Source organism: Sus scrofa, chromosome 17, assembly GCF_000003025.6.
Source record: "Sus scrofa isolate TJ Tabasco breed Duroc chromosome 17, Sscrofa11.1, whole genome shotgun sequence".
NCBI classification, from domain to species: domain Eukaryota; kingdom Metazoa; phylum Chordata; class Mammalia; order Artiodactyla; family Suidae; genus Sus; species Sus scrofa.
This window is the reverse complement of record NC_010459.5, coordinates 39,990,379-40,277,861: the sequence shown is the minus strand read 5'-3', so window position 1 is coordinate 40,277,861 and position 287,483 is coordinate 39,990,379. Positions and strand designations below refer to the sequence as shown.

Here is a 287,483-nt window from a genome sequence, read left to right as displayed (position 1 = left end):
TTTGGAGTTAAGCATATGTGTGTCTATATATAAAGGAGAAGAAGAGAGACTCTTGTATGTCTCCAGGATAGGACTGGATAGATTGGATAAAGGACAGTGATCTGCATCTCTGGGTGGCACGACTGGAATAAGAAAATAGAAGATACGGGAGATTGGCCTCTTGATTGAAAACAAACTTTTTACAAGTCTGAGAAAGTCATTTTTTTTTTCCCCCACCATCCTATCTTTACTCCACTGATTTCCCCCAGCCCTGAATGATTGTCAGCAACTGGAAAACTCCTAATTGTACCTCAAAATTCCATCCGAGTGTACCCACTTCCTTGCCCTCAGAATGAGTTCTCATACCCCTGAGAAAGCTATTTCTGACATCTCAAGTCCTCATTTGGTCTCTCATTGAATAAGCATTACCGAATGCAGTCTCAGCAATGATCAAGGCATTAAACTAGGCACCTCTTTCAGATTCTTGAATATGCCAAGCTTGTTCCTACTTGTGTTCTTCCTCCATGCTGTTCCCTCTGCCTAGAAACTTTTCCTTCACTCCCCACTCCAGGGAAAATTGAAGAGCTAACTCTCAGGCAGAGTTGATCAGGGTATCTTAAATGTTTGACTTAGAAAGCACAGATGTGTAAATTAAGATTTTTGTATTTATTCTGTCTAGTTTTTTATTTTCTTTTTTGTTTTGTTTTTGGTGTGGAAGGCATTTCCATGTATCTCTTGCTTCCTTGGAACCTCTCTCTCCCTGGCCCCTATCCCCTCTAGTCTACCTGACATGCTCCTGCTTATATTTTCCCCCTACCCACCCCACTTCCTCAGTACATTTTGGTGGTTTACCACCACTCACCACTTGTCTCTTTCTGTGAACCTTTCCCTGACCCCCAGTCAAAACCAGTTACTCACTACACTGTATTCTGCCGTAATATTTTGTCTTCAATTCTAATAACGTATCTTACCAGTTGCAGATAATAGTATCTGTTCCTCTTGACCTGGAGTTCCATGACATCAGAAACCATCCTTGTATTTTTAAGGCTGTGCATCGAGGAACTAGATTAAATACCATAGGTGCTTTTTTTTTGGTAAAAAAAATCAAAGGAGTAATTTTGGTTCTTAAATTTTTAGTGTTTCCATCTAGTAGACTATATCCTAAAGCTCTGTAGTATTTGGATGTTGTACCCAAACAATTAGTTAATTAAGCCTTCTAAAAATCAAGCTTACCTGCCTCACTTAATGCCTTGATCAAAAGGACTTTTCACTATTTCAGGGTGGGAACACTGGGTCTTAGTGGCTACCCATGTTTTTTTTTTTAGGGCCGCACTCGCAGCATATGGAGGTTCCCAGGCTAGGGGTCTAATCGGAGCTGTAGCTGCTAGCCTATGCCAGAGCCCCAGCAACACGGGATCCGAGCCTCGTCTGCAACCTACACCACAGCTCACAGCAACACCGGATCCTTAACCCACTGAGCAAGGGCAGGGATCGAACCCGCAACCTCATGGTTCTTAGTCGGATTCGTTAACCACTGAGCCACGACGGGAACTCCAGGAAATCTTTTTAGTAGTCATTTTATTCTTTTAGCGTCTGGTCTCTTTTTTTTTGGCCGTAGCATGTAGCAGCTCGATGTGGGATCTTAGTTCCCAGACCAGGAGTTGAACCTGGGCCACAGCAGTGAAAGCAGTAACCATCAGGGAACTCCCTAGAGTCTGATCTTAAAGAATCTGCATAACAGTATTATGTTGTGCTATGAGATTTATGTCTAGTTCTTAATCCTTATTTCATGTAAAGCTTAACAATGAGGTCATAAAGTCTAGCTTGGATATCTCAACTCTAAAGCAGAGAATTAGGAGTTTTCTTGTGACCAGTGAATTGAGGATCCAGTGTTGTCACTGCAGCAGGCTTGGGTTGTTGCTGTGGCATGGTTCACTCCCTGGCCTAGGAATTTCCACATGCCTCGGGCACAACCAAAAAATAAATAAATAAAAATAAAGCAGAGAATTAGATGTTAAATTCCCAAATGTCATCTTTTTTTTGTAACATTGTAAATTGAAATATCTGCTAAGATAGCCATACTATTTCTTTTCTTTCTTTTTTTTGTCTTTTTAGGGCTGCACCCACAGCATATGGAAGTTCCCAGGCTAGGGATCGAATCGGAGCTGCAGCCACAGCAGCACCCCATCCAAGCTGAATCTTGGAACTACATCACAGCTTGCAGCAAAGCCAGATCCTTAACTCACTGAGTGAGGCCATGGATCTAACCCACATCCTCATGGTTACTAGTTGGGTTTGTTTCCCCTGAGCCACATGTTCTTTTATGTGTATTTAATTTCTTTATGTGTAATTCCCTTACGAACTTTCTGCTCTTCCTTTTTCTGCCAAACGGATTAAAATGGTAGAAAGGAACTTCAGCATCATCAAGGCCATGACTGGTGTTATAAAATCGAGAAAGCTAATGCTGAGAAATTTTAAGAGAACTCTTTCAATAATGTCAGATTTGGGATATAGGTGAGAGATCTTTCTTTCGATTAGTAATGAGTTTAGTGTGTTATGTAGAACATAGTGTAAGGAGTTTTATACCCATTACTGCAGTTAACTAAACATTTTGATCTTGGGCGAATATCTTCAGTTCTCTGGCCTGTTAATACAGGATGAAAATTAGACCAAATAATTCTAAGATCTCTCTTGGTTCTAGAAGTCAGGCATTTTAACATAATATATGCATTTTACTGTTTGTCTTTTGCCTGTCAGGGAGAAGTTATACACTGGTTGGCATGTTCATTATATGTTGCATGCCGCAAAAGCATTATTCCCACGGTTGGAAAGGGTATCATGGAAGGAAATTGTGTTTCACTTACCAGAATACTACGTTCAGCTAAATTAAGGTAAAGCACTTTGACTTTTTAAATACTGCTTTATAAGTCCTAGATTTAATTTCTCTTTATTTTAAATTATTTAACTTCATTCCATTCTAAGCTTATCATATGGATATCTTTTCCCAGTTCTCATATTCTTCCTCGGCCTTTCTTCCTCATCCTCAAATTTATTTATTTATTTTGCTTTTTAGGGCCAGACCCGTGGCTAATGAAGGTTCCCAGGCTAGGGGTCAAATTGGAGTTACAGATGCCAGCCTATGCCACAGGAGGATTCGTTTCTGCTGCACCACAATGAAAACTCCTCTTCCTCAAATTCTAACTTCAGAGACCTCTCTTCTAAATCTTTTTTGGAGTTCCCGTCGTGGCTCAGTGGTTAACGAATCCGACTAGGAACCCTGAGGTTGTGGGTTGGATCCCTGGCCTTGCTCAGTGGGTTAAGGATCTGGTGTTGCTGTGAGCTGTGGTGTAGGTCGCAGACGCAGCTTGGATCTGGCATTTCTGTGGCTGGGTGTAGGCCAGCGGCTACAGCTCCAATTAGACCCCTAGCCTGGGAACCTCCATATGCCTCAGGAGTGGCCCCAGAAAAGACAAAAAAAATCTTTTTTATCTGTAATTCTTTCATTAATACTTTAAATTTGAGAATAATTTAAGCTTCCAGAAAAGTTGCAAAAATAAAACTACAAAGAATATCCATATATATATGCTTGACCGGGATTCACCTTTTATTGACATTTTACCTTACTTGCTAAATCATTTGATCTTTTTCTCTTAAATAGTATTTTTCCTCAACTATTTCAATTTAAGTAGTGTCTACTATAGCCTTTTATCCATAAATATTTCAGCGTGTGTTTCCTTAAATAACTATAGTACAGTTATCAACTTCAACAAAGTTAACATTGATGTAATAATATATAATCCACCATCTCTATTCCAGTTTTTTTAGTTGATCCAGTATCTTTTTTTTTTTTTGCTGCATCTGCAGTATATGGAAGTTTCTGGGCCAGGCATCAAATTTGAGCCACAGCAGTGACAAAGACAAATCCTTAACTACTGGGCTACCAGGGAATTCCTCCAATAATATTCTTTTTTTTTTTTTTTTTTTTTTTTTTGTCTTTTTGCCTTTTCTAGGGCTGCTCCTGCGGCATATGAAGGTTCGCAGGCTAGGGGTCTAATCAGAGCTGTAGCCGTCGGCCTACACCACAGCCACAACAACGTGGGATCTGAGCCACGTCTGCAACCTACACCACAGCTCACGGCAACACTGGATCTTTAACCCACTGAGCAAGGCCAGGGACCGAACCCGCAACCTCATGGTTCTTAGTCGGATTTGTTAACCACTGAGCAATGACGGGAACTCCCAGTAATATTCTTTTTCTTCCCCTTTGTTTGCTGTACCCGTGGTTTCCTGGGCCAGGAATCGAGTCCAAGCCACATCTGTGACCTGTGCCACAACTGCAGCCTGCCAGGGATCAAACTGGCAACACCACAGAGATAAACCAGATCATTAACCCACCTCCCTACAGCGAGAACTCCCAGTAACTTTTTTTTTTTTTTTTTTTTTTGCGTTTTAGGGCCTCACTCATGGCATATGGAAGTTCCCAGACTAGGGGTAGAATCAGAGCTGCAGCTGCCAGCCTATGCCACAACCACAGCAACTTAGGATCTGAGCTGCAGCTGCGACCTCCATTACAGCTCATGGCAATACCAGATCCTTAAGCCACTGAGTGATACCAGGGATCAAACCCTTGTCTTCATGGATACTAGTCAGGTTTGTTTCCACTGTGACACAACGGGAGCTCCTAGTAACATTCTTTATAGGATTTTTTTTTTTTTTTGCCTTTTGCCTTTTCTTGAGCCACTCCTGCGGCATATGGAGGTTCCCAGGCTATGTGTCTAATCAGAGCTGTAGCCGCCGGCCTATGCCAGAACCACAGCAATTCGAGATCCAAGCCAAATCTGCGACCCACACCACAGCTCACAGCAACGCCAGATCCTTAACCCACTGAGCAAGGCCAGGGATCGAACTGCGACCTCATGGTTCCTAGTCGGATTTGTTAACCACTGCACCATGACGGGAACTCCAGGATTTTTTTTTTTTTCCTTAAAAATTAAAAAAAAAAAAAAATTCCATTCTAGTATCAGGTAATGCATTCACTTACTGTGTCTCTTCAGTCTTCTTTAATGAGGAACATTTCCACAGCCTTTATCTTTTATGACGTTGATATTTTTGAGGAGTATAGTTCACAACCACCCTGCCCCCGCTTTTTAATAGATTGTTCCTCGCTTTGGATTTATTTCATGTTTCTTTATGCTTAGATGCAAGTTTTACATTCCCAGATGGAAAACTGCATAAGTGCTTTTGTGTCCTTAGTATTCATATCTTAGAGGTACATGATATCCTTCTACCTCTCATTGTTAATGAGATGTTCTACCTCTGATGTTAATTTTGATCATCTGCTGAAGATGTTATCCTGTTTCTCTAGTGTATGGTTAATATTTATCCCTTGCAAATAGTAAGCAATTGGTGGGTCTTAGCTATAGCTTTTACTTGCTCTAGTATTCTTATGGAACTATTTGAATACAAAACAGAAATGGAGAGATCTAAATTTGGAAAGTCACTAATGTTCAGCTTCCCAGAACAATTTTGGTTTCTACAAATTGAAAAATAATTAAGTGTAAACAATTTTCCAAACTTTAGGAGTTTCTGTGGAATTCCTGCTGTGGTGCAACAGGATTGCTGCAGCTATGGTGTAGGTCACAGACGTGGCTCATATTCAGTCCCTGTCCTTGGAACTTCCATATGCTGTGGGTACAGCTGGCGGGGGGGGTGGGGAGGAGGGGGAAGCACAATACTTTAGTCGTTCCCTTGTGGCACAGTGGATAAAAATAAGTATCCGGCATTGTCACTGTAGCAGTTCAGGTCACTGCTGTGGCATGGGTTTGATCCCTAGCCCAGGAACTTCCACATGCCAAAACAAAAGAAAATTTTAATAAATACACTCTTTGTCATTCATGATAAATTGAAATGAAACTATAACTAAGATGTGTGGAGTTGAGGTAATTTTTTTTTTTTTTTGTCTTTTTTTTTGCTATTTCTTTGGGCCGCTCCCGAGCATATGGAGGTTCCCAGGCTAGGGGTCTAATTGGAGCTGTAGCCACTGGCCTACGCCAGAGCCACAGCAACGCGGGATCCGAGCCGAGTCTGCAACCTACACCACAGCTCATGGCAACACCGGATCGTTAACCCACTGAGCAAGGGTGGGGACCGAACCTGCAACCTCATGGTTCCTAGTCGGATTCATTAACCACTGCGCCACGATAGGAACTCCGAGGTTATTTTTTTAATTGAGCCAAACCTTTTTATATTGATATTCCTCATTACTGACCATATTAAATTTTTAAGTCTTTGTAATTATATGTTGTTGGGGAAACTAAACAAAAAGGAAAAACTGAATTAAGAGCAATACAAGCTTATGACAAAAATTTCAAATAATGAAAAGAGTTTACTTTAAAAAAAAAAAAAAAAGGGAATTCCTGACATGGTTCAGTGGAAACGAATCCGACTAGGAACCGTGAAGTTTTGGGTTCAATCCCTGGCCTCACTCAGTGGGTTAAGGATCTGACATTGTTGTGAACTGTGGTGTAGGTTGAAGACACGGCTTAGACCTGGCGTTGCTATGGCTGCAGCTGTAGCTCCGTCTAGACCCCTACCCTGGAAACCTCCATGTGCAGCAGGTGCAACCCTAAAAAAAAAAAAAAAAAAGAGTTCTTGAGGTAGATGGTGGTAATGGTTAATGCCACTGAACAGTAAACTTAAAAATGGTTTAAATGGTAATTTTTATGTTGTGTATATACTTTTACCACAATAAAAAAAGTTTTTAAAATTTTCAAATAATACCGAAGGGTTGAAAGTAGAAAGATAATCACCTCCTTTTTTCACTTCCCAAAGTTTATTGCCATTAGCATTTTTTTTTTTTTGCTGTTTAGGGCCTCACATGTGGCATATGGAAGTTGCCAGGCTAGGGATCGAATCGGAGCTGCATCTGCTACCTACACCGAAGCTCATGGCAACATCAGATCCTTAACCCAATGAGCAGGGCTGGAATCGAACCCTTGTCCTCAAGGATACAAGTTGGGTTCGTTACCTCTGAGCCACAATGGAAGCTCCACTACAGTGGAACTCCAGCAATTTACTGTTATGAAATTGTTAAACAGAAAAAAATCTGTTTTTTACTTTTTTGATTGTTTTTTGGTAAGCTTAAGTGATATCATACTATATGTATTTTCTGCACTTGCTTTTCTTTATATTCTGGAAATCTTTCTATATCACCATGTATAGCTATACCTCACTAATTTTTTTTAACAACTATAGGATATTAGATATAAGTAAGGATTTTTATTTAGCCAGCTCCCTTATTTGATAGGCATTTAGATTATATCCAGTCCTTTGTGATTGCAAACAAGCAAACATTATTGTAAATAAGTATTTCAGATAAATTCCTAAAAGTATAGTGACTGGTCAAAATATATGTGTTTTTTAAACGTAGTTTGGTTAAAAAAAAATTAAGTGTCTGTTTTTTTTGGTTTTTTGGCTGTGCCTGCAGCATGAGGAAATTCCCAGGCCAGGGATCAAACTTGAGCCACGGCAGTGACCAGAGCCATAGCAGTGACAACACTGGAGCCCCAACTCGCTATACCACCAAGGAACCAGGTGTCAGATTCTTAACTGCTAAAAGAGCAGTTGACCAACATAAGCATGTTTATTCAGGCAAATAAAAAAGAATTGTAAGCGATATTATTTACAGTGATTTATTGTAATTTGCTTCATTTTCAAAATTTTAAATATAATTTTAAATGATTTTGTAGATCTTTATAGACATAAGAAAATACTCATCCAAAAAATGTTAATAAATCATACTACAAAATACTATATATATATAAATTTATATATACCCATGTAAAACTAGCAGATTTTTATTGAGTATTCACCTATATCATATACATAGGTAAATACACTATATATGCCAAACACTGTATTTTTTTTTGTCTTTTTTTGCCTATTCCAGGGCCGCTCCCACGGCATATGGAGGTTCCCAGGCTAGGGGTCCAATCGGAGCTGTAGCCGCTGGCCTACGCCAGAGCCACAGCAACGCGGTATCTGAGCCAGGTCTGCAACCTACACCACAGCTCACGGCAACGCCAGAATCCTTAACCCACTGAGCAAGGCCAGGGAACAGACCTGCAGCCTCATGGTTCCTAGTTGTATTCGTTAACCACTGAGCCATGACGGGAACTCCAAACACTGTATTATATATCTTTTTCATTTAATCCTCACCCTAATCCTATGAAATTAATCTCATTTTAAAGATGAGGAAACCAAGTCACCATGTGATTAAATTACTTCCCAGAGGTTTTCTACCAAAATAAGTGGCAGAGCCTCCCAAGTCCAGAGTTACATATGTACCTGTACAAAGATTTATATTAATAAGTCTCATTTTGAACTGTATCTATATTCATCTCAGTTTACAAAAAATTTAACCTAAGCAACTTCATACTTAAAAAGGAAGTTTCATGTAAAAATTTGTTCTGCTATTAATTGTGGTATTAAAAAGTAATATCTATTTTGTAATTTGAATTTTAAATCCATTTTAATAAATCCCTTTGTTTTAAGTATTGAGAAGTAATATTTGGAAATATATGTCCCATATTACCATCCCTACTTTATACTTTTTTGGGAGGGGGTATGTGTAAGTGATAAAATATACGTAAACATAAAATTTACCATTTTAACCAATCTTATTTGTACAATTCAGTGTCATTAAATACATTCACATTGAACAACAACCCTCACCGCCATCCATCTCCAGAACTTTTTCATCTTCCCAAATTTAAACTCCATACCAGTTAAACAATAACTTCCTTCTCCCTCCTCCTCATAGCCCTTGGCAGCTACCATTCTCCTTTGTGTCTTATGAATTTGACTATTCCAGGTACCTCATATATGTGGAATCATGCAATATTGTCCTTTTGTGACTTTTTTTTTCCACTTAGCATAATGTCTTCAAATAATAGCTTAGCATAATGTCTTTAAGGAAGGACACAACAAGTTAATACTTAGCATAATGTCATCAAGGAAATGGCTGATTCAGAAGCTCTGGCAGGAGTTCCCTCTCTGTTGCAGTGGGTTAAGAAACCAACTGCAGCAGCTTGGGTCACTTCGGAGATGCAGGCCCAGTGGCCCATTTCAGTGATTTAAAGGACCTGGCGTTGCCATAAATGCGGCATAGGTTGTGGCTACAGCTCAGGTTCAGTCCCTGGCCCAGGAACTTCCATATGCCACAGATGTGGTCATTAAAAAAAAAAAAAGCTCTGACAGACATGTTTTTCTGGATGACCTAGAACAACTTATGCCAGAAAGTAAGGAAGTGCTCAAAAAAATGTTGCGGACATGTCCAAGGCACATAGGAAGTAGTTTGAAAAGGCTCCCAGAAGTAACCATATTGGGATAATCTGAGCATCAAAATGAATAGGAACAATAAGGGATTATATCTGTGAATAAAATCTATACTGATGATGAATAGGGGAGAAGGGAAGTCTCTTATGTTAGAATTTTGACTAGTAAAGGTAGAAGAAATGATAGAATTGGAAAAAAGAATCACAGTTTTGCAGCCTTATTACAATAATTGCTTGAGGCAAAAATCTCCAATGGATGCTAAAACTAGTGAGGAGGAGAATATTTGCATAATTACAGAGTATCTCCCTACAAGTCACTTATTAGTTACAAAGGGAGAAATAGTAACTTTAAAGTGGAAAACCTGCAGATAACACCTAAATCAAATGCAGAGTTATTATCAATAAAGGGTAAATGATTATGATCCTCAGAAGGATCTGACATCATTTATGTGGTACTCTGTCAGTACATGGCCTAAATCTAATAATGGCCGAAGCATGTAGGAACATACTACAAAGTAGCTGACCTGTCCTCTTCCAAAATGTTGGTGTCACAAAAGACAGTGTAAAGCATGTTACAGCCTGAAGGAAACTAAAAGGAAAGAACGCATAAATGAAGTGCATGCTGCTGGGTTACATCCTTGGTTTGGAAATTTGAAATTGCTGTAGAGAACATTATTGAGAAAATTGGTGAATTTTAAATTTAAATATAGACTAATAGTATTTTATCAGTATAAAATGTTCTGATTTTGATCATTGCACTTGGTCATGTAAGACCTCTTAGAAAATAGAAACTAAATTTCTATTTATGAAAGTAGAAAAGTATTCATGAATAAAGGGATGTGATATCTACACCTTACTCTTAAATGGTTCAGAATAAAATTACGTGTATATTGTAGTTCACCAGAGAAACAAAACCGATAGAATGTATGGAGAGTCCAAAATCGGGTAGGCCAGTGGACAGGCAACCCAGAAAAGAGTTGCAATTTGAATGCAAATGCAGTCAGTCTGCTGGCAGAATTCCTTTTTACTTGGGAGGAGGTCAGTCTTTTCTGTTAAAACCTTCAACTGATTAGATGAGGCCCACCTGCACTATGGAGAATAATCTTAGAATCCACCAATCCAATTGTTAATTTCATCCCCCCAAATACCTTAACAGAAACATTGGAATAATGTTTGACTAAATATCTGGGCACTCGTGCATAACTCCTTAAGCTATACCTAATCCCCAAATAAAATCAATAAAGAGATCATACATTAGCCTAACATGAGATAAGTATCCTATGTAGACCAAAAATGTGCTATCCCTTTTCCCAAAAGAAGATTCAGAGTGATGAGTGATTCAGGGTGATGTTTACTTTTCTTGATATCCTATAACTTAAATGCTGAGAAGTAAAGTTAACAGTACCTAAGTTCTGGGATATAAAGTCAGTATGTACACATTATGTTATATAACAAGAGGATAACTAAAGAATACAAAGACATGGAGTTCCCATTGTGGCACAGCAGAAATGAATCTGACTAGTAACCATGAGGTTGTGGGTTCAATCCCTGGCCTTGCTCAGTGGGCTAAGAATCCAGCGTTGCTGTGAGCTGTGTTGTAAGTTGCAGATGCCGCTCAGATCCCACGTTGCTGTAGCCTGGCAATCTCCATATGCTGTGGGTGTGACCCTAAAAAGACAAAAAAAAAGAAAGAAAAATACGGAGACATTTAATACATACAAACATGTTTGTAACAAAATAAGGAAGAAATAGTCATGACTATAATCATTTTGGAGCTAGTCACATGGTCGTGGTTGGTATTAACCATCTCCCAGGAGTTCCCGTCATGGTGCAGTGGAAACAAATCTGACTAGGAACCATGAGGTTGCGGGTTTGATCTCTGGCCTCGCTCAGTGGGTTAAGGATGCCATGAGCTGTAGTGTAGGTCGCAGACGTGGCTCAGATCTGGCATTGCTGTGGTTCTGGCATAGGCCGGCAGCAACAGCTCCAATTAGACCCCTAGCCTGGGAACCTCCCCATATGCCTTGGGTGCAGCTCTAAAAAGACAAAAAAACAAAAACAAAAACAACTTCCCACTGCCTAGTCTTTGTTTCTCTTGCCCTCTCAGGAAGCATCTCAGCTGGTCATGGTTCTTTACTTGGTGTGGTGACCCAACCCTTCATTCCTGAAGAGTCTGGGCCAGAGTCTTGCCTGGATTAGGTTATTGTAGTTTCTATTGACTTTAGTCATAGGGCATGGTAATACAAGAGATCCCTTAAGGGATTTCTTTTTTAAAAGAATTGTTTTTAATACAGTTGATTTACAATGTTCTGTCAATTTCTGTTGTACAAGGGTTTCTGTAACCTATTCTTTATATCCATTATGGCGGAGTAGTTCAATTTCTCCTTAGTAGTCAGATCAGTGACTCTAGCCAGCACAGTAACTCTCTTCTTTACCTATTGCTTTAGAGGCACAAAGTGGTTGGATAGCAGTCTTCCATTTCAGCGAATTACTGTTGTGTCTCTTGGTGAAAGCGTTTCTCCCTTTGGAACTAAGACCTCTAGGCTAACAGAGCATAATGTCACAGGGATAGGAAGCAAAAATTTTGCTAGTGGGTCACTAGGGGTAATAGTGAGTGGTGAAACTCTCATTTCCACCTCTTGATTCCTGGACCTGAGAATCTTGTCTATGGGAGAAGAAGCACCATAATGATTGCTGATTCAGAGCACATACAGCCTCCTAAAGAACTTTTGCTGGTAGCAGATGGGGCACTCGGCACTGACTCTAGCCAGATTGGCTTTGGCGCAGATTGGCAGTGGAAGTCCAAGTCCATACATGACTCATCTAAGAAATGTTGATCTCATTCAAAAAATCTTCACAGAAATATCCAGAATGTTTGACCAGCTAACTGGCCACTGTGGCCCAGTCAAGTTGACACATAAAATTAACCATCACATATGTGGCTATATATACAGACGATGATTTGACTTAAGGTTTTTGACTTGACAAGGTTATGATACCATCTCATGATGCCAGGCAGCAGCAGTGGGCCACAGCTCCCAGTCAGCCGTGCAATCACAAGGGTAAACAACCAATAGGCCTACAACCATTCTGTCTCCATACAACCTTTCTGTTTTTCACTTTCAGTACAGTATTTGTTAAACTACATAAGATAGTCAACTCTTTATTATAAAATACTCTTTGTGTTAGATGATTTTACCCAACTGTAGGCTAATGTAAGTGTTCTGAGCACTTTTAAGGTAGCCTAGGCTAAGCTATGATAATTGATAGGTTAGGTATGTTAAATGCATTTTTGGCTTATAATATATTCAACTTAACAATGGGTTTATTGGGATGTAACCCCATTGTAAATCAAGGAAGATATACGTATATACACAGAGGGGGAGAGAGAGACGGATGACAAAACAGATACACAAAATGTTAATAATTGGTGTATATTGGCGAATAAAGGAGTTCCTATATACTGTTCTTGAAACTTTTCTGTAAGTTTGATGTTATTTCAAAATAAAAAGTTTAAGTGCTAAAAGAGATTGGTTAAATAAATTTATGGCACATCCATACAGTGGAATAAACTATAGCTCTTAAAATTATGGAAGGAGTTTTATATGAACTGACATAAAAAGATTTCCATGAGTTCCCGTTGTGGCGCACTGGTTAACAAATCCGACTAGGAACCATGAAGTTGCGGGTTCGATCCCTGCCCTTGCTCAGTGGGTTAACGATCCGGCATTGCTGTGAGCTGTGGTATAGGTCGCAGACGCGGCTCGGATCCTGCGTTGCTATGGCTCTGGCGTAGGCTGGCAGCTACAGCTCCGATTCGACCCCTAGCCTGGGAACCTCCATATACCACGGGAGCAGCCCAAGAAATGGCAAAAAGACCAATAAATAAATAAATAAATAAAAAGATTTCCAAGTTACAGGAGAAAAGCAAAGTGCAGAATATCCTGGGTAGTATGGTATCATTTGAGTGAAAAAAAAAACATTTAATTAAGTGTATGTTTATAAATGCCTTTAAAAGCTGTGCAAGGATAAACTAATAACAGTGTAATTAATCACTAAGGCAAAATTGATTGTTTTAGTAGGGGAAAACTAGAAAGGAGATGATGCAGGGAGAGACTTTTCATCATGTATCCTTTAGTATCTTTTAAATTTTGCTATTGTGCATATTACCTATTAAAAAAAAGAAAACTGAAAAGGAAAATACAGAGTATCATGATATTCACCTTTGTATATATACATACTTTCGCCTATATCTTTGACCCTCTCAGAATCGTATGAAAAGCAATATATGGATGAAAGAATTTGAGCATTTTTAAGGCTTTATACTCATGTTGTCAAATTGTCTTTAGAGAGGTAAATATATTAATACTTTGTGTGTATGTGTGTGTGTGTTTTCATCTTTTCTAGGGCCACACCTGGAGCATATGGAGGTTCCCAGGCTAGGGGTCCAATCAGAGCTTCAGTCGCCAGCCTACGCCACAGCCACAGCAACACAGGATCCGAGCTGCGTCTGTGACCCACACCACAGCCCATGGCAACTCCAGATCCTCAACCCACTGAGCAAGGCTAGGGATCGAACCCACAACCTCATCTTTCCCAGTCGGATTCGCCAACCACTGCACCAGGACGGGAACTCCATATGTTAACATTTTTAGCATACTTTTGTGAATAATATTTTGTTTTTTTAATAAGCCTTATTAAGATGTAAGTCAAATATCCATTTAAAGTGTACAGTTCAACAGTTTTTAATATATTCACATATTAACTATAATTTTAGAACATTTTCATCACCCCAGGAGGAAACCTCTTACTCATTAGCATTCATTCCTGATACCCTCCTGCCCAAATCCCCATCTTCTTGCAACCACTAATCAATCTACTTTCTGTCACAATTAATTTGCCTATTCTGGACATTTCATATAAATGGAATCATACTGTATATGATATTTCTTTGTGACTGGCTTCTTTCACTTAGAATGTTTTTAAGGTTTATCCATGTTGTAGCTTGTATCAGCACTTCATCCATTGCATGGATATACCACATTTTGTTTAAATATTTTTTGGTCGATGGACATTTTTGTTTCTACCTGTTATGCTGCTACTAGGAACATTTTTGTACAGTTTTTTTGTGAGGACATATATTTTCATTTCTTTTATATATGCGTAAGTGGAATTATTGTATCATATGATAACCCTGTGTTTAAAGTTTTGAGGCATTGTCAGACCATTTTCCAAAGTGACTACACTGGTCTTTATTTTTTTTTAAATTTTTTTGTCTTTTTAGGGTCTTATCCACGGCACATGGAGGTTCCCAGGCTAGGGGTCACATCAGAGCTGTAGCTGCTGGCCTACACCACAGCCACAGAAATTAGGCAAATCTGCCTAGTATCCATGAAGACATAGGTTCGATCCCTGGCTTCACTCAGTGGGTTAAGGATCTGGCATTGCTATGAACTGTGGTGTAGGTTGCAGATGCCGCTCTGATCTTGTGTGGCTGTGGCTGTGGCATAGGCCAGCAGCTACAGCTCTAATTGGACCCCTAGCCCAGGAACCTCCATGTGCCATGAACGCAGCCCTAAAAAGACAAAAAAATAAAAAAGAGAGAGAGAAAAACTAGGCTTAGAAAATGGCCAGGAACAAAAGGATACTGGCTACACAACTGAAAAGCATCTCACAGAATCCGTCTAACAAGTACGCAGCTTGCACAGCCAGTAATGCTATCCCTAGACATTGGCAGTATTTTTGTCCCCAGGAGCTGAATATTGCTATTGATCTGTGAAAATAACTTACCACTTCTTCATATCTGTACCACCAGCTCAAAACTAAAAAACCAAGCAGATATATCTGATTAAAGACCTCAGGTTTTATGATTTCACCCTAACTTCTAGTAATGCCGATTTGTCTAGGAGAAGGCAAGACTCAAAAATGGGGGATTTCTCAGACAATGGGAAGGATTTCACATGCCGATAATCTCTGACCTCCAAAACAGTTCTCTGTAAGAGACTATAATTTGTCATCCAAAAAAATAATCAGTAATCTGGCCTTTGGGTTTTTTGGCTTTTTTTTTTTTTTTTTTTTTTTTTTTTTTTTTTTTTTTTTTGCTGCTATTTATAAGAATCTTTTAAAGACACTTTCAGGGAATTCCCTAGTGTCCTAACAGATTAAGGATCCAGTGTTATCCTGCTGTGGCTCAGATCACTCCTGTGTTAATGGGCTCAATCCCTGGCCCAGGAACTTCCACATGCTGCAGGTGTGACCAAAAAAAAGATTCTCAGATTTCAGTCAGCATGTCTGGAGTTTGAACACCTATGGACAACTAGCTAATAATATCTTCCACCATGTAAATAAAATTAAGTATCATTCTGTATATAGTGGTAAATAAATACTTAAATGAGCTTTTTCTTTTTTTTTTTTTTTTTGGTGTTTTTAGGGCCACACACGTGGCATATGGAGGTTCCTGGGCTAGGAGTCCAATTGGAGCTGTAGCTCCTAGCCTACACCACAGCCACAGCAACACCAAATCTGAGCTGCATCTGTGACCTACATCACAGCTCAGGGCAATGCTGGATCCTTAACCCACTGAGCGAGGCCAGGGATTGAACCTGCAACCTCATAGTTCCTAGTCAGATTTCGTTTCCGCTGAGCCACGATGGGAACTCCTTAAATGAGCTTTAATACTACAGATTTTCAGTCTAAGACCATACTAACATGAGGACATAAAAAATTGCATCCATAATTGAATTAAGCCAGAAGGGTTGAGCCATAATCCATTAGGTGATTTTCTGGGTATATACTACCTTTTTAGTTTATATTAAGTGGTGGAACCACACGTTGGAACACAAACACTTGAATTTCATTCCCACTCTGTAACTGTCCGGTGCTTTGTGATTAACTTCCAGAATCTGATATTGGGAGATTCTATCTTTTGTCAAAATAGTTTTGTGAACTTATCAGTCTGTTGAGTAACATTTACTCTGTAGTTTATCTGCAGAGTATTGTCTGGGTGCTGCAGGGAATAGAAGAAGTAGGTAGGTGTTCCCGTATAGTAGAATGTATTTTATATATTGACCCCTAATTCAAAATCTACATTCTCATAGTGGTTCTGGGAACTAAAGTAATTTTTTTTTTTTTGTCTTTTTTGTCTTTTGCTGTTGTTGTTGCTATTTCTTGGGCCGCTCCCGTGGCATATGGAGGTTCCCAGGCTAGGGGTTGAATCGGAGCTGTAGCCACCGGCCTACGCCAGAGGCACAGCAACGCAGGATCCGAGCCGCGTCTGCAACCTACACCACAGCTCACGGCAACGCCGGATCGTTAACCCACTGAGCAAGGGCAGGGACCGAACCCGCAACCTCATGGTTCCTAGTCGGATTCGTTAACCACTGCGCCACGACGGGAACTCCGAACTAAAGTAATTTTATAGCACTTGGAGTGTGGGGTTTTTTATTTGTTCGTTTGTTTCTTTTTATTTATTTATTTTTTTGTCATTTCGCTATTTCTTTGGGCCACTCCCGTGGCATATGGAGGTTCCCAGGCTAGGGGTCTAATCGGAGCTGTAGCCGCCAGCCTACGCCAGAGCCACAGCAATGCGGGATCTGAGCTGAGACTGCAGCCTACACCACAGTTCACGGCAACGCCGGATCATTAACCCACTGAGCAAGGGCAGGGACCTAACCCGCAACCTCATGGCTCCTAGTCGGATTCGTTAACCACTGCGCCATGACAGGAACTCCCTGTTTCTTTTTAAAAAAAATAAATTCTGGCTTTTTTTTTCTTTTTATGGCTGCACCTATGGCATAAGGAAGTTCTGCAACTAGGGGTCGAATCAGAGCTCCAGCTGCTGGCCTGTGCCACAGTCGTGGCAATGCTGGATCCAAGCTACATCTGTGACGACCGCCACAGCTTGCGGCAGTGCCAGATCCTTAACCCACTAAATGAGGTCTGTGATCAAACCCACATCCTCATGCACACTCTGTTGGGTTCTTAACTTTCTGAGCCACAATAGGAGCCCCAATTTGGCATTTTAATAAATATTCTTAGGCATAAATAGAGTGTTTCCTTTTCCTTCCATTATATGGACTCATTTTAAAGTTGCTTTTTTTCTGTTCGTTTAGTTTAATACAGTTTTTTAGTAAAATGAAGAAATGGATGGACATGTCGAACCTGCCACAAGAATTTCGTGAACGTATAGAAAGGCTAGAAAGAAATTTTGAGGTGTCCACTGTAATTTTCAAGAAATTTGAACCAATTTTTTTAGATATATTTCAAAGTCCATATGAAGAGCCACCAAAGTTACCACGAAGCAGGAAGCAGAGGTGAGACCCTTAATTCTTATATAATTGACATAGAAATTATGATACAAGCTTAAGATAATTTCCATTTGATTTTTTAATTAAAGTATAGTTGATTTACCATGTGCCAATTTCTGCTGTACATCAGAGTTACTCAGTTATACATATATATACATTCTTTTTAATATTATTTTCCATCATGCTCTATCCCAGGAGATTGGATATAATTCCCTATGGTATACCATAGGACCTTGTTATCTATCCACTCTGAATATAATAGTTTGTCTACTAACCCCCCATCCCTGTCCATCCCTCTCCCCGCCACCCCATGTGACAAACAACAAGTCTGTTCTCTATGTCTGTGAGCCTGTTTCTGTTTTGTAGGTACATTAATTTGTGTCACATTTAGATTCCACATATAAGTGATATCATATGGTATTTGTTTCTTTCTGACTTACTTCACTTTGTATAATAATCTCTAGTTGCATCCATGTTGCTGTTATTGGTGTTATTTTATTCTTTTTTATGGCTGAGTAGTAAGGGAAATTTGCGTTTTTAAAAGTCTACTTTTTAACTTCATTTAATAACCCATAATTGTCTGGCCTTTGTGAACGGGAGTTTATAGGTAATTTGACTTTACTATTTGTTGTATTTGCTGTTTCAATTTAAGGGACACATGTGGAATGATATTTAGTAAGTTAGTCAAATAAAAGTACATTTTCCTCCTTTTTTTTAGGAGGATTCCTTGCAGTGTTAAGGAGCTTTTTAATTTCTGTTGGACACTCTTTGTTTATACTAAGGGTAAGGTTACACTTTTAATTGTTCTATATTTCTAATGTGGGAACTTGGTGCTATTTGACATGAAAGGTTTCTGGGTTTTATGTCTCTTTTTTCATATAAAGGTAATTTTCGTATGATTGGAGATGATTTAGTAAACTCTTATCATTTACTTCTGTGCTGCTTGGATCTGATTTTTGCCAATGCTATTATATGCCCAAATAGACGAGACTTGCTGAATCCATCATTTAAAGGTAAGATCTTATTTATTTTTGAAAACTGATTATCAATTTTTAGAAAAAGAGTTTTAAAAGTTGACCATATTCTTTTTCCCTCCATTGCTCTTTATACCCCGTCAAACTAGGTTTACCATCTGATTTCCATACTGCTGACTTTAGGGCTCCTGAGGAGCCTCCCTGCATCATTGCAGTACTGTGTGAACTGCATGACGGACTTCTAGTAGAAGCCAAAGGAATAAAGGAGCACTATTTTAAGCCATATATTTCAAAACTCTTTGACAGGAAGGTACTGTACTTACAATTAAATGACTCAGATATTAGGGGATTAGCAGCAGCCTCAAAGGGAAAACAATACTTTAAGCAACTTCTTAACAGTATAGGACTCAGGGTCAAGAGTCCCAGATTTCAGTCTCTGCTGTGAGGCAGAATTGTCCTATGATTTTCTGTGATGTGTGAATCTGAACTTTTGAAGAATATGACCAGTCATATGTACTGTCAAGTAAATGGACTGTCGGTGGCAACTGTAGGAAGTTCTGGTAAAGAATTATGAAGAACAAAACATCAGAGTAAACCTATAAAGAATTTTGAAAAGCAGGAGGTCAGAGTAGGCTAGTTTAGTGCCACAATTTAAGTAATTGCTGACTGTTGACTAAAAGTAGGGTGATATATAATAACTGTAGCTTTATTCCATATGAGTAGAGCAAAATCTCTTACAGTTTTATAAATCCCTTACAGTTTTATAGCCACTTGTGGGATACTGGCATGCATTCTGGATTTTTTTTTTTTTTTTTTGGCCACACCCACAGCTTCTAGAAGTTCCTGACCAGGGATCAAATCCAAGCCACAGCTGCAACAACACCAGATCCTTAAACCCACTGCACTGGGCTGGGGATTGAACCCATGCTGCCTGAGGGACAGTGTCAGCTCCTTAACTCACTGTACTACACTGGAAACTCATGGATTTTTTTTTTTCTCATTAACTTACTTTGCTCTTGACATATTTATTAATTGGCTTTTGCCTTTGGGTCTTAATTTTTTATTTCCCCAGTGTTGAGTCATTTAATCCAACTAGGCCTTGAGGTGTTTTTTTTAATTAAAAAAGAGAAATTTGGATTAGGTCGTCACTGTGGTTCCCCTTTTTACAGATACTGTTAGGAGATATTTTTCTAAACATAAAGTCTTCCCTAACTGGGTTCTTCTCTTATACTTTTTTATTTAGTCTTTCAACAGATATTAATTTGTGCATGTGTGTGTGTGTATGTATTTAAAGTGGCTCTTTGTCTGTAAAACTTTAATCTTTAGCAAAGTAAACTTTTTTTTTTTTTAACAAAGTAAACTTTTAAAGGAACTCAAGGATTATGTCTGCTGAGCTCTATAAAAGTATTGCACTAGTGGCCCCTGGGTATGATGAGCATACATCTTGGTTTGCCTGGAATATCTGGGTTCTGGCTGTTGTCTTGGCATAAGTATTATCATAGAGTCTTCTTTCACTCCAAAAATATCCTGATTTGGACAGTGTCCTCCTGCCCAGGGGCCACAGGTGTTTTGTTTGGTCTGTTTAGGGTGTTTTAAATTTTTATTTAATTTTTATTTTGTTCAATTTTATTTATTTATTTATTTATCTATTTATTTATTTATTTTTTGTCTTTTGTCTTTTTGTCTTTGTTGTTGTTGTTGTTGTTGTTGTTGTTGTTGTTGTTGCTATTTCTTGGGCCACTCCCGCGGCATATGGAGGTTCCCAGGCTAGGGGTTGAATCAGAGCTGTAGCCACCGGCCTACGCCAGAGGCACAGCAACGCAGGATCCGAGCCGCGTCTGCAACCTACACCACAGCTCACGGCAACGCCGGATCGTTAACCCACTGAGCAAGGGCAGGGACCGAACCCGCAACCTCATGGTTCCTAGTCGGATTCGTTAACCACTGCGCCACGACGGGAACTCCTTGTTCAATTTTAAACATACATATAAAGACTTTTTATATGAAAATTTTTAAAAAATCAAAAGCTATGTCAGTACTGGGTTGGAATTTCTACATGAATTTTTACATAGGTAACTGTTGTCAGACTAAATGATGGCCACCTCTTTTAGGATGCTCTCTTAGTTTATGTATGTTGAACCCTGATCCCTGAAAGCATTTGAGTTTACAACCTCTGATGTATAGTAGTCTAAATGTGGATACACAGAAAATAGTAATAACAGGGTAGTTTTTTTCCTCTCTTACCAGTAATACTAGCTTTAAACTGTTTGAAGTTTTTGCTTGCCTGATGTATATGTATATATATTAATGTAATGATTTTTTTTTTTTTTTCCGTTATAGCTGGTTTACAGTGTTCTGTCAATTTTCTACTATACAGCATGGTGACCCAGTCACACATACATGTATAGATTCTTTTTTCTCACATTATTCTCCATCATAAGTGACTAGATATAGTTCCCAGTGCTACACAGCTGGATCTCATTGTTGCCTGACATATATAATTATTCACTAAATGTTAGTTTCATTCTCCATAGACCAGTGTTTAGACGGCTTTCGGAATTCCCGTTGTGGCTCAGTGGTTATCGAATCCGACTAGGAACCATGAAGTTTCGGGTTTGATCCCTGGCCTTGCTCAGTGGGTTAAGGATCCGGCATCGCCATGAGCTGTGATGTAGGTCACAGACGCGGCTCGGATCCCGCATTGCTGTGGCTGTGGCTTAGGCCGGCGGCTACAGCTCCGATTAGACCCCTAGCCTGGGAACCTCCATATGCCGCGGGAGCAGCCCAAGAAAATGGCAAAAAGACAAAAAAAAATAAAATAAATAAAATTAGACTGCTTTTATCAGAATCACTTTGGGGAATTTGTTAAACAATACTGCCTTAGTTCAGGACTAGAGGTCTGTCAGCCTGCATTTTTAACAAGTTCCCCTACATGATTGTTAGGTCACTAAAATTTGGAAGCCACTGCTATAGACTAACTTCAAAAGTATTTTCAAAAATTGACTTTAAATATTCTTTAATATTTTATTCACATACTAAATAAGATATACTAGTCTGAAATATTTAGTAATTCTGTTTTTGTGTGGGTGTTACTTATAACAACAATGTGAAAATTTAGATAAATGTCATGTTTTTGTGTGTATGTTAATATGCTTACTTATACGATGTCATAAAATGATATTTTCTTCTCAGATTTTAAAGGGAGAATGCCTCCTGGACCTTTCCAGTTTTACTGATAATAGGTAAGTATCCAGCACTAATTATATCTAGCATAGCATAAGCTGTCAATAATGATTTGTTGTAGTTTGTTAAGTGAAATGTTATATCAAGGTACATCCTCCAAATTCAAGTTTCTTCTGCATTGGTGGCATTGAATGGGTGTAATCCCTAAGGCTCAGTGTCTTTAAGTACCTTTAAGAAACCAGTGGCTCTTAACTCATAAACAGACCAGATGGCTTCTGTATTTAAGTTTACATTCTTTCATTAATCAAATGTTGGCAAACTCAGAATGTGTTTATATTCCAAAGCAACACACAGTTGTTTCCTTGATGATCAGATATTTACTGGGTTCAACTAGTTTTCATATTGAGTATGTATTCTCTTTTTACTCACCTTTCAAAGTTATTTATTGCTGTATATGTGAATGTAAAGAATGTCCATGACCAGATAAGAACCTCTGATATTGTCAGATGGGCAGAGTTGATTGAAACTAGAAAGTCATGAGCTTTTCCAGGCTGTAGACTCCAAATCTATCTTCAAGTCAAGATAAAGCCATTGTGTAACTTAGTTTTATTCTAGCAGCTTAAAATAATTCTCTTTTCAGCAAAGCAGTGAACAAGGAGTATGAAGAATATGTCTTAACTGTTGGTGATTTTGATGAGAGGATCTTTTTGGGAGCAGATGCAGAAGAGGAAATTGGAACTCCTCGAAAGTTCACTGGTGATGCCCCACTAGGGAAACTGACAGCACAGGTTAATGTGGAATGTAACCTTCAACAACACTTTGAAAAAGTAATATAACCTAGCCTGGCCTCAGTCTTGACTGATCTTTTTCTCTCTGTATATGATTCTACTAACAGCAGAAGCATCTTTCAGACTAAATCTTGAGTTTTTTTCTACTAATTCATATTTCCCATGAAAGCTTTATAAGGTAATTTTCAAAACTATGGCATTTCATGGCTTTACCTCATTTCTTGCTATATTTCATATTTGGATATTTTCCCAGAATGCCTGTATCTTTGACATGAAAAGAGATTTATGTTTTCTTACAATTCTTTCTTTTCATCACTTTAGCCACGAACATCTTTTTTCTTCTTTCTTCTTCTTTTTTTAGGGCAGCGTCTGCAGCATATGGAAGTTCCCAGGTTTCAGGTCGAATTGGAGCTTCAGCTGCTATGCTACACCACAGCCACAGCAATGTGGGACCTGAGCCAAGTCTGTGACCTATGCCGCGGTACGTGGCAATACTGGATCCTTAACCCACTGAGCGAGGCCAGGGATTGAACCTGTGTCCTCTTGGATACTAGTCAGGTTCACTACCACTGAGCTATAGCGGGAACTCCCCACTGCTCTCCTGCTTTAAAATTTAGTTTACTTCGTACCCATGACAAACTGTGCTCTCCTAAACTTTCGGTCATATAATTCTGGATTTGATTCATAATAGCCAAGGCTTATTTCTGTTTTTATGTGTGAGGTAAGTTGGAGGATGAAGTCTAATGGAAAATTCATTGGTCTAGAAAATAAAAACCTAAATTTTAGTCCCAGCTCTGATACTACGTCTGTTACTTAAACAATTTTTTGAACGTTTCTGTGCCTGTTTCCTCATGTGCAAAATGAAAATGTGTATGTTATATTTCAAATGAATGTTATAAAGATAAAATGAGATTATAGATAGAAAGCACTTTGAAAAAGTGTTACTCAGATGTAAGGATGTTATTAGCATAATATTGCTCCAGATTTGGTTGGTAACCAGAAGAGGAGGAAAAAGTAACTTACTAAATGTGAGTAGAAAAGATGATATGGGAGTTCCCGTCTTAGCGCAGTGGTTAACGAATCCGACTAGGAACCATGAGGTTGTGGGTTCGGTCCCTGCCCTTTCTCAGTGGATTAAGGATCCGGCGTTGCCGTGAGCTGTGGTGTAGGTTGCAGACGCAGCTCGGATCCCGCGTTGCTGTGGTTCTGGCGTAGGCTGGCGGCTACAGCTCCGATTCAACCCCTAGCCTGGGAACCTCCATATGCCGTGGGAGCGGCCCAAAGAAATAGCAAAAAAAGACAAAAAAAAAAAAAAAAAAAGATGATGTGTTCTGAATTAAACACATATTGAGGAAGAAGGTAACTTTTTAAATCTCACATGTTTTTCTTTTCTGACAGAAAACATCATTTGCACCTTCTACCCCACTGACAGGACGGCGATACTTAAGAGAAAAAGAAGCAGTCATTACTCCTGTTGCTTCAGCCACCCAAAGTGTGAGCCGGTTACAGAGTATTGTGGCTGGACTGAAAAATGCACCAAGTGAACAACTTATTAATATTTTTGAGTAAGTACAATACTATTATTATTATTTTTTATTTTTTGTCTTTTTGCCATTTCTAGGGCCGCTCCTACAGCACATGGAGGTTCCCAGGCTAGGGGTGGAATCAGAGCTGTAGCCGCTGGCCTATGCCAGAGCCACAGCAACGCAGGATCTGAGCCGTGTCTGCAGCCTACACCATAGCTTATGGCAATGCCGGATCCTTAACCGACTGAGCAAGGCTAGGGATGGAACCTGCAACCTCATGGTTCCTAGTTGGATTCGTTAACCACTGAGCCACGATAGGAACGTCACTATTATTTTTCTAAACGTCTCTTTTCAATTAGATTCTATATTCCATTCTCTTTTTAGTATTTCAGAATTCTGGAAATAGTGGACCTACATCTGGCAAGTTTTATTGTACCATTTCAGTCACAAAGTATGTTGACCTAAGGGTTCCCTTTGTGGCGCAATGGAAACAAATCTGACTAGTATCCATGAGGATGTGGGTACAATCCCTGGCCTTGCTCAGTGGGTTAAGGGATCCAGCATTGCCATGAAGTGTGGTGTACATGGCAGATGCCACTCGGATCCCTCATTGTTGTGGCTGTGGTGTAGGCCAGCAGCTACAGCTTAGATTTGACCCTTAGCCTGGGAACTTCCATATGCTGTGGGTACAGCCCTAAAAAGTAAAAAAAAAAAACAAAAAAAAAACAAAAAGTATATTGAACTGAAATCAGAAGTACCTCTTAAAAATTAGATATAAATTATATTTTGTATTATTATAGACTTTCAAGTTTAAATCCTTCTTAAAGGATATTTAGGTCTGACATTCCACCCTGGTAACCCCCTTAAATTATGTATTACTGTTTTTTTCTTTTTACATTGACGTTAAATGGATTCAATCTAAACGTCTAGCAAATGGGAGACTGGTTACATATTGATGATATAGCCATAAAATGAAATTTTATGGAGTTGTTTAAAAAAAAGAAGCATATATCCTAGTAAAGATGATAAAGTGAGGCCAGATCAGAGAACCTTCTTTCCTAATACCTTATGAAATAAGAAATTAGTAGATATCAGTAAACTATTTTATCAGCAGCAACCAAATGAGGAGAGGGATATGATTTTATGCTATAACTTTCCCAAGTGGTAGTTAAGAAATGGATGATTCTGGTATGTCCCTCCCCAAGAGGTATTATTGGGGAAGAAGGTTATATTGCTACGACCTTGCGAATGCTCATTAATACCCCAGGTGTAGAGAGAAACAAATGGAGTGAGTAGGCAGATGGGTAAAAAGCTGTAAACCTCCCAAATTGAAAGTTCCTGTGTACCACCAAGCAGATAACAGCAGAAATAGGGAAAAATTCCGAAGACCTGCCATTTTCCAAAGTTGCTAGCTGATTTGGGGAAAGGTCCTCATAGAATTAGAAGATATCCCTGACATAGGTATAATGAACCCCGGAATGGGGACATTTAACTAAATCTCAGAAGAGAAAGCAGAGTCCTGGTGTTCCTGCAGAAGCTGAACACAGCACAATCTGAACTCTCCCCCTGGTCCCCAAACCTTAATCTGCAGAAAAGTGTACAGAACAATCCCCAACCTCAATCATAGCTCAAAGATAAGTAGATTGCAGATAAAGTAGAAGACTCATGAAGATCTGCCCTCATAGCATTTGAATAAATAGATCTGGACTAAACTACCCATTCAGCATGAACAAGTTAAAAAAGAAATGGTAAAGCAACTATGCAAACATTTTATAGAACAAGAAAAGGTAGGAAAGAAGAAAACATAGACTGCAAAAGACAAAGACCTTAGAAACAAATAAGTGGAAAACATGCCGTTCTTATGGATTAGAAGATTTAATATTGTTTGTCCATATTACCTAGAGCAATCTACACATTCAATACAATCCCTATCAAAATCCCAATGGCATTTTTTTACAAATAGAAAAAAAATCTAAAATTCATAATCTAAAATTCATATGGAATGTCAAAGGACCTTTTGTGTGTGTGTGTGTGTGTGTGTGTGTGTGTGTGTGTGTGTCTGTAGCATATGGAAATTTCCAGGCCAGGATCAAACCCACACCACAGCAGTGACCCAAGCCACGGCAGTGACAGTGCCAGATCCTCAACCCGTTGTGCCACAAGAGAGCTCCTCAAAGGACTTTTAATAGACAAAATAATCTTGAGAAAGAAGTACAAAGCTGGAGGCTGCACATTTCTGGTTTCAAAACACCATACAAAGCTACAGTAATCAAAACCGTATAGTAGTGGCACAAATACAGACATGTACACCAATGTAATAGAGTAGAGAATCCCCACATAAACCTTCATGTATATGATCAAATGATCTTTAACAAGGGTGCCAAGTCTACATCGGGAAAACTAGATATCCGCATACTTAAGAATGAAGATGGGGAGTTCCCGTCGTGGCGCAGTGGTTAACGAATCCGACTAGGAACCATGAGGTTGTGGGTTCGGTCCCTGCCCTTGCTCAGTGGGTTAACGATCCGGCGTTGCCGTGAGCTGTGGTGTAGGTTGCAGATGCGGCTCGGATCCCGCGTTGCTGTGGCTCTGGCGTAGGCTGGTGGCTACAGCTCCGATTCAACCCCTAGCCTGGGAACCTCCATATGCCGAGGGAGCGGCCCAAGAAATAGCAACAACAACAACAAAAAGACAAAAAAAAAAAGAATGAAGATGGACTCTTATACCATATAAAAAACTTAACTCATAATGGATCAAAGTACTAAACATGAGATCTTAAACTATTAAACTAGAAGAAAACATAGGGGAAAAGGCTTTATGACATTGAAATGACAGTGATTTCTTGGATATGACATCAAAAGTATAGGTAACAAAAGCAAAAATAGACAAATGGGACTCTATCATACTTAAATACCTCTGAACAGCTAGAGAAATAATAGGATGAAAAAGCCACCTGTTGGAATAGGAGAAAATAATTGCAAACCATGTATCAAAGAAGGAGTTAATAGCCAGAGTATATTAAAAACTCTTACAATATATATATTAAAGTCACCTGATTTTTAAAAAAGGCAAAACACTTGAAGAGACATTTCTCCAAAGAAGACACACAAATGGCCAACAAGCATATGAAAAAATTTTCAACATCACTAATCATCAGGTAAATGCAAATTAAAATCATGGCGGAATATCTCCTCATACTCATTAGAAAAAACCCAGAAAATAACAAGTGTTGGTGAGTGTGTGGAGATTCAGAATTGTCGCTCTTTTGGTGGGATTGTATAATGGTAGAGCTGATTTGGAAAACAGTATAGAGATTTCTCAAATAATTAAAAATAGAATTTTTATGACCTCGCAATCCTGCTTCTGGGCATATATTCCAAAGAGTTGAAAACAGGATCTCAAAGAGATACTCAAACTCCCAAGTTCTTTGCAGCTTTACTCACAAGAGCCAAGATGTAAAAACAAACTAAATGTCCATTGATGAATGAATGAAGAAAGTGTAGTATGTACAACAGAATAGTACTCAGCCTTAAAAAGAAGGAAATACTGTCATAGTGCAACGTAGACGAACCTTGACAACATAGTGCTAAGTAAAATAAACCAATCACAAAAAATATTGCATGATTCTTCTTGTATGAGATATCTAAAGTAGTAAGACTGATAGAAACAGAAAGTAGTGTGGTAGTTGCCAGAGTCAGGGGAGGGGGAAACAAGTATAGAGTTTTGTTTATACAAGATGAAAAGTTCTGGAGTTCCCGTCGTGGCGCAGTGCTTAACGAATCCAACTAGGAACCATGAGGTTTCGGGTTCGGTCCCTGCCCTTGCTCAGTGGGTTAATGATCCGGCGTTGCCGTGAGCTGTGGTGTAGGTTGCAGACGCGGCTCGGATCCCATGGTTGCTGTGGCTCTGGCATAGGCTGGTGGCTACAGCTCTGATTCAGCCCCTAGCCTGGGAACCTCCATATGCCGCAGGAGCAGCCCTAGAAAAGGCAAAAAGACAAAAAAAAAAAAAAAAAAAAGATGAAAAGTTCTAGAGGTGTACAGTAATGTACAATGTTGTGCACATAGCTCACAATGATATACACTTAAAAATTTTCAACCACATAATAAAAAAGACAACCTAGTTGAACAAAAATATAACTCAAGAGGCACAGCTTTACATCAGAGGAATTTGATAACAAAATGAAGTGTTTTTGTCATGTATGCTACCTACCTTTCTGCATGTGATGCTGGTCTTTTGAGCATGGGATTGGGAGTCCTGAACCCTACACTAGTTGTTTGGCTTTGGGCAAATCATATCCTTTCTCATAGTCTTGGATTGTTTGTCATTTCTGAATTAAGACCTGTATTCTGTGTTTGAATAACAGAAAACTAACAAGAGTTAATATAAAAGTAACAAGGTTAATTGCTTCTTGTCAAATATCCTCCTTTTTAGTTTTCTGTTTTTTTAAATTTGTTATTCTTTTGGCTTTGGTAACAACTACATACAGTTGCACAATATATACATAAACACTGCCATATCATTGTTCTGTTTTTCTTAAAAAAGGCTTATTGAAATATAATTTATATACAAGTCATCCTTTTTACTGTACAATCGTATCACATTTGACAAATGCATACAGATGTATAACCATTACCACCATGATCAAGACATAGTATAGTCCCCCCAAATTTATGCCCCTTTGTTGTCAGTTCCTACACCATCCCCAGCCTTTGGAAACCACTGGTATGTTTTCTGACCTTAGAGTTTTGCCTTTCCTAGAATTTCATATAAATAGAAGCATGATTTAGAGGACATTAACTCCCCTAATGTGAAATTCCGAAACAATATGCAAAATGATTTTATTTAAAGGATATAGGCTGGTTTGAAATATGCTGTGTTTATATATCTAGGTTTACAACTGAGCATATGGACTTTGGTAATTAAAGACTAAACTTAATTCTTGAAAGAAGAAATGTTGGTAATCTTGGGAGTTCCCACTGTGGCTCAGCAGAAACAAACTCAGCAAGTATCTATGAGGATGCAGGTTCAATCTCTGGCTCTGCTCAGTGGATTAAGACTGGCTTTGCCACGAGCTGTGGTGTAGGTTGAAGATGTGGCTTGACTCTGGCGTTGCTGTGTCTGTGGTGTAGGCTGGCAGCCGTAGCTGATTCAACCCCTAACCTGAAAACTTCCATGTGCCACACCTGCAACCCTTAAAAAAACGAAAAAGAAATGTTGGTAGTCTCAATTTTTTTTCCTGGTAATTAGGTTCCTTTTGTATTTTATAGGTCGTGTATGCGTAATCCTATGGAAAACATTATGAAAATAGTGAAAGGAATAGGAGAGGCTTTCTGCCAACACTATACTCAATCAACAGATGAACAGCCAGGATCTCACATAGGTAAGTAGACAAAACTGAAGTTGATACATCATTGAAAGTAGGTAAATTGTCCCCCCAAAAATAGAAATTCAAGTTTTTTCCCTCCCATTTTAAATACATCAGATTTAAGTTTATATAGGTTTTGTTTTTTAGTTAATAGCTGCATTTCATTAGCACATGTTTTCCCTTTATTTCCCCCCATAGACTTTGCTGTAAACAGACTAAAGCTTGCAGAAATTTTGTATTATAAAATATTAGAGACCATAATGGTTCAAGAAACACGAAGACTTCATGGAATGGATATGTCAGTAAGTAAATTAACTCTCCCAGCCACTGGCAAGGTCCACAGATCCTAAGCCTGGAAGCAGTATATTGAGAGTCTCTGCAGTTCATTGTGGGGGTCATCAGTTAATGGCAAACTTAGCCAAGATGACGTGTTTACTTGTCTTTGGCACATCTAGTGCTAGCTGCCTCTAGGCAAAAGTGTGAAATACATGAAATTTGTCCTTGGTACACCATCATTATACTTTACGTTTGGGCCCTTTTTTTGTCCTTTATCCCTATCTAGCTAATAATGAAATCACCCAACTGTTAAGCCAGCTGATAATTAAGATATGTGGGCATACCTCTCAGGGATTTTTATGTAATAATTTGTTGGCAGTTTTTTTCTTTAATTACTTCATTTTGGGATGTTTGATCAACTCTGATCACTGTACCTAAAGGAATTTTTTAAAAAAAGTCAAACTTATCATATGATCTCTGTTTCCTCCTCCTTATCTCCCATCTCACTTTTGGAGCCTTCTTCTTCTTTTTTTTTTTTTTTTTTTTTTTTTTTTTTTTTTTTTGTCTTTTTGCTGTTTCTTGGGCCGCTCCCGCAGCATATGGTTCCCAGGCTAGGGGTCAAATTGGAGCTGTAGCCTCCGGCCTATGCCAGAGCCACAGCAATGTGGGATCCGAGCCGAGTCTGCAACCTACACCACAGCTCACGGCAACACCAGATCGTTAACCCACTGAGCAAGGGCAGGGACTGAACCCGCAACCTCATGGTCCCTAGTCAGATTCGTTCACCACTGCGCCACGACGGGAACTCCATGGAGCCTTCTGACATTCAGTTCCAGTAGGGACAGATTGATGTTTGGGGCTGCTGCACAACTGTTGCAATAAAATTTGTCTTTGCACCTTGGCAATTTGCTTATATGTTGGTTCCTCATTTTTCCTGGATTCTGTCTTTCTTTTCTGTGATTTACTGATGTTTGATAGATCATATGCTCCCATAACTTCCTGAGAAAGAAGTACATTTTCAACTTTTTATTTTGAAATAATTATAGATTCACAGAAAGTTGCAAAGGTAGTACAGAGGGATCCCAAGTATCCAGTTGCCCCAGTGGTAACATTTTACATAGTATAATAGCAAAACCAGGAAATGGACATTGGAACAAAGCATGTATCTCCCTCTTTACCATTGTATCAGGTGTAGATTAGGTAACTACCACAAAATCAAGGTAGAGAACTGTTCCGTTACCACAAAGATCTCCTTCATGCTACCCCTTCTTAAATGACAGTCACTCTCTTTAGCCACTAATTTGTTTTCCATATCTGTAGGGTTTTTTTATTATTATTATTATTTTTTTTTTTTGTCTTTTTGCCATTTCTTGGGCCGCTCCCGCAGCATATGGAGGTTCCCAGGCTAGGGGTTGAATCGGAGCTGTAGCTGCCAGCCTATGCCAGAACCACAGCAACGCGGGATCCGAGCCGCGTCTGCAACATACACCACAGGTCACGGCAACGCCGGATCGTTAACCCACTGAGCAAGGGCAGGGACCGAACCCGCAACCTCATGGTTCCTAGTCGGATTCGTTAACCACTGTGCCTCGACGAGAACTCCCCATATCTGTAGTTTTATAATACACTTTTTATGAGTTCATTTCTTTTACATTTGTTGGGATTTATTCTGTGACTCAGGATATGGGTTATCTTCATAAATATTCCAGGCACTTGAAAAGAATGTATATTCTCCTGTTGTTTGGGTGGAGTGTTCTTGTAAATATCATTTCTGTCCTGTTGGCTAATGGTGGTGTTGAATTCTATGTCCTTGCTAATTTTTGGTCTAGTTCTATCAGTTGTTAAGAAGAGAGAAGGGTATTGAAGTCTCCAAATAAAATTGTGGATTTATCTCTTTCTCCTTTCAGTTCTATCATATCTTTTTAATTTATCTATTTTGAAGCTCTGTTGTTTGATGCATAGGCATTAAGATTACTGTCCCCTTGGTGAATTAATCATTTTATCATGACAGAATGTCCCTCTTTGAATCTGGTTATTGTCTGTTCTGAAGTCATCTGGCTGATGTTTACATATTAGCCACTCCTACTTTCTTTTGGGTAATGCTTATATGATACAGGCATACCTGGTTTTATTGTTCTTGACTTTATTTCACTATGCAGATGACAAATTTTTTATAAGTTAAAGGTTTGTGGCAACCTTGCGTCAAGCAAAGCTACTGGTGCCATTTTTTAATAGCATTATCTCACTTTTTCTCTGTATCATGTTTTGCTAATTCTTGCAATATCATAAACTTTTTTTTCTTCTTTATTTGGCTTTTTAGGGCCACACCCACAGCATATGAAAGTTCCCAGGCTAGGAATTTATTGCAAAAAGATTACAACTCACTGGGAGTTCCTGTCATGGCGCAGTGGTTAACGAATCCGACTAGGAGCCATGAGGTTGTGGGTTCGATCCCTGCCCTTGCTCAGTGGGTTAACGATCTGGCGTTGCCGTGAGCTGTGGTGTAGGTTGCAGACTCGGCTTGGATCCCGCGTTGCTGTGGCTCTGGCGTAGGCTGGCGGCTACAGCTCCGATTTGACCCCTAGCCTGGGAACCTCCATATGCTGCGGGAGCGGCCCAAGAAACAGCAAAAAGACAAAAAAAAAAAAAAAAGATTACAACTCACTGAAGCCTCATATGATGTTTAACATTTTTTAGTGATAAAATGGTTTTTTTTAATTTTTTTGACTGTACTTGTGGCACATGGAAGTTCTGGGGCCAGAGACTGAATCTGAGCTACTGCTACAAACTGCACCACAGCTGTGGCAATGCCAGATCTTTAACCCACTGTGCTGGGCCAGGGATCAAACCTACACCTCCACTGTAACCCAAACCACTGAAGTGGGGTTCTTAACCCATTGTGCCACAGTGGGTACTCCTAAAGTTTTTTGTTTTTTGCCTTTTAGGGCCACACCCATGGCACATGGAGGTTCCCAGGCTAAGGACTGAATCAGAACTACAACTGCCAGCCTACGCCACAGCCACAGCAACGCCAGATCCAAGCCTTGTCTGTGACCTACACCACAGCTCACGGCAAAGCCAGATCCTTAACCCACTGAGTGAGGCTGGGGATCAAACCTGCAACCTCATGGTTCCTAGTCAGATTCATTTCTGCTGCGCCACAATGAGAACCCACTAAAGTATTTTTTAATTAAGGTATTTTTTTAGACGTAATGCTGTTGCACACTAATAGACTACAGTATAGTGTAAACGTAACTGTTTTTATTCCTTTTTTTTTTTTTTTTCATTTTCGACCGCCCTCTCAGCCTGTGGAAGTTCCTAGGTCAGGGATCAAATCCCAGCCACAGCTGTGACCTCTGCCACAGCTGTAGCAACACCAGATCCTTAACCTACTGTTCTGGGCCAGGAGTTGAACTGGCACCTCTGCAGAGCTAAGCCAGTCATTAACCCACTGCACCACAGTTAGGAACTCAAAATAATGTTTATATGCATTGAGAAGCCCCCCCAAATTGGTGTGACTCACTTCATTGTGCTATTTGCTTTATTGCCATATTCACTTTATTGCAGTGGTCTGGAACCAAACACACAGTATCTTCAAGGTGTGCTTGTATATCTTTTTCCTTTTTTTTTTTTTTTTTTTTTTTTTTTTTTGCCTGCGCCTGTGGCTTGTAGAAGTTCCCTGGGCCAGGGACCAAACCCATGCCACAGCAGTGACAACACCTGATCCTTATCCTGCTAGGCCACCAGGGAACTCCTCTTTTTTTATTGTTTTACTTTCATTCTACCTGTAACCTGTATCATTACCTTCAACGTAAGTTTCTTTTTTTTTTTTTTTTTTTTTTTTTTGTCTTTTTTTTTCAGGGCTGCACCTGTGGCGTATGGAGGTTCCTAGGCTAGGGGTCAAATTGGAACTATAGCTGCCGGCCTGTGCCACAGCCACAGCAATGTGGGATCCGAGCCATGTCTGCTACCTACACCACAGCTTGTGGCAATGCCAGATCCTTAACCCACTGAGCGATGCCAGGGAGCTAATCTGCATCCTCATGGATGCTAGTCAGATTCGTTTCCACTGAGTGACTACGGGAACTCCTAAAGTAAGTTTCTTATAGGCAGTATATAGTTGAATAGTTAAAATTTTTTAGGGGTTTTTTGGTAGGACTGAACCATACGGTGCTGTAGCCTGGCCTTTTCTCAGGCTCGTAGAACAGGTGCTTCCAAAAGAAGACACACCAAGAATTTTGTTTGTTTTTATTTTTTAGGGCCACACCCATGGCATATGGGAGTTCCCAGGCTAGGGGTCAGATTATACCTACAGTTGCCAGCCTGCACCACAGCCACAGCAACACAAAATATGAGCCATGTCTGTGACTTACACCACAGCTCATGGCGATGCCAGATCCTTAACCTACTAAGTGAGGCCAGGGATCGAATCTGCATCCTTATGGATACTAGTCAGATTTGTTACCGCAGCGCCATGACAGGAACTCCATTTTTTTTTTTTTTTAATCTACTATGTCAGACTTTCCTTTTAATTATTTATCTATTTATTTTTGCTTTTTAGGGCCAAACCTTCAGCATATGGAGGTTCCCAGACTACGAGTCGAATCAGAGGTGCAGCTGCCAGCCTATGTCACAGCCACAGCAACATCAGATCTGAGCTGTGTCTGCAACCTATAGCATACCTCATGGCAATGCCAGATCCTTAACCCACTGAGTGAGGCCAGGGATTGAACCCACAACCTCATTGTTCCTAGTCGGATTCGTTTCCACTGTGCCATGAGGGAACTCCCAGACTTTTCCTTTTAATAGGTGAAATTAGATGGCTTACATTTAGTTATTGGTATGTTAGGGCCTAAGTGTGACATTTTTGCATTTGTTTTCTGGTTTTTGTCTTTTGTTTTTCTGTTTTCTTTTTCCTACTTTCCTGTGGGTTACTTTGAACATTTTTAGACTATATATCTTTGTATAAATTTCTTCTTGGCTATGTCTGTTTCATATATGCAAGTTCCCAGGCCAGGAATTGTTCCTGGGCCAGGGATCAAACCTGTGCCACTGCAGCAACCCAAGCTGCTGCAGTGACAATGCCTCATCGTCATCCTGCTGTGCCACAAGGGAACTCCTATATAAATTTTTTTGTTTTTTTGTTTTTAGTCTTTTTTTAAATAAAAGTATAGTTGATTTACAGTGTTGTACCAACAAATTTTTTTTTTTAGTGGTTACTCTAGGTGTTACTCTATACATATAAGACTTTATAATCCACTGGTGTAGACATTTTATAAGTGCAAGTAAAGTATTGAAAGCTTACCTTCTTTTTTTTTTTTTTTGTCTTTTTGCTATTTCTTTGGGCCGCTTGCACGGCATATGGAGGTACCCAGGCTAGGGGTCGAATCGGAGCTGCAGCCACTGGCCTACGCCAGAGCCACAGCAACTCGGGATCCGAGCCGAGTCTGCAACCTACACCACAGCTCACGGCAACGCCGGATCCTTAACCCACTGAGCAAAGGCAGGGACCAAACCCGCAACCTCATGGTTCCTAGTCGGATTCGTTAACCACTGTGCCACGACGGGAATTCCGAAAGCTTACCTTCTTTTAAGTCTCTTTTTACAAATATTACATATCTTATTTTAGACTCACACTTGGTTAATAGTTGTCTGGGTATTAAATTCTAGATTGACAATCATTTTCTTGTGTGATTTTGCAGGCTTTGCTCCATTATCTTCTAGGTTTCAGTATTGCTAATTAGAAACCCAGTAGCATTCTAATTCTTAGTATTGGTATGTGATCTGTTTTTACTTTCTGGGATCATAGTGTCTTCCTTTTATCACTAATGTTCTGAAATTTATAATAAAGTGCCTTAATTGTGGATCTTTTCATTCATGTGTTGGGCATTCATACAGAATTGCTCTTTTAGTCCAGAAATATGTCCTGTAGTTCTTGGTCTGTTTCTTTCTTTCTCTTTCTTTCTCTCTCTCTCTTCCTTTCTTCCTTTCTTCCTTTCTTCCTTTCCTCCTTCCTTCCTTCCTTCCTTCCTTCCTTCCTTCCTTCCTTCCTTCTTCCCTCCCTCCCTCCCTTCCTTCTTTCTTTCTTTCCTTCTTTCCTTCCTTCCTTCTTTCTTTCTTTCTTGTCTTTTTAGGGCTGCACTCATGGCATATGGAGGTTCCCAGACTAGGGGTCGAATTGGAGCTGTAGCTGCCAGCCTGCTCCATAGCCACAGCAATGCCAGATCCAAGCCACATCTGTGACCCACACCACAGCTCAGGGCAATGCCAGGTCCTTAACCCACTGAGAGAGGCCAGGGATCGAACCTGCGTCCTCATGGATACTACTCAGATTCATTTCCACAGAGCCATGACAGGAACTCCTATTTTTTTTTTTTTTTTTTGTCTTTTGTCTTTTTGTCTTTTGTTGTTGTTGTTGTTGCTATTTCTTGGGCCGCTCCCGCGGCATATGGAGGTTCCCAGGCTAGGGGTTGAATCGGAGCTGTAGCCACCGGCCTACGCCAGAGCCACAGCAATGCGGGATCCGAGCCGCGTCTGCAACCTACACCACAGCTCACGGCAACGCCGGATCGTTAACCCACTGAGCAAGGGCAGGGACCGAACCCGCAACCTCATGGTTCCTAGTCGGATTCGTTAACCACTGCGCCACGACGGGAACTCCAGGAACTCCTATTGAATTACTTCTTAGATAATGTATTGCCCACTGATTTGTTTTTTTCTGGAGCTTTTATTATTTAGATAAAGGATCTTCTGGATTACCCTCTTATTTTCTCCTCTTATTTTCCATTTCTTTGTCTTTTGTTCTACTTCTAAGGATATTTACTCAACTTTTCATTAACCAGTTCTAAAGAACTTTTTATTTTATTTTTATTTATTTATTTATTTTTTTGTCTTTTTGCCTTTTCTTGGGCCGCTCCTGCGGCATATGGAGGTTCCCAGGCTAGGGGTCGAATCGGAGCTGTAGCCGCCGGCCTATGCCAGAGCCAGAGCAACGCAGGATCCGAGCCTCGTCTGCAACCTACACCATAGCTCACGGCAATGCCGGATCATTAACCCATCGAGCAAGGCCAGGGATCAAACCCGAAACCTCATGATTCCTAGTTGGATTCGTTAACCACTGTGCCACAACGGGAACTCCCAAGAACTTTTTATTTTAGCTATATTTACATTTTTTTTTTTTTTTTTTTTTTGTCTTTTTGTCTTTTGTTGTTGTTGTTGTTGCTATTTCTTGGGCCGCTCCCGCGGCATATGAAGGTTCCCAGGCTAGGGGTCGAATCGGAGCTGTAGCCACTGGCCTACGCCAGAGCCACAGCAACGCGGGATCCGAGCCACGTCTGCAACCTATACCACAGCTCATGGCAACGCCGGATCCTTAACCCACTGAGCAAGGGCAGGGACCGAACCCGCAACCTCATGGTTCCTAGTCGGATTCGTTAACCACTGCGCCACGACGGGAACTCCCAAGAACTTTTTAACTATATTTTCATTTCTAAGATCTCTTTCTTATTCTTTGATGTCAACTTAGATTACTTTGAGGTTTTCTTCTGTTGCCTGTGTTTGCCTCTGAATTTCTATTCCATTTGTTTTGATCTTTTTTTTTTTTTTTTTTTTGTCTTTTGTCTTTTTGTTGTTGTTGTTATTGTTGCTATTTCTTGGGCCGCTCCCGCGGCATATGGAGGTTCCCAGGCTAGGGGTCGAATCGGAGCTGTAGCCACTGGCCTACGCCAGAGCCACAGCAACGCGGGATCCGAGCCACGTCTGCAACCTACACCACAGCTCACGGCAACTCTGGATCCTTAACCCACTGAGCAAGGGCAGGGACCGAACCCGCAACCTCATGGTTCTTAGTCGGATTCGTTAACCACTGCGCCACGACGGGAACTCCTGTTTTGATCTTTTTGTTTTCCACTTGGAGTCTTTCCTCAAATGTTGAATTACACATTTACCTTTTAATTGGAGACTTTTTTCAAATGTCTGCCTTTTGAATGAGGCGTTAAAAATGAGACATTAATTAACCCTTATGTTGACAAAACAGCTTTGTTCAAAGAGTGGCAGTACAAGTCCAGTAGCCTCAAGGTGATCATGTAGTATAGACACACTGGACTTTTGGTGTCTTTAAGGCTTGTCTGGAATATTTCAGTTTCTCTAGAGAAGTATCCACTAATCTCTTGCCTGGCTGTTGGTGAGCAGAACAAGGAAGGGAAACTTGACCTCACAATTCAGTTGGTGGATTTTCACCAAAAACCACAGTCTCTTTTATACCTAGTGTTCTCAGGCTCTGATACTAGTTCAGTTTCTATAGAGAATAATTCTCCGGATCCTTGTTTGGGATAGATTAGAGCCTTATCATCTGACTTGTTAGAGTGGATTCTAGGTGGGGACCAGAGAAGTTCTAAGTATTATAAACCTTTAAATAATCCGTCCATGTCAGCCCCTGCTTAACCTTTGCTTTCCATTCTGCCTGTGCTGTATTTTCCATTCTGCCTGTTGCTGTATTTCCCCAGATTGCATGGAGCAAATTCTATTAAGTGTCTCTCTTTAGGCCCTTACATTTGACCATCCTACTTTTTGCTGAGTAATTTGTCATCTTTTCATCCACTTTCAGTTTCATATACAGTTTGTAATTACAGATAACTCCTTGTTTTATCCAAGCTATTTTCTGTTTCTTTTTGTTGATTTGAAATGGTATTTGACAGGTTGGCAACAAACCAATTTATAAAACTGACAACTTATGTTAAATGTTAAACTCACTGATGAAATAGGACTTTATCTCATTAGTAATATATTTCTTTCTCTGAACTCCTAAAAAGTCTTAGCTGTGATATAGTAATACCTTTGATTTTAGTGTTTTGATTAATAAATTTTGCCCTCATGTTGGCAAAATAGTTGACATAAAACTCATTTAAATAAAGGATCCAATTCTTATACTTTTCTCTTGATGGGAATATTAATTATTTTATGTTTGCTCCAATTTCAAAATAGGTTGTTGTCTATGCCTCATCTAAATTTAAGATCTATCACTGAGCAATATTATATCTTATAAGAAAATTCTTTACCAGTTTAAGAACTCTGATTTTTATCTCTGATAATCTATTATATTTTATAGTTATATAAGTTATAATGGAGTTTCCATTGTGGTGCAGCAGAAACGAATCTGACTAGGAACCATGAGGTTGCGGGTTTGATCCCTGGCTTCGCTCAGTGGGTTAAGGATCCAGCTTTGCCGGGAGCTGTGGTGTAGGTCACAGATGCAGCTCGGATCTGGCATTGCTGTGGCTCTGGTGTAGGCCAGCAGCTACAGCTCTGATTAGACCCCTAGCCTGGGAACCTCCATCTGCCTCAGGTGTGGCCCTAAAAGGACAAAAGACAAAAACAAACAAACAAAAAAAAACCTTATAATGTTTAACTTATATAAGTTATATTATCTTGTTTCTGTAGTCCTCTTTCTATAATGATAGAGGCTAAAATTGCTGAGAAATTTATTGAACTGTGGCCTTTCTCTTCCCCAAGGTTCTTTTAGAGCAGGATATATTTCATCATTCCTTGATGGCCTGTTGTTTGGAAATTGTGCTCTTTGCCTATAGCTCACCTCGTACTTTCCCCTGGATTATTGAAGTTCTTAATCTGCGACCGTTTTATTTTTATAAGGTGAGATGAGAGCAGAGTTCTATTATGATGTGCCTGACATAAACACCCTGTTTATCTTAGAGCTGAAGAAGTGAACTGTAGTGATGTCTGGAGAATATTTCAAGAAGTATTCTGAAAATATATTCCTTTTGAGGTGGGATCAAGGACAAAAGAGATAAGTAGAGAGGGCATCAGTAAATTAAGCCAATCTCACAGCTTGAGTTTTTCTATCACTGACTTGCACATTTGTCCAGACACTAAATAGTTAACTTTTAGTTTTCCATTTGATGAATGTAAATCATAATCTTGAAGAACAAAAAAGCTCTTTCTCCCAGGAGAACGAAAAGGCCTGGGAGTTCCCTTGTGGCACAGTGGGTTAAGGATCCCACATTGTCACTGCCATGGCTCTGCTTGCTGTGGCATGGGTTTGAACCCTGGCCAGGAACTTTTTGCATGCCATGGGCAAATGTTTTTCTGCTAGAACATTTTTCTTATAAACACAGAGGTTATATCTCTAGTAATATTTAATGTTACCTAAGATCTGATTTTTTTTTTTTTTTTTTTTTTTTTTTGCTTTTTAGGGCTGCATATGTGGCATATGCAGGTTCCCAAGCTAGGGGTCAAATCAGAGCTATAGCTGTCGGCCACAGCCACAGCCACAGCCACAGAAATGCCAGATCCGAGCCGCATCTGCGACCTACACCACAGCTCATGGCAACGCCGGATCCTTAACTCACTGAGCAAGGCCAGGAATCATACCCACAACCTCATTGTTCCTAGTCGAATTTGTTTCTGCTATGCCACAACAGGAACTCCCTAAGGTCTGAATTTAAAACTGATGCTATTATTACATTTTTGGCATGATTTAGTTAATATTTTGTCATCTATGTTACTTTCAAACTATTAATTTTAGAAAAGTTAGTTGATGAGTTGAATTTTTATACCTGAATATGCCTAAAGTTGGAATAGTAGTCTGAGAATGGGCAGTGAATTCAAAATTGCACTGGATTGGGAACCTGACTTCTACCACTGTTGGGATATCAACCAGTTTCACCTATCATTGCCTCAGTTTTCCATGTATAAATAAAACATGAAAACCAGAAATGTATGTGAAAGTTTTTAAAGACCTCAAAAGCTTCTTTATAAGTTAAAATATATTAATAAATCATAGAATTATGGTTCTAAGATATTCTTGGTTCTGTGTTATCCGTAAGACTAGAGCTAGCCATATCTGCAAGCCTAGTGTAGAACTGACTGCTTGAGACCACATTACTTTCTCAGTTTTCTCTTCTCCAGGTTATTGAGGTGGTTATCCGCTCAGAGGAAGGGCTATCCAGGGACATGGTGAAACACCTAAACAGCATCGAAGAACAGATTTTGGAGAGTTTAGCATGGAGTCATGATTCTGCGCTGTGGGAGGCTCTCCAGGCTTCTGCAAACAAAGTTCCTACCTGTGAAGAAGTGAGTTAGGGCAAGGCTAATAATCCTATCATTTTATAAAATAATAGCTCTATTGAGACATAGTTCCCACACTATGCTGTTGACTCATAAGTAAACAATTCAGTAGTCTTTAGTATATTTGTAGATATGTGCAGTCATCACTACTGCCAGTTTTGGAACATACCTAAATTTCTTGAGGGAACAAGAAATGTTTGCTTCCCTACTCTCTTATCTTCTTCCTAGCCCTAAGCAACTGGTAATCTACTCTCCTTCTCTATTGATTTTCATGTTCTGGACATTTCATGTAAATGGAATCATATATGCAGTCCTTTCATAATGGATTATTTTATTAGAATAATATTTTCAGGGTTTGTCCAAATTGTATGTATTAGCACTTCATTTCTTCTTAACGGCTTAGTAATATTCCATTGCATGGATATACTACTTAGTTTATTCATTTATCAGTGGATGAACTTGGGTGGTTTTCACCTTTTGACTGTTAAGAACAATGCTGTGGTGAACATTCATGAATAAGTTTTTGTGTGGACATATGTTTTCGTTTTTCTTGAGTATTTGGCTAACAGTGGAATTGCTGGGTCATATGGTAACTCTCTTTATGCTTTGGGGGAACTGTCAAACTTATCCAAAGTGGCTGCACCATTTAACATTCCTATCATTAGTGTATAAAGATTTTAGTTTCTTTTTTTTTTTTTTTTGTCTTTTTTGTCTTTGTTGTTGTTGTTGTTGTTGCTATTTCTTGGGCCGCTCCCGCGGCATATGGAGGTTCCCAGGCTAGGGGTTGAATCAGAGCTGTAGCCACTGGCCTACGCCAGAGCCACAGCAACGCAGGATCCGAGCCGTGTCTGCAACCTACACCACAGCTCACGGCAACGCCGGATCGTTAACCCACTGAGCAAGGGCAGGGACCGAACCCGAAACCTCATGGTTCCTAGTCGGATTCGTTAACCACTGTGCCACGACGGGAACTCCAAGATTTTAGTTTCTCCATACCGACTCCACCCCAATATATAAAGAACTCCACTCCAGGAGTTCTTTACATATTTTAGATACACTCTCTTATCCAGTATATGATTGGTAAAACTTTTCTCCCTTTCTGTGGGTTGTTTTTTCACTTTCCTGAAAAGCAGAAATTTTTAATTTTAATGATAGCCAGTTTATGTATTTTTTTTCTTTTGCTTATGTTTTTGTTATCGGAGCTAAGAAAGCATTAATCCCATCATTTAAAATTTTTCAAATTTCTATTTAAAAAATTAAACAATTTTCATTCGTAGTATTTAGAATAAAGAGGCCAAAAGCTTCTGCCTAATACACATAAATTGCACATTTGGAGTTCCCATTGTGGCTCAGCAGTAGTGAATCTGACTAGTATCCATGAGGATGTGGATTCAGTCTCTGGCTCCTGTCAGTGGGCTAAGGATCCGAATTGCCATGAGCTGTGGTGTAGGTCACAGACTCAACTCAGATCCTACGTTGCTGTGGCTCTGTGGCATAGGCGGGCAGCCACAGCTCTGATTTGAGCCCTAGCATGGGAACTTTCGTATGCCACAGATGTGGCCCTAAAAATAAAAAAAAAATCGTGTTTAAGTTTAGTATCATGTAGGAATTTATTTTTTCCCCCTCCACTTCTTTGTTTTTGTTTTGTTTTGTTTTTGTCTTTTTTCGTCTCTTTAGGGCTGCACCCATGGCATATGGAAGTCCCCAGGCTAGGGGTCCAATCAGAGCTGTAGCTGCCAGCCTATGCCAGAGCCACAGCAAAGCAGGATTTGAGCCGCATCTGTGAGCTACTCTACAGCTCATGGCAATGCCAGATCCTTAACTCACTGAGAGAGGCCAGGGATCAAACCTGCATCCTCATGGAGCCACAGCAGGAACTCCTCCCTCCGCTTCGTTGGTATTTTTTTTTTAACTCCTGTCTATATATCGTTTGTTTTTCCTCTCCTTATTACTTCATTAATCTTGATTTTTCACTAATCTCAAACTACTAGAAGAATTTCTTAAGACTAGGAAGAACTGAAAAGATCTTTTCTTTTTTTTCTACATGCCTGGCATGCGAAAGTTCCTGGGCCCAGGAATTGCCATATCCTTAACCTACTGAGGCACCAGGGAACTCCAGGAAGATGATTTGGGTTTGGGGGTTTTTTTTTTTGGTTTCTTGGGTTTTTGTTTTTGTTTTTTTTTTTTTGCTGCAGCCATGGCATGTGGAAGTTCCTGGGCTAGAGACTGAAGTTGTGCCACAGTTGTGGCCCACGCCACAGCTGCAGCGATGCCAGATCCTTAACCTGCTGTGCCATGTGGGAACTTCCAAGAAGATAATTTTTTGAAATCTCTCTTCCATGCTTCTTTGGTCTTTTGATGTAGACAGTGATTAGTTGGGCACTAATTAGTATTCATCAATATAGCCATTATAAATCTATTTGGAAAGTGAAGAAAGCTATGAAATTGAAGGAAAAGGATTTGGGTAGAAGCCTTTCCTCTAATACTTAGCAGTAGTGTGTCCTTGGGCAGATTTCATATTTAGTGCCTCAATTTTCTCATCCCTAAGTGAAGAAGAATAGTCCCTGCCTTATAGATTTACTTCTAGTGGCCAGTACACTTAACTAGATATAAAGTTAAGTGAGATGAACTCTTTACATACCTTTAACAACATTAACTATTGAGCACTTAATGTGAGTTTTTATATTTTGTAAAGAAGAAAGGGATGTAAATAGTAAAAAAGAAGAAAGGGATATAAATAGTGAAAAAGTTAAGACTTTTTTCTCATTTTTTCTGTTATGTTTTGATCAGTGGGTTTTACTGTATGTAAAGCAAAGCATTTTTGTTTTCTGCAGGTTATATTCCCAAATAATTTTGAAACAGGAAATGGGGGAAATGTACAAGGACATCTTCCCATGATGCCAATGTCTCCTCTCATGCATCCACGAGTCAAAGAAGTTCGGACTGACAGTGGGAGTCTTCGAAAGGGTACGTTCAGCCTTGGTAAAACAATGAAAAAATAACAAAGGTCCTTTTTTTTTTTTTTTTTCCAGAGAAAATTTCAAGTCTTGCCTAATATATTATTAAGAAGTCTAATTTTTTAAAATCAGTATTTAAAAGAGGATTAATGTTTATGCCAGCAACCCTGTATGATTCATTGTATAATAAGATTTTCACTCTGATTTGGAATATAATCTATTTTTTTTAATTGCAATATCAGTTATTTTAGAAATGGTATTTTGGCCTATTCATAAATACATACAACTTTTCCTCAATACTAGTGGAAAACTATTGAAGCTAAATACCTACTTTTTCTTTTCTTTTTTTAATTAGTGAATTTTATTACATTATAGGTGTACAACAATCATCACAACCAAATTTTAAGGCATTTCCATCCCAAACCCTCAGTGCATCCCCCCCACCCCACAACCTGTCTAATTTGGAAACCATAGGTTTTTCAAAGTGTGAGTCAGTATCTGTTCTGCAAAGAAGTTCATTGTGTCCTTTTTTTTAGATTCCACATGTAAGTGATAGCATTTGATGTTGGTGTCTGATTGACTGACTTCACTTAGCCTCATGATTTCTAGGTCCATCCATGTTGCTACAAATGCTGTTGTTTCTTTCCTTTTAATGGCTGAGTAATATTCCATTGTGTATATGTACCACATCTTCTTGATCCACTCCTCTGTCAATGGACATTTAGGGTTCCATGTCTTGCCTATTGCAAATAGTGCTGCAATGAACATCAGAGTACATGTGTCTTTTCGAGTCATAGTTTTCTTTGGATAGATGCCCAGGAGTGGGATTGCTGGATCAAATGGTAGTTCTATTTTTAGCTTTCTGAGGAATCTTGTACTATTTTCCACAGTGGTTGCACCAATTTACATTCCCACTGACAGTGTAATAAGGTTCCTTTTTCTCACATCCTCTAGCACTTATTGTTTGTAGAATTTTTTCTTTTCTTTTTTTTTTTTTTTTTTGTCTTTTCAGGGCTGCACCCATGGCATATGGAGGTTCCCAGGCTAGGGGTCTAATTGGAGCTGTAGCTGCCAGCCTACACAAGAGCCACAGCAACACCATATCTGAGCTTCATCTGTGACCCACACCACAGCTCATGGCAATGCTGGATCCTTAACCCACTGAGCAAGGCCAGGGATCGAACCTGAAACCTCATGGTTCCTAGTCGAATTCGTTAACCAGTGAACCACGATGAGAACTCCCATGTTTGTAGACTTTTTGATGATGGCCATTCTGGCTGGTGTAAGGTGGTACCTCATAGTGGGCTTTTTTTTTTTTTTCTCCCTCATGTAATAATTTATTTCAACATTAAAAGCATTACAGATGTGATCAAAATTATGTCATAAATTCAAAGACATACACACAACATATAAAGTATAATGCAACAGCATTATAAATTTAACTATCTAAACCTGCACAATTATAAAAGATAAATGTCAATTATTTAATAAAATTTTGATCGGCTTAATAGAATATTGATGGACTTAGGGGATGACTTGTATGGATCATGTTACTAGTAAACTTGTCCATGATAGCTTCTTTAGTTTATTATATAAATTTCAGCTGTAGAGCATTATAACTCAACGTCTGTATACACTATCGAGTGCTCCCCACCGAAAGTCTAGTTACCATCCATCACCATACAGTTGACCCCCTTCACCCATTTCACCCACCTCCAACCCCTTCCCCCCTGGCAATCACTATTCTGTTCTCTGCGTCTATGAGTTTGTTTTGTTTTATTTCTTCATTGCTTTGCTGAGTCTGCTTTTTTGGTTTTGAGGTTTTTTTCTTTTCTTTTCTTTTTTGCTTTTTTTAGGGCCACATGCGTGACATATGGAGGTTCCCAGGCTAGGGGTTGAATTGGAGCTGTGGCCACTGGCCCACACCACAGCCACAGCAATGTGAGATCCATGCCTCATCTGTGACCTACACCACTGCTCACAGCAACACTGGATCCTTAACCCACTGAGCAAGGCCAGGGATCAAACACAAAACTTCATGGTTCCTAGTCGGATTCGTTAACTAGTGAGCCACGACAGGAACTCCCATGTTTGTAGACTTTTTTAATGATGGCCATTATGGCTTGTGTAAAGGCGGTACCTCATAGTGGTTTTGATTTGCATTTCTCTAATAATGAGTGATGTTGAACATCTTTTCTTGTGTTTTTTGGCCATCTGTATGTCTTCTTTGGCCATCTGTATGTCTGTTTAGATCTTCTGCCCGTTTTTTGATGGGGTTGTTCGTTTTTTTGGTATTGAGCTGTAGGGGGTGTTTATAAATTTTGGAGATTAATCCCTTGTCAGTCAATTCATTTGCAAAGATTTTCTCCCATTCTATGGATTGTCTTTTTGTTTTGTTTAGGGTTTCCTTTGCTCAGAAGAAACAAGTTTAATTAAGTCCCATTTATTTATTTTTGTTTTTATTGTCATTACTCTAAGAGGTGGATCTGAGAAGATGTTGCTGTCATTTATGTCGGAGAGTACTCAGCCTGTGTTTTCCTCTAAGAGTTTTATAGTGTATGATCTTATATCTGGGTCTTTGATCCATTCTGAGTTTATGTTTGTGTGTGGTGTTAGGAAGTGATCTAATTTCATTCTTTTCCATGTGGCTGTCCAGTTTTCCCAGCACCACGTATTGAAAGGGCTGTCTTTTCTCCATTGTATATTCTTGCCTCCTCTGTCATAGATTAGTTGGCTGTAGGTGCGTGTGTTTAATTCTGGGCTTTCTATCCTGTTCCACTGATCTACATTTCTGTCTTTGTGCCAGAACCATATGGTTTTGATGACTGTTGCTTTGTGTATAGTCTGAAGTCCGGGAGCCTGATTCCTCCAGCTCTGTTTTTCTTTTTCAGGATGTCTTTGGCTATTCTGGGTCTTTTGTGCTTCCAAACAAACTTTAAAATATTTTGTTCGAGTTCTGTGAAAAATGTTCTTGGTAATTTGATAGGGTTTGCATTGATTGTGTAGATTGCCTTGGGTAGTATAGTCATGTTGATAATATTGATGCTTCCAATCCAAGAGCATGGTATTTCTTTCCATCTGTTTGTGTCATCTTTGATTTCTTTCATCAGCATCTTATAGTTTTCAGAGTACAGGTCTTTTGTCTCTTTAGGGAGGTTTATTCCTAGGTATTTTATTCTTTTGGATGTGATGGTAAACGGGATTGCTTCCCTAATTTCTCTTTCTGGTTTTTCATTGTTAGTGTATAGAAATGCCGTCGATTTCTGTGTGTTAATTTTCTAAATACCTAGTTTTTCAAATGTGACAAAAGTTATATATTCTTTCTCTGTCTAAGTCTCCAAAGAGAAATAAATGTTGAAAGTGGAATGGAGAACTCTTTGGGATACTTAAGTTCATCTAATAAATTGCTTATCTATACTCCCTCAAAATAGTTCATTTGAGCCTTACTAATAGGAAGATTTTAGTGCATTCTTTTTGTCTCTTGTGAGGTAGCAAACTGATGTGTGCATCTCCTGGGTTACAGAGCTCTTGAATTTTTTCATTTACATTCTTCTGACGGCAGAACATCCCTGAATGAACCTCAGCTGAACAACTCTCCAGGTTACATAGTAATGTTGCTCTAGACCCATTTTTGGCCTATAATGGTATTTAATTTTTTGTTTTGTTTTGTTTTTGCTTTTTAGGGCCATTCCTGTAGCATATGTAAGTTCCCAGGCTAGGGGTCAAATCAGAGCTGCAGCTGCTGGCCTATGCCACAGCCACAGCAACACTAGATCCGAGCAATGTCTTCGATGTACACCTCAGCTCTCAGCAATGCCAGACCTTAACCCACTGAGCAGAGGGAGGGATTGAACCCACATCCTCATGGATACTAGTCGGGTTCGTTTTCACTGAGCTGCAATGGGAACTCCTTGCCTCTAATGTTTATGTGTCTTGCTTTATATATGGTACAAGGCCATAAAAATATGCAAGCTGTGCATGTAAAACAGTCTTCATTGAGCATTGCTAATAATTAGGATTGTTTTATGATCTTTAAAAATCTCATTGGAGTTCCCTTTGTAGCTCAGCAGAAATGAATCTGACTTGTGTCCCTGAGGATTCAGGTTCGATCCCTGGTCTCACTCAATGGGTTAAGGATCCAGGGTTGCCATGAGCTATGGTGTAGGTTGCAGACGTGGTCCGGATCTGGCGTTGCTGTGGCTGTAGTGTAGGCTAGTAGCTATATAGCTCCATTTTGACCCCTAGCCTGGGACCATATGCCATGGGTTGAGCCCTAAAAAAAAAACTTATCAAAATTAAAAGCTCTTACTGTCAGTTGTTACCATTTAAAGAAGTAAAAACATAGTGAAAATATTTACTTAGTACACTGAAATTTAAAATATTGGAAACATTGAGAATATTGGAAACAAGATTTTTTTGTTTTTTGTTTTTTGTTTTTATTTTATTTATTTATTTATTTTTTGTCTTTTGCCTTTGTTGTTGTTGTTGCTATTTCTTGGGCCGCTCCCGCGGCATATGGAGGTTCCCAGGCTAGGGGTTGAATCGGAGCTGTAGCCACCAGCCTACGCCAGAGCCACAGCAACGCGGGATCCGAGCCGCGTCTGCGACCTACACCACAGCTCACGGCAACGCCAGATCGTTAACCCACTGAGCAAGGGCAGGGACCGAACCCGAAACCTCATGGTTCCTAGTCGGATTCGTTAACCACTGCGCCACGACGGGAACTCCTGTTTTTTGTTTTTAAACTTACATAAAAACTAGTTTAAATGGTGCTTGCCACCTTCATATAACTTATGATACTGAGTTAGCTTCTTTCCTGTGCCCTGGTGAACTGTCACGTTCCTTTCTAATTTTGAATCAGCTTTCGACATTTTATCCTTTGTGCTTTCGGTGTTGTGAAATATCTCAGAGTTCCTTTAATGTGAAGTTTTTTGCCATTGTAACCTCTTGGACACTTTCATCTTTTTCTTCTTAAAAACTTTTCACATTTATTTCAGTAAATTTCATTTTCATGCAATTCTTCTGGCTGCATATCTGATCTTTTGAACAGCAACAGTGTCAATTTTCCTAGGGCAGCTGTTTCTTCTATAACTTCAACAGTTTTAATTTCATTTTCAGCATTATCACTTTTCATTTATTTGTTGAAATGAAAAAAATTTTTTTTCTTTTTTTACAATTTCTGCTTTCATTTGTCTGTTTTTGTAAAATGCTATGCTGGTTTATCACTGGGAAACAAGGAGGCAACATAACTATATGCTTTGCTGCCTGCATGAATTGAATAAGTGTGCTGTATCCAGTCACAATCAGACTTTGCAAGAAGTGACATGATTGGTCACCAATCAGGATATACATCTAGTCTATACATAATGATTTGTGGAAAAATTTTGTAGTTTATGCATTTACTCACAGTCAGTATACTATGGCAAGTAAAATTTGAAATTTTGTTTTTGTTTTTAGGGCAGCTCCAGAGGTATGTGGAGGTTCCCAGGATAGGAGTTGAATTGGAGCTGGAGTTGCTGGCCTACACCACAGCCACAGCAATGCCAGATCCAAGATGCGTCTTGACCTATACCACAGCTCAAGGCAATGCCAGATCCTTAACCCACTGAGCGAGGCCAGGGATTGAACCTGTGTCCTTGTGGATGCTAGTCAGAGAAATTTGAAATTTGAACTGTTTTGTTAAGGCTGTTGTTAATTTAACTGAGCTGTAGTAACTGAAACTCATGCATACTGTTAACTATACAAAGCATGAACTCTGTGTATCTATAATTTTTATGTATGTGTGTGTGTGTATGTGTTTTTGCAGCCTAGCTAGAGAACTCAGAACTGAGATTGTGAGTAATAGACACTAAAATGTGATTCTTTCCCGATGGTGGGATTTTGTGTTACCTTCTTTGTAATGGTTTTTGGGTATTTAAATTTTTTCAGTGAGCTTTTTAAAATTGGATGTAATTCACATACCATGAAATCACCCTTTTAAAGTACACAATTCAGTGGGTTTTAGTATATTCACAATACTATATAACTATCACCATTATCTAATTCTAGGACATTTTATCACCCCCAAAAGAAATCTTGTATCAAATGATAATTACTCTCTATTTCCCCCTCTCTCAAGACCCTAGACAAAGCCTGATATCTTCTTTGTCTCTATGGATTTGTCTGTTCTGGATATTTCATATAAATGGAATTATATAACATGTGATCTTTATGATTGGCTTCTTTTATGTTTTCAAGGTACATCTATACTGTGACATGTATCAGCATTCATTACTCTTTATGGCTGAATAATATTTCATTGTGTGGATGTATAACATGTTGTTTGTTCATTCATTAGTTGATGGGCATTATTTCCAAATGTTGGCTTTTATGAATAATGCTGCTATGAACATTCAAGTGATATACTATTTTTTGCAATTAGATGAAAAAGTTATTTTCTTATAGGGTTCAGGCAAGAGAATTAAATAATGAAAAACCCTCAGAAAACAATAATATTGAGCCTTGACTCTGGGGAGGAAAAGATAATGTACTAATTTATATGTTTCTTAAGTTTTTTTGAGTAGCTACTGTAGCTTTTCCAGTATTGTACTAGGCAAAAAAAAAAAAAAAAAAAAAAATTACAAGGGGTTTGCAGCTGACTTCATGGCTATAACATGAGTTTTCCTTTGAAATGTCAGCTCTGAACAGTCCTAGTTGGTTTGAAGGGCTGCATTGATTTTCTTAGATATAAGGCAGCTAGGTCGACTTCTGTTAAGGGGTAATGGGAGCTACAATAGAACTTTCTACTTGTTTACTAAGATTGGAAGTCAGAGCTGCTTTTATAACCCCCAGAATTATGGAGAGATTTTAATTAAACCATGACTATTTCCCCACTTAGTAATACAGAGAGCTGTCAAATTATTGTCAGAGATAATTTTTAAAACTTTTAAACATGTTTTAAAAACATATGACATAACTAATTAGTGAGTATAAAAATAATTAGTGATGGAGTTCCCATCGTGGCTCAGTGGTTAACAAATCCAGCTAGGAACCATGAGGTTGCTGGTTCCATCCCTGGCCTTGCTCAGTGGGTTAAGGATCCGGAGTTGCCGTGAGCTGTGGTGTAGGTTGCAGATGCGGCTCAGATCCTGCGTTGCTGTGGCTCTGGCGTAGGCTGGTGGCTACAGCTCCGATTCAACCCCTAGCCTGGGAACCTCCAAATGCCATAGGAGTGGCCCTAGAAAAGGCAAAAAGACAAAAAGAAAAGAAAATACAAATAAATAAAAATAATTAGTGTGGTACTTTTACTTTTACTTTTACTTTTTTTTTTAATTTTGGGTCATTTTTTAGGGCCACACTCGTGGCATATGGAAATTCCCAGGCCAGGGGTAGAATAGAGCTGTAGCTGCCTGCCTACACCACAGCCACAGCAATGTTGGATCTGAGCCGCATCTTTGAGTCACAATGCAAGATCTTTAACCCACTGATCAAGGCCAGGGATCAAACCTGCTTTCTCATAGATTCTAGTCAGGTTCATTACCCTCTAAGCCACAGCAGGAACTTCTATGAAGTGCTTTTTTTTTTTTTTTTTTTTTTTTTTTTTTTTTTGGTCTTTTTAGGGCCGCACCCAGGGCATATGGAGGTTCCCAGGCTAGGTGTCTAATCGGAGCTACAGCTGCCGGCCTATGCCAGAGCCACAGCAACGCCATATCCGAGCCGTGTCTGCAACCTACACCACAGCTCACGACAATGCCGGATCCTTAACCCACTGAGCGAGGCCAGGGATTGAACCCTCAACCTCATGGTTCCTAGTCAGATTCGTTCCCACGAATCTGCGCCACGACGGGAACTCCTCCATGAAGTGCTCTACTTTAAAAACATACCACATACCTATAAAGAAACAGTGGGTTGAGGGAAGTGGGGGATGATTGTGGGAAAAGACGTAGACTGGCAGGGGCTAGGAGAACCCTTGGCACCTAGTGGAGAGGGAAAGGAGAGCAGCTCCTGCATGGAGGCAAAACCGTGTCTTACCGTTTTTTGATCAGCACACTAATCACTAATGCCTCAGATTAAGGCAAGTTAACTCGAATCATAACCCTTTAACTCCTCTCCATCTTGCAGTGCACTTAAAAAACATTACTTTGCATCTGCTGAGTCAGAAATCTGTAGCTACTGCCATAAACTGTTTGAAATGTGGGATAGTAGGAGGAGGCAAAAATGTGAACCAAATAACTCATTTTTCCTTCTTATCAGGTGTTATTTCGTAGATATGATAGACAGATGCTAATTGGACTGCTTTTAAAATTTAGCAGTCAACGCATTCTACCTCTCAGCTTCTACTTTACCCTTAATATTTTGCTTCTTTAATATAGGGAGAGGTTTGGCGTTCCCGTTGTGGCGCAGTGGTTAATGAATCCGACTAGGAACCATGAGGTTATGGGTTCGATCTTGGCCTTGCTCAGTGCGTTAAGGATCCAGCGTTGCCGTGAGCTGTGGTGTAGGTTGCAGACGCGGCTCGGATCCCTTGTTGCTGTGGCTGTGGTGTGGGCCGGCAGCTGTAGCTCTCATTCAACCCCTAGCCTGGGAACCTCCATATGCCGCGGGAGCGGCCCTAGAAAAGGCAAAAAGACAATATATATATGCAGAGGTTTAAGAAACCAGGAAGATGGGCTCTCCTAGTTTTACTGTGATTTATTTCATTCTTCTCTCTCCCACTAGACTAGATATTCCATGAGGACAGAGGCCTTGTTATTAGCTTAGTAACTCAGTATCTATTTGTTGAATGAATGAGTAAACCTGATTTATTCTTTTGGAATACATGTCAAACTATTATAAATTTCTTTTTTTTAGATATGCAACCATTGTCTCCAATTTCTGTCCATGAACGCTACAGTTCTCCTACCGCTGGGAGTGCGAAAAGAAGACTTTTTGAGGAAGACCCCCCAAAGGAGATGCTTATGGACAGGATCATAACAGAAGGAACAAAACTGAAAATTGCCCCTTCTTCAAGTATTACTGCTGAAAATATATCAATTTCACCTGGGCAAAGTCTTTTAACAATGGCCACAGCCATTGTAACAGGGACAACGGGACATAAAGTTACAATCCCATTGCATGGTAACTTTTTGATGTATTTATTTTATATTTTTTTCTGAGTTGGATAAAATTTTAAGAAGCGTCTTATTCGATTGGATCACATTGTCTTTTTATCCCAGTATTTTTTCTTGAACCTGTACCTTTTTTAAAAAAAGAATAGTTTTAGTTTCAGGGAAAAACTGAGCCTTCTTTGCTGTCAACATTCTGCACCAGAGTAACATGTTACAGTTGATGAACCTACATTGACACATCATTATCATCCCAAGTTCATAGTTTACATTAGGGTTCACTCTCGGTGTTCTACATTCCATGAATTTTGATAAATGTGTAATGACACATCTGGTATAATACTGTTATACACAATAGTTTCCCTGCCCTAAAGATCCTCTGTACTCCACCCTTTTGTTTTGTTTTGAACCTGTACTAGAGGCATTCCTTGTCTTATTGAGCTTTCCTTTATTGTGCTTTACTGCTCCCCCCCTTTTTTTAATCAAATTTACAAACTGAAGGTTTGCAGCAACCCTGTGTTGTCAGATTAGCAACAAAATATTTTTAATCGAGGTGTATACATTGTTTTTGAGACATAATGCTATTGCATACTTAATAGACTATAGTATAGATATAATTTTTATATGCACTTGAAAACCAAAAAATTCATATGACTCACCTTATTATGATACTCACATTATTGTGGGGTCTGGAACCAGACTCACAATATCTCTGAGGTATTCCTACACTGTTTTTTGAATTTCCATATTTTATAAATTTACTATCCTCTTTGTTAGGACTTATTTCCTTATCTGAGTTTTACAAATGAGTGCATTGAGCAAAAATTGTTTACTGATTAAAACCATCTCCTTTAGAGCTCCAAACAAAACAATATTATTGTTTCATAGCAGAAATATAAAATAAGAATATCATAACCTAGAATTACTTTTTTGTGGCTTTCTTCTTCTAACATATTCCTGTGGATAGGAAGAAAGGAAGCGGGGACAGAAAGAAAGGAAGAAAAAAGAGGGAGAAGGGGGAGGGAGGGAGAGAGGAAGGAAGGGAGAATTGACAACTTTTCTAGAACACATGCACTTAGTTTCTAAAATTAAAAACTCTTGCTTGTACATTCAGGTATTGCAAATGATGCTGGAGAGATCACACTGATACCAATTTCCGTGAATACAACTCAGGAGTCCAAAGTCGAGAGTCCTATATCACTTACAGCTCAGTCATTAATTGGTGCTTCTCCAAAACAGACCCATTTGACTAAAGCACAAGAGGTACATCCGATTGGAATAAGCAAGCCAAAGAGAACTGGGTCCTTAGCGCTGTTTTATAGAAAGGTATGTGTTTTTTAGCTTCTAAAAAGATCTCATTTAATCAGTGCAAGAAAGATTGAGTAACGGAGGGTGGTTTTGGCCTTTTTGTGTGTGTGGTAAAGTACACAAAATAAAATATATTACATTAACCATTTAATATAAGTGTCATTAGTACATTCGTATTGTTGGGCAGCTTTCACCACCATCCATAGCCAGAACTTTTTCATCTTCTTAACCTGAAACTCTGCACCATTAAACAATAACTCCTCATTTCTTCCCTTCACCCCCCAGTAGCTATCATTGTACTTTCTGTCTCTATGAATTTGGCTACTCTTGGTGCCACATATAAATGGAATCATAAAGTATTTGTCCTTTTATGACAGGCTTATTTCTCTTAAACATATGTCTTCAAGATTCATCTATGCTGTAGTGTGTGTCTGAATTTCCTTCTTTTAAGGTTGAATAATGTTTCATTATATGTATATAATGTGTTTTGTTTATCCATTCATCTGTAGATTGACATTTGGGCTGTTTCTACCTTTTGGTTGTTGTGATTGCATGATGTTACTATGAACATTGGTGTACGGATATCTATTCAAGTCTCTGAATTCTTCTGTGTACATACAGAAATGGAATACTAATTTTTTTTTTTTCTTTTGTCTTTGTAGGCCTGCACACACAGAATATGGAGGTTCCCAGGCTAGGGGTCCAATTGGAGTTATAGCTGCCAGCTTATGCCCCAGCCACAGCAACGCCAGATCCGAGCCTTGTCTTCAACTCATGGCACCACCGGATCCCTAACCCACTGAGTGAGGCCAGAGACCGAACCCACAACCTCATGGTTACTAGTCGGGTTCTTTAACCACTGAGCCATGACAGGAACTCCATGGAACAGTAATTTTAAATTTAAGTTTTAAGAAACTACCATACCATTTGCTGCACCATTTATATTCTTGCCAGCAATGTCCAAGGGTTGTAAGTTCCTTGCATACTTGGCAACACTTTTTGTTTGTTTGTTTTTTGATAATAATCATCCTAATGAGTGTTAAGTGGTATATCTCACTATATTTTTGATTTGCATTTCCTGGATGATTAGCGATGTTGAACATTTTTCATGTGCTTATTGGCCATCAGTATATCTCCCCCAGAGAAATGTCAAGTCCTTAGCCTGTTTTTTGAGTTTTTCATTGTTGAGTTATAGTCCTGTATATGTTCTGGATATTCATCTCTTATCAGATATATGATTTGCAAGTATTTTCTCCCATTCCTTGGTTTTCTTTTTTACCATGTTGTACATAGCATCCTTTGATGTGCAGAAATTTTTAATTTTGAAGTTTAATTTATCTGTTTCATTTTGTTGTCTTGTTGTTTTAGCGTCATGTCCAAGAAATCATTGCACATTCCAATGTCATGAAGCTTTTCTCCTCTGTTTCTTGTAGGATTTTTTAGTTTTAGCAATCTACATTTAGGACTTTAATCCATTTTGAGTTAATTTTTATATATGGTATAATGTAAGGACCCAATTTTGTCCTTTACATGTGGATATCCAGTTTTCTCAACACCACTTTGTTGACAAGACTGCTTTTCCTCCTTGAATGGTCTTGGCACCCTTGACAAAAGTCATTCATCACCATATATGGGAAGGTTTATTTCTAGGCTCTCTATTCTATTCATTGGTTTCTTCATGCCAGTACTGTACAGTTTTGATTACTGTGACTTTATAGTAAGTTTTGAAATCAGAAAATGTGAGGCCTCCAATTTTGTTCTTTTTCAAGATTGTTTTGGCTATTCAGAGTCCCTTGACATTCCATAGGAGTTTTAGGATGGATTTTTTTTTTCTATTTCTGCAGAAAAAATCATTGGGATTTTGATAGGAAATATATCAAATCTATAATTCCTCTGAATAGTGTTGATATGTTAACAATATTAAGTCTTTCAGTCTAAAATGTGGACTGTCTTTCCATTTATTTGTGTTTTCTTTCATTTCTTTCAGCGTTTCAGTTTTCAGTGTACAAATTTTTGCCTTCTTAGTTAAATTTATTCCCAAGTATTTTATTTTTCATGATATTGTCAATGGAGTCATTTTCTTAATTTCATTTTTGGATTGTCTATTGTTCTTGTTTGTTTCATTTTGTTTTATGGCCGAACCCATGGCATATGGAAGTTTTCAGGCCAGGGACTGAGTCTAAGCCACAGCTGTGATGTATGCCACAGCTGTGGCAATACCAGATCCTTTAACCCACTCAGTTGGGCTGGGGATTAAACCTGAGCTTCTGGAGTAACCCGAGCTGCTGCAGTCAGATTCAGTTCCTGCACTACAGCAGGAACACCTAGATTATCCATTGTTAATGGTATAGGAATAAAAGCAATTTTGTGTGTGTTGATTTTATATCCCACAACTTTGCTTGATTCATTTGGTATTTCTGCCATTTTTTATGGACTCCAGGGTTTTTTGGTTTTCCACACAGAGATAATTTTACTACTTTTCTAATGTGAATGCCTTTTATTTCTTTTTCTTGCCTAATTGCTCTGACTAGAACTTCCAGTAGTATGTTGAATAGCAATGCTAAAATTGAGCTTGCTTGTCTTACTCCTGATTTAAGAGGAAAAGCTTAAATTGTTTCACATTGAGTATGATGTTAGCTATGGATTTTTCACATATGATATTTATTATGTTGAACTAGTTTCTATTCCTGGTTTGTTTTTATAATAAAAGGATATTGAACTTTGTCAAATGCTTTTTTTTTTTCTGCATCAGTTCTGAGATGACTATATTTTTTTCTTTATTCTGTTAATTTAGTTACACTGGTTGATTTTCATATGTTAAACTATCCTTTCATTCCAGGAATAAATCTTACTTGGTCATGATGTATGATCTTTTTAACGTATACTGTTATACTCGGTTGCTAGGTTTTTTTAATATTTTGTGGAGGAATATCATCAATATTCATAACAGATATTGGTCTGTAGTTATAGTGTCTTTATCTAGCTTTGGTATCAGGTAGTATACCTTTAGCCTTTTTTAAAAAACATGTTTGACCTCTTCTTAAAAGAACATTATGATCTTGATGAGCTGTGTTTGGACTGACTCATAGGGCTTGATTCCATGTCCTGATGTAACTTATGTTTCCTGCCAGCTTGTTTCACATAACTTCAAGTAAGCAGTTGGCCATCTGCTGGAATTTACAGGAACTCCTTTGTGTTATATTGCTTTGGATTGGAGTTTTTGTGGGACTGGTACATCCTAGACCTTATAGACAAGTTTAAATTACTGAAGATTCATTAAGATTGGTGGGGATATTGTGGGGAGTCTACATAATTTTTATCATAAATCCAGTATCTTTTTAAGATTTGACCAGTTCTCATGATAATCCCTAAATTATTTTAGGTTTTTGTTTTTGTTTTGTTTTGTTTTGTTGGTTGTTTGGGGTTTTTTTGGCTGTGCCTATGACATGCAGAAATTCACAGACCATGGATCAAACCCAAGCCACAGCAGTGATAATGCCAAACCCTTAACTGTTAGGCTACCAGGGAGCTACTAGATTATTTTAGTATTAATGCAACGATCTAAAAGGAATGGTTTCAACTTATCCTCCTTATCTTTTACAAGTACTATAAACTTTCTGATAAGACAAGTGTTATTCAGATATTTGTAACCAAACATGATACTTCTCTAAAATAAATCCAGGGAGTTTCCGTCGTGGCGCAGTGGTTAACGAATCCGACTAGGAACCATGAGGTTGCGGGTTTGGTCCCTGCCCTTGCTCAGTGGGTTAATGATCCGGCGTTGCCGTGAGCTGTGGTGTAGGTTGCAGACGCGGCTCGGATCCCGCGTTGCTGTGGCTCTGGCGTAGGCCGGTGGCTACAGCTCCGATTCAACCCCTAGCCTGGGAACCTCCATATGCCGCGGGAGCGGCCCAAGAAATAGCAAAAAGACAAAAAAAAATAAATAAATAAAATAAAATAAATCCAGAATTGGAAGACCCCTCTCCAGTCTATCCCATAACTAGTGGCTATCTAACCTATACTTGAAAATTGTAAATGAAAAAGGAGGTATTTTTTTTTCTAGTATTGTGATTAAGGTTTAAGATTTAAAATTTTAAAGAAATTTATTTTTTTGTTTTTTTTTTCAAATTATCTCGATGCAAATTTAAGTGTATCTCTGCTAGTCTTTCTTATAATAATTCTTGAGACACTTACTCTTTTTTCTCCCTCCCACTGCCTTCTCTACTATGTCCCACCATTCCGATTCTTACCCACCTTTTATGCCTAAGGCCTGTTTCAAAAACAGAGTCCCAAAGGTGGTATTTTCCCCACTCATTCCTTATTTTTAATTTTCAAAATGACAAATTGCTGCCTTTGGTAATGAATCTAAGACTGACAAAAATAAGGCATTTATGAATTTTTAAATTCTGAATTTTAAATTTCAGAATCTAGCTTGTCCTTTACCTTCCATTTAATTATAGCCTACTTGATATAGATTAAAAGCTAGAAAAATTTTATCCTAAAAGGGAATTTAAATGTCCATATATATAATGAATTCAAAATAACCATTTCTTAAGTAAATTGCAGCTGTTATCCATGCTGAACTCAGTGTGATGCTGGTGTCCAATGCCTGAATAGAATTTACTGTGATTTTGCTAGAATCAGAAGTCTTCCAGAATATGTCTCTTTAAGGCCTTAACTTTGGATTACTTTATAAGATACTTAAGAAATATTACTCAATTACATATTACTTTTAATCTTTCTAGTTAGGACTCACTGAATCTGTTATCTTCTACTGTCATGAATATAAAGTTCCGTCATGTTTCCTATTTCCCTGACTCCAAGGGTTCCTGTTTATCTCTTAGCCAGCTAGACCAGAAACAAAGGGATGGGATGAAGAAAGTGAGTTTGTTATAGAATGAATCACTGGCAGCTTTAGAGTCAACCCTTATCTCTCTATCAGATTAGTGTATTGAATAGCTAAAATTCATTTTTAAGCTTTAATTTGTGAAATTTTTTTCCCTGTCAAAAGATATGTGGCTGTGAAGAATGCCTTACTCTTTTTCATTTTTTTTGCCCTGACCATTTACATTTGAAGACTTAGTTCAAATAGTATAGTCTGGTTTAGAAATACCACAGTAGCATTACCAGTTCTTGAAATAATGAAGCATAATGCTTTTTGGATGATCAGAAATCATTTTAGAATCTTTCAGGACCTTTATTTGCATTAACATCAGTTCATATAAAGACTCTATATGAAAGGTTCAAGGCATTGAACTGAATTTACTTTGACATACTTAAAAACAATAACTTGACAGAGAAAGACAAATACTATATGATCTCTTTTATATGTAGAATCTGAAAAACAAAAACAAGTTCATAGATACAAAGAACAGGATATTGGTTGCCAGGGGCGGGGAGTGGGCAGAATAGGTGAAAAACAAGTAAATCGTTGGGTATAATGTATAGCATGATGACTATAGTTAGTAATACTATATTGTGTATTTGGAAGTTCTAAAAGAGTAGATCTGAGAGTTCTCAAGAAAAAAATTTTTGCAACTGTGTGTGATGATGGGCATTAACTAGACTTATTGTGATCTTTTCACAGCATATATAAATGTTACGTCAGATTGTACACGAGAAACTAATATAATGTTGTATATCAGTCATACCTCAATAAATAGCAACAGCAACAAAACCTGGCTTCTCATTTACTTACCATTCCTCTTGTGTGCTCATAAAAACAATGTAGAATATAGGGGACATTTTTAAAATGGTTTTGTTTGCTGATTCATTTTTGGAGCCATTTTAGAGCATTATGTGACATCTTAGGCTTTCTAGCTATTTTACCTAAACCAAAAAGAGAGACTTATAAGCATTTGAAAAATTGTGTATTCATAATGGTAATGATGCTAGTAAATCCTGCATTTTAATTTTAGTGTTCTCACTTCACATACTTGATAGTATATAATAGCACATAACACCTTTTCCAAAAAAATGTTTAAGGTAGTTTTCCAAAGAGAATTTTGTTTTAATTTATAGTCTTCTGCCATAGCAGTGAACTAACACTATAAAACAGATTTTTTTTTATAATTTAATGCATCACTAGCCTTAGGTTTATTAATCTTGGCCCGAAAGCCCATGTTCACAGTAAGACATAAATTCGAGAAGTTATTTGTGATTTTTTTTGCATCAATGTGCTATCTTCCATCTTAGGTCTATCATTTGGCAAGTGTACGCTTACGTGATTTATGTTTAAAACTGGATGTTTCAAATGAGTTAAGAAGAAAGATATGGACATGTTTTGAATTCACTTTAGTTCACTGCCCTGATCTGATGAAAGACAGACATTTGGATCAGCTCCTCCTTTGTGCCTTTTACATCATGGCAAAGGTAATGCATAAGTTGAGGGAAGCTATCTGCTCTAGTTGCCTGTATTTGAAGCATGAAGTGAAAATCTGTTGCATTTAGTCATCAGATCAGCTAAAGTGCTATAAGCCAACAGTGCCTACCATTGTTAATTATGTGGTAACTTCTAGCTCTGTAGCTATTCTCTAGACTCCATTTAGTTTTTGTTTGTTTGGGTTTTTTTTTCTTCCCGGTTAGTGTTTTATAATCAGCTTTCTCACTGCATAAGAATTCATTGGTTGTAAAGAAGTTGGAAATGGTCTTTAGAAACCATTTGTAGGAGTTCCTGGTGTGGTGCAGCAGAAACAAATCTGACTAGTATCCATGAGGATGTTGGTCCCATCATTGGATTGGGGATCCGGCATTGCCATGAGCTGTGGTGCAGGTCGCAGGTGTGGCTCAGATCCCATGTTGCTGTGGCTGTGGCATAGGCCAGCAGCTGTAGCTCCAATTCAACTCCTGGCCTGGGAACCTCCATATGCTGCAGGTGCGGCCCTAAAAAGAAAAAGAAAAAAAAAAAAGAAAGAAACCATTTGTGGTAAAATGGTTCTCCACGCTATTCAAGGAGAATCATTTCCAACCCTACCCCTCTGACACCTCTAATCTTGTTACTTTAAAATGATCGTTATGTTTTCAATGAGTAACAGACCCAGATCTGAAAGCAGCTGGCTAAAGTTATTCAGTGACGGCCGGTTATCTGATTCATTAGCTGATATAAAATAGCTTCTTTACTATATTGCTTTCCAGTGATTTATTTCACCTCCTCAGAAAAGCCATTTTACTTTCTAGTTGCTACATGTTTTAAGGCATAAAATAGCATGTCTTACTTGTTTTTTAAATTCTAATATATCTGAAACAATTATCTGTAACTTTGGTCTTCACCATTTTCGCCATCTAGCAGTCCTAGGAGATGTACATGTTAAGATTGAATCTTTAAGATTGTTGAGGTAGAGGGCATGTTTTCAGACTCCTTTGTTACTCCCCTCTCACATAGCCTCTTTAAAATCTCTATTAATAAATGTTATTAACTAGTCATTTGTGTTTTCTTGAAAACTGCCGTAGATCTGGCTTTACCTTTTCTATGGAGAGCATCATTGTGAAGAATAGTTTTAGTGCTAATGGACAGTGAAGCAAAAGAAAAGTAATTTAAGTGAACTTTATGATAATAAATAGACTAGAAGAGATTCCTTTATGGATCGCTAATTTATTTTCTTTCTTTTACAACCACTGTGACTTTTCTAAGCATTAAAACCCTACAGTCTGTCCTGAAATGTTAAAAGACTAATCTTATAATAAGTGCTCAATTTTATTGTGAATCATCACTAGACATTTTCTATCCTTCAGTATGTGTGGTTAATTTACTTTTAAGTAAGTACTTAAAAACTAATAAAACTGGAGGCTGCAGGGGATTCAGCAGATCTGAATTTTCTTATACATATTTTCTTATAAAGAAATGTCTTTTCAGTAGAGTTATACCATGGCAATCTGAGTGCTTTTGATTAATGAAACATTAGCTGAGTCCCCACAGGCCACAAAGCCTAAACTTTTAAGGTAGTAAAAGTCATAAATGGTAGTGGTTTTTAGTTATGGAGTGGCCTGGGGTTAATAGCTTTCTGCAAGACTGCTCTCAGTGCCAACCTGTAATTGAAGTTTTTATTCAAAGCCATTTTTCTTTTAAAAGCAATTGATGAATGCAGTTTTTATTTTCCTTAGGTAACAAAAGAAGAAAGAACTTTTCAAGAAATAATGAAAAGCTATAGGAATCAGCCCCAAGCTAATAGTCATGTGAGTTACATTATTTTTTCTCCTGTCCAAAAATAGATTTGTACTATTTCTCTGCTGACAAGTAATATAAAAGGTAAACTTCTTTTATAGTTTAACTCCAGATTTTTTTGGTTTAATGGACATCATTAAACTCAAGACAGTTTCATTAAAAAAGTTTCAGTAGAACCCAGAAATCTTTCTATTTTTGACTCATCCATATATATGCACATACTTTTCACACATTCTCTTATTTTGCTTTGTAGGGCCACATGTGCGGCATATGGAAGTTCCCAAGCTCGAGGTCAAATTGGAGCTGCAACTGCCAGCTACACCACAGCCACAGCAATGCAAGATCTGAGCCATGTCTACCACCTACACCACAACTCACGCAACACTGGATCCTAAACCCACTGAGTGAGTCCAGGGATCGAACCTGCAACCTCATGGTTCCTAGTTGGATTCGTTTCCACTACACCAAGATGGGAACTCCCTCACACATTCTTATTTCATTTGTTGAGGGGGGAATTTTTCAACAATCAAATTCATTTTTTGAGTTTTCATTTCAAAATCTAATGAAAAATATTTATAATAATAACATTCTTTGGTGATCCCATCGTGACTCAGCAGTAATCCCTAGCCTGGGAATTTCCCTATGCCATGGGTGCGGCTCTAAAAAGACAAAAATAATAGTAATAATAATATTCTTCAATTGTATGAGACTTGATTCTCTGATGATGTTTAAATCCAGTGCAATTTGAGTATTAAGTCTCACTTCTTTTTCCATCTGCCAAGAATCTTAATGTTTCATCTTTGAATAGATGTCAGACATTTTTGATATAATACCCATGGTGAGATTTCTGTATAAACTTTCAGTCGTGGAAATATAAAATGTTAGCACAGTGGCCTGGCACATAGTAAGCATTTTGTAACTGTTAGCACTATATTACTGTGGTTATTATAGCTAAAGAATACAGAATTAGGTTACCTTAAGGATTAGGCCATTCATGAGCCTGATTGCTCTGTTCTAAAGGGGCCCCTCTGGCCCCACTGATCTGCCATCTTAGGAAGCGAAGAAAAGTGTTGGCTCAGATATCCCTGGCCCCAGTACTGGTAGTCATACTCCCTTCTAAGAGAGCCCCACAGATAGTTTCACCTCTTTACTTAAGCCCCAAATGCAAATACACTGACAGCAATATAGAGGTCTTACAAGAGCCAAAAAGAGGCCTTATTTCTGGGCCTCTTCAGAAAAATCCCTTAGGATCAGAGCTTACAGAGGTTGAGTATCCCTTAAGATGATTAAGGTGAAGTTAGTGTGTGTCAAAAATGGACCAAGCAAGCCCCAGCCTCCTAAATATTCTCTCAATACTGATATCCATAGGATGAGTAGAAATGGATCATGCCTTTCAGCTATTTTGGAGGTTAAAAACAGTTTAGGAGCAGGGAGGGGAACAAATTTTCATGTGGCCACCTGAAAGGAGTTAGGCATGGGATGGGAGCGGGAAAACAAGCCCTAATTGAGATCAAGTGATTCTCATGTTAGGAATTAAAAGAAAGAAGGTACAGGCTCAAATCTTTTTGAGTTGCTTTTATTTGGTGAAACCTGTTCATTAGTGTCTAGTTACTACTTACTTAATTCTTCTATTCTGTAACCTCCTACAGTGGCATATTTCAGCTAGTGAGCTCTGCTTCACTGTCCCCTCTTCTCAGATGTTTGCCTTAATCTACCCTTACAAGACTACTGACATCTTTCCCTTGATTATCATCCATACAAATACTTTTTAAGTGCCTTGATATCTTGCTCCTCTTATTTGGGTTTTGCTTAACCTGTGCCTCTTTGTGACTTAGCAGTCCTTTCCCCCCCATTCTGACCTATAGGTCTATAGAAGTGTACTACTGAAAAGTATTCCAAGAGAAGCTATGGCATACAATAAAAACCTGAATGGTGATTTTGAAATGACAGATTGTGGTAAGTTGCCCAATTTAACATTCCCTATGTAGTATACTTTTGATTACATTGTGCATAATACAGTGGATGTCATGGAGTTAATTATATAGGTTGGGTGGATAATGCATATGTGTTTTAGGAAGAAACAAATGAGTTTGGGTCAGGTGCCTCCCACCAAAGAGGATGTGTATTGAAACCCTTCGTTTGTCACCTGTTAGTTGTGTTTTAGAAATTTCCTAGTGTTCATACACACATTAATGAAACACATAAAAGACAAGTGTCACACATAAAATTCAAAAATCAGTCTAATGACAGGGAAAGTAAGATAGGTGTCAGTGGTTTGCCTGGGAAGACAGTTAAGGAAATATCTCATTCATTAATAAGAGTGTAGGTATTCTGTCACCAGTAGCAAGGTCAACACCTTGTTGGTACCATCATGCTAAGATAAGACTTCAGGCACTAGTAATTTTTTTTAAAGAAAGGAGAATCAGAAGAAAAGAGGAGTTCCCGTCGTGGCGCAGTGGAAACGAATCCAACTAGGCACCATGAGGTTGCAGGTTTGATCCCTGGCCTCGCTCAGTGGGTTAAGGATCTGGTGTTGTGATGAGCTGTGGTGTAGGTCACAGACATGGTTCAGGTCTGACGTTGCTGTGGCTGTGGTGTAGCCCGGCAGCTGTAGCTCCAACTGGAACCCTAGCCTGGGAACCTCCATATGCTGCAGTTGGATCCCTAAAAAGCAAAAAAAAAAAAAAAACCAAAAAGCCATTGTTAAGATCCTATGCAGTACAGAGCAGAAAGAGTATCCACTGATACTAGATAATAATGATAATAGACTCTCGGAAATTCTGGCACCAAAAAAAAGGACAAAGTTGTAAAAGAGGATACTGTCTGGCAAGTCTTTGTTCCAATAAGATGTGTTCCATTTCCTGGAGCTATGGCTAGATGCTATGAACCAGACTTTGACACACCAAAGAACACTACTTTCAGACTTCTTGTGTGGCTCACAAAGAACACCACCTTCAGAGAATAGTTCTGGTTCTATAAACAAATTCATAGTTAAGAGTAAGATAATTACTTTTTTAGAAAGCACTCACAGTTTATGCATCCTGTGCAGTTCCAAGTCTCAGGTGCCTGACCAACCACCACCTCACATAAAGGGTTCCCTTGAGATAGATGCCAGGATTCCAGAGCAGGATTCTGTTCTCTTTAAAGCCAGGATCAGGCAAACAGCATGCATCAGGGTCCAGGCCTGGGCATCATTCATAGTAGTAAAGCCCCACAGACCTCACTGGATCTCTCATCCCTTTCATGCTGTTGTGGATAGTGTATCAAATATGTTAACCAATCTGCTTATTTTAAATACTTGTAATTTCCCAGTTTTTAGCATTAGGCATACTTAATAAATGGTCATTATTTTCATCAATGAAAACCCATTTCTGACATTGAGCATGTTAGCAAAGCCTTGGTCATTGATGGAGACATACCTCAAGAAACCCTGGGTTAGCCACCTGGGGAATGGGTTCCTGATTAAAACACCAACTGGACATTCATGGACCACATACGTTATTATATTAGTCGAGCACCCCAGACTGGCATTCTTCATTAGAACACTTGAGAGACCCAGATTATTATTTAATCTAAGTAATACAAACATATCACTCAGGTATATGATAGTAAATTGAAAACTTTACATTACTTCCTCAGAGGCTTTTTTTTAAGAGTTAAAAAGAATGTGTGTGTGTCGTGTTTGTGTCTGTGTGTCTTGTTTTTTTTTGTTTTTGTTTTTGTTTTTTTGTCTTTTTGCCTTTTCTAGGGCCACTCCTGAGGCATATGGAGGTTCCCAGGCTAGGGGTCTAATCAGAGCTGTAGCCGCCAGCCTGTGCCACAGCCACAGCAACGCAGGATCCAAGCCACATCTGCAACCTACACCACAGCTCACGGCAACACCGATCCTTAACCCACTGAGCAAGGGCAGGGACTGAACCCGCAACCTCATGGTTCCTAGTCGGATTCATTAACCATGAACAGGAACTCATGTGTGTCTAGTATTTAATACAAGGCCTGCTCATATTAAGTCCTCAGTAAGTAGTAGTTATTACTTATTATTTTGTTTATAAGTAATTAAATTTTTTTTTCTTTTTTGTCTACATGTGGGCATATGGAGCTCCCAGGCCAGGGATCAGATCCCAGCCACAGTTGCAACCTACACCACAGCTTCAGCAATACCAGATCATTAACCCACTGTGCCAGGCTGGGAAATCAAACCTGCATCCCAGCACTTCAGAGACACTGCAGATCCTATTACACAATGGAAAATCCTATAAGCAATATAAAATCATTATAATGGAGTTCCCATTGTGGCTCAGCAGAAATCAGTATGACTATTATCCATGAGGACAAAGGCTCAGTCTCTGGTCTTGCTCAGTGGGTTAAGGATCCGGCATTGCCATGATCTGTGGTGTAGGTCGAAGACATGGCTCAGATCCAGCATTGCTGTGGCTGTGATTTAGGCCTCGGCTGCAGCTCCAATTCAACCCCTAGCCTGGGAACATCCATATGCCATGGGTGCAGCCCTTAAAAGACAATAAATAAATAACAATAAAATTATTATATTTTATTAATGTGGGGCCCTTTAAATGTCTGTCTCTTTTTTTTTGGCCCCGCATGTGGAAATTCCTGGGCCAGTGATCAAACCTGCATCAAAACAGCAACCCACGTTGCTGCAATGACAACACCAGATCCTTAACCCACTGCACAACAAGGGATCTGTTTTTCTTCCTTAAGCTAATTTGTCTAAGGCCATGTTCCTTCCATAAAATCTTTTAAATTTTGCAAACTACATCACACACACAAAAGCAGTTAAAGCAAATCCTTTCAAGGGACAAAAATTTTGTTTTCATATGAGATGTATAAAATCCTTAACTGGAAATTGATACTTAAATGACTTTATTCATATTAAGACTTTTATAGGAGTTCCCACTGGGGTGCAACAGGATCAGTGGCATCTTGGGAATGTTGGGATGCAGGATCTCCAGCCTGGCCCAGTGGGTTAAGGATCGGCATTGCCATAGCTGCAGCTTAGATCACAACTGCGGCTCAGGTCTGATCTCTGGCCTGGAAACTCTATATGCCACGGGGCATCCAAAAAACAAAACAAAAAAAAACTGTTTTACAGTCACCAGATAGATAACCATGCTGTGGGTGGAGCACATTTTATTTTTAGATTATTTGTTTAAACAAGATTTACTTTGTTTTATTTTAGATTATAGTGATGCCTTTTAGAGCTCATGAGAAACTGCTAAAATATCACTGAAATAGTCTAAAACCACTATAGTTTTAAATTGTTCTATGGTCAGTGGCTTTTGTATAACTGGAGCTAAGTAACACTGCTCTCTCAATAAGAAAACCAGACAGAAATATTTACTGCACATTGTTATTGTGAGGAGCAAAAAGAATGAGGAAGGATGCGATAGGAGAAATAGAAAATAAATACCGGAGTTCCCGTCGTGGCGCAGTGGTTAACGAATCCGACTAGGAACCATGAGGTCGCGGGTTCGGTCCCTGCCCTTGCTCAGTGGGTTAACGATCTGGCATTGCCGTGAGCTGTGGTGTAGGTTGCAGACGCGGCTCGGATCCCGTGTTGCTGTGGCTCTGGCGTAGGCCGGTGGCTACAGCTCCGATTAGACCCCTAGCCTGGGAACCTCCATATGCCGCGGGAGCGGCCCAAGAAATAGCAACAACAACAACAACAACAACAGACCAAAAGACAAAAAAAAAAGAAAGAAAGAAAATAAATACCAAATGCCTACTCCAGGCAAGTGCTGCTTTACTCGTTGAGCCTGTCATATCTCAGCCTGACCTTTGGATTTATAAATCAGTTCTTTCTTACTTTCATCTTAAAATAATTTTGCTTCTTCACTGTCTTCATTTTAAGTGCTAATAATCATAATATATGCCTCTTCTCAGTCTGAAAACTAATGACAGTATGTGCAAAGAAACCAGCATCAGTTAGTCAGTGGATTGGCTGGAGGTGGTTGTTGGGGGTTTCATCAATATTCGCATCCCAAACAGTTTGAGTGTGCCCAATCCGAAACCAGTTCCTCTGAGAAATGAATATCTACTATTTTCTTAACATCTCTTCCCTTGGATGCAATTATATTGTCTTGGGATATCAAACTAATCATGTGTTATGGTTGCAGTTGGCCACCTGCAGCCTTGGGATAATTTGACTTCTCCCTTCCCACTTTCACTTTAGATTCTTGGAAAATTCCTGGAGCCAAAGATCCAGGCTAAAAATTTCAGCACGTCTCTCCAAAGCTCTGTGGATAATAGCTCCTTTTTTTCTAAGGGCTAGTCTCATTCACTGGTATTTTATTTAAAACCACATTTTAATTGCTTGACAGTGTTATATGATAATCCAAAAAAGACATTCTTCTTATTTGTGGGAACAGTAGGGAAAATTATGAAACCATAATAGTTCATTAGTTCATTTTACAATATATATCAAACTATACCTTGTGCCTCAAATTATATTAGGCTGCAGTCCCTCCTACCCTCTGAGGGGAAACAGTTAACAAAACCAGGCAGGGAGATCTCATTCTCTTTCTCAGTCTTTAGTAAGTTCCATCTCCTGATATATATGTGATCAGATAGTCACTGGGCTTACGGAGTCTTTAATTTCCGAGTGCTAAAACCCTTAAAGAGGAGTGCCCATCGTGGCTCAGCAGTAATGAACCCAACTAGTATCCATGAGGACTCAGATTCAATCCCTGGTCTCATTCAGTGGGTTAAGGATCTGGTGTTGCATGAGCTGTGGTGTAGGTTGAAGTCATGGTTCAGATCCCGTGTTGCTGTGGCTGTGGTATAGGCTGGCAGCTGCAGTTCCAGTCAACCCCTAGCCTGGAACTTCTATATGCTCTGGGCGTGGCCCTAAAAAGACATTCATTCATACATACATACATACATACATAAAGTCCTTAAAGAGATAGAAAGTTGGAAATTTTTTTCCTCCTTAAGGATAACTGATGTCTTTTTTTTTTTTCTGTTTTGAAATGAAAAAAATGCATAGCTAAATAATGTTTAGTTAGAATCCAAGGTCCTAGAGAGTTTTAAATATTTGTTTTCAAATTAAGTATAGCTGCTTGTATAACTCTTAACAACTGGAATTGGAATTACAGAAACATGAAGAATATAATATCTGTTTCCAGAAATTTCTAATCAAAGGAGGACATTAAACAATTTTACATATAACAAGAATAACCTACAATAGCCGTTACTAAGCCAGTATTTGCTGCTGGGGGATGATGTCCCCCAGGATAGTAGTAAGTGTTATGGGGAAGAGGAACTATACATAGAAAACTTCAGAGGTATGGAATTAAAGTGAACAGGGGTTTTTCCTAACTGCAGGACTTTTCAGAGCCTTTAATATACTGACACATATTCTGAATTTCTAAGAGAATATAATTTACAGCATTTCCTTAACTTATTTGATCATGTAGCCTTTTTTTTTTTTTTTCCTCTATTAAGATCCTGCAAAAATAGGAAGTGTAAAAAGGACATCCAAATTGGGACTGAGATCCTTATGGAGATTCCCTGTGGCTGCTTGGCTCTTAGACCATGTTTAAGTTTTCTCGTTTCCCTAAGATGGAAGCATGCTCTACTCATATTCTCAATGTTTGCAGGCCACTATATGAGAACTTTTTCTCACATGCTGTGTTCTTTTTAATTGTCAGTAGTTTTCTTAACTCCTGTTTGTAGATGATTCATTATGTACAAGTAGATGTTTTGTAGTATTCTTCCCCAAGAATGAGTAGAATCTACCTGGTGTTACAAGTTACCCTAGAGTTATACCAGTAAATAGGAAAGCACCTTGGGGCAAGCTTTCATTTTACAACCAAGGATGCCAACTATAGACAACACTGAAGTTTTGTTGTGCATAGGAAAATAAGGCTCTCTGAACACATGTTTCCTGCCATGTATTTGCAGAAAAATAAACACAAGCAATTTACTCGCTTCTTCCTTAATCTGTGAGGATACACTTTACCTTTTAGAGTCTTTTCACCTTTCCGAAAGGACCAAGATGAATATCTGCAGGCCCTTTTATTATCTGAAGCTCAGGGTTTGCCACTGCTACCCATACTCTGAAACTCAGCTGAACTCCAACCCAGGGCTGGCACCCCTCTTAGGGTCGCCAATGACAATGAGTTCAATGGTATGGTTGTGAAAAAAATGCTTGCGGAAGTGGTATCCAGAGGATAGAGTATCAGCCTAAGTTTTCATGTTTGCGTTTCTCAAAATTCCAATTGAATTTATCCATAACGTAGATTTCTGGACTTTTGTTTTTTTTTGGATGCACCTGAGGCATGTGGAAGTTCCTGGGCCAGGACTTGAACCCGCACCACAGTTGTGGCCTGCATCTCACCTGAAGCAATGCCAGATCCGTAACCCACTTTGCCACAAAGTAACGTCCTCTGAACCTTTTCTAAAAATATTAATTTTCTTAGGTAAAGATTTGAGTTTATTTGATTTTTTCCTCTTACATTGTAGAGATAATCCACTAATCATCCACTAATAAAGTACACCTATCACAACACTAAATTCTTTTAACAGACTTGGAAGATGCTACAAAAACACCTGACTGTTCCAGTGGGCCAGTGAAAGAGGAAAGAGGTGATCTTATCAAATTTTACAATACAATATATGTAGGAAGAGTGAAGTCATTTGCATTGAAATACGACTTGTCAAATCACGACCATGTGGTATGTTTTATATTTTATTAATATTATTTTTAATTTTTTAATTAAAATGTAGTTGATTTACAATGTTGTGTCAGTTTCTGCTGTACAGCAAAGTGACCCAGTCATACATGTATATACGTTCTTTTTCTCATATTATCTTCCAGCATGTTCTATCACAAGTCCCTTTCATTATTATTTTTTTTAATTTTTCTTTTTGGACACACCTGTGGCATGTGGCAGTTCCTAGGCCAGGGATCTAACCCGAGCCACCAGGGAACCTCCTCTTTGCCTCTCTTATTTCTGTGCTTCTAATTTGGTTGTGGATATATGTAAGTGGAGAGAAATTGTTATTGCAACTGTTAGGACACAGCTTGGGTTATTCTTTGCCCCACTTTGTGAGCATAGACACAAGGTTTCTATGCTCTTGGCTTACTGCTTCCGGTGTCTTGCCCAGAATCCTTCAGGATTTCCTGACAGATCCAGGAAAGTGAAATCTAGTTATCTGTCAGTAATTGTTGAAAAACAAGGGTTGGAATTCCCATCGTGGCACAGCAGAAGTGAATCCAATTAAGAACCATGAGGTTGCGTGTTCGATCCCTGGCCTCGCTCAGTGGATTAAGGATCCGGCTTTGCCGGGAGCTGTGATGTAGGTCGAAGACTTGGCTCGGATCTGGCTTTGCTGTGGCTCTGGTGTAGGCCAGCAGGAACAGCTCCAATTAGACCCCTAGCCTGGGAACCTCCATATGCTGCAGGTGTGGCCCTAAAAGGACAAAAGATCAAAAAAAAAAAGGAAAGAAAGAACAAGTTAATGAACTATTTCTTTGTGTTATTTTTCAGCCATAGATAAGCTCTTACAGTATATTTGACTCCTAACTAGGAGATACCAGTAAGAGTAAAAATATGATTAAAAAAAAAAGTTCCATGTTAATTTTTCACTCTTGCTGAGACGAGGTGGGAGGAGGACAGAAAAAAAAAAAAAAAAAAAAAAAAGATGGGATTCAGAAAAAGGAAAGAAAAATGTTTATCTTTTAAAAAGTTTACTTGAGTTCCCGTTGTGGCTCAGTGGTTAACGAATCCAACTAGGAACCATGAGGTTGCGGGTTCGATCCCTGACCTTGCTCAGTGGGTTAAGGATCCAGCGTTGCCATGAGCTGCGGTGTAGGTCACAGACGTGGCTCGGATCCTGTGTGGCTGTGGCTGTGGCTACAGCTCCAATTCGACCCCTAGCCTATGAACCTCCATATGCCGTGGGATCAGTCCCAGAAAAGGCAAAAAGACCAAAAAAAAAAAAAAAAAAAAAGTTTACCTGAAAGTTTCCATGTGGCACAGCAGGTTTAGGATCCAACATTGCAGCAGCTGTGGTTCAGTTTGCGGTGCAGGTTAGATCCCTGGCCTGGGAACTTCTTCCTTTGCAGATGCAGCCAAAAAAAAAAAACAAACAATAAAAGAAATTTTTCTTTTGTGTTATTTCAGATGGAAGCCCCACCACTGTCTCCTTTTCCACATATTAAGCAACAGCCGGGCTCCCCGCGCCGCATTTCCCAGCAGCACTCCATTTATGTTTCCCCACACAAGAACGGGTCCGGCCCTACCCCAAGGAGTGCTCTGCTCTATAAGTTCAATGGCAGCCCTTCTAAGGTAAGGTGCAGAAACTTTACTCCAAAACAACTGCATACATGTGTTAAAAATTCAGTTTCGCTCTGGTGCAATGGGATGGGCAGCATTTTGGAAGTGCTGGTACACAGGATTGATCCACAGCCCAGCACGGTGGGTTGAAGATCCAGTGTTGCCACAGCTTTGACTTAGGTTGCAGTTGTGGCTGGGATCTGACCCCTGGCCTCGGAACTCCCTATGCCACAGGCTGGCCAAAAAAGGAAAAGAAAATTGGGTTTCAGACTTCCAATTAGTATAGTAATCTTTAATCTTACCCCCCCCCTTTTTTTGCAAAGTAACTGTCAATAAATAGAAGCCATTACTATAATAACAAGTTTCCTGTGATGAAGAGTAGTGTGTTCAGGAGTACCTGTTATCGTGGCTCAGTGGAAACGAATCTGACTAGTATCCATGAGGACACAGGTTCATTCTCTGGGCTCGCTCAGAGGTTTAAGGATCTGGCATTGCTGTGAGCTGTGGTGTAGGTCGCAGATGCGGCTCAGATTTGGCATTGCTGTGGCTGTCGAGTAGGCCAGCAGCTATAGTTCTGATTCAGCCCCTAGCCTAGGATCCTGTGTATGCCGCAGGTGTGGCCCTAAAAAGATTAAAAAAAAAAGAAGAGTACTGTATTCAGTTGAGATAGTTAATCATTACAGTTGACATGGTATCAGGGGAGTTCACCGAAAGAGCCCAGTGTGTCCCTGCTCAGGCACAGTCTTGAGAAGGACCAGTAAGGCAACACCTGCAAGAGGTCAGACCTGGGGAACACTGTGTGTAAAGAAAGGCTTTGAAAGTGAAAGTTCATTTGGTGGATGGCAACCAGGATAGTGAAAAGTCTGAAAATCGAGGCCTGCTCTTACACACAGACAGCTCTGTGGTTATCTCCATCTTTATTGCTATACAGCGATGAAAATGTGATAGGGACATGATTGTTGTTCTCATGTATTTCAAGGGCTATTAAGAAAATACATTCAGTATGTCTCCAGAAGCCAGAATCACTACCAATTGGAAGAAATTGTAGTGACAGATTGTAATTCAGTCCAAATACATGGCAGCTCTTTAACTCATTAATTTTCACAAACATCTACTGAGTTCCTACTAAGCAAACAAAGTTGACCGAGATATAATGCCTCACAGACTTGCATTTCCTCTTCAGAGAGGTTGATTTGCTATAAAGATGTCTAGAAGAAATTCATGCATAAAATCAGAAATGGGACCAAGTGACTTCTCAGGCGGTGATTTCAAAATCATAGGTCAGAATCACTTGGGGAGCTTGCCCATAGATTTTTATTGAATCATAAACCTCAGGCAGACAGTTGTGGTACACAGCTTTCAGGAACCACTTCTCTAAGGCTGATTTATATACCAGCAACATTAGCCTCACCTGGGAAATGCAGGCTTTCAGGCCTCACTCCAGTCCTATTGAATATGAATCTGCATATTCACAAGATTCCCAGATGATTAGTAAGCACATGAAAGAGGTGGGTTTTTTTCTGGTTTGGTTTGGTTTTTGGTTTGTTTGTTTTGGCCACATCCATGGCATGTAGACATTCCCAAGCCAAGGATCAAACCCGTGCTATAGTAGCGACCCAAGCAACTACTTTGATTCCACTGGATCTTTAGCCTGCTGCACCTCAAGGGAACTCTATAAGCACATTAAAGTTTGAAAAGCATTGCTTCAGCGGGAGGATCAAACTTTAGGGAACATCAGAATCACTTGGAGGGCTTGGTAAAATGTAGATTGCTGGGTCCTACCCCAGAATGTCTGATTCAGTAGGTATAGGGTGAAGCATGAGAATTTGCATTCTTAATAAGTTTCTAAATGCTTCTGCTGCTTCTGGTCTGATATCCACATTTTGATAACTACTGCTATAAGGTAAATCTAATTTTTAAAATCATCTCTATCCCAGTGTTTAACTTTGTATAGAGGATAGAAGGCAGGAAAAAACAGCTCAGTTCTTTGCTGCTGCTGCTTCTTTTTCCCTTTTTACTCACACATGTCCTGTATTTTTGCACAGAGTTTGAAAGATATCAACAACATGATAAGGCAAGGTGAGCAGAGAACCAAGAAGCGAGCAATAGCCATCGATGGTGATGCAGAATCACCTGCCAAACGCATCTGTCAAGAAAATGATGATGTTTTACTTAAAAGACTACAGGATGTTGTCAGTGAAAGAGCAAATCATTAGAATTTTTTCCATTTCTATGATAAAAGCACTTTCAAGTTGTTTTGCGGAAAGCTGGGGGTCTATCTTTCAAAATGTTCAGTCAGCCCTGTAGGAAGTAAATATCACTGAGTTACAGGAAAAATTACACCAAAATTAAGCAGTTTTTAAAAATTTATCCAAAATATAGTTGACAGAGATGTATACTGAGTTGAATTATAAAGGAATTTTTAAGTGCCTTTTAAACGTATTAATAGTTGTAGAATTTTTAAAATATTTGTTCCTTGGGTTTTTCAGACGAAGTAAGGAGAAACCCCATAATTTTGTTAGCTCACTTTTTGAAATAATTCAAATGTCTTCTCCTTCTAGACTTTGTAATATGAAAGTGAATCATCTGTTTTTGCTTTAAGTGTGCTTTGAGATGGTTGTATTCCTAGTTTAATGTTGAGCACAGGTGGTACCAGCCTGTCTCTGACCCAGGGCGGTAACTCCACATCCAGGTACCACTACCCTTCTGGGCTGTCCAGATCCTTTTCATGCCCTTTGTTTCCTTGAGCAGAAGCAGATTCAAACCTGAACCAATGCACTATCCCTGCTACTTCTTACTTTCCAACCCTAAACCCTCTTAGCCTGGTGTCACAACCTAATAAAGGAGGTACTTGCTCCTTTTTACTTTTTATTTTTTGGGCGTGCCAAGGCATGCAGAAGTTCCCAGGCCAGGAATTGAACCCATGCCACAGCAGCAGCTGGAGCCACAGCATGTCACAGCAATGTGACATGCCACAACAATGACAGCTGGAGCCACAGCAATCCTCATGCAGGATCCTTAACCTGCTGAGTCACCAGGAAATTCCTCTTGCTTCTTTTTAATACTATCATTTTGTTTTCCAAACCATTAACTTAATTATACTTGATTATTTTATGTCATAGAATTCTCAAAATAGGAAGCTGCTTCTCAGGCCAGTAGAGTAAAATACAGAAAAAAGTTGTTAGAATTTAAATTTCCTACCATGATAATATGTGAAATACTATTTTTGAGGTCATTGTAGATTGGTCATTCTCAATGTCTAATCGATTCCCTAAGAATAGTTGAAATCTTTTTTAATTAATTACTATCACCTCATGCCTTATCATTCTGCTATACATCAGAAAACAGCTGTTTATTACTCCTTCCCTCTTGGTTCTCAGTATCACTCATGCCTTGTGAGTTTCCCACTAGGGTTTGATCCCTGGGGCCTCTTAAGGATGTTTTCCAGGGCTAGGGGTGCAGCTTTCCAAAGAATCAGCTGTTCAGTGTTCACTTTTTCTAGTGTGTTTCCAGATTCTGGAAGGACATGGATAAGCCATTCTTAATTAATTTTGAGGAAATGTTATCAGATTTATGTTTTTTAAGCTGCAAACCTTATTTTTTAAAATATGAAATATTTAACTTAACCTTTGTCTAACCTGGGCTAATTTGAATTTGCTTAAGATTTGACTATGAATTAGTAATTACGATTGTCAGGAATTTTATTTTTAAATTTTAAGAAGAAAAGTGACTTTGGTCAAATTTTACGTTTCTGAAAATTATATCCGAATTTTTTTGTGTAGTATCTACACATGTTATAAGACAAATAACATCAAATCTGTCTCGAATCCTTGTATATATTTTTGTGTAGCTGTAACTATTGTGCCATTTTAATCGTCATTATTAATGTGCAAAATGTAAATGAGCATTTGTACATTGTCTCTATAAGAAACTCTGGACAAGTTTTTATCAGTTTTCAAGACTGGATATCAATGTACATAAAATGGTTAATAAAATATTAGAGTTTTGAAATTATTGAAAAAACTATACTTGTGCTCTTTTCTGTGTGACTAGAATATATATCTCTTTTATCCACTTTATATCTTTCAGATATCTTACTGTAACTTAAAAGTTAATGTTCTTAGTACTTTCCAGGAACTTGGAAGAGCATAGAGTGAGTAACTGCTTGATGAGTGCAGGGGATTTTTAGAGGTGATGAAAATAATTTTGAAATTTGATATAGCTGGTGATTGCATAACATCGGGAATTTATTAAATGACACTGAATGGTACTCTTTAAAATGGTTAATTTTGTGTTAGGTGAATTTCACCTCAGTTGAGAAAAATGCCTTAGATACATATAAAAGATACATTTCAAGGCCTTAGAATGGACCAAATGTAATACTGAATTAAGGAAGTCTTCTCTCTTAAGAGTGCTTTCAGATGTGTTTCTCTATTTGAGACTCACAGCTTAAAAATTTTCTAATTAAGATTTTTGTGTGGTTAGATTATGTTAAATCATATTTAAAAAAAGGTAATATTTCTGCTTGTTTTTATTTTGTTCCTCTACAGTCCTTTTACTAAGTCAGGAAACAGTATTGGCTGTTTACTGTATTCCTGGCCCTTTGCTAGATGCTAGGGATATAAACTGAACCAGGCATTGTTCCTGTCCTCAAGATGCAATATCAATATTACATTGTATCTTGATGGGATACAAGCCCATCAGTATAATGGGATAAATGTAGTAATACAACTCTATACAAAGAGGGGTGGCGTTAATGATTCACTCTGCCCTGATGAGTGTGTCAGGGAAATCTAAAATCACTCTAAACTGGGGGCTAATTTAATCCTTAGGGGAATAATTGTTTGCCGAGCCAGCAGAAGTATTCAAACAGAGAACACAACCAGTAGAAAGGCTTCGAGGCATGAAAGTACTCTTTAGGAATTGCAGATAGTTTAGTGAGGCTGGAGTTTAGGTTTAGGAATTGCAGATAGTTTTTTTGGGGGGTTTTTTTGTTTTTGGTTTTTTTTTTTTATCACGGCATATTGAGTTTCCCAGCTAGGGGTCGAATCTGAGCTGTACTGCCAGCCTACACCATAGCCACAGCAACACAGAATCTGAGCCGGGTCTGTGACCTACACCACAGCTCACAGCAACACCAGATCCTTAATCCACTGAGCAAGGCCAGGGATCAAACCTGCGTCCTCATGGATGCTAGTCAGATTCGTTTCCACTGAGCCACGACAGGAACCCCCAGGAATTACAGATAGTTTAGTGAGGCTGGGGTATAGTGTACATACGCAGAAGTGTAGTATCAAGCAGGGCTAGAAAGTTGGGCTTTAAGCCAAGTTAAGGCTTGGTCATTTCCAATGGTTTCAACATTGGCTACAGCTGGGGAGTTTTGAAAATCACATCAGTGAATGGGTTTCTGCCCCAGAGAGTTCTGATTTAATTGGTTTGGGGAACAACCTAGCATTAGGATTTTTATTTTTATTTTTATTTATTTATTGTCTTTTTGCTATTTCTTTGGGCCGCTCCCACGGCATATGGAGGTTCCCTGGCTAGGGGTCGAGTCAGAGCTGTAGCCATTGGCCTACGCCAGAGCCACAGCAACGCGAGATCCGAGCCACGTCTGCAACCTACACCACAGCTCACGGCAATGCCGGATCTTTCACCCACTGAGCAAGGGCAGGGACCGAACCCACAACCTCATGGTTCCTAGTCGGATTTGTTAACCACTGCGCCACGACGGGAACTCCAGCATTAGGATTTTTAAAGACTCCCTAGGTGAATACCTAAGGTTGAGAACTACTGCTATAGGCCATAGGGAGCCACTAAAGAGGTTTTAATTAAGTGGTTAATGATAAAATCTGATGTTTATTCAGCAATTCCCTAACTTGCCCAAAGATAAGAATTGCCTGAGACACACAATAACAATACAGATTCCTAGGCTCAACATAAATAAAATGAAATCTCCAGGGAAAGAACTTAAGAATTTTGTTAACCTCTGTTCCAAATGATATTTACCCTTCAAACAAGTTAGAAAATTTCTGACAGTGCTTCTCAAAGTTTAAGAGCATAGGAATCACCCAGGATTGTGAATCTTCTTAAAAATGGAGAGTCTGGGAGTTCCCGTCGTGGCGCAGTGGTTAACGAATCCGACTAGGAACCATGAGGTTGCGGGTTCGGTCCCTGCCCTTGCTCAGTGGGTTAACGATCCGGCGTTGCCGTGAGCTGTGGGGTAGGTTGCAGACTTGGCTCGGATCCCGCGTTGCTGTGGCTCTGGCGTAGGCCGGTGGCTACAGTTCCGATTCAACCCCTAGCCTGGGAACCTCCATATGCCGCGGGAGCGGCCCAAGAAATAGCAACAACAACAACAACAACAGACAAAAAAAAAAAAAAAAAATGGAGAGTCTGAGGTTGGGCCTGAGATTTTTGCTTTTCTAACAAGCTCACATAATGCCAGTGCTGCTAGGCCAGAACTACACTTTGAATAGCAAATCCTAGAAATCTGGAAGCTATGTGGAGGATGAACTAGAGGATGGTTAGACTGCTATGAGAGACAAGTTAGTAGTTCAAACTTGGTTAATTTTGCCACCTTTGCCACCTTTTGCCAAATTAAGGGACATTTGCCAATGACCAGAGACATTCTTTTTTTTTTTTTGTCTTTTTGCCTTTTCTAGGGCCCCTCCCGCAGCATATGGAGGTTCCCAGGCTAGGGGTCGAATTGGAGTTATAGCCACCAGCCTACACCACAGCCACAGCAATGCTGGATCTGAGCCACATCTGCAACCTACACTGCAGCTCACGGCAACGCCAGATCCTTAACCCACTGAGCAAGGCCAGGGATCAAACCCGGAACCTCATGGTTCCTAGTCAGATTCGTTAACCACTGCACCATGAGGGGAACTCCAATGACTAGAGACATTCTTGTGTTTTTGGTTGTCACAACTGGGTATGGGGGAGCGGGTGCTACTTGTATCTAGTGGGTAGAAGCCAGAGAGGCTGCTGAACATCCTGCAATGTACAGAACAGCCTTCTATAACAAGGAATTACCCAGCCCAAGATGCCAGTAATGCCAATCCCCAAACTAAGTAAACACCTGGCCAAGAAGAGCCACACACCTTAATATACTGGTAATGGGGATAGAGAAGGAGCCTCACTCAGCAGGTGTGGGGTTCCAGTCAGGGATGGCTTCATAACAAAGATGACTTACCAGAAGGGACTAATGGTAATAGATTCTAGGTAGGATAACTAAAACAAAAAACTAAATGGTTTTTTGGCATCAGTGACAATCCTTAATACGTTAAGAAACTATTCCTGGATCCTGTGTGTAGGCACATTTCCCAGTGGTGAGAATCACCTTGGAGGGCTTATTAGCTATGCAGATTTAATACTGTAGTACACAAACAGATTTGTTAAGCATCTCAGGCTATTCTTATCTAGGAAGTTCTAAAAGTACCTGTCAGAGTCCAACAGAAGAGTATAATGGCCAAGAGTATAAAGATCTGGGTTCATACATCCACCCTGACTGACACTGTCTCACCAAACCAAGTTGGACTTAACAACTTACCTTCAGTCAGGCCATCATCACTTCAGAAATAATTGATTAATTATGGAAAATAACATACATTGTAGAAAAATTAGAATATATATAACCAAAAGATAAAAACTGTATTCCCACCAACTGGAGAACTTTTTCAAATTAAAAAAAAAATTTATTATAGTTATTTTCCACATAAAGGAAATTGTGTAAGTCTCAAGTTTTATACTATGATAAATTTTTACCAGCTTTATTGAGGTATAATTTACATAGAATAAAAATTTAAGTGTATAGTTTGATGAATTTTAGTAATTGTATATAATTGTATAACTGCCACCACATACCTCATTTTACTGTGCTCTGCTTTGTTGTGCTTCATAGATATTGTGGGTTTTTTTACAAATTGAAAGCTTGTGACAAGCTTGAGTCAAGCAAGCCTATCTGTGCCATTTTTCCAACAGTATTTGCTCACTTCATGCCTCTGTGTAAAAATTTAATTTTTCAATGTTGCAAACTTTTTTATTATGATATTTATGGTGATCCGTGGTCTTTGATGTTACAGTTGTAATTGTTTTGGGGCACCATGAAGTACACGCATGTAAGACAGTGAACGTAATTGTTAAAGATTGTGTTTTTTCTCACTGCTCCACTGACCTGCGCATTCCCCAGTCTCTCCCTCTCCTCAGGCCTCCCTATTCCCTGAGGTACAGTGTTGAAATTAGGCCAATGAATATAAGGCTACAGTAGCCTCCAAGTGTTTAAGTGGAAGGAAAAGTCAATTGATGTGGTAAGTTTGATTGTTGTCTTACTTTAAGAAATTGCCACAGCCTCCTCACCCTTCAGCAACCGCCACCCCGATCAGTCAGCAACCATCAATATCTTGATAAGGCCCTCCACCAGCAAAAAGATTATAACTTGCTGAAGGCTCAGATGATGGCTAACATTTTTTGGTAACAAAGCATTTTTTAACTAAGGTATGTACATTGTTGTTTTAAATGTAATGCTATTGCACACTTAATAGACTAGCGTATAGTGTAAACATAAATTTCATATGCACTGGGAAGCCAAAAAAAATTCATGTGACTTACTTTTGCAATATTTGCTTTATTACAGTGATCTAAAACTGAACCTGCACTGTCTCTGAGGTATGCCTGTATAGAACATTTCCATCCCTTTATAAAGTTTTTTTTTTCTCTAATATTCTCTGCCCTCCCTGCCACATACCCGGGCAACTGTTGGTCTGCTTTTTGTCACCATAGTTTTGCCTTTTCTAGAATTTCATATAAATCTGTGTATGCACAGTATGTAATCTTTTGTATTTGAGTTCTGTCCCTTAGTATAATGTTTCTGAAATTCATTCATGTTGTATGTATAAATATTTCTTTTTATCGCTGAGCAGTTTTCCATACTTTGGTTATACTACAGTTTGTTTTATCTAATCACTAGTCGATGGGCATTCATGTTGTTTCCATTTTGAGGCCCTATTAATGATGAACATGTGCATACAAGTCTTTGAACATATTTCTATTTCTCTTTTATTCCCACATTAGTTGGATTGCTGGGCCAAATGGTAAGTACAAGTTTAATTTCATAAGATATTGCCATGTCTCAGAGTTCCCGTTGTGGCTTAGTGGAAATGACTCTGACTAGTACCCATGAGGATACCAGTTTCGATCCCAGGCCTTGCTCAGTGGGTTAAGGATCCACTATTGCCATGAGCTGTGGTGTATGTCAAAGATGTGGCTTGCACCTGGCATTGCTGTGGCTCTGGCGTAGGCCAGCAGCTACAGCTCCCATTCAGCCCCTGGCCTGGGAACCTCCATGTGCCGTGGGTATGGCACTAAAAAGACAAAAAAAAAAAAAAAAAAGATATTGCCATGTCTTAAAGTGGACCATTTTGCCTTCCCACCAGCAGTGTGTAAGAGTTCCATTTACTTCACATTGCAGCCACCTTTTTTTAAATTTTTTATTTTTTGGTCTTTTTGCTTTTTCACTTTTTTTTTAAATTGAAGTATAGTTAACTTACAATATTGTGTGTTTCGGGTATACAGCAAAGTTATTTGGTCGTGTGTGTGTGTGTATTGTTTTTCAGATTCTTTTCCATTATGGGTTATTATAAGATGTTGTATATAGTTACCTGTGCTATACAGTGAATCCTTATTGTTTATTGTGTATATAGTGATATGTATCTGTTAATCCCACACTCCTAATTTATCCCTCATCCCCCTTTCCCCTTTGGTAACCATAAATGTTTTCTGTCTGTGAGTCTGTTTCATTTTGTAAATAAGTTCATTTGTATCAAATTTTCAGATTCCACATATAAGTGACACCATATAATATTTGTCTTCCTAACTTCACTTAGTATGATAATCTCTGGGTCCATCCATGTGCTGCAAATGGCAATACTTTATTATTTTTTGTGCCTGAGTAATATTTCATTGTATATTTATATACCACACTTTAGCTATTCGTCTCTTGATAGACACTTAGGTTGCTTTCATGTCTTGACTATTTTAAGTAGCGCTGCCATGAACATTGAGGTGTTTGTATTTTATCAAATTAGAATTTTTATGTTTTCCAGATATATATATGTCCACGAATGGGATTGATGGATTAGATGGTAACTCAATTTTTAGTTTTTTAGAACAACTTACATACTGTTTTCCATAGTGGCTACACTGCAGCCACCTGTTGATGTGAGTGATCCTGGATTTTTTTTTAGTGTGTATATTATGTATTTTAAAAGTAAAAATGGATCATATATATTACTTAATATAGCAGAGTCTTCTTTGAAATGTCTAAATTTTATCTTACTGACAATTTTAATGCTTGTGTTCCAATGAATTATTTATGTTGTCATTAAACAAAGATTAATGTAGTCACTGAAGCCAACACAGAAGGTGCCCAAGACAAGATGAAGCTCATTATCCTGGACCACTGTTCCCAGGCCAGTGATTGAGTGGCCAAATACATCAGGAACCACATCACCCAGTTTAGCTCAGGGCCAGACAAGTTCTTCACCCTGGGGTTCCCCTCTGGGAGCACCTCACTTGGATGCTACAGGAAGTCACTTGGGTACTCTTAAGTACCTGTCCTTCATGTATGTAAAGACTTTCAACATGGATGAGTATGTTGGCCTTCCTCAAGAGCTGCCACTCCTTCATGTGGAACAACTTCTTCAAGCACACTGACACCCACCCAGAAAATACTGACATTCTGGGTGGGAACGCAGCTGACCTGCAGGCTGAGTGTGACGCCCTTGAGGGAAAACCAAGGCTGCGGGTAGGATTGAGCTGTTTGTGGAGGCATTAGCCCTGATGGGTCCATTGTTTTCAAGAGCTGAGCTACAGTCCATTGTCCAGGACCTATGTGAAGATGCTGGCTGTGGACATTGTCCTGGCCACAACGCTAGGTTCTTCAGTGGAGATCTTGCCTAGGTGCCCAACATGGCCCTGATGGTGGGCATGGATGCCAGAGAGGATCCTCATCACAGGTGCTCTGTACAAGGCTATTAAGGAGGGAATGAACATAGGTGGACCATGTATGCCTTCCAGCAGCATCCCCACAAGGTGTTTGTGTGCAACAAGGACGCCACCCTGGAGATGAAAATAAAGACCATCAGGTATTTCAGAGGTTTCATCCTGGTCCATAACAGGTTGGTGGGCGGTTGTATAGTATCAAAGAGAAAGAAATGGAGGAAAGCCAGTCTTCTAAGAAACCATACAGTGATCAGCCTGTGCTAATCCTAGTGTCAAATATTTCATTGAGAAAAGTGGGTCTTTCTGAAAATTGTCTTTAGAAGGATGGAATTGTATTTTTTTTTTTTTTTTAACTTTTCTTTGGCCATGCCTGCAGCATGAGGAAGTTCCCAGGCCAGGGATCAAATGCACACCACAGCAGAGACTTGAGCCACTGCAATGACACCACCAGATACTTAACCTGTTGAGCCACACAGGAGCTCCATATTAGTTCTTTGTTGTGCCTCTAACTCTCCACATGTACAATGCAATCCCATCGGGAATTTCTATCAATATGTGCACTGGTTCTCAATTAAGAGGGAGTTAGTGGCTTAGGTATATTGAACAAAACCTCTTTGGAGAGTCTTGAGAGCCCCTGTTGAGCAGGCCTGCCCTTTATTTGAGAATCACTGTTCCAGATTAAGGAACAAACTCAATGTCTAAAATCAGTATAAGGGAGCAGTCCCACTGTCAAAAACAAGTGCCATGGGAAGAAAACTGCGCCTTCCTTTTTTTTCCCAGTTGTTTTTTCCTGCTCTCTCAGTTGGCCTTTCTGTGAACTCAGAGAACTCCTTAGGGGAGGATTTGGGTGGGTGGGGTTAAAGAGAGAGATTTATTGAGAAACTCAGGTCCTCAAGGGGCCCAGCCATGTCAAACTCCCATCCTGCAGGGACCCTCCAGCACCAAGAAGAAGACGGAAACCCTTTCCCCAGGAGAGCCCTGTGTTTTGCTCCAAAGTCTCACTGTGACATCTCTCTTATACATTCTTACTCATAAATAGGAGATTCACGAGGGCAACAGACACCGCCAAGATTCAATGTTGTGGTCAGCCAACATGATGGGGCCAGGGCAAGCAGCTCAATTGGGAGTTTAGCAACAACACTAAAGTGACATGTTTCCTGAGTTGAATGCCAAGAAATATACCAAGTGCTTCTAAAGTGGCCTGATATCTTTTGCCCCTTTATTCTTCACACCTTGTTCCCAAGATGAATCTTGCTGTATCTTCCTTTTACTCTTATGTCTTGATGGTTTGTATGCTGCCTCCTCCTTCCCCTATTTTTGTGCCTGTTTGAACCTGCTGCTGCTTCTATTTCTGGGAACAATATTTCAGAGCCTAGCACAGGCCACTCTTTAACCATCGTGTTTGGTACCAACATTTCCTCTTTGGCTTTTGTTTTTGTTTTTGTTTTTGTTTTTTGTCTTTTTGCTATTTCTTTGGGCCGCTCCTGCGGCATATGGAGGTTCCCAGGCTAGGGGGTCCAATCGGAGCTATAGCTGCCAGCCTACACTGGAGCCACAGCAACGCGGGATCCGAGCCGCGTCTGCAACCTACACCACAGCTCACGGCAACGCCGGATCGTTAACCCTCTAAGCAAGGGCAGGGACCGAACCCGCAACCTCATGGTTCCCAGTCGGATTCGTTAACCACTTCGCCACGACGGGAACTCCTCTCTTTGGCTTCTTGTACATGGTTGTGCTGTCATTCTGTTTTAAGCTAATGGATCAGTGAACTTGTTTACAATCTGATTTTTTTTTTTATTAAATCTGGTATTTTCAAGAAAAAAAATACAGGAAAGATTAAAAGGGCTTTGGATTTTTTTTCTGAGTTTATTTCAGATATTTGCATTTGGAATAAAAATTCTGTTTAGTGGGTCTAATATTTGCACAGTTAAGAATCAGGCATTATTCAATCTATAACATTATGATGCAGTGTTAAAATACTAACCAGATATTCATACACGATGGAGTACCACACAGGCCCCCTTGCTTCATTCAGGGCTGTGCTCAAGTGTCAGGTCACAGCACTTCCCAGCCTTTCCTGTACTCTTAGCATGTCTTATTTTTCTTCCCAGAATTTATAACCTACTCATGTATTATCTAAATCCACCACTAGTATTAAGCTTCATGTAAGTGAGCTTTTTTTTTTTTTTGCTATAGTTTTTCCAGAGTGTAGAATGATGCATTGAGAAAAGTATGGACTTGATGTTTGTTGAATTAGTGAGTCAAGGAAAGAGGCTTAGGGATGCTTTTTATAATAACTATATCTCACATGGTATTAAGCATTTTCTCTGTGCCAGACTCAATTCTTATAAAACCCTATAACAATGCTGTTTTATAAAGAAGGGAATTAAAGCTCAGATATTTTAAGTAACCTGCCCAAGGTTACAAGATTCAAACCCAAGTACTTTGGTTCTATAGCCCAATTTTTTTTTAATTCAACGAAGTTGAGGGTTTTTTGGTGTGGCTATATATATATATACTTATAATTTAAGTTTTATGTTATATAATATGTATAACTATATATATAGTTATATATATGACATAAAACTTACCATTCAGTCATTTTTAAATGACCAATCTCCAGAACTTTTTCATCTTGCAAAACTGAAACTCTGTACCCATTAAACAACTCCCTTTCCCCCCTCCCTCCCTGCCCCTGGCAACCACCATTCTACTTTCTGTTTCTATTATTTTGACTACTTTAGATACCTCATCTAAATGGAATCATACAGTATTTTTTCTTTTGTGACTGGCTTATTTCACTTAGCATAATATCCTCAAGGTTTGTGCATGTTGCAGCACATGTCAGAATTTCCTTCTTTTTAAGGATGAATAATATTCCATTGTATGTTTAGGCCAATTTTGTTTATCGTCACCCTTTGCTGAACTGCAGCCCAATTTTAGTCTATAAATTATACTGTGTCTTTTGATATTAATCTTGAGGTGACAGATTTATATCCTCCATATTCTGGAAAGTCCCAGGTTATCTTCCTTAAGCCTCTCTCTTCCTTTGCCTCGGGAAACATTCTCATGTCTTGTTTCTATTTTGGAGCAGAACTTCTCATCCCTACCACTCACAGAGGAAACTCAGCTTGTTAAAAGATTTCCATCGAAAAAGTTGATGACAAGTATTTGAGAGAGTGGTTGTTAATGTGGTTCAATAACAATCTTCTCCCTTCACTCAATCCTTCTCTTCCAGATCCTCACGCCCGGTTGCCTCCTGGGAGTCCTAGATTCCTTCTCTTTATTACATCTTCTCTAACCTGCCCACCTTGGAAGCCTTAGCACCAGCTTCCACCAACATCCTGAAGATACAGTGTCACCTTGAATTGAGGATCTTTCTTCCAAGGAACATTGCTCTCCTCCTCAGAATCTAGTGCCAGCTTATTCCCAGATACTCAGCACACTCGATAGGAGAACGTTCCCTTCCTGGCAGCCACCTCACATGTAGTATAGTATGCTTCTCCTTAGTAGGGATAACTGAGGTTTTCTCAGTCTTGTAAAAAAGGTGAATAAGGGCATCTTATACGCTACTATGTGTATTAGTGTACTTTCGCTCACAGTATTGGGAAATACAATATATTTATTACGCAAATGCAATTCCAAATCCAGTCCTACTGGGTTAGTGGCTTTAAACCCCACCTTTCTAGAAAGATGTTAATCACAATGATTAATTGATTTTCCTTGTTAATCACAGTGAGTAACAATCCCAAACACTGGAATGCCTTCATATCCTTTCCTTGAGATAAATTTTTAGGTGAGAAGGATTATTATGTGACAAGATATTTAACTTTGAGGAAATAATTTTTTTTTTTTTTTTGCCTTTTTGCCTTTTTGCTTTTTTGCCTTTTCTAGGGCCACTTCCCACGGCATATGAACGTTCCCAGGCTAGGGGTCTAATCAGAGCTATAGCCGCCGGCCTACACCAGAGCCACAGCAACGTGGGATCCGAGCTGCATCTGTGACCCACACCACAGCTCACAGCAATGCCGGATCCTTAACCCACTGAGCAAGGCCAGGGATGGAACCTGCAACCCCATGGTTCCTAGTCGGATTCGTTAACCACTGCACCACGACGGGAACTCCAAGGAAAGAATATTTTTAAAAAGATCAGGAGCTCCCATGGTGGCTCAGTGTTAACAAACCCAACTAGTATCCCTGAGGATGCCTATTAGATCCCTGGCTTCACTCCGTGGGTTAAGGATCCGGTGTTGCCATGAGCTGTGGTGTGGATTGCAGATGAGGCTGGGATCTGGTGTGGCTGTGGCGTAGGCTGGCAACTGCAGCTCCTATTCCACCCCTAGCCTGGGAACTTTCATATGCCACAGGTATGGCCCTAAAAAGCAAAAAAAAAAAAAAAAAGCAAATGCTTTCTTAACACTTGAATTAATATCTGTTTTGGTAATGATAACACTCTTAGAGTGGAGAAATGGGCAAGTATGTATGAGAATTTATTTTGCATGATATCCAGTAGAACAGGAGTTCTTGGTTGTAACTACCTCCATAGTTGTCAGAAGCCTGGGGCCCAAAGATTGGGAACCACTAAATCAAAATGTTCAACCTGAGAACCTGAACTCAGGAGCAGATATCACATAGTACAAACATGTTTGCCATTTATATTAGTCTGCTAGACTGCCTTAACATTATACCATGGCCTGGGTGGCTTAAACAGCAGAAATTTATTTTCTCACAGTTCTCGAGGCTGAAAGTCCAAAATCAAGGTGACAGCACAGTTAGTATTACTGAACCAGGTCCATTTGCCCCACATGCAGCAAGTCAGACACAGAGACACCAAGGTTTATAGTCAAGAAAGTTTATGGAGTTCCCGTCATGGTTCAGCGGTTAACAAACCAGACTAGTATCCGTGAGGACGCAGGTTCGATCCCTGGCCTTGCTCAGTGGGTTATGGATCCAGTGTTGCCATAAGCTGTGGTGTATGTTGCAGACACAGCTCGGATTGCTCATAGCTGTGGCTGTGGTGTAGGCTGACGGCTACACCAATTTGACCCCTAGCCTGGGAACCTCCATATGCTGGTGGTTCAGCTCTAAAAAGACCGAAAAAAACGGAAGAAAGAAAATGAGGAGTTCCCGTCGTGGCGCAGTGGTTAACGAATCCGACTAGGAACCATGAGGTTGCGGGTTCGGTCCCTGCCCTTGCTCAGTGGGTTAACGATCCGGCGTTGCCATGAGCTGTGGTGTAGGTCGCAGACGCGGCTCGGATCCCACGTTGCTGTGGCTCTGGCATAGGCCGATGGCTACAGCTCCGATTCAACCCCTAGCCTGGGAACCTTCATATGCCGTGGGAGCAGCCCAAGAAATAGCAACAACAACAACAAAAAGACAAAAAACAAAAAGACAAAAAAAAAAAAAAAGAAAAAGAAAATGAGAGAGAGAGAAAGGCAGGAAGGCAGGCAGGAAGTAAGTTTATTCCTAAGGCAGACAAGTGAGGAGATGGAAGAATAAGTCTTGGATCCACCTTCCCAAAGGCAAAAGAGTTGGGGTATTTATGGGATAAGCAGAGTGCTCTTAAAACAAAGCAAGGTACTTCAGGACCCTCTTACATACAAAAATCCTTTCATGTCTCCCATTTCTCTTTTGTAGGAAAAAGCCATCAGCTTCCTAGACTTTCCCTAAGTTCCAAAGGGCACTTTCTAATAAGAGAAATGAGGGAATGCAGAAACAAAGGAAAAGCAGTTAAGAAAAGTAATGACAACATTGTAGCAATAAAGCAGAGTCCTACCTAGTTCCTCTTTAAGATGTGTGTGTGTGTGTGTGTGTGTGTGTATAAAACAATCTGATATATATCTTGAGTTGTTCTGCTAGAACTAAGGCCCCCCTGCCACCCAAGTATAGGATGGTGACAATGCAGAGCATAAGATTCCTGGAGCACCACTTACACCTCACCACCGACCAAACAGAAGGAAGTTGTGCATCCTTCAGCCTTCACCCCAAAAGTTGTCTTTAAAAACTCTTCCCTGGAGTTCCCGTCGTGGCACAGTGGTTAACGAATCCGACTAGGAACCATGAGGTTGCAGGTTCGGTCCCTGCCCTTGCTCAGTGGGTTAAGGATCCGGCATTGCCGTGAGCTGTGGTGTAGGTCGCAGACGCGGCTCGGATCCCACGTTGCTGTGGCCCTGGTGTAGGCCGGTGGCCCTGGTGTAGGCCGGTGGCTACGGCTCTGATTGGACCCCTAGCCAGGGAACCTCCATATGCCGGGGGAGCGGCCCAAAGAAATAGCAACAAAAAAAGACAAAAAAAACAAAACAAAACAAAACAAAACAAAAAACTCTTCCCTGAAGTTTCTGTGTGGCTCAGCAGGTTAAGGATCAGACATCGGCAGTGCAGGGGCTTGGGTCGCTGCTGTGGCGTAGGTTCAGTCCCTGGCCCAGGAATTTCTGCATGCCACAGATGCAGCCAAAAATAAATAAATAAGAATAAAAACTCTTCCCTGAAAACTATGCAAGAGTTTCAGTCTTCTGAGCATGAGCTCCCCATACTCCCTGTTTGGCGCCTGCAGTGAAATCTGTACACTTCTTCACCTGGCAACCAGATGTCAGTAAATTGGTCTGGCTGTGCAGCAGGTGAGTGGACCCAAGTTCAGGTAGCTAACAGTCTTAGGTGTGGGGAAATATGATTGGAGGAGGGGAAAAAGAGAGAGTGTTCTGCGCTGGTGCTTCTTGGTTACATGCTTCTGCATATTCAAAATAGAGGTGCTTGGCATGATCTGAAGGTGGAGTTTTCTAGCCCTCTGACATCGTAAAGCCATTCACTTGACAGCTGTGCAAGCCCAGTTTTAGGGTTGGTTGTCCCAACCAACCCCCAGCTGTCTTATACTGGTCAGGAGCTGACTCCAAATTCCTGTAAAACAAGTGAGTTTCATGAAACTGGGAAGAGAGAAAAAGAAAGAAAACTAAAGTGTACTTGAGACAGTTTTAGCAAGCTGTTCCCTTATCTGTTGTTCTATAAACGTTGAGTCATTTCTGTTAGTCATCAGCTTCTGTCAACTTAATGGGGCAATTATTTCATTAGTTTCTTGTAAGACTTCTCTTCCTGGCTTCCAGACAGCTTCCTTCGTACTGTTTCCTCACCGTGGGCTTTCCTCTGTGTGCACAAAGGAGAAGAGAGATCTCTGGTATCTCCTTTCTTATAAGGACACCAAGTCTTATCATCTGGATTAGGGCCCCACCCATGTGACCTCCCTTAATCTTAGTTTCCTCCTTAAAGACCCATCTCCAAATACAGTCACAGGGGGGCCTAGGACTTCACCTTACGATTTTGGGGAGATACAGTTCAATCCATAACACCGTGTGTCCACTCAGTGAGTGGCAGAGACTTTCTCAGACAAAATGTTCTTTGTGAACTTGGTCAACAGGCAGTTGTATTCACTAGGGACTATAGGGCATGAGTGTTGAGGACTCGGCTAGACTAGAATAGTTAAAAGCATCACTACAAGGAAAAAAATCAGCCATATAACACTGAATATCTGAAACAGTCCTGTTGGATACTGAAAATGTGTATCAGGGATGTTTTCGGCTATAAATGAGAGAAAAAAAATGCAAAAATTCAAAACACAAAAGAAAATTCAATTGAAATTGGCTTCAGAACTAAGGAAGTTTATTGGCTCATGTAGTCGGAAGTTGCCAACAATCAGTATCATGGCTGCAAAGAACTAAGACCTTTAATTTGGGGTATTAAGAAACGCAATTCAAGAAGACACAGTTTAGGGAAAGACCAGGAGTGCTCTAGGAAAGAAAATAAGTCAGAGGCTTATAAAGACAAAAGCCACAAGGCTGTCAAAGTTGTTTGGCAAGAATTGTGATTGAGGGGTTCCTGTTGTGGCTCAGTGGTAACAGAGCCGATTAGTTTCCATGAGGATGGGTGTTCAATCCCTGGCCTCACTCAGTGGGTTAAGGATCTGGCATTGCCATGAGCTGTGGTGTAGGTCACAGACACAGCTTGGATCCCGTGTTCCTGTGGCTCTGGTGTAGGCCAGCAGCTGCAGCTCTGATTCAACCTCTAGCCTGGGAATTTACATGTGCTGCAGATGTGGCCCTAAAAAAAAAGAATTGTCATTGATTCTGATGAAAGTAAGGGAACATTTGTACTTAAGGAATAGGCTGTTGCTGGTTTTTTTGTTTTTCTGGCCACATCTATATCACATGGAAATGCTTGGGCCAGTGATTGAACCCACAGTGTAGCTGTGGCCTGTGCCACAGCTGTGGCAATGATGGATCCTTAACCTGCTCTGCCACAAGGGGACTTCCTGTCACTGGTTATTTTAGGGTAAGGTCCATAAGCATCGTGACTTTGTGGCAAATGTTCTAGATGCCTGTATTAAGAATATAAGTGGTCAAAAGTTCAGACTCCATCTGGGCCAAGACATGCATAAGTCCTCTTTCCTCAGTGGCCTCCCATCTCCATTTTAGAGATCTCTCTAAGTAAGACCTACTCCATTTTTATTTTTCTTTCCCATCTCCCTGTTTTGATCAAACTCATTCTTTGGGAGGCATCAGTGATCGACCATTTGGTTATTTGGCATCGACACTGACTTCCTCTGTGCTGGAGTCATCCCAGAGTCCTGTCTCACAGAGGAGGGAAGGAGATGGTAGTGTGAAAGCTACGTATGCTTTTAGAGAGTTTATGGCCGCCTTTGAGCAACAAGGAACCACCTAGGATGTGAGTCTTTAGCAGCATTCAAAATAAGAGAAGTTCATGGATCTTCATTAGAGGGAGTCTTATAAGAGTGGTCAGCCATCTCCAGATGTTTAGCTATTATTTTTCTTTTTAGTCTTCTCCAAGACTGGATGTGAGGTCATTCATAGCAGTTGTTTACTTTTTCATATGATTTATTAAATGAATATCATAGGTAATTCATCTGATCCTAAGTCTTGGTTTTGGATTTTTATTGTTGTTGTTGTTAGGGCTGCACCTGTGGCATGTGGATGTTCCCAGCTAGGGGTTGAATCAGGGATGCAGCCGCTGGCTTACACCACAGCCACAGCAACACCGGATCCTTAACCCACTAAGTGAGACCAGGGATTGAACCCACATCCTCATGGATACTTGTCAGGTTCGTTGCTGCTGAGCCACAAAGGGAACTCTTGGTCCTAAATCTTGGGAAAGCTGTCCACATCAAATGTCATCTGCTTCATTATCCTCGCCTTTGTCTGGTTAACTTTAGTTTTCTAGACTGTTTTGACATCCAGGCCAGAGGTGGTGCCTTTTTAAATGAGAGACTCGAATCCATGAGACAATGCCCTTAAGTTTAGCAGCACAAGGGTTAGTTAATAATACCTGGTAAGGTCTCCAACAGAGTTGTAGGGTATCTTTCTGAAGGTGTCATTTCCAATAGATATAGTCGCTAGTCTATTTTTTCCTGAGGGAGTAAATGCTTTAGGCCACAGCAGCTTAAATAATTAGTCATCTTAGGCGTTCCCATCGTGGCGCAGTGGTTAACGAATCCAGCTAGGAACCATGAGGTTGTGGGTTCAATCCCTGGCCTTGCTTAGTGGATTAAGGATCCGGTGTTGCCATGAGCTGTGGTATAGGTCCCAGATGTGGCTCGGATCCCATGTTGCTGGGGCTGTGGCGTAGGCTGGCAGCTACAGCTCCGATTAGACCCCTAGCCTGGGAACCTCGATATGCCACGAGAGTGGCCCAAGAAACGGCAAAAAGACAAAATAATAATAATAATAATAATAATTAGTCAACTTAAACGTGCTATGGGGGTGAAGGGATGCAACAAAAAAAAAAAAGAGTTTGCCAGGGAGCCAGAAGAACCAAGCAGCTATCTTGGGTTTCCTTAGCGCTGCACCCCCCCCCTTAATTTACTTTATATCCATTGTTTACCCATCTTAATTTCTCTGACTCAGGAACAGACTGTTGCCATGTTACAGGATATCAAGATGGCGAAAGTATGGCAATGGGTTTGATTCTTCTGTAGAAACAGAATGGACTTCATCCACATATGCCACAATATTTTCAGATTCCACTACTGCCTCCTTTGCTTGAAAAGTCAGGTAAGGCATTTCTTTTATACACAGTCCTTTTAGTGTAAGCCTCAGTTTGATGACAGATAGCATTTTATGCCAGGACCTAGCAGACTTCCATGAATTTCGCACAACTCCAGGAACACTTAAAACACATACCTATATAGATACAACATAAAGAAAGCGTAACATTACTTCTTATTTGACAATATTTCCCATGTAATTAAACATATGAAATACACCTGTGTTTAATGTCTCTTCCTTTACAAGGAATGAGAACAAACCTTAGATATTTCAGAGGCATTCTGAACTATCTCATATCTCGAAGTTCAAGTCAAAAAGAATTCATTTAGAATTTCATTTTGAATGGCCAGCAGGCACATGAAAAAATGTTCAACATCACTAATTACTAAAGCAATGCAAATCAAAACTACAATGAGGTACCACCTCACACCAGTTAGAGTAGCCATCATTAACAAGTCAACAAACAACAAATGATCTGTCTACAAAGCAGAATTAGATCACGGAGGTTGCAGGTTCAATCCCTGGCCTTGCTCAGTGGATTAAGGATCCGGCGTGGCCATGAACTGTGGTGTAGGTTGCACATGCGGCTCGGATCCTGCGTTGCTGTGGCTCTGGCATAGGCCGGTGGCTACAGCTCCGATTCAACCCCTAGTCTGGGAACCTCCATATGCCGTGGGAGCGGCCCAAGAAATGGCATAACGACAAAAAAAATAAATAAATAAAAATAAATAAAAACTTCATTAGGAGTTCCCATTGTGGCACAGTGGAAACGAATCCAACTAGTATCCATGAGGGTGTGGGTTGGATCCCTGGCCTTGATCAGTGGGTTGGTGATCCAGTATTGCTGTGAGCTGTGGTGCAGGTTGCAGACACGACTCGGATCTGGCATTGCTGTGGCTGTGATGTAGGCCAGCAGCTGCAGCTCTGATTAGACCTAGTCTAGGAACATACATGTGCTGCACATGTGGCCCTAAAAAGCAAAAAATTAAATTAAAATCAAATAAATAAATAAAAATTTCATTAGACATTAGACAACGTAAGTCATCATCCTAAGTTATTTTTCTAGCTGGCAAATTTTGTAACAGAAATAACATGAGCTGACTTGACTTTTAGTAAACCAAAGGTAGAATAAAAATATTGTACCTAATGTTGATAATTCTAAGGATACGTCTGTATTAATTAAACCAGTACACTTAAACTAGCTTTTATTTACTAAAGATTTAATCCTAGATCATGTGAACTTAAAAAACATTTGGGTTGGTTTCTATTATATTTTCGAAAGTATAATTTATATAGTGCTTGCTTTTTTAAGCCAATTGCAAAGACTCTTTTACAAATTAATTTTAGCAATACCATCCAAAGGTAGAAAAAATATGACATATCTATAGCATATCTACATATAGACGCACATGAATATAGAGACAGATGCAAACAGTGGCTTGATAGTTTTGTTTTAAATTTTTCTTTGAACTAGATCTTTGGGCAAAGGTGCTTCTATAGCAGTTTGTATTTTTAAAAGTCTTCTCTCCTCCTTTCTTCCTTCCTCTCTTTTTTTCCAGTTTTAGGAATTGGAGATGGTCAAGATACAAGCTCCTAGACAGGTTACAAGCCTTTTAAGATAAATAAGGGAGGTTTGGGGAATGATCAAAAGGAATGGGTGAAATATGAACTGCCTCTATAACTGCATTTCCAGTTTTGCAAAGACTCATAAGGTGTAATTTAAATGACATCATAGGCTGATCCACCTATCCAACTACTTTATTCTCAATTTGCTTCTTTATATTAGGGAGATTTCTAACTGAGATATAAATCATAAGGCTTTTATGTTTTGCCAAGGCAATGTTGTTGGTTCCCTTTAGCATGTCCAATTAATATTGCTCGAAGGGTGCATTTACATGCCTTAGTCCAAAGGTTACAGGTGATGGTGTTGGTGCCATCCTCATTGGGCCTGGTTTTATTTTATTTATTTATTTATTTATTTATTTTTGTCTTTTTGCTATTTCTTTGAGCCACTCCCGAGGCATATGGAGGTTCCCAGGCTAGGGGTTGAATCGGAGCTGTAGCCACTGGCCTACGCCAGAGCCACAGCAACGCGGGATCCGAGCCGCGTCTGCGACCCATACCACAGCTCACGGCAACGCCAGATCGTTAACCCACTGAGCAAGGACAGGGATCGAACCCGCAACCTTATGGTTCCTAGTCGGATTCGTTAACCACTGCGCCACAACGGAAACTCCAAGGCAGCTTCTTTTAAAACCAGGTCCAGGAGTTCCTGTTGTGGCGCAGTGGTTAACAAATCCAACTAGGAACCATGAGGTTGCGGGTTCGATCCCTGCCCTTGCTCAGTGGGTTAGCGATATGGGTCACAGACGCGGCTCGGATCCCGCATTGCTGTGGCTCTGGCTTAGGCCAGAGGCTACAGCTGCAATTGGACCCCTAGCCTGAGAACCTCCATATGCCGCGGGAGTGGCCCAAGAAATGGCAAAAAGACAAAAAAAAACCAAACAAAAAAAAAAAAACAAGCTGCCCTTGCAGGAGAGGAAGATGGATAGTGTTCTGCAAGGAATCAGCCTCAGTGTTATAAAAAAGGAAGTTCGGAGTTCCCATTGTGGCTCAGCGGTAATGAACCCAACTAGTATCCATGAGGATGCCAGCTTGATCCCTGGCCTTGCTCAGTGGGTTAAGGATCCGGCATTGCTGTGGCTGTGGTGTATTCCAGCAGCTGCAGCTCCAGTTCGACTCCTAGGCTGGGAGCTTCCATAATGCCACACATGTGGCCCTAAAAGGCAAATAAATAAATAAATAAATTTAAAAGGAAAGTTCAGAGAGAGAGAGATAGGAAGGAGAGCCTTGTGGCTGAAATTCAGAGAGACGGGAAAAAGCAGAACTGGAGAGAGAGTTCTTGGAAGCCTCAGAGGGTTTTTCTAGTTTGGAAATCTTTTGAGATAATTTTGAGTCAGCTTCTCAGGGGGAAGAAATAGTGGATTCATTATTACAACTGGATGCCTCAAAATACCAATTGAAATATGCTTCCCATTCTCTCTGTGCTATAGCTTTTCTCCAGTAGAGCACACAAATAAATTAATTCAGAAATTTCAAACAAGCCACAAGTGGACCAACAAAGTTGGTCGTGGCATGTGATTTTAGTCCAATGCAAAAGAAATTTACAAGAAGACCTATAAGTTTTAAATGTAAATTGATCTGGAGTTCCAGGTGGCGGCTGCTCATTGGCAGCACCTTTAGTAACTGAGTACTCACCAAGATGAAGCATTCCCTTCCCACGTAACGGCAGCAGCGGAGGACACCCAAATGAAGGCTCAGAACCTGGAGGTTCTGAACCAAGAGGATTTACACATGAGACTCAGGGCCGTTGAGGAGACATGAAGTACAATAGACTCCTATAGGCACCTGACTCGTGTCCATGGCAGCAGCAAGAGGGTTAGAAGTGGGTCACTTTGACTTCCACTTCTAACAAAATATAATGTCCCATCAGTCTTGAGGCTGCAAAGTACAAAGCTGAATTTGGGGTCTTAGGCATTGCATTTGGGAGACATAGATTCAGGTAAAACTGAAAGAGTATTCCAGGAAAGAGAAAGAATCAAGGCAAAAGTTAAAAGGTTTTTAAAGTTGTCTTGTAAGGGAGTTCCCGTCGTGGCGCAGTGGTTAACGAATCCGACTAGGAACCATGAGGTTGCGGGTTTGGTCCCTGCCCTTGCTCAGTGGGTTAACGATCCGGCGTTGCCGTGAGTTGTGGTATAGGTTGCAGACGCGGCTCGGATCCTGCGTTGCTGTGGCTCTGGCGTAGGCCGGTGGCTACAGCTCCGATTCAACCCCTAGCCTGGGAACCTCCATATGCCTCGGGAGCGGCCCAAGAAATAGCAACAACAACAACAACAAAAAGACAAAAAAAAAAAAAAGTTGTCTTGTAAGAACTATAGTTGGTTCTCCAGCAAAAAGGAAATATTTGTCCTTAAGGGATAATATTCATGAATTACTTAGGGCAATGATCTGGTAAGTATCATAGACTGTCACAAGTTATTTAGGGTGAGGTCTGATAAGTATCTTGAGTTTCTAGAACATCATGCATATGTTCTGGATTTCTCTGTTTAAACAACAAGCAGGAGCTCCCCTTGTGGTGTAACGGTATCAGCACCATCTTGGGAGCACTGGGACGCCCTGCACAGTGGGTTAGAGACCTGGGTTGCAGCAGGTGCAGGGTGGCAGCGGCAGCTGGGATCTGATCCTTGGTCCAGGAATTCTATATGCCTTAGGGCGGCTAAAAAAAGAAAAAAAAAGTAAGGGGCCAAAGTTAAGATTTCATCTGGGTTGTGACATGCAAAAATCCCACTTCTGTGGCCAAAGTTAAGATTTCATCTGGGTTGTGACATGCAAAAATCCCACTTCTGTGGCCTCTGGGTTCCATTTTAGAGAGATCTCTTAGCAATACTGACTCCATTTTTATTTTCTTTTCACAAAGTGCAAAGATAGGATAAATTTTAGGGTTGGCTGATCAAATGGCTAAATAGTCTTATCAAAACTCAAAGTCTGTTCCACAGTATTGGCTTCTGCCAAAAGCTCTCCTCCTAATGATTTGAAGAAAGCATAACCAGAGGCAACGACAAATCCACTTTTTGTCATATCTTAGGGGCTCCCAAGCAAATCTATATTGAATGAAGGCCAGTTGATAACTACCTTTTGAATTTAGGAGCCAATTCTATTGTATGAAATGTGAGTTGAGGACTTAGCGTCGTGGCGCAGTGGTTAACGAATCCCACTAGGAACCATGAGGTTGTGGGTTCAATCCCTGGCCTTGCTTAGTGGATTAACGATCCAGCGTTGCCGTGAACTGTGGTGTAGGTTGCAGACTCGGCTCGGATCCCGCGTTGCTGTGGCTCTGGCTTAGGCCAGAGGCTACAGCTCCAATTGGACCCCTAGCCTGGGAACCTCCATATGCCGCAGGAGCGGCCCAAGAAATAGCAAAAAGCCAAAAAAAAAAAAAGAAAGAAAGAAAGAAAAAAGAAATATGAGTTGAAATTGGCTTTTAATAATGAATTTAAAAGGATCCATGAGCTATTTTTACTCAGGAGCACCCTGATTTCAGGGGTGCAGCAGCTTTAAGCAGGATCTTAGTTCCCTGTCCAGGAATCAAACTCAGGTTGCCGTGGTGAAAGCATTGAATCCTAGCCACCAGACCACAAGGACCAACAGACTTGATGTAGGTCTCTGGTCTTTGTCTTCTTTGGAAAGGAGTTCAGCAAAGAGACTGAGAGTGGTGAAACAGGTAAAGCGTTTATTTATTTATTTATTTATTTATTTATTTATTTTGTTTTTTAGGGCCGCACTCACAGCACATGGAGGTTCCCAGGCTAGGTGTCAAATCAGAGCTACAGCCACCAGCCTATGCCACAGCCACAGCAACATCAGATCTGAGCCGCATCTTCGACCTATACCACAGCTCACGGCAACGCCAGATCCTTAACCCACGGAGCGAGGCCAGGGATCAAACCTGCAACCTCATGGTTCCTAATTGGATTCGTTTCTGCTGCGCCACGATGGCAACTCCTAAAATGGTTATTAAGAGAGAGAAAATATGTAGGCAGACACGGATGGACTCAGAGAGGGTCATGCACTTTTGGGGTTGTCTGAATCATTTATAAGGGGGGTAATTTTCTGGGTCTTTGGCCAATCACCTTATTTGTTGCCCACATCTGATAGGACTCAAGGCCCTCCCTGATATGCACGTGCATCTTTTAACCAAGATATATTCCAGCACAAGGGTCCCTGGGAAGTTGGCAGTACATATTATGGGCTGGTGCTCCCTCCCTTTTTCACTCCCAAGGCACCTTTCTGCACATGTGTATTTGAGGAGGTCTCCTTGACCTCAGGAATAAGAGAATTAGGATGCCTTTTATCTTTTACTCAAGCAAAGTATATCTCCTCTTTGCTTCTGCCTTTATCTTTACCTTGAAATGTCAGTAGGAGACAAGCTCCAGTTGGTCAGCCTGACAAGTTCTAGCTGTTCAGCCTGCTTTATATCACCTTTCTTTATATATTTTTCAATTATATTAAATTAAATTTTATTTTTTTAGGGCCACACCCACAGCAAATGGAGGTTCCCAGGCTAGGGGTCTAATTGGAGCTGGAGCTGTCAGCCTACACCACAGCCACAGCAACATGGGATCCAAGCCACATCTGCGACCTACACCACAGCTCATGGCAATGCTGGATCCTTAACCCACTGAGCAAGGCCAGGGATTGAAACTGTAACCTCATGGTTCCTAGTCGGATTCGTTTCCGCTGTGCCACCACAGGAACTCCTCTTTGTCTTGAAATGTAAACAGGAAACTGGTTCTAAATGCTTAGCTTGGGGCACATCTACCTCCTGCCTCAACCCCAGTCCCTGAAGTCTAGCCACTTCCTTATGTGTTTGAGCATCTCAACCCCTGAATACATGATCACCCCATCCCAAACACTGAGGCACCCTCAGGTAGTCACCACAAGTTAAACCCTATAGGATGGGATGGCATTCCCTATGACTGCCTAAGAACAAGAGAACTTGTACCCAGCTCAAGTTGCAGATCAGAACAGTGGTTTTCAAGGCTGACCTAGGTTCAGATCCCAAAGCATTTGACACACGTGTATGACCCTTGACACATCTCACCTCTCTGGGCTTCATTTCCACATCTGTTAAATAAAACCTGGGGTCTTTGTCCAAAACCAGTCCTTTTCTTCCTGATGTAGACTTTGCCCTCTCACCCAAGGGGCAACATATGATCTGACTGGGTCAGTCATTTTGTAAAACACCAATTGGTCCAGGAATGAATGCAATCCAGCCCTGTTCACGTCATTCCTGTATGCCTTGGGGGTGAAAAAGGGAGGGAGCACCAGCCCATAATATGTACTGCTAACTTCCCAGTACAGAGATGAAAGAGGCTTTCTTTCCTCTCCAGATATGAAGCTGTAAATACAGCCTCAAAGCTACTTGCAGCTGATAGCCCTCATGTTCCCACATGGTTTGTACCCTCCTTGACTTCATCTCTTAGCACTTCCCTTTATTCATTTTACCCATCTACTCCAGCCTCTTTGCTATTTCTCAAATTTCAGGGATGCTGCTCTTTCAAAGCCTTTATACTTGTTCTCTTTGTCTGGAATGCTTTTCTGTTAGACACCTGCATGCCTGACTCCTTCATCTCCTTCAAGTCTGTTTAAATATCACTTTCTCAAAAGGCCAATTATGAACACCTTACTCAAAATTATGTCTCTATCCCCCTCACTCCTCTTAAAACATTTTTTTCCAAAGGACCAACTTCTAAGTTTATTGTTGTTTCTTTTTATTATTCACTGCCAGTCTCCTCCAACCAGCATATAAATTTCACAAGGGCAGGGGTTTTTGTTTCTTTTGTTCATTGATCTGTCTCAGGTACCAGGCAAATTAGTAAGTTCACAGTAAATATTAATATTTGTTGAATGAATGACTAAATGTACTTATAACCAAAAAATCCAATCTAGCATATTACCTATCCAATGAGGTTGTTATGAGGATTTGAAATTATGGGTATAAAGTAAAGCACAAATAGAATGTCTGACTTATAGTAGGTACTCAAATAAGGTAGCTATTATTATTTTGCAAGGTCTCTTTTTTTTTTTTTCAAAGAATTCCCCAACAGACCTGGAGATAAGTTGCTACACATACAAATAGAAAAAGACTTATGGGAGTTCCCTGGTGGCACAGTGGGTTAAGGATCCAGCATTGTCACTGATGTGGCACAGGTTCCATCCCTGGCCATGGGCGTGGCCAAAACAAAGACAAAAGACTTATGGAGCACACACCAGGAGGTGATCTTTGGAATGGTATGTGTGTATATACACATTTTGTTTTTCAAGTTTTCTTTCGTTTATTATTATTATTATTTATTTATTTATTTTTATTTTTTGGCCATACCTGTGGCATATGGAAGTTCCTGGGCCAGGGATCAAATCTAAACTATAGCTGCAACCCAAGCCACAGCTGCAGCAACACTGGATCCTTAACCTACTGCACCACAGCAGGAACTCCTCCAAGTTTTCTATCTTTTTTTTTTTTTTGTCTTTTTTTTTGTTGTTGTTGTTGCAATTTCTTGGGCCACTCCCTCGGCATATGGAGGTTCCCAGGCTAGGGGTTGAATCGGAGCTGTAGCTGTCGGCCTACACCAGAGCCACAGCAACGCGGGATCCGAGCCGCGTCTGCAACCTACACCATAGCTCACAGCAACACCGGATTGTTAACCCACTGAGCAGGGGCAGGGACCGAACCCGCAACCTCATGGTTCCTAGTCGGATTCGTTAACCACTGCGCCACGACGGGAACTCCCAAGTTTTCTATCTTGAGCATTATTTATTTTTTTTTTTTTCAGACCAAGAAAGCCAATACTTAAAAAAAAAAAAAAATTTGGTTTTTTTGGCCTGCTTTAGGACTTGGGCAGATGGGAAGGAAAAAAAAGAATGTCTTGAAGTTAGGTTCAAAGAAGGAACCAGGAACTGGTGGTAGGTGGGGCTGAGAACCAGCAGCACAGGTTGAAGAGGAAGCTGTGGAAAGATGTAAAACCACAAGATTAATACTGCCAGAAATAAAGTTACGCAAATCAACTCTATGGGTGGAAGGTAGCTCAGAAGGTCAAGGAATAGTTGCTGGAGGTACTCAAAGTCATTAAGCAATGGGCCTTAAACTACTTGAACTTAGAGTTTTTTCCAGTCCTAACTTTGGTGAGATTGACATCTGGAGGAAAGCTTGAACAGTGATTTCTCTCAATATGACCAGAGCAGAGGGCCTGTGTCTACTAGGCATTTGTTCCCAAGCTGTAGAATGACTGGATGGAATAGTCTCAGCAGGACCGAGTGCAAGTGAAGTGGCAAACTAAAAAGGACCCAAGTTTTAGTCACGATTTAGTCGTGATTTAGTCACGATTCTGTCACTTACCAGCCATGTGACCTTGAGCAAGAAACTAACCACCTCATGCAAAATGTAGGGCCACTACAAAGTGGGGGATTAGGGGAAACATAATAAATATGGCATTCAATTATACTCTTGAACAAGCAAAAACAAATAGAAAATTAAATTCTCAAAAGCAACTGCTTTGAACAAACCTAAGTGATTAAACTTAAAACCCTGCTTATATCACCTTCTATTGCCCAAGAAACCTTGCGGTAGGGGCAGATTTTCCCACAAGTTTTATAAACACAAGTTTTCAAACCAGCCATTGCCACACTGAAATATGTCTTTCACATTTATACTATTTATTGTCTCTTTGCCATCCTCACCCTTGTTTTGGTTTCACAAGTCTTGACAACTGCCATCTTTTCTCAGATTATTCTGTGGTTTAAAGTTATGTTTTTCCGGTCCTGGCCCTTCTATACAGCTTGAGGTCAAGGTGACTTCTCTGTACTTCCCCTCACAGGTCTAGGGGACAAGTAAGCAATTGAAAATTTTGGGTTAACTAACATAAAATAGTTTTTTGTTTGTTTGTTTGTTTGTTTTGTCTTTTTGCTATTTCTTGGGCCGCTCCCGCGGCATATGGAGGTTCCCAGGCTAGGGGTCAAATCGGAGCTGTAGCCACTGGCCTATGCCAGAGCCACAGCAACGCGGGATCCGAGCCGAGTCTGCAACCTACACCACAGCTCACGGCAACGCCGGATCGTTAACCCACTGAGCAAGGGCAGGGACCGAACCCACAACCTCATGGTTCCTAGTGGGATTCGTTAACCACTGCGCCACGACGGGAACTCCCATAAAATAGTTTTAAATCAAAACTCGCATTACTAGAGTTCCCTTGTGTCACAGTGGGTTAAGGATCCAGCATTGTCACTGCTTCGGCTCAAATAGCTGCTGTGACGATGAATCAGTCCTTGGCCTGGGAACTTCTGCACGCCCCTGGCATGGCCAAAGAGGAAAAAAAAGGATGGAGTTCCCACTGGCTCAGCATTAATGAACCTCACTAGTATCCATGAGGATGTGAGTTGGAATCCTGGCCTTGCTCAGTGGGTTAAGGATCTGGTGTTGCTGTGAGCTGTGGTGTAGGTCACAGATGAAGCTCAGATCCTTAATTGCTGTGGCTCTGATTTGACCCCTAGCCTGAAAATTTCCATATGCTGTGGGCGTGGCCCTAAAAAGAAAAGAAAGAAGGAAAACAAAACCCTCCATTACCAAGCAATTGTTGGCAAGCAATTAGGAGCATGGGCCTTAGAGCCAGGCTAGATTGCCTAGGTTTGAATCCAGGCTTGAATCCTAGCTGTGTGACACTTATTTATTTCCTTGTACTTCAGTTCCTTACATCTTAAGGTTATTGCGATACTTTTTTTTTTTTCTTCTTTTTAGGGCCGCACCTGCAGCATATGTAAGTTCCCAGATGAGGGGTTGAACCAGAGCTGCAGCTGCCGGCTTAGGCCACAGCAGTGCAAGATCTGAGCAGGTTCTGAGCAGCATCTGCAACCTCCGCTGCAGCTTGAGGCAACACCAGATCCTTAACCCACTGAGCAAGGCCAGGGATCAAATCTGCATCCTCACGGATACTAGTCCTGTTCTTAACCTGCTGAGCCACGATGGGAACTCCAGGGTTATTGTGATACTTAAATGAATTAATATTTGTAAAGCCCTTAGAACAGTATCTGGCACACAGTAAAACACTAAGAGTTTGCTCAAAATATTTTGCTCAATGCTAGACCACTGATTAGTTTACGCTGCTTACTGATAATCTATCTCATTCACCCTGTATCTCCTAGATGGGTCTATGGCTGGGTTGACAGGAACTTGTATTGGTAGTAGTAGTTCTTTTACCAGTTAATTGCACAAACCAGGATTTATAGAGAAGTTTGTGTCCTGCCTCAGAGTGGCAAAAATGAGAGGAAGATCCCTGCTATTTCCACAAGCTGTTACCAGCAGGTAGTAAAAGTCCTTGAAAATAAATTGGCCACTTCCTTTCCTCTGGGCAGGGAGTTGGAATGGAGAGAAGGGTTGAGAATTCTTTTAGAAGTCTGAAGTCTGCTCATGTGTGGAAACCTGAAGATAGGCTAAAACTTCACAGACAGGCATCCCCAGGATCCTCTAACTGCCCAGTATATATATATATATATATTTTTTTTTTTTTGTCCTTTTGCCTTTTCTAGGGCTGCTCCCACAGCATATGGAGGTTCCCAGGCTAGGGGTGGAATCAGAGCTGTAGCCGCCGGCCTGTGCCACAGCCACAGCAACACAGGATTCGAGCCGAGTCTGCGACCCACACCACAGCTCACGGCAACGCCGGATCCTCAACCCACTGAGCAAGGCCAGGGATCGAACCTGCAACCTCATGGTCCTCAGTCAGATTGGTTAACCACTGAGCCATGACGGGAATTCTGCCCAGCATATCTTAAAAACTGGTAATGTAGGGGTGTGGAAAAAGAGAATAGGGAGCTTGACAAGAGTAGAGCCATCTTGCCACCATCGTCCATCTTGGTTAACTTAAGCTGACCCATATGAGGGCTCTGAGAAAAGCAAAGTCTCTAGGACTTGAGAAACTCCAGGCCCCAATTGTTCTAAGGATATTTGAAAATAGCTGGATTGTACTTGAGGTTAATTATCAGAGTAACAATGTAAGACATTTTGCACAGCTATACATCTTTCTCTATCCTGCACATAATTAAAAGTTAATGTAGCATGTAAAACATGTCAGCAAGCACTATATCTCTCCCTTTCTCTTTGGGGTCCATGATTGGGAAGCAATTCCCCCGTGGACCCACGAGTGTTAATAAAGCTGTTCTCCATCTTCCTGGGGTGTCCTCTGACGTGATTTCTGGGAATTCTACAACAGTAAAATGTAAGAAAACACCTTCACATCAGATTTGAATTCATTCCAGCATCTTCCAGTTCAGCTTCCTGCCAATTTTTCTCTTAATTGGGAAGACAGGGGCAACTTTAAGGCCTTTGAGGGTTTTTTTTAAGTTTAGGGTATCTGAAACACCGCCAAGGGTAAGCCTGGGGTACTCATTAGCTCAGTTCACCAGAAGAGCCCCTGCTCTGGACTGTAGCGGGACGTCCCAGGCACACTCGTTCCAGGCTCCCCCGCCCTTACCAGCACCTCCCTCAGTTCGGCCTCCATTCACTCCCTTTATCGAAAACGTGCGGGTGGGGTTTAGGGCCATTGGACGGTCATTGCGCCTGCGCGAGGGCTGGGGGGCGTGGGGGTGCTGAGATGGGTGGCCGGCCTGGTCCCAAGGTGCGAGCTGTCAGTGCGCCTGCGCGGGAGGCCTGGGGGCTGGCAGTACTTAGCTGACTCGCGGTAGGCGCCGGACTGTCAGTGCGCCTGCGCGTGGGTAGAGCGCCGGGGTTCTAGGCTGTGCTGAGCCGGTTGCTGGGTGTAGCCATGCAGAGTGCCGACTCCCAGCAGCCCTCCAAGCGACCCCGGTGCGATGGCAGCCCGACAACCCCGCCAAACACCCCTCCAGCAGCGGCAGAGAGGTCCCTGGGCCCCAACCTCCACCCTGACCACCGGACCTGGGGCCCGGAGCAGGTGTGCGGCTTCCTAAATCGCAGTGGCTTCGGCGATTCTGAACTGCTGGAACGCTGCCGAGGTAGCAGGGCTGGAGGGCTGAGGGGCCGGGGGCGGCGGGGGGGGGGGGGTGGCGGCGACCCGAGGTGGGGCCAGCGGACCTGAGGAGAGGGCGCTCTGAGGTAATGAGCGTGGGGCCTCAAAGAGGAGCCAAGTGGACGAGGGAGCCCGAACGCGGGAGGCACCAGAAGGGGTGGACCTGAAGCGGGGCGCCCAGGAGGGATGACCTGAGGCGGAGAACGGAAACCTGAGGGGGCGAGCACTCGGAGAAAGGAGCCTGAGGCGAGGAAGGGAACTTTACGCCGGAGGCACCCAAAGGGGTGGACTGAGGCGGCGGCTCCCAGGAGTGATGGATGAAGGAGAAAGGGGCGGGGGGGGGCGTCTGGGGTCGGGGATCCGTAGGAATGAAGCAGACTTTGGGGATTGCGAACCTAGGGTTGGGGGTGGCAGTTGGTCTGACTCTGGTGGCCTTCTTCAGGAACTTGCCCCGCCGGCGCCGGACACGCGGGACTCAGCTCCCTTTTTCAGTTCGGAGAGCCTGGTGGGAGGGAGAGTTGCTGTCTCCCGAGCGCGCTCTGCTGATGCAGCTCCATGAACACTTGCCACGTGAGGAGGGTATATTTGGGTGCTTTAAAGTTTCTATTTCCTCTGCTCCCCTCCCAACTTGGGATTTTTCTAAAGAGGAAAGAACTTTTCTCCTCATCTCTGAATCCCCATCACCTACCTTAGCATCCCAGTTGGGCTCAATACATACATGCTTGATGACTGTACTTGCAGAGCTTGGCCATGATCATGTTTTGTTCTCCAAAAGCAGTTTCCCTCCCTAAATCAGAGCGGTCGGGTGGTTCAGTTGACCAGTGAACTCCCAGGAGCCCACAACTTGGCCGCATCACACGGGGGAGATGTGTGGGTTGGGTGTGCGACTTTACTGGCTCAGGTTCAAGTATCCATCTGCTTGAAATCTACTCAACTTCCCGTAAGGGGTGTGAGGCTTAACCTATTCTTTACCCTCTGAAGTGTTCCATAGGAAGAGAATGTGATTTGCAAATTCAGCAAACTTTTGCGGTTGTAGGGTGGAGCTTTATTTGCTTAGGCTAGGGGACTAGGGTGGGAGGAACTTTAGTGGTTGAAGATTTAAATTTAAAGATAGCTTAATGGGTGTAGGAAATTGTACTTCTTTTTTTCCTTTTTCCCTTTTGTTCTCCACCACTTCTGGGAATGAAATTTTTCTTTGAGTAGCAATAGGTGGGGATGAAGTTGTTTTTATTTATTGTCTTCAAAATATGATTGCCTATATTGTTGATTCTCTCTTTCGGTGGTGTCCTGTAGATTCATCAGTCTTCATGATGATCTGTCCTCTTGACCCACAGTCAAATACTAGCGGAGGGCATTATGTGCTTTTAATTGGTAGAAACTGACCAAGTATTCATAACTGTACATTTCTTACTACCTGCTTTGTTTTGACTACACTTTAGTCAGTCTGCTCTCTCTTCTACTGACCTCTGAACTCTTATTTGCCCCCAACCTAGAGCAAACACTAAAAAAGTGGAATATGCCCCGTGATTAACTTCTCCAGGGAACCAGTTGACCACAGTGGGACAATATCCTGTCGGGCTGGGGTCACTTCTCCTGCAAAGATTTTACTTAATCTCTGCTTGCCCCTCCTTTACAGTATTAAAAAGACACCTTCTTTTTTGTTTGATTTTGAGCCAATTGTAGACTTCTGAGATCAGAATGTTCTCCCTATTGCAATAATTTTTCTCTTTTTTTTTTTTTTTTATTTGTCTTTTGGTCTTTTGTTGTTGTTGTTGTTGCTATTTCTTGGGCCACTCCTGCGGCATATGGAGGTTCCCAGGCTAGGGGTTGAATCGGAGCTGCAGCCACCAGCCTACGCCAGAGCCACAGCAACGCTGGATCCGAGCCGCGTCTGCAATCTACACCACAGCTCAGGGCAATGCCAGATCGTTAACCCACTGAGCAAGGGCAGGGACTGAACCCGCAACCTCATGGTTCCTAGTCGGATTCGTTAACCACTGCGCCACGACGGGAACTCCCGTATTTTTTTTTTTTTTGTAATCGGTATTTTTTAGCAGATGATGTGTTTGAGATTCAAAGGTCACACAACTAGGAAAAAGTGTGCTGGATTTTAAGGTTAGGTCTTTGGACTCCAGAATTCATGCTAGCTATATCTTAATATGTGTTTTCATCAAAATACATTGGATTCCCTTAAACAATAAGAGAATAAACAAACCAATAAGAAAAGAAAAAAAAAATGGAGAAAAAGTCAGCTAAAAGGAAGGAAAAAAAATCCAGTAGAAAAATGAGAAAATCACAAGGACAGTGACAGCCAACCAGTAAACACAGAAAAAGACATTCACTCACTCAAAATTTTAAGAACACTGATTTTAAAATTTAGATTAAAAAATATTTAAAGAGTGATAATAGGAGAAATGGGTAATCCAGTAAAGTTGATGTAAATGTCAGTTGGCTTATCCCTGGATGGTTTGGCAATACCTTTTTGCTTATAAGAAATTTCACTAGTAGGAATTTATGGAAACAATTGTACAAGTGGCCAAAGTAATGTACAAAGTTATTCTTCTAACCACTGGGTTTAAATAGCAAATACAGTAGGACTGATCTAAATATCAATTGATAGTAGTAAATAATAGTGATAGTCGTTCCTGTCGTGGCTCAGTGGAAACGAATCTGACTGGCATCCATGAGGATGCAGGTTCAATCCCTGGCCTTGCTCCGTGGGTTAAGGATCGAGAGGTGCCGTGAGCTATGGTGTAGGTCGCAGATGCGGCTCGGATCCCAAGTTGCTGTGGCTGTGGCGTAGGCCAGCAGCTACAGGTTTAATTCGACTCCTAACCTGGGAGCCTCCATGTGACTCGGGTGCAGCCTTAAAAAGACAAATAAATAAATAAATAATAGTGATAGCTAACAGTTTATGGAGCTTTAATTTGCGTGAAATAGTATTCTCTGCACTTTGCAAGTTTTATATCTTATAAAATCTTAACAGTAACTGTGACGTAGGTCCAGTTATAGTCATTTTAGAGGTGAACTTAAGACTCAGAAAAAAATTGCTTAAATATACTACGGTACATCTATATTGTGAAATACAAGACCACCATTAAAAATGATGTAGTTTAATAATTGATAAGAAAGATCTTTATGACCCTCTTGGGTGGGAAAAATAGATATATATAACAATTTCATTTGTATATAATTACATAATTGCATAGATAAATGTCTTGAATGATGTCATATTGTTTGGATTTTTTTACGTGGAATTTTTTTATGATTGAAAAATACCACAAGAAATGCCATTTTCATTTAAATGGGTTTGTTTTTTTGTTTTTTGGAAAATTACATCCTCATTTTCTCTTGCTACCTTTAGAAAGATTTTTGTTTGAAAGTAATCTAGTTCTGAATTCTGAGATCAGGAAAGACTGAAGTTAATTATATAGAAAGATAAAGAAAAGTATATATATATGTAAAAGCCTCCTAAAACACAGAATATTGTTGTGTTTCTTTGAAGCTTTTAGAACTAAATCAATTTGTTGGGTACCCATCCAGCTATGTTTTGACCTGATTATTCTAATAGGCTGATGTTTCTTTTCCTACCCCTACCCCAAACCTCACCTGTTTTATTTTGCAGCTAGACTTCCTTGCAAATAATTTACTCTATGAAAAATATTTCACCTAATTTATCCAAAATACCTTCTTGGTATGGTTATCTAATTAAAATTAAGACTTTCCAAGTAGTGATTAAAAAAATGTGGTACTTTGCCAGGATTGGATGCTCCTTAATTGTTGATCTGAGAAAGTTCTGGTGGACTCAAATGGAAAGAAATCAAAAAGCATGTGTTGTAAATATTGAAATCATTCATTTTTTTCTCCCTTTTCTGCCATAGAGAAGAAAATCACAGGTTCAATACTGCCCTTTCTTGATGAGTCTCTTCTTGAAGATCTTGGAGTAAGGTAAGAATGATAAAATTCACATTGTAGCCAAGCACACTTAAGACTTTTTTATTCGCACTTGAAGAACAAAGCTAATATTAACTATCCTCATTTTAATGCTGCAAAGTGGCAGTTCCTGTCGTGGCGCAGTGGTTAACGAATCCGACTAGGAACCATGAGGTTGAGGGTTCAATCCCTGGCCTTGCTCAGTGGGTTAAGGATCTGGTGTTGCCTCACGCTGCGGCGGAGGTTGCAGAAGTGGCTTGGATCCCACGTTGCTGTGCCTCTGGCATAGGCTGGCAGCTATAGCACCAATTGGATCCCGAGCCTGGGAACCTCCATATGCTGTGGGAATGGCCCTAGAAGAGGCAAAAAGACCAAAAAAAAAAAAAAAACTGCAAAGTGTTTGTCTTCTTTTTTTTTCCTTTTTGGCCATCCTGTCCCATGGCATGTGGAGTTCCCAGGCCAGGCCAGGGATCAGATCCCAGCTGGAGTTGCACCCTGCACCCTGGCTGGGGCAACACTGGATTCTTAACCCAGTGTTCTGGGCTAGGGATCAAACTTGTGTCCCAGCACTGCAGAGACCCCACCAATCCCTTTGTGTCATAGTGGGAACTCCTATGAAGTGTTTTAAAACAGAATATAATGCCTACTATTTAACAAAGTTGTTTTTGTTTGTTTTTGCTGTGCATATCCTTGTTTAATATTACTAATGATTTCTATTTAAAAATTTTTTTCTAACAAGCCTTCATGAAGTTTGTAGTGAGCAGCTACAATTTTTGCTGTCAAATTCAGAATAATTGAATTATACACACCAGAAAATATATAAGAACTGATAGGGGGAAAAATGTTGGCAAGACAAATCAAGGCTGCAACCGTATTTGAATATATTTCTAAGTCTTTCTAAAGCTATCTTAAGACTGGAATGTTTCCCTGGTATTAGAGACAATGACATGTAGTTATACTGTAGGCCGCAGGGGAAGTCCAATTGCCCTGGTATTAGATTTAAAGATACTTTCCAAAGTAGTTTGGCACTTGTTAGTTGTATGATTTGGGACAATTTACTTAACCCTCTGTATCTTTGAAATGGATGTTAATAATGAGACAATGTGTGTAACGTGATTGGCACATAATAAGCCCTTCATAAATTATATATAGGTTGAGGTCCCTCTGGCTGGAGATTCTAGAGTCTGGTCGTAAGTCCACTTCAAAGATCTGAGGTGAGGATCCAATATTTAAATATTCCTTAAAAGGGAGGAGTTCCCTGGTGGCCTATTGGCTAAGGACTTGGTGCTGTCACTACTATACCTTGGTTCCATTTGTGGCTTGGGTGCTATACCTGGCCCAGGAACTTCCACTTGCCACAGGCGAGGTCTAAGTAAATACATATTCCTTATGGAGTTCCCTCTGTGGTGAATGAAACAGGCTTGATAGGGTCTCTGCAGCACCAGGACGTAGGTTCCATCCCTAGCCTGGCACAGTGGGTTAAAGAATCCAACGTTGCCACAGCTTTGGCTCAGATCTCATCTCTGGCCTGGGAACTCCATACGCTATAGGGGTGGCTAAAAAAGAGAAATAAATAAATAAAAATATTCCTTAAAATGGAGACTTTGTTTTTACTAGGGAATTGGCAACAGTGGTATAATATGGTCCTTTCGTCTGGATTCCATTTAGCTAAGTGTTGTTGGTGGAAACAGTAACCAAGAATCAAAACAGGATTATATTGAATTACTTCATTCACTGTTGCTTAGTAATTGATAATGGATGTATGAGGAAAAAGATCACTTTAGGATATTTAACTGACTTTTAATAAATGTCCTTTTGATCAGAATCTTCAGGGACCTCATCTTGCCTCTTTCATAATTACGTATCAGCCCTTTCAGTCCCCTCAAATTCCCCCTTACTACCTATTTCTCATGTGTAATAGTTGCTTACTATTTAAACTAAATGGAATTTATTTTAATAGAGTTTTTCTTTTCTTTTTGTTTTTTTGTTGTTGTTTTTTTTGTTTTGTCTTTTTAGGGCCAAACCTGTGGCATACACAAGTTCCCAGGCTAGGGGTCAAATTGGAGCTGCAGCTGCCAGTCTACACAACAGCCACAGCAATGCCAGATCCAGGTAGCGTCTGCAACCTACACCACACTTCATGGCAAGGCCAGATCCTTAACCCACTTAGTGAGGCCAGGGATCGAACCTGCATCCTCATGCATGCTAGTTGGGTTCATTTCTGCTGAGCCACAATGAGAACTCCGAGTTTTTCTTTTAAAGGGAACTGTATACTTTGTGGACTGAAATACTATTGATTTATTCCACAAATATTTATAAAGGGATCACTATGTGTTAGGAATTCTTCCAGAAACTTGGACACATAAATTTATGGCATGCCTTTTTGTCCACCTTTTAACTCTGAGGTGGATTCTGCAGGACTCCTTAGAGCTATGTTTTCCTACGTAGCAGCCCCTAGCTACATTTTAAAATTAATTAAATTATATGAAAATTTCAATTCCTCAGTTACACTAGCCATATTTCAGGTACTCAGTAGCCACTTATGACTGGTGGCTACCATTTTGGACAGGGCAGGTATTGAGCATTTCCATCATGGTAAAGTTCTAATGGAAGAGTTGCCTTTGAAGATCCCAATGGAATCAGCTGGAGTTGTTCACAGTGGTACCAATGCAGCCAACTTATTAACACACCCTTGCATTATTTCCTCCCATTTCCAATTTCACGTTTCCTAGTCCCCCATTCCTATTCCCAATTGTTGCATTCAAAAATAAATTACCTGTATGCAAGCTCTTGTTCCTAGACTCTGCTTTCTAGGGGGAATCCAGTTCAGACAAGTTCTTCCTATATTTCCTCTATTTTATGATCCCTTGTTGATCATAAAAGATTTTTCTAAAAAAAAATAAGAAACATTGTCACATTAAATATACATATGAGGTGTTAGAAACATTAGATTTCAGAAATGATGAAATATATAAATAAAAAATATGTAGTCTAACTATTCTGGCCCAAATATTTGTTTAAAGTATTTTATTTTACCATAGCCTTTGTCAAAAGAAAAACAACTCCAGGTTTTGGTTGGCGTTTTTTTTTTTCTTGGCCATGACCACAGCATGTGGAAGATCCCAGGCCAGGGATCAAACCCAAGCCATGGCAGTGACAATGCTGGATCCTCCACCTACTAGGCCACCAGGGCTCCTTGGGTAGCTTTTTTAATATACTTTAATCAGTGATTTATTTAAATGAATTTAAATTTTTTAAATTGAGGTATAATTGACATACAGCATTATGTTAGTTTCAGGTGTTCAATGTAATGATTCGATATTTGTATATATTGCAGAGTGATCACCACAATATGTCTAGTTACCCTCAGTCACCATACAAAGTACAAAGAAATTTTGTTTTTCTTCTAATGAGAACTTTTAAGATTTACTCTCTTGGGTCAATGAAAAATTCATCAATAGTCAATCTAAGAGAGAAATAGGAAATATTATTTGAGCCAGTCTGAGGTTTATAACCCAGAAGACAATCTTTCAGAAACTTCTGGACTGTTCTGCCTATTAGAAATCAACAGCACAGGTACATTTTTGAGGTAAAGGATCATACGTCAAAATGACACACTGGCATTTTACATAATGGTCACCAAAGATACATAATCTAGAACTGCACATACAAGCAGTGTATCACCGTGACTCCTTACAAGGTTAGGAAAGGAAAAAGTAACCTTCTAAGGAGTTAAATTGCTGGATTTGGAAGAAGAAGAAAAAATAAAACCTGATTTTTATGTTTGAGCAGGCATTACCACCTTTGAGGAGGTCTGATTAATGTATCATCCAGATGCACACTTCCCAGTACAGGCAGGGAACATGCTATGCTTAAATTTCTTGCTCTGCCTTAAAATCAATTTTATTCCATCACTTGGCAACTTTCAAACATGTACTACAGCATTACTGAGTATAGTCATCATCCCCAGGACTTAATTGACAAGTGGAAGTTTGTACCTCTTGAACCCCCTTCACCCATTTCACTGCCCCCACAGTGATTTTTATATGAATATAGTAGTCTCTTTTTGAGTTCTAATTAAGAGATGAACACTGAATATCAGTTCAGAAAAAGACTGGGCAGTGAGGTTGGTTTAGGTTTGGTATTATTTTATTTTATTAAAAAAATTGGGGGGAGCAATTCCCATCGTGGCTCAGCAGTTAACAAACCCAACTAGCATCCATGAGGACTCGGGTTCAATCCCTGACCTCGCTCAGTGGGTTAAGGATCTGGTTTTGTCATGAGCTGTGGTGTAGGTCGTAGATGGGGCTCATATCCTGCGTTGCTGTGCCTCTGGTGTAGGCTGGTAGCTACAGCTCTTACTGGACCCCTAGCCTGGGAACCAGCATATGCTGTGGGTGCGACACTAAAAGACAAAAAGACAAAAAAAATTTTTTTGTCTTTTTGGCTGTGCCCATAATATGTAGTTCCCAGGCCTGTGATTAAACCTGCACCACAGCAGTACCCAAGCCGCAGCAGTGACAATACCAAATCTTTAACCCACTAAGCCAGCAGGGAATTCTGGTTTGATATTACTCTATGTGATGATCCCTCGTTATGCTCCGCAGTGCAACTATACTTAACTTTGTCAGTTATAACTCTACCTTTAAGTACTTCTTGGCGCCTGGCCTTCCCCTGTGCTTGTTACCTCAAACTGATGAAAATAGGAAAATAGTAAAACACAAGGTATGCTGCTTTAGTGGTTTATCAGCTGTAATGATGCTTCTATATATTCCAAGAAAACTGTTCTTAGATTTTTGTAGTTACCTTGGGTCTCAGGGTACAACATAGATGTCAGTAGTACTTCTGTCTCCAAGCCTATCTAAGACTAGTAGCAAAAAATTTACTTTTCAGTCTAATTAGCTAGTTGATTGGTAATGGCTAAAAGCTCAGCCAGGTATCAGGCTAATATGCCTAGACCAGTTGGTAAGTATAAATGGAGCAGGAAAATGAATTACAGGATACTGAGCTGTTTAATTTCTATTAAATTATTTCTCAAGACTGGAGCACTATGAGGAATTACTGACAGAGGAAGATAGGTAAAAATAAAGTTAAAAACTTCATATGTATTTGATTCATCCTAAGTCATACCTGGTGCTCATAAGTCAGAGACCTTTACAACTCATTGCTGTAATGAATTTTAAAAATCTATTCATGGAGTTCCTGTCGTGGCTCAGTGAAAACGAATCTGACTAGCATCCATGAGGACGCAGGGTCAATCCCTGGCCTTGCTCGGTGAGTTAAAGATCTGGTGTTGCCGAGAACTGTGGTGTATGTCGCAGACGCAACTTGGATCTGGTGTTGCTGTGGATGTGGTGTTGCCTAGCTGCTACAGCTCCGATTGGATCCCTAGCCTGGGAACCTCCATATGCCTCGGGCACAGCCCTAAAAAGACACAAAATCTGTTCATGGACTCTTCCTGGGACTGACAACCACCCCTGCCAAGGAGTCTTGCATTGTCCTGTTTTTCCTTTTATTGTATCCTATATATTTTCATTTGATGTAACTATATCTTATTTTATATAAGCAACAGTTATTTCTCCTTGAAAGCTATTTTAATATGACAAAGGCTCAGTTTGTCAAACAAATGTTGTCTTCCTGTATGTAACATCTTTGGACAATTTAATTAGGTAACCTGTTCATATACTCACTACTTGGTTACACTAATAAAGTCCTAGATTCTTGTGCTTAGAACACTGCTGATGGCAGTTCCCTTGTGGCGCAGTGGCTTAAGGTCTGGTGTAGTCACTACAGTGGCTCTGGTAGCTGCCGTGGCTCAGGTTCAATCCCTGACCTGAGTACTTCCACAAAAAAAGGAAACCACTGCTGATGGGATAAATATTGAATTTATAATCAGTAATAATTTCTATAACACTTGTAATCATAATAAAAATTCCCCTATAGTTCTTTTATTTATTTATTTATTTATTTATTTAAAATGTTTTTGGCTACACCTGTGGGCCGAGGATCAAGGCTGTGCCACAGCAGTGATAGTACCAAATCCTCAGCTCTTTAGGCTGCTAAGGAACTCCTCCCCTATAATTCTTGAGGGCAGAAACTGAGTCTGTTGTACCCAGTGCAAAACACACTGTTTAATTCCTCTCCAGCTCTGTGAGGGAGATAGTATTAGCTCTGTGCTATAGATGAGAACATCAATGTACCAAAAATGATTAGGTGACTTTTCCAAGGTCATATAGATTCCATGTGCAGATATGAGCCAGTTTTGCCTGATTCCAAAACCTGTTTTGTTATCATTATGCTCTACTTCAAAGAGTGCTATCTGAAGATTTCACATACACGAGCCATGCAAATTTAGGATCATGAGGGTAGATGTTGACTGCAGTTAGGTTAAAATATGTTTGAAGTATAAATTGAGCATTTAGTGATATAGACATGGCAAGTGTTGAAGTCTGAATTCACCAAGAGAGAAGAGAATTAAGGGCAGAAGCCTGGGCAGAATCACATGTCCTAGAAGCAAAAGAACAGAGGGTTTCTAGGGGAGTATATTTGAATTTTTTTTTCTTTTTATGGCCGTACCTGTGGCATATGGAAGTTCCCAGGCTAGGGGTCAAATTGGAGCTGTAGCTGCCGGCCTGCACCACAGCCACAGCAGCACAGGATCCCAGCCACATCTGCAACCTACACGATAGCTCAAGGCAAAGCCAGATCCTTAACCCACTGAGCAGAACCCAGGATCAAACAAGCATCTTCATGGATACTAGTTGGGTTCATTACTGCTGAGCCATGACGGGAACTCCACGTGTGTTTGAATTATTAATTGTTCCTTTTAATATGACTTCTGTTCTACACTCTAAAGTTGATTATACACTGTTATACACTCCAGGGATTATGATTAAGCAAATAATGATAGACTTGCTTATCCTGTTATAATTTTAGTTCCTATGAAAAGAGGATGAAACTCCTTAATTATATCCAACGACTGGGTCAAACTCATGTTGATACAGTGAAGGTAAGAGGAATCTGAGTTTATTATGTTATTATGGTATTTATTTATTTATTTATTTTTGTCTTTTGTCTTTTGTTGTTGTTGCTATTTCTTGGGCCGCTCCCGCGGCATATGGAAGTTCCCAGGCCAGGGGTTGAATCGGAGCTGTAGCCACCAGCCTACACCAGAGCCACAGCAACACGGGATCCAAGCCGCGTCTGCAACCTACCACAGCTCACGGCGACGCCGGATCCTTAACCCACTGAGCAAGGGCAGGGACCGAACCTGCAACCTCATGGTTCCTAGTCGGATTCGTTAACCACTGCGCCACGGCGGGAACTCCCTATGGTTTTTTTTAATATAAAGTGACATTACTCAATTATGTAGAATTCATTTTAAAAAGAACAGAAATCTCTTTTTGGTAATAGGATTTGAGTAATGGGTTTTTACTTTTCTAAACTTTATGTATTTTCTTAAATAACCGCAGAATAAGTAAATCAAGAAAAACTAAAATATTTTAAGCATACGGAAAAGCGTAGGCTATTATCTAACTTGTCATATCTTAACATTTTCCCTAATTTGCTTCAGAGCTATTATTTTTAGAATAAATTAGAAACAATAGAAGACTTCCTTTGTATTCTCTTTCCATCCTTTCTTCTCCAAGAGTAAGCAACATCCTGAATTTGGTGTTCAGTCATTTTAAATGTTTTAAAAATGTTTACTACATCTGTATGTATAGCCATAAACAGTATATAGTGTGAGTGTATGTGAGTGTGTGTACTATGTATATATACATATACATGTATTTTTTATTACTTAATGAATTTTATTACATTTATAGGTGTACAAGTCATCACAACCAAATTTTAAGGCATTTCCATCCCAAACCCTCAGTGCATCCCCCCACCCCACAGCCTGTCTCATTTGGAAACCATAAGTTTTTCAAAGTCTGTGAGTCAATATCTGTTCTGCAAAGAAGTTCATTGTGTCCTTTTTTCAGATTCCACATGTCAGTGAAAGCATTTGATGTTAGTGTCTCATTGTATGGCTGACTTCACTTAGCATGATAGTTTCTAGGTCCATCCATGTTGCTAAAAATGCTGGTATTTCGTTCTTTTTAATGGCTGAGTAATATTCCATTGTGTATATGTACCACATCTTCTTGATCTACTCCTCTGTCGATGGACATTTAGGTTGTTTCCATGTCTTGGCTATTGTAAATAGTGCTGTAATGAACATTGGAGTACATGTGTCTTTGTGAGTCGTTTTCTCTGGATAGATGCCCAGGAGTGGGATTGCTGGATCAAATGGTAGTTCTATTTTTAGTTTTCTAAGGAATCTCCGTATTGTTTTCCACAGTGGTTGCACCAATTTACATTCCCACCAACAGTGTACTAGGGTTCCTTTTTCTCTACACCCTCTCCAGCACTTATCGTTTGTAGACTTTTGGATGACGGCCATTCTGGCTGGTATAGGGCGGTACCTCATAGTGGTTTTGATTTGCATTTCTCTAATAATGAGTGATGTTGAATATCTTTTCATGTGTTTCTCGGCCATCTGTGTGTCTTCTTTGGAGAACTGTCTGTTTAGATCTTCTACCCATTTTTTGATGGGGTTGTTCGTTTTTTTGGTATTGAGCTGTAGGAGGTGTTTATAAATTTTGGAAATTAATCCCTTGTCAGTCAATTCATTTGCAAAGATTTTCTCCCATTCTATGGGTTGTCTTTTTGTTTTGTTTAGGGTTTCTTTTGCTGCGCAGAAACTTTTAAGTTTAATTAAATCCCATTTGTTTTTGTTTTTATTATCATTACTCTGAGGTGGATCTGAGAAGATGTTGCTGTCATTTATGTCGGAGAGTACTCAGCCTGTGTTTTCCTCTAAGAGTTTTATAGTATATGATCTTATATCTGGGTCTTTGATCCATTCTGAGTTTATGTTTGTGTGTGGTGTTAGGAAGTGATCTAATTTCATTCTTTTCCATGTGGCTGTCCAGTTTTCCCAGCACCACGTATTGAAAGGGCTGTCTTTTCTCCATTGTATATTCTTGCCTCCTCTGTCATAGATTAGTTGGCTGTAGGTGCGTGTGTTTAATTCTGGGCTTTCTATCCTGTTCCACTGATCTACATTTCTGTCTTTGTGCCAGTACCATATGGTTTTGATGACTGTTGCTTTGTGTATAGTCTGAAGTCCGGGAGCCTGATTCCTCCAGCTCTGTTTTTCTTTTTCAGGATGTCTTTGGCTATTCTGGGTCTTTTGTGCTTCCAAACAAACTTTAAAATATTTTGTTCGAGGTATGTGAAAAATGTTCTTGGTAATTTGATAGGGATTGCTTTGAATGTGTAGATTGCCTTGGGTAGTATAGTCATGTTGATAATATTGATGCTTCCAATCCAAGAGCATGGTATTTCTTTCCATCTGTTTGTGTCATCTTTGATTTCTTTCATCAGCATCTTATAGTTTTCAGAGTACAGGTCTTTTGTCTCTTTAGGGAGGTTTATTCCTAGGTATTTTATTCTTTTGGATGTGATGGTAAACGGGATTGCTTCCCTAATTTCTCTTTCTGGTTTTTCATTGTTAGTGTATAGAAATGCCATCAATTTCTGTGTATTAATTTTGTATCCTGCAACTTTGCAAAATTCATGGATGAGCTCTAACAGTTTTCTGGTAGAGTCTTTAGGTTTCTCTAAGTATAGTATCATGTCATCTGCAAATAGTGATAGTTTTACTTCTTCCTTTCCAATTTGGATTCCTTTTATTTCTTTTACTTCTCTGATTGCTGTGTCTAGGACTTCCAAAACTATATTAAATAGTAGTGGGGAGAGTGGATGTCCTTGTCATGTTCCTGATCTCAGAGGGAATTCTTTCAGCTTTTCACCATTGAGAATGATGTTTGCTCTGGGTTTGTCATATATGGCCTTTATTATATTGAGGTAGGTTCCCTCTCTGCCCACTTTCTGAAGGCTTTTTATCAGAAATGGGTGCTGGATTTTGTCAACGGCTTTTTCTGCATCTATTGATACATATACATGTATATGCAGCATCTGTGGCATATGGAAATTCTCAGGCTAGGCTAGGGATAGAGTCGTAGCTGCAAGTGCCAACCTATGTCACAGCCACAGCAACTCCAGATCCAAGCTGCATCTGCAATCTGCACCCCAGTTTGCAACAATAGTGGATCCTTAACCCATTGAACAGGATCAAAGGCCAGGAATCAAACCTGCATTCTTATGGATACTAGTCGGGTTCATAACCTACTGAGGCACAGTGGGAATTCCCCCTTTTTTTATTCTGAAGCCTTCTCTTTAAAAAGCAATGATAGACAGTTAAGAAAGATGTTATCCTTATTTAAAGAAATGTAGTTCCCTTTGTGGCTCAGTGGTTAACGAACCTGACTAGTATGGATGAGGATGCGGGTTCAATCCCCAGCCTTGCTCAGTGGGTTAAGGATTGGTGTTGCCGTGAGCTGTGGTATAGGTCCCAGATTCTGCTTGGATCTGGCATTGCTGTGGCTGTGGTATAGGTCAGTGGCAGTAGCTCCAATTCGGCCCCTAGCCTGGGAATCTCCATATGCCGAGGGTGCTGCCCTAAAAAGACAAAAGACCAAAAAATAAAACAAAAAACAAAAACAAACAAACAAACAAAAAAAGAAACGTAGAGGAGGTCTAAATCTTCACCCATATTTAAAGCCCCTGTTTAAGCTTAGAGTAATGAGTAATTGTGAAGTAACATATTTACTAAGTAAGTACTTCTTAGTGACATGAAGTACTACAGAATTTTATAGTAAGTACTTCCTGTCTATTATTTTTTTATCTATATAGTAGGATATTCATTATTTTTTATTTTAGGAATTATAGTAATGGATACTATAGAGATACATTTAGGACAAAAATTAGACACACAGTGCCTGTAGTAATATGGCTTATATGATCTGAGTGAGTGTGTTAAATGAGTGTGTTTAAGTAGAATATCAGATTAACTTAGGAGTTCCCTGGTGGCTTAGTGGGTTAAGGATCCAGCATTGTCACTGCTTTGTCTCTGGTTACTGCTGTGACATGGGTTTGATCCCTAGTCTGGAAACTTCCACATGCTGTAGGCAGGGCTACAAAGAAAAAGACTGACTTATTAAAGGCTAATGAGATCGTATACATAACAAAAAGATTGACCTTTCTGTTAGTGGAATCCATTAGGAAGAAGTAACATATACCCATGTCCAATATACATGATCTGTCTGGTAGTAATACCCAAATAAGGTAATGTTATTTATACCTTGTCATTTCCTTTAGTACTGTTCTTACTTAAAAACAATAAAATTGCTTTGACTTTGCACTGTAGATAGAAATGACTGGACACAAATTTTAGATGGTGTTTCGTACTGTTAACTCACATTAATTTAAATATAATTTCCTAGGTGATTAATGATCCTATCCATGGTCACATTGAACTCCACCCTCTCCTCATCCGAATCATCGATACACCACAGTTTCAGCGCCTGCGATACATTAAACAGCTGGGAGGCGGTTACTATGTTTTTCCAGGAGCTTCACACAATCGATTTGAGCATAGCCTAGGGTAAGAAGGGAATTGGAGTGGGGAACTTACAGTTAAATGCCTTTTCTGTCTCATTGTATCTTTTAGAGAACAAGTAGTTTTATAAAATGGTAATTATATCCTTATTTTGTTGATGAGAAAATTGAGGTTTTGATTTACCTTGCTCTGTTTTCCTTATTTTATGTATTCTAGAAGTCACCTCAAATCCTTCCTGAAAAGATAATGAAAGTGTCTGGCAGGCTGTTTAGATGAGATATTTGTGTTTAAATATTATTTGAAAGCTAAGAGAGTTGGTTACTTATGTAACTAACTTTGTAACAAGTTTGCTTAATTTTCCCATAGTCCTTATTTAGTCTTGTACATAATTGCCCTTTAAAACCACATCATTTTCTTACCTTTCAGAAAATGTGTAAATCAGAAAAACATTCACAAGCTTAGATAAGGTGGCCCCTCTGTTATATTACAACATAGTTGAGACTTTGGTCTGCTTTTTTCATTATAAAAATGTAGAGCTAGAAGGATGTGGGCCGGGAAGAACTGGGCGGTTTTCTAGATTTTCTTGAAGTACTCACAGTGTAAGTGGTCCCTGCCTTTTCCGTGGGAGATATGTTCCAAGGCCCCCAGTGGAACTGAAACCACAGATACTACAAAATCCTACTTCTACTGTGTTTTTTTGTGATGGTGTTTTTGTTTTTGGATGTGCCTTCACCGTGCAGAAGTTGTGTGGGTAAATGTCATTAACATAGATAGTCCAAATTTTATATGGAGTTCCTGAAACTCTGATATGTCCTGGTATAATGTCATCAGTCATAATTTTAGTTATCCTAAATGCTGTATGTCATAGAAATAATCAAGTTTCTTATCAATTTCATTATAATCAGGTCTTATAAGCTTCATTGTTTTACTCTGATGCTTTTACAAAATAAAGATCTTCAGAGTTTCCCATTATGGCTCAGTGGGTTAAGGACCCGACATTGTCTCTGTGAGGATTCGGGTTCAATCTCTACCTCGCTCATTGAGGGTTAAGGATCTGGCATTGCTGTGGCTGTGACATAGGCTGCAGCTGCAGCTCCGATTTGACCTCTGGCCCAGGAACTTCCGTATGCCACTGGTACAGCCGTAAAAAGAAAATAAATAAATAAATGAATATCTTTAGGAAGATTCATAAAAAGGACTTTTGGGGAATTCTCTTGTGACGCAATGGCTTAAGGATCTGAAGTTCTTACTGCTGTGGTGTGGGTTTGATCCCTGGCCCAGAAACTTCCACATGCTGCAGGTGTGGCTGGGGAAAACATTTCCTGGATTGTAATAGATTAGTAATACAGGTGATCCAGAGAATTTTGTATTATCAATAGGGCCTAATTTTAAAAAGTAGCACACTGAGTTGCTGTCAAGGAAATTCTCTTCTGACCTAGGAATGAGAATTCTTAGCACCACGGAACAAATTGGTCATAAAATGCCTCCCAAACTTTGGTAGAATTTATGACCAAGAAAGGGCACTAGGACAAAAAATGTTGCCTGGCATTTCAGTAAAGAGAGAACATTGCCCGTCATCAAGCCATCGACCTTTGCAGCTGCCCTGAGGGGAATTCAGGATGGAGAAAAATAGGACACTGGCCGTAAATAAGATGCATATCAAAAGAATAATTTCTGTGACCCCAGATGCTGGCATCTTACCAAATATAGAAAAGCACATAGATTATTAATTTGAGCAGTCTGTTTTTTGTGATTAGCAGTAATCTTTTGATGTTTGACTACATTTTTTTTTTTTTTTCAGCATAAACTCTTAATATATCCTGTCTCCTCCCTTACTCTTTGGAACAGTTCTCAGAGCTGAGATCTCAGGCTGTAGTCTTTAGTGAGTTCCCCAAATAAAACATAACTCAATGTTTAGGTTGTGGGTTTTTCTTCAGTTGACACAAGGAACAGATATCTCAAGTTAATGATTTTAGTGGTTTTCTGTGTATGGGAAGCTGGAAGAATCTGGAATCATTGAAATTTGCCCTTCGGTATATGTCTTAACTGTCTAGGGGCCAGTATTTCCAAAGCAGAAAATGCATCCTCTTTTTATTCATCTGTCAGGGGGCACTGTTCGTGGGGTGACTGCAGTGGCTTATGGCTTGTAGAATTGAAATTGCAGGCAACATCTTTTTCTTTACATGAGATCCAGAAGTATCACTCACCTTTCAAACAGAAGAGTAATTTCTTTTTCATTTTTGTTTTTGTTTTTTTTTTTTTTGCTCTGCAGTGTGGGGTATCTGGCAGGATGTCTTGTTCGTGAACTGAGTGAAAAACAACCTGAGCTGCAGATAAGTGAACGAGATATGCTTTGTGTTCAGATTGCTGGGCTTTGTCATGATCTTGGTAAGCAGTATGAAGAGCCAAGAGTTCTAGTGTAAAACCACACATTACCTCTCTTTGAAACTAAAAACCCAACTAACTAGGAGAAATATGAAAGTTCTGTTTTAATTCTTCAGTTAACATTATGTAAATATGCCATTGCTTCTTCCTAGAATGGTTCATGAGCCCAAAACATTATTACGTTTTTTTAAGAGTCTTTCAGTGAATTTCCCATGTTAAACATCTTTGTTGCAGGTGATATAAAAGGACCCTCTGATAGCGATTTTTTTTTTTTTTACTGCTGTGTTTTGGATGATGTGAATTTGATTTTTCTTATATCCTTACTGAATAAAATTGCCATTTTCCTTCAGTTATTTTGTCAGTTCTATTCCTCTCATGCCTAGAGTTCATAATCTGCCCTAGCAGATTAACAGCAGATTTAGAGAACTCCTTTTCTTCCCTGACCCTATGAGGTCTTGGGCCACTTAAATCCAAGTAGAAGAATATCATCCTTTTCTGTGGACAAAGAAAGGTGGGGAGGGACTGTTCTTTTTCATCACAGGAGTTTTTAACCCCATCCTTGTAATTTATTCCTACCTATTGGAGGACTCTAAGAGTTTGTGTGTGAGAGTTTCCAGGTGGCCTAGTGGGTGAAGGACCTGGCATAGTAATTGCTGTGGCCTGGGTTCAATCCCTGGTTAGGGAATATCCACATGCCAAAAAAAAAAAAAGTTTGTCTCTGTGCTCCCAGGTCAGGGAAAGGGACGTTTCTGAGTTCCAATAGCCAGATACTTGAAGACATAGGCACTCTCTTCAGCATGTCTCTTGGAGATTTCAGTAGGACCAATCTCAACTCTGGATCATAAATCTAACAGTTTTTTGGCATTTTGAGAAGGACTCATTGGGAAACTTTTGCCAATCCCCAGGAGTCTGAGCACTGCAATAAAAAGCCTTTAGGTACAGACTGCAACATGCAAAAAAGGCCCAGAGCTTGTCCATGTGGGCTCTCTTTCTCAGGTCTGAGAAGAAGGTGGAGGCTTTGTTCCAAGACCCTATGTAGTTAGATAACCACCAAACAAAAACAAATAGATGCTCAAGTCTCTTTTATAAAATTTGCATACAAGCCCCACACATCCTCCCATGTACTTTAAATCAACTCTAAATTAGTTATAATACCAATGCAATGTAAATGATATATAAATAGCTGCCGGCAAACATGTCAAATTCAAGTTTTGCTTTTTGGAACTTTGTGGGATTTTTTTTTCTGGTATATTTTTTGATCTGAAGTTAATTGAATCCCCAGATGCAGATGTACTTCCTTCATAAATTCTGATAATTCCAGAGTTGTGCCTCAGCAGAGTTTCATATTACTGGTGTTGTAGAATATTAAGATCACTTGTGAATGAAATAAGACTAATCATCTCCGCTTTTTTTTTTTTTTTTTTTTTTTTCTGTCTTTTTTTTGCTATTTCTTTGGGCCACTCCCACGGCCTATGGAGGTTCCCAGGCTAGGAGTCAAATCGGAGCTGTAGCCACCGGCCTACACCAGAGCCACAGCAATGCAGGATTCGAGTTGAGTCTGCAACCTACACCACAGCTCATGGCAATGCCGGATCGTTAACCCACTGAGCAAGGGCAGGGACCGAACCCGCAACCTCATGGTTCCTAGTCGGATTCGTTAACCACTGCGCCACGATGGGAACTCCCTCATCTCCGCTTTTGATTGCCCACAGCATCAGTACAAAACCCGGATAAGCCCTGATAAGCCTTTAACGTATGTAAAATTTTACATCAAAATAGATGTTTTTAAAGATTGAGAATAATATTTTCTTCCTGCACCACAGTCGAGGAAGCCAAAACTTTTTGTCGTTAACATTCTTTGAGTTACACAAAACTGTCCTTTCATCAGATTTATGTAAACTCTGGTGACTTGAAGATCCCTCTCTAGAGAGCTTATTTTCCTATGTTGTTCTGCTTCCTATTCTCTTGGTTTTAGAAAACAGGAAGGAAGGATTTGTCTTTTTGTGATGTATTTATAGATTATTAATTTCTGTTGATATTCAAGTTAAACTAAAAAATTTACTTTTTACCAATTTACAAACATCTTTCTTGTTCTAAGCTTGCTTTTGTATTTGTATTTAAAGGTCATGGGCCGTTTTCGCATATGTTTGATGGAAGATTTATTCCACTTGCTCGCCCAGATGTGAAATGGACGGTATGTATTCATGGTCAATAGACAATAAAATAAAGACTATTTAAGCAGCCACTGCTGTGTTATAGTATACTTCCCGTTACAGTTTTTTCAAAGTGTTTCTATATACATGTTTGCGTGCATGTGCGCATATATTGCTTTCATTTGATTGTCATGTCTTTAAGGAGGAAATCATTTTCTCCATTTTTATAAGTGTAGAGGAACTAGAAGCCCATAGAGGTGTACTGATGCACCAAAAATCACAAACTCATTAAATGATAGAATTAGCACTAGAAAACCAGTTTTCCTAGCTGCTAAGTTTAATGTACTTTCTACTCTGTCACACTAGTATGAAATAAAAGATAAAAGGCTGACTCTGGCTTTGACTAATTGTGTATGACCACAAAATAACTGATATCAGCCAAGTTCATTTTATAATTACAGATTTGCAGGTGGCTGACCCATATTTTTGGAATCTTTTTTTTTTTGCCATTTTTTGGGCCGCTCCCACGGCACATGGAGGTTCCCAGGCTAGGGGTCAAATTGGAGCTGCAGCCGCCGGCCTACGCCAGAGCCACAGCAACTGGGGATCTGAGCTGCGTCTGCGACCTACACCACAGCTCACGGCAACGCCAGATCCTTAACCCACTGAGCAAGGCCAGGGATCGAACCCGCAACCTCATAGTTCATAGTCGGATTCGTTAACCACTGAGCCATGATGGGAACTCCTAAAATCAAATTTTTTTGTTTTTTTTTTTTTGGAATCAATTTTTGAGAAGTTAGGTCACCTCCCATTTTTGGCCACACTATATTTGAAGCAGAAAAAGATATTAATATGTTTTAAACACTTAATACATGTCAAGCATTATTTTCTTTCCCTTTTTAAAAAGATATAATTCGCATGCAATACATTGTACAGATCTTAGGTGCACAGTTCAGTGAGTTTTGACAAGTGTATATACTCATATAAACACTTCTAGGATATAGGATATTTTCATCTTCCTGAAAAGTTCCTATGTGCCTCTTTTCTGTCAGTTTCTACTCTCCCCTCCACCATCACCTTCTGGTTTTTATAAATATAGATTAGTTTTCCCTCTTCTTAGACTCGATATAAATAGAATCCTATAATAGTTATTCTTGTGTCTTGCTGTTATTCACTCAACATGATGATTTTGAGATTTATTCATTTTACATGCATCAGTTGTTGGTCCCTGCTTATTGCTGAGGTAGTATTCCATTGTATGAATGTCATAATTTGTTTATCCATTCTCCTTTTGCTAGAATTTGGGTTGTTTTCAGATTTTGGCTATTACAAATAAAGATCCTATGCAAATTTCCGTACATGATTTTTGTGGAAAATGTTTTCATTTGCTTTAGGTTCACTTATTTTTACCTAGGAGGAGAATTGCTGGATCAAGTAGATACCTATTTAATTTCATAAGGAACTTCCAGACCTCTCCCGTGCGGTCGCACTATTTTACTCCACCAGCAGTATGAGAGTGCCTGCTGTTCTGTAGCCTTACCGACGATTAGTTTTTTATGTTATCATCTCTAATGAGTGTGAAATAGTCTCTTGTGGGATTTTTTTCTGGGGTGGAGGGGAGCATTCTTTGTGGTATGCTGAGTACCATTTCCTGTACTTTGTCACCGATAAATTATCTTTTGTGAAGAGTTTTTCTGTTTACCCATTTAAAAGTTTTGAATGTCTGCCTTTTAGTTATCAATTTGAGTAATTATATGTATAGTTGGATACATGTATTGTGAATTTTTTTCTTCCATTTCTGACTTGCCAATTCATTTCTTTAATGAAAGTGGCTTTTGAGAAGCAAAAATTTTGAATTTTGATGAAGTACCCTGGTTCTTTAACCTAATAAGATGGATAGTTTTTCTCAGTTCTATTGCCTTTGGGCTTCTCTCAGGCTAAAAGCCATAAAAGAATTGGAATATTGCCAGCTGCCTTTCTCTTCCAAGTGTTTGCTTCCCTTTAACATTTGCCTACTTTTGGTCGTAATCCAATACCTCCAGGAAGTTTTCCAGAATTAATAGTTGTTTTCTCCAGCAGGGTCAGTTTAAATAGGTTCTACTCAGCCATTCCCAAGTCTTTTTCATGAAATATTTTGCCTTTCACATGTAAGTCCTTACTATGTGGAATTTATTTCTGTGCATGTGTGTGGTAGAAATCTGGTTTATTTTTTAATATGGATAATTGGGTTTTTTAAATTTTTTATTGTAGTTGATTTACAGTGTTCTGTCAATTTCTGCTGTACAGTAAAGTGGCCCAGTTATACATAAACATACACTCTTTCTCACAAAAATGTGGAGCAGTTTACGAATTTTGCATGTCATCCTTGCTCAGGGGCATTCTGATCTTCTCTGTATCATTCCGATTTTAGTATATTTGCGGCCAAAGTGAGCACAATATAGATAATTGTTTATTGAATTTCCCCACTAATCTGTAATACCAACCCCAACATTTATTAACATACATATATAATGGATCTTTCTGAAATCTATTCAATTTCATATTTTTCACAATTGGTATTACTTTATAATGTCCTTTTTTTTTTTTTTTTTTTTTCCTTTTTTGACTGCACCCAGGACATATGGAAGTTCCCAGGCCAGGGATCAAATCCAAGCCACAGCTGCAATCGATGCCACAGCTGTGACAACGCCAGATCCTTAACCCACAGCACTGGGCCAGGGATTGAACCCACACCACCCCCGAGACAACACCAGATCCTTGACCTGCTACACCACAGCAGAACTCCTATAATAAGTCTTTTTTTTTTTTTTTTTTTTGTCTTTTGTCTTTTGTCTTTTTTTTTTGTTGTTGTTGTTGTTATTGTTGCTATTTCTTGGGCCGCTCCCGCGGCATATGGAGGTTCCCAGGCTAGGGGTTGAATCGGAGCTGTAGCCACCAGCCTACGCCAGAGCCACAGCAACGCGGGATCCGAGCCGCGTCTGCAACCTACACCACAGCCCACGGCAACGCCGGATCCCCAACCCACTGAGCAAGGGCAGGGACCGAACCCGCAACCTCATGGTTCCCAGTCGGATTCGCCAACCACTGCGCCACGACGGGAACTCCTAATAAGTCTTTAATAGTTGGTAGCAGAGCTGTTCACACCTTGTTCTTTTATTAGGTTTCTTTGGCCCTTGGCTCTTCTATTATAAATGTAATTTTCTCCATAAAGCTCTTACACATCTTTTCTTATATTTAAGCCTAAGTTGATTATAATTTTAGTTGTTATTGACTGTGCTATCTTTGTGGAACTTACATTTTTCTGTATATAGAATTTTTTTTTTCTGAACCATTTGAAAGTATGTTGTAGTCATGCTCCTTTATTCCTAATGTTTCAATGGGTATTTCCTAAAAACAAGAACGTTCTCTTATATACTCTCAGTACATTTATCAAAATCAGGAGATCAAAATTGATAGCATGCTTTTATCTAATTGTCAAACTTTCTTTCAAATTTTACCAACTGTCTATATAGAAAAGAGGAAAGAAAATCTTTTTTTTTTTTTTTGGTCCTGAATCATGTACATATTGCACTTAGTTGCCATTTCTCTTTAGTTTCTTTTGATCTGGAACAGTTCTTCAGTTTTTCTCTTTCATGACCTTGTCATTTTTTGAAATATGCAGGTAAGTTATTTTGTGAAAAGTCCCTCAATTCACTATAGTCCCCGTAGTGTCAGACTATATGTTTTTGGCAGAATGCCATGTTGTGACCTTCTTGGCGTGTCCCATCAGAGGTGCATGAGATCTGTTTAGACTGTTACTGGTTACATTAACATCAATCACTTAATTAATGCAATGGCTGCCAAATTTCTACACTATAAACTTACTATTTTTCCTCTATGTAATATAGATCTCGATTCAATTAAAAAAACAGTTATAGAACCATGCAGGTTTTTGTTTTCATCTTTCTTGAGTTTGTTTTCGCTAATACCTGTAATAGGGCAGATGTTTCCAGAGGGCCATTTGATCTTTATAATGATTATAAATGAGTGAGCAGAGACAGGTGAGTAAAATGAGGATAATTTGAGATTCCCTCCCAGATCTTGACTTCAGATCTCTGGAACACTTTTGTTTTCACTGGCAAGTTTGCAGTTACCCCTTTTCACCACTAGGTGGAAGTGCTAACAGAACTTCTAACTTGACAAGTTCCAAAGCTGATGAAACAATAGAACTAAATTCTACAGTGATATTCATTAAAATGGGATTCTACTTTTATGACCTAATAATAATAATAATAAGTAATATTCAACTGTACAATACTTATACATGGTTATAAATCATTTATATATATAAATGATTATATCTCATTAAATACATTTATGAAATGATGGGCATGGTTTGTAAAGGTTTATAGACTAGTAAAATATAGACAAATGTGATAGATTTTTTTAAGATGTCTATAAGACTGTAGTTGAAAACTAGAGAACTAATATGTAATAGAAACTTAACTCTGAATTACCTGAAATTTAAATAATCAGGGGTTCCTAATGGACTCGAGTCAATAACAGACTATATTGTGCTGACTTTTCCTAGCATGAACAGGGCTCAGTTAATATGTTTGAGCACCTGGTTAATTCTAATGGACTCATAGATGTCATGGAACACTATGGGCTCATCCCCGAAGAAGATATTTGGTTTATCAAAGAACAAATTACAGGACCACTTGAATCACCCGTCAAAAATGCCACGGTAAGTTTATGTACAACTTAGTTTTAAATGACTGATGCTTTTCACCTAGGCTTTTCTTGATTCTTTCAGATCTATTTGAAGAGGGGACATTTAGAGGGACTAAAGGATAAAATATGTGATACATTTCTACTTTTAATGCAAAAAAGTAAGGGCTTATATATTTCTTCCAGCTCTTAACTAAGTTCTTTAAAAGTTATCCTCCAATTAAAATAAATGTATAGGAGTTCCCATGGTGGCACAGCGGAAACAAATCCGACTAGGAACCATGAGGTTGTAGGTTTGATCCCTGGCCTCACTCAGTGAGTTAAGGATCCAGCAATTGCCATGAGCTGTGGTGTAGGTCACAGACGCGGCTCGGATCCTGTGTTGCTGTGGCTCTGGCATAGGTCAGCAACTACAGCTCTGATTAGACCCCTAGCCTGGAAACCTCCATATGCTGCAGGTGTGGCCCTAAAAAATCAATCAATCAATAAAATATATAAATATTTTTGATGAATATATATGCAGTATTTTATATAGAAGCCTAAAGTAACTTTGGAAATTGTAAAATTGTATGCCTTGTTCATCCATGAAAATTAACATTTGAAATATTTAGGTATGTGAAGATCTAGAAAAAAGTTGAATTAGTTCAGAGGGAAATTTGTTTTGTTCCCTTTTTCTTCTTTTTGTAATTTAAAAAAAAACCTCCCTTTGCAGTTTTTAAGATTTTTTCCTTGAAATATACAGATTTACCTGTAAGGTGTAAGAAAAAGAGGTAAATTTTGTAGCAAATATCTTATTTCAAAAAATGGAGTTCCAAAGTTTCTTTAAATGGTGCATACATCATCTAAACTAGATATGTAGCTACTTTGAAAGATAGTACTTATTTTCCTGCCTGAGTGCAAGCATTAGAATATAAGAACGATTCTTACTAGTTCATAATTACATCTTATGTTTTTTAGAAACTCTTAAAACTTTTTGGTTTTGGGAAATGTAATAGAATTAAGATCCTTCTGATGGCACAAGAAGGTTTAGTATTAGCTGGATATCATATACCTAAGCATTTCTTTTCCTTTTTCTACTAACTTAGGAATTAAGTAGAAGAAGGAAAGAGTATAGATTCTCATTTACCTCCCATTCCCATTCAAGTATTTGTTTATAATTTTCTTTTTTTTTTTTTTTTCATCTTTTTGTCTTTTTGTCTTTTAGGGCCACACCAGCAGCATATGGAGGTTCCCAGGCCAGGGGTTAAATCAGAGCTGTAGCTGCTGGCCTATACCACAGCCACAGCAATGCAGGATCTGAGCCTTGTCTGACCTACACCACAGTTGACGGCAACGCCAGATCCTTAACCCGCTGAGCAAGGCCAGGGAGCGTACCCATGTCTTCATGGGTGCTAGTTGGGTTCGTTAACCACTGAGCCACAATGGGAACTCCTGTTTATAATTTTCACATCAATACAACTGCTTTGCTTTGCTTACAAATAGATTTGGCTCCTACCCTAAAACTTTCGGTGGGTTTTTTTTTTGTCTTTCAGTGGCCATATAAAGGGCGTCCTAAAGAAAAAAGTTTCCTTTATGAAATAGTGGCAAATAAAAGAAATGGCATTGATGTTGACAAATGGGATTACTTTGCCAGGTATGCACTGAACACTTCAGGAAAGTTGTTTAAAGTTCCTTGTATACTGTAAATATATACAATTTTTATTAAAGCAAATAAAATAACAAAATACTTAAGATAGTTTCCTTTGTTGAAAAATTTCATCTCTGCTTTGGAACCTTTCTAGGGACTGCCATCATCTTGGAATCCAAAATAATTTTGATTACAAGCGCTTTATTAAATTCGCCCGTGTCTGTGAGGTAGATAATAAGAAGCATATTTGTACTAGAGAAAAGGTAAGCTGTGTTAGAGAACAACAAGGAAGGTGGAGTTCCTAGTTTGAAATCTGGAAATAACCATTCAGTAATTTGGAAAAATCAGTACCTGGTAAATTGTCAGTCTCTTTACTTCATGCTTAGCAGTTGTAGTATCTTAAGGTTCTTTTCACATCTACTACATTGTTAAATAATAATAAAATTACAATAGACATTTATTGAGTCATATGCTAAGCACTGTTTTAAGTGCTTTAGAGGGATTAACTCAATCCTCACAACCCTAGGACACAGATGCTATCATCCCATTTAACACATAAACAGTTGAAGGCCAGAGAAGACATACAGTTAATGACAGAGCTGGATGACAACCCAAGAAGTTTGGCTTGACTCTTATCCTTAATCACTATATTACATGTTTCATAGTAGTTAAAATTCTAAAGTCTTTAGATTATAGTCATATAACTAAAGATTATTATACTATTACAGAAAATCTTACTTTTCAGAATGAAGACTATAAGAATAATACCTAATTTCTAGAGTTACTGGGAAATCTTTCAGATATATTTAAGATGCCTAAAACAATACATCACAGGGTTAAAACTTTGGTTTACAAAGTTACACAGGGTTAGATTTTGGTTTACAAAGAATGAAAATTGCAAATCAATAGTTTAATGAATCCACCTTGCTGTTTTTAAGTAGGCTCAGGGTTTTTAGTGAAGTAACCCCCTAGGCTTCTTTTTATGCCACCATTCCTATTCCTTGATTTATATACTTGTTTACTAACAAGGGCAACATAATCTGATCCTACATTAATATTTCTTTCATATTCTCCTGCAGGAGGTTGGAAACCTGTATGACATGTTCCACACACGCAACTGTTTGCACCGCAGAGCTTATCAACACAAAGTTGGCAACATCATTGATACAATGTAAGAAATCCCATTGTTATTTCCCTAGAAAATTTTCCAGAATACTTTGCTAGAGTATTACTGGGTCAAGTTGAGATTTCTAGATAAATTCAAATGAATTTTTAAGTGAACAAATCTAAAAGGGTTCCCTAAAACAAATAAAATAAAAACTAGCATAAAGTGAATTTAGAGGTGAGGAGGAGAGTGGATAAAGGGGATAGATGAGAGCAGAAGAGCTGGCTTAGGCTAGGCAGGAGGAGGCCACACAGGGTGGCTTAGACCTCTGCACGGGTACTCGCTTATGTACTAGATGTTAGTCATTGAGGTGAGAGATGGGATGTGGATAATTGACATTCTGAAATGAATGACAAAAATGAATTTTAAAGATTAAAATTAATGTCTCTCCTTACCCTGTCAATTATCAAAATTACTAGGAAATTGGTTTTTTTTGTTTGTTTTTTGGTTTTTCTTTGCTTTTCAGGGCCGCATCTGAGGCATATGGAGGTTCCCAGGCTAGGGGTCTAACTGGAGCTACAGCTGCCGGCCTACACCACAGCCACTGCAATGCCAGATCCGAGCCGTGTCTGTGACCTATACCACAGCTCATGGCAATGACAGATCCTTAACCCACTTATTGGGGCCAGAGATTAAACCTGCAACCTCATGGTTCCTAGTCAGATTCATTTCCACTGTGCCATGACAGGAACTCCCAGCAAATTGTAAAACCTATAGGAATTTCACCTCTTCTCCCTGATCTAGTCAGAACCAAAGCAGAAAAGTACAGCCAAAGACCCCATGAGGAATTACCAAAAATTGGGTGTGAGTCAGGTTAATTCCATGTCTCTCGCTTTTTGTTGTTGTTGTTGTTCTTTCTAGGGCCACACCCGTGGCATATGGAGGTTCCCAGGCTAGGGGTCAAATCAGAGCTGTAGCCGTCGGCCTTTGCCAGAGCCACAACAACTCGGGATCAGAGTGGTATCTTCGACCTACACCACAGCTCATGGCAGCACTGGGTCCCCAGCCCACTGAGCAAGGCCAGGGATCGAACCCTCAACCTCATGGTTCCTAGTTGGATTCATTAACCACTGTGCCATGACAGGAACTCCTTCCATGTCTCTAGCTTTAAATTGATTTATTGTAAGCTTTTCCTGTTCATCTTTACATTCATGTTGAGAAAATTTATCTTTTTTTTTTTCCTCCATGGTTTGTCATAAGCAGGCAAGTGAGAATTCTTAATCTTATTTGTATGGTCGTTACTTTGGTAGGAGGAGTTGTTGTTTTGTTTATTTTTAATGCTGAGAATCAGATCTAGGTACAAAGCCTGGTACTTCTGGTACTGCTTCTTCTTAACTTAGTTAAGTGAAAATTACTTAATTTATATCTATAAAATAGAGGCTGATTACACCTATCATTGTTGGAAAGGTTTAGTAAGATGATGTATCCAAACAAACCTCTCTCATAATGCCTGAAACACAGTAAATGTGCTAAATCACAAATCAACCATGGACTTATTTCTCATAATTGAGAGGCAGCTATCTTTTTTTTCCTCCCCTTTTTATGGCCACACCTGCAACATATGGAAGTTCCTGGGTTAAGGATCAAATCGGAGCTGCAGCTGTTGGCCTACACTGCAGCCACAACAACTCAGGATCCAAGCTGCATCTGCAACCTATGCTGCAGCTGGCAGCAACACCAGATCCTTAACCCACCGCACAAAGCCAGGGATCCAACCCATATCCTCATGGATACTATGTCTGGTTCTTAACCCACTAAGCATAATGGGAACTCCTTTTGCTTTTTTTTTTAAATTGAAGTATTGTTGATGTACAATATTATATAAGATGCAGGTATATAATATAGTGATACACAATTTTTAAAGGTTATATCCCATTTGTAGTTATTATAAAATATTGGATATATTCCCTGTGTTGTATAATATATTCCTGTATCTTATTTTATATGTAATAGTTTGTACTTCTTTAATCCTCTCCCCCTAGGTTACCCCTCTCCCTACTGGTAACCATGTTTGCTCTCTATATCTGTGAGTCTGAAAAGCAGTTGTCTTTAGAACATTGTGTTTCAAGATTTTATTTCCCTAAAGTAGAAAGATTTCCTTAACTTTGAACAAGGCATAAGGCAAGTACTCAAATTTTCTCATAAACATAAATGTTTCTAAAATGATCTTTAGGATTACAGATGCCTTCCTCAAAGCAGACCCTTACATAGAGATAACAGGTTCTGAAGGAAAAAAGTATCGCATTTCTACAGCAATTGATGACATGGAGGCCTTCACTAAGCTGACAGGTAAGAACTCAAAGGTAATATAGGTGGCCATCTCAGATAAAATATGAGCTTTTCTGTGGATTGCAGATTGATTATTTTCCAAATAATTCCAATGTATTTAGCTTCTAAAGTGACTGTATACTATTGGATTTGAGTTTTAACTCTGCTTTGTACTAACAAGGTAACCTTGAGAAAGTTATTTAACCTCTCTGAACCTTGGCTTCCTCATCTCTAAAATGGGAGTAAAGATACCTAGCATATAGTTTTATTGTGATGCTTCAGTGAGACATATAGCCCCTAGAATAGCTCTTGGCACATAAGTACTCAATATTAATTATTATTTAACTTATAATACAGCTGGACTAATACCAGACTAATACCAAAAGGCTGACTTGCCCTTTTAACATTTTTAACAAAACACAGGATGCCAGAAACATTTCTTGGTAGTCAGCAGAAACAAAGTCTGCAGCTTAGGGTAGGAAGGAAGAGGTGAGGTGTTGCAGCTGATTCTTTAATGTGACAAAGTGTAGACTGAGAAATAGAGATCAGTAAAGCAAAAGTAGGCCAAAAGTTTAATACCAGTCAGAGCTCTTAGTTGCAAATCATGAAACTGGCTCTGTCTAACTAAAAACAAAGTGACAGAATTAGCGGAAAGGGTGGAGGTTCAGAAACAAGCAAAAACAACTGAAGCTGAGTGGCCTCAGGCACAACCAATATCTCTACATCAGTCTGCTGCTCTATCACTGCTAGATTTTATCTACATTGTTCTTTAAAGTATACCAGTAGGCAATTAATATAGAAAAGGTCCCCATTACACTTGTAACTTTTTAGTCATTTTCCAGTCATAACTAAATGAAAGATTAGAAATGAAATCCTGATTCCCAGTGTCAAATACCTATGTAAACTGAGAACACTGTACATCAGTGTTTATAATGTGTCAGTTTGCTTCTTGCTTGCTAATCAATCTAGGTTAGATTGATAACAAAGTTATAGGGGAAAATCTATGTCTAAATTGTTTCTATGTTTTGTTTTAATAACATCAATTCAATTGTCTCCCATCGGGGAGATTATAAAACAATTTGAGTAAATCTGGTAATGTTTATTTTTAGCTTTTGCTCATAATGAAGCAAGTGATGCTGTATTGTAAAAAATCATCTTCAGTCTTCCTCAGAAACCAGTCTTAACAATTTATCCTGTAGCATATGACATTTAAATTATCTTTTTATGAATATAAGTCAATTCTGGATTTTATATCTTTTGAGTTCACTGACAAACCGTAAAATATCCTACATTTTTTCCTTTTTTTTTTTTTTTTTTTTTTTTTTGTCTTTTTAGGCCCACACCCTCGGCATAAGGAAGTTCCCAGGCCAGCTCACGGCAATGCCAGCTCCTTAACCCACCGAGCAAGGCCGGGAATTGAACCCTGATCCTCATGGGTACGAGTCAGACTCGTTACCTCTGAGCCACCATGAGAACTCCGAAATACCCTACATTTTAATGAGGTTTTAACTACACATGACTGTACGTGGCTCTTGTTTATCATGCAGATTCTGGAACACCCAAACTGGCTTTAATCCTGTTCAGTGGATGAGTCCATTGACCCATGGACTGATCCCTTGGATGTTGTAACAATGTCAAAAATCCTAGATGAGAAATTAGGTCACCTTTTTATGCTTCATCTGCCAGAGTATGGGAGAATAGGCATAGGGCCTTTCCAGCTTTCATCATTTGAAACCAGGATCATTTTACCTTCCTTGCATATTATTCTGAACAGTCCTTAACTACATCCCCTTGAAGGAATAAGACCATGTGAGCCTTCCTTACTTTTGCTGCTTTTCCAAGAAGCAGCTCACTTTATCTTTATTTTTGAAATCTCCACTTATTTTAAAATTTTTAGAAAGTTTTTCCACATTTTGAGGGAGTGTTGAGAACATTCAGCAAGATTGGAAGAAGTTTACAGTTAACCTGTATACTCATCACCTAAATTCTATCATTTACTGGACTTGCTTTATCATGTTTTTAACCACACCTCTATCCTTCTATTAATCTATCTAAATTTTGATGGATTTTAAAGTACATTGAAGACATTGGTATACTTACCCTAACACTTTCAGCATGCAGATTAACTAAAGTTCAATAATTGTTCATAGGAGTTCTCATCGTGGCGTGGAGCAACAGAAACAAATCCAATTAGGAATCATGAGGTTTCAGGTTCAATCCCTGGCCTCGCTCAGTGTGTTAAGGATCTGGCGTTGCCATGACCTGTGATGTAGGTCCCAGGTGCTGCTTGGATCTGGCGTGGCTGTGGCTGTGGTATAGGCCAGCAGCTTTAGCTCTGATAGACCCTTACCCTGGGAACCTCCATATACCATAGGTGCAGCCCTAAAAACACACACACACAAAAGAACATTATCTTTTCCTTAGAAAGTTCCCTCATGTCTCTTCCCAGACAATTCCAGTCCCTACTTCACTCACCCCTAGAAGCAACCACTGTTTACTTGTCCTAGACATTTATATCCATGGAATCAAACAGTATGTACTCTTCTGGGTAAGCCTTCTTTCACTCAGCATTATGTATTTGAGATTTGTCCAGATCGTATGTATCAGTGGTTCATTCCTTTTTCTTGTTAAATAGTAGTCCATCATATGAATATGCCAGAGCTTATCTGTTCTCTCTGCTTCTTAAATTCCTATTTCTGATGGATGTTTCAGCTTATCTGGATGTAGCGATCTTAAGCTTTGCAAATGTTATGACCACTGTCTAGGTAACCATTTTCTTATGTTGGTTGTTATCCCTCAATGTTTCTAAGCAGTAGGTGGGCCTTACTCCTTCCCTCCCTTCCCCTGTAGGATTCGACCCCAAAATCCCTTAATTAAATTGGAATCTTAGAGGTTAAATTCAAAAGGACCTTAGAGTTCATCTGCTTCAAACTCTGCAAATGAGGAAAGTGAGGCCAAATGAGGGAAAGCAACCTATCCTAATAAATGGTAAAGTTAAACTCAAACCAAGTCTTCTGACTCCCAAGTTGAATGTTGTTTATACTATTTGAGTGATATTTTTGTCATTAAATTTAAAAGACAAGCAGTTACCTTTACTTTTGTACATAACTCTTCTGAAAACATGTATATGGAAGATATAGAACATGGCTGGTAGAATGCAGGTGGTACAGCCATTTGGAAAAAGTTGAGCATTTTCTTTTTTTTTTTTTTTTGTCTTTTGTCTTTTTGTTGTTGTTGTTGCTATTTCTTGGGCCGCTCCCGCGGCATATGGAGGTTCCCAGGCTAGGGGTCGAATCGGAGCTGTAGCCACTGGCCTACGCCAGAGCCACAGCAACGCGGGATCCAAGCCACGTCTGCAACCTACACCACAGCTCACGGCAACGCCAGATCGTTAACCCACTGAGCAAGGGCAGGGACTGAACCCGCAACCTCATGGTTCCTAGTCGGATTCGTTAACCACTGCGCCACAACGGGAACTCCCCAGCATTTTCTTTTAAACATATATGTATCCTGTGATCCAGTAATCCTTCTTCTACCCATTTTACCAACAGAAATGAAAATCTAAGTTCATCCCCAAACCTGTACCTGGTAGAATAAAATGAAAGGCATTAGAAGAGTTATCAGTTGAGTTCTGTGGGGTTCAAAGGAAGGAGGAGTTACATCTCTGGTTTGGATGGATGGGGAAAGGTTTCATAGTTAGGTGGTTTTTCAGGTGAACTTCAGGGATTAGTTGGGCCTTCAAGAAATGAGATTCTGTCATGGGGGCAAGAATGTCATTAATCCATCTGGGACTAGGATAGATAAAAGCATGGATTAGAAAAGTGTGGTCTTGTTATATTAAAGTAAAATTGTTTTGTTTTTCAAACTGTGGGTATAATATATAAAGACATAAAGAAAACTGAAGATAGAGAGGTGGTTTGTAGACAGCATCACTGAGCAGGTGAGGAATGTTTCTCAGGGATTGAATAGGGAAAAACATACATATACATGTAGGTGAGATGAACAACATAGGCTGCTAATAATATTTCATTTTGCCAAGAAAAGGCATTTTAATAAAACTCATTTTGCAAAATGCAGCCATTGATTTAGTCAAGGATTACAGATGAATGCTGACCCACTGATTGAAAATGTAATGGGATAATCAGACTCTCTCAAAATATCACTCTGCAGATTGTTAATTACAAAGGGAAGGCCACTTTTTTTTTTTTTTTTTTTGCTTTTTAGGGCCGCAGCCATGGCATATGGAGGTTCTCAGGCTCTAGGGGTCCAGTCGGAGCTATAACTGCCGGCCTACACCATAGCCACAGCAACATCAGATCCCAGCTGGGTCTGTGACCTACACCATAGCTCATGGCAACACCAGATCCTTAACCCACTGAGCAAGGCTAGGGATCGAACCCACAACCTCATGGTTCCTAGTCAGATTCATTTCTTCCGCGCCACAATGGGAACTCCAGGAAGGATACATTTATAACAGAGAAACCTGGAATTATTGCTGTAACCAACTGTTGGAACTTAACATAACCCATAATGGTAACAAAGTCCATTGTGTGATTCCTGATGTGATGCGCTGAGCCAACCACATCACTTGTATAGCGTTCTTGACAGCAGTGTTTAACCTGTATCTGATGGTCAAGAAACAGACCAGTTCAAAGTGTGGTGTGTTTTATAAAATGATTGAACTTTTCTGAAATGTCAACATCATGAAAGATAAGAAGTCAGAGGAATTATTCTAGTTCTCAGTGGAAGGAGACTAAAAAACATAGCTAATGTCATCCATAATACTTAATTGGTTTCTCTATCCAGCAACAAAAGTTCATAAAATGCATTATTGGAACAATTAAGCAAATTCAAATATAGATTATATGTTAGATATTTTTATTATCTGTGTTAAATTCCTTGGCATGATTGTGGTTATGTTGGGGAATGTTCTTGTTCTTGGGAGGTACATGCTGAAGTATTTAGAAGTAAAGGGCCTTAATGTCTGTAACTTCCAAATGTTTCCTCAAAAATTGGTGGGTGCACACAGAGAGTGTATGCCAATGCAGAAAAATGTTAACAGTTGATAAATTTCAGTGAAGGGTATTTTGTTTTGAAATTTCCAAAGTAAAATGTTGGAAGAAAAAGGAAGAAGGAAAATAAACCATCTTCTATCATCATGGGATGAAAACTTTTTAAAACTTTAAATATATATGTATATATATATGTGTGTATGTGTATATGTATGTTGTATTTAATTATTTATTTTATGCATATAGTTTGATTTTGAGAAAGCCAACCACGATAAGTATATTATTTATTTATTCATTTATTGGCCACAGTGTACAGTGGTTTGATGTGGATCTCAGTTCCCAGCCCAGGGATTGAACCCAGGCCACAGCAATGAAGCACCAAGTCCTAACCACTAGCCCACTGGAGAACTCCCCAAAACTTTTTTTTATTAAGAAAGTTTACATCACTTAGCCTCATCACTTAGCTGCAACAGTTATCAACACATGGCAGTTTTGCTTCATCCCTTCACTGCAGTGGACCCTGGGCCTCCTTTCTAAGCAGATCTCAGACATAATTTTGTAATTCCTTCTCTTTAAAGAACAAAACGGGAGTTCCTGTCATGACTCAGACATTAGCAAACCCGACTAGCATCCATGAGGATGTAGGTTCCATCCCTGGCCTTGCTCGGTGGGTTAAGGATCTGACGTTGCCATGAGCTGTGGTGCAGGTCACAGACGTGGCTCAGATTCCGAGTTGCTGTGGCTCTGGTGTAGGCCAGCAGCTACAGCTCTGATTGGACCCCTAGCCTGGGAACCTCCGTATGCCACAAGTGGGGGTCTAAAAAGCCCCCCCCCAAAAAAAGACCCTCCCCAAAAAAAGGACAAAATGTAACATAGCAGTAAATTAATACATCCCTTTATACCCCAAACCCTGCCTCAAGACATCAACTCCAGGGCAGTGTTGTTTCACCTCTTCCCTTTCCCACTTACTAGATTACCTTGAAGCCAATCCAAGACATTGACTAGAACAAATTTACAAAGGTTTTTTCACTTCAGGCTTTAAAATTTTTTCCCCACATTTTATAACCATAGGGTACCTACATTTGTAAACTTATGCTTAAAATCATTTCAGGAGCTCCCGTGGTGGCGCAGTGGTTAACGAATCTGACTAGGAACCATGAGGTTGCGGGTTCAGTCCCTGCCCTTGCTCAGTGGGTTAAGGATCCGGCGTTGCCGTGAGCTGTGGTGTAGGTCGCAGACGCGGCTCGGATCCCGCGTTGCTGTGGCTCTGGCGTAGGTCAGTGGCTACAGCTCCGATTCAACCCCTAGCCTGGGAACCTCCATATGCCGCGAGAGCGGCCCAAGAAAAGGCAAAAAGACAAAAAAATAAAAAATAAAAAATAAAATAAAATCATTTCAGAAGTACAGAAATGTGTAAATGTATGAGTCTTTTTAAATCTTGTTTTTTCTTTCTTTCTTTTTTTTTTTTTTTTTTTGCTTTTTAGGGCCTCACCTGCGGCATTTCAAAGTTCCCTGGCTGGGGGTCGAATTGGAACTGCAGCCAACAGTCACAGCCACAGCAACAAGGGGTTTGAGCTGTGTCTGCAACCTACACCACAGCTCACGGCAACACTGGATTCTTAACCCACTGAGTGAGGCCAGGGATTGAACCTGCGTCCTCATGGATCCTAATAGGGTTCGTTACTGCTGAGCCACAATGGGAACTCCTTGTTTTTTGATTTTAATGTAACAGAAATTTCATCAAATTGGCAGATAATATTTTTCTGGAGATTTTATACTCTACTGACCCCAAACTGGATGCTGCACGAGCGATTTTAAAAAAAATCGAATGCCGTAATCTCTACAAGTTTGTGGGTGAGACCCAACCAGGCAGACAAGATAAGATTAAAAGGGTAAGTTGAAAGGTTCTCTGTCCCCTCAGAGAAAACCATTAGCCCATCACAATCTTATGGCTTTATTCTAAGCCCTTTACACTCATTCTTATTTAATCTTTACATCAATCTTCTGAGGCCTGTCCTGTAAATGAAAAAGCTGAGGCTTGGGAGGGATTAAATAACTTGCCTACGGAAGCACAGTTAGCCAGAATTCAAAGCCAAGTCTCACTTCAAACTTTTACTCTCTCCTCCTGGAAGTGAGAGGAGGCCTCAAATTTTGTCTAGGTCCAGAGGCAAGAAAATGAATTTGTAAAGGAAATGGGCCTCATAATGAGGTATGTGTATGAGACCCTAAGGACCTGCTTTTAACTACTTCCTTCTTCCACAGTTTGTCAGGTTCTCTCAGGTGGTGCTCGCCTGCCTTCTTTAGTTCAGTTATCAATTATCTCTCCTATTTGCTGAAGGGTTTTCTCTTTGCCAGAAAGCTTGTAACACAAGCTGTACCGATAACCACACCCTGCCTCATGAATCTTCCTTGGGTAATACTCTACTTCTTGTTTTACTTAGTAGGTTAATGCCACATTGTTTTCAATGTGAAAATTCTGTTATGAAAATCACACTATTGTGACTTGATTAAAAGATGGCATAGGCAGAAGCTATATATATTACATATTTGTCAGGGAAATCTCAACCCACCTTTCTTGGTAAAGTTCTCTTTTCAGGGAGGGAAGCTCTTTGTGGCACAAACACTGTAGGATGAAGCCCTGGGGTTCTAACACGAGGAACCTTGTCTTTTCTAGGAAAACTACGAAAGTCTTCCAAAAGGGGTCGCCAGTGCTAAGCCCAGTAACATACAGCTAGAAGCTGAACTGAAGGCTGAAGATTTCATAGTGGATGTAAGTAGTTAGCCCAGTAACGTCCTAAACAAAGAATTTAAGATAAAGCACACCTCCACCAATATAGCAGTAGAACGTATTCATTATAGAAAATTTGGAAAATACAGAAAGATGGAAGAGAATCACCTGTGATCTCACAGAAAGAACTAACATTAAGCCGTTTTTATTTTATTTTATTTTGTCTTTTTAGAGCCACATCCATGGCATATGGAGGTTCCCAGACAAGGGGTGAATTGGAGCTGTAGCTACTGGTCTACGCCACAGCCACAGCAACTCAGGACCTGAGCCGAATCTGCGATCTACACCACAGCTCATGGCAACACTGTATTCCTAAGCCACTGAGCAAGGCCAGGGTTCATAAGCATAGCCTCATGGATACTAGCCAGGTTCGTTAACCACTGAGCCACGACGGGAACTCCAAGCAGTTTTTAAATTTTCTTTGACATATTGTCAATATTTTTTATGTGATTGTGGTCATATGATTTGTAGAACACTATATATATTGATTTCTGAATGTTTCCTTATCAAAAAAGTAGTACATGCCAATTATTTTTTAATTGCCTACTTACACACATATACACACACACACACTCACACAAGAAAAATGTTAAAGAGTTCTTGTTGTAGCTCAGTGGGTTAAGAGGATGTTGTTTCTGAGGATGTGGCTTTGATCCCTGGCCTGACTCAGTGGGTTAAGGATCCAGTGTTGCTGTGGTTGTGGCCTCAACAGTAACTCCAATTTGACTCCTGACTCTGAAACCTGCATATGCTGCAGGTGTGGCTGTTAAAAAAAAAGAAAGAAAAAAGTTAAGACTTTCTGACTCCTATTTTCATAGAGGCTGTACTATCTTCTTGTATCCTAATGAGAATGCCAAATGGCTTTCTCACATAGTCTTCTGTTTCCTCTAAGAAGTTCTTTTCAGAGTTTTACTCCGCTGAAATCTCAGGACATTGTTCCCTATGTATTTTTTCCTATAAGCCTCTAACTTGTTATTTTCTTGTTGACACATCTCCGAGTGAACGGTGATCTCTCCATAACTATTCCTCACCGAGGGACATGGTGAGTGAACTGCCCTGGGCCCCTCTCTGTATTTGCTTGGCTGCGTGTTGAAGTGCCTCAGAGCTGCAGAGCTTGGCTGCTGTTTTCTGTTACACTAGATAAGTTTCCACCAGAATGAAGGGATCTTTCATCCTGACTACCTGAGACTCTGAAAGGCTTCACTCTCCAGAATTTTTTCTCTGTCACGTGTCTGCCCTTGCCCTCAGTGCAGTGCATTACTTCTAGTCAACCCCTCACTTCCCGTCTGATTTGTCTGCCAAAGTGAATCTCCCAGTGGATGGAGGACCAGAGGTGCTTCGGGTGACTGCCAGGCATAGAAGATGATATACACATGCCCAGTAGATATGAAAAGGAGTTTAGCTTTCTTTTTAAACTGTAGGCAAATTGAAGCAACAGTGAGTATTTTGATTATCAGACATATAAGATTAAAAAATTGTGTAAGATTTTATGGTAATAAAGGTATGTGGATATGGGAGTGTAATTTGATATCAGAGACCAAACTCAGGCCAATATTAACTGACTCAAATATTTCTTTTTTTTTTTTTTTTTTTTTTTGCCTTTTCTAGGGCTACTCCTGCGGCATGTGGAGGTTCCCAGGCTAGGAGTCTAATCAGAGCTGTAGCCGTTGGCCTACGTCAGAGCCACAGCAGTGTAGCATCCGAGCCACATCTGTGACCTAGACCACAGCTCACAGCGACACCGGATCCTTAACCCACTGAGCAAGGCCAGGGATTGAACCTGCAACCTCATGGTTCCTAGTCAGATTCGTTAACCACTGTGCCACACGGGAACTCCTGACTCAACTATTTCATTCTGGGAACTTGTCCTAAGGAGATAATCAGTTTTGCCCCCCAAAAAACACAAATATATTTATTGTGGCATTATTATAGTGTGAAATAGGGAAAAACGTATGTCTCTTAATAGGAAATTCAGTGGAATAATGCAAACATTAAAAGTTGTTTTTAACATGGAAATATGTTTATAATAAGTGGGAAAATACATATGGAATTATTTTATTTTTATTTTTTTAAATGTATGTACATGTATAGTTCCTACTGTGGCAAGGTGAGTTAATAATCCAGCATGTCTCTGTGGAGGCACAGGTTCTATCCCTGGCCCAGCAGAGTGGGTTAAGGATCTGGAGTTGCTGCAGCTGTGGTGTAGGTTGCAGATGTGGCTTGGATTCAGTCACTGGCCTGGGAACTTCTATATGCTGCATGTGGGGTCAAAAATACAAAAAAATTTAAAAACTTTTAAAAATTGGAGTTCCCATTGTGGCTCAGTGGTTAACAAACCCAACTAGCATCCATGAGGATGCAGATTCAATCCCTAGCCTCACTCAGAGGGTGAAGGATCTGGTGTTGCCATGAGCTGTGGTGTTGGTCACACATGCAGCTCGGATCCCGTGTTGCTGTGGCTCTGGTGTAGGCTGGTGGCTATAGCTCTGATTGGACTCCTAGCTTGGGAACCTCCATATGCCGAGGGTGCAGCCCTAAAAAGACAAAAAGAAAAAAAAATTAAATAAATGTATATACATGTATTCAGTGAACACATTGACAAAAATTCTAGATATATTAAGATGTTAACACTGTTTCTACCTGAGTCGTGGAATTGCAGGTGATTTTTTTTTTTTTTTACAGTGAGTATGGTGCAAGAGTTTCATAATCCGAAAAGAAATCCTTTTTGTTTTAAGATGGGTAAAACCCATCTATACTCTGAAAAAGCAGGAAAATTGCTAATTAAATATCTTACCATATATTAGTATCTAGTTTTAGCTTGACAGTGTGGTATATTTTACCATACATGGGTCCTTTAGGACAGTATGTAGCAACTTTCATGGTTACTTAATGAGCTGTAAAACATAATTTACTATTTGTAATTAAAGATTCATAGTTGTTAGCCTGTAGCTACTTTTTTACTTCTGAGTCCTTGATTAAGAATGGGATCTCGGAGTTCCCGTCGTGGTGCAGTGGTTAACAAATCCGACTAGGAACCATGAGGTTGCGGGTTCGGTCCCTGCCCTTGCTCAGTGGGTTAACGATCCGGCGTTGCCGTGAGCTGTGGTGTAGGTTGCAGACGCGGCTCAGATCCCGCGTTGCTGTGGCTCTGGTGTAGGCCAGTGGCTACAGCTCCGATTAGACCCCTAGCCTGGGAACCTCCATATGCCGCGGGAGCGGCCCAAGAGATAGCAAAAAGACAAAAAAAAAAAAAAAAAAGAATGGGATCTCCAAGAAGTTCCCCTCGTGGCTCAGTGGTTAACCGTGAGGTTGCAGGTTGGATCCTTGGCCTTGCTCAGGAGGTTAAGGATCTGGCGTTGCCATGAGCTGTGGTGTAGGTCGCAGATGCTGTTTGGATCCTGCATTGCTATGGCTCTGGCATAGGCCAGCAGCTACCGATCCGATTCGACCCCTAGCCTGGGAACCTCCATATGCCACGGGAGCGGCAAAAAAGACAAAAAAAAAAAAAAAAAAAAAAAGGTATCTCCAGGAGTTCCTACGCGGCACAGCAGGATCAGCGGTGTCTCTGTAGAGCCAGGACACAGGTTCCATCCCCAGGCCTGCACAGTGAGTTAAAGGAGCCCGCATTGCTCAGCCCTAGCCCAGGAATTCCATATGCCATGGGATGGCCAAAAAAGATTTTTTTTTTTTTTTGTCTTTCTTTTTTTTGTTGTTGTTGTTGCTATTTCTTGGGCCACTCCCGCGGCATATGGAGGTTCCCAGGCTAGGGGTCGAATTGGAGCTGTAGCCACCAGCCTACGCCAGAGCCACAGCAACTCGGGATCCGAGCCGCGTCTGCAACCTATACACCACAGCTCACGGCAACGCCGGATCGTTAACCCACTGAGCAAGGGCAGGGACCGAACCTGCAACCTCATGGTTCTTAGTCGGATTCGTTAACCACTGCGCCATGACGGGAACTCCAAGATTTTTTTTTTAAAAAAAGAATAGAATAGAATCTCCAGCTATTGTAACACCGCCCTTCTGGAAAAATAACTTACCAAATCTTACAGTTATGCATTATAGAGAAAATAAGGATTACCTTTTATTCCTATTCTAAAGCCAAGGAAATAAATACCAAAGAGCTAGTGGCACTTATGAAAACTTGATTAGTGTCCATGCCTTACCATGATGGGTAAAAATATCAGGGCTACATTGGGTCCTTCCCATGTGAAACAACATCCAGAAGAGAGCCCTGTGTGGGCATGATCTCTGGGATTGTGGGGAGGCCTGAGCAGTTCTCCCTCACAGGTAAAGAGATGTATCTCTGAAGCTAGTGGACCATGCAGAGTGGGAGGGCTGGCCTTGTGCTAGGACCCCTGGTCTTACTTCTGAATCACAGCTGGACCTCACATGTCCACTTTTCACAGACCACTGGCAGCATAGCCACCAAAGCTCATAGTGGTTTTCTTCCACCATCACCCATAGAATAAGCTCCTCTTATCATCTGTTCTTTTCTGGACTGTCATCACCACATTACTCTATTTCTTCCCCTTATTTCATTTCCAGTCTTTCCTCTTGTAATGAACCCATCCATGGAGCCCTTTGGTACTTCTACTCTGTAATTAACTAACTCCCCTGTATTGTCAGCCCCTTTGCTGACCATCTCTGCCTTTGTTGCAGCCTGGCTGTTCCCTGAGAACCTGATTCCCCTGCAGCTCTTTCAGGAAAAGCATGTTCCTCAGGGTCAGGAGACCTTCCTGTTTCCTATACCACTACAAGACCCGATCCTCTGAGACTCACATCCTTAAGCCAGCTACTGTCATCTTGGTTGGAGATTTTGACATGGTTTAGAGCCTTCCTCTTTGCTCCGGTTCCTACCATCATCTGTAGTGACTTACCAGTCCATATGGCGCCAACTCTCATCTCTTTATCCTCATCTTCAGTGACCTTATCCACCTCAGCCAACATGCTCAGCAAATTACATTCTGAACCTTACTGATATTTGAAAATACCCTCCCTCTAAAAATCACTAATTTAAAGGAGTTTCTGCTGTGGTGGAGTGGGTTAAGAATCCAACTTGGGTTGGGTTACTGTGGAGACATGGGTTCAATCCCTGGCCCGGGAACTTCCATTTGCTGTGAGTGCAGCTGTAAAAATGAATAAATAAATAAAATTTTTAAATGAAAATCATTAAAGAGTTCCCAGATGGCCTAGTGGTTAAGTATCCCGTGTTGTCACTGCTGTGGCTTGGGTCACTGCTATGTTGCAGGTTTGATCCCTGGCCTAGGAACCCTACCATGGACCCCCCCCAAAAAAAAAATCACTAATTTAATAATCCCATCTCTGTCCATAAACCCCTTTCTTCCTTATTTTCTTGTTCCTAGCACATCTGTACCTCTAGTTTATTGTCTCCTAACTTTCTTTCTGCTTATCTTTATCTCTCTCTCAGTCCAACTTTTAGATCCTGTTTCCATTAATTCAGTCATTTTCTGCAGTTACCCTCACCTCACTTGCCTTTCTTTTCACCCCCCTTTAAAAAGGCTGAGTGACGATTCATGGTCATCTATCCTAGCTGGACCCTCTGGACTATCTGGCAAGCTTAGTGCAATTCTTCCAGTCTCCATTGTGACTGTTTCAACCATCTTTACTCCTCCCAAATCTCCAGACCTGCACCCCAATCCCATTTGTGTTCACTCTCAGTGATTAATTCCACTTTGGCTCTTATTTCTGAGATAAAAATATAGATCATTAGGTAGGAACTCTCTCAACCTATACCTCCAAACAAGCAAGCCTGCTCCATCTACAGCTATGTTCAGCCTTCCCTCTGGCACAATGGAGAAATGTCTCTCTTCCTGTCAAAGGCTAAGGGTAACCCTTCTACTTGTCTTCTAGGCTACGGTTCCAATAGAACATTCTGTGATGATGAAAATGTTATGTCTCTGTGCTGTCCACTTTGGTAGCAACAAGCCACAAATGGCTGTTGAGCACCTGAAATGTGGCTGCTGTGACTTAAAAACTAATTTTGTTTATTTATTTATTCATTCATTTATTTATTTTGCCTTTTTAAAGCCACACCCGAGGCATATGGAGGTTCCCAGCCTAGGAGTCAAATCGGAGCTGCTGCTGCCGGCCTACGCCACAGCCACAGCAACACGGGATCGGAGCCACGTCTGTGATCTACTACATCACAGCTCACAACAATGCCAGATCCTTAACCCACTGAATGAGGCCAGGGATCAAATCGGCATCCTCGTGGATACTGTTCAGGTTTGTTAGCGCTGAATCATGACGGGAACTCCCTCGTTTTATTCTTTTTTTTTTTTCTTCTTTTTTTGTATTTTCTAGGGCTGCACCCACGGCATATGGAGGTTCCCAGGCTAGGGGTCCAATCGGAGCTACAGCCGCCAGCCTACGGCAGGGCCACAGCAACATCTGCGACCAACACCACAGCTCACGGCAACACCTGATCCTTAACCCAACGAGCAGGGCCAGGGATTCAATCTGCAACTTCATGGTTCCTAGTCAGATTCATTAACCACTGTGCCACGACGGGAACTTCATTTTATTCTTGTATGTAATGTTAATGACTTGCCCTGCAAAAGGCCAAGCCTCATGTGACCCAGTGGCTACCGCATTGGACAGTGCAGCCAGAGAGCCATTTGTCTCAGCACATCTGCAGAACCTTATGGTATTTATTCTCTCCCCTCTCTCTCTTTGACTTCCCCATCTGCATTTAAACAGACTTTCATCTTAATAAAATAATGAACCACACTCTTCTTCACCCGTCTCCCCTTCTGCAGGGTCAAAGTCATCGAAAACTTGTGGCCCCTTACCTTTTCTGGGTACTGTGTTCCATTCCATATTCTTCCCTCTTGCCTCTCTTAACAGCCAAACTTTTTTTTTTTTTTTGTCTTTTTGCCATTTCTTGGGCTGCTCCTGCAGCATATGGAGGTTCCCAGGCTAGGGGTCTAATCAGAGCTGTAGTCGCTGGCCCACGCCAGAGCCACAGCAACTCGGGATCTGAGCCGCGTCTGCAGCCTACACTACAGCTCACGGCAATGCCGGATCCTTAACCCACTGAGCAAGGCCAGGGATCGAACCCACAACCTCATGGTTCCTAGTCAGATTCGCCAACCACTGAGCCATGATGGGAGCTCCAACAGCCAAACTTCTAAGAGTTATCTTCTCTCTTTTATTTATTTTACTTCTGAATATTTTTGGGTCACCATCACTATAGATATACCTCATTTTGTTGTGAATCACTTTACTGTACTTGACATGTATTGTGTTTTTTACAAATTGAAGGTTTGCAGCAGTCTGCCTCAAGCAAGTCTATCAGCACCATTTTTCCAAAAGCATTTGCTCATTTTGTGTCCCTGGGTCCCATTTTGGTAATTCTCAAAATATTCTCAAAACTTTTTCTTTACTGTTGTGTTTGTTATGGTGATCAGTGATCTTTGGTGTTACTATTGCACAAAGATGATGACTTACTGAAAGCTCAGAATGATGGTTAGCATTTTTTAGCAAGAAAGTTTTTTTTGTTTGTTTTTGTTTTTTGGGGGGGGGTTTGTTTTGTTTTGCTTTTTAGGGTCACACCTGTGGCATATGGAAGTTGCCAGACTAGGGATTGAATCAGAGCTGCAGCTACCAGCCTGCACCACACCTCACGGCAACGCCAGATCCTTAACCCACTGAGCAAGGCCAGGGATCAAACCCACATCCTCATGGATACTAGTCGGGTTTGTTTCCTTTGAGCCACAGTGGGAACTCCAAGGAAGTATTTTTAAATTAAAGTATGTACATTGTTGGAGTTCTCTTGTGGCACATCTAAAGATCTGGTGTGGTCACTGCAGCAGCTTGGATGGCTGCTGTGGCATGGGTTTGATCTCTGGCCTGGGAACTTGCACATGCCAGAGTCAGACACACACACACACACAAAAGTACATACTTTTTTTTTTTTTTCCCAAGGGCCGAAAGTGTGACATATGGAAGTTCCCAGGCTAGGGGTCCAAGTGGAATTGCAACTGCCAGCCTTTACCACAGCCACAGCAATGCCAGATCTGAGCCACGTCTGTGACCTACACTGCAGCTCACAGCAATGCCAGATCCTTGACTCATTGAGCAGGGCCAGGGATTGAACCCTCACCCTCATGGATCTTAGCCGGGTTCATAACTGCTGAGACACAATGGGAACTCCTGTTTTTTTAAGACATAATGCTCTTGCATACTTAATCAACTACAGGATTGTGTAAACATAACTTTTATGCACTGGGAAACCAAAGAGTTCATATGATTTGCTTTATGCTACGGTCTGTAATGAAACCTGTGACATCTGCAAGGTCTACCTGTATTAAAACTACTCTCACCAGAATCACCAGTGACTTAAGTGTTTCTAAAGCCAGCGGACAGTTTCATTCCCCCTGCCTGAGGGCTCTTTCTTCTGCCTGGAATTATTTTCTTTCCTCCCTAGGCCTGGTTAATTCCTGCCCACTTAATTAATGAAGTCACTTTCCCAGGAAAACATTCCCAGTCATTCCCCAGGAGCCCCAGACTACTAGATTCCCTAGTTACAAAATTTCTCCGCACCGCTTGTTTTTCCTTGGTAACTCTTAAAACAAATGTGGTTAGATAATTACTTTTATAATTATTCCTTCAACCTCAGTCTAGGCCACGTGGTCTGAAGGGGCTGGGATTTTATCAGATGTCCTTGTATCTCTCCACAACAGTGCCTGACCCCTGTCTATCACATAGTGGGTGTTGCATTTATACCCTACTTATGTTGAAAGCATAGCTACCTCCCCCACTCCACCCAGGTTCAAAGGCCAAGGTCCTATGGATCATGTACCAGAGCTGCTTTTATTCTGCTGTGAACTACCTTACCTGGGCTCTTCTCAACCTCTGGAGAGCTCTGCTTCATTTCCTGTGATGCCCCCACAACCCTGAATTCAATTTTCATTGCTATTATATAAGTGATCACTTATTTATTGCTTGTATTAAGGTTATCAACATGGATTACGGGATGGAAGACAAGAATCCTATTGATAATGTTCGCTTCTATTGTAAGAGTGACCCCAACAAGGCAATCATAATTACTAAAAATCAGGTAACTATTAGATAAAACAAATATACTGTAGTGGCACTTGGCAAGTCTTTATAGTAAATTTGCATGCGGGTTAAGTCCTAAAGTCAATGTGTATGGTTAAAAAAAAAAAAGAAGAAGACAGAGTTCCCTGGTGGGTCACTGGGTTAAGAATCTGATGTTTTCACTGCTGTGGCTCTGGTCACTGCTGTGGCAAGGGTTCGATCTCAGGCTCAGGAACTTACACATGCTGTGTGCGTACCTCCCCCCAAAAAAGAAACATTTTTAAAACTAAAGTATACCTGATTTTGTGTGGACTAGACCGTTTTAACAGCTAATTTTTCCTGTTTGCTGTACACAGATGAAAGCTCTGATTTTTGCTTTAGAGGCTAGGTTGTAAATCTAGTGGGAAGGGAGTGTCATATGTTTGAAGTCATCTAAGTTAAATATGCTTATTTGCATATCTTCTGTGTGAGAGTCTGTAGCCATCATGTAATTATATCACACAAACCTTCATGTTCATTTATTAATGGATTTAAAAATTGCAGGACATTTTGCAGTATGACAGCTATCTTGAATTCTTCTCTCTGGATTATCATTGGGATAAAATAGCAAAACAACGTGGTACTTTTAATTACAGCACTGAGCTTGGAGCTTAGGAACAGCTGATCTCTCTCTTTAGTGTGTGAATTCAAGGTGACAGTGAAATATTTCCATCTTTAAAAAGGTTTCACAGCTTTTGCCAGAGAGATTTGCTGAACAGCTAATTCGAGTTTACTGTAAGAAGACGGATGAAAAGAGTCTGTTTGCTGCACGACAGCATTTTGTTCAGTGGTGCTTAGACAATGATTTCACCAAGCCACAGGTGGGTGAGTTCTTGTTCACATAGGTAATATAAATTTTTATTTTTCTAAAGAGATGCTTACTTCCTTCTTAAAAGCTCTCATGTAAATAATGGTCATTTGGTTTTGGTTTGGAAGAAAAGTTTTCCACGTTCAGTTTTCCTCTTAAAATATCTGGATCCATGTCAACCAGCGATTTCTTCTGCAGCAATTGTGAGTGGGTGCTGTTTATCAGCATTGTCCTAATAATCTAAGGATGTCTAAGGATGATGAACATGTGACTAGTACTTGACAGTGTCCTCACCAGTTGTCTAACCAAATCCTTTCAGCGACCCCGAGAAGTGAGACATCATGTCCTCAACTTACAGAGAAAGTTACCAAAGCTGAGTAGTTAGCTTATTTAAGGCCACATATGACTGACAATAAGTTTTCTAACTTGTTTGAAACTCAATGTTCCCAAACTTGTAACCTATTTAAATTCTCCACTTACCAATCCCATAGAGAATGTTGTTGAACTTGTGCCTTATTGACCTGCACCTCTTGGGTGCCTGGCACAGAGAACATGACCAATAGATATTTGTTGGCTGAATGGATACACTTGACAGGCAGGTGGGAAATGGCAGTCCACTTCCTAGTCTAGTACTTTCTCTCACAAACCCATAGTTGCTTCCCACCCCCATACACACATTATGTGCTGAAGGAAACAATGAAAGGTCAGACGTGAAAGGGTAGCAGTGTACGTCAGGTCTTTGTCACGTGCCAGAGCGAGAGACAGATGAGTTCTGTTGGTATCAGAGCCTTGGGGGATGCTCAGAAAAGCCTTAGGAAGGAGGAAAGGCTCTACTAGATCCAGGAGGCCAGATGGTGTTTGGATGAGTAGCAGAGAGAAAGGTGCACCTCTTTGGCAATGGGAGCAACACAAAATGAATGAAACTGGCACAAGTCGAGTGTGTTTGGGGGTGATGAGGAGACTGGTCTGACTGAAGGAGAAAAGTCTTATTGTTGAGGTGGCAGGGAAAACAGGAAAAGTTGTGTCGATTGTGGAGAACCTTGGATAATGGCTGAGAAAGATTTTTTTCTTATGTACAGTGGGGAGGGGATTGTTGAGAGCATTCAAGATGTACTGCGTGGCTGTAATTCTTATTTACATCTGTGTTTTTATCTCCAGCTGGAGTGAGAATAAGGAAGTATATCTGTCTTAGGTACTGTAGATCCTAAGAAAACTAAACCCCTGATGAAGAAGGAAAACTCTAGCAGCAGATGGATTGGAATGTGGGGAGACTGGAAGCAGAGAGACAAGGCTATTCAAGTTCAGCCATGTGGCGATAACTGCCTTAAATCCAGATATATTCAGTCAGTGAAAGTGCTTTCACCAGGCCCTGTGTTAGGTACCTGGAACAGTACCTGATGCAGACAGTTCCTGAGGGTCTCTGCTCTAGTTGGGGATAACAGACACAAGAGTAAATGACAATGACTGTGGCCTGGTAAGTGCTTTGGGGTTGGGGGCAGCATGTACAGTCTTAGAGGTGCAAAAAGGAGAAGGGTTTAAGCCAGACTTGGTTGGCTGGGAAAGGCTTATGTGAAGACAGACTTGGAAGCTGAGATATGAAGGATGGGTGAGGAGTCAATGGATAAGGGGGGTGGGGGAGGCCAAAACAAAGGTGAGGGGGTGTGTGTCTGGGGCCCTGAGCATAGTCCTGTAACCCAAGAGCACAAGAGAAATGGGAGCCGTTGGAGTGTTTTAAGCAGGAGAATGACATACTCAAGTTGGCATTTGTACAGTTCATTAGAGTTGAAATTAGGATGGGTAGAAATAAGGATGTCGGGTAGAAATAGAGATGACTTGGAAGAAAATAATGTTGCCTTTGAGATGGACAGGTGTTCCAAATTTGAGTGTCGTGGGGCTGCTTTTGTCTTTTTTTTTTTTTTTTTTCTATTTCTTGGGCCGCTCCTGCAGCATATGGAGGTTCCCAGGCTAGGGGTTGAATCGGAGCTGTAGCCACCGGCCTACGCCAGAGCCATAGCAACTCGGGATCCGAGACGTGTCTGCGACCTACACCACAGCTCATGGCAACGCCGGATCGTCAACCCACTGAGCAAGGGCAGGGACCGAACCCACAACCTCATGGTTCCTAGTCGGACTCATTAACCACTGTGCCATGACGGGAACTCCGGGCCGCTTTTAATAATAGTTTTATCGGAGTTCCCACTGTGGCTCCATGGAAATGAATCTGACTAGTATCCATGAGGACTTGGGTTCAATCCCTTTCCTCGCTCAGTGTGTGAACGACCCAGCATTGCCGTGAGCTGTGATGTAGGTGCAGACGTTGCTCGGATCTGGCATTGCTGTGGCTGTGGTGGAGGCCAGAAGCCACAGCTCTGATGCGACCCCTAGCCTGGGAACTTCCATATGCTGCAGGTGCGGCCCTAAAAAAGACAAATAATAATAATAATAGCTTTATCAAGTCAGATACAGTGTAGTTCAACAGAAGAAATGTAATCAGGAGACGAGATACGAAAGCTTTAGCAAAGCTACATGAGCAGAGAATAGTGAGACAACAGCAGGAAGCTGCCGCCACCTCTAGGTAGGAGGTGAGAGTCCAGGTGCTGGACCACCTGCAGAAGCTACAATGACAGAAGAGTCATGGCCAAGACTACCCAGCCGGAGGGGTTAAAGGAGAAACACCCTGGTTTCTCTGCCCCCCTTCTCTTCCAGTTTCCTACCAGTGCCTCCCATTGACCTGACTGGACGCCAGTAGGCATGGAGCTGGGAGATGTAGTTCACAAGAGCAGCTCCTGTTACACGGAGCAGGGCAGAGCAGGGCCAAGAGAGGATCTGGGAGCAAACAGGCAAACAAGGGCCATGATAGTCTATCACATGCCTTCTCTTCCTAGTGCAGTAAAGGCTCTCAAGTTCCTGAACCCTCAGATGACCTAGGAAGATCTATCCACAAGTTCAAGAATGGTTCAGGAAAGAGGTGTTAGAGGGCCTGCCTTCTTGCACTCTTGGTGTCACTTCACTTGGAGGCCATCCCCCATTTTGGGTGGAGTCTATGCTGATGGGGCCAAAGTTACAGCTTTGATTACAAAGCAATTTCAAGTTCTGCAGGTACACGCTGTCCTTCCCCCTTTTGTTGTCTTATAGACCTGGGCCGTTTACTACAGGGAGGACTAAGCAAGGATCCAGTGCAGCTCCTCCTGGAAAACCAGGACAGAGTATGTTCTGTGAAGGTCGTGAAGGGAGAGGGCCGCAGAAGCTGGCGTATGCTGCTTCTGGCTGTCTTTGAAAAGAATAGGTCTGGTGGCTTTTTCTCCAAAGGCTCTTCCTACCTAGGACTGTGGTGCTTCTAATTTGGCCTGTGCACAGAGCATCTATATATTCTGAGGTTTCCCATGAGTAAGTCTGTCAAGAAGCAACATGTCTGCAGAACAAGAATATGTGTCCCTGAGATGTTTGCTCAAAACCATGAAAACTGGCTTTTCCCTATTCCTAGTTTCTCTCTCTTTGGCAGGATGGTGATGTTGTAGCCCCACTTATAACGCCTCGAAAATTGGAGTGGAATTCCACGCATTCAGCCCAGAGTCAAGCTCGCACCCGAGAAGCATCCAAATCCAGAGTCCGACTTTTTGCAAAGGACTCGGTGTGAATGTCTGCATTCAGTTATTTACAGAAAGCTTCTCCCTGCCCCCCCAATCAATTTAGGGCATATGATCACAGAGCTCTACAAATTTAGTGATAACTAGTGCTTTTTATTTTATATTTTGAATGTACACACATGCTCATTCATTTTTATTCAGAGAAACAGGAATTAGGCAAACCTTGTTACATGAGCTATGGAAAGCACTGCCTTGCCTATTATTAATATTAATCGAAGCCTTTCTTCTTTAGCAGTCTATTTTCTTAGAATAACCACTCTTTCATATGCTTCTAACTCTTATGACATATGATTGTTTTTTTAAAAAATTGGAAATAAGACAGGTGCACACTGGAATTTGCAGTTGGGCTTGCCATGAACAGCTGTGGTTAAAAACAAGAGGTAACATCCAAGCCCCCTGAGGAAGCACCCCTCACCCATGATTTGAGGGCAGCTCTCCTTCGACAGTCAGAACCTTAGTGAAGGGCACCTTGCTCACCCTCTCAGCCCCCGTAAGCTGCTGGGTTGGGGTCCACAGTAGGTGAGGGTGAAGAGTGGGCTCCTGCTCTTTGGTGAGAGGCTTGATTGATTTGTTGAAAAGATCTGAGGGCTCGACCTCCTCTGAAGTGGCACATTAAACTACCTTATAGGAGGCCCCTAGCCCCCATGGCAGAGGGATACCCCAAACCGGATTGTTCTTGGGGTCTGCTGTGGCTCCAGCCTGGGTTAGTTTCTTTCCGTCCTGGTTACTAGCTGCCCAAGCCCTGAGGGCTTGACCATTGCCATGCCTGCCGAAGGCAGCTCCCCTCCCACCTGCCCTCTGCATCTTGCTTGGGTGCTGATCAGAGGTCATCTTCAGGGCTACCCAGAGCCGGGACTTCGTTCTTGCCAGTTCAGTGCATTTCATAGGTTTCAGAGCGCAGACTGAGCTGCCTGTGCTGAGATGAAGTGATCACCCAGTGAATTTCAGGTTCCCCTTTGTGTCTCTACCTCTAGCGGTGGAGTAGGCCCCACTGTGGTTGAGCAGTGGTCCTGAGCTGAGGGCATTCCCCCCCTGCCCCAGACACACATCCCCAGTGCTACAGAAACTTACCAAGAACAAAGTCTGGACTTAGAGCTGGAGCTGATGGCTGCCAGGTGCAAGGCACTGGGGAGTGCAGTCACAAGCCCCTAACATCTTATGCTCCGACACACCCTTACAATAGCCTCCCTGTCAGGCTGGGAGTGCAGAGCCAGCCCTGACTCCTCGGGCTGAGAGGAGGGGAGGAACTCAGACCACAGGCCAGTGGATTATCCACAGGGTCTTAGGAGTGCTGCCACCTTCCACTGTATAACCAGGATCTCTCTGTTGACATGAGGGTGACATGTATTTGGAATGTCTGCCGTCCTCCCTCAGTTATCACCCCTCCCCATCCCTCTGTAGATAATCAAGAGTTGACCCTCATTCATAGAATAGTTAAAACTCTTCTCTCCTACCACGATGCTATGTGGTGGGGACGTGGTCACATGTGGGCTCATAAACGCACAAGGAAAGTGGTTCATGGTGCCGGGTCATCTCTGTTTTGACCAAGGTGCCTCTAAAACATTCAGTGGGGAGAATTATCCGTCTCAGACTTAATGTGCCCAGACCCAAGGTAAAGAATGTAATGTTTTTCTACTAAGATTGTTTTATTTTTGCAACTCCTACCTTTAAATCATTGTCTCAGTGTTGTATCATTTTGCTCTGAGAAACAACTTGAATCTATTTTGTTTGCATCTTTTGTTACATGTAAGGTAACTGCACTTTATGCTCTTTGCAACTGTTTTAATTATGGGAACCAAGTGCCATTTACAAGGTTAAATTTTTCTTAAGCAGCTTCACTGTATAAAAACCAAGACTTTAACAGTTTGGCCTTTGGAGTTACTGAGTATTGTCACCTTGAGAACATAAATAGAGCTGCAAGTTAAAGTGACTGGTTACTTCATCTGGGTAAGGGAGACAACTGCAATAAAGCTTCATGAATGTATCTCCACTTTGACACCAACCGTGTCTTCCTTGATGACTTTCTCTCACACAAAAGTGTGCCCAGTTTTGACCCTTTTGTGCAAAAGAAATGCATTTTTGTCTAGGAATGCACCTGGATGTTGCTTTGTACCTCATTACCATGCTGGGTCTTTAAGAGGGGTTGATAGTAACAGAGCTCATGTTACTTGGCTTCCTCACTCAATAATGAATCTTCTGGAGTTCCCTGGTGGCTCAGCAGGTAAAGGATCTGGTGTTGTCATGCTATGGTATGGGTTTGTTTTTTGTTTTTTTTTAGCCTTTTTCTAGGGCAGCACACACCACATACGGAAGTTCCCAGACTAGGGGTCTAATCCGGGCTGTAGCCACCGGCCCTACACCACGGCCACTGCAACATGGGATCTGAGCTACGTCTGTAACCTACACCACAGCTCACGGCAACGCCAGATTCTTAACCCACTGAGCGAGGCCAGGGATCAAACCCGCAACCTCATGGTTCCTAGTTGGATTCATTAACCACTGAGCCACGACAGGAACTCCCTATGGTGTGGGTTTGATCCCAGGAACTTCCACATGTCCTGAGCATGTCTTAAAAAAGAAAAAAGAAAAAAAAAAACCTAGCAGGAGGCAAGCACTAGCATGGGAAGGGATAAATGGATTTTTATTACTTTTTTATTTCCTAGTTTTTCTGAGATCCTGTTTTGCCTTCCTCCTTTTCAACCTTCCTAAGGTTCCCATTTACAGAATTTCTTCTTCTTTACCCAAATATGCATATTGTTCATTTGCTGCTTTCATATTTTCCTCGTGGATTCAGAGATTTGTAAGCACCTGGCACACTGGTAGCAAATGGAAAGCCCTCACTGTCCTGGGGAAAGAAGGCTGCTGCTGGAGTCTTTATTAATTTCACTCTCGAATCCAAGCGTCTGTGATTTGACAATATTCTTTAGGTTAAAATAACTTCTAAAATATGTAGACTAGAATCCCATTTTATAAGATATACATATATATATATATCTCCTTGGAAAATTGTCTGGAAGGATATACGTGAAAATGTGTTTTGGAGAGTGACTGAATTTTGAAGGGAGGCAATTTAAAATTTTTAAATCTTCTGGTTTTACTACAATAAACATGTACCGTGTAATTTCGAAAAAGGTGATTCTCATGAGGGATTCTGTGCTGCTCTGGTGAGTATAAGCGTCCTTCTGTCCTTCTGTCCTTCAAAGTCTGCCCTCCAGGAGAACATTGCCTGTCACCATTCTTGGTCCTCAGGTGACAGGGGGCTCGCTTACAGCCACAATCCACACTAAGACACTTGGTCATCTGTGTGTTGGACAGAATAGACTGCCCTCTGTGAAGGAGGCCTCACCGGCATCCAGGGCAGGTTCAAGCATCCGTTGCCTCGGGAAGCTGCCCACCATGAGGGCTTCAGCTCAGGACCCAGGCCTCCAGCTCCTTGATGCAGAACTGCTCCTGCCGGGCCAGCACCTCATTGTTGAAGGTTGCACAGGGGTGACTCCCCCCATGATACAAGTCTCCATCCAACCACAGCCCAAAGTGGCCACTAAAGAGAAGAGGGAAGTCTTGGCATGGCTCACTCCTGGGTGTTGAGACCTTTCAGGCTGCACCAGCAACTCTTGGCCACACCCTGACCACAGCCCCATTTTGCCTTTGTTTCATCTCTGCTTAAATCAATTTATCCCAAATTGTTAGGGACTTGCATGTTGTCCCCCAGAGTTTAGAGCATTTTTTTTTTAACAATTCAGTGATTTTTTGATAAATACATCCAGTGGTACAGCCATCACCACAATCCAGTTTTAGAACACTTGGAATGTTTTTAAGACAGCAATGCTTAACCAAAGGAGGGACTCTCACAAGTGTGGACCGTGAGCCCAAAACATGCCAAGAGAGCATCCATTGTAATCCCCTCGTTTGGCAGCAAACCTAGGCTGGAGCTGGGAGGTGGGTTACTGCAAGTCAGCAATGGCAGATATGTTCTCTGTCAGGGTGCCTCTCAATGGAGGCTTTTCAGGCAGTTGGGAGAGCAAAGAACTGGTACTAATCAAACAATGCTTTCATCTGTGCCCTCAGGATAAGACATTTTGCCTGAATTTGCAGGTCACACCAGACTAACCTTGTCTTCCTACCCCCCCCCCCCACCTCCCACCTCTTTCTCTTTCTCTCTGTCTCTCTCTCTCACAACACACACACACACACACACACACACACACACACACACACACCCCAGGTTCCCAGGCAGATGCATGCCTTCCTCTAGTGAGTTATACTTCATGTGATTACAGGGCTGATGGGTAAATTTGAGGCTTGCCCATCCTCTAACTCTAGCCTCTAGCCCACTGTGTGGAATGCTGTTCCCAAAGTTACACAAATTCAGATTAAGCTGTCACCATTTAAACACTTTGGAGGAGAATTCATGCCATCCTCTCAATATTGACTCAGAGCGGGGGTTAGGGTTTTGGCTGAGGGACTGGGAAATGTCCCTGGGAGTGGAAAATGTGGAAGGGAGAGACTTGAAGGTTAACCAGCAGCCTTCCCATTTTGTCTGGAGCAGCCTAGCCAGTGTTTTCAGATGGGAGAAGGAACCAGGGCACAGACCATCTCAAGACTCAAGACATGGGGAGAACTGAGACACGCACCTGCCACAGCCTATCATCAGTAAATCCAAGTCTCCTTTCACAAAGAAAGAGTTGCTTCCTGTCCACTTAAAGACCTGTGATGACAGGAAAAGCCTCTGGTTACTAGGTGAATCCTGCCCTTGCAGTCTGACTCTATACCACTGGGTGGCAGTGTTGTGGAGGGAACACAACATCCAGGCCCCAGATACGCTGCATTCAGAAGTACTTAGGGCTCCTGCCTCTTGCAATATCTTTTCAGTCTCCCTGGAGTTCACCTCCTCTTGCCTCCCAAGCTGAATTCCCACAGCCCCAAAGCCCTTCTATTCTAGAAATAGGCCAGAACTCTCTGAGGCTTCCTGCTTCCGAAGCTGGAGAGAGGAGGGGAAAAGTCCCAGTCAGGAGTTGGGCCCTGACCTTACCATTGACTGTTTGCTCCCACTTGATACCAAGTCTGCTCACTCCCCTACCCCTTTTGCTGCCTCCCACTCAGTTCCTCAGCAAGTGTTGTGGGTCCCACCCTAAAGAGACCCAACTACCACCATTTCTGTCCCATCCATCCTGGCCAGTCACTCTTCCCTGGATGACAGCTTCCTATGGGTCTCTGCTTCTACTGTCTCCTGCCCACAGCCCATCTCTGCATGGCAGTCCGAGTGGTCTATCAAAATGTAATCGCATATTGGCCCTCCTCTGCTAAAGCCCTCCGATGGCCCTGGCAATGGGAATGGAATCCAGCTCCTTCCAACAGCCAAAAGCCCAACCTGCTCTACCCTTGATTTCCTTTCCAGCCTCTTCTCCTCCTTACTGATTGTACCTCATCCACACTGGCCCTTCTGCCCCTGGAACACCTGAAACTATTGCTCTTCCAGAACCTTCACGCTGACTGATCCCTTTGTCCAGAGTGCTCTTCCCCCAGCTCCTCAAATGGCTCATGGCTCACTTCTCATCTTTCAGCCCAAATATCATCCCAGAGAAATTTTAAGTAGCCCCTCTTCCCAGGCCCTGTTCATATAGCAACATCCCACTGCCTGCCCTGCTAACACATAAAGCTCCATGAAGTCTGTCTTGATTCTAGTAATATTCCCAAGACTTGCTCTAGATGTTTGTCGAGGGAACAAATTGTTCAAGAGTCAATGTAGCTAATAAAAAGATTTTTAAAAGGCCACAGAGTAAAGCATATAATTAATTGCAAAAAAATAAATAATCTGAGTAACCAAAGGGTTTTTAGCAAGAAAATGGACTAATAAAAGATAAGCTTTGGACTCAGAAGAGATAATATTTAACAAGTGACCACAAGAAGACAGAACTATTCAAATCCTCTGCTTTCCTTAAGGAACATGACCTTGAAATTTAAAGGAGGAAGATAAACATTGCTACAGAAAAAATTAAGACCATGTTTGTGGTGCTTCTTGGAATTGTGGTCAAGGAACTGCTGGGAATTCATGAAGAACACAAGAAGTGCCAGAAGACCAAAGACTGGCAAAAATTAACCAGTTTTTGACAAGATGAGATTCCATAACAATAGCCTGGGAAGACTAGTAATCCACTGAAACAATCATTCATTCCATTCAAGAATTTTTTTAGGAGTTCCCTTTGTGGCTCAGTGGTTAACGAACCTGACTAGGATCCATAAGGATGCAGGTTCAATCCCTGCCCTTGCTCAGTGGGTTAAGGATCCAGCATTGCTGTGAGCTGTGGTGTAGGTCACAAATGCGGCTCAGATCCCGCGTGACTGTGGCTGTGGCATAGTCTAGCAGCTACAGCTCCAATTTGACCCCTAGGCTGGGAACTTCCATATGCTGTGGGTGCAGCCCTAAAATAGCAAAAAAAAAATTAGCATTTAGCGCCAGGCACTGTTTTAGGTACTGGATAGAACAGTGAGCATAGACAAAAATTCCTCTCTCCTGAGACTCCCATTCTCGTGGCACAAGGAAGGTAAATAAGTAAAATAAATAATATGTTAGGGGGTGACAACGCTAAGGAGAAAGAAGTAGAGAAGGACGATGAGTTTCCAGGGGCTGGAGTGTTATAAATTTAAGCCAAGTGGTCAGGGAGGGCTTGGTGGAGAGGGCTATATGTGAACAGAATCTTGAAGGAAGTGAGAACTGACCCACGTGGAGATCCTGTGGAGGGCATGCTAAGCAGAATAGCCTGTTCAAAGGCCCTGAGGTAGGAACGGCTTATGTGTTTAAAAACCAGCCTAGAGGTCATTGTGGCTACAGCAGAGTGAGGGAGAGGGAAAGTAGCAAGAAATGACATCAGAGAGAGGTCAGAAAAGGCAGGGACTTGTGGGTTATTGTGAAGACTTTGGCTTTTCTCTGAGGGAGAGGGAAGTCACTGGCAACATGGCACCCAGGAGTGACATGCTCTGACTTAGGTTGTAAAAGGGTCACTCCAGAAACTGTGCTGACTGGAGATGGAGGTAATAGGAGGCTCTAGCAGGAAACAGGCAAGTAATGATGGTGGCTTGAACCAGGGCGACAGCAAAGGACATGGTGAGAAGTGGTAGCTGCTGGATAGAGATAGGAAGAGAAAGAAGAGCCATCACACTAGGCTGACAGCTCAGATGTAGGTGTGAAGGAGTTAAGAAGGACTCCAAAATTTTGAATTTCAATGGCAGGAAAGATGGAGGCACTGTTAACTTCGTCAGGGAAGTGGCAGGAAGAAAATCAGCTTTGAACACGTGACGCTTGAAATGCCATGCATGATCCAATTGGAGACACTGGGGAGTGACTGGAAAAGGAAAAGAGGGTAGTCAGAGAAAAGATGAGAACCAACACCTGAGCTCGGAGACCTTGTAGTGTTAAAAGGTTGGGGAGATGAGGAGGAACCAGCAAAGGATTCTGCCAGGGAGGTGTCGGTGCAGTAGGAGGAACATTCTGCAGCTTGAGAATTCTAGTTGGTGAACTCTGGTGAAGGCTGCTGGTGAAGACTAGTATCCAGCCTGGGTTTCCTAGAACAAGTGGCCCCTCTCCTGGTCCCTGATAAGATTAGATGGCTAGGCTGGCCGATGGAGGCAGTGCAATGGGTATGGTGCGTTTTGCCTTTAGCAAGGCAGTCAGTCCCAGCTCCTTGTGACCGCCTTGTCATGTGACCAGGTGACCATATTTCTGGATGTAGCCGTGGGTGTCCTGTGCATCGGAGAGGACATCTCTAATGGCAGCCATGCACCTGGAACAAGCACTTCCCCCATTTGGTCTGTCTCGTTCTTTCAACTTCCTCTTCTCTCTCGCCCTCTGAAAAATCAGCTTGGCCAAACCCTGGTTGTGAATGAACCCTCCCATCCCCGCTCTCCCTGCCTGAGCCTGAGGTACCAAATGTTGCTAGAGAAAAGCACAAACACCAAAGTAACTGGCCTCAGACCTCCACTCAGCACTCTTGTTTCTCTAGTTTTTTTCCAGCAGGCTTTTCTTTCCATTCCTCTGACACCTTCGCGCCCCTTGACCTTCACACCCTCTCCCATCCCCACCCTTAGCTGATGGCCTCAACTGACAAGGCAAAGAAGATAAAGCCACTGGGCAATGTCTGGCTTCATCTTCCTACCCCCACAACCACAGGTCTGCTGCACTTGGACCAATTCCAACTTTCCAGCCTGAATCTGGATACAGGAGGAGTGACAAACCTCCCCTCAAGCCAGTCAGTGGTTGCCAGGGACGGAGTGGGCTTTTTTTTTTTTTTTCCTTGGCCTCCCTGCAGCTGATGGAGTTCCCAGGCCAAGGATGAGATCCAAGCCACAGTTGTGACCTAAGCCATGGCCACACTGGATCCTTAAATCCACTATGCCAGGTGGGGGATCGAAGCTGCATCCCAGCACTTTCCGTTTTGCCTCAGCAGGAACTCCTGAGTGAGCATTTTTAAATAAAGGAGGATGCTCTGCCTGCCTCTGCCCTGCTGCACTCCCTCTGTGGAAGGATGGAGGAATGCCAGGCACCCAGCCTAGGGAGTGGAGTTGGGGGCCACTGGGACCGACCCCCCAGATTCTTCGTCCTGCCATAGATCCCACTCCCCTCCTGGAAGGTTAAGAGCATCACCTTCAGCTGTGGAGAGAAGGTGAAGAGGAATGTCTCGCCAGTACCGTAGAAGTTCTTGCTGAGTCGAATAGCCGAGGAGGAGAAGGCACCAAACATCTAGAAAGCAGAAGAGCTTGCAGTTTGCACTATACTGGCAGCCCCACGCTCCAGGGTCAGAAGTATAGGCCTGACTTAAAGAAGTTCCTGGGTGTCCTAGGGCAGAGGCAGAGGTGGGAGACACCCTCGGGAGCCCATCAGCACACGTCCCCCGCCCCCCCCCAAACATTCCCCAGCGTGGCTCACTTGGCCATCGTGGTCCCTCAGCACCAGCAGCACTGGCCCGTTGTGGCCCTCCATCTGCCTGTACAGGCTCCGCAGACTGAAGCCGTTCCTCGATGTGCAGAAGGCCAGACTCCAGGAGTGTCCAGTGACTCTCGGGGGGAGGTGAAGGCTGAGCTGGGGGTGGGGCTGAAGATGAGCAAGGGTTCTGGTCCTCTCACCCTCCCTGCTCCATCTCCTTGGGGTCTGGGAGGGCTGAGGTTCAACAGCCCCCACCCACAAGCAGGAGGCTTTACAGGTTACAGAGTAGTTTACTGTTTCCAGGGCACTTGCATGGCAATTAGCATCAGCCCTCAGAGAGAGGGACTGTTCTTCCCATTTTGCAGATGAAGAAACTGAGGTTCAGGGAGATGAGGCATCTGGCCTAAAGCCCACATGGGGAATAAGTGGCAGAGCCAGGATTTGAACCCAGGTCGGAGGGGTCACCTTGGCCCCCAGCAGCCAGAGAACAGATGGGATGCTGAATTCTCAATTCCCCACCTCATCCTCCCACCCCCACCCCAGCTTTGGCATCAGTTCCCAATGACTAGTTCTACTTAAGAAGTCGATTATTTCACTACATCCTTAACTTCCTGGCCCAGTGCAGAAGCTGGAGCTAGGGTTACTGGATCCTTTTTCAAGAAAGGGAAGAAAAGCCCAGAGGGGAGAAATGATTTGCCCAAGATGACACAGCGAACTGAGGACAGAGCAGGAGTGACCCCACCTGGCTGAGGTCCAGCCAGGAGGGCAGGAGGGTGGGACTCAGGCTCAGGATGAAACCCTTGTACCATGGACTGTGCCCGAACCTGCCTGATCTCCGAGGCTCCCAGAACCTGGCTGGCCTCTGCCAGCTGGGGCTCCACAGGATCTTCAGGAGCAGGAGCTGGGGCTGGCACTGTGTCCCCCTCGTCTTCCTCTTCCTCACCCTCCTCCTCAGACAGAGCGTTCTCCGCCTGGCTGGGCTGTGAAAACACAAATAAGCCCAGTGAGTTAAAGGTCAAGGAGACACCAGCTTCCACAAAGACCTTCGGAGCCCAAAGACCTCGGCTGCCTCCTCATCCTGCCCAGGCCTCTGCGGTGGCCAGCTCAGCCGGAGAAAGCTGACCACACCTGCCCCTACCTCCAGCCGGCTCCCTCCCTGCCCCTGCCAGCCATACCCAGCAGATGTGGCCATGGGCCCCGAGTTTTGTCTGTCTGATTGCTCTAGATCCAGAGTGGGTGCCAGGGATTGCATTCTTAGCTTGGGGGCAGGAGAGAAAGGCAGGTGGCAGCCCAGCCCTGGGAGCTGCAACTGTGTGCACTTGACATGACATAACGATGATAATAACAGATATAGTGGCAGATGTTGACAGAACACACACTTGACTAGGCCTGAGTGAAATGCTTGCTGTGCAAGATCTCGCTGAATTTTTCCAAGAGTTCTAAGAAGAATGTGTTGCTTTTTGTTTGTTTGGCCCGGGGCCAGGGATCGAACCCATGCCACAGCAGTGACAACACTGAATCCTTAACCATTAGGCCACCAGGGAACTCCAAGAATGTGCTTCTTCTTATCCCCATTTTACAAAAGAAGAAAACAGGAACCAGATATTTCCCCGTCAGCCAGTGAAACAAAGCATGTAGTCACAGGTGAGACAGTGTGTAGGTTCAGGTAAAATGTGTGTTTGTGCAAATGTGTGGTGTGTTGCCTTAAAATAGAGTCGTGTAGGCAGATCGGTGTGAGAAGGTATTGAGTGCAACCTTGTGTTTTACCTGCCAATGTGTTTATGAGAGTTGGAATTGTGTTAACATATGTGTGTCAGTGGGCATGTATGCTAGTGTATTCATTCCTTCATATTCATTCATTCACTGCATTGAGCTTCCATAGGCCTGCACACAGTGACTTCGGGGCTTTTCCTATGGAGAGCCCACCTTGGGAATGAGAGATGGATGGACACTGCTTTCCTCTTCCCCAGGTTCAGGGCTAAGGAGGGGATCCTAGCTCTGCTCCATCTGGCACCCACTCCAGAGAGGAAGGCCTGTGCTCCTTGAGGGTGTCAGGACCACTGGGCTGAGTCCTAAGGCCCCAGCTTCCTAAGCCCTTACCTTGAACCCTGGGCCAGCTAGGGAGGGGCTCAGACGGGGGACACTGCTGTGTCCAACCCTGGCCCAGGCCCCAACCTGCCAGAGATCTCACCTCCCCCCACCTTTCCCCATGGACCCCCAGGCCAAGCTGGGCCCCTTACCAGCCGGGTGTAACGCCAGCGGAGACCTTTCATTCTGCTGTCCAAGCCCAGCCGAGGGCAGTAAGTGAGGCCTTAGCCCTGCCAGGGAGGAAGCACCTGCAGAGGAGAGGGAGAGACCTGGGGCACACCCAGCTGTCTCCACGCCCACCCAGCCGCCCTTTGCTCCCTCTCACCTGTGGCTCACCTGTCACTCCCAGGCCAGCTTGTCCCTGGGTGGGTCTGTGAGGTTGGCTACACTTGGCATTCAAGGCCATACTTATAGTTAGCAACTAACACACATTAGCCGTAAATTCCAGTTGTGATTCCCTTCCACCTCTTTGCCCTTCTGGCAGCCTGGCCTGTGGACTTTGGCCTTTGGGCAGGTGCCTGAGCTCTCAGACTGGAGGTCTGAGCCTCTGCTTCCCTGTATGACCTTGCATAAGCCCCTTGCAGCCCAGGCCTCAGTTTCCCCACATGTAACATGTTGGACTAGTTCAGGAGCCCTCACAGTACTAACAACCTACAATTCAGTTTCCTCATAAAGCTATTATTAACATAAGCTTGAAAGGGACCAAGCTAGCCCAAAAGGACAGATCTTTTAATTTTTTTTTCATTTTTTGAATTAAAAAAGAAATACATGTTTATTGTAGAAAATTTGAGGAATCTAGAAAATCATAAAGAAATATACAAAAACATTCATAATTCCATCTCAGAGATAAACTCAACCTCTAAGGGTATTTTTTCCTGTCTTTTGTATTTATTTCACATATATGTATATATACACATTTATAAATAGATAATATCATGTGTAGTTCTATAAAGTGCTCTTTCAAACTTAACAAATGAACATTTTCTTTTCTTGTCCTTACTTTTCTTTTCGGGCCACACCTGCAGCATATGGATGTTTCTAGGGTCGAATCAGAGCTGTAGCTGCTGGCCTACACCACAGCCACAGCAACACGGGATCTGAGCTGTGCTGCATTCTACACCACAATTCACAGCAACATCAGATCCTTAACCCACTGAGGGAGGCCAGGGGTTGAACCCAAATCCTCATGGATGCTAGTCAGGTTCTTAACTTTCTGAGCCACAATGGGAATGCCCCAAAATTTTCCAATTGCATTTAGTACCCTTTGAACACATGATTTCTTTCTGTCTTTCTTTTCTTTTTTTGGCAGTACCCAGCATGTGGAAGTTCCTGGACTGGGGATTGAATCCTTGCCACGGCAGTAACCCAAGCCACAGCAGTGACAACGCCAGATCCTTAAGCTGCTGGACCACAGAGAACTTCTGATCACATGCTTTTAAATGGCTGCATATAATAATTGAGACAACACTGTAAACCAGCTATAACAGAAAAAAAAATCATTAAATGGCTGCATATTATTTCATCATAGGATGTATATCATTTCTCAAATGATTGACATTTTGTTTGCTTCTCATTTTCTATGATTATAAACAAAATTATAATGAACTTCCTTATTCATAAATCTGATGGTATCCTTTACAATAAATTTCACGTGTTGAATAGTAGATCAAAGGACTTTCACATGTTCTTGATAAATGTTTCTGATCAGGCATCTGAGTTCTTAAATCTGACCTATGTCCAGGTACCTTTCAGGAATCTCAGGATATTTTTCTAATTATCATATCTTAAAACCCTTGAATTACAAATTAGGAAACTGCCACTCAGAAAGTAGGAGGGACTGCAGTTCCTGCTGTGGTGCAACAGGATTGGCCGTGTCTTGGGAGCGCTGGACACAGGTTTGATCCCCAGCCCGGCACAGTGGATTAAGGATCTGGCATTGCTTCAGCTTAGGTCATAACCATGGCTCAGATTTGCTTCCTGGCCCGGAACTCCATATGCCATGGGGTGGCCAAAAAAAAAAAAAAAGAAAACGAGAAAGAAAAAGTAGCAGGGACTGACCACCTTCACGCGATGGTATAACACAGTCATTAAGAGCACAGAATCTTTTTTTGCCACTTGCTTGCTGTGTGACCTTAGACAAGTTACTTAACATCTCTGTGCTCCATCTCCTTATCTGTAAAACACTAATACCTATCTACACAATAGGGCTATTATAAGAATCAATGAAGATAATACTTGAAGAACAAAGGTGCTGAGCCAGTCCTCCATCCTCCTGTCCTTGGTGAGATACCCCACAGTGCCTAGTGTTTGGGGAGGGCTGGATAAATAACAGTGCTTATTGCTGTCCCCCCCACGCTGCCCCCTTGAGAGATCCAGAGCTCAAATCCCTGACAAATGGCCTCATTCTCCACCTGGGCACCTTGGGGACAGGAATCTCTCGGTCACTTGCAGGGTGAGTCTCTCAGTGGGGAAGGAAAAGTTAGGAACCTGCGAAGGATATACTCACCCTGCCGAGTCTCGGCTTCTGGTGTCCTCCTCTAGCCTGTCCAGCCTGTCCAGCCTGACAGCTCCCCTAAGGCTTCTCCTGGATCCCACAGAGAGGGGGTTCACTTCCAGAACTGACCATGTCACCCGGTGATCTGTACGAAGCAGTTTTCGCTCTGCACCCTGGTCCCTGGAGGGCGGCTGGCACCTCTGCCCCATCCGGGCTCCAGCCCTCCTCCCTGGCTTTTATACCTGCCCAGAGGGCGGCAGGCCCTGGCCCTGCGCCTGCTCCGGTTCCAGCTGGGAAGGCCCAGCAGTGATTGCTGTCCATCAGAAACTCAAATCCCACAAGTAAGACCTTGTCACCTCTAGCCTCAAGCTCTGCCCCCACCAGCCCAAAGAGGTGGTGTTTACTGAACTCCTTGGCTCTAATCCAGAGCCTCTTGCACAGTTACTGGGTGTCACGTGGTGCCTGAAGCCCACTTCGGAAGGCTCTTCCCTAAAGGGGAGTGTTACAGACAAGGGCCATGTGGTAGGGTTCCCCAACAGCCACCCTCTCTCAAATGGGGTGGTGACATGGGTGAGATCAGGCACAGGAAGCCCAGTGTCTGGCACATAGTAGGCATGTTGTCAGTGGGGCTACTTCTCTGTCCCCGGCTCATAGTAGGACTTCAGTGACTGCTGTGTTGTTGAAACACAGATCTTTAAATTTAAAAGGGGCTTCAGCAGTCAGAGTAAGTGGTCTCCAACCAGGGTAGAAGCTGCTGGAAAAAAATATGCCCACCAAGGTTCTCCCAGCCTCTATTGGGTAGGTGAGCCCACTCTGTTGTGGACTGAAAGAGACCCCCTCCTGCAGGCCTTGGTGGAAAGGACTTGGGTCCCCAGATGCTCCAGGTGGCTATGGCCAGGTTGTCTGAGGCAATGCCCCCACCCCCACCAGAAGGTAGGCTACCAAAAGGACTTATATTATGGGAAAAACATTCAAGTGAGGGGCCCTGTTGCCATCTCAAACATGGCTGTTGCAATGTGTGTTTGAACTGTAAATGGCTCAGGGGTCACACGTCTGGCCGTCTCTGTTCTCAGGGCCCCTCTCCCTGTTTCCTCCAGGCTCAATTCAGGAACCTTTGGGCACTTTGAGAAGCCAGTGAGATGTGCCTTGATGTTCCTCAAGCCCAGGAATGTGACCTGGCACAAAAACCAACTGCCGTGTAACTGGCCCCTAGAAAGCTTCCAGGACCAGATTCTAGGTGCCAGACTATTATGTCCCGGCTCTGCCTTGCAGCCGCCTTCCCTTTTCTCCACCAGACCACAGCTGTCAGGAAACAATTTCAATATCCGAGTAAAAGGGGGAAAGGTTAGGTGACCCATGGAATATCCACGCGGTAGATTATTTCTAAGTATTAAAAGTGATGTTTGGGAGTACCCATTTTGGCTTAGTGGTAATGAACCCAACTGGTATCCATAAGGACACAAGTTCAATCCCTGGCCTTGCTCAGTGGTTTAAGGATCCAGCGTTGCCATGAGCTGTGGTGTTGGTCGCAGATATGGCTTGGATCCTGTGTTGTTGTGGCTGTGGTGCAGGCCAGTAGCTGTAGCTCTGATTTGACCCCTAGCCTAGGAATCTCCATATGCTGTGGGTGCCACCCTAAAAAGACAAAAAAAAAATTTTTTTTAATAAAAAAATAGAAATAAAAGTGATGTTTGCCAAGAATTTCAAAATGCATGGGGAAATGCTTCTGCTACTCTGTAAAATGAGGAAAACAGGATATAAAACTGTATATGCAGCATGGTTTCAGCTATGCAAAATAAACCTGAAAACGTTCAGAGTAAATGGCTTCTGATGTTTGCTGGTCTGACCCTCAGACGGTGCGCGACGTATCCCCTCACCCATCCTGGGATGTCTGTTCTCCATCCCCTGGTTGCCATTACAGTCCTGGTCCTCCTCACGCAACTCCTGCTCCATCTCCTCACTCAGCCAGCGGCCACCCTGATTCTTCCCTGAGAGAACAGAGGCCATCATCAGTCACTCCCTCGCCTTCCTGACAGGAACCCCCTGCATCTCACCCACCCCTCTGCCTCCCGTCCAGGACAGTGGAGGAGGAGCCCCTGTTCCCCCCCAAAGCCAGTTCCCGTCCTTCCTGACCTGCTTCTCGCTGCCTTGCCCGTCTGGTGACGGACAGCACAGTCCCTCCAGGACCTCGCCCTTCTCTTCCCCCTAGGCCCACTGCTACCTCCTGTTCATGCTTCAATCCACCACCTTCGGCGTCTGTCCCCACCACCCCTGTTCTAGTCAAGGTCCCCAGCAGCTTCGTGTCGCCCTGTGCAGCAGGGGGTGCTCCTGTTCTCACCTTCTGCCAGCTTCTTAGCTTCTTGCGCTGGACCTAGCAGGTCTCTCCTACTAGGTTTCCTCCTGACCACACACTGCTCGAGTTCCCTCCTCCCTCACTAGCAGCTCCCTCTCTGTCGTTTGTGGCTGGCTTCTCTCTTGCCCACTTTCTAAAACCAGGAATTCTTTTTTTTTTTTTCCTAATTTTTTACTTTAAAAAATAATATATGGATACAGTCATATTTAATAAGAGCCAAGTTATTAATAATAGACGATTGGGGAGCAGTTATTTTCTCTTTTATTTTTTTTTTTGGCTGTGTCTGTGGTATGCAAAAGTCCCCAGGCCACGGGTTGATCCCACATAACAGCAGCAACCTGAGCCACTGCAGTGACCACCAGATCCTTAACCTGCTATGCCACAGAAGAACTTATGAGCAATTATTGAAGGCCTCTTTCATCTGTCCTCTCCCCATCTCATCCATTCTTGGAGGTAACAACTATCAATTTTTTTTTTTTTTGTCTTTTTGTCTTTTTAGGGCTGCATCTGAGGCATATGGAGGTTCCCAGGCTAGGGGTCAAATTGGAGCTGCAGCCACCGACCTACATCACAGCCACAGCAACGTGGGATCCGAGCCAAGTTTGCGACCTACACCACAGGTCACGGCAACGCCGAATCCTTAACCCACTGAGCAAGGCCAGGGATAGAACCCACAACTTCATGGTTCCCAGTTGGATTCGTTAACCACTGCGCCACGACAGGAACTTCTAAATTGTTAAATTTTTATTGAAGTATAGTTGATGCACATTATATAAGTTACAGGTGTAACTTGTATACGTAGTGATTTGTAGTGATTCGACATAGTGATTCAAAAATTTTAAAGGTCATTCTCCATTGTTATTACAAAATACTGGCTACACTCCCTGTATTGTACAATATGTCCTAGTTGCTTATTTTATACAAAATAGTACCTCTTACTCCCCTACCCCTATGTTTCCCCTCCCCCCTTCCTTCTCTTCCTGGGTAACCACTAGTTTGTTCTCTATATCTGTGATAGAACCAGGAATTCTTAACTTTCTCGTTCTAGGCTAGTTTTTTCTCTCTATAGAACCTCTCCCTCTCTCTACAGACCTCACCGGGTCTCATGAATTTAACTATTGTTTAAACACTGATGACTCCTCATGACTCCCAACCAACTGCTACCTGGGCTCCACATTGGTAGTCAGTTGCCTGTATGACTCAGATGTCTCCAGACATCTCAGATGGAATGTGTCCAAAAAAAGAATTCTCCATTTCCCTCCCAACCTGGTCCCTCTACTTCCGACCACCTCAAGCTGTTTTCTCTGTCCTGTTAAAAGGCACATCATTTGTCATAACTAAAGCCAGAAACCTGGAAATTGAACTTGACTTCCCTTGGTTACCTCCCACCAAGGGTGTCCAACTCTTCAAGGTTCCAGAACAGATCTCAGGACCTCATCCAAGCTATATTTCCTCTCAGAGACTGTTCAATGGCCCCTTAACCCATCTTCTAGCATCTTTTTGCCAGTAGCCAGAGTGATCTACGTAAAACACAGATTAGACTCTATCACGCCCCTGCTTACTCCAGTTTCCAATGGCTTGTCACTGCATCAAAAATAAAGTCCTGGAGTGCCTGTTGTGGCTCAGTGGCTTAAGAACCTGACTAGTGTGCATTAGGATGCGGGTCCAATCCCTGGCCCTGCTCAGTGGGTTAAGGATCCCATATTACTGCAGGCTGCTTTGTGTAAGTCATAGATGTGGCTCAGATCTTGCGTTGCTGTGGCTGTGGTGTAGGTCAGCAGCAGCAACTCTGATTCAGCCCCTAGCCTGGGAACTTCCATAGGCTGCAGGTGCGGCCCTAAAAAGAAAAAAAAGAAAAAAAAGAAAAAGAAAAAAAGGCAGAGACTGGCAGAGAATTTAAAAAAAGAAGAAGAAAGCCCTGCCCAGGGCTGCCTTGGCTCCCACATCCACTCCAGCTCTGTCTTGCTCTTCTCCTCTCAGCCATCAAGGGCCAGTCCCAATGACTTTCTCACTTTCTTGAACATCTATCAAGCTTGTTCCCTCTTTAGGGCTTTGCCCTTGCTGTTCCTTCTTCCTGGAATTCTCTTACTCTGGCTCTTTGAATAATTTAGTTTAAATATCACTTCCTCAAAGAGGCCTTCATGATTACCCTTTTAAAGCGGTTTCCTCTACTAATTTCTCTAATTCTCCTTCAGCCACTGGTTTGTATAAGGAACAAAATCTTTAGTTTTTTTAGTTTTTTGTTTGTTTTTTGAAAACATCTCCTCTCTAGAGTCTTCCAGGATTTAGTTTTTATTTAGTTTCCATCACGTTGGTCAATTTAGCCACTTGAAAGGGAGAAAAACTATTTTCCCACTGAGTAATCAGCATCTTCATTTCTTAAATCTGATTAGTGCTTCATGCCTTCTTGAATTAGGCTCCTTTTTTTTTTGGCTGTGCCCACAGTGTACAGAAATTCCCAGGCCAGTGATTGAACCCATGTCACAGCAGTGATCTGAGCCACTGCAGAGATAATGCCAGATCCTTAACCCACTAGACCACTGGGGAATGCCTTGAAAAGACTTTGTACAGCACATGCTGTGTGCCTGAGCTGGACACTGCTCAGTAGTGCAACACAACAGGCTCTCAAGCTGAATGGCCTTGGGTTCAAATCAGTCCCAGCCCTGCCACTTCCAAGCTGTATGACCTTGAACTAGCATTCCAGTTATCCATGGCTGTGTAACAAAGTACCCCCCAAGTTAGTGGCTTAGAACAGTATTTATTTTGCAGTTTGGGACAACTCATTTCTGCTCCACTTGGCATCAGCTGGGGTAGCAACAAGACTGGAGGCTGAATCATCTGAAGTTTCCCTCTCTCACATGTCTGGGGCTTAGTGGGGACCAGAGTTGGAGGTGTTGGCTGGAACATGAGGCCTGGGCTTCGTTTCAACATGGTGGCTCCAAAGGAGAGTGGACTGAGAAAAAAGAGAGAGAGAGAGAGAGAGAAACAGGTAGAAAGATTGAGCTGGTCAGAGCCATATTGCCTTTTATGATCTAGCTTCAGAAGTCACACTGTCACTTCTGCCATCCTCAGTTGGTTCAGGCAGTCACAAAAGTTGCTCAGGTTCAAGGGGAGGGAACATTGACAATTGGAAGAGTGTCAATGCCACACTGTAAAAAGAATAATTGAGATGAGCTGTATATTTCTGTGCCTATCTTTGAAAAATACAATCAGCTGCAAGCAGTTCCTAACCTTTCTGGGATCCTCTGCTGAGTGTTGAGGACAGAGCCTGGCCTCCCCACCTGCGTGGAACCAATTCTGGATCCTTGGCAAGTCTTACTCCTTTTGTGGCTTCCCTGGTCTGAACTGAGCTCAAGTCCAGAGCCTCCACCTGGGCACTCTCCCCAACCCCAGGGCTCCTCCCTACTAGGTCCTGGATGCTCCCCAGGCTCTCCTGGGGCTGCAGTATGAATTCATGACTCCCCAAGTTCAAAGACATTCAGAGCTCAGCCCCCTGCTCAGCCATGGGTTTGTCAGGAGTGGCTGAGCAGCCTGCCCTAGCATGTCCCCTGCCCAGAGTCACACTACCCAACATCTCCAAGCCCACATTCTGCATGGAGGGAGAAACTGGAGCTCGGAGAGGGAAACAATTTCCAGGAGCCACATAGCATCTCTCTGTGCCAGACCAGAACAAGCCTACAAAAATGGAGGCATCAGAACTAGAAGGTTGTCTGTTACATCAAACTAGACCAAGTGGGATCTTCTGTGGCTGGGGAAGTAGGAAGGCTTGTCCTGGGCTTTGCCCCTGTGCTATGCCGTGCCACCCTGTTTTTGATGTGTCTTTTGTGGCCCATCTCCCCCCTATATTGTGTGCTCCATGAGGTCAGGTACTCACCACTGACAAGCTCACTACTGTGTCCCTCAGGGTCCCGTCTGGTGCCTGTGGGCTGGGTGGGTGGAGAGTCACTGGGGACAGGACAACTGATGCCTTGCCAGGAGGGCGTGAGAATGCCCCTGAAGAAGTGTTTGCAGAGAACCTGCTGAGTGGTACTGCTTCTCACCTGGCTCTGTGGGGAGCACCTGGAGGACAGATCTGAGGATGGAGGAGGCACCCACACACCTAGACGCACCTAGATGGGGATGAGAAGCTGTGCCTCCTCCAAGAGGGCGACCCGCAGGAGGAGTGTATTCACTGCTGTTGGGGAGGTGGGACAGAAACACAGAAGCGGACCTAGGGCCAGTGGTGTGTCAAGGGCAGAAGGAGGTGAGCTAACAGGACTGGGGGAGTAGAGGAAGAAGGAGAAAATGGGCAGGAGGAGGGAAGAGGAGAAAGGGAAAAGGGAGAGGGGGAGAAGGGGGAGGGAAAGGAAATGAGGAGAGGGAGGAAGAAGCTGCAGAGGGGTAAACACCGCCCTGACCCCCCTTCCTCCCCGCCCCCCGCCCCGCAAGGGGTGCCACCCTGAGGTTGAGCGCCAGCCCACAGGACAGCCAAAGGACTTCACCACGTGGCTCTGTCCAGCGGTGGCTCGGTGGTATGGGGAGGGGGGTGGTGCGGGGAAGGTGTGACAGACACACGGAAAAATCAACAACACAGGAGCACAGCCTGGAAGGAAAGAAACGACACCCATCAGAGCTGGGGCTCCGGGGTCGTCCGGAGTTACTCTTGGGAGAACGCGTAGGGGATCAGAGCCACCGTGTCCGGCCTGGATCAGCCCCACAGTAGCCAAAACCTATTCCTAGAGCACCCGCTGGTCTGACTTCTCAGAACGGGTCGCCTCCATTTTAGCCAAGCAGAGCCTGAGAGCAGTCTCTGATCCCCTATCAGGGTAGGGGGAAGCGGTAGTACGCCCGGGTCAAGACGTGCAGAGCCGGGCATTCATCCAGGGCTCCACGCTCCCAACAGTTGTGAGAGGGAAGCCGAAGCAGAAGGTGTGGATCTGCGAGGTTGGGATTCCATCCCCGCTCTGCCACTGACTGACCTTGGGTTAATCGTGTGCCCGCCCTAGGCATCACTTTACGCATCTGTACAATGGGATAATCCGTCTCGCTCTGCGAGGTTCGGGGGGCGGAGTTCGCGCACGCTCCGCACAGCCGCGAGGGGCGAGGGACTCGGCGTGTATATGGATGCTGGCTCCAGCGATCTGAGGTCTGCCCGGCCTCTGCCTGGCAGTCCTCCCTCTCGCCGCTCGCGCGACCCCTGCTCGGACGCGGGGAGCAGGGGGGCCTCCGCCGGGTGCGCTCTCCGGGCCGGCAGGGGAGGGGGCGGCGGCGGAGCGGAGGAGAAAGGAGCCCGGGCCGCGGCGGACCCGGCCCGCCTGACCCTCGAGGGGGTCGCTGTTGCCTCGCAGATCCCTCCCTCGCTCGCTGCCTGCGTCCCTCCCTGCCGCTCCCGCCGCGTCCGCCTTTTGTTCGCGGAGCCGCGCGCCCCCGAGCCCAGGCGGCGGGGCGGGGAGCTGGCGGGGCTGCGCGGGGGCGGGCCGCGCCGGGCGGAGCCGGGGCCCGGGCCGCAGCCGGACTCGGAGCCCGAGGGAGCGATAGGCGCGCTGGCAGCCGGGGCCCGGGCGCGCTCCGGGGGCGCGGCGAGGCCGAGGGGGCGGGCGCCGGGCGGAGCCGGAGCCGGAGCCGGGGCGCCTGGAGGCGATCGGGCCGCTCTCTCCGAGCTCAGAGTAGCGGAGAGACCGTGCGGCGGGAGTCGGGGCCAGAGCGCAGCCCGGGAGCTGAGGTGGGCCGAGAGCAGACGCGGCCCGAGCGGCAGGAGAGGCGCCGGGGACCTCCCCCCGGGCGCGGAGGCCGGGCGGGCCCGGGCCATGCCTGCAGCTCACTGAGGCCAAGGGAGGCCGCGATGGAGGTGCCGGCGGGGGAGCCCCCTGCTCGGGGCTGCGGCCCCCCGCCCGCGCCAGCCCCTGAGAGGAAGAAGAGCCACCGAGCGCCGTCGCCGGCCCGACCCAAGGACGTGGCCGGCTGGTCGCTGGCCAAGGGCCGCCGCGGCCCAGGCCCGGGCGCCGCAGCCGCCTGCAGCTCCGCGTCCTCGGCGCGGCCGGACAAGAAGGGGCGTGCGGTGGCGCCCGGGGCGCGGGGAGCAGGGACGCGGGTGGCCGGGGTCCGCACCGGGGTCCGCGCCAAGGGCCGTCCGCGCCCAGGCACCGGGCCGCGACCGCCGCCACCGCCGCCCAGCCTCACCGACAGCAGCTCAGAGGTGTCGGACTGCGCGTCGGAGGAGGCGCGTCTGCTGGGCCTGGAGCTGGCGCTGAGCAGCGACGCCGAGTCAGCGGCCGGGGGCCCGGCGGGGGCCCGCACTGGGCAGCCGCCGCAGCCCGCGCCGCCCGCTCAGCAGCCTCCGCGGCCTCCCGCCTCCCCGGAGGAGCCGTCGGTGGCCGCGTCGTCGGTGGGCAGCAGCCGCCTGCCACTCAGCGCCTCGCTCGCCTTCTCCGACCTCACGGAGGAGATGCTGGACTGCGGGCCCGGCGGCTTCATGAGAGAGCTGGAGGAGCTGCGCTCGGAGAACGACTATCTCAAGGTGGGGGCGCTGGTGGGGGAATGGGAGGCCGCGGGAGGCGTGGGTGGCAGCCCCTCTGGCCAGAGGCACCAGCTGGCCGCTGCCCCAACGCCTGAGCTGGAAAGGGGCCTAAACCCTCAGGGGCACCCTGAGGTCTGCCTGGGGCTCCCCCGCATTCCGCTCCTTACTGTGTCTGGGAAACCTTCTCCTGAGGGAGGAACCTGGAAGCGGAGACTGCCCAAAGGCGCCTGGTTGGGGAAGGGGGCCTTGGAAGAAGTGCTTTGGAGGATGCCTAGGTGCGGTACTTGGGATGGAGGTGGGTAATCAATCAGTGAGGGGCTGGGCCTCTGATTCAGCTGCTCAGAACCCCCACCCCCACCCCAGGCCAGAGGCCAGACCTTTGGGGGCTCTCCTTTCCGGAAGAGGCGCTGGTCTGCACTGCTGCCAGGAAGACCCATGCCATCCCCTGCCAAGGAGAGGCCAGAACACCATCCTGAATCTTAACCCAGGGCTTTCCTGGCCCAGGCCTGTCCCTGCCTGCTTTTCAGGGCGGGTCCCGTTTGAAAGCATGACATCTGGGAACATCCCCTTGGCTGGAGTCCGACTTCCGCCCAGTCTAACGGTCCCACAGCCCGGGAGGATGATGTTGTGGGAGAACCGGTTCAGAGGCAGCTTCCTAAATCCCAGGATATTGTCTTCTGCTTAGTTTGGGACAGGCCCTGTACACACAGTGAATGCGTTGGTGCTTCACTGCCAGTGCCCATCTTCTTCCCATGTTACCAGTGCGAGGAGGGGCTCTGACATCCCAAAAGAGCATCCCTCTGGGTGTGTGGGGGCCTGAGAGCTTCCATGGGAGAACAGACTTTGCCTTCACCCCTGCAGGGGACATGAACACCTACTGGGTGCAGGCCAGGCTCTGTCTGTTCACTGCCTGGCACCGAGGCAGCCTCAGGGACAGCCCAGCCCTTATGTGTTGATGTTGGCCTGGGAGACTGGAAGCTTCGTGGGTTCTAGTGCCACGAGCTGGGCATGGTTTTGGAAGAGGCTGAAATGTTACCTACTCTTATCAGTTGATGTCCTGGCACAGCACCCAGGGCATCCCTGGCTAAGAGCCGCCGAGTTAATGGCACTCTGCTGATTTATGTCTGCCCAGCAACACTTAGCTTTGCATTGGCCTCTGGCCAGAGGGTTTCTCTCTCGTTAAGAGTTTTTGGGATATTGCTTAACTGTGCCTTTCCCTCCCCTCTTCCCCCAAGATCTATTATCCAATGTGGGTTTAGTAACTGCTTGTTGATTAGAGGGACAGGGTCTGTCTGAAAATGGATAATCAACCCTTTCAGCCTCTAACCTTTCCTCAGGGCAGGCCTCAGTTTCCTCATCTGTTAAATGGGAGGGGAAGTCTTCCTAAAGACCCCATTCAGTGTTGACAGTGGAAGGTTCGGTCGGCTCCAGTGGGCTTTAAAAGCCAGTGATGAGGAGAAGACGTGTGAAGGATGGGTTTGGAGGAGGGAGACAAGCCAGGAGGTCCAGCCCTGCCCTCTTGGTGCTCTGAGCTCCTTCGGTGCTCCCTGCTGAGCTGCTCTGTACCCAGATCCCCAAGCTCCTCACTCCTGCCTCCTGGCCCACACTCCTCACCCCAGCAAAGGAAGAAGGGCCATTGAGCTTTGCTTCAGGGTCTCATACACCCACCCTGTGGGCTCCTGTTCATTGGGCAGAGCTCTGGAGTCTGTCTGAGCCACCCATGACTGTTAAGATGGAAAACAGTTCCAGAAGGCTAGGGATTGAGTCTAAGGTCTCACACAGGCCGAGACCTGGCTGGGGACCTCCCACTGCCTGATCCAGGGCTCAGCCTCAGTTTCCCCCATTCATTCAGTGTTTCTGGTTTCCTGTGCAGGCTTCAGGTCCCTATTAGATCTGGGGTCTGTGCCTCCCTGGCTGTGTGATCTAGGAGAAGTTACTTAATGTCTCTGGACTTCAGTTTCCTTGTTGTAGAAAGGGATATCACCCATCTTCCAGCCTTAAGGGTTAAATGAGATCATGTGTGCAAACGCCACTAGAGCACCGGGCATGTTGTGAGCCTCAGATGAGGGTAGTTGTGATCATTGCTATTCTCAAGGAGTGTGACATATTTCTGTGGGCGCTTATCATGTTCTCTTGTGGACTCTGTGGGGGCAGAATAGATCCTTCTCTCCACCCGAAGCAGTGCTGGCCCCTCATTCATTTACCAACTATTGATTTAATGCCTACTGTGTACCAGGCACTAGCGCAGAGGATACAGCCATGGACGAGGATGAAGTGTCTGTTTTCATGGGGCTATCAGTCTAGTGGTCTAGACCAGGATTAAACCATAGTCATACAGTGCATCACAGTATGGATCACGATAAAGGTGGGGAGGCACACAGTGTGCCCAGAGCACATGAAAGTGGGGCAGGGGGTGCCAAGGGAGGCTGGGGGCTGAAGGGTGAGATGGAGCCAGCTGAATAAGGAGCTGGAGTAAGACCATTCCAGGCTGAGGAAAGTAGGAAAAAGCTTGTGGATTTCGGAACTCCTGTCGTGCCTCAGTGGTTAACAAATCTGACTAGCATCCATGGGGACGTGGGTTCGATCCCTGACCTTGCTCAGTAGGTTAAGAATCCAGTGTTGTGGTGAGCTGTGGTGTAGGTTGCAGATGTGCCTTGGATCTTTTGTGACTGTGGCTGTGGCGTAGGCCAGTGGCTACAGCTCTGATTCAACCCCTAGCCTGGGAACCTCCATATACTGCGGGTAGAGAGAAAGGAAGGAAGGAAGGAAGAACGAACGAACGAACTTGTAGATTTCAACGCCAGAGAGAGTAAGGAGGTTGGCTGGGAGAGATTGTGTAGTTACCACTGGGTACACGTGGGTCAGTCCCTGAACTTCTCTAGAGCTTTGTTTAAGCCAGCTGCCAACCTTTATGGGCAAGGTGGAAGATCTAGAGACTGTGGGCATGGGCCATAATGTAGAGGCTGTGACCAGAGGTGGTGGTGTGTTCATTCTGCAGATGGGTAAACTGTGGCCACAGTGGGGAAGGGACACACTCCAGGTTCCAGAGCCAGTTATCCAGGCAGCCAGTCTTGGCGTAATAGTACATTGTACTCTTGACGTGTTCCTGCCCCTCTGGGCCACTTTGCTTCTAAGATGCAGGAACTGAGTTAACAGGAGGACTCCAGATCCCCAGTGTGTCTCCAGCAGGCCACGTGCTACCTGGGTTGAGTCCCACTGAGTCTGGTGTGGCCCTGCTGGAGCTTACCTCCCAGCCGATGGTGGTGGGGGGGTGGCAGCACTGGGAACTGTCACCTGGGGATGGCCTTGCAAGTGACAGCAGATCTCCTGTGTCAAGAGGCTTGCTCTGGAGCCTGAGTGGGGAAGGTGCCAGTGGGGCAGCTTATTCCCAGTGAGACACCAGAAGGAGCTGCTACAGAGAAGGGTGTGAGCTTGCTGTCACTTGAGTTATTCAGAGTCATGCTGAATGACCTGCATGCTGGTTAAAGACATGGCATTCGTGGAAAACAGCTTGTAAACTGTACAGAACAGTGGTGGTTGTGACCACTTGAGGAGGACATAGGAGGGAGATTTATGTGGTGGCCATAATTGAATTGCCTGACCTCAGGGTCCCTTTTAGCCAAAGAAGTCTGGAGGTTATTAACTTTTAAGGTGCCAAGATTCTAAGATGCAGCTTTGACTGCAGAGCAGACACAGGGACTGTTTGATCTTCAAAACCCTGGTGATCCAAGGTTTTCCAGCTTCCCATCACCACTAACTATGGCTTATGTACTGTGTGAGGACATGCTGGGAACCCAGTGGGTGTGGATGGAACAATCAGAGTTGGAACCTAAGGACCTGGCTTTGAGACCTGACTCTGCCATTTACTGTGTGACTATGAGCAAGTTACTTGGCCTCTCTGGGCTCTCTCACGCTCTCTCTCTCTCTCTTTTTTTTTTTCTTTTTCGTCTCTACAATGAAAGATGATGGAACCTGCCTGGGCACCTTCACAGGCTTGTTGTCAGGAATCAGGCAGGCGTGAATAGACAAGAGAATATTTTGTAAACAGTGAAATCTTGCGTCTTTTAGGGAACTGTTATCATTATTAGCCGATGAGTAGATGTCGATGTCTTCATTCTGGAGGGAGCTGGGAAAAGCCTGGCGGGTGGATCTCCTTAGCTCTAGGATATTAGTACATCAGGAGCCACTCTGTTGTAGACAAGAAGGTGTGGGCTCTGAAGCAAGGCCTCCCCACCTCTTTGGAGCTTCTACATGTGGGTGTTTTATTTTTTTCTTTTTTGGCCTCCCTGTGGCACATGGGAGTTCCCAGGCCAGGGATCAGATCCGAGATGCCGTTGCCACCTAGGCCGCAGTTGCAGCAATGCCGGATTCTTAACCCACTGTGCCAGGCTGGGGATCAAACCCGTGTCCCAGCACTCCCAAGACACTGCCAATCCCATTGTGCCAGAGCAGGAACTCCTACCTGTGAACATTTTAAGTGCAGTCTACATGTCAGCCCAGAAGGGCCCAGAGGAAGCGTGTAATTCACCCCCAGTTCCCCTTGTACTGTTGGGGTAAATGGAGGCTCCAGGTCACACAGCCAGGATTCCAAACCTGGTTGGTTTAACCCCGGGTCTTGTTCTTTCTACAATCTGGCTGGAGCATGAGCCTGTGGTCGCTAATAGCAGATCTGGTCTGGGACATGGCTGATGAGAGGAATCCTCCTGTGTGCCAGGCTCCAGGCTAAGACATAGAGCACAAGGGGAATAACATATACTGGGGCCCAGGCCGGGAGCCTACTGGGGGTGGGGTGGGGGGAGACACGTGCCTGTGTGCATGTGTGTGAATGTGTACCTTGCACCCATGCAGAGTGTGGCTGGGACCAGGGATCTGAGATCCTGGAGGAAGTGATTGGGGTGTGGATCCAGCTTTAAGGGTTAGGTGAAAGTTAGGTTGAAATCCAGAGTGCTGGCCTGGGGACCCCCAGACCACGGATCCCCCGCCTTCCATGGCTCAGGCTCACAAATGCTGCCCACTAGTAGATCGCTTCCAGTGTGCCAGGCTCTGGTGAGGTAAGCCTTTTGCTCCTCACAGTGATCCGTGTGGAGGGTTCTCATGTCAGATCCATTTGACCTATGAGGAAACTGAGGGGTTATGTCCTGTGCCCGAGATGACCCCGCTGAGGGACTTGGGAACCTCCTTAGACAACCCCAAGGAGCCTCCGTCCCCCGTCACTTTTCCACCCGCTCCCGTGCAGGAGCAGCTGGGCCTCCACGTTCCACAGAGCAGGGTTCTCGCCTGGTCTTGCCAGTGACAAGCTGTGTGTTGCTGGCTGAGATACTCAGCTTCTCTGAGCCTCTGGGCCTTTTTTCTGAAAAATAGGAGATGAGCATGCCTGCCCCAGGGTCACAGGGACCTCTGCCGTGTGATGATCTAGATCTAGTGCACAGTAAGTGTTAGTGCCCATCCTGGTGGTCGGTCACCTTTCCCTTACATGCTTCTCTAGGCATTCATTCATTCATTCATTCATTCATTTAACACATATTTTCCAAGTCTCCCATGGGTACCAGACCCTGTGCCAAATGTCTGGGGCAGTAGCCAGCAAGTGCTGAAGCTCTTCTCAGCTCCCAAGCACTGTAGGGGGAAGGCTCCAGTCTGTATGTCACTGAGGGGGAGAGAGGTGGTCACATCATGGTCAGGAAAGCGCCTCCTGCTCCCTGCCCTGAGGCCCCGTCCTCCCTGTGGCTGCTGAGAGGTGGCTTGGAAGAAGCAGTTCTGAGAACTGGGTCTTTAAGGATCCTCAGCTGATTGCCTGTCATGGGGTGGGGATGCGGGTGGGGGTGGGGGTGGGGGAGGGGAGGCAGCTCCTGCAAGATGGGGAATGAGATGGAAAATGTTAGGCGGTGGCTGCTGAAGCCTGAGGGGGACCACAGAGCTGCCAGGGCTCCCAGCGTTCCTTGCAGAGGGGCTGGGCTGGTTTCCCTGGGCACACTCTCTCTTATACACACAGACACACATACACATACTCATAGCACGTGCTCGGAGAGCCATGCCCACTCACACACGTCTCATGTGTGACATGCTTCTGCTGTCTGCTTCTAGAAACACACCTCCAGACATATTAGAGAGGATACCCTCTCAGAAAAGTACACGGATCTGTGCAAGATACGCCTCCTGTCTGTCATACCAACAGGTACAGGCAGGCACAACCGAGACTCACACCATCTAGGAGACGGCAATGCAGACACACACTCCCCCAGACACACTTGGCCGTGTCCCAGAGATGGACACACCCTGGAGACACCGTCGGCCGTAAAGGAAGTATGCACACATATGCGGGCGCGCACACAAACCCACGCACACTCATTACACACGGGTGCTGGCATCCACTGGAATCCACAGAGCTGCCCCTGCAGACACCCCACCGCCGCTGCCACAAGCGAGCAGGCAGCAGAGGCCCTTGCACACCCAGGGCTCACAGTCATACACCCAAGAGATGCTCACACATGGACAAGACACACAGCCACAAACATAAAAGCAAGGTATGGGCACAGAACAGTCACATGTCAGGCCTGAAGCATCTGCTGATGGGAGTCAGAGACCCGCAAACCAAGACACACACACACACACACACACACACACACGCACACACTGGCGGTGACATTTCAGCCACACGGAAACACAGGAAATCCTGGTCTGTGTCTCCCTGGAGCTAATGTGTACAAACTACTGTTTTCAGCTCCTCCACGAGGCTGCTGGGAACAGTGAGGAGTGTGGCCTGACTTTGTAACCTGGATCTGGGGGCCCGAGGAGCCTGGCTGGGGCTGAGTGGTTTGTAGGTGGATGAGGGGCTGGAGGTCACCAAGGTGGAAAAGCTTCATCGCAGGCCCTCAGGCTCCAGCATCCAGCACTTGGGCCTGGGCCCAGTGGGCTGAGTGAAATGAGGCAATTGTCAAGTTTGCTGCAACACCTCCCCCAACCCAAGAGAAACACTGCCCGGGCAACTCCCTTCTAATCGCCTCAGAAGTTCCAGAATTCTGGCCCTCGTCTCCCTCCTCCTCCCCACCCCCTCTGCTGGGGACATTGGAAGGCCATGCCACTCCTGTCCCTGCAGGGTACCTGGTTCTCTCTGGGAAAAGGAGGCCAGGATAGAGGAGGTTGGAGGATGTGTGGCTACTCAGGGGAGGGGCCTGGAAGGCTGCGTGGAGGAGGAGTTAGCCTTGAATGATGGCCTCTGTGTCCAGCTGTCTAGGACCATGCCTGGCGTATCATAGGGACCTGATAAATATTTGTTGCGTGATTGAATGAAAGGCGTGATCAGGGTCTGCAGGTGGGGTGCAGGCTTAAAGCTGGAGCGCTGGAGGGAGTGGTGGGTGGGGGCAGTGGTGAGGGAGAGGCTAGGCGGGGGAGTTGGGCCTGCTCTGGAAAGGCACTGAATGCTGAGCTGCTGCTGAGGCGCTGTAAACACCTTGCTGGGAGGGGTCGAGTTGGCCTGTAGAAGGGCTAGGAGCTGCCTCCTTTCCATGTGTCTGCAGCACTGGGTATGAGGCCATGGGCCCAGGGAAAGAGAGGGATGAATTCCACTGTCAAGATCAGGTCTAGGGCCAAAGTTTGCTTTGTCCCCTCCTCCCTGTACATGATCCCTGTGTGCAAGGGGCCCTATCAAGCCTCAGTCTTCCTATCTGTAAAATGGGAATTTAGTCCGTTTCTTGTGGAGTGCTTGGGAGAATTAGCGTTCAGGTATAGGTACATCCAGCACTATCCAGGGCACAGAGGAAGGGAGGGAGCCCCACATCCTGTGAAGCCTCTGGGGCAGAGGAAGTTCCCTGGGAGAGGTTTGGCTAAGTTCCAGGCAGAGGCCTGACTAGCAGCCAAGGTTATTACTATGGTCATTCTCCCAGTGCCCCATAGGCATGACCTCATCTGCAGTCACATTTTCTTCCTTCTGGAGCCAGAAGGAACTTGGAGCTGGGGTGGGGAAAGAGCCAGAGATTCTGGAGTGTTCTGGGCCAGGCTAGCCCTGGCATCCACTAGAGGCCCAGAGGTCAGAGGATGGCATTGGCCTTCCTGAGGCATGGCTAGGGCTCAGAGAAGGTGGGAACATCAGGCCAGCCTTTACCTTCTCTGGAGTCCAAGGTAGGGAAGAGCACTGTGGTCTAGAGCCAAGCTCCCTGGGCTTGAATCCTGATTCTGCCTTTTCCTCTATGAGCCTCAGTCTCCTCATCTGTAAAATGGGGGTTGCTGATGGTGCCTACCCTGCAGAGTTGATGTGAGGGTTAAATAAGAGAAAACATGTACGTGAAGATTAGCCAGCGCTCGGCTCAGAGGAAAAACTCAACCATCCGCCTTCATCACTCATCAGCAGATTTGGGTCTGACCGCTTGTGAGCCCTGGGTCCTTGACAACAGGGACTGTGCCTGCTGGTAGGCGCAGGTCTCAGTTTGACCAGAGGCCTAGGAGGTGCGTGCGGAGCTGAAGTGCATCATGGGTATCCCCAAACATCTCTCCCTGCGCCACAACCCCTCCAGCCCCAAGTCAGGCTAGGGCTGGAGACCCTGTCACCTGGAGCTACTCCCTAGCTGATGGAGGGCCACCTTTGGGGATGGAGGTGAATGGTCTCCCATTGCCTGGGCCACAAACAGAAGCTCAGGCTCCAGTGGGAAAACAGTTCGGGGTCCACAGCTAGGCTGGACCAGCTGGATATCTTTATCCTGGTTTTGCCCCAGATTCACATGGGATCTTCTGAGTCAGTTGCATCAGCCTCTCCCCTCCACACCCCTCCTTGGCCCTGCCCAAGTGCCTGAGTGGCCTGTGTGGTCCTGACTTTCTCACCTCACCTCGCTCTTGCTCCACCCAGGTTCCAAGGGCCCCCTGCACCCCAGGCCTCCGTCCCTGCATTCTTCCCACTGTGGGGGCCTTGGTACTGTGGTTCCCTCCTGCATCTTCATGTATTCAGCTCTAGGTCAGGCTACTGCGTTAGACACCTAGGAGCTTCCTGTAGGCTCTTTTGGGACTTTTGACTCCACAGTAATTAGATTATTAATTGGGTAATTACACGTTTCAGGGCAGCCCCTCTGCTACCCTAGCTATTCTGCCTGAGGGCAGGGATCTGGGGTGGGGGGGTTCACCCCTTTCTTTTACACAAGTGTAAACTGAGGCTCAGAGAGGTTAAGGGGCTTGCCAAAGGTCACACTGCCTGTAATAGCAGAAGGCAGAAGGCAGTAGCAGAAGGACTGGGGTCTCATAGTACCCTTTGTAGGATGCCAGGCAGGGTGAATGGTGCAGGCGAAGATTGGAGGTGGGAATGCTGGGGCGGGCTGGAGCTTCAGGCTGTGCCGCCCAGAGCCGCTCCCTTGACTCTCTAACCTCACTTTCCTTCCCCATAGACCTCTGGGCCCTGTTCTCTCCCTGCTTAGAGATTTGGCTGCAGCCCAGAAGCTGTTTGCAGCCCAGAAGCTGTTTGGGGGAAGTTTTAAACACATCCAGATCCAAATGCTGCCTTCCTTCCTGTCACCAGAGAAGAAACAGGAGGGACACTGTCAGGTGCCCCACTCTGAGAGTCCCCGCAGAGGCATCGGGGGCTGTGGAGGTCTCCCTGCTCCGGCGAGCGGAAGCCTGGAGTGAGACAGTGATAAGACAGGCCTGATGGGCTGCAGTCTCCGGGCATCTATTCCCCACCCCCACCGTCATGCATGCATGCGAGCACACATGTGCATGTGTGCACACACACATTCTGGAGGGCTCACTCCTCGTTGTCTTTGGAACCTTCATGTTCCTTTTTTTTTTTTTTTGGCTTTTTAGGGCTGCAACCACGGCATATGGAGGTTCTCAGGCTAGGGGTCTAATCAGAGCTACAGCTGGTGGCCTACACCACAGCCACAGCAACGCCAAATCCAAGCCACATCTGCGACCTACACCATAGCTCACGGCAACACTGGACCCTTAACCCACTGAGGGAGTCCAGGGATAGAACCCACAACCTCATGGTTCCTAGTTGGATTCATTTCCGCTGCACCATGATGGGAACTCCGGAGTCTTCATGTTCTGGAGTCTTTATTTGCTTATCTATAAAATGGTCATAAAACCATAGCACTTGCCTCAAATGACATCATTGAGCACAAGATAATGGACATTCATTCAGAGCCTAGCTTGGTGTCTGGCACATGGTGAGCCTTTATAAATATTAGCTATTATTATTGTCACTATTGTCCTATCATGGGGACTGTCTATAAGAGCTCAAACTGGACTTGGAGTTCCTGTCGTGGCGCAGTGGTTAACGAATCCGACTAGGAACCATGAGGTTGCAGATTCGATCCCTGGCCTTGCTCAGTGGGTTAAGGATCTGGTATTGCCATGAGCTGCAGTGTGGGTTGCAGCCTCGGCTCGGATCCCACGTTGCTGTGGCTCTGGCATAGGCCAGCAGCTACAGCTCCAATTAGACCCCTAGCCTGGACACTTCCATATGCTGTGGGAGCGGCTCAAGAAAAGGCAAAAAGATATAAAAAAAAAAAAGGAACTCAATCTGGACTTGAATCCTGGCTGTGCCACTTAATGGGTGACCTCGAATTGACCTTTCTGACCTCCGTTCCTCACCAGTCAGTAGGGATGGCTATGCTACGTGGCGCAGCCTGGCACGTGGGAGTGCTCAGGGAGCTGTGTGCCCCATATTATTTATTGCAGTTGGAGAGGCAAGTCCAGGACCCTGTCATCCCTCATGACCCTGAGGGTCACTGGAACCAGGCAGCCTCCATGCCAGTGGGAATGGGACACTGTGTGGCATGGCCATGCCTAGCTGGGGTCCTGGCTCTCCTTCATTAGGACCTTTGACCCTGACTCCCCTAAAACTAGGGCCCAGCCTCCATGCAAATTGGCTAAGCTGGGGTGAGCTCTGGGCTGGGGGACAGAAGCTCAGAGTCCCTCCCCGCTTGAGGGGACTATGGGGTTGTCCCAGTTGCTCTCTCAGCCTCACTGTCTCTGCCTGTGGAGGGATGGCCTCTTTGGGTTCCCATCCCCCTGCTGCAACTCCCCCAGTCTTTGCTTCCGAGCTGGGAGGGAAGTGGAGCTCTGCAGAGCCTTCTGCCCTCCTTGGGGTCCGAATGTGATGATCTCATCTGGAGCCTTGACAGACCCTGGAGGACGGGCAGAAGGGAGAGCAGATGGCTGCCCTGGCCTCTCCAGGGCTGGCATGCCGCCCCTGTGGCCACTGCTGTCCCGCCCTGCAGGTCAGCCCTTCCGGGCTGGGCTGAGTGGCCCGGGCCAGGGCCAGGGTGGCAGATGGGCAGGCAGCCTGGGCCGTGTGGGAGAAGGCGGGTCAGGCGGAGGCTCCCATTCCCCATGGAGTGGCTGCTGTCCTGCAGAGCAAAGGCTCTGGGTCCCTTAGCTCAGCTGTCATTCTTCCTGGGTCTATTGCCCATTGGTGGGTCAGCTCCCTAGAACCTGGGGAAGAGGTGTATACTGGGGGGAGATTTGGGGTTTGGCAGAGAGGCAGTTGGGCTGGGATTTGAGGCCCACACTAGCATTCAAAGCCGCCATAGGCATTAGCTTCACAGAATCAAAAACTAGCTTTAGACACAGCAGCCCTGACCAGAAGTGATTTTCTGCAGGCGAGTAGAACTGGGGTGGGATGGGGGGGTGTCATCTTCCCCATTTAAGACCCCACTATTCATTCAGTGGTTGCTTGTTGAGCTGTTCCTTTGCGTGCCAGGCACCATGCTGGGCTCTGCCCTCCTGAGGGCAAACATCCACAAGCAAACAGACAAATAAGGAAAATAATTAGTATCACAAATTAGCCTGTGATATGCTCCACGAAAGAAATGCAGGGTTGGAGTTCCCGTTGTAGCTCAACAGCCTAAGATCCATGAGGATGAGGGTTTGATCCCTGGCCTTGCTCAGTGGGTTAAGGATCTGGTATTGCCATGAGTTGTGGTGTAGGTCGCAGACATGGTTCAGATCTAGCGTTGCTGTGGCTGTGGCATAGGACCCTAGCCTGGGAACTTCCATATGCTGTGGGTATGGCTCTAAAAAGACAAAAAAAAAAAGTGTGGCTTGAAAGCAGAGCTCTGCTTCTCCAGCCTTAGGCGCTGATGGTGGAGAGCAAGGGTTTGAGGTCACAACCCAGACCCCACAGATGAGGTGGCTCCAGAGAGGACACAGGCTCCATCTTATTTTGTGTCATGTGCCCCTTTAAGCTCTCTGCTGGGAGTAATTCTTAGAAGAATGTTTTTAAATGTTCAAAACAAAATACAAAGGAAACCAAACATATTGAAGTACAGTTATCAAAGTATATTTTTAAATTATGATATAGTAATATGTGTGCTTATTATCTCATAAAATCTGGTAACAGGTCTACTAATTACTGTAATTTCAAAGTACTGATGAGTGTAAACAATATTTTGACATTTTTGCAAAAACTGTTATGTGATATGAAAATATCTGCGATTTCTTTTGGTGCCAAAGCCATAAGTACTGCTGATACAACCATAGCTTGTCCAGAATAGAAGGAAATGTTAATTTTTAGTTACCGTTAGTGAAAATAAAGATGTGATTTTTTTTTTTTCCCCTTATCCATCCAAGTTCATGGACTCCCTGCATTCTGATGCAGATGAAAGAGCATGACGTCTACACCCGGAGACCTGCTTGGGGGGGTGTCTCTGGGTGACCTTGGGCACAGCCCACCTGCCCTGCCTCCTCAGCGGCTGTTTGCCTCTGGCACAGAGATGGTGATTCCTGTCCTGCCCGGCCCCGGGCCTTCTGTGAGGACCCGTGAGATGATTCACATGGAAAGTCTTTGTAAACCGTGAATCCTGTTCTGCCGTCCGAGCCACGCTATTATTAGCGGTGGTGTGAGCTCATGTTTGGCCCTCCAGCCCAGCGTGGACCAAAAGACTCTTCCTGGCCAGTTCCCTCAGGATTCCTGGGAACCAATCCATTTGGGGAGCGGGTCTGCCCTGAGAGGCTGCTTCCTGCAGGCCAACCTCATGGGTCCTTAGGGGGTGCAAGGGGGATGGACAGAGATGTACTTTGTGGGCAGAGAGCGGGTGGGTGAGCAGAGGTTCCCTGGGTAGAGAGACCCTGCCCATCCTCCTGGGGTGGGGGTGGGGGTCTGAGGCCAGCCCTGCAGGCTCTCCCTGCCTCTGCAGCTGGCCTGGGGCTGGGATCAGGAGGGCCTGCCCTCCCCGGGCTGTGGAGAGAGACTGGGCAGAAGCTCCTTTTATTTCTTCATCGCCCTACAGACAGTGATGGGTGCCTGTTCCATCTCACGTCCTGTCCAGGGCGATGTCAGGGACCAGACACGAGTCAGACCCAGCACCTGGCCTCCCCACCAGCTCTTGGGGAAGACAGACTGGAAAATGGGCAAATGCAACCTAAAGTTGTTAGCACAAGAGAACAAAGGAGTTCAGAGTGTGGGGTTTGAATCAGATCGGGGAGGAGGGAAAACTCTGGAAGAATGAGAAAATTAGGAGTTAGCTTGGCCAGGGCCTTTCTAGCAGAGGGAAGAGCCCGAGCAACCTGGGGAGTAGAACACACGGTGAGGTGCACTGGCCCAGGGTCACAGGGCCTGTTTGGATTCCATCTCCCCCGCTCCTTTCCTTGGACAGCTCTGGGAATCTTCTGAGCCTCAGTCTCCTCATCTGCAAAGTGGGAATATTTCACTACCTTCCTCACAGGGTCGGTGAGGGGATTAAACTATTGTGCAGATACTGTGCTGGGCGGAGCCTGGTATCAGTGAGCTTTCCAGTAGGTGTTTTTTTGGTCGTGGCATATCTGGACGTGGGGGGCCGAGGATGCGAGGGCAGAGGCAAGACAGGGTTGGAGACCAGGGGGGCTCAGGTTCCAGAGCAAGAAGCGTGGACCTAATGCAGAAACCAGTGGGAACTTCTGGAGGAGATAGAAACCTCTCTGATCTTTTTTTTGGTCCCCCAAGTTTTTTGTTTTTTTGCCACCCCACCCCCACAATAAACAGGCATTACTGCTCTAATCAGAGCCAAGTAACCATTTTCTATAAAAGGAAAGGCTGACTACCTGGCAGCAGTGGGGGTGCCCCTTCCCATCCCCTATCCTCCCTGCTCCGCTCCCCGTTCTTTGTCCAGGTTAAATAATCAGGTTAAGCTTCAAGGGGAAGACAGGTTACCTTGAAGGAGTGGCCAGAGGGGATGGGTTTGGGGGCCTGGCAGCCATGACTGGTCTGGGCACCTTCCCTCAGCTTCTTGAGTCCAGCCTGTCTAAATGTGGGGTTGAGAGTCGGGGGCCCCCAGGCTCTGAACAGGGCACTGCTGGGCAGTGTGGCCTTTTCCCGTCTGCAGTGGGGGATGAGGTTTGGGTTTCCCCACTGATGTTGGTGGGGGTCTCTGACAACCTTATGTAGCCACTAGGCTGGCTGAGGCCAGTGGAGTTTGGCCCTCCTTCCCCACTTCCACATGGTTGAGGTGGGGGGCTCAGCAAGGCCACTGAGCTGCCCTGGAAGGGAAGGCTGAGCTCCCCACCCCCACCCTGGGGTGATTCCATTCCAGCTTCCTCAGTTGGCTCAGATGATTCTGGGATGGAGGAGTCCCAGGAGATTGGTGAGGTCCAAGAATCTCTGCAGGAAAACAGAGTCCTGCCCTCGGCCCCCTCCCCATGTTCTGGCAACCCCACCCCCACCCCCACTGCCCTGAAAGCTCAGCCCCTGCCTAAGTCCCATTTTCACTGGCTTCTGCTGCCCACATCCCAGTGGACCCAGCCGTGCGGGCCACAAGCCGGCCTTTGTGGACTCACCCTCTCATGCAGACCGTGCCAGGAGGGGCTGCCACATGCTGCCTGCAGCTGGGATGAGCCCCCAGGGGGCCTGGGCCCCCCGCCTCGGCCACCACAGAGAGCTGGAACTGGCACAAATGCAACATCCTGCATTTTCAGAAATTGACTGTGTTGGAGGGCAGGCCTGGAGAGGCAGCTGCTCATGTGAGAAAGGTCATTCATTCATTCACTTCTTCCATAGAGGCTTACTGAGACCCTGCTCTGTGTCCAACTCTGGGCTGGGGACTTGTGTGCTGAGACACATGATTCTTGCCCATTTACGGAGAAAGACTAGAAGGAAATACCCTGAATTAGAGTCACTCGGGAGCCCCATTTCCGGGGTTTCTGATTCAGTAAGTCGCGGCTGGGCCTGAGGAGTTCTGACAAGTTCTCCTGTGTTGCTCATGCTGCTGGTCCAGGGACCACACTTTGAGAACCACTGTGATTTAGGACCAGGTGGAGGATTTATGAGTGATTTCTATTTTCTGTGTTTTCAAAACTACCTCTATGATTGTTGCTTCTTTTTATAATGGGAAAATCAGTTATTTAAAAGTTAAAAAAATAAGTGGTCTCCAAAAACAACTCCAGTGCCCTGGTGTGGTCCTGTGTGGAGGGATGTCACCTCCCATGATCTAAATATCATACATCTTTTTCTTTTTTTGACCACTCCACGGCATATGGAGTTCCTAGGCCAGGGATCAGATCTGAGCCACAGCTGTGACCCAAGGCGCACCCACGGTAACGCTGGATCCCCAACCCAGTGTGCAGGGCCGGGGATGGAACCCATCCCCCAGCGCTCCCAAGATGCCACTGATCCTGTTGCGCCACAGTGGGAACTCCTACATATCATCCAGTGATATTTAGTGTAGCCCAGCATCATCAGCTTGTGTGTTCCTCGCACTTCCTGTTGGCTCATCCTGAGCTTCGGGTCCCCTCAGACCCCCACATCCTCCCTATCAATGCATTCTGTAAATAGCACGGTGGGGATTTGAACACAGGCCCATCTGGAGACTGGATTAGCTCGGACTTAGCCAACTGGCCTGCACTTCCCGAGTGCTCTTTCCTCTGTGCTTCCTTAATCTGGCAGCTGAAGTGGCGTGTGCACCCTCACTTCCTCTTTTCTTTAACTGATGCGATCATCGACTGTCCCACTTCCTCCTTCTCCACTTTTAGTTCTGTCTGCTTGGCATGCTGGTGTTGGGGGTGAGTCTGTATATACTGGGGTGGGGGTGGGGGTCCTGGCGAGGTGACTGTTCCTCTGCAGCTGGTGCAGGCAGTCATTCACTTTGGGAGGTGCTGCTGAACCCACCCCTACGAGCGAGGCTCTGGTGGCAAGTGAGTGTCAAACCCTTCAGTTGCTGACAGGAGCAGGACAGTGTCTATTGGGGTTGGAAGAAACAGGTACCTGTCCCCTCTGTCATCCTCTCCTCGGTTCAGAACCATTTGAGAAATCGTCCTAGAAGTAACTGGGTACAAACAGATGGATGTAGAAACCTCAGTGAGCTTTCATACTGAGAACTGGCCTGAAGGTACCACTTCCTAACCGTGCTCCTGAATTAAACTCACCTATCTAGTCTCAGGGGCCACTGGACAGTCCCAGGCCATTCCCCCTGGAGAGAGCCACCTGTTCTCTCTGGGGAAAGGGACGCTTAGGGGGCTGTGAAGCCAGGTCTCCAGACTGTGGATCCCCCCCAGGGCCTGCCAAGTGGGCTTTTTTTTTTCTTGGACCCACCCCCTGTCCCATCAGCATCACCCTTAGGTGCTTTCTTTGGCTCCTCAAGGGTGCCTTTGGCAGGTCATTCATCCCCTGTGTCTCAGTTTCTCTTTTGAGCGTACAATCTCAATCTGTTCAGTCACACTAAGAGTAGATATTATTATTTCCATTTGTGACTCAGCTTTCACATCTGCTTTAGACAAAGTAATCATTGATTTCTTCTGCTGGGTCCCCTCACTCAGCCCCTTACACTCTGTGTCTAATGATTGTTCCACATTGGTATGTTTTTTTGTAGTCGTTTACCTAATCAGACACACCTCCATTCATCCAGTTACTATTTACTGGGAGGCTATGGGATGCTCGCCCTGGGTTGGGCATGGGGGATACAGCAGGGAGTGAGGGAGACGTGGGGAACCCCCCCAGACACTCACAGTTTCTCTGGGAGACAAATTCTTAATGAAAAATTGCTGATGTGCTGATGATGACAAAGGGGAAGTGAAGGACATCTGGGAGCTGGTGACAGAGGCGGTCAGAAGCTGCCCTGAGGAAGTGAGGTCACCCTCCTCAACCCCTTCCTTTTAGAACTCAAACTCAGATTCTTTACTCAGCTATTCAAGGCCCTGGGTGGCTGACCCCTGTCAGTTACTCCAGCCTCAGCTTGGCCCTGCAGCTACTCTGGCCACCTTGTTGTATCTTGATACTGAGCTCTTTCCTGCCCCGGGGCCTTTGCACACACTGTTCCCTCTGCCTGGAGTAATCTCTCCTTGCCTCTCTCATTGCATGGCTATTCCTTCTTGCCTCAGCTCAAATGTCTCTTTAGAAGTGGCCTCCCTGGCCATGTCCTTTAACTTTTTTTTTTTTTTTTTCTTTTTGGCCACGCCATGGCATATGGAGTTCCTGGGCCAAGGATCAGATCTGAGCCACAATTGTGACCTATGCCCCAACTGCTGCAATGCTGGGTCCTTAACCCATTGTGTCAGGCTGGGGATCGAACCTGTGTCCCAGGGCTGCAGAGATGCTGCCAATGGACTTCCCACTGTGGTGCAGTAGGTTGAGTCCAACTACAGTGGATCCCCAGCCCAGCACAGTGGGTTAAAAGATCTGACGTGGTTAAAGGATCAGGTCGCAGCTGCTGCTTGGATTCAATCCCTGGCCTGAGGAACTTCCATATGCTGCGGGTGCAGCCATAGCAAAACAAAACAAAAAACCAGAGACGCTGCCGATCCCGTTGTGCCACAGCAGGAACTGGACCGTGTCCTTTACCGTAGCACCTTCCCTCATTCCTCTATCTTATTACCCAGCTGTTTTGTTTTTGCTTTTTTTTTTGGGGGGGGGCGTGAGTTTGTCTTCATCGCTCTTAACAGTAACAGAGGGTTTTGTAATTTGTCAGTTTGCTGTGTGTCTTACCAATGAGACTTGGGGCTCCCATGCAGACAGTACAGAAAGGGCCACATTCGTCTTGGCCACCACTCCTCTCCTTCCCCACCTCCATGTTTGCACAGAGTACCCAGCTGGTGCTCATAAATGCTTGTTGAATGAGCCTCTCCTGCTTCCCCAGTGTATTAGTTTCCTATTGCTGCTATAATAAATTACCACAAATGTAGTGGCTGAAAATAATCCCAGATTATTATCTTACAATTCTGGAGGTCAGAGTCTGAAAACTAAGGTGTTGGCAGGGCTCCTTTCCTGTAACTCTTTGCTCTGAAACTCTTTCCTGCTTCTAGAGGCTGCCTGCACTCCCTGGTCCATCTTCAACCTGCGTCACTCCAACCTTTGCCCCCCGGTCTTCTCCCCCTCTGACCCCTTTGCCTCCCTCTTACATGATACTTGTGGTTACATTGGGCCCAGCCAGATAATCCAGGAAAATCTCCCAGTCTCAAGATCCTTAACTCAATCACATTTGCAAAGTCCCTTTGCCATGTAAGATAACATGTTCACAGATTCTGGGAATTAAGATTTGGGCATCTCTTCGGGTTGGGGGGAGTCATTATTCAGCCTACCACACTCAGACCCCTCCCTCCCCCCCAGGTGCCTAGGACAGCATTGGGTATGGCCTGCACTCAAGCACCCTGGCCACTGCCACAGGGCCCAGCAACCTGACCTGTCCTTCCCTTTGCAGGATGAGATCGAGGAGCTGCGGGCAGAGATGCTGGAGATGCGGGACGTCTACATGGAGGAGGATGTGTATCAGCTGCAGGAGCTGCGGCAGCAGCTGGACCAGGCCAGTAAGACCTGCCGCATCCTGCAGTACCGGCTACGCAAGGCCGAGCGCCGCAGCTTGCGAGCTGCCCAGACTGGCCAAGTGGACGGTGAGCTCATCCGAGGCCTGGAGCAGGACGTCAAGGTAAGCCCTCATAGGTGCTCTTGCTGGGGGAGTAGGACCATGAGCCGGAGTGGACCCAGGTCAGCTTACTCCTCCTGTGTCCTAGGATGCTGTTTGGGCCTCAGCATCCTCATGAGGATGGCCTGATCCCCATCCTGTAAAATAGGATCCCCAGTGAACTGATTGGCCATCTACCAGGGATGTCCAAAGTGGCATCATGATATGAATCCTACCAACAGCAGCTGCTGTTTTGAGTATCAACTCCCCGCCTGGTGCTGGCCTCCAAGTTGGCCCTGTGCAGTTCTATGGGGGTTTCTTTCTTGTGCTGATAGAGGCAAGTGAAGGTCTGGAGTTGGATAAGCCTAGTTTAAATTTTGGTTCCAGGAGTTCCCGTTGTGGCTCAGTGGGTTAGGGACTCGACATAGTTTCCTGGAGGATGTGGGTTTGTTCGCTCCCTGGCCTTGTTCATTGAGTTAGGGATCTGGTGTTGCCACAAGCTGCAGCATAGTTCACAGAAGCAGCTTGGATCCCATGTTGCTATGGCTATGGCTGTCATATAGGCCCGCAACTGCTACTCTGATTCCACCACTAGCCTGGGAATTTCCATAGGCCATTGGTGTGGCCATAAAAAGAAAAAAGAAATCGTGGCTCCCGTATGCCCTAATTTTATTTTATTTATTTATTTGTTTATTTTTTGTTTTTTAGGGCTGCACCCACAGTATATGGAAGTTCCCAGGCTAGGGGTCAAATCAGAGCTACAGCTGCCAGCCTATGCCACAGCCACAGCAACGTGGGATCTGAGCCATGTCTGTGACCTACACCAGAGCTCATAGCAATGCCGGATCCTTAATCCACTGAGCAAGGCCAGGGATCAAACCCACATCCTCATGGATCCTAGTTGGGTTCGTTAACCACTGAGCCAGTATGCCCTAATATTTTGATTTTGAGCAAGCCACCTAAGTTTCAGTTTCCTCATCTGGAGAATGGGTGTAACAGTGGCCCCTGCCTCACAGGGTTTTATGAGGATCAAATGAGATAAGGTAGGTAAGAGGTTGCTATAAGCACTTAAAAAATGTTAGCTGTCCTTACTCCCATCTTCCAGATGAAGGGAGGCTCAGAGAAAGGAAGCACCTGTCCAAGGTCATGTGACCCTCTCTGTAGCTGGTGGAGTGCAGACTCATCAGCCTCCAGTGCCTTGCTCCCTGACCTCAGAGGGAGCAGGAGAAGGCTGGTCTGGAAGCTGGCAGGTGGGGCCTCCAGAGGTCTGCCCTGTTCTTCTGTGTGAGCCTTGGTCTGGCGACTAAGAGCTCCAGGAGACCTGGGCCTGCCTCCTGCTCTCAGTACTCAGCCCACTGTCATCCGGGGTTGTAGGAGCTGGGGGGTGGGGTACGTGGCACAGCCTAGGGGCCTATGAAGTCTTCCTGCAGGGGTGACCTCTGTGCTGAGGCCTGATATGAAGAAGAGGGCCCCTCTAAGGGGAGGCAAACAGTGAGCACAAGCCCCACCTCAGCTTTTGTGTCTCCCATTGTCTTGCGGGATTTTAAGTCTGCTCTACACGAGGAAACTGAGCTCAGAAAGGCTATATCCCCAAGTCCAAACTGCACCTCGACCTGAGAAGGCAGATCCTGGGATAAATTGTTACACAAAAACTCAAATTCCAGGCACTGGATTGAGAGGGTATGGGATGAGGGAGAGCCCTGGCTGCTTAGGGGAATCTGAGATGGGGCCCAGGTAGCTGGGACACAGAAAAGTCAGCCTTCCATGAGGAACAGGGGGAGGCTGGGGCTGGGAGCCTGCTGGCTGGGTCGCTGCGCCTCCGGGGGAGGGGGAGGAGCTGAGCAGCTGGTGTGCACATAGAGCGTGTGGGGGGTGCTCTCTGAGCCTGGGCAGAGGGAGCGGCCCCTTCTGTTGGGATTTGAACTAGCCAATCAGCGACTGGCCCCTTCCCTCCCTCCCTGCATCTGCAGCTGGAGCGCTGAGCTCATCCAGCAAGCTTGGGCTGGACAGCGTTGGCCTCTTCACGCTGCGCCATGTGCTGGGGATGTTCTGGGGCATTTGGGGGAGGTTCTCAAGAGGCTGACTTCCTTGGCATTGCCTGGGAAGGCTCCACGTCACGAGATGTGGAGGGAACTGGGGACCCTCTGACTTGCTCTGCCATCAAGAGTAGGCTGGCGTGGGGCCACCCCTTGGGGCCTCAGTTTCCCCTTCTGTTAAATGTGGGGCTTAGAGCAGCTGAGTCTTCAGGGTTTTTCAGCTCCAGCGGTTTGATCAAGCAGGTAGATTACTGGAGAGGGCGGCATGAAAGAAACCTTGGCCGTCCCTTCCCCCCATCCTCCCAGGCTCTCTCACTCTCTGCTGGTCCTCACAGCTGAATGGACCCACAGAACCTCAGCAGGAACATTGTGCAGCGTGAGGAGGGCAGGGGGACAAGACCTGCTTTTATTTGCTTGCTGTGTGGCTTTGGGAAAGCTCTTCACAGCCTTAAGCCTCAGTTTTCCCATGCGGAAAATGGAGAGACAACAAGTCTCTACCTTTAGAGATTTTTGAAGATAAAAGACATAGCTCAAGGAGTTCCCTCGCAGTTAAGGACCTTGTGTTGTCACTGCTGTGGCATGGGTTCGATCCATGGCCTGGGAACATATGCATGCCATGGGCATGGCCAAAAATAATGAAAGGTAAAGAGCGTGCTGAGAGTTCCCGCTGCGGCACAGTTGGTTAAGAATCCTACTTCAGTGGCTTGGGTTGCAGGTTCAATCCCTAGCCCAGTGCAGTGGATCAAAGGATCTCGCATTGCTGCAGCTGTGACTCAGATTCAGTCCCTGGCCCAGGAACTTCCTTATGCCATGGGTGCGGAGATTGAAAAAAAAAAAACAGCATGATGAGCACAGAGTCTGGCTTGGGCTGCTCCCCTAACAAATGAGCACATGTTGGTTGGGATATTATTTTTCAGGAAAAGAATGTATGAGGCACTAGTGAGACAAGTGGCTGGGGCCAGGGTGGGGAAGGGAGGCCAGAATCTCAACGTCCCTGGGTGGATAAGTATCACCTGGAAGATTTGTTAACAATACAGATTCCTAGGCCCTACCATCAGGGCCTGGGATCCTGTGGGAGGGTTCTGGTCCCGAGAATTGGGGATGAAAATTCCCGCCTGACGGGACTCTTGTGGGAGCCCCAAGGACTCGTCAGTAAAACATTTCTTAGAAACAGATGTTGCTGGAGAAAAAGTTCTGGCTTTGGGTTTAATTCCTGGTCTGAGCAGGTTACTTCCCCTCTTTGAGCCTCGGTTTCCTCATCTGTACAATGGAAGTGACATTCCCACCTTCCTGGGGCTCCTGGGAGGATTTAGCCTCACCGAGCCCGGATGCTGCCTGGATGGAGCGTGCTCCTTAGTGAGTGTCCCATCCTCTCCTTGGGCATTCAGAGTGACAGGGACACCTTAAAGCCTTAGGCCCGGGAGCCGAGGGGCCACTGACTGAGGTGGCTGTGACCTGGAGGCTGCTGGTTGCATTTGGCAGGAGCCAGGCCCCAGCACTGTAAACAGTGACCTCATGGCCGAGAGCATTTGTTTGCGCTTTGCGGATTTGCCCTGGTTTCCGGAAGCTGCAGCTGCTTCGCCTCCTGTAGTATCTCAGCCATCCTACCTTAAGGGTAGTTGGAATGATCATGAGAGGATCAAATGAGATAGACAGGTGGGGCCCTGTGAGCCCCTGACACAGCAAGCCCACTGTTGCACTTATAAATACTCTTACCATTGATATTAATATAATGTGTCTTCAAGCTTCAGGCCAACAGCAGGCTCAGACCAAGAGAAAGACTCCAGACTTGACCACCTGACTTCATATCTTGGTTTTGTAGCTTCCTAGCTGTGTGTCCTTGGGCAAGTGACCTTTCTTCTCTGAGCCTCAGAAAGGGGGTAATAATCAAAGCACTTTCCGAGGGGATGAAAGACAGGTGCTGGGTGCTGGGGGAGTGACAGCAGGTTCTACAGTCACCTGTGAGAGCCAAGGGGCCCAGGACCTCTGAGGCTGAGAGAGGAGAAGGGACAGGCCCAGGCAGCAAGGCTCCTGCCCTCCAGGCAGCTGTGCTCTTTGCTCTTGTGGGCCTGTATCCAAGGGCACAGGGCTCTTGGGGGATGTGAGATTAAGGGCTCTTTGGTTCACACTGGAATTCTGTGGTCTCCCTGGGGCTAGGCTTTCTTAGCAAAGTGTCCTCCAGGGGTGGAGAGCAGATGGGGCAGGGGATTCCATGGAGAATGGGGCAAAAGACAACTGGGGACTCATGGGAGGGATGACAGCCATAGAGTCACTCATGGGCCCAAGAGGATCCAGGAACCTACATAGATCATTCCTTCTTGTTGGGGAGTGGGTCACCTGCCCAGATTGAGGCAATGATGGGGATGGAGTGACCCCCAGATGGAGAGGAGCTGGCTCGGGCAGGAGCATAGTTGGAGAAGAGCCTTGTCCCACTCTTGCCCCAGTCAGGGACATAGCCCTTTCTGGGCAGTGGAGGGTGTGGGCTGTTGTGGGGACATCCTCAGCTAAGCTAGGACGTGTGCAGCTCCCCAAATTTTAGTCATTTACTCCTTTATTTCCCTCCCTTTTGCTTGTTGGAATCTTGGATTTTTTTGTTGTTGTCGTTCATCCAACTAGCATTTATTAGTGTGTGCCAGGCCCTACACTGCTACTGGAAAAAAGAGACGTGAAAGAGGAGTGCCCATCATGGCGCAGCGGAAACGAATCCGACTAGGAACCATGAGGTTGCGGATTCAATCCCTGGCCTTGCTCAGTGGGTTAAGGATCCAGCGTTGCCATGAGCTGTGGTGTGGGTTGCAGACGTGGCTCGGATCTGGCATTGCTGTGGCTGTGGTGTAGGCCAGCAGCTGGTGGCTCTGATTGGACCCCTAGCCTGGGAACCTCCATATGCCACAGGTGCAGCCCTAAAAAGCCGGGGGGGAGGGGGAGACATGAAAGAGCGCAGGCGTGGCCTGGGGCCTGAACCTCTTTCACCACTCCTGCCGCCAGAGGCTAAGCAGATGAATGAATGAATGTAGTGTTGATCAAGTCAGGGGCTCACTGGGTGACCTAACGGTCTAAAACTTGGGGCCACAGAACATCTCCAGCAAAAACTCTGACATCAAACTCAAGAATTGAGGTTGTGGGGTGTTGGGCCAAGCTGGGTAAAATCAGTGCCCAGAGGTAATGCAGGAATCTTGACAATGCATTAAGAATCATTAGACTTTTTAGGGAGTTCCCGTCGTGGCGCAGTGGTTAACGAATCCGACTAGGAACCATGAGGTTGCAGGTTCGGTCCCTGCCCTTGCTCAGTGGGTTAACGATCTGGCGTTGCCGTGAACTGTGGTGTAGGTTGCAGACGCGCGGCTCGAATCCCGCGTTGCTGTGGCTCTGGCATGGGCCGGTGGCTACAGCTCCGATTCAACCCCTAGCCTGGGAACCTCCATATGCCGCGGGAGCGGCCCAAGAAATAGCAACAACAATAACAACAACAAAAGACAAAAAAACAAAACAAAACAAAAAGGAATCATTAGACTTTTTATTGTTTGTTTTTTCTAGGGCTGCACCCACAGCATATGGAGGTTCCCAGGCTAGGGATCTCATCAGAGCTGTAGCCGCCTGCCACAGCCACAGCCACAGCAACGCAGGATCCGAGCTGTGTCTGCGACCTACACCACAGCTCACGGCAATGCCGGATCATCAACGCACTGAGCGAGGACAGGGATCAAACCCGAAAACTCATGGTTCCTAGTCGGATTCATTAACCACTGAACCATGACGGGAACTCCAAAAATCATTATACTTTTGAGTACCTGTTATGTTCCAGCCACCAGCCCAAGAACTGTGTTGTTTATTCCTCATAGCAGCTCTCGTGGCTAGGCTATATCAACCTCCTTTTACTGATGATCAAGACTTCAGGAGTTCCCATTGTGGCTCAGTGGGTTGAGAACAAGAAAAATCCCCAGTAAGCAACCTAATCTTACACTTAAAGTAACTAGAGAAAGAAGATGAAATAAAACCCACAGTTCGGAGTTCCTATTATGGCTCAGCAGGTGAAAAACCTGACATAGTGCCCTTGAGGATGCAGGTTCAGTCCCTGACCTCACTCAGTGGGTTAAGCATCCAGAGTTGCTGTGAGCTTTAGTGTAGGTTACAGATATAGCTTAGATCTGGTGTTGCTACAACTGTGGTATAGGCTGGCAGCTGCAGCTCCAATTCAACCCCTAGCCCGGGAACTTCTATATGTTGCAGATGGCGGCCCTAAAAAACAAACAAACTTCAATTCAATGGTAAACAAGAGTTTCCACCATGGTGCAACAGATCGGCAGTGTCTTGGGAGTGCTGAGACGCAGCTTCAGTTCCCGGCCTGGCACAGTGGTGTTACCACAGCTGGAGCTTAGGCCACAGCTACTGATGGGATCTGATCCCTGGCTGGGGAACTCCATATGCTGTGGGGCAGCCAAAAAAACAAAAACAAAAAGAAATAGTCAACTAGCCTGTCCTGGATCACATACCCAGTGAGTGGTAGGATCAGGCTTGAATCTTGTTTTCCCACCTGCAAAGTCCTCCTTCTGCCAGGGAGGGATTGCTGTCCCCACTTTGTGGTTAAGGGAGGTGTGGTGGCCTAGAGAGACTGTGGGAGGAGCCTCGGGGGCCAGCTTCTGGCTGTCCTTGGAGATCCTCAGGGCAGAGAGAGGCAATGGGCAGCAGAGGGGGGAGGGGCAGCTAGGGCTGAATTTCCTTTCTGGCTGTTGTTTTTCCTGGCCTGCCTCGCACCCTGCCAGCAGGTCCGTGCCGAGCTGGGCCTGGGCCCAGGCAGAAGGCAAAGCCAGGGAGGGCCCTCTTCCCTTCCGGCAGGGAGGAGGTGCCATGGTCATTTCCGAGATTGGCAGGCATGAGGCGCTGGGCTGTCTGCCCTATGCATACTTCTTGCTGGCAAAGCCGTTGAACCCCTTGTGGAGGCCTGGCCACGCTAACCTATCAGCCAGAACCCCTGAGCTCCCCTAGCTTGGCCCTCACCAGCTCAGTTTGACCCTGAAAAAGTCATTTGCACTCTGAGCTTCAGTTTCCTTGCCAGTAAAATGGGGGCAGAATTGGAGTGAAGATGAATGAGTCTGGCTCATAGCAGGTGTTCAGCAAAGGGGAGGGCTTGGTCCACTCAGGGGTGGAGGCTAGCTGTGATTTACCAGCTTAAATGGGCCTTCCTCATCCCCAGAGAAGAGGACCCCTCCCCCCGCCCCCTTTCCTAGCCTTTCCCACTAGCCGTCAGGAGCAGGACAGAGCGGTCCTCGAGGAAATGGGATGCTATTACAGCAGCATCCTGGCACCAGCTCTCTTAGCTCCTGGCCTTGGGATGACTTGGACATCTGCCCAGACTTTGTCCCTAGGGCATGTTCTATATCCCAGACAATTGGAAACAGGCCTCAGGGTCTTTGCTACAGTGTGACCCCCAGCAAGTCATGCCCCTCTCTGGGCTCAGCTTCTCTCAGCAGCAGCCACCACTCATCCGGCACTCACTGTGCAGGCACTGGGCCTGACCTTTTGTGCAATAGCTGAATCAGTCCTCCTGGTCCTCCTGTTGGCCCGTGAAGTTGGTGCTATTATTATTGCACCCATTTTGTAGTTAAAGAGACCGAGGCACAGGGGAGGGAAATGATTTGCTCAGGATCATATATACTGGTCACTTGCAGAAATAGGGTTCAGATGGCTCTGGGGCTGTACATCCTGCTCTGGATTCCATCCCCACTTTTTTTTTGGCCGCACTAGCACCATATGGAAGTTCCCTGGGCCAGGGATGGAATAAGCTGAGCTGTACCTGTGGCCCATACCACAGCTGCGGCAATGCCAGATCCATAACCCATCCGCTGTGCTGGGTGGGGTATCAAACCCATACCTCTTCAGCGACCCAAGCCACTACAGTTGGATCCTTAACCTACTGTGGCACAACAGGAACTTCTCCACTCTCTCTCTCTTTTTTTTTTTTTTTTTTTTTTGCTTACGCCAGGCCCGAGGCATCCAGAAGTTCCCAGGCCAGGGATCCAACCTGCACCACAGCAGTGACAACACCAGATCTTTAAGCCACTGAGCCACCAGGGAACTCCCTCCCCTCTCTTTAAAATGAGCTTCTGGGTGTTCACGTCATGGCTCAGTGGTTAACAAATCCGACTAGGAACCATGAGGTTGCAGGTTCAATCCCTGGCCTTGCTCAGCGGGTTAAGGATCCTGCATTGCCTGTGAGCTTCGGTGTAGGTCACAGATGCAGCTCAGATCTGGCGTTGCTGTGGCTGCAGTGTAAGCCAGTGGCAACAGCTCGGATTCGACCCCTAGTCTGGGAACCTCCATATGCCGCAGGTGCGGTCCTAGAAAAGACAAAAAAATAAGTAAATAAAATGAGCTTCCGGGCCTGCCATAGGCTCTTGTGAGAACTGGGCAAGAGAGTATCTGAGAGAGGCTTTTGGAAGCATTAAAAGGCCCAGATAAGCGAAAGGCATTGCTAAGAATAGCCAGGGCCCTTAGAGCTTTCTGGGGGCTGAACTACGGTGTGGACATAGGGATCATGGGGTGCTTGGGTTTGGGTTTGGGTTTTACCATTCCTGGCTGTGTAACCCTTGGTGAATTACTTGACCTCTCTGTGCCTTGGTTTCTTCCTCTCTAAGTGGGGATGGTGAGAGTACCCGTCTGCTTGGGGTTGCTCACACCCTGCTCATCACCCGCCTTTGCTCAGGTCTCTAAGGACATCTCCGTGCGGCTGCATAAGGAGCTCGAGGCTGTGGAGAAGAAACGGGCACGGCTGGAGGAGGAGAATGAGGAGCTTCGGCAGCGGCTCATCGAGACTGAGCTGGCCAAGCAGGTGTTGCAGACGGAGCTGGAGCGGCCGAGAGAGGTGAGAGTCCTGCCCACCCTCAGTAGGGTCAGGCTTAGGGTGGGCGGGCAGGCAGGTGCCAGGCCCATCCTGCCATCTGGCTCTGCACGGTTATGCCTCCCTGGCAGAGCTGTCTGTTCATTCACTGCTCTATCACACGCCCCCTGAGCACCTACTGTGTACACTGTTTTGGGCCCTAAGGACACTGTGGTGAATGAGAGATGCCTGGGTCCTGCTCTCAAGGAGCCCACAGGCCAAGGAAGGACACAGTCGGCCATCAGAGGACTACAGCTGTGGGAGGATTACTGAGAAAACATGCAGCGATGCCCAGCAAGGGGCCTGGCCCTCTGTGCCTCGGTTTGGGACAGTAGTACTTTGAGTCATTGGAAAGACTCTGTGGGATAGAGTTTGTGGATGAGCTTTGGGGACTGCCAGGCGCTGCCACTTGGTATAAAGTCACTGCCGGGGCTGGGCCTCTGGATGGTGTCTCAACACAGATTTCAGGACATAGATGCTTCTTTTTTTTTTTTTAATTTTTATTTTACTGGAGTATAGTTAAACAGATGCTTCTTGAGGGTGACCTGTGGGCACCAGCTTCTCTGTCTTTGCTCATGAGAGTCCCGCCACCTGCTGTCCCTTCCTCCCTTCCGCTGTGTGTTCAGGGCACAGCCTGTTGGCTGCTATGCTGGGCACTTCCCATAATTTTCATAAAGGCCCAATGCAGTTGTGATTGTACCCATTTTATGGATGAGAAGACAGCCCTGAGGAAGGGAGGGATGGCCTCAAGGTCAGACAGGACCCAGTGGGCTGTGCTGATTGGAAACCATCAGCCTAGGTGAGGCCTGAGTGCTGGAATCCTTCAGAAACCTCGGGTCTGTGTCCCAGACAGCCCGTGGAGGCACAGCGGAGCCTTAGCTGTCTGGCTGCACACAAGGTATCCTAGGATCCAGCACTGTTCTGGGGGGTAGTCCTCACTGGCCCAAGGGCAGACAGGCCCACATTCCAGGACAGACACCATGGCCCTGAGGCCAGAACAATCCTCCAACTGCCCTCCCTGCTGGGTGTGTTGGTGTGAGGCGCCAAAGGCTTCTCGGTATAGGGAGAGGTGTTTGCTGCTAAGGGCCATGCCAGGGCTGGGCCCTCCCTTGGGCAGCCTCTTACCCCCCATGCCCTGGCCCACACCACAGGGCACCATCTTCACACACCTCATCACTTCCACCCTTGATAGTGAAAAGGAGAGGTGATTTCAGAAAGTGCGTTGGAGATGAGCCTGTTCCCGCGGTGGAGGAGAGGAGACGGAGGCTCAGAGAGGGAGAGCTCACCTGAGTTCTCCCACCCTTTCCTTGGCAGAGATGTGGCTGAGATCCTGAAGCCACCTCCCCTTTTTAAGTCTCACTTTCTTCATCTGTGACATCAGGGTAATAACAGTACCCAACTTACAAGGTTGTTTATGATCATTAATAAGATTGGGTAACAACAGAACACTATGAAGAAGTACAAAAGAATAAGGTAGTGTGGTAGTTCCTGAAAAAGTTACACCAAGTAACAAGTTACCAAGTAAGCTAGTTCCACTCCTGCGTATGTATCCAAAAGGATGGAGAGCAGGGACACGAACAAATATTTGTACCACCACATTCATGGCAGCATTATTCACGGCAGCCAGGAGGTATAAGCAACCCAGGAAGTTCCTGTGGGGTGCAGTGGGTTAAGGATCAGGCATTGCCACAGCTGTGGCACCGGTTGCATCTGTGGTGTGGGTTCAGCCCCTGGCCTGGAAGCTTCCACATGCCTGCCTATAGCCAAAAAATAAATAAATAAGTAAAAGTATAAGCAACTCAATGTCCATGGATGAACAAACAAAAATGTAGCATATGCTTACAATGTATGCATAACCTTAAGAAGGAATGTAATTCTGGCGTTCCTGCCGTGGCTCAGTGATTAACGAACCCGACTAGCATCCAGGAGGATGTGAGCTTGATCCCTGGCCTCGCTCAGTGGGTTAAGGATCTGGCATTGCTGTGAGGTGTGGTGTAGGTCGCAGACTTGGCTCGGATCCCGAGTTGCTGTGGCTGTGGCGTGGGCTGGAGGCTACAACTCTGATTCACCCTCTAGCCTGGGGACCTCCATATGCCTTGGGTGTAGCCCTAAAGAGATGGGGGAAAAAATAGGAATGTAATTCTGACACATTTTACAGTACGAGTGAATCTCAGGGCCACTGTGCTCAGTGAAATAAGCCGAACATAACAGGACAAGTATCATATGATTCCACTCAGACAAGCTACTTGAGTAGTCAAATTCATAGACAGAAAGGAGATGAGAGGTTACTAGGTACTGGAGGGAGGAGGGCGTGGGGAAATATTGTTTAATAGGTACAGCATTTCAGTTTGGGATGATGACAAAGTTCTAGGAGTTCCCGCTGTGGCACAGTGGGATCAGCAGCATCTCTGTGGCACCTGGACGCAGGTTCGATCCCTGGCCCAGCACAGTGGGTTAAAGGATCTGACATTGCTGCAGCTGTGGCGTTGGTTGCAAGTGTGGCCTGGATCTGATCCCTGGCCCAGGAACTCCCTATCTGGGAGGCGGCCAAAAAAGAAGGGGGGAGAAAAAGTTCTGGAGACGAATGGTGATGATGCCACTGAATTGCGCACTTGAAAATGGCTAAAAGTGGCAGATTTTATGTTATGTATATTTTACTGCTATAAAAAAGAAAAAAGGTTAAAATGGTAAATTTTATAGTAGGTGTCCTGTCCCACAATTTTTTTTTTTTTTTGTCTTTTTGCTATTTCTTGGGCCGCTCCCTCGGCATATGGAGGTTCCCAGGCTAGGGGTCCAATCGGAGCTGTAGCCACTGGCCTACACCAGAGCCACAGCAACGCGGGATCTGAGCCGGGTCTGCGACCTACACCACAGCTCACGGCAATGCCGGATCATTAACCCACTGAGCAAGGGCAGGGACCAAACCCGCAACCTTATGGTTCCTAGTCGGATTCGTTAACCACTGCGCCACGACGGGAACTCCCTGCCCCACAATTTTAAAAAAAGGTAGATCCATCTGCACTGACATGGAAAGATCTCTAAGATACAATGTTAAGCAGGAAAAGAAAGTTATAAAACCATACTCATTGTGCAGTCCCACAATTATTTTGGAAAGCCGTACAGAACAAAATGTTTTTGAAGCATGTGTGTATTTGGTATATGTACAAATGTATAGCTTGGCAGAAAATCTGGCGGAAAACCCGCTAAATGGAGGCATTAGAAATGGTAGGGGAGGGGAGTTCCTGTTGTGGTGCAGTGGTTAACGAACCCAGCTAGGAGCCATGAGATTGCGGGTTCGATCCCTGCCCTTGCTCAGTGGGTTAACAATCCGGCGTTGCTGTGAGCTGTGGTGTAGGTTGCAGATTCGGCTCGGATCCCGAGTTGCTGTGGCTCTGGCGTAGGCTGGCAGCTACAGCTCCAATTAGACCCCTAGCCTGGGAACCTCCCATATGCCGAGGGAGCGGCCCAAGAAATGGCAAAAAAAAAAAAAGAAAAGAAATGGTAGGGGTATGGAGTTCCCATCATGGCTCAGTGGTTAACAAATCTGACTAGGAACCATGAGGTTTCGGGTTCGATCCCTGGCCTCGCTTGGTGGGTTAAGGATCTGGTGTTGCCATGAGCTGTGGGGTAGGTTGCAGACACGGCTCAGATCCTGCATTGCTGAGTCTCTGGTGTAGGCTGGCAGCTACAGCTCCGATTCGACCCCTAGCCTGGGAACCTCCATATGCTGCAGGTGCAGCCCTAGAAAAGGCAAAAAAGCCAATAAAAAAAAAGAAATGGTGAGGGTAGGGTAGGGAATGACTTCTGCTTTTTATTCTATGATCGCTGTAGTTAGGGGTTTTTTGTGTGTGGGGGTTAGTGGTTATTATTAGTGAAATTTTAAATGAAGTCAAGCATGTAAAGAGCTTTTTGTGGTGCCTGGCACACAGTAGGTGCTCAAGGAACAATGGTTCACTTCCTCTTTGAAGGTGATGTCAGCCAAGCTGGTCTATCCCTCTCTGATGTGTTCCTCCCTGTCTTAGGATCTGGGGGCAAGGAGGCATCGCTCCGTGTTTATTTGCTGATTGCTCTCTCTCTCCTCCCTCTCCTTCCTGACATGGTTTCTATGGAGACAAGGGTCCCTTAGCAATTCTTCTGCCAGAGCTGCTCCAGTCCCATCATCGGGATCTGCTTTTGCCATCCTGACAGGTTGCTGTGGCGATGCTGTCACCCGGCTGGGAACAGGAGCCCCTGGCCTGAGCTGATGTGGTTGCCATGGAGATGGCTCTTAGCTAAAGAGAAGGGAGGGTGGCCAGCCCCAGCCGTGCTCTGCAGTGGCACTGTTGCCAGCTGGGCTGCAGCTCAAAAATCATACCACCAGCCTCCCCACACCCCCCCACCCCACCCCCAGCAACCCAGCATCATTCCCCATCTTTGTATTTTAGGCAGAAAGCCAATATCGGTATTGACGGGATTTAGTATAACATAGCTGCTGTCTCAGTGCTTGCTCTGTATCAGGCGCTGCGCCAAGCATTTTATGTATGTCTTCACGTTGTGTAACCAACAGACTCCCAATGTGCATAGTGATTTTGCCCCATTTTATAGGTGACATGCTTCTTGGCAGTTGCTTAATTGTGATATAGTCCACATGGCATACAATTCGCCATCTTTTTTAAAGTGTACAATTCAGTGTTTTTAAATATATTCATAATGTGCAACCATCACCATTATCTAATTCCAAAGCATTTCCATTGCCCCCAAAAGAAATGCTATACCTACTAGCAGTCACTCCCCATTCACCCTCCCTCCAGCCTCTGGCACCGACTCATCTACCTTCTGTCTCTGTGGATTTGCTTATTGTGGAAAATTCATACAAATGGAATCATGCAATATGTGATCCTTGTGACTGGTTTCTTTCACTTAGCATCGTGTTTTCAAGGTTCCTCTATGCTGAAGTGGGTATCAGTACTTCATTCCTTTTTATAGCTGAATAATAACCCGTTGTATGGATATGCCACATTTTGTTTGTCCCTTCATCAATTGATGGACATCTGAGTTGTTTCCACTCTTTGGCTGTTATGAATAATGCTACTGTGAATATTTATGTACAGGTTTTTTTGTGAACATGTTTTCAGTTCTCTTGGGTATATACCTAGGAGGAGTGGACTTGCTGTGTATAGATGGGACAGGGGAGGGACAAAGGTGACTTTTTTTTTTTTTTTTGGTCTTTTTTTAAGGCTGCACCCGAGGTGTGTGGAGGTTACCAGGCTAGGAGTCGAATCAGAGCTGCAGCTGCCAGCCTGCACCACAGCCACAGCAACGCCAGATCCAGGCTGCGTCCGCGACCTACACCCCAGTTCAAGGCAATGCTGGATCCTTAACCCACTGAGCAAGGCCAGGAATCGAACCTGCATTCTCATGGATACTAGCTGGGTTCGTTAACCACTAAGCCACAAAGGGAACTCCAAAAGATGGGATTCTAACCCAAGACTCTTCCATCTCCCAAAGCCACACAGATTCTCATGGTGATGCCCCTGCCTTCCAGGGGCCTTCCTGGGATCCCACTATGTTTTAGAACCTCTGAAGAGGCTGATCACTCCATTGAGTCCCACCTTCTCAGGCCCAGGCTTCTGGTTCTAATTCCCACTCTCATGGGGTAGGAAAGGCTCTGATCATGGCATCAGTTCACCTGGGTTCAGATACCAGTTCTGTTGACATCATTATCTAAGGCATCCTAGCTGTGGTCTGTGTGCTGCAGGGTAAACTCGAACTTGGAGTCACACGGGCTTCAGTGTGAATCCTGACTCTGCTGATTTTTTGCAAATAACCATAGCATTGAATTGTAAGTTGTGTTAACTGCTCCAATGCCCAGTTTTTTTAATTGATAAGATGGGAATATCAATTCCTACTTCCAGAGGTGTTTGTGAGAATTAATCAAGACAAGCAGGTAAGGGAGTTCCTGTTGTGGCTCAGCAGGTTAAGAACCTGACTAGTATCCATGAGGATATGGGTTTGATCCCTGGCCTCGCTCAGTGGGTTAAGGATCTGTATTGCTGAAAGCTGCGGCATAGGTCGATGTGGCTCAGATCTAACGTGGCTGTGGTGTAGGCTGGCTGCTGCAGCTCCGATTTGACCCCTAGCCTGGAAACTTCCATATGCCACAGGTTCGGGTGCAGCCTTAGGGGAGAAAAATGACAAGCAGGTAAAATGCTTAGGGAGAGTAAGGCCTTGGTAAATACAAGTTATCAGTATTCTCACCCTCACAACCTCTAAGATGATCTGGAGAAGCATGTATCTTAGTTAAGTAAATGTATCTGTGGCCTCTAGCAAGAAGCTGTAGCAAGCTGCCAGTTGCCCATAGAAGGAGCAGTTAGGTTGCAGATTAACGCCTGTGGTTGGCAGTGTCTGTCCCGGTGACTTGATTTGAGGCCCGTGTCAAACCACTCTTTGTTTTCTCCCCCACATGGTCCCCCCACCCCAGAGCTACATCAATGCTCTGTCTCGCTGCTCCAGCCGCTCTGGAGGAAGAATGCCTCAGTCTTTGAGAAGCACTCCCACCCCACGGCGCCCCTAGAGTAAATTTTGTTCACAGAGCACAGTCTGTGTTTTCAGTGAGACCTTTCCAAACAGCCCCTCCAAACTGGGTGAAAATGTGCCCAGCTGTTTTGGCAGAAGGTTCATTTTATTCCTTGAAGGTTGGTCTTTGTTTCGTAGCAGCGTGGAAGGTGTTAGAAGGCAGGGGGCCCCTTCGGAACTGTGCTCGGGAAGCCTCTGGGTGCAGGCTGGAGGGGCAGGGGTACCACCTACCAGTCCCCCCTGGAGAAGGACAAGAGAGGACAGAGCTCTGGCTCCTACTGGGAGCCGTTACACCAAGGATGCTGAGAGGCACCACCCTGGCTGCTCAAAGGCGGCCTTGTGAGTTGCTAGTGGGTGGGGAAGCCCCTGCCGCCTGCCAGGCCAAAGAGGGTGCCCTCAGGGTCTGGCGCTTGTGACTGGCATTCCTGTTGGTGCCCGGGCACTGTGCTGCCCTGCCCCGTCCCGCCCTCCGGAGGCCCAGGGCCAGAGCATCTGCCCCTGGGGGCTCCACAATGGGGCTCTGACAGGCCCTGGCTCCCTGGAGGGGCACCGCAGCCCCCCAAGCCGCCCAGCCAGCTGCTGCCCTGCGGAGGGGAGGAAGGTCTTTGTGCTCTGTGAGCCTGCCTTGTTTTCCCTCCGGAGCCGCCGAGCAGTGTGGGAGCCGCAGAGCAGTGTGGGAACCCCAGTGGCTTAGACGAGGTGGGGGCAGGGTCCGTTCCCTCCAGAAAAGCCTGGAACCCCTCTGGTCCTGAAAAGGTTTGCTGCCTCGGCCCCTCTTCTCTGCGCACCGCCCTCCCTTTCTGGTGGGCACTCAGAGCTCGCCGTCTGCCTGTTGGAAAGGTGTTCGTGACTTTTCTTGGGGAAAGTACATGTTTAAAACATTTTACCGTAACTCTCCCCATCCCCTCGCTGGTAATATATGCTTAGTAGAGAAAGACTAGGAAATATAAGCCATACGGAGGACAAGTTTCACCTATAATCCAATATTCTGAGGAAATTCTTCTGAGCAAATACCAGATTACTATTTGGGTGGAGGTACTTCCCAAGAAGCTGTACTTCCAGTATATTTTTCTTTTTCTTTTCCTTCTTTTTTTTTTTTTTGGTCTTTTTAGGGCCGCCCCTGTGGCATATGGAAGTTCCCAAGCTAGGGGTCGAATCAGAGCTACAGCTGCCAGCCCACACCACAGCCACAGCAATGCGGGATCCAAGCCCCCTCTACAACCTACACCACAGCTCACAGCAACGCCAGATCCTTCACCCGCTGATTGAGACAAGGGATCGAATCCGAGTCCTCATGGGTACTAGCTGGGTTTGTTACTGCTGAACCAGGATGGGAACGCCCCAATACTTTTTTTATGTATTTGCACACACATACTGAAGTGTGTAGGTGCCTTTTTTTTTTTTAACTGAAAAAGTAATATAAGCTCAGAGAAGCAAAAATTTCATTACAAAAGCATGTAAATGCATGCCTAGCATACCTCTAAGGATGGGCCCATTAGACTCTGGCTGCATTGGGTGCCTCGGGCAGTGGAGCTAGTTAGTGGAGCTAGTCACTGGCGTTCACTGAATTCCTCTGGATTTTCGGAAGTTCAAACTATGTGAGTATGTTATCCAAACTATAAGAAATAATAATAACCATACATAAAATAAAAGAAGCAAGCCTCCCTAAGCACTTCCCTCAATTCTGTGCCTGACTCGGCCTAACCCATGGTTGGGTTTGCTTCTTGTCTTTTCAGGCCTCTCTCTATGCTTGTACAGTGTTTATTTCTTCATGTGTTTATTTATTTATTTATCTTTTTTAGGGCCTCACCCACAGCATATGGAGCTTCCCAGGCTAGGAGTCAAATCAGATTTATAGCCGCTGGCCTACACCACAGCCACATCAACCCAGCTCCGAGCCACGTCTGTGACCTACCCAACAGCTCATGGCAACACCAGATCCTTAATCTGATGAGAGTGGCCAGAGTTGGAACCTATGTCTCTCCATGGATACTAGTCAGATTCATTTTACGTATTTATTTGAAAAACAAAGATGGGATTATGTTATATGCATAGTGTCTGTAACATACAGAATAATGTAGCATGAACACAGACTGTCTTTTTAAATGCTGGGTGTTTGGGGGTTTTCTTCTGCGTAAGGTACTTATTATAAAAATCAAAGATCACAGAGTCAAGTAAACATAGGAAGGAAAGAGTCTAAAAGAACACCATCTATTTCAGCATGTTAAACACAGAGCCAGAGGTCTAGGAGGAGCTCCAGCTGACCTTCAGCCGCGGTCACCCTCAGGAGGAGAATGGGTGGAGGTGCAAAGGGGGCCTTCTGCTTGGTCAGCACAGAAGAGATTTACAGTGAGAATGTATCTATATATAATTTATTTTTTTAACTGTTGTATCATTTTTTTTAATTTTAAAGAGAAAGCACTGGAGGACTGTGTCTTCCCTCTCCCGTAAAAATGTGGGGGGAAGAAAAGTGCAAGTTCCCTGTCCTCTCATTGTTCACAGCCTGGTGTATGTTCTTTAGACGATATCACCCCACCATGCACGTGTACACACGTGAATGCACTTGCACGCACACACCCGTTTTTATAACAGCAGTTTTTAAATAATAGCTTTATTGAGCTATATAACTCACATACCATAAAGTTTGGCTTTTTGTTTTTATTTTTTCGGGGACCACTCCAAGGCGCATGGAGTTCCCGGGCCAGGGATCAGATCCAAGCCATAGTTGCCACCTAAGCAGCAGCTGCGGCCACACTGCATCCTTAACCTACTCTTCTGGGCTGAGTATCGAGGCTGTGTCCCAGCGCTCCCAAGATGCTGCCAAGCCTGTTGTGCCCCAGCGGGAACTGCAGGTTTGTCTTTTTCAAGAATACAGTTTGGTGTTTTTAAGATTATTCTCACTTGTACAGAGTTCACCACTCTCTAATTCTTGGACATTTTCATCACCCCAGAAAGAAAGCCCAAGCCCTTCAAGTCACTCCCCATTCCCTCTTCCTCCCTGGCAACCGCTAATCTACTTTCTGCCTTTGTGGATTTGCCTATTCTGGACATTTCATGTAAATGGAATCATATGCTATGTAGCCTTTTGTAATAGGCTACTTTCCCTCAGCATGATGTTTTCAAGCATGTTGTAGCATCTGTCACGACTTCATCCCTTTGTGGCTCGGCAGTTAGCGAACCCCACTAGGATCCATGAGGATTCAGGTTTGATCCCTGGCCTTGCTCTGTGGGTTAAGGAGCCATCGTTGCTGTGAGCTGTGGTGTAGGTCGCAGGTGCTGCTCGGATCCCGCATTGCTGTGGCTGTGGCATAGGCTGGCAGCTAGCTCCGGTTCAATCCCCAGCCTGGGAACTTTCATATGCTGCAGGTGCGGCCCTTTAAAAAAAAAAAAAAAAAAAAAGATTTCATTCCTTTCTATGGCTGACTAATATTCCTTTGTGTGCTTTGCCACATTTTGTTTAGCCATTCATCAGTTGGTGGGCATTTCGGTTGCCGGTTTTGTTTTGAAGTTTCCTTTGTCCCTTACCCAGAAGACTCAGAGATTTTACCTTGTCAGTGAATCTCCCTCTTCCTCTGTCCTTTTTAATGGCTTTAGGCTTTGTATTATCTCATTCCTTTATGTGTGATGGCTGGGACCTCTCAGGGCCTCTGGAGACCCCTGGCTCCCCTTCCTGTCACCCCACTTCCCTCCTCCAGAAAGTCAGCAGCAGTCACCTAATCCATGGCTCCGTTCTGTCGGTGATACAGTGGAGTGTCAGGCAGAGGAAGCAGTTCACCTGGGATCATAAAGTCGGGGTTGAGGGGGGGTGGGGGGGTCCCAGCTGAGGTCACAGCCCCTCCCACTCAGCCTGTGGTAGGAGGGCCCAGATCTGCAAGCCTGACACCTGACTCCAGAGCCCCCACCTCACCACTCCAGGAGGGGGTCTCCCTCTGAGCCGCCACTTCTCAGGCCCCATTTGTGGGAGGTGCTCTTTGTAGAAGGACTTGTTTTGTGGCCTCGCCCCCTCCCCTACTCTTTCCTCCTCGCTTTTGAAAGATCCCCACCCGCCCTTCTCAAATACAGCCCTCACCCCTTTCTTGGCACCCAGCCTCTGAAATATCAGCCTCTGCCTTCCTGACTTATTTGCATTTCAAAGGGTCTCTTTAGGGTTTGATCCGGCTATAAGATACACTTTAAGAGCTTGTCTGAAGTTCTTATCCCTGGCTCTGTGGTTCCAACCTTAGTTGCACATGAGAATTACCTGGGAAGCTATTTAAAAGACCGACGTCTGGGACCTACCCAGACCAATTATAGGAGAATTTCTGGGGTTAGAACCTTGGGCATCCTTTTCTTTCTTTCTGTCTGTCTGTCTGTCTTTCTTTCTTCCTTCCTTCCTTCCTTCCTTCCTTCCTTCCTTCCCTTTCCTTCCTCCCTCCCTCCCTCCCTCCTTCCTTCCTTTCTTTCTTTCTTTCGGCTCTCCCAGGTAATTCTGATGTGCACCAGGTGGAGAACCATTGTGCTGGCTCCTTTCTGGCCCTTGTCAAAGAAGGCACATTCTTGGAGTTCCCTTCGTGGCATAGCAGAAATAGGAACCATGAGATTGTGGGTCTAATCCCTGGCCTCGCTCAGTGGGTTAAGGATCTGACGTTGCGGTGGGCTGTGGTGTAGGTCGCAGACACGGCTTGGATCTGGCATTGCCGTGGCTCTGGCCTAGGCTGGCAGCAACAGCTCCGATTGGACCCCTGGCCTGGGAACCTCCATTTACCACGGGTGCGGCCCTGAAAAAGACAGAAGCCAAAACAAAAAAAAATAAAATAAAAATAAAAGGCACATTCTCTCCTTCCAGGTCTTTGGAACTAGATTAAGAACACTGTTAAGAGCTGGTCCCTGGTCAGCTCTGGTTTTACTGTGGAACCTCTCTCACCTTCAGTAGAGACTTGGATTAGATCAGTGGTTCTTGCCTTTAGGAATGAAGTGTAAGAAGTGGGGGGTGAGAAGAGCATGTATTCAAACCACCTGGGAGCATGCTCAAAAATTACCTGGAAAAGTCAAATGCAACATAAGGGTAGTTTTATATGCCACTAACATAAATCACACCTCTCATGGGAAGAAGTGTTCAATGGCATCATGCATCTGAGTGACTTTTTTTTTTTTTTTTTTTTTTGTCTTTTTGCCATTTCTTGGGCCACTTCCGCGGCATACGGAGGTTCCCGGGCTAGGGGTCAAATCGGAGCTGTAGCCACCGGCCTATGCCAGAGCCACAGCAACTGGATCCGAGCCGTGTCTGCGACCTACACCACAGCTCACGGATCGTTAACCCACTGAGCAAGGGCAGGGATCGAACCCGCAACCTCATGGTTCCTAGTCAGATTCGTTAACCACTGCGCCATGACGGAAACTCCCTGAGTGACTTTTTTAAACATTGAGAAAGTTCAGAAATTATTTTTGTGGGAGTTCCCATCGTGGCTCAATGGTAATGAACCCAACCAGTGACCATGAGGACATGGGTTCAATCCCTGGCCTAGCTCAGTGGGTTAGGGATCCGGTGTTGCTGTGAGCTGTGGGGTAGCTGGAAGACGTGGCTTGGATCCTGTGTTGCTGTGGTGTAGGCCAAAAGCTACAGCTCTGATTCGACCCCTAGCCTGGGAACTTCCATAAGCCACGGGTGTGGCCCTAAAAAGCAAAAAAAAAAAAAAAAAAAAAAAGGAAAGAAAGAAATGATTATTGTAAAAGTTCCTCCAATCCCCTTCTGTAGGGCTTGTGCCATTTTGCATTCTTGCCAGTGATACAAGAGTGTTCCTCCTTCTCCATAGCTCCATCAAGAGAAGGTGTTGTCAGATGTCTGGATTTTTGCCAATCTGATAAGTGAGAAATTTTATCTCAGTGTAGTTTTAATTTGTATTTCATGAATAGTGTTGAACATATTTTCCTATAGGTTTGTTGGACATTTTTGTCTATTTTGTGAATCTTTTAAACTTTTTTATTTTTATTTTCATTTTTTGTCTTTTTAGGACTGCACCCTCGGCACATGGAAGTTCCCAGGCTAGGGATCAAATAAGAGCTGCAGCTGCCGGCCTACACCACAGCCACAGCAACACCAAATCAAACTGAGTCTGCAACCTTCACCACAGCTCATAGCATCGCTGGATCTGTAACCCACTGAGCAAGGCCAGGGATCAAACCTGTGTCCTCATGGATACTAGTTGGGTTCACTACCACTGAGCCATGACAGGAACTCCTCTTTTTTAAGTTTTTAATAAAATTATTTGTATCTTTTGGCCATGCCGAGCCATGCAGAAGTTCTGGGGGGCCAGGGATTGAAACTGAGCGACAACAGCAATCTGAGCCACAGCAGTAACAACACGGGATCCTTAACCCCCTGTACCACCTGGGAACTCTTGTGAATCTTTTTACATATTTAGGATATTAACACTTTGTTGGTTTAATAAGTTGCAAGTATTTTTTCCCAGTTAGTCATTTACGTTTTTACTTTTTTTAGGGTATTTTTTTTTTCATGTAGCATTTGCTTATCTAATCAAATATATTGATTTCTCCTCCTATCGCTTCTGGATTTTTGATTCATGATGATATTACAGGCTTATTTGGTTTTAATCTGCATGAAAACTTATTTAAATTGTAAAAAAATGATCAGTTCCTCATCATTTCTAAGCTTCCTGTGTAATTATGATTTGCTTTTCCACATTCACTTTATTAATATTCATTCTGAATGAAAGTTCTCGCTAGAATGCCAGTTCCGTGAGCTCAGGATTCTCACAGAGATGGAGATTTGCATGCAGAGGCTTATGGAAGAGTCAGTCCCCTTGGAATAGCACCATCAGGAATCCAGGCAGAGGGAGAAGTTGAGCTGTAGAACATTCACACCAGGGAAGGCACGTGACCTGGGATGAGGCGGCTGCTCTCAGCTAATGGCAGCACGGAGAGAGAGACTCGTTGCTGAGGTCTTAGCTGGGGCAATGAGTGTCCCAGGCCTGAAGGGACAGCTTTCTCCCTGCTGTGTTCTCCATGACTAATTATGCCTGGCACATGATGGGTGAATGATTCATTCACATCTTTGGTGAATGAATGAAAGACAAACAAGAACGGAAACCCAGATTTCTGGGTCTTGGGCTTAGGCTGCCCTGCATCACAACTTCAGGGTGGGAGAGAGGGGAAAAACCCTGAGCAGGTGTGTTCAGATTCCTTTCCTGTGCTTCTCGTTTCTTCCCCAGTTGCAGCCCACTGGGCGGTCTGGCTCAGTTGGCGCTGGTCAGGGCTGGACCTGGCTGGGCTGGGCTGGGCTGGCCGGGAGAAGAGGGGCCCTCAGTGGAACCCTAGGCACTGTGACTGCTGCTCTTTGGACATGCATCGCCCTCGTGAGCTTTCGGTTCAATTTATTTTATTTTATTTTTTTATTTTATTTTATTTTATTTTATTTTTAATCTTTCTCTAGCACTCCTTGAAGAAAAGAGGAACCCGTTCCCTGGGGAAGACCGACAAGAAGCCTTCGGTGCAGGTACTTCCCATCAGCCTCTGAAGCTCCTGTGCAGCCCCCACTGGCAGCTTTTAGTTTGAAGACCCCAGGCCTAACTCCAGGTGGCCCAAGAGCCCCCAGGGGTGCCCGCCCCTCCCTACTCCATCCTCCCCTTGTTCATTTTCTTAGCTTTGCTGCCTACTTCACTTCCACAGACTACCCCCTGAGCCCATGGTTCTCACTGGCTCTGCTGGATAAAGTACTTATGTAGCACAGGTCAGGCATAGAATAGTTAGTCTCCCTAGGAATTTCACTCCTGAATATGTATCCCACAGAACTGAGTGCTTATATCTATGGTAAGATGTACCAGGAATATTTTTTTAAAAAAGGATGCAATTAGTCTCTAGTGGTCCTGGATTGTCAGGGTATCAGGCACTTTTTTTTTTTTTTAATGGCCACACACAGCATATGGAAGTTCCCAGGCCTGAAAACGATTAAATCTGAGACGTGGCTGGGACCTGTGCCATAGCTGCATCAGTGCTGGATCCTAAACCCACTGTGCCAGGCCGGGGATTGAACCCATGCCTTCGCAGCAACCTGAGCTGCTGCAGTCAGATTCTTAGCCCACTGCACCACAGTGGGAACTCCTGAGGCATTATACATTGTCTAATTTTCTTCATGGTCTGTGGGGGGGCGGTTATCACTGCACCATTTTTCAGATGAGGAAACCACAATGTCAGTGGTAGTAGCAGCAACGGTCACCCTGGCAAAATGTCACCTACTTTAGGAAGCACTCCTGGACTCCCCAGACTATATGTGGCGCCCCATCTTGGCTGCATTATCAACATCCTCCTCTCTGCTTCCCCTCTGGACCCACCCCCCAGCTCCTTGAGGGTCAGGGCTGTGTCCCCAGCATGTATTAGTGCTCCCTTAAGCGCAGTTGCTGAGCCTCCCAACACTCATCTTGCTGGGTCGTGTCTATCTGTTCTAGGAGGACAGCGCCGACCTGAAGTGCCAGCTGCACTTTGCAAAGGAGGAGTCGGCCCTCATGTGCAAGAAGCTCACCAAGCTGGCCAAGGAGAACGATGGCATGAAGGAGGAGCTGCTCAAGTACCGCTCGCTCTATGGGGACCTGGACGGCGCCCTGTCGGCTGAGGAGCTGGCTGACGCGCCCCACTCGCGGGAGACCGAGCTCAAGGTACATCTGAAGCTGGTGGAGGAGGAAGCCAACCTGCTGAGCCGCCGCATCGTGGAGCTGGAGGTGGAAAACCGCGGTCTGCGGGCTGAGATGGACGACATGAAGGATCACGGTGGCGGCGGCTGCGGGGGCCCCGAGGCCCGCCTGGCCTTCTCTGCCCTGGGCGGCAGCGAGTGCGGGGAGAGCACGGCGGAGCTGCGGCGGCACCTGCAGTTCGTGGAGGAGGAGGCCGAGCTGCTCCGGCGCTCCTCAGCCGAGCTGGAGGACCAGAACAAGCTGCTGCTGACTGAGCTGGCCAAGTACCGCTCGGAGCACGAGCTGGACGTGACGCTGTCGGAGGACAGCTGCTCCGTGCTCAGCGAGCCCTCGCAGGAGGAGCTGGCAGCTGCCAAGCTGCAGATCGGCGAGCTCAGCGGCAAGGTCAAGAAGCTACAGTACGAGAACCGGGTGCTCCTCTCCAACCTGCAGCGCTGCGACCTTGCCTCTTGCCAGAGCACACGGCCGATGCTGGAGACGGACGCTGAGGCCGGGGACTCCGCCCAGTGTGTGCCTGCTGCCCTTGGTGAGGTCCAGGGGCCCCACGCCGCCCGGCTCTGCAGAGCCAGGGAGGCCGAAGTGCTGTCTGGGCTTCGGGAACAGGCCGTCCTGGTCAGCAAGGCCATTGATGTCCTGGTGGCTGATGCCAACGGCTTCTCGGCTGGCTTCCGTCTGTGTCTGGACAACGAATGTGCTGACTTTCGGCTGCATGAGGCCCCCGACAACAACAGCGAGGGCCCCAGGGACACCAAGCTGATCCACGCTCTCCTGGTGAGGCTGAGCTTGCTCCAGCAGGAGCTCAACGCCTTCACACGGAAGGCAGACTCGGTCCTCGGGGGTCCCACCAAGGAGCAGCCAGAGCCTTTCTCGGCTCTGCCCTCCTTGGGCTCCCAGGGGCCCTCCAAGGAGATTCTTCTGGCCAAAGACCTTGGCTCAGACTTCCAGGTAAGATGGCCCAGTCACAGGCCTTATGACCTTTTTTTTTTTCTTTCTTAGGCATATGGGAGTTCCCAGGCTAGGGGTCGAATTGGAGCTATAGCTGCCAGCCTACACCACAGCTACAGCAACGCAGGATCCAAGCCTTGTCTGCGACCCATACTGCACTACCTACAAGCCTCGTTGCTCACTGCAACACTGAATCCTTTAACCCACTGCGAGAGGCCAGGGATCAAACCCGCATCCTCATGGATCCTAGTCGGGTTCATTACCGCTTAGTCACAACGGGAACTCCCTCGGGTCCCCTTTAGCCACTGTGCCCACTCTCAAGGGTGACCCCTCTCTTGACTCAGTTTTGTCTGTCTTTGAACTTTGCATAAATTGAATCACACAGTACACACTCACCTTTGCCTGGCTTCTCTCACTCACCAGGATGTTTGTTGTCTCAGGTGGCAATTGTTTGTTCTCATGATGATACAATCTCACGGAGTGAATACTTCACAGTCCACTTACTCATTTACTATTGGTAAATTAAAGGATCGATTCCAAGGCCCTGTTTTTTGCCAGGTTGTTCTTTCTTCTTTCCTTTGTTTCTTTTGCAATTTTGTATTTTAAAACAAGTATTATTTAAAACAAACCAAAAAATGCTTTGATCAGACCCTGTGCAAAGGAAAGAAACTTGGTTTTCTTAAGGTAATGAACTCCCATCCAGGTACTAACCAGGCCTGCCCTGCTTAGCTTCCAAGATCAAACGAGATCTGTGGCACAGAGGAAACGAATCCAGCTAGCATCCACGAGGAAGTGGGTTCAATCCGTGGTCTCGCTCAGTGGGTCGGGGATCCTACATTTCCGTGAGCTGTGGTGTAGGCTGGCAGCTGCAGCAACGATTCGCCCCCTAGCCTGGAAATGTCCATATGTTGCACGCGTGGCCCTTAAAAGCAAAAGCAAACAAAAATAACTAAATAAATAAAAATTTTAAATAAAGGTAATGAACTAACTTCCTGCCTTGGTGTTCCCAATGTGGCACAGCAGAATCGGCCCCATGTTTACAGCGCCAGGATACAGATTCAATCCCCAGACCAGCACAGTGTGTTTAAGGATCTGGCGTTGCCACAGCTGCAGCTTAGTTTGCAACTGTGGCTCAGATCTGATGCCTGGCCTGGGAGCTCCGTATGCCATGGGGAGCCAAAAAAAAAAAAAAAAAAAAAAAAAAAAAGTAATGAACTTTCAGCCTTGATGTTTATAAACTACTATTAGAAATATTAGGAGTTCTCGTCGTGGCGCAGTGGTTAACGAATCCGACTAGGAACCAGAAGTTTGAAGTTTGTGGGTTCGATCCCTGCCCTCGCTCAGTGGGTTAACGATCCGGCGTTGCTGTGAGCTGTGGTGTAGGTCGCAGATGCGGCTCGGATCCCGAGTTGCTGTGGCTCTGGCGTAGGCTGGTGGCTACAGCTCCAATTGGACCCCTAGCCTGGGAACCTCCATATGCTGCGAGAGTGGCCCAAGAAATGGTAAAAAGACAAAAAAAAGAAATATTAGGAGGGAGGAGTTCCCGTCGTGGCTCAGTGGTTAACGAATCCAACTAGGAACCATGGGGTTGCGGGTTCGATCCCTGGCCTTGCTCAGTGGGTTAAGGAACCGGCGTTGCTGTGAGCTGTGGTGTAGGTTGCAGATTCAGCTCCGATCCCGCGTTGCTGTGGCTCTGGTGTAGGCCAGCGGCTACAGCTCTGATTAGATCCCTAGCTTGGGAACCTCCATATGCCACAGAATTGGCCCTAGAAAAGGCAAAAAAGACAAAAAGAAAGAAAGAAATATTAGGAGGGAGTTCCCATCATGGCTCGGTGGTTAACGAATCCAACTAGGAACCATGAGGTTTCGGGTTTGATCCCTGGCCTCGTTGAGTGGGTTAAGGATCCAGCGTTGCTGTGAGCTGCGATGTAGGTGGCAGACACAGCTCAGATCCCGTGTTGCTGTGACTCTGGCATAGGCCGGCGGCTACAGCTCTGATTAGACCCCTAGCCTGAGAACCTTCATATGCCGCCAGTGTGGCCCTAGAAAGCAAAAAAAAAAAAAAAATTACAATGGCAAATGCAGGAGTTCCCATCATGGCTCAGCGGTTGACAAATCTGCCTAGCATCCATGAGGACGCAGGTTTGATCCCTGGCCTTGCTCAATGGGTTAAGGATCCGGTGTTGCTGTGATCTGTGGTGTAGGTCACAGATGAGGAGGCTTGGATCCTGCATTGCTGTGTCTGTGGTGTAGGCTGGTAGCCACAGCTCTGATTCAACCCCTAGCCTGGGAACCTCCATATGCTATGGGTGCCGGCCTAAAAAGACAAAAAATGAGTAAGTAAATAAAATAAAATAAAATAAAATAAAATAAAATAAAATAAAATAAAATAAAATGGCAAATGCACTTGTCTGTCTCCTCTACCCCCTGAAAAGCACTACTGCAAAAGTAATTCTTAGTCATTCAAAGAGTTTCAGAAGTACCTCAGGTAAAAAGATGAAGCCTCCTCCTCACTGCTGCTTACTCCTTAAAAGTGCTGCGCTTTTTTTGTTTTTTTGGTTTTTGGTTTTTTGGCCAAACCCACAGCATGTGGAAGTTCCTGGGACAGGGGTGGAGCCTGCACCACAGCAGTGACAGTGCCCAGTCCTTAACCCACTAGACCATCAGGGAGCTCCCTAAAGGTTCTGCTATTAGAGTCTGGAGCTAGTTACCTTTAGTCTCTTCTGCCCGTGCCTCTAGGTGCAGCCCCCTGACTTCAGGGACCTGCCGGAATGGGAGCCCAGGATACGAGAGACCTTCCGCACTGGCGACCTGGACTCTAAGCCCGACCCCAGCCGGAGCTTCAGACCTTACCGAGCTGAAGACAATGATTCCTATGCCTCTGAGGTGGGCCTCAACCTGAGCAAGCAGCGGGGAGGGTAGGAGGAAGGGGCTGAGGCCTCTTAAGAGCGGGTTGATCCAGGAGAATCTTAGCTGGTGATGATGTGGGTTTTGAGTAGTCCCTTTGGTTTCAAGCTTCCTGACAGCAAGGGCTGAAAGGAAAACAGGGAAGTTTTTGCCATTCTCATGGCATGAGAAAAGGAAGTTTAGAATTCATCCATGGAAATTAGCATAAGAAATCTTGTTTTCCTATACTAAATTCCACAGGGAATTTAATAATTTATGTCATTTAATGGAACCAGTCCTTTCTTTAGCAGGAAGGCAGCAATCTCTTCAGTCCCACTGACTGGCTGCCAATTGTGGATCTATATATACTGGCTGTAAAACTGTTACTGTCACTTTACTTCTCTGATCCTCAGGTTTCTCATCTTTAAAATAAAGGTTGAAAGGATTAAATACATGAAAAACCTTAGCTTAAGACCTGATCTGTGTTGGGTAGGCATGAGGAGAAGGATGACAGCACGTCGCTGGGCCTCAGGGGACCTTCCAGTGTGGCTGTGTGGCCTTGGGCATGTCTCTACTCTCTGGCTGCAGCTTCCCCGTCTGTAACATGGGAGGATTAGAGCCAGTGGAAGCTGTAGGATTTCTAGGACTCTAGGAATTCTGGGTGCTTCTGAGCCACTCCCAAACCTACTGAATCTCTCCCCCAACACTGTAACGAACCTGAAGCAGGAAGAGGCTCCTATGGACAGGATGGGGCCTCCCTGAGACTCCTGAACCATGGAGAGCCCCGTGAAGAGCCCAACCTGAGCATCCTTTTCTTCATAGTGTCCCTGGAAAGGCAGGTTTGTGGTCCCAGAAAGGCCAGTTTGTACTGTGTAGGTGGAGAAGCCCTTAAAGCTGGTGCGTCGAACTCTTAAGTGGTCTGAGTTTCCTAGCAGCCAGGAGGGGAGTGGATGGGAATCAAGGGATTCTCAGGGGGGGGGTTTTGTTTGTTTTGTTTTTTTAAACATTCAAGGCATTTTTTGAAAATTTGTGTGCAAAGCACTGTGTTAAGAGCTCACCCTTTATTTATTTATGTTTGGCCACACCCATGGCATGCAGAAGTTCCTGGGCCAGGGATTGAACCTCCACCACCACAGTGACAATGCTGGACCCGTAGGCCACCAGGACACGCCTACTTACTTCTTACTTTTTGAGAAAAAAAGTTAGGCCAGCTCACCTGCAGAGAAAATAATTTCCTACATACAATCAATTACTGTTTAATTCAGCCACTCTTTATTGAGAAGGTATAATTTGCCAGGCCCCATATTGGGCACTGAGATTAAGGAGACCATCAGAGATGGCAGAGAGAATTGAGCCCGTAAGGATTTTTCATACAAAATAGCTTAGAGGATATGCCTCAAGCCAGAGTGCCTCCCATTGCCAAATTTTCACATTATTGGCCAGATAATAAATGTTTAGTTTTTTACCAGAGGGATATCTTGCCATACCTGCAGACTTCTTACGTAGGAGTAGGAGCTGACATTTTTGCTTTTTATTTCACTGCTTAACATGACAGGATAGAAATTTCCCTTTATTAGTAAAAGTACGTTTAGAAATCTTTTTTTTAATGAAAAATACTCAGGGTTTTTTTTGGGGGGGTTGTCTTTTGTCTTTTGTCTTTTCATGGCCACACCCATGGCATATGGATGTTCCCAGGCTAGGGGTCCAATTGGAGCTGTAGTCGCCAGCCACAGCCACAACAATGCAGGATCCAGGCCACTTTTGCAACCTACACCACAGCTCATGGCAACACTGGATCCTTAACCCACTGAGTGAGGCCAGGGATCAAACCTGTGTCCTCATGGATACTAGTGGGGTTCATTAACCACTGAGCCACAATAGGAATGCCATACTCAGTTTACTCAGTAATTGGCAAATAAAAATGCAACAGGATATTCCCTTGTGGTGCAGCCGGTTAAGGATCTGGCATTGCTGCAGCTGCAGCATGGGTTCAATCTCTGGCCCAGGAACTTTCACATGCTGTGGGTATGGCCAAAAAAGGAAAGTGCAAACAAAGATATGTTATTAGATTTGAAGGGACCAAACAGATTGATAATACCCTGCATTAGTGAAAGCAAAGAGAACCAAATATTTATTACATGAGCAAGGTATGAGCAATCCCTATAAGCTTCCTAGTGGGAAAGGTACATATAAGAAAATCTTTTGGAGTTCCCATTGTGGCTCAGTGGTTAACGAATCCGACTAGGAACCATGAGGTTGCAGGTTCAATCCCTGGCCTTTCTCAGTGGGTTAAGGATCCAGCATTGCCATGAGCTGTGGTGTAGGTCACAGATGTGGCTCAGATCCCTCGTTGCTGTGGCTCTGGTGTAGGCCGGTGGCTACAGCTCCAATTAGACCCCTAGCCTGGGAACCTCCTTATGCCATGGGAGTAGCCCTAGAAAAAGCAAAAAATACAAAAAAAAAAAAAAAAAAAGAAAAGAAAAGAAAAGAAAAGAAAATCTTTCAAAAAGTTTATAATAGTCTGACTCAGCAATCCCATTTCTAGAGTAATCTCCAAGAAATAACAGGACAAGACTAAGAATGATGGCTTTAAAAATAACTAAAAGTTCTCTTAAGACATTAGTTAAATGTATCATAGGAAAACTTTTAGAAATTTTTTTTTTTTTCTTTTTATGGGCTCACCTGCCAGAAGTTCCTGGGCTGGAGGGCAAATCAGAGCTATAGCTGCCAGCCTATGCCACAGCCACAGCAACACCAATTCCAAGATGCATCTGAGACCTATGCCGTACACTGCGGCAACACCAGATTCTTAACACTCTGAGTGAGACCAGGGATCGAACCCACATCTTGACAAATACTATGTCAGGTCCTTAACCTGCCGAGCTGCAATAGGAACTCCCAGATATCATTTTTTTTTTTTTTTCTTTTTGCCATTTCTTGGGCTACTCCCGTGGCATAAGGAGGTTCCCAGGCTAGGGGTCAAATCGGAGCTGTAGCCACCGGCCTATGCCAGAGCCACAGCAACTCGGGATCCGAGCCACATCTGTGACCTACACCGCAGCTCACAGCAACACCGGATCCTTAACCCACTGAGCAAGGCCAGGGATCGAACCCGCAACCTCATGGTTCCTAGTCGGATTCGTTAACCACTGTGCCACGACGGGAACTCCTAGGAACTCCCAGAAATCTTAATTGAAGTATAACAATGCAGTAAGGCACTCATATTGTGGGTGGACAGCTTAAATAATTTTCATAAACTGAACACTCTTATGTATTCAGCGAGCAGATCAATGAACAATACATGACCTGTCCCTGAAAGCTTCCCTTCTAGTCCTCATCTTGCCACCATCCTGACTTCTAACAAAAGAGATTTGTTTTGCCTGTTAAGCTACAAATCCTTATAAACACAATTTCCCTGAAAAACGTAGTTTTATTGTCATTTTTATAGGATTTTATTAGACTCATTATAAACAAATAACTGTAACAGAATCCCTAAGCAGCATAGCATAAAGATATAAAGAAGAAAGTCAACATCACACGATTATCACATAGTTAACTTTAGTTCGTGTGTGTCTCTGTCTTTGTTTTTCTACTGAGGTATGTATATTTACCTGTCTATTGAAGTATAACATAATAATATACATAAAATAAAGGACACTATCCTTAAGTGTAAGTTGAATGCATTTTTACATATGAGTAGGTTGATTAAACACATTTGTTTGATCCCCATCGTTTATTATCTAAGTTATTTATAAATGATTACAATTATAAACAATGAGATGAACATCTTTGTGAATTAAACTTAGTTTTCACAGTCAAATTTATTTTCCTTAAGTAAGTTTCAGGGAGAAATGATCAAGTTAAAATTATAACAGTAGCTAGATTTGATGTGCACTGTTTGATTTCATCGTCATGGCAACCCACCAAGCTCGGGACAGCCCTCCTCCCTGGATTGTACTTGAAGGACAGTTCAGGTTTGACTTACTGCTGTTGCTCCCCACCTCCCTCATCCTTTGACCACAGCTTCTGCCCTCCTCCTTCTCTCTCCCCCGTCCTCATTATCCGTGTCCCTCATTTCGACCCCAGATCAAGGAGCTGCAGCTGGTGCTGGCTGAAGCCCACGACAGCCTCCGGGGCCTACAAGAGCAGCTCTCCCAGGAACGGCAGCTGCGGAAGGAGGAGGCTGACAACTTCAACCAGAAAATGGTGCAGGTGGGTGGTGCCCAGGGCCCTCCCTGCACCTGCTGCAGCCCCTCTTCCCTGAACTGAAGGCAGAAAGCTTAGAGGTCCATGGACCTTCAGAGGCAAAGACGTCCAGGGGAAGCCTGTGTTTTCCCACCCCATGCTCCCCTGGGGACTGCATTCGCTGTGCTAGACTGGAATCCTGGGCTTGTCATTGACGGCCTGTGTGACCTCAGGCCCATCCCGCCTCACCTCTGGGCCTCAGTTTCCCACCCATAAAATATTGCCCCCAAATCTGTATTAGAAAGCCTGTAGGCCTGGCTGGTAATCAAGATGGTAGTTCTGCTAGTAGAAGGAAACTATTAAGCCCTTACTGTATAGCAGGATTGCAGTGCACTTTCCACACATCACGTTTGTTCGATTGTTTGTTTGTTTGTTTGTTTGGTGGCGCCTTCTACGGAGTTCCCAGCCAGGGATCAGATCCTAGCTGCAGTTGTGACCTATTGCAAACCCACGGCAACACTGGATCCTTCAACCAATTGAGCCAACCCCAGGGATTAAACCCGTATCCCAGTGCTGCAGAAATGCTGCTGATCCCTTTGCACCACAGCGGGAACTCCTGTCATGCCCTTGAATCCTCGGGTTTTCCCCTGTGAGGTGTCCTCATTTTACAGTTGGGGAAACTGATGCCCAGAGGGCTGAAGTGCTTTGCCCGGGGTTACATCTGCAGGGCGAGGTGGGCCTGGGATTCTAGTCCAAGTTATGGGCTCCATCTGAGCCTTGACACCACATGGCTTCTTGGGTATTGATGTTCTCAGCATTCCGAGCACGCCCTTTGCTCTGCACGTGGGTCACCCCTCCCTGCCATCATTGCTCATCCTCCCAGGTGACTCATTAAATATGAGAGTTCATGTGAAACATTAGTGCCTGCTATGTGCTCATTAGATGATGTCATATCAGACAGAGCCACCAGGTTCAAGGCCCAGCTCTTTCACTGGTTGTTACTATAATTGCTGCTGTTTCTATGAGTTTCTCTTCCCTGGAGTAGCGGAGGGAAGTGGTAATTTCACAACAAACTGCTAGTGGTGGAATCCCAGGCAGGGATCACCAATAGGCACCACCAGAATTTTCCTTCTCTGAGGCTGGGAATGGGGTGGCTCACACGCTTGTCCCCCTTGCAGCTGAAGGAGGACCAGCAGAGGGCGCTCCTGAGGCGGGAGTTTGAGCTGCAGAGTCTGAGCCTCCAGCGCAGGCTGGAGCAGAAATTCTGGAGCCAGGAGAAGAACATGTTGGTGCAAGAGTCCCAGCAGTTCAAGCACAATTTCCTTCTACTCTTCATGAAGCTCAGGTGGTTCCTCAAGCGCTGGAGGCAGGGCAAGGTTTTGCCCAACGAGGGGGATGACTTCCTTGAGGTACGGTCCAGTGTCTACCCCCCCACCCCCACCAGGACTGGGACAGGGACTGGGGTAGGGGAGAGAGGACCAGAGGGACACCCAGCTGGGTAGACACAGCCCTGGGGCTCAGATATGTGCCATCAGCTTGCAGCTTCCATCCTTCATGCACTGGCTCATTCAGTTTGTTGAGAACCATCCCTTTAGTGGATGCCAGGGCAGGTGCAGGGGATGCTGCGGTAAAAAGGAAAGACGTGGTCTCCGCCTCACCAGGAGAAAGTCTCTTTGGGGGCCGGTAGGTCTTTAGTGCTTGTTGGTTTCCCTTTTTAACAAACCTGAGTCTTCAGCAAGCAACAGTATCTAAGTGCCTTTAATGATCTAGTTTTGTTGCAAATCTATGTTGTTGTAATGTAATATTGTAAACTATGGTATGTATTAATATTTTTTACTCCCTTAAGGTATCACTCACATACAGAGAGTGTATAGCCGACGGAGTTTTTATGCATACCCCCCTCCCCCCCTCCCCCCGGCAGATACGTAGAATAGCACCTCCCAGATTGCAGTGCGCATATTGCCAGTGGCCCAGGCAATATGCCCAGCCTGGTAGTCAGCACCGTTCTGACTTCGTACACCACGGATTAATTTTGCCTATTCTAGAACCTCATATAGTAGTCTTTTGTGTCTGGCTTTTGCTTAATATAATTCTTTGAGATTCATCCACGTTTTGCATGTAAAAGTAGTTCATTCTTTATTGCTGCTTATTTTTCACTTAGGGAAGTTAGCTATTTTTTAATCTTTTAAAAATTTATTTACTTACTATATTTTCTTAGCTATGTTGAGGCACATGGGAGTTTTCAAGTCGGATCAAACCCTTGCCACAGCAGCGACCTGAGCCACAGCAGTGACAATCCCGGATCCTAAACCCATTAGGCCACAAGGGAACTCCTATACCTATTTTATGGTTAATGTTATCTTTGACAATGATAATGGTCACTAGCTCTCCAATTTTAGTAGTAGTATCAGCTTCCTTTTAAAATATATTTATTTAACTAGAAAGAGTAGGTTGACATGAAACGTTGATGATGGAACTGGTGGTATTAGGCAAGAAAGTTGAGGAATGGAGCTTTGGGAATGCATGAAGTGTGGGAAGGACTCCTGTGGCCCATTTGTCCCTCAGCCTGTGCAGGACCCTTTGTCCTCAAAGCCCTGCCTCCCATCATCATCAGCATGCTAACATTGCTCAGAGAAGGGGGCAGGTAAGGATGTCATACCTCAGTCACATCTACCTGAGTGGCACTGCTTACCTCGGCCTTGGCTTTTTAGGTACAAGTACCTCTGGTATAGCCCAGGCTTGGCCCTTCTCTGACTCAAGCTACTCAATTCCAAAGCCAATGAGGGCCAGTGGCAGTCCCAGTGTACCCCTGTCCCGAGTCCCCCAGAGTAGCCTGAATGTTCCTGATGCAGGGGATACTGTTAGACCGGAGTCTGTAGCAAGATCTCCTTCCCCCACCCCCATCAGGGCTCATGATGCTTCTCACAGGCCTCCTGCCTCCTCCCCAGGGGCCTCTGGAGAGAATCACTGACCATCATTAGATGGACACATTCCCTACTGCCTTTGCCTGGGAATGTCTGACACAGAGGTACCTCTGTGAGAGGCAGCTCAAAAGCCTAGCATGGCTGCCCCTCGAGCATCACCCTCTGTGACACTTCCTCTTGGAAGCCACTATCTGCTTTAGGACCACACCTCCTGTTTGGAAGTCCCACACAAGCCTCTGCATGAAGCCCAGTTTTTTAAAATAGATTTTTAAACTTTTATTTGTTTTTAAAAATTATAGTAAAATATACGTAACATAAAATTTACCCTGGTGGCCTGGTGGGTTACGGATCTGGCTTTGTTGCTGCTTGTGGCACGGACTTAATCCCTGGCCCAGGAACTTCCGCATTCCGTGGACAGGGCCAAAAATTTTTTTTTACCATTTTAACCATCTTTAAGTTTACAATTTAGTATTAAGTACACTAAACCATCCATCTCCAGAATTCTCCATCTTGAACACCTGAAATTCTTACCTATTAACTCCTTTTCCCTGCTCCACTTGCCCCCAGCAACCACTATTCTACTCTGTGTTCGTATGAGTTTGACATTTTCAGATGCCACATGTAAGTGAGATCTTGTAGTATTTGCCTTTCTTTGTCTGGCTTATTTTACTTGGCATAACGTCTTCCAGGTTCATCCATGTTGTTGCAAATGGCAAGATTTCCTTCTTTGTTAAGACTGAATAGTATTTCATCATGTGTATGTATCACATTTTTTCACCCATTCATTCAGAGACAGCCTCTTACTTAGGTTGTTTCCATGTCTTGGCTACTGTGAAAACGCCCCAGTGAACACACAGAGCTCCAGATTTCATTTCCTTTGGATATATACCCACAAGTGGGATTCCTGGATCAAATGGGAGTTCTATTTCTAATTTTGGGGGCAACTACTATACTGTTTTCCGCAGCTGAAGCCCAATTTTGGCAGCTAAGGAAGATGTTTCCCCACATCCCCAGAAATGAATTGCCTGCAGTCCACATAGCCTGTGTTTTAAATCAGTTTGCCTCAGGCAAACTCTCCATATTTGGTGAAAATCTTCCTAGCCATTTCAATGTACTGAAGTAACAGAGAAATAGAAACTTACTTTAGAAAATAAATAATAAGGTGTAAGCATAGAAAATTCAATGTATAGGAGTTCCCGGCGTGGCTCAGTGGTTAATGAGGACGCAGGTTGGATCCCTGACCTCTCTCAGTGGGTTAAGGATCCGGCATTGCTGTGAACTGTGGTGTAGGTTGCAGATGCAGCTCGGATCTGGCGTCGCTGTGGCTGTGAAATAAGCCAGCAGCTACAGCTCCAATTCACCCCTAGCCTGGGAACCTCCGTATACTGTAGGTTCAGCCCTAAAAAGACAAAAAGACCAAAAAAAAAAAAAAAAAAAAAACCAATATATATATATTCCTATAGTAAATAGAAATATACCTACTTACTGAAATAAACATCATTAATAAGAAACATAGCCACACCCATTGTAAAATATATATATACATATGTATGCTCTACAGCCCATGTGTATAAAAATGCATGTAAAAAGTACATAATAAAATGCACATAACTATATAAATAACAAGTTTGATGTACTTTCACACTTTTTTATCTGAATATATATTTCTTAAATTACTAGATAAATTTTATTACATTTATACTTGTACAACAATCATCACAACCAAATTTTAAGGCATTTCCATCCCAAACCCCGAGTGCTTCCCCCCGCCCCTCAACCTGTCTCCTTTGGAAACCATAAGTTTTTCAAAGTCTGTGAGTCAGTATCTGTTCTGCAAAGAAGTTCATTGTGTCCTTTTTTTAGATTCCACATGTAAATGATAGCATTTGGTGTTGGTGTCTCATACATTCACACTTTTAAAGATTATATGTATTTTCTGCCCGTGCAGAATTAAAGCTAGAGATGATAAACCTCATCTCTTTGAGTATTTATAGTTGAGGGCACTGCGTTAAATGCTCTGAGTTGATAATTGCATTTCACTTTTACACGTACCCCATGATGTGGAAACAGTTATCCCCATTCTACAGATAAAGATCTTTGATTTCTTGCCCTCAATTCTGAAATCCAGAAGCTCTAAGAAGGGTGTTTTTGTTGTGTCTAACTCAGTTGGAAAAAATTGACCTGACATTCATTTGGCAGCCAGACCTTTATTTGTCCCATTTCACATTCCATTCACATGTTTGTCTGAAGGGGAAATATTGCTGTCTGTGCGCATGGGGTGTTACACCAGATGGGGCTGATACACAATATACGGCGTAGGTCCCGTATTATCTTTCTAAATTTTTTTGGGGTTTTTTTTGCCTTTTCTAGGGTCGCTCCCGAGGCATATGGAGGTTCCCAGGCTAGGGATCTAATCAGAGCCGTAGCCACCGGCCTACGCCAGAGCCATAGCAACACCAGATCCAAGCCGTGTCTGCAACCCACACCACAGCTCACGGCAATGCCAGATCCTTAACCCACTGACCGAGGCCAGAGACCAAACCCGCAACCTCATGGTTCCTAGTCGGATCCGTTAACCACTGCACCACAATGGGAACGCCTATCTTTCTAAATCTTGATTACTTCTGAATTCCAAGCACACCTGGCCCCAAAGAATTTCAGAGAAACAATTATGCGCCTGTGTATATAGACACCCCAAAAGTGAGTGTGTATTCACACAGGCCCTGCTCCCCAACATACTTCCCAGCCTCAGGGCCTGCCCTGACCCTGACCTTGGAAACCCTTCTTTATCTGGTTTCTAGGACACCACGGTCTTGTTTTCCTTCCACCTCCCTGGTTGCTCCTTCTCAGTCTCCTTGGATGGACCCTCCTTTTCTCTCTGAACTGACCTCTTACTGTCACAGTCCCCAGGGCTCAGCCTTTAGGCTGTGTCTCTTCCTTACATACACTTAACTGCCATGGGGAGTTTGTCCAGGCACTTGGCTTAAATGGCCTTTCTTGTGTGTTGCACATCTATCTTGAATCTACAGAATCTGATCCATTGCACTGCCTACCCCCTCATCGCCCCATCTGAGGGCTTCTTGCCTGGATTATCACCGTAGCCTCCTAACTGGTCTCCCTGCTTCTGCCCTGGCACCCTTCTGACAAGCATCTCATATTCAAAACAGGGCAGCACATACTCCATGTGGTTGCACTCCCTGGTGTCGTGCAGTATGGAGCTCTGCTGCTGCCCTATAGAGTACCTCAACATAGCAGCTAGAGTGATCTCGTAAAACTACAGGTCAGGCCAATGTCACTCCTTGGTACAATCCTCTGGCTTCCATTTCACCCAGAGTAGAAGCTGAAGTCCCTGCAAAAGCCTGGTCAGCCAGCCTTGGTTCCTGTACCCCTCACTTCCTCCCTGGCTCTCACACTCAGATATGTTCCTACCTCAGGGCCTTTGCATTTGCCGGTGACCTTAACCTGGAATTCTCAACCTGCAGGTTTTCACATGGTTTGTTCTTTGACCTCCATTGGAACTTTGCCCAAATATCATCTTCTCTCTAAGGCTTTCTTTGACCACCCAGTGCAACACATCCTAGCTCCTTTCCTGGCTTTTTTTTTTTTTTTTCCCCATAGTACCTATTATTATGGGGTATTCCATATATTTAATGACATTTTATGTATTTCACATATTTGTTTGTTTTCTTGCCACTGGAATGGAAGCTCAAGGGGACCAGGGTTTTTGTCTGTCTTGTTCACTGATGTATCCCCAGCTCCAAATACAGGGCCTGGCAGTTGGTAGGTGTTCAGTGTATATTTGTGGACTGAATAAATGAATGAATAATGAATGTGCACCCTAGCTAAAAGGTGGCTTCTTGGGAGTTCCTGTTGTGTTGAGCTATGGTGTAGGTCGCAGACTTGGCTTGGATCCCACATTGTTGTGGCTGTGGTGTAGGCCGGCAGCTGTAGCTCTGATTCGACCCCTAGCATGGGGACTTCCATATGCCACAGGAATATGGAAAACAAAAAAACAAACTGAAAAAAGAAGGTGGCTGCTTCTTCATCCCCATCCTGAACTAGACTCTGGTCTCCTGGGCTGGTTCTGGACTTCTGCCCAGAATCCCTTGGGATTCCCTTGGTGGCCCAGCAGGTTAAGGATCTGGCATTGTCACTTCTGTGGCTAAGGTCGCAGCTGTGGCACAGGTTCCATCCCTGGCCCCAGAACTTACACATGCCATGGATGCAGCCAAAAAAAAAAAAAACCCCTTCCCAGGAAGGCTCCCTTCTGTCCACTCAAACCTTTGTTTGTTTGCCCTTATCTATAATTACAAGGGTGCCTTGCAGCCCTTTTATTCCAACCACAGTGCCTGCTTGACAACCTAGCTATTTCTGAGTAGTTCTCAGGGGTGTCTCATGGTCCCTGGGGCAGAAGAGATGGTATGAGACAGAAGGGCCTGACTCTCCAGCTGTGCCCCTTGGCTTGGATGGTGCCCAGGGGTCAAAGTTAAAATTAGGGAAGTCAGCACCAAGCTGGGGTGCCTTTGGTCCATCCTGCTCTATAAACCCCCTTTCTTTCTTCCCACCTGGCTATGTAACCTCCTTTCCATCTGGGCCACTAGCCTGTATCCCCTCCCCCTGAGGGTCACATTCCCCAGGCATGATGCCCTCCCACCCCCTGTTGAGTGTGGTTTTTAAAAAACAGGTAAATAGCATGAAGGAGCTGTACCTGCTGATGGAGGAAGAGGAAATAAATGCCCAACATTCTGATAATAAGACCTGCGCAGGGGACAGCTGGACCCAAAACACGGTGCGTTCTCAGCCCATTTCCAGTCCTGTCCTTTTCATTTGTTCCTTTGTGTTGTGTGATCACATCTTGTTGCTTTCTCTGACCTCAGTCCTATCAGGCACTAGGACTGCAGAGGCTTATTGCCTGATCACTGGCCCCAGTTGCTCAGTGCTATGGGGTATGTAGGTCACCCCAGAGCAGTGATAGAGGGTCAGATGATGGACTGTGTGGGGTCACAGGTGAGAGAGCAGTTAATTCTATTTGGAGTGTAGGGGATGGTATTACAGAGAAGGGGGTCATAGGTGGTGGGCTTTGAAGGATGTATAGGAGCTTGCCTAATACAGAATGGGGAAAAGGCCATTCAGTACCAAGAGAACTATATGTGCAGAGGTGTGCCAAGGTATTCTGAGACTGTCTGCAGCTTGGGATGTACATAGTAGGGGTAAGGACATCAGGCTGGACTGACTTGTATGAAGAAGGGCCTTGTGACTGAGGATCAGAAACGATCGTGTCAAGCCATGAGGAAGTGGAGCAGTGGAGTCAGGCTCCCAGAGTCACCCACAATAAGCTGGGTTATAGGTGGGTAAGGAAGGGTGTTACCCAGTTTGGATGGAGGGAGCAAAACAGAGCCAGATAGCAGGACCCAGGGAAGAAGATTGGGCCTGAGTCAGGCAGTCAGGCTCCATGGTTCAGACTCCCCATCTAGCCTGTGGTGGGTCAGAGAAGGCAGATCCTGGACAAAGAGAAAGACCCAGGCTCAGCTGCTGCAGAGCTTCAGGGATGCCAGGCTCCAGCTCATATTCAGGCTAAATACTTGTTGTAACTACAGAATTTTGTGTTTATGTGAGGCTGGGATGCATGTCAGCCTAGGAGGTAGCCAGGACTGGGCTTGTTAGGCCTATTTTGTGGGGAGATGACCCAGAGAGGTCATGGGACTTGCCTGAAGCCTGGTGGAATCCCAGGCTGGACTCTGGGTGACTTCCCAGCCCAGCCTCCCTTCCTCACCGCTCTGAAAGCTCCTGACCCAGGCCTTGCCCCCCTCTGTAGCCCAACGAGTACATCAAGACACTGGCCGACATGAAGGTGACGCTGAAGGAGCTATGCTGGCTGCTCCGGGATGAACGCCGAGGTCTGACTGAGCTTCAGCAACAGTTTGCAAAGGCCAAGGCCACCTGGGAGACAGAGCGAGCAGAGCTTAAGAGCCATATCACCCCGGTGAGTCTCCTACCTGTTAGAGACATCCCCCACCTTGTTCCCCTCTCGGCTAGGGCCTCAGCTGTCAGACTAGAGAGCAAGATGCCCAAGCCATGCTCCTAGAAGCATGGGAACCTCTTCACCTCCCTCGTGGCCCAGAGAGGGTGGGAGACTTGCCTAGAGTCACACAGCAAGGGTACCAGAAACAGTGGGGACTGAGGGTGCCTGGGCCAGGGAAGGCAGCTGAGGGATTGACAAGGGAGCATGGGGGCATTTCAGGCACCTCTGCCACACCATGTGTTCGCAGGTGAGGCCAGAACACTTAAATGCCTGTCTGCACCTGGTGACAACCTTATCCTCATACCCAGCCTTCTGCTGCCTGTGTCCTCAGAAGGATCCCCCTAACCTCCTGCTACCTGGCTTGTTTTGCTCCCTCCATCCAAAGTGGGCAACTCCCTTCCTTACAACCCAGATGATCAAAGGAGCCTTAACCAGGAACCCTGGGTATTTGGTCTCTGCTGTGTGCCTGGAGGCAGGTTGCTTTCCCCCAACTCTGGTCTGAGAAGTGAGAGGGTGGGCTTTCTCCACCCCTCCCCTATGCCACAGCTCTGCAGAGCCCAGCTTCCCCCATCCTGCCCCTATGCAGGCAGCCTTCCCAGGCATCATGGACCCCTCAGAAGTGGGTATACTGATCCTTTTTGGACAAGTGACAAAACAGCCACAGAGGAGTTAAATTTCTTCCCCAAGGTCACCCAGCTAGTAGTAGATGGCAGACCTGACCCTTGCTCCCCAAACCTCTGCTCTCCTGGCTCCCCATGACCATGATGCCACATTCTTCCCAATGCTCAGACTCCTGGCTTCCAGGTGCCACCACTCTCTCCTCCCAATCCCCGCTGCAGATCTCATAGCTCCTGCCCCATCCGCACATTCCACAGTGTTCATTGCTCCTGTTCTCCCCCAACCCCAGCCATTCCAGGTTCGCCTCTCCCCAGGGACATGACCACAGCCTGGGGGGTGTGGGGTGCATGGATTCTTGAGATTGCACATTTACCTTCTGTCCACCCCCCAAGGTTTGGAGTCAAGAAAGCTGTCACACTGGGGTGATTCTTGCACACATACTTTATGTAACTGTGTGCATGTCCCCCACTAAAAACCCTAGTAAATACCAGGTAAGAGTTGAAATATCCTAAGAAGCAAGAACTAGGAACCTCTACTGTTTTATAGCTATGTGACCTGGGACAAATAACCTCTTTGAACATTTTTTTTTTTTTTGTCTTTTTGCTATTTCTTTGGGCCGCTCCCGCGGCATATGGAGGTTCCCAGGCTAGGGGTCCAATCGGAGCTGTAGCCACCGGCCTACGCCAGAGGCGCAGCAACGCGGGATCCGAGCCGCGTCTGCAATCTACACCACAGCTCACGGCAACGCCAGATCGTTAACCCACTGAGCCAGGCCAGAGACCGAACCTGCAACCTCATGGTTCCTAGTCGGATTTGTTAACCACTGCGCCACGACGGGAACTCCTCTTTGAGCATCTTATTCCTCTGTCAAATACCGAAAATGGTCATCACTAGAGTTCCCTGGTGGTTCAGCAGGTTAAGGATCCAGTGTTGTCCCTCACCATGGCTCAGGTCACTGCTTTGGCACAGGTTGATCCCTAGCCTAGAAATTTCCACATACTGTGGATGCAGCCAAAAAGGGAGGACAAAAAGAAAGAAAAAAAATGGTAGTTACCTTCATGAATTTTCTTGAGGACTCAGATAATGCCTGAAAAGCCCCTGGCGTGGAGCATAGTGTGTGTAAACTGCACCACACAAATCTTTTTTTTTCTTTTCTTTTTCTTTTTAGGGCTGCACACTCGGCATATGGAGGTTCCCAGGCTAGGGGTCGAATCGGAGCTGTAGCTGCCGGCCTACACCACAGCCACAGCAATGCAGGATCCAAGCCACATCTGCGACCTACACCGCAACTCACGGCAACACCAGATCCTTAACCCACTGAGCAAGAGGGATCAAACCTGTGTCCTCATGGATGCTAGTCAGATTTGCTAACCTCTGAGGTACAATGGGAACTCCTACACAAGTCTTAATTATGAGAAAAGTTTATAGTTCTGAGGAAGTCAGCAAAGGGTCCTGAGTGTGGGGTCTTCTAAGGAGAGCTTCCTCCCCTGTCCCCCACTGGTGCCGGGAGGGAAGGAAGGAGAAGGGCAGAGGGGAAGGGTATGAGCCGCCCTGTTTGCTCTTCCTTCCGCAGATGGAGCTGAAGACTGGGAAGGGGGCTGGGGATCGGGTGGGGCCCGACTGGAAGGCAGCTCTGCAGAGGGAACGGGAAGAACAACAGCACCTCCTGGCTGAGTCCTACAGCGCAGTCATGGAGCTGACGCGGCAACTGCAGATTAGCGAGCACAACTGGGGCCAGGAAAAGCTTCAGCTGGTGGAGCGGCTTCAGGGTGAGAAGCAGCAGGTGGAGCAGCAGGTAAAGGAGCTGCAGAACCGTCTGAGCCAGGTGAGGCCTGTCCCAGCCCTAGTTGAGCCACAGGGGCGTGGTGGTTGTTCTAGGCGCAGACCAGGATTACTCCTTCAGGTATAACTGGATGCATGTGCTCAGAGACTGCAATAGAGACCAGGTCTTTCTCTCTGCCAGTCTCAGAGGCTTGCTTTCCTCTGTGTTTTGTTCTGAAGCAAGCTGTCCTCAACTATGGCCTCTGTTAGTTTTGTGTTTTATATCCTCACAGCTTAGCAATTGCAGTGGAGAGTTTTCCTTTTCCACAAGGCTCTGATCAACCATGTGTGAGTCATTTGCCCACATCCAGAGCCTGCCAAAACCCCAGAACCAAGAGAGAAGAACTAAGGCAGGAGTCTTCTGACCAAAAGGAGGAAATAGGAAAAATCATTGACCATTACACCCCCACTACAGTTAACATGCACTGTGATTTTCCTCTTTTTTCTTCTTTTTCTGTTTTTTAATTTTTAAAAAAATTTTTGGCTGCGCCCATAGCATATGAAAGTTCCTAGGACAGGGATTGAACCCATGCCACAGCAGCAGCCCACGCCACTGCAGTGACCACACCAGATCTTTAACCTACTGTACCACAAAAGAACTCCTCTATTTCATCTTTGTATGAGTCAAATCAGGACTTCATCTTTATATGAGTCAAATATTGCAAAAGCATATTCTAGCCTTCTCCCTCCCTTTCTTGCTATTTAAATTTATATTCAGAGATTTTTTTTAAAAATTGTTCATTGAATCATAATATATGTGTTGTTTACACTTTGCATCTTCCATAGAGAGCTGTTCATGTCAGAGTGTAGAGGCCAGTTTCATTCAATTTAATTGCTGCTTAGCATACCTAGTATGGAGACACCACTCCGTTGTCATTCAGCTGCCACTTAGCTGATACAGCTGTTCCAGGAATTGTAGCATGAATTAACATAACAATAAAAACTATTACTGTATTTGATATAATGATGCTTATGCATGAAAGTGCTTAGTTTCATGACTATTATCCAAACACACTTTGTTGGTGGCTCAGAGCTGCTGCCTACTGGGATGGTGGCTCCTAGTCCATGATCTGGGTCATCTGGACTGCAGAGTGGAGTCTGGGGACTGTCCCTACACAGGATGGGGCCCTGCTTACCCTTCCTGCACCTGACCGACCTCTTTATTCCTCCCAGCTGCAGAAAGCTGCTGACCCCTGGGTCCTGAAGCACTCGGACCTGGAGAAGCAGGACAACAGCTGGAAAGAGGTGAGTGGCATGGCAGGACACCCATATTGTGTGCTCCTGGCTACACTGGAAAGTTCCTCACTTGTAGGGAATGTGACAAGGAGGATACTCACCCTGTCCCACAGGTCACAACCTTACCTCCTTGGGCTTCTCAATCCTTCGGTCTCTATTTTATGGTTCTAGCCTTGAAACCTGTGAAGGTCTACCTGCCAGCTCCATCTTTCCATATCTGGGAGAAAGTCTAGGTGTCTCTCTGTGTTTCAGTTGTGCCTTTCTCAAAATCAGGGCCTCTGAAGAGCTGTATGATCTTGGGCAAGTCCCTGTCCCTCTCTGGGCCCCATTGCCTCATTGGTAAAATGGTAATCACATTCTCGGCCTTAGCCCAGCCTTGGTTGTGGCAATCAATTGGTGAATTTTGCCCCTAAGCCTCAGGTGCACTGTCCAATAGCAACACGCTGAGTAAGCAGATAGTGAACACATGGGCCTTTGCTCATGTCAGCTGAGAAAGTGGTGTATTAATTAAGAGATTTGGTTGTAAGCAACAAAAACTAATTCTGGGAAACTGAAGCAGGAAAGGATTTCATTAGGGGCTCAAGAAGTCTGGTGATGCAGGTTCAGAAAACTGGTGCAAGTCTCGGGGGGACTTGTTCTGCAACTAGAGTGGGACAAAGCCTGGAGCAGACCTCAGGTCACTCACTGCTTTCACTGCAAAATGAACTGCGGGTGCTTTGTTGCTGCCACCACACTCAGAATAAGTTTTAAACAGACTCTCTTTCCTTGGGTTCTCTCTTGGCGCTCCGACTGGCCAAGCCTGGATCACATGCCTAGAAAGTGGGGGTTAGATGCCCTGTAGCCAGAAACTGACCAATGGGCATTCTAGATCAGTGCTGACATCACTCCTGCTCTACACGAGGAAACTCCCTGACCTCCTGTTATCTTCCCTTCATGTGCTATAGCCCAGGACTGACCCTTTCCTGTCTCTCTTTCTTGACAGACGCGTAGTGAGAAGATCCACGACAAGGAGGGCGTTTCTGAAGTCGAGCTGGGGGGAAACGGCTTGAAGAGGTGCTGGCAGCCTCTCTGCCCCGCCCCAGACCTGCCCCGCCCCACCCCCAGATCTGCCCCACCCCCAGCCCCGCCCCATCCCCCAGATCTGCCCCTGAGAACACTGGGATATGGTTTCCATAGAACCCAAGACACTTAGGAGCTGGGAAACTTGTGGTGACGGCAATTCTAGCCTGCAATTTATTTATTTATTTATTTATTTTTGGCCGCCCCGCAGCATATGGAGTTCCTGGGCCAGGGATCACATCTGAGCCTTAGTTATGACCTAAGCCCAGCTGTGGCAGCACTGGGTCCTTAACCCATTGTGCTGGGCTGGGATTGAACCTACATCCCAGTTCTCCCAAGATGCCACCGATCCTGTTGAGCCACAACAGGAACTCCTGGCCTGCAATTTTTTGTTTATTTGGTTTGTTTGATTTGGGGCATGGAAAACTAGGGCCCCAGCGTAACAGCTGGGAGAGAAACTGTTTAGCTCTTCTTGGAGTTCTTTCTTCCTGTATCTGGAGTTGGGAAAGTCCAGCCAGGCTTCTCTTCCTGGAATTAGTGAGCAGCATCCTCTGGGTCCAGCCCTGTGCTATAGCCAAGGAAACCCCTAGAACTGCCAGGACCATGTCTCCACCATTAGGAATCCCATGAAAAGAGCAAGGGTAACAACAGAGCCACCCAGGGGCCGTGCGAGCAGCTAGAAGCCAGGCAGGTCCTCAGGGTAGGAAGGTGACTCTGGAGTCATAGTGTGGGGTTTGAATTCCAGCCCTGCTGTGTCTGGCTCTGTGCCCTTGGGCTGTACTTCCCACATCCACCTCCTGGGATAACAGGAACTGCCCCTAGAGTTGTTGGAGGACTGAAAGGTCTGATGTGTGTGATGCTGTCACATATACCTGGCACTTACTGTCATCAGGCAGCACATGTGCCGGGTGCTGAAGATTAAATCGCATCCTAGTCTGGGTTCCCCCAAAAGCAAGCCTTAAGATAAGAATTTGAGTGCAAATGGTACATTTGGGAGGGGATTCCAGGGAAGGCCTGGAAATGAGACAGGGAGAGGAAGGCTCCGTAAAAGAGGTGTGATCAGCCAGGTAATATGTGGGCATCTGAAGCTCCGTTTCACTGAGGATCTTTGTGAGCCAGAGCAGAGCATGAGTTCTCCCACCCAGGGGAAAGGAGGCTGGTACCAAACAGCCATGTCTCACTCACTGTTTGTTGAGGGCCATTGCGTTTAGGACCATAAACCCTATGATCTTTCTAGCTTCCTTTGTCTGGGAGCAAAGTGTGCTCCAGCAGAGAGAAACAAAGCCGTCAGGTGGGGAATGGCAGGTGCTCAGAGCGTGCAGTGTTGGGTGTAGGTGTGAGGGTGGAGGGGATGAGGGGCATGACGGCATCTTCTACAGGAGGTGAGCAGCACCATCGTGGTCCCAGCCCCCTGGGAAGTACAGGCCAGGGAGGAAGACCAAATGCCTGCTCCATGTAAGGCGTCTTCCACCAACACTGCCCTTTCTCCTCCACTCTTTCCAGGACCAAATCTGTTTCCTCCATGTCGGAGTTTGAAAGTTTGCTGGACTGTTCCCCCTACCTCGCCAGCGAAGCCGCCCGGGGCAAGAAACTGCCCAGCAGCCCTGCCTTTGCCTTTGTGGGCCCCCAGCCGGTGGAACCGGAGAAGGCGGCCCCAGAACAGCCAGGGCTCTCGCCTGGGGACTGCAACCGCCTGGGCGCCCTGGGCTGCCCGGAGCCCGCGGGGAGGCAGATGCAGCGCAGCTACACGGCACCTGACAAGACCGGCATCCGTGTCTATTACAGCCCCCCGGTGGCCCGGCGCCTGGGGGTCCCCGTGGTCCATGACAGGGAAGGCAAGATCATCATCGAGCCCGGCTTCCTCTTCACCACAGCCAAGCCCAAAGAGTCGGCCGAGGCCGATAGGCTGGCTGAGAGCTCCTACAGCCGCTGGCTCTGCAACTTCTCCCGGCAGCGCCTGGACGGGGGCTCCGGCAGCGGTCCCTCCGCGCCTGGGCCCACCTTCCCAGCGGCCCTGCATGACTTTGAGATGTCAGGCAACATGAGCGACGACATGAAGGAGATCACCAACTGCGTGCGCCAGGCCATGCGCTCAGGCTCGCTGGAGAGGAAGGTGAAGAGCACGTCCAGCCAGACGGTGGGCCTGGCCAGCGTGGGCACGCAGACCATCCGCACGGTCAGCGTGGGCCTGCAGACCGACCCGCCCCGCAGCAGCCTGCACGGCAAGAGCTGGTCGCCCCGCAGCTCCTCGCTGGTGTCTGTGCGCAGCAAGCAGATCGCTTCCTCCCTGGACAAGGTGCACTCGCGCATCGAGCGGCCCTGCTGCTCACCCAAGTACGGTTCCCCCAAGCTCCAGAGGCGGTCTGTGTCCAAGCTGGACGGGGCCAAGGACCGCAGCCTGTGGAACCTGCACCAGGGCAAGCAGAACGGCTCGGCCTGGGCCCGCTCCACCACCACGCGGGACAGCCCCGTGCTAAGAAACATCAACGACGGGCTATCCAGCCTCTTCAGCGTGGTGGAGCACTCGGGGAGCACGGAGTCCGTCTGGAAACTGGGCATGTCCGAGGCCCGGGCCAAGCCCGAGCCTCCCAAGTACGGCATCGTGCAGGAGTTCTTCCGCAACGTGTGTGGCCGGGCGCCCAGCCCCACCGCCACCCCTGGGGAGGAGGGCCCCAAGAAGCCGGAGCCGCTCTCCCCTGCCAGCTACCATCAGCCGGAGGGCGTGGCCAGGATCGTGAACAAGAAGGCGGCCAAGCCAGGCAGCAGCGAGGAGGCCAGGCTCTCCGTGCTCCCCCAGGTGGGGAAGGATGGTGTCCCTCGGGATGGAGATGGAACCACGGTCCTTCTCAGTGAGGTAGGTGGGGTCTGCCCTTTTTCTTGGAAGGTGAGGTTGCCTTATAAGTTTTCCTTAGTTTTCAAACTCAGGAGTGTGGTGTGTGTTTCAGAAAGGCTTTGTGCTGGTCTGAGATGGGGGTCCGAGGGCCCCAGACCTGGAACAGCAGACCTGAGGGACACATGGTCTGAACGCAAGAGACTAGTGAGCGTGGCTTCCCCAGTTGCTTTGCCACCACACCCCAGAGATTGCCAGCATCCCATCCAGGGAAGAGGCATGCACACGGCTCGCCCGCCACCCGGCGGTGTGCGGAGCCAGCTCCTTTGGTCAGTGACAGCTAATCATGTACATCCCTGTGTTCAGCGATGTCACCTTAGTACCTTGAGATTGGCCACTGTGGGAGAATTTACACTGAAAATTGCAAATGCTGAAAATCAGGGTTTCCCCTCTCACTCCTGGAAATGTAGTTATTAAACATTAGCAGCACAGCACTACCTCCACCCCACCAAGATTCCACTTAAATGCTTCCATTTTCTCTCTTTGCTGCACACCCCACTCCTATGGTCAATTTCAGATTTAGTTGAGGATTAGGTGCCTGTTAGTAAAAGAATGCATGTATGTTAGCTTTGCAGAAAGGGAAATGGCAAGAGTATCTTATGGAACCCAAGGGCAGGGACCTGAGAAGCCCCCAGAGGCTGCAGTCTCCCTCTCCTCTCTTTTGAGTTTCATTTTCTCTGAAGTCCTCTTCCTCCCTCTGTCTCTGCTGTATTTGCACATGGTCCAGGAGGGCTGTCCCAGCTCTACTTTTATCACATCTTCCACCTGAGAGAGACTGACTCAGATCCTTCTGTCCCAGTTCCACTTTTGGGGAAGAAACTGGTCTAACTTGAGTCCAGTGGACACCCTTGGTCCAATCAGCTGCAGTCAGGGGTGGGTATCATGGTCTGCAGTGCCTGGAATGAAGCAAGACTGTAGGCGGAGGCACAGAGAGGTGCCCTGGGCTGGGACTGACCCCTGTGATTTTGTACATATTGTACGTTTAGCTGGTTTCTAGATTTTCCCTATTCTACATAATTCTGTCGTGAACATATTGACATAAAAGCATTTTTCCATATCACAGACTATTTCCTTAGGTTCGAGTTATAGAAATGGGATTCCAGGATAAAAAAAACTATAAATTGTTAAACGTATTTGATAAGTGTTGCTAAATTGTCTTTCCAATTTCTAGAGCCCCCAGGAGTGTGTGGTGAGAGCTTTACTTCTCTGGCTGCATTAAAAACCTTTAAATATTTATTCCAATTTTTTTAACTTTAAGAATACTTTTTAGGGCATTCTCGTCGTAGCTCAGCAGTTGACGAAATTGACTAGTATTCATGAGGACACGGGTTTGATCCCTGGCCTTGCTCAGTGGGTTAAGGATCCAGTGTTGCCATGAGCTGTGGTGTAGGTTGCAGACAAAGCTCAAATCCCACATTGCTGTGGCTGTGGTGTAGGCCAGCAGCTACAGCTCCAGTTGGATCCTGAGCCTGGGAACTTCCATTTGCTGCGAGTACGTCCCTAAAAAGCAAAAAAAGAAAACAAAACAAAAAAAAAACCCGAAAACAACTTTTTGCATTTAATATACAAGCTGAACATATCATAAAAAAATATAGCTCTGCCGCGGGAGCGGCCCAAGAAATAGCAACAACAACAACAACAACAACAAAAAGACAAAAAAAAAAAATATATATATATATAGCTCAGCAGTTCCCATCGTGGCGCAGTGGTTAATGAATCCGACTAAGAACCATGAGGTTGCAGGTTTGATCCCTGGCCTTGCTTAGTGGGTTAAAGGATCTGGCGTTGCCGTGAACTGTGGTGTAGGTTGCAGACGCGGCTCGAATCCCACGTTGCTGTGGCTCTGGCGTAGGCTGGTGGCTACAGCTCTGATTAGACCCCTTGTCTGGGAACCTCCATATGCTGCAGGAGCGGCCCAAGAAATGGCAAAAAGACAAAAAAAAAAAAAAAAAAAAAAAATAGCTCACTGAATTCTTGAAAATGGAACACACCCATTGTATTAGAGTTTTCCAGAAAAACAAAACCAATGTGGTTTGTGTATGTGCATGCATATATGTGTGTGTATGTGTGTGTGTGTGTGTGTGTGTGTATGGGGGGGGGGTGGACAGAGAGAGACAGAGACAGAGAGATTGGTTTATTGTATTGCAAGCTGGAGACCCAGGACAGCCAATGGTTTAGTTCCTGTCTGAGTCCAAAAACGTGAGAACCAGGAAAACCTTTGGCAGGTTAAAGATCTGGCATTGTCACTGCAGCAGCTCAGGTTGCTGCTGTGGCGTGGTTTTGATCCCTGGCCCAGGTACTTCTGCATGCCGTGGGTGTGGCTGAAAATAAATAAATAAAAATTGGTCCAGGGAGAGGCTGCTGTTCCTGGGAACTGGTCCCTGGGTGCAGCTAAGTCCAAATCCCTTGCCTGGCTGGCTGTCCCTGGGTGGTCAGTGCTTTCTGGCTCCTCCTGACTTCTTCCTCCCTCCTCTCAGGATGCCGTGTGTGACTGTAGCACCCAGTCTCTCACCTCCTGCTTCGCCCGGCCATCCCGCTCTGCCATCCGCCACTCTCCTTCCAAGTGCAGACTGCACCCTTCAGAGTCTGGCTGGGGTGGGGAGGAGAGGGCAGTGCCCCCCAGCGAGTGACAGAGCAGCCAAGCTCCCTCACCTCAACCAGCCCAGTCCCTGGACAACGGAAGGGAACCAGCAGAGAGGAGACGAGGCAAGGGTCCTGTGCCCTCTGCATCCCTCGCCCTGGAGGGACAGCAGCTGCACCACTGCCAGAGAAGAGCTTTCCCATCCAGGTAAAGCGGGGTCTCCTGCTGACTGCTGGGTGGTGACCTCTCACTTCCTAGGGGAAGGCAGTGAGTGGGAAAAAGACCAAAACTGGGCTCCCAAAGCATCTCCAGAGAGATCCCAGGGGAGCTAATCCCTGGGTCATAAGGGAGACACTTGCCTGGCTCTACCCACACCCACTTCTCGAAGATCCAAGGAAAGGATACACTTCCAGCCTCACCCCTCAGGGAAAAGGGTTCACAGAGATGTTCCTTGCCAACCACATCTGTCTTCATGGGGAGGAAACACCAATGAGAAGAACAGGCTTTGCTCTCGGGATCAATTTGGGCTTCCTGGTGGAGCTTAGCTGGGCATCACCCCATCCCATCCTTTCCCCCACCACCTCCTCCTGCCAGCCCTGCTGCTCTGGTGAGGTGTGGCTCTGGGGATATGATAGGGCAATAGCCGGGGGCATGTATCTGCTTGGAATCCTAAAGCCCTGGATCTCCCTGCCCACAGCCTGGATGCAGCAAGGACTAGAAGACGAGGTAGAAATGTGTGGGGCTCAAGGGTTGGGGAGCCACCAGAACTGCCAAGGTGACTTGGGGAGCCCCAACCTTCCTAAGAGACTCCTTGAGGACAGGAATAGGCAGAGTCAGTCTCAAGACCTGGAGCACAGATAAATGCCTCATTGTCCACTGCCTTGATCACTGGGGCCTCTCTCCCTGGCAACCTGGGGGCACCACATCTCCACTGTGTTTACATCCTACAGCCGGTGAAGGGCGAAGATCTTCCCCAAAGAGACTCCCAGTTGGCCAGGTCAGGCCAAGGAGCCTTCCAAGAGGCTGGTGCCCCAGGACGTGGCGGTAGACTGAGGCCTGGAAACACATTTCTTGCCTAGGTTGTTTATTTGAGTTTTTCTTACTATAAATATTTAAGGTGGTTTTACTTTATTTTAATAATTTAATTTACCCCAAAGTCCCTAAGGTAATTTATTGCAAGTCAAGACATGTCCTCTCACCACTGGGACAAGGCAGGGCTTCTAACACGGGGGGGTGGGTGCAGGGCCCCCATGTGGATGAGGCCGCTCAGCAGCCCAGCTCCGTTCCCCTGGTCAGGTTTGGCGACACCCCCCACCCCCCATCCCCCCCGCAGAGCTGGGGCCCTGCAGCTGACCTTTCGCCCCGAGCCCTTCACACTCGATACCCGGTACTTGCCCAGCCCCCAGCGGTCAGTCTGTAGGTGCTGACTGACGGGGTGGAGGGCTGGACCAGCGTCATCACTCCCCAGACATTTTCCATTTTCCTCCTCATTTTTCTCCCTCCTTCTGACACCTTTTTTAAAATGAGTCAAGCACGGATTTCTAAGGCTTTATCAAGAGCATGGAGATCTCTCCAAGTTCCCTCAGTGAGAACTCGCAGGAAAACTGGACTGCACTTCGAGAATGTTGTTGATTGCAGCTTTGCACATGGATCTGAGCGTGACTGCCAGCCTGCCTCGGTTCTCACCAGCCCACCAGCCTTTTCACCAGCCTCTTTCCTTAGCCTTATGGACTCTCCTGGCTCATCTCCCAGCCCCACCTCCACTGCCCGCCCTGCCCCATGTCCCATGTGAGCTGCCTGAGCCTTCAGACGGATCGTAACTCAGCTCACTGCACTGTGGTGTCGGGGGACTGAGATGGCCTTGGTGCAGGTGAACCCGTTTTGGTCGCACACATGCCCACACATCTGTGTGTTGCTGGTGGGGGTGCTCAGAGTGGAAACACCAGGATAAAGCTTACCTGTGAAATCCCCACCAGAAAGACCAAAGGCCAGCAGCTCTGTTAGTTTCCCCCGCCCCAGGACTCAGGAGATAGCTCTGCCTTCCCACTCACCAGCTCCCAGTCTTGCCCTTTCTGGGGCACCTGGACCCGTGACCCATATTCCTTCCTCTCCATTCCCTACTGGCAGAACTTTGGGGTGACGTTAGTGCAACCAGCCGCCTCCTCATGCCATAGCGCCCTGCGTGGGCAGAGCAGGCCGACCGATGGAGCCGTGGGCCAGTCCCTCTGCGACGCCAATGCTCCCACCCAAGGCTATCTCCAAGTGAGGGGATTCACACAAGGCCACAAGCCACCAGAGGCCTTCTGCCACCTCCCCGAGCTGCAGAGGGCCAGGGAGGCTGTGCTTCTAGCCTTGGGGAGAAATCCTCGCAAGACCTGAACCCTGCGGACCGCTCCGCTCAGCCTTACTGTCCTTCTCATCCACGATTGTCCTGCCATCCTGTCTGAGAGCCGGGCCACCGGCCCTCAGAGTGTCAGAGGCCCCAGGTCTTGACACCCCAGTAAAGTCCCAGTTTCTGCTTCCTGCATGCCACTGTGCAAGGTCACTCATCACTGTTCCTACAGAAGCCTCTGGACGTGGGGCTGGATGGGGTTGAAAATGTTACATGTAAATATTGGTTGGGTTTGGTTTTTTAGCTTTTTAATTAGTAACTGGTTGTGTTTTCTTTTGGGGGGTGGGGTTTGGTTTGTAAAAACTCTCTACTCTTTTGGAATGTAATTTCTAAGTTTGTTTGTTTCTTCAAATGCCTTTTAAGTCTTGGTAACATTCCCAAAGCAGAAAACTGCCTGGCCCGCCCTGGGGACTCCCCTGGAGCATTGGGTCCCAGGAAGGAACACTGCCCTTTCCCCCTTTCCTGCTACCCCTGGCCTTTCTGCTCCTAGCAACTTCCTTTCCTTCTCTTCCCCCTCCTCTGTACTTCTTTTTCCTTTCCCTCATTTCCATTCTCTTCAGCCAGAGTCCCAAGGAACCCTGGGGTCCTAGTTCCCTACCAACCACTAGGCTTGGATCTATTATGTTGGCACCAGTTGAGGGGAAATGTGAGACCAATTGGCATAGTTGACCCCAGACTTGACGCATTTGTTGCTCAGGTCTGACCTCTTCCCAGAGCCAAATTAGACCCTCCTGGGAGCAATGATGTCTGTCTTGGAAATGAAAATCAGACCACTTTGGCACCTCAGTGGCTCCTCAGTCCTGTATGCACAAGGCATTCAGATCCGAGTCTCTGTCTCCCTGGCAGCCCTTCCCCCGCCCTCAATTCTTTCCCCACTGAAAGCTGACCAATTTAAAAAACCCTCCAAGAGGTCTTGCCCCAAATGGGCCCCTCCCCTTGGTCCTCCCAGGAACACTCCTCTACCAGCCACTCTCCCAGGTGACAAAGTCGAGGGCCCAAAGACTTGACCTTGTTACACCCTGCTTGCCTCAGGCCTCCCTTGTGCCTGCTCCCATGCACCTTTTATGGTTTCATCACCCCTTCCAGGCCCTTCCTCCCTCTCCTCTCCCATCTAGCATGCCCCCAGCTTTACCAGCCTTCCAGCTCTCCAGTCCCATTACCTCTTCATTAATAATAGTCCCCTGCACACCCCTCCTAGAGCATGTTGCTGTTTAGAAATTGCTTTCCCATGCCACTTCTCCTTCAACCTTCTAAGGGTCAGGTCTGGGAGACAACCTCGGCAGGACGGGGGTTAGTGTTCCCACTGTGCAGATGAGGCAACTGAGGGGCAGATCTTATCCCAGAGACATCTAACTGGAAAGTCAGCAGGTTTAGACTAGAACCTGGGTTCACTGGATCCCACGACCCAACTCTGTCCTGCTTGCTGTGTAAACCCACTGCCCCCCTGAAAAATGCCACTGAATATGCCACTGCCCAACCCAGACATAAAACCAGCCCACTCTGAAGTATTGGACCCATGTGTCTCAGAGTGTGGTATAGGAACCCCTTGCATCAGAATCCTCTGAGGGCATTCCAAAATGCAGCTTCCTGGGCCCCACCTTGGCCTCTGGGCCAGGAATCTGCATATTTAACAAACTCCCAGGGAGATACTGAGCACCAGTGGCCACACCATTGACATTCACAGCCCTGATCTTTAGGCTGTCTTTCTTTTAACCAAATAGCCAAGGTGTTATATCTTAAAAAGAGCACTGAGCTGGGAATTGGGGGACCTAGTCCTCAACCCAGCTCTAATTTGGATTAATTGTGCTGAGAATTTCCAAAAAGCACCAGAGGCAATTTACAGTCTCAGTCTTAAGGTTCAATGAGACAACAGGAGAGGGAAGTTCCCTTGTGGCACAGAGAGTTAAGGATCTGGTGTTGTTCTTGCAATGGTATGGTGTGGGTTCTATCCCTGGCCCAGGAACTTCCACTTGCTGTGGGAGTGGCCCCAAAAAAGATAACAAGAAGAAAGTCGAGAAGCAAGAGAAATTATCATTCCCTGAATCTTATCTGATATAATTCCCAGAATCCTGCAATTAAATTTTACTCTTGAGTTTCCTGGTAGCCACTGTAAAAAGAGAAACACATCAGATTTCATGACTCTCATCATCCAGTCATGGAAAATAACCATATTTGCCCCAGGAGACAAACTCTTCTACAGCTGATTTAGAGCATGTTACTTCCAAGGCCACTAAACCAGTTGCAGTGTGAACCTAAGGTACAAGAATGTTTTCCATGTCACTCTTTTAAAAATAATAATAAACGTCCACCAACTTGAATGACCTTGGCGCCCAGAGCATGTGGCTAGTCTGTGCCTCGGTTCCTCCAGCTATAAAGTGGGAGAAGGTCCTTCACCCTCGTGTGGCTGTGGTGAGGACCAAATACAATACTGTGCCTGTCAATCTACTTTGAAAGCATAAGGTTCTAAACTAACAGCAGGTGGTCTGTTCACACTCACGGTCCGCAGGCCAGCCCGCTAGTGCCCTGGCCCTGGAACCGACACACCCCTCACTAGTCCTAGTTAATAGAAAGGGTAATAAACTGGACCAACTCTCTCACTTTTTAAAAAATTGTGGCAAAACATGCATAACGTAAAACTAACCATTTCGGTCATTTTTAAGTGGATTTAAATACATTCACAAGGTTGTACAACCACCTCCACTATCCATTTCCAGAACTTTTTCATCACCCCAAATTGAAAGTCTGCATCCACTAAATAGCAACTCCCCATTGCTCTACCCCTGGCCCCTGGTAACCTCTGTTTTACTTTCTGCCTTTATGAATTTGCCTATTCTAAGTCCTCGTATAAGTGGCATCATACAGTGTTTGTCTTTTTGTGTCAAACTGCCTCACTTTTTTGGATGAGGAATTAGGCCCAGAGAAGGGAGTGGCTGACTCAAGGTCAGACAGCAAACTAGAGGCAGCGTTGGAACCAGAACTCAGGTTTCCTGCCTCCCAGCAGGTCTGCATCCCAGTGGGGAGTGAGATGCCACCTACTATTCTGTGGTCTTGGTTGAACCTCTTCCTCTCTCTGGGTTCCTTCTGTTCACTCCCCCTACCCATCTTCTCTTTTTATCATCTTCCTCCAAAGCTCCCCTTCTGCCTCCTCTTCCGCTGGTTCCCACCAGCAGACAGTCTCCCGACTGTGGCCAGGTTTTCCCCTTGTGAGACCCGGGCTTATTTGTAGCACCCATCTCTCAGCCCTCCCAGAATGGCCTCCCCCACTCTGCCGGCTTCCCATGAATTCCCCTGTAACCTCAGCCACCCCCTCCCTGTCCCTTTGGCCTCACATTCCCATCCTCCCCTGTCTGTGGTCTTCCAGCTCCCGATGTATGCTTTCAGATCTGGTTGTGTTTCCTGGGTTCTGTTTTGTGTTTTCTCACACCAAAGCGGGTACCTTTCCCCAGCTTGGCCCCATTGACCACCCCCACCCGACTCCAGCCCAGAAAGACATCCACCCATCCCACCCTTGAGTCATGTTGTCTTCTGTCTACAGCCTCCTGGCAAGACCCAGCACTTTCCATGGACTAGCAGAGTGGGGGGAGGCTTGGATTCCCCCTTTCAGCCTCCTCTACCCTGCCCAGTCAGTCCTACCTGGCCTTGTTTGAAAAGCAGGTGCAGCCTGCCTTAGGTTCTCCTCTCCTTCTCCCAGCCATCTGGCCATTTGACCTCCCACCACCTTCTCCACTTTCCCCTGGACCTCACTGCCTCTGGAGCATCTCGTCCTGGCAGAACCTATAACCCACCTGGCACCACCCCTACCCCTCCCGACAATGTTTGCAGTTTGTGAAGTCTGAAGACCCAAGAACCAAAGGGGACTGGTGACATGATGCTGGGCCCAAGTCCCCTGCCCAGGGCTCCTCCCCGCCCCTCCCTCACCCTTCTTGGACCCTCCTTTGTCCATCCCATCAGCCCTACTCCCCTCCCTTCCTGCCCTTCATCAGTTCTCTGGACCCCAGGCCCTAAGGAAAGGAGCTTTAGTTTCCCCTAAGCGTCCTTGAAGGGCCGAAGTCACCCTGTCACTCTCCATTCTGATACACCCAAACTACTCCCATGAAGTAGGAGTCTGGAGACCTGGCCTGGGTAGATGTGTTAACTTCTCTTTGGTTGTGTGATTTTACAATAAGCATAAGGTCATCCTCAGGGCCTCAGAGCACCCCTCGTGTTTTGGGGTCCTGCATCACCATTCTCTCCACTGGGCCCTGGTATCCTGGCTCCTCTCTCAGCCCTGCTACTGATCTCTGTGCCTTAGTTTACTTCTCCGCACAGGGGGGCTCATCACAAGTCTGTTCCCAGCAGCATCCCAGACACTTTGGTGCCTCTCAAGCAGGGCCTAGCCAGCTGTGGCCCAGCTGCTTGGCACTGTCTTGGGTACCAGGTTGCTGAGGATAAGATGCTTGGAGGTTCTCAAAGAAGGCAGGAGCATCACCTGGAAACTTGATAGAAATGCAGAGTATTAGCCCCATCCAAGACCTACAGAATTAGCACATTTTGGGGCGGAGGTGGGGGTACCAGCAAGCGGGAGTTTAACACGCTCTCCTGGTGATTCTGATGGACACAGGAGTTTGCCACCTGCTGACCTAGACTAACAATTAGTGTGCCCTGGTGAGAGACTGAGGCTGGCCCTGACCAGGAATAGATGGGAGACACCAACCTCATCTGGACTCCTGAGAGATTGGGAGCCCTCCATCCACCCCCAACCCAAAGCAAAACAAAACTATATTCTCCTCTTCCTGGAAACTGAAGGGCTAGGAGAAAGCATATGTTTTTCCTTTCTTTGCCCTTGGCTCAGTTCCAGTTCTACCCACCTTTCTTGCACTTATCTGGGTTTTACAGAAGATTGTATAGGCTTGTGCCAGCCAAGCAGGGGGTGGGAGTCCTGGTAGTGGGGGACGGGAGGGGGGAAGACCCTGACCATTTATCCCTTGGGAACCTCACCACAGGCTTATGGCCTCTCTTCAAATGAAAAAAAATTTGACTCCTCAAAGAAAGAATCCTAAATCCCCAGCCAGCTTCTCCTCCTTCTCCCGCCTCCAGGGAGACCTTGTAGACAGTGCCAAAAACCAGCTCCAGCCCCCAGCGACTGGGGAAGAGCCAGAAGCTGTCCCTCCTCTTCATCCTGGCCCCTTCCCCAACCCCCGCCAATACTGTGAAGCCCCTTTCCTGACCATCTTGGTTTCCTGGTGTGGACCCTGCAGTCATGGGCCCTAGGGGTCCTCCAGGGGAAAGCTTTTGGGAGGGAAGGGACCAAGGGCATCCTTGGGCCAAACTGTCCGCCTCTCCTGTCCACTGTTCTCTCCTCCCCACTCCTGTCTTCAAAAGGCTCCTCGCCAGGATGGATTGGGTGCTAGGACGACCATGGTCCATCCAGTCTGCCAGCTCTCCTTGCCCCCGTGTCTTATTTCAGACATGAGAATAACTGTACAGTGTAAACTTACAAAGGGTTTTTAATGGTTGTAGATTGGAAATAAAGTATGTCATATGAACAGTTTCTATGGACTTGGCCTCTTCTCTGATTTCTCTTGTGGGGTGGGTAGGGTTCCCAGCAGACTTGAAACTTGACTCTACCCCACCCACAGCGGCCTGGGACAGAAGGAGTGCTGGAAATGCCATAGCCTGGTGACTGGGGTTTCTTGGGAAGAGCCACTAGAGGTTCTCAGAGTCTCCCAAGAAGAGTGGTATGGCCACTGAGAAGCAAACGCAAAGTCATCAAAAATGGAATTGAGGGGGGTTCCCATCGTGGCTCAGTGGTAACGAACCTGACTAGTGTCCGTGAAGATGCGAGTTTGATCCCTGGCCTCACTCAGTGGGTTAAGGATCCCGCATTGCTGTGGCTGTGGTGTAGGCTGGCAGCTGTAGCTCTGATTCAACTTCTACCCTGGGAACTTCCATATGCTGTACCTGCAGCACTAAAACCCAAAAAAAAAAAAAAAAAAGGAATTGAGTTCACACTGTGGTACAACAGGATTAGCCTTATCTCTGCAGTACCAGGACACAGGTTCAATCCCTGGCCCAGCACAGTGGGTTAAAGGATCCTATATTGCCACAGCTGTGGCTCAGATCTGATCCTGGGCCTGAGAACTCCATACACTGAAGGGGGGCAAAAAAAAAAAAAAGAATTGAAACTTCCTACAAAAGACTTTCAAAGGAAACTTTAGATGTGGGTTAATTATCTACTACAGTATAATTCATTATCCCTAAACATTTATTTTATCACAGATGCTATGGGTTAGGAATTCAGAAGCTGAATAGTTCTGACTCAGGGTCTCCTGAAGTTGCAGTCAAGGGTTAGCAGTCATGTGAAGGCTTGACTGGGGCTGGGAGGTCCATTTTGCAAGGTGTCTCACTCATATGCTTGGCAAGTCAGTGTTGGCAGGAGGCTCAGTTCCTCCCCCATGTGGACCTCTCCATAGGGCTGCTTGTGCAGCCTCACAACATGGCAGTTGACTTCCCTCAGAGTAAGTGACATGCAAGAAAGCAGGGTAGAAGTTACAATGTCTTTTATGACTAAGTCTTGAAAATCACACACTATCATTTCTGCAATATCTTGTTGGTTGTACAGATTAGCCCTATTCTTTGTGGGAGAGAACTATATATGGGCATAAACACCAGGAAGTGAGGGTCGTTAGGGGCCATCTTGGAAGCCAGTTACCCCATGAAAATTATACAAATCTCTTTTTTGAGATTCTAACAACAGCCATGCCTGTCCTAGGTAATGAGGATAACAATATATGGGCCTGAGGAATCATGAAAGGCTGCAGAGGGACATGTGAACTGATATCTATCCTTGAGCTGTTGACCAGATGAAGGAGATAGTTGTGTGTTGTAGGCAGAAGACTGAGAGGAGATGCTCCAGGGAGAGGGAACAGCATGTGTGAAAGCAGAGCAGAACTGGAGAGCTGAAAGAAGTCACTGACACAGGGAGTAATGAAACAGGCTAGGTCAGGTCACACAGTGCCTTAGGAGGGAAGGAATGCCCACATCCTATGGACAGTAGAGAGCCATGGAAGAAATGAAAGCAGTCAAAGTACATAAAGAATGTATTGGATCTGGATTCCATGAAGCAAGATACTCACCTTGGTCCCAGGACAGCCAGTTCTGGCTGGGTTCTGTTCTTGGGACATGGACAAGGGAGTAGTTAAAAGGGGTAGGGTGGACATAGAAGGAACTCGGTCCCAGAAAGAGATATTCAGAGAGCAAAGAGCAAATCTCTGCTTTCAGATGGCTGTTGAGAGCTAATATACTGGAACCACAGGATGGAAATTTCAGGAAGGCAAATTTCTGCCTACCACCAGGAAACTTTTCCAAGGACCACAGCTGCTGTGGAAAGATGACCACAGTCACATTCCAGCTGCTGCTCACCAACCCTTCTTTTAGATTTTGTGGACTGCTTGTAATTCAACACTTGGAGGTCTCAGGTCTGAAAGGACTGCACATGTAAGGGGTCATTCTGATGGCATCATGGTGAGATCTGGAAGCCCTCAAGCCAGCAAGGGATAGTGGACCAGGCCCACACGGGGCTCCTGGGAGCACAGAAAGGGCATCTACTTTTCAGCCTAGGGCCTCAGAGAAGGCTCTGAGATGAATCCTCCGCTGAGGCTTAAAACTGGAGAAATTCGCCAGGAACAAGCAGAGAAGGGCTTCCCAGGCAGAGAGTGAACAGCTTGAGCAAAGGAGCAGAAACAACAGGGGTGGAGAGAAGAGTGGCAAGCAGTTTGGGGAGGGGGTGACCTGCAATGAGGCTGCAAAGGAGAATTCCTGAACTTTGCCAAGTACTGAAGGGGCCGCAAAAGGAGAAAATGTGCTAGAGCGGGACTGGAAGAAGTGCTCCCAGTCTGCCCTGAGAGGGTCACGGTCCACATTTTTTAGAGTTAAGAAAATAAAAGGAAGGGGGATCATGGGTTCATCATTGCCCATCCGCTAAAGCACTGTAAGTACCTCTCTGGGCCTCTGTCTTCCCCTCTTAGAAAGACTCTGGGCACATCCTGCGCAAAGGACCCGACCCTATGACGTAACCTAGTTAGTGACTCCCTGGGCGTGGCGGAGCTGAGAAGGTGGGGACTGTGGCCGGCCAACTCTGGGCGGGGAAAGACTTCAACAAAGGGGGCGGAGCTCGTAAAAGGCTTGCACTCCAGTTTGCGCATGCACTTTGAGGGAAAGCTAGCGTTGTGCGCCTGCGCCTGCGCGTGCGCGAGTCAGGGAAGCCGCCAGCGGCGCATGCGTCCTTGGCCGGCGGGAGTTTTACTAGGGGCAGGGTTGGCGCCGGCGGGTATTTAGGGCCGCGGACCCAGACTGGAAAGTAGTAGCGTACTTGCGCGGGCCGTCCGGAAGTAACTCGGCATCGCGGAGAGATACCTGAGGCCTTGTGTTTCGAGAACGGAGACTCAGTGCTGGACAGGCGTCGCTTTGAGGTCAGGAAGTAGTAGAACTCTCCCTGGACGCGGTCCGGCCCACTATCGCAGTAGCCTCTTAGGGGTTGGACCCCTCTCGGCCCAGACGCGATCCCACCAGTCGCCAGCGCCCGACAGCAGGACTGTGGGGGCGGGAGGGAGCATTGCCATCTCCCGGCGAGATGAAGCCTGAGGGGGGGCAGCTCCTCATTCGGTGCCTGTTTGCAGAGCCCACGGTCTAGACTCTAGAACAGTGGTTGAGGGTTAGGGGTGGGTCACAATTTGGTTCGAATTTCGCCCCTGCTCTAGGCTGGCTGCATAACAATTTGGAGCCAGACTTTTGACCCTCTGCACCTCAGTTTCTCTATCTGCAACGTGGAATTAATGATGGTTCTTAGCAAGCAGTGGGAAGGACTAAATGGGATAATGAGGCAAAGCCCTAGCATATAGTAAGCCCTTAACAAGTCACTGTTGTTGGTTTCATCTAGTGATACAGTCGAAATTGTGGTGATTTAGATCTTTGACCCACCCCTTGTCCTGTGTTGTGTCTCCACATACATTCATTTCTCTTTTCTAAGCACCCCACCACCACCCCCAACATGCAGATTTCTGCTGGGGAAAGGGGGAAGCATGGAAGATGCACAGAGATGCCTCAGTCATGTCCCTGCCCTCTTCCAGTGAGTCAGTTGTCTGTGACAGGCACTAGAAATAGTCTGGCTGGGGAGACAGACATAAACAGACTGTACAGCCAGTGCTAGGGAGACCTAGGGGTGGAGCAACCGACTGTACCAAAGAGAAGTGGTGTGAAAGTTCACACCTGAGCTAGATTGAGAGGGATGAGTAAGTCTGACAGGCAGTGAATGCAAAGATTCCACAGTGGTGTGTGAAATGGGACGGCAGGAGAAAACAGGAATGGTTGGTTGGGACTGGCTTCTGGAAGGTGTTGAGTTCACTGGAAGAATCTCTGCTGCTGTCTAAAGAATGAATTGGAGAGGAGCACTGTTGCATGTATGAAAACTAGTGGAGAGGCTGTTAGACTCCTGTGGGGAGGAGGTGATAGAAATTATGGGACCTGAACTAAATTGATAACTGGTGACGGAGAAAAATTTTACAGGCCTTTGGATCTGGAGAATTAATGCTGATGTGTTTTTTTTCATGTTTTGATGACTGTGTAGATCCTACTGCCATCAACTGAATTAATGGAATTAGGGTCTCGTTAAAAACAAAATAATTGGGAGATAAGATGGAGCATGTGTTAAGGGAGTTATGAGTATTTCTAGATAAATTCTGTAGAAATTCAGAACAGGAGGTGATGAGTCCTGCAGATACTCTCTGGAGGAGGAGGGTGAGGTGGGATTGAGCTAGGTCTCATCAGGCAGGTAGAATTTTGTGGAGCAGAGAGGGGGGCAAATCAAAGAGACTGGAAAACACAAGGCCTGTTTTGGGATAGAAAAGTCTTAGCAAGGCTGGGACTGAAATGAGCACAGATCATCTCATTTTCCCATATTCAGGGTTCTTCACCCAGGATGACTTCTGGATCAGAGATTGTAGAAGGTGAGTATTGTGGTGAAATTCTGCTCTTCTTGCCTTGGGTTTAGGTTCCTGAGCTCTACCTGCTTTCCTGACTCCTGGTGGATTTGAAATTACCTGTTCTCATATTTGCAGAGATGCTTCCTCAATATTTCCATGATCTGGGGCATATGTTTTCTTTTTCCACTTTTTGCACAGATACCTAGTTGTGATGGGTTTGATTCTGTGTTTTGGCTTTTTTATAATAAGTGCTAGAAGAGGAACCAGTGACGTCTAAGACTCATGATCATCAACTGGAATCAGATCCTAACACTGTGGAAGCCTGTAGTAAACCGCCTGCCTCCCTGGAGATGACCGAAGGCGTTTCGGAGGAACAAATTCACCTTGGCTCTAGCCCTAAAAGAGGGGGAAGTTGTGATCTCAGCTACCAGGAAGGACTTCAAGCCAGGCCCTTTCATTTATCCCCCCAAGAACAGTCTGCCCATCGTCAAGACAGGAGGCAATCCTGGCGGCGAGCAAGTATGAAAGAAACGAACCGTCGGAAGTCACTGCCTCCCTTTCATCAGGGCATCACAGGTGGGGTGCTATGTCCATAAGGCAGTGGAGTTCCAGCTCAGATTAAGAGGCAGTGAGGTATGGCAGAAAGACAGACTTGACTTTGCTGCTTGCTAGCTCTATAACTGAGCAGATCACTCTCTGAGCTGCAGTTCCCTCATCTGTAGGAATATTCTAGGATAAGTACTGATGTCAAACACCTAGTAAGCATTCGGTATCATCACTCTTTATATCATGTTATTAGCTGCCCATTGTAATCTTTACCATGAACAGAAAATCTGATTTCCAGTTGTTCATTCACCTCTGCTGGAAATAATTCTTCCTATGGCTTTCTGCCTCATATCAGAACAGAAGGTGGATGAGTTGCTACATGATTTTAGGCTTTAAAACTGAAACTGTCTCAGCAGGAAGAACACAAAAATATCTAGAGTAAAAACCTAGTTTTTAGACATGCTGTATTTGTGATTTTTGTGTGGATTTATAATATTGACATTTCAGTAAGCATTGAAGTACAAGAGTTAATGTGGAAAGTAGCACATTTCAGGGAGAACTTACTAGCTGTGTGACCTTCTTTGCCTTAGGGTCCTCATCAGTAAACAGGATGAGATAATACCTATTTTACAGGGTTTCATGAGGAGTAAATGAGTTGATTATACACAGTACTTGGCACATGGTAAACAAATAGCTCAATTGTTAAGCTGTTGTGATTATTTTAGAGACGTCACCTCACTTCCAGATGTTTGAATGTTTAGAAGGAAATCTGGATAAAAAGAGCCACATAGCATATCAGAAAATTGCCACCACAGTTATGCTCATGCACTTTACTCTGTAGTCGTGCCAAAAAACCTCAATTTCCTAAGATTATCCTTAGCTTCATCTCTGTTCCAGAGCACATGGACCTAAAATTCTGTATGATAGAAAATCACCTATGTATAGTAAGATTTGTTATTGCCAGTTTTTCCTGGCCACTTGCCAAGTTTCTTCGGTTCTAGGCAGAAGGTATCCTGTTTTTCATGACTAAAAGCAAAGAGAAGTAATCAAGAGAGGACACAAAAGAACTTTAAAAACAACTATCTGAAGCTGGAGGGTAAAAAGACATGTATCTCTCATAATTCTCAAAGCAAATTTCCTTTGCTGTATAATGATTGGTGTTTTTAAATGGGCATAATTAAAAAACAGTATCTATATCTTCTAGTTATTTGAAGATTCAGTGGCACAATTATGTAAATTTATGAAAAATGGCCTTTCAGTTCAGGCTGACTCACTGTGTGACTCTGGGCAAGTTTCCTATTACCTAGCCTCTCTCAAATGGAATTGATAAGATCCTTGCCTCAAGTTTTAATGAGATGTGTATATAAAATGCCTTGTAGATAGCAAGTGTTCAGCAAATTGCTATTAATGTTATCATTAGCTCACTCTAAAGAGGCAGCATGGTATTAATGGGAAAAACACAAGTTTTGGTGAGAGACTTGGGATTGAATTCTGATTCCACCAGTCAGTCTCTGGCTTCAAACAAGTCATCTCCCCTCTGAGCTTCAGTTTCCCCATCTGTAAAATAGAGCTCACAGTTTATAAGAAATTAAGACAGTGTATTTAAAGCACCCTGAATTGCCTGTCATAAAAATATTGAAATGTCGCTATCTCCTTTCTTTGGTGAAATAAAACGTAAAAAGAAAGTAAATTATTTTTTTACCTACCTTGTTTAGCAAGACAAGTTTTTTTTTTTTTTGTCCTTTCTAGGGCCGTTCCTGCGGCATATGGAGGTTCCCAGACCAGGAGTCCAACTGGAGCTGTAGTCACTGGCCTACACCAGAGCCACAGCAACTTGGGATCCGAGCCGCATCTGCCACCTACACCAAAGTTCATGGCAACGCCGGATCCTTAACCCACTGAGCAAGGCCAGGGATCGAACCTAAAACCTCATGGTTTTCTAGTCGGATTCGTTAACCACTGAGCCATGATGGGAACTCCAAGCAAGACAAGATTTTCTTGTAACACAGAGAAGTTTATAACTTTAAAGTTAGGCTGCACAGATGTATACATTTCATTGTTGGGTGATCCTGAACAAATTAGATGTGACTATATATGAATTCTCCCTCTAGTTAGGGAAAGCTTCTTGGATTTTCTTACTTTAAGTTGGACTACATCAAGGGGGAAGGAATTTTTCAGTTTTGGGGGGGGTTTTAAACTTTGCTAACTGTGGAAGTATCTAGCTCCTTAAATGTGGTGATATTTTGATATTTTTTGTTAGAGCTCTGCAGATGCATCAGTGTCAATGTAGCTGAAAGCAAGCGGCTGGGCTCTCTCCTGCTTTCTAGTTTCCAGGTGAGAGTCTCAGGATTGGGAAATGCTTTCTTTGTCTTTTTTTTTTTTTTTTTTTTTAACTGTTACTGGGACGCTCCCAAAGATAGCAGTATGTGATTGGTAAAGATTAAGAGATGTTTCTCTCTAGTGCACCACAGTGGAACTCCTCTAGTGGGGTTAATTTAAGTCAGATTTAAGGAGCTCTCATTGTGGCACAACGGGATTGGCTGCACCCAGGAGCTCTATATGCTGCAGGGCAACCAAAAATGAAAAAAAAAAAAAAAGATTTAAAAGTTTCCTGGTGGCTCAATGTGTTAAGGATCTGGCATTGTCACTGCTGTGGTGTGGGTTCTACCCCTGGCCTGGGAACTTCCAGATGCCTCAGGTGCAGCCAAGAAACAAAAAAAGCCAGATTTAATCCCACCAGCTGATTGGTCTCTGGTCTAGGCTCTACCAGTCACATTGGTGTTGCTGCTGCTAACTGAACAGTTAACAGAGATTTCTGAAGTCTAGTTAGTACCTTTTGTTCATTGGCAGCAAATGATGGGAATTTAAAGTGGGTAGAGGTCAGATACAAGTTCAAGCAGACATTTGAGGTGACTGCATTCTAAGTTGGTAGTATACGGCTAACTGGTGGTCATGTCTGTTGGATAAGCAAGTCATTTGTGCTAATTAAATAATTATTTTTTCCTGAATCAAAAATCAAATCATATAGTCTAGGCAACAGAGTTTTTTTCCTTACCTTTTGTTTTCTTGTTTTGTTTATATGAAAAATCTTATGTATAAAAAATCACTTTTATTCATATTTCTCATAAAATTATATAAACTCAGGACTAGCCTGTGAAACCTTGGTGGTTGTACTGAAAATGCTTTTCTTTATTTAGTTCTCTGTTCAGAAACTTGAACCTTTCCTAAGGGGCACTGAGGGCTTCAATCTTGAAAACTTTAGAGCCAAAGGTAAGTCACTAAGACTAGATGAGCAAGCTTCGACTTTTTGTCTGCACTTTCTATTACGGTCTATTGAAGCCCCACTCTCAGGATTCCCATTTACAGGAACTGCTGCCTCACAAAACCAGACTCCCTCCTTTTTTGGGGAATTTCATTGAAAAAATAAGAATATATGCTTAGGAAGTCCACCTTGACCTTCAGGCAACCACAGCCAACAGCTTCTTGTGTGTCCTTGTAGAGAGATTTATTTATTGCATTTCCAACCGTTTATACATTAATATCAAATGAGTAATTCTATCTACACTGTTTTTTTTTTTTTTTCCCTTTTGCCACTCCTGGGGCATATTGAAGTTCCCAGGCCAGGGATCAAACCCAAGCCACAGCAGTAAAAGCCACCAGATCTTTAACCTACTGTGCCACAAGGGAACTCCTAACCAGTTCTTTTTTTTTTTCTTTTTTTTTTTTTTTTCTGTCTTTTTGCTTTTTCTAGGGCCGTTTCTCATGGCATATGGAGGTTCCCAGGCTAGGGGTCAAATTGGAGCTGTGGCTGCCGGCCTACACCACAGCTCACAGCAATGCTGGATCCTTAACCCACTGAGCAAGGCCAGGGATCGAACCTGCAACCTTATGGTTCCTAGTTGGATTCGTTAACCACTGCGCCACCACAGGAACTCCACTAACCAGTTCTTTATTGATGGACTGTTAGGGTCGTTTCCAGTCTTTTGCTATTAAAATGAGTGGGGTAATGATTACCTTTTATACAAGTCTTTTTTTTTTTTGGCACATATTCAAGTAAAAATAACATAAATTTCTAGATTGGAATTAACTACTGTTATTATACTATAACTAAAAATTTAGGGTTTTTTACCTTTTTTTTTCTTTTTTTTAGGACTGCACCTGCAGCATAAAGAATTTCCTAGGCTAGGGGTCAAATCAGAACTGCTGCTGCCAGCCTGCAGTACAGGCACAACAATGTGGGATCTGAGCTGCATTCATGACCCACACTGCTGCTTGTAGCAATGTCAGATCCTTAACCCACTGAGCAAGACCAGGGATCAAACTCGAATCTTCATGTATTCTAGTCAGGTTTGGTGTTACTGAGCCATAACAGGAACTCTTAGATTTTTTACTGCTTACTAGATGATAAAAGTTTTTTGTTTGGTTGATTTTGGTTTTGTTTTTGGCTGCACTTGCAGCATGTGGAAGTTCTTGGGCCAGGGATTGAACTTGCGCCACAGCTATAACTAGAGCCACAGCATTGACAACTTGGGATCCTTAACCTACCATGAGGAGTTCTAATTTTTTTAGGGTTTTTGTTTTTGTTTTTTTGCTCTTCAGGGCCTCACTTGTGGCATATAGAAGTTTCCCAGGCGAGGGTTCAGTTTGATCCCTGGCCTCACTCAGTGGGTTAAGGATCTGGCACTGCCATGAGCTGTGGTATAAGTCACAGATGCAGCCCAGATCCTGTGGTTGCTGTGGCTATGGCGTAGGCCTGCAGCGGCAGCTCTGATTTGATCCCTCGCTTAGGAACTTCCATATGCTGCAGGTGTGGCCCTAAAAAGAAAAAACCCAAAAAAACAAAAAACAATGTTGTGTCAACTAATTTCTTCATTATATATATATATTTTTTTTAGTTTAATTGTAGTTATTTATTTATTTATTTATTTATTTTTTGTCTTTTTGCTATTTCTTTGGGCCCCTCCCGCATCATATGGAAGTTCCCAGGCTAGGGGTCGAATCGGAGCCGCAGCCACTGACCTATGCCAGAGCCACAGCAACGCGGGATCCGAGCCGCGTCTGCAACCTACACCACAGCTCACGGCAACGCCGGATCGTTAACCCACTGAGCAAGGGCAGGGACCGAACCTGAAACCTCATGGTTCCTAGTCGGATTCGTTAACCACTGTGCCACGACGGGAACTCCCATAGTTATTTATTTATTTATGGCTGCACCTGTGGCATATGGAAGTTCCACAGTTAGGGATTAAATCAAAGCCACAGCAATGCCCGGTCTGAGTGGCATCTGGGACCTACTCCACAGCTTGCAGCAATGCTGGATCCTTAATCAACTGAGCAAGGCCAGGGATTGAAAACACATCCTCACAGATACTTTGTTGGATTCTTTTTTTTTTTTTTTTTTTTTTTTTTCAGGTTCTTAACCTACTGAGCCACAATGGGAACTCCCTAATTTTTTCGTATTTTTAGAGAGGAGCCTTTAGTACTTTATTTTCTATGTATTGTCTGTCCATATCCTGTATTCATTTTTAAAAATTGGGATATTGGCTCTTTTATATTGATTTTTTTTTTTTAGGAACTATGTATATCAAGGAAATTAGCTGTTCGTCTGTAACATAAGTTACAAATATTCTTTCCCAGGAATCAATTTTCAACTTTCTAGAAAGTAGCTATTCTCCTTACGGTATAATTATACAAACATCCAGGTCAGGAATACTCAGTGTTACCCACTTAAAATATCTTGAAAGTACATTCAGTCAGACTTAATTGCTTGTTAAAACTGTTTATTTCAGAACTGCACCATCACCATAATTAGAGTAGATAGGCCAAGGTTATCTTGATAAGTGTTTAACACATCTTTTCCCTGCTGCATTCCTCACCTGAATGTAATTGTGGTCTCTTCCAGGTCTAAGACGAGACCTGTTTTTACCTTATGCCCATAATTCTTTGTGTGCCTTTCTCATTATACTCTTGCCCATTGCCTGACTTCTGTCATATGTTCTTTGTCCCATGTCAGCAGACAAGATCTCTTGAAAAGAATGAAATGTCTATGAGTTCCCATTGTGGCTCAGTGGTTAACGAATCTGACCAGGAACCATGAGGTTGAGGGTTCGATCCCTGTGGGTTAAGGATCTGGCGTTGCCATGAGCTGTGGTGTAGGTCACAGATGCAGCTCAGGTCTGGTGTTGCTGTGTCTGTGCTGTAGGCTGGCTGCTACAGCTCCGATTAGACCCCTAGCCTGGGAACCTCCATGTGCCATGGGTGCAGCCCTAGTAAAGACAAAAAAATAAATAAGAATGAAATGTCAATGCAGATAGATCTTTTTAACTGTTTTTCCACCAGTCAAATATAAAAAAAACACTATTACAAATGTCATAAAAAGGAGTTTTCTTCCATTTTATCTCCACCTAACAAAAGAAAAAAGATAAAATCTTTTTTCATATTTATACCACTTTTTTGAATGGGTGAGAGGGCCAGAATGTAACAGGGGACCCTGGAGCTTACACTGCCTTCAGTATGTTTTATCTTTGTGAGCAACTCACTGTGAAAATGTTTGTTCTCTTTATTTTATAACATATAATTCTACTCTGCCTAGCATCTTCTATTTCTGAAGAATTGAAACATTTTGCAGACAGATTGGAAAGTAATGGAACTCTACAAAAATGTTTCGAAGATTCAGAAGGGTAAGAGCAATTCCGTGTCTGTCCAAAATTATAATTGAATTAGGATGATATCCTAATAATGGGATAATTTTTATTTTATGTAAAAATTTTTAATTGGAGTATAGTTGATTTATAATGTGTTAGTTTCTAACTGTTGCATTTGGAGTGGATAAACAGTGAGATCCTGCTGTATAGCACAGGGAACTATATTCAGTCAATTGTGATGGAACATGATGGAGGATAATGTGAGAAGAATATATATACCTGGGTCACTTTGCTGTATAGTAGAAACTGACAGAACACTGTAAATCAACTATAATGGAAAAAATTAAAATCATAAAGTAAAAAAAACAATGTGTTTCTGGTAAACAGCAAAATGAGTCAGTTATATATTCTTATTCATATTCTTTTCCATTGTGGTTTATTACAAGATACTGAAAATATCTCCCTGTGCTATACAGTAGGATCTTCTTTATTTTATATATAGTAGTTTGTATCAGCTAATCCCAAACTCCTAATTTATTCCTCCCTCATCCCCTTTCCTCTTTGGTAACCATAAGTTTATTTTCTATGTCTGTGAGTCTGTTTCTGTTTTGTAAATCAGTTGTATCGTATTTTAGATTCCACATATAAGTGATATTATATAGTATTTGTCTTTGTCTGACTTATTTCACCTAGTATAATAATTCCTAGGTCCATCCATGTTGCTGCAAATGGCAATATCTCATTGCTTTTTTTTTTTTGTCTTTTTGAAGGGCCGCACCTGCGGCGTATGGAGGTTCCCAGGCTAGGGGTCTAATAGGAGCTACAGCTGCCGGCCTATACCACAGCCACAGAAATGCCAGATCCAAGCCTCGTCTGCAACCTACACCACAGCTCACGGCAATGCCGGATCCTTAACCCACTGAGTGAGGCCAGGGATTGAACCCTCAACCTCATGGTTCCTGGTCAGATTAGTTTCCGCTGCACCACAATGGGAACTCATTCCTTTTTTTTTTTTTTTTTTTTTTTTTTTTTGTCTTTTTGCCTTTTCGAGGGCTGCTCCTGAGGCATGTGGAGGTTCCCAGGCCAGGGGGTCTAATCTGAGCTGTAACCGCCAGCCTACACCAAAGCCACAGCAACTCGAGATCCGAGCTGCGTCTGTGGACCTACACCACAGCTCAAGGCAACACTGGATCCTTAACCCACTGAGCAAGGCCAGGGATCGAACCTGCAGCCTCATGGTTCCTAGTCGGATTCGTTAACCACTGAGCCACGACGGGAACTCCACTCATTCCTTTTTTTTTAATGGCAGCACCTGTGGCATATGGAAGTTCCTAGGCCAGGGATTGAATCCAAGTCGCAGCTGTGGCAATGCTGGATCCTTTAACCCACTGTGCCAGGTTGGGGATTGAATCCGTGCCTCTGCAGTGACCCAAGCCACCACATTCAGATTTTTTTTGTCGTCTTAGGGCCATACTTCCAACACATGGAGGTTCCCAAGCTAGGAGTCAAATTGGAGATGCAGCTACTGGCCTACACTGCAGCCTGCAGCAACACCAGATCCTTAAGCCACTGTGCAAGGTCAGGGGTCAAACCCATATCATCATGGATACTAGTTGGGCTTTTAACCCACTGAGCCACAGCGGGAACCCCTTGTTCCTTTTCACGGCTGAGGTAGTATTCCATTGTGTGTGTGTGTGTGTGTGTATACACACATATATGTGTGTATATACATATATGTGTGTATATATATATGTGTGTGTATATACATATATGTGTGTATATATATATATGTGTGTGTATCACATCTTATCTGTTTGTCTATCGATGGACTTTTTAAGTTTCTTCCATGTCTTAGCTATGGTAAATAGTTCTGCTGTGAGCATGGGGATGCATGTATCTTTTTGAATTAGACTTTCTCCAGATAGATGCCCAGGAATAGGATTGTTGGATCATATGGCATCTCTGTTTTTAGTTTTTAGAGGAACCTCCATACAGTTTTCCATAGTGACTGCACCAGTTTTACATTAGCAAGGGTTCCCTTTTCTCCACATCCTCTCCAGCATTTATTATTTGTAGACTTTTTTTTCTGACTACAGCCATGACATGCAGAAGTTCCTGGACCAGGGATCAAATCTGTGCCACAGCAGCAACCCAAGACACAGTAGTGACAACACTGGATCCTTAACCTGCTGCGCCACCAGGGAATTCCCATTTGTAGACTTTTTAGTGATGGCTATTCTGACCAGTGTGAGGTGGCACCTCATTGTAGTTAACATTGTGTCATGTGCCTTTTGGCCATCTCTGTGTCTTCTTTGGAGAAATAAGTCTTTTTATTTGAATTAGACAGTTGTTCATCCATTCAGTGAACATTTATCCAGCATCTTCTATGTACTAGGCTCTTCTTGAAGCTGGAAGTATAGTGATAATCTAAGAAGTCAGTAACTACAATAGTGATTTGAGAACCTGGACAACATTAGCTTGGGTTTCAGAGAAGTTCTTTAAAAGTTCTCTTTGCACCGAGACCTGTAAGACCTGGATAGTGAGAAGGAACCAGCCATGGAAAGATGAAAGGAAAAGCATTCTTCAGATCTTTGCTGTCCATGCAAGTTAGAGATAAACTTCTGTTCTTTAACTGTTGGGAAGCAAGAGTATTAGGAGAAATTTTACAACCCGACCCCCAAACTAGTAGTTCCTCTGCAGGGGTGGCACCCAACCCTCTACCCCCAGCCTGCAACAAATCAGGTCACTTGGGCACACACATTTGTCTTCACAAAAGTCTACCTTTCCATGGATCCGTAGAATTGACACTGCTCTTCAGGAAATGAAGAATATTTTAGCTCGCCATAACTTATCTTTTAATGCAGTATATTTAAGCCACAGGCTGCTACATCTCAGCCAGAGGTGCTAGAGGCCTGTTTTGTCACAGGCCTTGGTAGAAAAACATGAAAGGGGGCACATCTGATTTGCCTTTTCCAGAGTACCAAGTACCTCTGCAAAATTTTGGCATTTTCCTTGCTTCTTGCTTTTCTGTTAGAATTAATCACCCTCCTGAGCTGAGCCATTGGTATAAGTAAAACATAGTTTTAACTGATAGTTTCAGTTTAAGTGACAAGACAAATGGTTGTATGAAAAAGTTATTGTCAGGCCTTGAAAGATATTAAGGTTTTGATCAGTGGGAGGGGGAGAGGCTAAGAAATTGTGTAAACAAAAATTTGGAGATTGACATCCCTAGATATTTGAGGCTGGGTGGCATTATTGGGACAGAATAGATGAAGGATAACTGTCGGACTCAAAGTTAATGACCTAGCTGGAGCCAGAACACAGAGAGCCTTAAGTTCCAGGTGGAGTTTTGGCTTTTCTTCTGCATGTAGTTGAGAGTCACAGAATTTTTTTTTTCTTTTTGTCTTTTTGCCTTTTCTAGGGTGGCACCCGCGGCATATGGAGGTTCCCAGGCTAGGGGTCAAATCCGAGCTGTAGCCACCGGCCTACGCCAGAGCCACAGCAATGCAGGATCCGAGCCGTGTCTGCAACCTACAGTACAGCTCACGTCAACCCCAGATCCTTAACCCACTGAGGAAGGCCAGGGATCGAACCCACAGCCTCATGGTTCCTAGTTGGATTCGTTAACCACTGCGCCACGATGGGAACTCCGGAAAGTCACAGAATTTTTAAGCAAGGAAAAACAAGACTATTTTTAGAGGTTAATCTGGCCATGTGTGAATTGGAATTGATGAGAGAAATAGACAATAAGGAGACCCCTGAGGAGTTCCTGCTGTGGCAGTGGCACAGGTTTCATCTGCAGCCTGGGACAGTGGATTAAGGATCCAGCGTTGCCATAGCCTTGGGGTAGTTTGTAGCTCCATCTTGGATTGCATCCCTGGTGGCCTAGCATTGAAGGTTCCAGCATTGTCACTGCTATGGCACATGTTTGATCCATACCCCAGGAACATGCCTGCCATGGCATGGCAATAAATAAATGAGTGAATAAATAAATGGAGTGATCTAGGTTTGTGTTAATCTCTTAATCCTATCTGTATTCCAGCAGAGCATCAGATTTGTCTCTTGAAGCATCAGTGGCTGAGATGAAGGAATACATAACCAAGTAAGTAAAAATGAGCAAACCTTTGTTGGAAAGTCAGTTCATCTGGGGAAAATAACTAAACCTAGGAGAAATGAATAGTAAACATCCTGTTCAGTGTGTCATTATTTGTGTATCAACACTGGAAGTTAGAACGCTGAATATCGGGATTTTGGGGGCTGTACCAATAGCCAGTTTCATAGAATGGAGTCTAGAGACTGAGGATATTAATTTAAGAACTCATGTTTGATTAGATTAATATCCTCTGAATTGAACATGCTTCCTAATCCTTTTATAACCTTTTTATTCACAGCTTAGAAACATAGTAGACACCTAATGTACTTACTGTTGTTGCCCTGAGTGATTCAGAATGAGATGATAAAAACTTAAGTGAATTTTTTTTTTCTGATTCTATAGATTTTCCTTAGAACGTCAGAGTTGGGATCAGCTCTTGCTGCACTACCAGGAGGAGGCTAAGGAGATCACATCCAGGTTAGCTCTACAACTAGAAATAGGTCGCTTTTTTTTCCCCAGCCCCATCCAATAGCATTCGGAAGTTCTATGGCCAGAAACTGAACCAGCACACAGCAGTGACTCAAGCCACATCAGTGACAACACCAGATCCTAAACCAAGGAAACTCCAGGAAGCTTTTACCTTGTGAAGTTTGATTTGGTTTCAGTTCTCTTAGCATAAGTTGAATGATGAATCCATTCTTATGGGTCAAACAACTCATTAAATCTCTGTAAAGCTATTAGTGCTCTGACTATAAATGGAGAGTGAGGGGTAAGGGAAGGACAGTTGTCACCATTTTTGGTCAAAGAACAGAATTGCCTCTGTCTGCTCTTGGCTGCTGTTCCACATCCTGGGGGAGACAGGCACATCTCTGCCCTGTACCTGGCAACCTGGGGCTGGGCCAAGAACAGTATCAAGAGATTCGAGTGAGCACATGGCCCTTGAGCTGCCGGTGTAGGAGGGAACCCTGGCCAGGCCTTCAGGGAGATACAGGCCCGAAAGTGGTGGTGGAAGAGGTTGTATGGGAGAGAGGGGAATGCTTGTCTGGGTCTTGAAGACATAAGAAAGTGGGAAAGTGGTAGATTTTGATTCAGTTTTATTGTCCAAACCAGTGATTTTAAGCTTTTTTCCCAAAAAGAATCTTACCTAGAGACATAACTACATATAAACAATAGCCAAAGTCATAATTGCAAGAATGGCCTCTTAGTAGAGAGGTGCTTTGAGGAATACAGTTTGAGAAACTTCCCCAGTCCAAGCATTAATGGTTGTTAGTTTCTTTCTTCGTCCTTTAAATGTGCTTATGAAGATAGATAATGTTTAAAATGGCAGTTTTTAATGGGGCATAGCTTTTTTTTTTGCTTTTTTAGGGGCGCACCTGCTGCATATGGAAGTTCCCAGGCCGAATCAAAGGTGTAGCTGCTGGCCACAGCAATGCAGGATCCAAACTGAGTCTGTGACCTACACCACAGCTCACGGGAACGTCAGATCCTTAACCCACTGAGTGAGGCCAGGGATCAAACCTGCATCCTCATGGATGCTACTCGGGTTTATGACCCACTGAGCCAAAATGGGAACTCCCTGATGGTGCATAGCTTAATAGATGGAGAGGAATGCTTCTGGAGGCAGATGTCTCTATTCAAATCCTAATTACTGCTTAGGTCTGTGACCTTGGGCAAGCACTTAATCTGAAGTTTTTCATTTGAAAATGGGGATAGGAGTTCCCATCGTGGGCCAGTGGAAACAAATCTGACTAGGAACCATGAGATTGTGGTTTCAATCCCTGGCCTTGCTTGGTGGGTTAAGGATCTGGAGCTGCCATGAGCTGTGGTGTAGGTCACAGATGTAGCTCGGATATGGCGTTGCTGTGGCTCTGCCGTAGGCTGGCAGCTACAGCTCCAATTAGACCCCTAGCCTGGGAACTTCCATATGCTACGGGTGTGGCCCTAAAAAGACAAAAAAAAAGAAAGAAAATGGGGATAATATTAGCACCTACCTCCTTGGTTTATTATAAGTATTCCATGGCGTTAAATGGAAAGTGCTTAGCAACCTGTGGCACACAGTAAGTACTTAATAAATTGTCATAGTTGTTATTAGAGAATTGTTGTCAATTTTCATGAACTCTCCATTATATTCAGTTATTTTATTTTTTGCTTTTTTTGTTTTAGGGACATACCCGTAGCATGTGGATGTTCCCAGGCTAGGGATCTAATTGGAGCTACAGCTGCCAGCCTACCCCACAGCCACAGCAACATGATCCAAGCCATGTCTGCAACCTACACCACAGCTCACAGCAATGCTGGATCCTTAACCCACTGAGCAAGGCCAGGGATCAAACCTGCAATGTCATGGTTCCTAGTTGGATTCATTTCTGCTACGCCATGACGGGAACTCCATATATTCAGTTATTTTATTTCATTTTATTTATTATTATTTTTTTTTGCCTTTTTGACCTTTTTAGGGCTGCACCTGCAGCATATGGAGGTTCCCAGGCTAGGGATCCAATCGGAGCTGTAGTTGCTGGCCTACACCACAGCCACAGCAACGCTGGATCCTTAACCCACTGAGCAAGGCCAGAGATCAAACCCGCAACCTCATGGTTCCTAGTCGGATTCACTTCCCCTGCACCACCACAGGAACTCCCAGTTATTTTAGATAATTGAAGTGGGCCAGAATCTTTTTTGGAAAAGGATCATAGGCAATGACTTCCGGGTAGCAAGCGTTGGCTCTACCCCAAGTGCAGTCCTTTTTTGTAAATGGACCTTACTGTTAGGTGAAGTCAACTAACAGCAAGCTTCTAACATTTCCTGGAGTCCAGTGGTATAAAAACATTTATACTAGATAATTATTTCATAATCTCTCATTAGTAAGAGAGCCTATACTTCTAATGGGGTTGGAAGGGTATACAGTCCGGTTGATAAAGTCTTCTAGGAGGTTTTTTCCTAGGTAGTCTTTATTGTTTTCCCCAGAAAATGATTATGAAATTACTTTAAAACTCTTTTTCTGTTTTTAGAGGATCAACTGAAACCAAGACCAAAAATACTGAAGTTGAAGTAGAACCTACAACATATCTTGGGTCTTCCCAGAGTGAAGTCCTTAATACAAAGCCTGACTACCAGAAAATATTGCAGAACCAGAACAAGGTCTTTGATTGTATGGAGTTGGTGGTGAGTTGGGTCATGTTTCTGTGGTTGAGTTATTCAGCTTTGTGGGTTTCGTGTTTTGTGTTTTTTTTTTTTTTTTTTTTTTTCTGGCTGTGCTTGCCGCATAGGGAAGTTACTAGGCCAGGGATCCAACCTGCACCACAGCAGCAATCTGAGCCACTGCAGCGACCACACCAGATCCTTAACTCACTGAGCCACAAGGGAACTCCTGAGATCTCTGGCTTTGCTACTTTGTCATCCATGGAAAGACCTGAAGAATATGTGTAATAAGATGATGTAAGTAGGGAGCTCCCTGGTGTTAATGGTTAGGACTCAGCACTGCTGTAGCCCAGGTTCAGTGCCTGGTCTGGGAACCAAGATCCTGCATCAAGCTGTTGCACACTGAGGCCAAAAAAAAAAAAAAAAAAAAGATGATGTAAGTATATGCAGCTCTACCTTAGGGGAAACATGAAGAGACAGTTAAATAAATACATGGGATGAGCTAATAAATTAGTGGAAGGAGAGAATGTATAGGGAGGGCAGCAGGTTGGTGTGTAGAAGGGTTGCTGGAAGCCCCACTAAGATGCCACTTTATGTAGGTCGCAGACGCGGCTCGAATCTGACGTTGCTGTGGCTGTGGTGTAGGCCGGCAGCTATAGCTCCTATAAGACTTCCACATGCCACAGGCGCAGCCCTAAAAATACAAAAAAAAAAAAAAAGATGCCACTTTAACAGAGACCTGAAAGAAATGAGGACATTTTGGAGAGTAGTATTGTATCAACCCAGACATTAACAGGAACCAGATGGCATTTGATATAGGGTAATATGAAGAGACTGTTTATACAGTAGTGCTAAGTATAAAGGTGTGGGGAAGTTCCTGCTGTGGCTCAGTAGGATCAGTGGTGTCTCTGCAGTGCCAGGTCACAGATTCGATCCCTGGCCAGCACAGTTGGTTAAAAGATCCACTGTTGCTGTGGGGTTCCCGTTGTGGCTCTGCGCGTTAGGAACCTGACTAGTGAATAGACAAAGCCATCCTGAGAATGAAAAATGGAGGTGGAGGAATCAGACTTCCTGACTTCAGACTCTACTACAAAGCGCAGTCATCAAAACAGTATGGTACTGGCACAAAAACAGAAACAGAGATCAGTGGAACAGGATAGAAAGCCCAGAATTAAACACACACACCTATGATCAACTAATCTGTGACAAAGGAGGCAAGAATACTCAATGGAGAAAAGACAGTCCTTTCAATAAGTAGTGCTGGAAAAACTGGACAGCTACATGTAAAAGAATGAAAGTAGAACACACCATAACACCATACACAAAAATAAACTCAAAATTAAAGACCTGAATATAAGACCAGACACTATAAAACTCTTAGAGGAAAACATAGGCTGAACACTAACATAAACCACAGCAGTATCTCCTCAGATCTACCTCCTAGAGTAATGACTAAAAACAAAAATAAACAAATGGGACCTAATTAAACTTAAAAGTTTTTGCACAACAAAGGAAACGCTAAACAAAATAAAAAGACAACCTGGGAGTTCCTGTCGTGGCACAGTGGAAACGAATCCGACTAGGAACCATGAGGTTGCTGGTTCGATCCCTGGCCTCGCTCAGTGGATTGAGGATCTGGCGTTGCCATGAGCTGTAGTTTAGGTTGGTAGCTGGGGCTCCGATTAGACCCCTAGCCTGGGAACCTCCATATGCCACAGATGCGGCCCTAAAAAGGACCATAAATAAATAAATAAATAAATAAAAGACAACTCATAGAATGGGAGAAAATATTTGCAGATGAAGCAACTGTCAAGGGATTAATGTCCAAAATATATAAACACCTCCTGCAGCTCAAAACCAAAAAAACAATCCCATCAAAAAATAGGCAGAAGATATAAGTGGATAATTCCCCAAGAGGACATACAAATGGCCAAAAAACACATAAAAAGATGCCCAACATCCCTAATTATTAGAGAAATGTATATCAGAACTACTATGAGGTACCACCTTAAACCAGCAAGAAAGGCCAGCATCAAAAAGTCTACAAACAATAAATGCTGGAGAGGGGGTAGAAAAAAGGGAACCCTATCACACTGATGGTGGGAATGTAGTTTGGTGCCAACAGTATGGAGGTTCCTTAAAAAACTAAAAATGGAATTACTCTTTGATCCAACAACCCCACTCCTGGGCATCTATCCAGAGAAAACCACGACTCCAGAAGATACGTGTACCCCAGTGTTCATCACAGCACCGCATACAATAGCCAAGACCTGGAAGCAACCTAAATGTCTGTCGACAGAGGAGTATATAAAGATGTACATATATACAATGGAATATTACTCCGCCATAAAAAGAAGTGAAATAATGGCATTTGTGGAGTTCCTGTGGTGGCTCAGCAGTAATGAATCCAACTAGTATTCATGAGTATGCTGATTCAGTCCCTGGCTCTGATCAGTGGGATCTGGTGTTGCCATGAGCTGTAGTGTGGGTCGCAGATGCTGCTCGGATCTGGTGTGGGTGTGGTATAGGCCAGCAGCTGCAGCTCCAATTCAACCCCTAGCCTGGGAACTTCCATATGCCACAGGTGTGGCTGTAAAAAGACAAAAAAAAAAAAAAGGAGTTCCCGTCGTGGCGCAGTGGTTAACGAATCCGACTAGGAACCATGAGGTTGCGGGTTCGGTCCCTGCCCTTGCTCAGTGGGTTAACGATCCGGCGTTGCCATGAGCTGTGGTGTAGGTTGCAGACGCGGCTCGGATCCTGCGTTGCTGTGGCTCTGGCGTAGGCCGGTGGCTACAGCTCCTATTCAACCCCTAGCCTGGGAACCTCCATATGCCGCGGGAGCGGCCCAAGAAATAGCAACAACAACAACAAAAAAGACAAAAGACAAAAGACAAAAAAAAAAAAAAAAAAGATGCAGTGTTGTCACAGCTGCAGCATGTGTCATGGCTTGGATCTGATTCTTACCCCAGGAAGACATTCTTACCCCAGACATTGATGTGCTGTGGGGAGGCCAAAAAAAAAAAAAAAAAAAAAGCTGGTATCAGGAAACCAAAAGTGGAGTAAAGTGATCCAGGGCTTAGACACAGCTGAGCTATTACTTACTACCCCTAGACCTAGAGGGAGCAACAGTTACTGTGGCACCTGGTGGAGAGTCATATGGTGCGCTGCCTTGAGAGAGCCATGACCTTCAGTTGAGAGACACAGCTAACTCAAGATGACCCTTCTGGGAGCAGGCCTGGGTAAAAATCCCCTGACCTCCTTCAGCTCCCTCCCTCTTGACTCCCCCCCACCTTTTTTTTTTTTTTTGGTCTTTTTGCCTTTTTTAGGGCCACTCCCGAGGCATACAGAGGTTCCCAGGCCAGGGGTTTAATTGGAGCTGTAGCCACTGGCCTACGCCAGAGCCACAGCAACGCAGGATTCGAGTCGCACCTGCAAGCTACACCACAGCTCACGGCACCTCGGGATCCTTAACCCACTGAGCAAGGCCAGGGACGGAACCCACAACCTTATGGTTCCTAGTCAGATTCGTTAACCAATGCGCCACGACGGGAACTCCCCTCTTGACTCCTTTTTGGTCAGTCCCACCCAAAAGCCAGAGGGCATGTCGTCCTGCAGGTCAGCCTTGGGGGGCATGGAGCACTGTGAAGAAGAATGGGTGTGGAGGGGCAGACAGAATGGCTTGCATGAGCATTCCAGGTTGAAAGAACAGCAAAAGCAAATCTCCTGAGCAAGAAGCTCACCTGGCGTGTTTGAGGAACTTCAAAGAGGCCATGGACCCTTACAGTTCACAGCTGTTTTTTGTCTTCAGATGGACGAACTACAAGGATCTGTGAAGCAGCTGCACGCCTTTATGGATGAGAGTACCCAGTGCCTCCAGAAGGTGTCAGTACAGCTCGGTAAGCCCATCTTAAGGGGACCAGAGCTTGCACTGTTCTGTATCCAGTAGCCCTTCAGATACACACCGCCCTTCAAAACATATGCTCTCAGAGGGTAAGGCCTATGTCAGGTGATTCCCCCCACACACAATAATTATTATGTTGTGGGTACTCAAAGTTGTTGGTAAATTTGTAGATTCCACAGAAGCATAGTAGACTGAGAATTAAACCTCCACAGACTGTTTTGTTTGGGCAAGTCTTGGACTTAAATAACCACTGCCTTTTTTTCCTTTTCATTCTTCAAGAATCCACTAAATGACATGTTATTTCACCATCACTTTTCCTGACCTCTTCTAGTCCTGGGTTATTTGCTATACCTACCTTCATGTCATTATTCATTGGATTGTAGTGCGATGGATAGTTGCAGCTGGCTTTCCTATCAGCCTCCCATCACCTTGAGGACAGATGCTCCCTAATTTGTCATTGGAGTACCCTTCAGTGTCTGGCAGTGTCCCTACAGTAAGTTTTGAATAGTTATTTGAATTCCATTGAAATTTATTTTTGGCTCCTTTTCTCTGCAGGGAAGAGAAGCACACAGCAGTTAGATTCTTCACCAGCTCGAAAACTGCTCAAGCTTCAGCCCCGAGAACAACCAACCGCACATTGCTCTAAATCTTGTCAGTGACCTTTTGAAGCTTTACTGCCACAAGGTCCTCTAGAGGAGAGAAATGGGAAGAATGCCCCACTACTCAACTGGATGGCAGGCTGAGCTGTGACATCTGCCCTGTTGCCTTTGAAGATTACTGGCTGACTATGAAGCACTTTGATTTTTTTTTTAAAGTGATGGAACTTAGGCATCTGAAAAAATGTTATGTAGACACTTTTTCCAAGAGTGTACAGAATGATTCAGACTTCTGCTTTGGAATGACCTTCAGAACTAGTGGCCTCTTCTTTTAAATATCCTTTTTGATCAGAACCTTTCCTTTTGTGAAGATGTTTTTCAGGTTTTGAAACAACCCAGAGTCATTCAGGACCAAATCCAATGAAACATGGGGTCATTCTGATTGTAAAGGAATGAGACTGATTTTCTTGTGTGGCTTTGAAGTTGATGGGGGGGGGGTGTCAGGTGGCTGCATCTGAAGCACATGGAGGTTCCCTGGCTAGGGGTCAAATTGGAGCCTCAGCTGCTGGCTATAGCCATGGCAACGCCAGATCCCTAACCCACTGAGCAAGGCCAGGAATCAAACCTGCATCCTCGTGGATGCTAGTTGGGTTCTTAACCCACTGAGCCACAATGGGAACTCGAATTTTTTTTTTTTCTTTTAATGAACACATGTTGAAGATTTATTGACTCCTTGATGAGAGAAATTGGTAAGATGGTAAAAGCTGGTTGAAAGAGCTTGAGGTTGATTTTTTTGGTAGAAGAGTTGTGAGCATTGTTTGCATTAGGTGCATGCATGTATCACTTCACAAAATGTCCAAATTGAGGGAAATACCACACATTCTCTATATCCTGATGTTTATAGTGTATTTTAGCTTTTAATATTGAGTCAAAATCCTAAATCCTGAATTTATGGCAAGAAGAAGTCAAATATCTCCTTTCATCATTCTCTGTATTTGTTAACAATCTACATGATAAGATTATACATACTTAAAAGATTTCCCCAGAGTTCCCGTTTCATCTCAGCAGTAATGAATCCTACTAGTATCCATGAAGACTCGGGTTTGATCCCTGGGCTCACTCAGTGGGTTAAGGATCTGGCATTGCTGTGAGCTGTGTAGGTTGCAGATGAAGCTTGGATCTGGTGTTGCTGTGCTATAGGCCAGCAGCTGCAGCTCTGATTCTACACCTAGCATGCTAGCCTGAGAACTTCCATAAGTGTGGCCCTAAAAAAAAAAAAAAAAAAAAAAAAGCTTTTCCTTGTCCTTTGTGTGTGTGTGTATTTTTATGATCACACTCACAACTTATGGGAGCTCCCAGGCTAGGGATTGAACCTGAGCTGCAGTTGGGACCTATGCTACAGCTGTGGCAATGCCAGATCCTTTGACCCACTCTGCCAGGCTGGGGCTTGAACTCATGCTTCTGCAGTGACCCTAGCCACTATATTTGGATTCTTAACCCACCTACACCATAGCAGGAAGTCCCAGTGTTTGTATATATTTTGAATGTATAAAAAAATTAAAAGGCAGGGAGGTCTTAGCAGAAAATAGGGTTCTTTGCCAAGATCTGGAAGTTAAGTAGTAGTGTAGAGATATGCCTCAGTGTTAACTACCAGTAAAACACCGACCAATTTATTGTTAATGACTCATTCTCAAAACCCTTTTCACCTAATTATCCAGTTGTTATCCTGTCTTAAACCTTGGCCTAAGCACCAGTTAGTGAAAGGTGTCATCTCCTTGCTTTAACCTCTGTTCTTTATTCTTTCATTATATTTAGAGCCCCTGCAGTATGCTATGCATAGTTCTAGGAACTGGGGAGAGAGCAAAGAACAAAAACTGACATGGGACTTCTTTTCATGATGCTCACTCACAGTCTAGTGGGGACAGGGAACAAGAAAAGACCACTTCTCCACAGAAGTGACATTTTAGTTGATTTGAGAAGGATAAAGGAATTATATGGGGCAGTTATTTGAGGTAAAAGCAGTATTTTCAAAGGCCTGAGGAGAGAATGAAACGTTCTGTAGGAAAAGAAAAAAGGGAGTTCCCTGGTAGCCTAGCAGTTAAGGACTTGGCATTGTCATTGCTGTGGTTCGGGTTTGATCCCTGGCCTGGAAACTTCCACATGCTCTGAGTGGTGCCAAAAAACAAACCAAAAAAAAAAAAAAGACTAGTAGAGCATGAATGCTGACTGCCAATGTAAGAGCCACCTGAGACAAAGATAATGACAAGTCATTAGAAGGTTTTAAGAGAAGGAGAGGAATTATTTTTAAAAGATCACCCTAGTTGCTATTTGGAGAATAGATAGAAGCAAGAGATGTGGGTATGAGAGACCAGTTGGGCTATTGCAGTTTCCGAGGTGGGGAGAGCCAGTGCTGGGTGTTGGCAGTGGATGAGTGGGAACAGAGTCTAGAATATAGCAGGCATGTCGCCTATGTGTTAAAAGTGTAAGTCTGCCACTTGATAACTGACTGAGAAAAAGTTATTTAACCTCTAACCTGTAAGGTTGAAAGAACGATAGAATCTTTATCACAGAGATGCTATATGGGTTAGATTAAATACAGTAAGTTTAAAACAGTGGTAGCAATATGATGGGGGGTGGGATGGGGGAATAGCTCTAACAACTGGGTGAATAATAGATCAGTTAATGAGATGGGAAAGCTAGTAGCTCAACTTGAGTGCCAAACAAGTCACCTAGACTGTTGGATATACAGATGGAAAACTGGGTAGAGGAGTTCTCATCGTGGAGCAGCGGAAACGAATCCAACTAGGAACCATGAGGTTGCGGGTTCGATTCCTGGTCCTACTCAGTGGGTTAAGGATCTGGTGTTGCCGTGAGCTGTGGTGTAGCTTGCAGACGCAGCTTGGATCTGGCAGTGCTGTGACTCTGGCATAGGCCGGCAGCTGTAGCTCCAATTCTACCCCTAGCCTGGGAACCTCCATATGCCTCGGGTGTGGCCCTAAAAAGACAAAAATGACGACGACAGCAACAACCAAAAAAACCTCGGTAGAAAAACCTGGACTAGAGATAAAATTTAGAAGTTAGTTATACTGGAGTCCCCGTCATGGTGCAGCAGAAACAAATCCAACTAGGAACCACGAGGTTGCGGGTTCAATCCCTGGTCCTACTCAATGGGTTAAGGATCTGGTGTTTCTGTGAGCTGTGGTGTAGGTTGCAGGCGTGGCGGGGTCCTCCGTTGCTGTGGCTCTGGTGTAGGCTGGCAGCTACAGCTCCAATTCCACCCTTAGCCTGGTAACCTCCATTATGCTGCAGGTGTGGCCCTAAAAAGACAAAAGGAAAAAAAAAAAGTTACTGATATCTAGTTATTAAAGCATTAAGAATAAATAATATTGTCCAGAGTAGAGTGAGAAGGGACACTGGACAGCTCTGAGGAAACCTTTTTAAAATCAGAGTAATTGCCTACTCTTTCTGAAGCAGAGTAGTGTAATGGAAAAAGTGTAGAAGTTCCCGCTGTGGCACAGCGGGTTAAGGATTAGGCGTTTCGCCAGCTATGGCTCAGGTCACAGCTTCTGCTCAGGTTCGATCCCAAAAGAGTATAAGCGTTTGGATCTTCATCCTTGTCCTTGATTTCTTTGCCTGTAAAATGAGGAGAGATCTGCTCCCTCTAAAGGTGATTGTACCTCCCCCCACTGTATTTATTGTATTTGTTTTGTTGTAAAAATTTGTTTAAACTCAAAGTATGTTTTTGTGTTTTCAACAGCTATACCAGATAGAGCACAAAAAAAGGAATAATACTTAAGCTCTGAGCATTCTGCATGCATTCAGACCATAACTTTTTGTCATTATAGATGGGGAACTCGGGCATGGAGGGACTTAATCATCTAACCTAGAAGGTGTGGATAGGAATGGAAGGTCAACTAGAACCAACATAGCACTCAGTACATGTTAACAGACATAAATCATATAATAAAAAAGGCTGTGCTTTTTTATTTTTCCCTTTCCTCAAATTTGGTTCAGGAATTATGCTTGATGAATATTATAGACAGTTTCAGCCTTTGAGATATTTGGTAATATGTGTTCCATTTACCAGAATTAAGGGAATACCTTAGTTTTAGTCAGTGACACTTCACACTAAAGAAACTAGATGAAATTATAAACTCTTTCAAGAGATTGTGTCCTGTACCTGTTGGTGTTATTCAAGTTTGGAGGTAGTTCAGCTTACTGTAATCATTCTGGAAAAAGGTTCCATTTCTCATGTTGCACCCAAAAAAGGAAATGGTGTGGCTGGCAGTTGTAGCTGAGGTGATACAATGGAGGACTGGGAGTTAGGAGCCCCGTCTTGGATTCTGGTTCTTAAGCTACTGGTTCATTCATCAATAATTGACTGCTAAGTCCTTTCTTCAGGCCAAGCACTGTGCTAGGCGCTCTGCAGCCTTAGGTACATCTCTGGGCCCATGTCAGAGAAGGATGCCATGCCCTGCAAAGGTTCTTAGGGCCTTCACAAGGATGAGACTCATCAGAAGGGAAGAAGTCAGCCAGACATTGGCAGTCAATGCTCCTTCTGAGCAGTTCTAATTTAAGTTTCTCCAAGGAGACTCTGCAGAAAGAAAACTATAGTAACTCCCCTCTTAACCAAGGGGGATATGTTCCAGGACCCCAGTGGATGCCAGAAACTGAAGATAGTACCAAACGCTTTATTTGCTAAGTTTTTCCCTATACATATGTATATACCTACAATAAAGTTTATAAATTAGGCACATTGTTAATAAAATAGAATAACTATAACAATATACTGTAATAAAATTTGGGTCAATGCGGTCTCACTCAAAATATCTTACTGTTCTGTACTTGCCCTTCTCACAATACTACAATGCCTATGGGCTGAAAGTAAGTGAGGTGAATGATGGAGGCCTTGTCACACGGCGTTAGGCTGCTATTGACCTTCTGACCCTACATCAGAAGGAGGGGCATCAAGCCATGACGATGTCGACGATTGGATGCCAGGGAAAGACCATGTTGGTGGTTGGGGATCACAGCAGTTGAAGGGTTTTTTGCTGAGAGCTTTTAGAACATTGCAATTGGAGTTGTTGTCTCTTTAACTCATCGAAGTATTGGCTGCAGATGGTGATCATAGGCGTGACTATGACGTGTCTCTCCATCTGAGGATCATGTTTCGTGATTTTGCCCTTTAATTGTGAAATCCGAAATTCTTCGGCAGATTTCAGTAACGTCCACGTTGCTGCTTCTGCTTCAGTTCCTTCACCTTCCTCTTCCTCTGTGGATGACTCCATGAGTCCTTCCAATTCCTCACTTGTTTTTTTTTTTGTTTTGTTTTGGTCTTTCTGCCTTTTCTGGGGCCACTCCCGCGGCATATGGAGATTCCCAGGATAGGGGTCTAATTGGAACTATAGCCACCGGCCTATGCCAGAGCCACAGCAATGCGGGATCCGAGCCATGTTTGCCACCTACACCATAGCTCATGGCAATGCCGGATCCTTAACCCACTGAGCAAGGCCAGGGACCAAACCCACAACCTCATCGTTCCTAGTCGGATTCGTTAACCACTGAGCCACGACGGGAACTCCAATTCCTCACTTGTTAACACTCCTTGATGGCAATGACCTTCAGTGTGTTCTCCCACTGCATCAAGCCTGTCCACAAATCTTTCCCCACCACCTTGTCCTGCTGTGTGAGTTTCCTAACTTCTCCATCGAGCTTCAGGAACCTTTAAAATCATTCACAACTTCACACCATAGGTTTTTCCAGCAGACATTTACAATTTCTGGTTTTAACTCACCCATTGCAACTTCAAAGGGTGTTATTGCATCAGCAAGAATGAATGATTTCCAGGGCTGCATTCATTGCTGATTGAACGTGATCAATTACCAGGTGGGGGTATGTGGCCTTGACAAACCAAATGACACCCTGGTCAAGTGGCTGAAGCTGTGAGGTTGTATTGAGGTAAAAACACAACTTTGAAATTTTTATTTTCATAGCAAATAGATTCAGGATGGCTAGGGACATTGTCTATTAGTAACAGGATTTTAAATTCCAACCCTTTCTTTTCTAAGTATTTTTCACTTGTGGAATGAAGCATTGGTGGTATCATTCCTTAAACAAGATAGCTGTCACCTGATTATGTTGTCAGACTAATCTGTGGACAGATAATTCTTGGTTTTGTTTTTGAGGGCTGGTGATTCTTCCCTTTGTACACAATTCCTACCTTTAACGTATATGCCCTGCTGTGTTGCCAGTAGTACCAGAATTAATCTGTCCTTCCACGTTTTAGGACCTAGTGTCTTCCTTTGCACTTTTATGAAGGTAGGTTTGTTGCTGAACACAAGTTTGTGGGCCCCAAAATGAAGCCAAACCGACCCAA

At 44.3% G+C, this 287,483-nt stretch overlaps 6 protein-coding genes and 1 pseudogene across 24 annotated transcripts in view; 5 read left to right on the top strand and 2 right to left on the bottom strand.

Annotated features, from left to right (window-relative positions):
- RBL1 (RB transcriptional corepressor like 1) overlaps window positions 1-76,648 on the top strand; it is a 78,105-nt gene extending 1,457 nt beyond the window's left edge. Inside the window, exons 2-22 of one of the 9 annotated variants that reach the window (XM_021077343.1) lie at window positions 2,737-2,870; window positions 17,426-17,626; window positions 18,339-18,403; window positions 18,505-18,633; window positions 18,744-18,904; window positions 21,787-21,836; window positions 22,418-22,604; window positions 23,964-24,130; window positions 29,362-29,474; window positions 29,658-29,761; window positions 39,246-39,383; window positions 40,644-40,823; window positions 43,652-43,784; window positions 52,604-52,870; window positions 53,972-54,183; window positions 60,361-60,537; window positions 62,266-62,337; window positions 64,192-64,282; window positions 70,871-71,019; window positions 72,472-72,636; window positions 74,670-76,648. In XM_021077343.1, coding sequence (XP_020933002.1) covers window positions 2,737-2,870; window positions 17,426-17,626; window positions 18,339-18,403; window positions 18,505-18,633; window positions 18,744-18,904; window positions 21,787-21,836; window positions 22,418-22,604; window positions 23,964-24,130; window positions 29,362-29,474; window positions 29,658-29,761; window positions 39,246-39,383; window positions 40,644-40,823; window positions 43,652-43,784; window positions 52,604-52,870; window positions 53,972-54,183; window positions 60,361-60,537; window positions 62,266-62,337; window positions 64,192-64,282; window positions 70,871-71,019; window positions 72,472-72,636; window positions 74,670-74,840 — 3,066 coding nt within the window. In that variant the 3' untranslated portion in view covers window positions 74,841-76,648. The remainder of the gene's footprint in view (window positions 1-2,736; window positions 2,871-17,425; window positions 17,627-18,338; window positions 18,404-18,504; window positions 18,634-18,743; window positions 18,905-21,786; window positions 21,837-22,417; window positions 22,605-23,963; window positions 24,131-29,361; window positions 29,475-29,657; window positions 29,762-39,245; window positions 39,384-40,643; window positions 40,824-43,651; window positions 43,785-52,603; window positions 52,871-53,971; window positions 54,184-60,360; window positions 60,538-62,265; window positions 62,338-64,191; window positions 64,283-70,870; window positions 71,020-72,471; window positions 72,637-74,669) is intronic. The other 8 variants (XM_021077346.1, XM_021077344.1, XM_021077345.1 and 5 more) reach the window with 8 other exon arrangements.
- LOC102159078 lies at window positions 82,498-84,494 on the top strand (annotated as a pseudogene).
- SAMHD1 (deoxynucleoside triphosphate triphosphohydrolase SAMHD1-like) lies at window positions 105,927-160,514 on the top strand. 4 transcript variants are annotated; one of them, XR_002339825.1, is made up of 17 exons: window positions 105,927-106,259; window positions 110,155-110,221; window positions 117,143-117,215; window positions 121,600-121,760; window positions 123,988-124,103; window positions 126,224-126,294; window positions 130,824-130,979; window positions 132,496-132,596; window positions 132,745-132,853; window positions 133,670-133,761; window positions 135,929-136,044; window positions 142,788-142,927; window positions 143,710-143,805; window positions 152,804-152,908; window positions 153,612-153,749; window positions 154,895-155,210; window positions 157,239-160,514. XR_002339825.1 is itself a non-coding variant. In XM_021077221.1 (16 exons), exons 1-16 carry the CDS (start codon window positions 106,052-106,054, stop codon window positions 154,901-154,903), a joined length of 1,758 nt encoding a protein of 585 aa, XP_020932880.1. In that variant the 5' UTR covers window positions 105,927-106,051; the 3' UTR covers window positions 154,904-155,672.
- Window positions 159,119-172,362, bottom strand: TLDC2 (TBC/LysM-associated domain containing 2). 4 transcript variants are annotated; one of them, XM_021078146.1, is made up of 7 exons: window positions 170,898-172,360; window positions 168,544-168,639; window positions 167,128-167,283; window positions 166,307-166,471; window positions 166,025-166,120; window positions 162,018-162,091; window positions 159,119-160,924 (listed from the first exon to the last, which is right to left on the bottom strand). In XM_021078146.1, the coding sequence occupies exons 2-7, from the start codon at window positions 168,574-168,576 to the stop codon at window positions 160,789-160,791; spliced, it is 660 nt and encodes a 219-aa protein (XP_020933805.1). In that variant the 5' UTR covers window positions 168,577-168,639; window positions 170,898-172,360; the 3' UTR covers window positions 159,119-160,788. The 4 variants fall into 4 exon arrangements, with proteins under 4 accessions (XP_020933805.1, XP_001928123.1, XP_020933807.1 ...); XM_001928088.6 differs by having other exon boundaries at window positions 166,307-166,459; window positions 170,898-172,356; XM_021078148.1 differs by lacking the exon at window positions 162,018-162,091 and having other exon boundaries at window positions 170,898-172,362.
- Window positions 175,111-179,463, bottom strand: LOC102165279 (transcription initiation factor TFIID subunit 4-like). 3 transcript variants are annotated; one of them, XR_002340154.1, is made up of 3 exons: window positions 179,398-179,463; window positions 177,113-177,820; window positions 175,111-176,191 (listed from the first exon to the last, which is right to left on the bottom strand). XR_002340154.1 is itself a non-coding variant. In XM_021078322.1 (3 exons), the coding sequence occupies exon 1, from the start codon at window positions 179,024-179,026 to the stop codon at window positions 178,232-178,234; it is 795 nt and encodes a 264-aa protein (XP_020933981.1). In that variant the 5' UTR covers window positions 179,027-179,143; the 3' UTR covers window positions 175,111-176,191; window positions 177,113-177,231; window positions 177,348-178,231. The 3 variants fall into 3 exon arrangements, 2 of the variants coding, with proteins under 2 accessions (XP_020933981.1, XP_020933980.1); XM_021078322.1 differs by lacking the exon at window positions 179,398-179,463 and having other exon boundaries at window positions 177,113-177,231; window positions 177,348-179,143; XM_021078321.1 differs by lacking the exon at window positions 179,398-179,463 and having other exon boundaries at window positions 177,113-177,297; window positions 177,720-179,143.
- On the top strand, window positions 179,060-257,760 carry SOGA1 (suppressor of glucose, autophagy associated 1). Its single transcript, XM_005672920.3, has 15 exons — window positions 179,060-179,734; window positions 198,319-198,543; window positions 207,259-207,417; window positions 221,417-221,479; window positions 222,429-223,616; window positions 226,356-226,502; window positions 230,589-230,714; window positions 231,866-232,096; window positions 238,296-238,400; window positions 239,427-239,594; window positions 241,825-242,076; window positions 243,246-243,317; window positions 244,291-244,361; window positions 245,871-247,221; window positions 249,735-257,760. Exons 1-15 carry the CDS (start codon window positions 179,060-179,062, stop codon window positions 249,885-249,887), a joined length of 4,986 nt encoding a protein of 1,661 aa, XP_005672977.1. The 3' UTR covers window positions 249,888-257,760.
- On the top strand, window positions 260,474-285,093 carry DSN1 (DSN1 homolog, MIS12 kinetochore complex component). 3 transcript variants are annotated; one of them, XM_005672912.3, is made up of 11 exons: window positions 260,474-260,680; window positions 262,171-262,213; window positions 262,439-262,765; window positions 264,996-265,069; window positions 265,933-266,005; window positions 269,328-269,415; window positions 273,425-273,481; window positions 273,875-273,949; window positions 276,481-276,634; window positions 280,419-280,506; window positions 281,067-285,093. In XM_005672912.3, exons 2-11 carry the CDS (start codon window positions 262,186-262,188, stop codon window positions 281,168-281,170), a joined length of 1,068 nt encoding a protein of 355 aa, XP_005672969.1. In that variant the 5' UTR covers window positions 260,474-260,680; window positions 262,171-262,185; the 3' UTR covers window positions 281,171-285,093. The 3 variants fall into 3 exon arrangements, with proteins under 3 accessions (XP_005672969.1, XP_005672971.1, NP_001230295.1); NM_001243366.1 differs by having other exon boundaries at window positions 260,506-260,680; window positions 273,422-273,481; window positions 281,067-281,439; XM_005672914.3 differs by lacking the exon at window positions 262,439-262,765 and having other exon boundaries at window positions 273,422-273,481.

Bases quoted from the DNA above. Each gene is read 5' to 3' on its own strand.
- SAMHD1 (XM_021077221.1), top strand. From the start codon at position 106,052: ATGCAGAGTGCCGACTCCCAGCAGCCCTCCAAGCGACCCCGGTGCGAT. The intron at 117,216-121,599 runs GTAAGAGGAATC...ATAATTTCCTAG, and splicing joins CTCATGTTGATACAGTGAAG to GTGATTAATGATCCTATCCA. The intron at 142,928-143,709 runs GTAAGTTGAAAG...TGTCTTTTCTAG, and splicing joins GACAAGATAAGATTAAAAGG to GAAAACTACGAAAGTCTTCC.
- TLDC2 (XM_021078146.1), bottom strand. From the start codon at position 168,576: ATGAAAGGTCTCCGCTGGCGTTACACCCGGCTG. The intron at 166,472-167,127 runs GTTCGGGCACAG...GCTCATCTTCAG, and splicing joins GAGCCTCGGAGATCAGGCAG to CCCCACCCCCAGCTCAGCCT. The intron at 166,121-166,306 runs GTGAGCCACGCT...TCTGCTTTCTAG, and splicing joins TGAGGGACCACGATGGCCAA to ATGTTTGGTGCCTTCTCCTC.
- LOC102165279 (XM_021078322.1), bottom strand. From the start codon at position 179,026: ATGGCCCGGGCCCGCCCGGCCTCCGCGCCCGGGGGGAGGTCCCCGGCG.
- SOGA1 (XM_005672920.3), top strand. From the start codon at position 179,060: ATGGAGGTGCCGGCGGGGGAGCCCCCTGCTCGGGGCTGCGGCCCCCCG. The intron at 238,401-239,426 runs GTGCGTTCTCAG...CCCCCTCTGTAG, and splicing joins ACAGCTGGACCCAAAACACG to CCCAACGAGTACATCAAGAC. The intron at 239,595-241,824 runs GTGAGTCTCCTA...TTCCTTCCGCAG, and splicing joins TTAAGAGCCATATCACCCCG to ATGGAGCTGAAGACTGGGAA.
- DSN1 (NM_001243366.1), top strand. From the start codon at position 262,186: ATGACTTCTGGATCAGAGATTGTAGAAG. The intron at 262,214-262,438 runs GTGAGTATTGTG...TTTTATAATAAG, and splicing joins TGGATCAGAGATTGTAGAAG to TGCTAGAAGAGGAACCAGTG. The intron at 273,482-273,874 runs GTAAGTAAAAAT...CTGATTCTATAG, and splicing joins ATGAAGGAATACATAACCAA to ATTTTCCTTAGAACGTCAGA.